At 37.7% G+C, this 264,602-nt stretch overlaps 1 long non-coding RNA gene across 1 annotated transcript; it reads right to left on the bottom strand.

Moving 5' to 3' along the window:
• Positions 1 to 30,523: 30,523 nt before the first annotated feature.
• LOC131669945 (uncharacterized) lies at positions 30,524 to 162,718 on the bottom strand. The gene is made up of 4 exons (XR_009302410.1): positions 162,585 to 162,718; positions 125,988 to 126,226; positions 56,350 to 56,516; positions 30,524 to 30,583 (listed from the first exon to the last, which is right to left on the bottom strand). It is a non-coding gene; the product is annotated as an uncharacterized LOC131669945 (long non-coding RNA).
• Between the last annotated feature and the right edge of the window lie 101,884 nt (positions 162,719 to 264,602).

Here is a 264,602-nt window from a genome sequence, read left to right as displayed (position 1 = left end):
TGCAATTTGAGGTTAAGCCATTTAATGATACGTGGAGATAATATGTAAATACCTCTTTGTAATACAGGTATTCATTTAATTAAATGAAATAAAGCAGTACGAAAGTGCCTCACATTACATATTTTAAATTACAAAATAACACTTTAGAAAAATACACACTTGCGGTGTCGGTGTTGAATCGTTAACTCGAATAAGTGTTAATAATAGTACATTTTGATACTAGCGCGATAAAATAATTTCACTTTCGTGTAGATGTTAGCGTTTGAGCCAACTATTATATAAATAACGTACGAAACATTATTCATACTTTACTACTTTTTAATTTTTATTATTTTTATCAAAATTTCAGGTCAACCCAGTATAAAATTATATTTGTTTTGATTTTACATCATTAAAATTGAAATATTTTTAATATGCATCTTGAAGAATTCAATATGTATATGGTTATTAATAAGTGATATAGATAATATAATAGTGATACTTTGTTAAGCTTAAGGACACAATACTGGTAATGATTTACATAGTACGCTATAACTTTTGAAATTTATGTAGTGTTTCACATTAACAAAATAGAGAATTTTTAATTACATTGTGTTTGTTTGTTTAGCATATTTTACTGTATTTCCCATCTTGATTATTAATAAGTAGATTCATCAAAAATTTTTTATTGTAATTCTTTCTAACTTTTAATTAAATATATTATAACTTAAATTTTTTTCAAATTTTTAATTATTTTAATTAATTGATTAATTACTAATAGTAGAAAAAAAACAGTATTTAAGAAACAAAAATAAGAAAAACCGAGATAGCGTCAAGTATTATGTGAAAAAAGATCGAATATAATCCTGGAATGTTATTTAATCGTAATGTAGAAATTTTTGATAATGTAATGGTTGACTTAAATAAATTTCTTATTAATCATGATCATATTTAAGTTAGAATAAATGACGTTGTTATGTTTTGACTTGAAAGTGAAGAAACGGTCTCGGAATAAAGCAAAATCAAAATTTCAAAAACACAAGCCTTGTCTAGTGTAGAAACATAAATAAGTTTGATTAAGCAATAAAGCAGAATGAGAATACTAAATTTAACTTCAGATAATGAGACTCGTTTGCACTCATTACCTTGTGATATGCTCTAAACTCAGTGGTATCGTTCTCGTTTTGTTGGTTCTGTCATTGGCCTAGTAGGCAATTACGTCTCAGGCTTTTCGCTGTCAATTTTGAGAATTATGAGTCACTCCATACATTCATACTTGGTATTATAATATATGCACGAACGTGCCATTCACAGTCAGGTACAACAGCACAACTTTGTCGAAAGATTGGCGAATTGTTCATTAATAAGAATTAAATTCGAAAGCGTTCAAATCTCGGTACAAGTGGTACAGTTTATTTGTCTATATATAGACAGAAAAGAGCAATTAAATTTGTAAGTACACTATTTAAAAAAAGAAATATATCGCGGACTTTGCAAGACTTAAACGATAGCTCATGTACGAGGATGGTCCGATAAGTACTTAGCCTCACCGCCCGATGGCGCCACTCTCGCAAAAGAAATATTCTATCACGTAATACAACCTTCTCGATGGTTACTGTCAAGATTTTAGCTGGATCGGAGTTGTAGTTTCTTTTTGAGAGCGTGTGAAAGCAACTGTGTCCGTTGATTTTTGAAAAATGGATAATAGCAGTATCGGTCGGTGATTCGATTCTTGTTTTTGGAAGGGAAATCGCGCAGTGAAATCAAAAAGCGCTTGGATGCTGTGTACAGTGACTCTTCTCCTTCGATGGCGACCGTCAAAAATTGGTTTAACGAATTTCAACGTGGTCGCACGTCGATTTTTGAAGAGCCACGTCCAGGTGCTCCGAAAACGGCTACCACGAAGGATAACGTGACAAAAATTCACGATCTCGTATTGGCAGATCGACGATTGAAGGTGCGCGAGATAGCTAAGATCGTAGGCATCTCAAAAGATCGCATGGGTCATGTCCTGCATGAAATTTTGGGCATAAGAAAGCTGTCGGCGCGATGAGTGCCGCGTTTGCTCACTCCGGACAACAAGCGCAATCCTGAGACAACTTCAGAGCAATGTCTGACGCTGTTTAAGCGCAATCCGAAGGAGTTTCTGCGTCGTTTCGTGACAGTCGACGAAACATGGATCCACTGGTATACACCAGAGACCAAGGAACAGTCGAAACAGTGGACTTTACCCGGCGAAATTGCTTCGAAGAAGGAGAAGACTGCCCCATCGGCCGGAAAGGTGATGGCCACCGTTTTCTGAGATTCATAAGGTGTGATCTACATCGACTACCTAGAGAGGGGCAAAATGCTCACAGGGCTGTACTATGCCGAATTATTGGGCCGATTCGACGTCGAATTGCAGAAAAAATGGCCCCATTTGGCGAAGAAAAAAGTGTTCTTCCACCATGACAACGCACCGACTCACACCTCCGCCGTTGCCATGGCCAAATTGGTCGAATTAGGCTACGAACTGCTGCCCTATCCATCGTATTCTCCAGATTTAGCCCTGCGCGACTTCTTTTTGTTTCCAAACTTGAAAAAGTCACTCGCCGGGCAGAAATTTGAGTCGAATGAGGAGGTAATCGCTGCCAGGGAAGCCTACTTTTCAGACTTCGAGGAAACGTATTTTTCAGACGGGTTAAAGAAGTTGGAGCATCGCTGGGCTAAGTGTATCGAACTAAAAGGAGACTATGTTGAAAAATAAAACGCCACTTTTCCAAAATTTCATTTTTCTTTTGTAAGCTAAGTACTTATCGGACCACCCTCGTATACGAGCGTAAGGTTCGGGCTAAAACTGTTCTTCACACTGCTCTTCCAAGGAAAGTCAATTTCCTAGCTTTTTTTACGCTTTTTGGAAAGAGAACAGAAGTAGAGAAGAAAGAATTAGAGGGAGAGTATGATAGTTAGGGTATGTTGAGGTGGGAAAATTGCATACTTAGTGTAGTTAGCGGGTAGTATTGTTATGTCGCGACTCCGTAGCCGGGACATGTACTGATTTAAATCAATAAATCTCAATTTAAGATGGTATGGTCGAGATATACAGATAATGGCAGGACTTACTTGGGTTGTTGATTATCAAGAATTATTATTTCCAATTCTTACTTTGCTGCTGGATAATCTAGATCGTTCTCTATTAAAGGAATCTTATTTCCGATTCTTATCCTCGACGTTGGATGTCTTTCTGATAATTCTATGGAAGTGGTAGCAATGAATTTAAAATACAATACTTACGAATACTAGTAAAAATTTCACTTTATTTAATAAATATATTTCACTTTTATTTGATAAATAAAATTCACTCCGTGAGTGGTAATTGAACTAATACAATGGAATTGTCGCGCGTCGCAAATCAACTGCCGAAAGAAATCGGCACGCTCTTTTATATATTGAATATTGACTAATTAACCTACATTTGATACGTCGAGTAATCAACAAGTTAATACGAGTATGTTAGTGTTATAAATTCTGGGTTGGAATTCTGCTGAGATTTATAAGTTTGGCAATTTTGTGTTTCGTAAAGATGTAATACATTTTATTGCTTATTTTGCTACTTTAAGCTTGCTTCATTACTGCTGATCTCAAAATAAGTAGAATTTACATATCAGATCATAACACCTTCGTGGCTAGATAGATGCATATCGGTACGATATCAACGTAGAGGAAAACCAAAATATTTTTGTTAATTTTGAGATATTCGGCAATTATGTTCACTTTTATACAAGTTTTTGTAAGGCTAATAATAACATTATAGTGTAGTAGAGATTCATTTTAGATCTTTATTAATATAATCTTCGTAGTTATGGTTAATGCAAATCTAATGTGAAAATTGGATTATCTTGTTCATTTAGTTTGGATATTTTGTTTGGGATTAGTGTTGAAGATATGGGTTTGGATGTGGTTTGGAAGTATAGGGATGGTTTTGGTATGTTGACTTCTGGGTGATCAACTATTATTTGATTTAATTCGTATTCGTTGTTTTCTGTTACGTTTTTGCATTCTTGCTTGGCGAATGACTTGTTTAGTGCTACGAGTAGTTGTGTGATTGAGCCAAACACTGCTGCTAACAAATATGTCGAGAATCCATATATTGAGTGCAATGTATAGCCTCTAATTATCACATTAAATAGGCTTTTTAAACATTGAAATATGATAATACTCATTATAATGGCGGAACTTATAGAGCCGAATTTAGTAAGTTTGTTGACGACTTTATTTCTGCTAGGTCGGTCAGAGTTTTTTCTATAAATATCAAATTTGATATTAGTTCTCCTTGCATGCTTTCGTCGCCTCGTATACCTCTTGCAATTACGTTGCTGTTTTTTCCATGAGAAAAAGTATACGAGTTTCTAATTATTGCAGATCTTCTTGGGAATAAATTCCACTAGTTGCTAATGATTCTAATTCTGTCGGTTGTCATGTTGTTGTAGTGTTTGGTTTTAATGTCAGAACTGTATTGGTTGCTTTTCTTGGTGCTGGTGTGAGATTTATCCATTGATTTCCAATTTTGTAGTATTGGAGAATGATTGTGTTATAATTTATCTCTGTTCCTATCTTCAATAAAATATGTGTTTTTGGTGTGAGGTAATATGTTTCGTTTGTTGATTTTACTGGAAGATGTGTAAAGCACTTATCCGTGTGGAGTAGTTGGATTTCAGTAGGCGTACATTTTATGATATGTACGGCTTCCCCTGCCAGCCGAGCTACGTATCCAGGCTTCTCCATGAGGTTATATGCAAATTCATCAGATGAGATGGATGCATTAGATAGGGAATTGTATAGAACTTTCCTTTCCAATTCACATTTTTGCTTCAAAATATCTAAGTAAAGGTTTTTGGTTTCTGATTTGATATGTTTCTCTACGTACACGAATTTACTATTAAAATATGTGAATAAATCGTAATTGAGTATCCCTTGCTTTGTCTGAATATCATTGTCGAATAGAAAATTGAGCTCCGATCTTTCGTATATAAGAAGTTTTGGGTGTTCGGTATTTGTCAAAAGTCTATTACAAAAACTTATATTTCCTATAGTTGACAATGCAAAAGACACTTCTTTTGTGCTTATGCTAAATATTGTGTTTTGATTAGGTGAGGTTATTTTAGTGACCGGACCTTTATATAAAACTTCGTATTGGTTCATAAAACAGTCTTCGTGTGGTAATAATGGCCAGAAAGTGTAACCTTTTTCCATATCAATACAATGTTGGTCTGAAAATTTACATACTGTTCCCGAATTTAACCTTATTTTGTCACTTTCTAACCTAACCACTGCGTAACTCTTTTATAGCGTTATTTTTATGAAGACCTTGTACGAAGATAATTGTACTAGAAATTACTCCATGTTCCGAAATTGTCGGCATAGGTCGCCCCCGAACAAGACTTTCCCTCAACATTTCCTGCTAAATCTAATCCTGAAGTTTTTGTAGAGTTAATTTTTAATCCCTCTATAATATGTACATTATCGTATTTGAAAACACCCGTTTTGTGTATGTTATTACAATTATCGTGTGATATATCGTAGATGTATTCTTGGAGTGCGTTTTCTGTTGGACCTAAATGGCTAAACATGCCGCAATTGAAAACTGTACGTTGTATTACTATTTTACATTGAATAATTTTTATTGACTTAAATTTGGTTTTTTGTAGTAGTTCTATTATAGATTGTGTTGCATTTATTTTTGTTTCGTGGAAATTACATTCTCCAGCGTTCACAAGGAAGTATGTTGTGATGGCTGGATTTGTTGAGTCGCAGTTGAACCCGAGTCCTTTGCTTGTTTGAAGGAGTGTGATTAGTATTAGTATAACTAATGAATGTCGTTTCATCGTGTTTTCTGGAATAATAAAGAAAAATAAAAAATATTAATCTATTTGTTTAACCCTTAACTTGTACACCTTATTTTGGCCACGTAACTGCTCGGTGGGGTAAATCTACCCCAGCCCGAAAAACATCGAATAAATCAGAGAATTTTAGATATTTTGCTATGAAAATTTTTTCTAGTATATTTCAAACCTTTTACTACAAAAAAAAAATATTCAGGTTAACAATTTTTAATGTTACACACACTGAAAAAAATTGTTGAAAAAAAAAAAAAATTTTATTTATTGTTAAAAATTGTCTGGGGTAAATCTACCCCACATAGTAGTTAAGTGTTAACTAAACTTAATTTATTCGCATGAACTGTTTTTGGTTTTCCGTTGTCGTTAATTACAACGCTGCTCTTTTCTGTTATTTTTAATATTTCAGAAGGTCCTAAATATTTATTTGTTTCTAATTTTCCAGGGCTTGGTTCTTTCATGAACCAGACTTTGTCTCCGATTTTGAATTCTATAGGATTTATAAATCGGTCATAGTATTGTTTTGATTTTTGTTTTGAAATTATTAAATTTTCTCTAGCCATGTGTCCTAGTTCGTTCATATTTCTTATTAAGTTCTCTAAGTAACCATTAAAGGTTGGTAATTGTTCGGATTTTTTTAGAGGTACACTGGATGGTAGTTTGGCTGGAAAGGCAAAAACAAGTTCATGTGGCGTAAAATTGTGACCAGTGTGAATGCTGGTGTTATAATTAAATTGTGCTAATTTTAAGAGTTCGTCCCATTCACATTTTTTCGATGTGAATTGTTTGATATATTCATAGTGAGGATGATTTGCCCTCTCGATAGAGCCGTTGGATTGTGGGGAGAATGATGTTGTTTCAATTTTTTCGAATTGAAATCTTTTTGCTATTTGCTTTAGTAATTTACTTTTAAAGTTTTGAGCCTTATCTGTTAATACTACTTTTGGTGTTCCGAAAATGCAAATGAATTTTTTTATAAAAGCTTCGCTTACTGTTTCTAAGGTTTGATTTTTTAATGCTGTTAGAGTGATAAATTTTGAGAGTTGGTCTTGAATTGTAAGTAGTATGTATCGATTATTACTTTTTGTAATCTCGAACGGTCCCATTATATTCATGGCGACCTTATCAAATGGTATGAAAGGTGTGTCAGTCAGAGTCATTGGTTGTCTCGGCAGTTTACGTTTTAATTTGTTTCTTTGACATTCCTGGCACATTGAAATTCTTTTTTGTATGTCCTTCTTTAGGTTTTCCCAGCAATATTTCTTTTTAATTTTATTGTAAGTTCGATTAATTCCTGAATTACCTCCGAGTTTAGAAGTATGATATATTTTAAAAAGTTCGTTTCTCTGATCTAAATCACCGACATATTCGATATGATTCATGCAAACGATGATTTTAATATTATTTCCGACCACCATATGTTTATTATGTTGATATTTTTTGAAATACTTACTGTTAAAGTGTCATTTTGTATTAAAAGGTGTTTCAAATTTTTAAACAGCTCAATTAAACTTTGCTTTTTTACTTCTGCTGATATAGCAGTGTTTAAACATAAAATAAATATTTTCTTTTTCCTATAATCTAATGTTTCTATTTCATTTATAGCCAAGTTTTGATTGATTTTTATATTCTTTTTTATTAGTATATTGTTTGTGTTTTCATCTAATTCTTTATGTTTCTCAGAGATTATGTGAATTATGTTATCATTCTGAAATTGTATTGAATTTTTACTGTAAACGATATTTTTGCTATTTTGTTGATGAGTTCATTTTTTCTGTTTTGAGTATTATTGGTTCTGCTGAGTTTACGTGATCGTTTTTAAAATTTTTTTCTTGAATTCTTTTGTTATTCATAATTTTTATTTTGACGTTGTTACTTAATATTTGAGTTGGTGTTATTTCGTCTTTTAATTTTGCTTTTTGTACCCGCGTCGCGACGCATGTTTTAGTTTCTCTAGGGTTCCTCGATAAACAATATAAACAATCAGCTGGGCCGTTTTCTTTACCTGGGCGATAAATTATGTCGAAGTCGTAATCGACTAATTTTAATCGCCATTTTTGCACTCTGCTATTATTATCGGCTGACTTTAGTAAGAGTAAAGGTTTGTGATCAGTTACTACAGTAAATTTGTTACCAAATAAGTAGGTTCGGAATGTTTTGATATCGAAAATTATTCCAAGGGCTTCTCTTTCGTTAGTTATATAATTTTATTCGGTTTTGTTTAAAACTCTGGATGCATAAGCGATGGGTCTGTCGTAACCTAATTCTCCTTGAGAGAGCATCGCTCCTAAGCTATGATTTGACGCGTCTGTTCTAACAATATAAGGCTGTCAAATTGTGGGTATTGTAAAACGTGAGCTTCGCATAATAATTTCTTTAGTTTATCTAATGCTTGTTGTTGTTCTATATTCTAGAAAAATTTTATATTTTTGTGCAAAAGTATAGTTAGCGGTTTTGTTATTTCAGCAGAATTCGGAATAAAACATCTTTAATAATTGCAAAGTCCGAGGAATTCTCTCATGTTTTTTATAACTTTCGGTGTTGGAAAAGCTTCAACATCTTGTATTTTTTTGACTGGTTTTATATGAGATTTACTTATAATGTACCCTAAGAAAGATACTTCTGTTTTTAGCCAATTGCATTTTTGAGGTTCAAGTTTTAAACCAGCTTCTCTTAAATGTTGAGCTACTTTGTAAAAACGTTCGTTGACTTCATCTACTATTTCTCTGAAAACTATTATATCGTCAATAAAGACAATATATTGGCAAATAAATCGCCTACTATTGTATTAACTATTCTTTGAAATGTTCTGGGTGAGTTTTTTAGGCCAAATGGTAAAAGAAGGAAATCAAATCGTCATAAGGGGTGTATACTAAATGCAGTTTTAAAAATGTCCTTTGGATGCATTTTTACTTGATGAAACCCTGATTTTAGGTCAACAACGTGGTAATATTTTGCATTTCCCAATAGATTAAACATTTTAGTTATGTTTGGAATTAAGTATGGGTCAGGAACAGTTTTTTCATTTAATTTTCTGTAGTCGATTACTAAACGCCCCCTGGCTTTTCCATCTGCCAAGCTCTTTTTCTTAACTATCCATGTTGGTGAATTAAAAGCACTTTTCGATTTTCGGATAACAATTTGAGATATTAGCTTTTTCACCTCATCTATTGCGATATCCCTTAATTTATGTGTTAATGGAAATTGTTTTACGTAAACGGGTTTGTCATCAGTTAAATTTCTTTCGTGTTGTTCTATGTTCCAGGTGACCAATTTATCACCCTCAACCCAAAATATGTCTTAAATTTTTCCTATGAATTTTTTCATTTTCTCGTAGTCGTTTCCTTCTAGATCCTTTAAATCTATTTTTTCAAAAACTTTTTCTTTTTGGTTTAATTGATTATTTTCTGATTGTTCTTGTTCTTCTACTAAAAAATGTATACTGCCTGCATGAAAAATTTCATTTTCATTGACATTGAAATCTGTATTTTCTGTTAAGTTAATACCGTCAGGAAAATTGTCTAAATAGAAAGAAATATATTGGTATGTTTGTGTATCTTCTAGTATATTGTTTTCGGGAGGGAAAACAATATACTATTTTTTTTTTAATCTACGAACTTGGAAAAAATTTTTCTAACTCAGTTACTATATAAATCGGATAACTTGTTTATTCAGCATTAATTTGCATTTTTGAAAAGTTCAATACCACTACCTCTTGCTGAGACATCGAACTTTGAATGGAAAAGGATCTTTTTGTTTTTAACCATCAATATCTCAGCAACCGCTGATTGCACAAAAAAATGAAGATAGGTTTTGAAATCTTAAATAAATTTCCCAAAAAACTGAACTACTGTTTATGAAAGAACAATTTTTTTTTTCTTTACATTAATTTGAAAAATCAAGAAAAAAAGGGAATTTGGTGGATTTTGGGATAATCAAGCGCTAAGTTGGAACTATCAAGAAAACCAGAAATGTTAAGCGTGTCTTTTACAATTCAATATGCTCATAAGCTCAGTTCAAAACCCCACAAAGTTTCAATAAAATCGATTAGGCCGTTTTTTTGTTTTATTCAATCGAATTTTTGGAAAAAATTAAAGGATCACAATTTTGTCTTTAAATGATCATAATCTTGAAAAAAAGGCAACAAAATATTTTTTTTTAATTTTGAAACATTTTTTTTAATGACTTCAAAAAATTTTGAACAAAAACTACCCCCGGCATCAGCGTTAGCCGAAGCGTACCACATGGAGGTTGCCCGGTCGGATTTAGGATCATAAATGATCATAATCTTTGCCCTTTTGAACGCGATTCTGTTATTAAATTTCATGATTTTTCTGATTTGTAAACTTTAAATGAATTAAAATTTTAATTAAATTTTAAATAAAGTTGATATACCCAATCGAATTTCGAACTCGATCTACACGCTTTTCAGAAATTGCTTATCATTAATTTTCCTGAACTCTTACAACCCCAAAAAAAAGTTTATTTTTCAAAACCACTCCTTTTGCGTTACAAAAAAAAATTCATAAATTTGCAAAAATCAAAAATTCATTTTGATTTTCGATCAAGGTTAGACGGCATTTATCAGAACCGGAGGTTTCTCGTTTGATCACCCTGCTTGAAGAAGGTTACAGTCAACGTGATGTTGCTATCCAGATGGATGTTAGTCAATCCGTCGTATCTCGAACGTATGCGCGATACCGGGACACGAACCAATACAATCGTCGCCTTGGACAAGGTCGCCATCGTGTCACGACTGTTCACGATGATCGGGCGATTGTCCAACAAGTTCGACGTGAACCTTTCATCAATGCGAATATCGTGGCAAGTAATTTCCCAAATCGGGTACAACAGCGACAAAGACATCGACAGCGGCATCAAGTGCGAAACATTTCTTCCCGAACAGTAATCAACCGTCTTCGCGAAATTGGGTTAAATGCACGACATCCTGATCGTGTACCTCTTTTGACAGCGAGACATCGCCGAGCACGCTTAGCATATGCTAATGCACATCGGGCTTGAATATTAAGACAATGGGTAAATGTTTTATTCACTGACGAATCCCGGTTCGTCCTTCATGGGAGTGACCGACGTCCCCTTGTTTGGCGTCGTCATGGAAAACGTTTTCGCCAGAATTTTGTTCGTCCGATTGTTGCCTACGGCAGTGGATCAGTCATGGTCTGGGGCGGCGTTTCACGAAATTGAAGAACACCTCTGCTGATTGTACGCGAAAACTTCACAGCTCAGCGTCAACTTAACATTGACCAAATTTTGAGACCGATTGTATTGCGCAGACGACAACATCAGAGGGCGTTTATTCTAATGCAAGATAACGCACGTCCACACATAGCCAACATCACCAGACGCTTTTTAGAATGATATGACATCACATTGCTGCGGCACCCACCAAGAGTCCAGACCTTAACCCCATCAAGCATGTTTGGGACATAATGGGTCGTCGTTTGCGCAGAGAGTATCCAGATTTGTACAACTTGGCCGCATTAGAGCGTGCACTTCTGCAAATTTGAAACACCATTCCGCAACCCCAGATTAACCGCTGCATTAATATAACTGAACGCTTGGCAGCCGTTATTGAGAACAGGGGTGGCAATACCCGTTATTAAGAGAATTGAAATGCTTTTTTAGAAAAATTTTTTTTTCCTCATCACACACACGCGCGCGCGCGCGCACACACACACATATTCTTAGGAGAATGAGTTTGGAGTCATTAACTACGGAGGAACTGACGAGCCTCCGGATCTCATTTCTCCTAAAAAAAACACACACATGAAGCGTAAATCCGACCGGGTAACCTCCATGTGGTACGCTTCGGGTAATGCTGATGCCGGCGGTAGTTTTTGTTCAAAATTTTTTGGAGTCATTAAAAAAAAATGTTTCAAAATTAAAAAAAATTTTTTACCTTCATTTTTTGGTGCAATCAGCGGTTGCTGAGATATTGATGGTTAAAGATAAAAAAATCCTTTTCCATTTAAAGTTCGATATCTTAGCGAGAGGTGGGGGTATTGAACTTTTCAAAAATGCAAATTAAAGATGAATAAACAAGTTATCCGATCCATATAGTGGCTGAGTCAGAAAAATTCTTTCCAAGATCGTAGACTAAAAAAAAACTAAAAAAATTTCATACAAAAATTTTTTTTGGAATTCATGAGGATTGAGCAGAACATGTTGCTTGAAAAATTTTTTGATTATGAGATCTCAAAACTAGAAACTTCAAACTTGAAAACGCTTTTTTTTAATTCCAGTACGACCATTTTCAAGGGAAATATAGCCAGTTAAAAAGCGTCAAAAAATTTGGAATTTTTTTTTGATCCTTTAATTTTTTTCACTAGTGTACTTCGAGCGACCTCGAGCTTTGTCTCAGCAAAGATTTCCGCGTTCATATTTTTAATGTAGATTATACTGCAATGGAAAGATTTTGAATCGAAAATCAGAGTAGTATTTTCATTGTCGTCCGGCTTACGGCCTCGACCCGCGCAGTGCCAAATAAATCGCTGCGCACCATGATCTCGTTTAATCAAGCTAATACGAAGGAACATATCCTTTATATTGGTCTTGACCTCTATCTGAAACTGCTTGAATCTTAATAAAACTCCAAGCAACTATTCCAACAAATCCGGGCCTGTTTTAAGCGAATCATTCACTGAAGCTTTCCCGGTTTTAGTAGCTGCGTCGAAAACAAATCGAACCTTTCCGGGTTTATTGACATTTTCTACTCCGAAATGTGTGGCACAACCCTAATTCGTAATTTCTTAAGATCTTTCGGCATTTTTTGGCATAGCCATTTTCGAATAAATATTTATTCCTTATAGTAACGCACCGCAAAAACTGGATTTCTGTCCAATTTTCTCTCCAGCGAATGCAAGTGCTTAAGCGCTATAGCTCTACTGTCTATTTTTCGCATCAATCCGGATTTCCAAAGGAGACCCATCTCCTACTCTGATTCTCGTTTATGCCAAGTCGACTCTAAGATAGCCAGATAGCCCGGGTCCTTTAATTTTAATTATCTTTCACGGATAACAGTATTACGCCAAGATTTTCCAATTCTAAATACCCCTTAATTCATTACGTCAATTCATCTAATTTGTATCGTTCAGCGTCACTATCCTCATTTTCCGAAAACATACCGACTTTATGTGTGTGTTTATGCTGATTTTACACCCCTCTTCAATGTAGCCATGCACAGATCATCCTAACGCTATATGTGAAGCGACAAGACCGGTCTTTTCGAGGTGTCGCTGGTCGTCGTTCATTATCAATGACCAATTGTCTTGTCCGAGAAAAATACAAATTTGTGTATCTTTATAGGAATATAAGTCAATTTTTTCTTATTCTAGAATGCTACAAACGAGATCTAATGGCAAAGTCTGACGTAGCAAATCTAATTTATGAATAACTAACGCGCGCTTTATCTTTTCCTCTCCAAATAGGCTACTTACGTCAAAATTAATCCTCTCTAACCTACGCATCTCGTACTGCCATATAGGCTTTTCGTATTCAATGTAATCCTTTGACCAGTTAATTCTATTTTGCGAGCAAATTGCGCATCCCCTGTTGAGCAGAGCGCACGTCGTGAACATTTACTATAACTATTCGCAAAACACCCTTTTTTGACACTAGTCACACGGATCTCTTGTAATAGAGTAGGCTTACAACGCCGATGAGTCTATCGCTATTACCAATTATTTAGAAGGGGGAAGGCAAGGGAGGCGGTATATTGCTCCTGACAAGGTAAAGAGAAAGGTGGACGCAATAATCATTCCTCTTGTCTTAATAAATCCCTTTATTACACCATGCTACCCTGAGCATACAGTTCGGACATTCAATCGCGCGCCTTATTTATCTATACTACAATCTACGATCGCTAAAAGAGATGGCCGGCACGTTAGCGCCTTGCCATCTCGATACCGACTCGATACAATCCAACTTATGCTAATAACCGAACCAGCCGTGCCGGCCCGTGAGAGCCTGGCACAGCGCACAAGCCGCGAGTAGCCGTAGAGTGAGAATTAGAGAGAGAGAGATTAGAAATTGACCTGACGATTGAAGATCTTCGATGCAGGGCCTCGCCGAAGATGGTGTTAGCGTCTAATTGCAGGCAAATCTGTCCGTGGTCGGAAGAACTCGGCGAAAGATAGGCTGGATCCGGGCCGATACTGATGCCGTCTCGATTTCCTCTTATCTTTCTTTGTGGTTGACTGCAGGGGGTCCGTGCACCTCTCTCTGCTAATGGCCACTCTCTACTGCTCGCCGCGAGTATGCTTCCGAGTGCGTGAGAGACTGCTTCTCACGCTCTCCCCACTCACTTGCCTAATCGGCGGCACGCGGCACCGCCAAGTGCGGCTAGTGTCACGCGCCTGCCTGCACTAATCGTGTTCTTTCTTTCTCTCTTATCTCTCTCTTTCTCTCACTCTCTCTCTTTCTCTCCTACAAGAGCGCCTGTTACTATGCGCTCTTGTCGACCAATGCCACTGCCTCTCTCTCTATCTTTCTTCTCCTTACTCGTTGCGGTGGCGATGCTGAAAACATAAAGGCAGGCATCAGGCACGTGATTTATGCGCTATAGGTCTGCCATGAGCCCACGCCGATGGTAGAGAGAGATAGGAGACACACGGTGCAGGTCAAATCCACCGGCACCGTTACACTCTGATTCAATGCACAATTGCGATTGCGAAAGCGCGTGTGAGAGCGAGACTGCACGTGATTATTGCTCATCTGTTCTTTCATTATCTTGTTGATATAAAGAGCCCTGTTCATTCTTTTTGTCACGTCTGGATGACTTTTTTCCATTCTCATCGTGGAAAAAATGCAAAAATAATGGTGTTTCTTACATACATCACATCCCGTTCCTGACTCTCATTGTGACCGAACATGTCCACTGCCTAAGCAAGCAAAACAGATACCCATTTTCCTAGTCCAATACCATCTGCGCTTGGTGCTCTGCTTTTTGAAATCTTTAGAATGGGGAACCGTATGTTTGTCTCTACTATAATTCGGACATTAATTGTTGTCATGAGTCTTTTCAACAAAGCCATCGCGCGATTTTGCCTTATTTGTCGCGCACATTATGTCCACTCTTGAAGATTTTCCCTGTTGTCTGGTTATATTTCGACTACCCTCGTTGCTTGATGTAAACGCATTTTCAACCTCTATAATTTCAGCTCACCTCGCTAGACCAGACTCGCGACTTATAAATCTGACAAGCCTTTCCGAAGAAGTGAGATTTGCTAAGTCTGGTTGGAGAACAACTTCAATGTCAGCGTATTGATGATACGCTGTTTTTAGTTCATTCATTTTCGAGGCCACGCTAGATAAGAGGTCAATACTATTAATGTATTCGTTCATCTCCAATGGTTTGAGTGCCTAGATTCCGTTCGACAATTTTGGGGAAAAAACTAACAAATCGTACTTCTCTGATTTCATATTCGACAAATTCTGCAAATCATTCACTACTTCACGCGCGACCAGATGTGGATTTCCGTAATGTTTTTCAAGAGTGTCTATGGCCAATTTCAGATTACTTGTAGTGTTTAGTGACGTTCCTACAAGTTTTGCTGCTGGGCAATTATTGGCTATTTCAAACAATTTAAAACATCGAATCACCAATTTTGTTCAAAGTTGGTAGACTTGTTACCTATACAGAGGTCAACATCGGTGCAGAGTTTTAGATCAAAATATTGATAAGGGACCGACTTATCAACTGTTGAAAAAATATTGGACTTTTTTTTTATTAATTCGATTTCTCGGAGACTAATAAAGATATGTACATGATTCTTTTTTTAAAAGACGCGGAAAGAGTTTCACTTTTAAAATGCAAATAGTAAAATACCAAATCATTTATTAATGTCATTGTTATAAACAATTTTTTCAAAAAATTCAACGATATCTCAAAAAACGATATTTTTTTTAATTTTTACACCATCGTGTTCCTTGTCATTTTTTACATAAGAAACCGTTGAGAAAATCAAGTGCCCGCTATTAGGATTAAGACAGTAAAAAAATGAAACGAACCGCACGCTAGCCGCTCGGCCGCTCGAACGTCCGCTACTCGTGCGGTTCCAACGTTGCTTACTGCAATTGCCTTTAACGAATAAATAATTTCATATTCTATCAGTCTATATGTATTTATTTAAATAATATATAAATTAATTGATTAAATAAGTAATGTAAATAAACTATTTTTTTATACAATCTGATATAATATTGAAATTAAACATTTGCTCTCTGCGTTTGATCGGGCTTGAGACCGGCGTATATTTAGGAAGCGGCCGCATTAAAAATATTTTTTTATCGGATCTCCACCATAATAATCTTAATAAGTTATTTACAAGTAATTTGTTCTAACCTATTTTCTACCATATATTTTTTAATATAAGTCATTCTCACGCCCGATCAACCGCACAAAGCAAATGTTTCATTCAATGTTGTTTCAGATTGTACAAAACAATAGTTCATTTATATTACTTATATTACTTTATATTACGTTATATTCAGTAAATAAGTCATTAAATTTAATTTAAATTTAATTACTTATTTAATTAACTGATTTATATATTATTTAAATAAATACATATAGACTGATAGAATATGAAATTATTTATTCGTTAAAGGCAATTGCAGCAAGCAATTTTTGAATTTTTTTTGAAAAAATTGTTTATAACAATGACATAAATAAATGATTTGGTACTAATCTTTGCACTTTAATCTTTGCACCCTTGGTTACGAATTACTCTTGTCCAAGTTCGGACGGACTTTTCTGAAGGCGCCAGCGATGTAGACACGCCTGCCGTTCAGCTACCTCGTTTAGCAGCGGACACTGAAGCTTTGACAATCGTACATTTTCTCGGAAAAATCGTTGAAATAAATAGAATAATTAGTAAGCGATGAACATACATCACAGCCTGTCAGTTACGCTCGATTCATTTCACTCAAATACTCATCACTTCTCACCCGGGGCACCACTTGTTAGAAGGAGTGAGGTTGAGTGAAAATAATAAAGTATGAATTTATTTAAATTGCCTTTAATGAAATACAACAACCATAAGACATTAAAGATAGGGCATATAAATATATAATACAAAGATCAAGTGGCTCGCCTTAATGAGCCGTCAACGCAGAATGAATCAAATCACATCGAATTTTCCGCTCTCCCCACTTCTCTCGCCGTTTCCGTTGTAGCGCCGAGCCCTTGGTGCATGCAACTTTTCTCTGCTTACCGTTAAGTCTCTACTCCTTCTCCTTGATTGCATACCTTTTTACATCTCTCAAGTACTTATCGCTTCATTACCCGCTTTAAACTACCAAACTTTCAGCCTAGACCAGCCATGTGCTTCCTGCTCGGCGCGGACTTTAATAGCTTCTGAGATATCTCAGAGCTGACTTATGGTATTGCGGCCACGATATTGCGCAATGCGTTCGTGCACGTCAATGGGTCAGGCAAAATGAATGAATAAGCAAAGGGTACAATGCTTGATCGAGTCACCGGAAAACTAGTGACACAACTTGATGCACTGCCATTTGCAGCCAACATCTTACCAACAAAAACAATCTGTGTGCACACTCATTCTTTCACAATACTTAAATTTTATCGAATACAAAGATAATAGACTTATTTTTAATTACAAAAGCATCTTATTCAAACTTATTTTTAAGAAATTGTAACCTAAGTTCTGCTTTGAGAAACACATGAAATCTCGAGAGCGGGTGTTTGTTATACGAACATGTGTCGCGGCTCATTTTCTCAAGCTATGATTTATGAGCTCTCTCGGCGCGTAGCTATTGTCAATCGTCCGAACAATACAATTTTATGGTTCAGCGCGACGCATTCTCACTTTACAGTGACGGAGTCTCGGGCCTCAATTCATATTTACCCATCGTCTCAAAAATAAAAACCACATAAGCTGCGCACGTTTTCAGCATTTCCAATAATTTTAATAGGCATGAATAAATTACGTTGATTGGATTTACGTCCATCAATATTTATTAATTAATAATAATAAAATTTTTCACAAAAGCCGATGTGCTTTTATTCATTCCAAGATATATCAAAAAAATTACCGAAAAGATCAATTAAACCTACGGTGGATAAAATGTACTAAGTTATTGTATTATTATACAATAATCAACTTTTTTTGTATCAACTAATCACAACGTTTGATGTTGGCGACTCTTAATTTTTTTGTGATGAAATACGAAAATTAAAAATTTCACGCTCATTCTCATCTTTACTTTCGTCCGATCTAGAGTTTTGTTTATTATCATAAAAACTTTCATATTCATCATCATCATTATTTTCATTACTTTTGAAACAATTAAGTTTTCATCATTTTTAAACACACCAACGTATTTACTTGAACTATTTTATTATTCATCAAAATTCTACAGGGTGCCCTAATTTAACTCAAATAATACAATTCAAAACTTTGCAAAGTATTAGAAAAATCTTTCCAATAAAACTTTTATAGTCCTAAGTGATTCACCTCATGATCATCTTAAACTTGACCTTGAACTTGACTTTCAAGGTCATGTCAAGGTCAACTTAATTTTTTTAATGGAAATCCCTATATTCGACATAGCATTCGAAAAAGCTGAAAAAAATACGTTTAAAAATAACATGGTCAAAATGATCTCTACTGAGTTAAGTGAAGGTCAAAATGACGTTAGCAGGAAAGCCCGTAAAATCTTTACATGATTAGTGATAAAAAAATTATCAATTTCTTTAATTATTTTTAACCAGGAATTGAATGGTAACCTTGACATCATCTATAAACATGATTTTTAAGGTTATTTTAAGGTCACATTCATGATATTGATTAGGCTCAAATTTACAATGTTTATGTTAAAATGAAAATAAAAGTCATTCCAAGTAGAAAATTCCATCATAATATTACTTTTTTACGTAATCTAACGGCATGAAAGTAGAAGAATTCAGTTCCCTTCCGAGGAGTTTTTAATCGAGTACCTGCTACCTCTTATTTATGATGGTTACGAGCAAAACTTACAATAATGAATTTTTATATAAAAATAAATAATTTGCACAAAATTACAAAAAAGGAAAATTTGGAAAAATTGACAAAAATAAAAAATTAGAGAAAACAAAAAATTTATAAAATATTGCTCATAATCAGCAATTGTAGAAACTTTCAAATTTGAGCTATTTGACTTATCCACGAATGATTCTAGTGTAGTTAATATATATTTGCTGTTAAATTGTATGCGTTGTCAGTTTACAATTTACAAAAAGACGAACATTATTTTTGACGCGTCTGCTTTCACAAATAAAAATTAGTTTTGTCAACTTCTTATATTAAACTAATGAAATGATTCTTTAATAAATTATTTGTTTCATATAAATTCTACAATTTCATGTTATTTATGACTTTTTTAAGTATCATTTTAGTACCAGTAAAGTACCAAGTACTCAACTACAAACTATTGTTGAACAAAATAACTGTTTTTTAATTCTAAAATAACTGTGACAATTATAGCCTTTTTGATAGAAATCATGACTTGACGAATACATTATGTTTTTATTTAACTTACTCTTAGTTTAGCTCTATTATTCTTTTTGTATCCCTAAAAATGGTACCCATTTGCGATTGATATTTGAAGCATTTCCAACTAGATAAAAATCAATTATTTTTATTTTTTTATTGCATTAAATAAAAGCATATTTTTAAAAGTTTTGTACTTATTTTATTTGTGATAGACCAGTATAAATAACACTTTCACTTTGCAAAAAATAAAAGTTTAAGTCATCAAATATTTTGATTTGAATTTGTACTTTGTATAGTAGTTATTACATTTTTATACTTTTTATAACTTTTTATAACAAATATACCTTCACTTGCAAAACTCATTAATTAAAATTTTTTAATCAAAATGAATGATTTGTCAGAAAGAGAATTCATATCTCTATTGATGATGTTTTTAATAGAACATATGGAAATGAGGATGGTCGCATATCAAAAGGAACAATTGCAAAGTCTACGAGACGTTTTGAACAAACGGGATCTGTTCTAATACTGACAGATTTTTAATAGCAATAAATATACCTGGATATAGAATTTTAAATGTTAACTTTCACCTCTAAAAAATTAAACGCTTGCAATAGTTAAATGATAACGATGCTAATCATCGTGTTGAATTTGGTGAAATAATAATAATAATAATAATAATATATATGATATCACAAAATTCACAATTTCTGAAATGCACTCTCTTTTCAGAAGAAACATCGTTTGAGTTAAATAGTAATGTAAACAAATACAATTGCAAATATTGGTCTGATATCAGTCTCTGTCCTTACAACTTCGGCCCGGCGTGCAGTGCGTCGTTGAGGCTGTACCCCGTGGATGTGGGACGCGAGGCGTTGAAGACGACGCGGAGTTTTCGTCCTCGATCGTGATGCTGCCAGATGCCGTGGTGAGGTATGTAAATGCTCGGACCTTGGCAGGCAGCGACCTCACCGGCGGTAAGGCGTCTCGTATGACCCAGGCTTTCGTACTCGGTCATAAGCTCCTGGTAGCAGCTCGACAGTTCCCTGTCTCACTGCATTCGTTGGTGCATAGAGGCGAGGTCCGAGTGGGCATGCCTCAGGCTTTCCCCGAGGAGGGCAACCATCTCGAGTCGGAGCGGAAGGGTCACAATATATCGACCATCGGAGTCTCGGTGATATTCCCGGATGATGAACGAGGCTTTGCACCCGCTGTCGGTGGCAGATATCCTCCTGACCAGGGGTACCTCCTCCAGGGATCAGAACATTTGCACAAGCCCGAGGAGGCGTTCATGACCAGTCGTACGATCCTCGACCGGCAAGGAGGTGCAGGCGAGGGTGAGGTCGCGGTCGGCTTGCTGGGCTGCTGAGGTACGTCCGGTGATAGTCCAATCGAACGCCGTGTTTTGCGCTAACAGCTAGCCTCGACTTTGGACTCCTGGTCGGATGATGTGGGTGTAGGTGACTGCGCTGATGATAAGATCGATCCCGGCGGGCGGTTGAATTGACGGTCGGCGAGGGGAAGCTTCCCCAACAGACCAGCCTGGTCGTCCTTCAAGTCTCCTGCCGGGGTGATGATACCGATGTTCCGCAGAACGAAGGTCTCGATGCGGAGAGGCTGGACGCCGTTGGGGAGACCGAGGTATAACACCGTCTGGTGTTTCGCCAAATCCATTGCCGGGCCGAAGACGCCGACGACGTCGACCTATACGTGGCGTAGCCTGCAACCGAGTCTGCGAGCGAAGCCGAGACCAAGAAGGGTCGTCTCCGAGTAGGAGTCTAGGAGTGCCCGGCTGGATACCGATGGGGAGCCGTCACTGTCAACCTGAACAACGGCGGTGGGGAGAACGGATAGTCATAGCGACTCCCCTTTCCCTTCCACGGCTTCAGATCAAGCGCTGGTAGTCACAGCCTGGATACGGGGAACTTTCGGCTCAGGGTCTTCGTCCTCCTCGCGTTTGGCAAGACGTCGAGCGGGTTTGCCGGCTCTTTCGTGAATAAGGGTATGATGGGCCCCGGAACAGCTACGGCAAGTCCCACTTGACGGGCAGGTCTTGGCGGAGTGCGAACCGCTCAAACAGTTATAGCTGAGACCGCGGTCGGTGACGAGCTTCCTCCTCTCCTCAGGCGTCAGTCGGAGAAAGGACAGGCAGTGGCCGATATAATGGGCCTCCTTGCAGGCAGGGCAGCCGCCCCGCTTCAGACCGGTCGAATGGGTGCGTATTTGACGACCGCTGGAGTTCCGTCCCTGGGGAGGGTCGGTCTTGCGTGAGGCGTCGGTTGCGTTAGCCGAGGAAGGACCGATGACGGCGGGTACGGTGACCACAGCGTCCGGAACCGTCGTTGAAGAAATTCACCCAGCTGCTCGAAGGTCGACTCGCTTACGGCCTCCTATCTTTCTTCTTCCCAGACTCTCCGAGTGGTGGGGTACATGGCCCGGTTGCCGTGGTGGACGAATCAATCATCTCAGCTGCTGACCGGCCTGCCGAACTTCTCCAGCTGCGTGTGGTAACGCTTCAGTGTGCTAAAAAGCTCCTGAAACTTCTTCGGCGACTCTTTAATGAGTGGCGTGAGATAAAGCAGCGCGTCGAGATGGTCCCGCACCCGCAGTTTGGGCTGGTCGAACCGATTACAGAGGGCCTCCACGACCATGGTATAATCGTGGCCGGAGGCTTATAGTCTCTGATAACTTCTGCCGCAGCTCCGTCGAGTTTCGTCTTGAGGAAAAGCATCTTGGTGACGTCTCCCAAGCCGGCGTTGGAGTGGACAATGTCGACGAAGAGGTCCTTGAATGGCTTCTACACTTCGTCGAGACCTCGGAAACCTGGGGAGGGTGATGCGGGGAAGTCGAGCCAGAGCGCCGTTTTCTCCATTCTGGGCATCGAGACCTCCGGTCAGACTGGTGGAGGATGTCGACGTAACGCCCGATGAGCCGATCTCAGAAGCAATTCTCCGATTTCGGAGATCGATCAGGGTGCCCTTGATTGAGCTGTACAACTCCTCGGCCAAGAAGTTGTTGCACCGATAATGGTCGGCGTCGCCTTCGGTCGAGCTTAGTAGGCGAATATGGTTATCACAGAAGTTGGCCCAATAGCCTTCTACGGGTTCGATTTTCGTTTGGAGGAGTCCCATCGTCCATTGGTCAGTTAGGTCGCTCCTAGTTGGGTCCGCCGTCTGCTGTAGCACTCCTAGTAGCTCCTCCTGGATGGCAGGCAGACTCATCTGGAAGTGATCTTTTCGGTTGTAACGGCCATGGGACGCGGAGAAGTGGGTCGGATTTGCCGACTGTCGGCCGAGCGCGTGTCATGGTCGTCGTGGCAGCGACTGGATGAGTGCTCGTGACAGCCGAGATTTTCAGCCTCTGCGATGTTCGAGAAGATCGGGAGAGGGTTGTGCCTTCCAGGGATTAGATATTCAGTGCGGGGTAACGTCGGTGATGGAGACAGCAGGACATTCCGACTAGGCAGCCATCTTGGTAATAGTTTTGACACATACGTGACGTCATTGTTGTTGGCAACGGTCGTCTGGCTGGTGGTCCCGTCGGTATACGTGGTTGTCGGCTGCGGCTATCTTACTGGTGGTCTCGTCGCTTGATGTCATCACTGCGTATGATCCGAGTGACCGTTCGGCCCGTATCCGGTCCCTGCAAGGCCTGTCTATCCGACCTTTCTTGACTCGAGATAGTGCGCTCGTTCCTGGCGGCCTAGCCGGTCGGGGAGATTCGAAGCATAGACTTCGAGAGGTGGCTAAGCGTGCGTGCTTAGCCTCTGAGCCGTATCGAGGGCGGCGATGCCGTCCACCTCTTGGGAGGTGCCGCCGCCGACCGTAAAGTCGCAGTTAGACAAAAGAGTAAACTCACCTTGTTCTCTCTTGGCTTCGCTGATTAATATCCGGCTCGAAGGACCAAAATGTTAAGCACTCCCACGTGAACTCGGGATGAAGGATGAGAGGGTCTCGAAGAGAAGGAGTCAAAAGAAAACAGTCCGAAAGATGACAATATATAAGATGATAATAAATGCCTTTTTATTTAATTCGGAGGATAGTTCGGATGCGATGAATGAGGAGCGCGATGAGTGTGACTATTCGTTCTGGCGATTACTGCCACAGGACAAAAGCTGGAGAGGAAGATTGCGTCATCAGATGAAACGCCCCCTCTCTTCGTTCATGCAACCAGCGGATCCGAGCAGCCATCGAATAACAGCGCAAAAGGGAGGCCGAGGACGTGCATTGAAGGGAGCCGCGCTAGACGAGAAGTTTTGTCCAAACAGTCTCCACTGAATGAGAAAATACTATACTCAATATCCTGAAAAGTTAAACGTTTGGGCAGAAATTGTAGATTAGTCAATTAACCCATTAACGTCCAAAATGTCAAAATTTCTTGCACGTTTTCAAAGTGATTTTTTCCTATGTAATTGGCGTTGAAAAAATTCTTGAACCACATATTCTGATGTAAAATTGCATGCTCTTTCAGAATCCGTTGCCAGAATCATGATAAAACTCACAGAAAAAGAGATATGCTCGATTGAAACATAAAAAATACCTAAATTTTCGAAAAAAAAAATTTTTAGGATTTTTTTTCGAAGTGTTACGGTGAAGATATCACCTTGTGACCCTGATCAAAGGTGATCATGGGATTTGAAGTTTAACAGGGAATTTTTTTGTTTACCTTGAACCATCGCTTCTTTACAAAATGGCGGAAAAAACGAATTTTTTTTTTCAATCTTCATCAATTTTTTTCTCAAAATCTATGGACTTTAGAAAAAAATTCATAAGAACAAAAATGCCTTAGAATCGCTTGAGGAATATTGTCAAATTTTTTCAGAATTTTTTGAGACATTTTTGAAAATCCCATTTCCCAAGTTTCCCGGAAAATCAAAAATTGTCTCAAAAAATTCTGAAAAAATTTGACAATATTCCTCAAGCGATTCTAAGGCATTTTTGTTCTTATGAATTTTGTTTTGTTTTTTCTAAAGTCCATAGATTTTGAGAAAAAAATTGATGAAGATTGAAAAAAAAAATTCGTTTTTTCCGCCATTTTGTAAAGAAGCGATGGTTCAAGGTAAACAAAAAAATTCCCTGTTAAACTTCAAATTCCATGATCACCTTTGATCAGGGTCGCAAGGTGATATCTTCACCGTAACACTTCGAAAAAAAATCCTAAAAATTTTTTTTTTCGAAAATTTAGGTATTTTTTATGTTTCAATCGAGCATATCTCTTTTTCTGTGAGTTTTATCATGATTCTGGCAACGGATTCTGAAAGAGCATGCAATTTTACATCAGAATATGTGGTTCAAGAATTTTTTCAACGCCAATTACATAGGAAAAAATCACTTTGAAAACGTGCAAGAAATTTTGACATTTTGGACGTTAATGGGTTAATGGTGCGTCTTTTATTGAAGGTAATTTTTTAATCGCAAAGTTATGAACAACTGTTGCGAAACCAAATTGTTCCAGCAATATAAATTATAAAAGATGACAATTTTGAAGAAACATGATTTAAGCAAGATGGCTTCAATCATATTATGAAATTACCGATAGAAGATTCCTAGATAAAATGTTTTACGAAAGATAAATTAGTAGAGAGACACGCTAGTATGGACCCTAAAATCTGCGGTTCTGATATATTTGGATTAATATCTGTAGACTTACTTGAACATCGCGTCTATAAATTAATCTTAAAAATTTAAACGATTTGATGCATAGGATACTTCAAGAAATTGCCATCATAGCAAAAGATGTAACTCGAAATGCGGTGTAATCTTTTTATAATAGTAGTATAGTTACTGTTAAGAAACTAATAGATTCGAACATCCATTGTGAATTAAATAATTGGAATATCTCACTTCAAGTGAGAGGAAAGGAACTTGAAGTTAATCACGCACCTCACGAGAGGCCAGGGGACTAATATTTATCAAGTATCCCAAGTAAGAGACAAGGAGACTCAATAATCAAGGACAGTAGGGGGAGGTAAGATGGCTCATTTTAATCAAGCATCTTAGTCAGAGGCATGGAAACTCAAGTTAATCAAGCATCCCAAATAAGAGACAAAGGTACACACACGTTATTCAAGTATCCTAGTGAGTGGTAAGGGGTAACTCACATTAATCAAGTACTGCAATAGAGGCAAGCAGACTTACGTTAATCAAGAACCTCAGTGAGAGCTAAGGGGGCTTACATTAATCAAGTAGCCTAGTAAAAGTCAAGGATCGTCACGTAAATGAAGCACCTCAATTAGTAGCAAAGGAACTCACATATATCAAGCACTCTACTGAGTCACATTAATAAAACTCTGTTGCTTCTCACTAAGATTCTTGATTAACGTCAGATCCCTTGCTTCTAAATTGGATTATTTAATTATTCTGAGCTTCCTTGCTTCTCACTGAAGTACTTAATTAACTTAAGAACTCTCACTGCAATGCTTTGATAACGTCAATCGCATTGCTTCTCATTTGGGATGTTTAATCAACATGAGTAACCTTACCTTTAACCGGAGTAATCGATTGACATGAATATTCTTGTCTCTCACTAAGATTCTTGATTAACGTGAGTATCTTTACCTCTCACATGAAGTGCTTGATTAATATGAATCTCCTTGCATCTCACTAGAGTGTTTAATTAAACTGAGAATCCTGGTTTCCCACTTGGGGTGTTTATTAACATGACTATTTTTATTTCTTACTCGTATATAGAGTGTTTGATTAATATCAGCACCCTTGCCTATCATAGAGGTTCTTAATTAATGTAATGTCCCCTGATCTCTCACTATGAGTGCTTGATTAATGTGAGCTTCTTTATTTCTCAATGTGGTGCTTGATTAACATGGCAATCCTAGATTGTCACTGGGGTGCTTGAAAATCGTCAGACGTATTATCTTTTACTTGGGATATTTAATTAATATAAGTATTAAACTTGCCTTTCACTTGGAGTGCTACTTTCACGTGAGTTCATTTACCGCTCACTGGAGTACTCGATTAATATGACTATCTGTACCACTTGGTGAGATTATTGATTAACGTGAGTATCTTTGCCTCTCACAAGGAGTATTTAATTATTGTAATCTGTTCTTGATTAGCGTGAGTCCCCTTGCCAGTCAGTGGAGTATTTGATTAACGTGAGAATTTGGACTCTTACTATGATACTTGATTAATGTGACCCTCTTTGCCTCTCAATAGGGTACTTGATTAACGTAAGCACTTTAGTAAAAGGCAAGGAGAGTTACGTTAATCAAGCCCGCTAGTGGCAGTCAAGGACTCTCATGTTAATGAAACATCGCAAAGAGACGCAAGGGAACTCGCGTTAATCAAGAATATCAGTGAGAGACATGGGATCTTGATTAATGTCAGCTTCTTTGCATATTACAGGAGTACTTGATTAATATAAGCCCCTTTACCTCTGACTGCTATATTTGATTAATATGCTTCTTCTTCTCTCTCGTTAGAGTTCTCGATCAACATATGTTACCTCTCACGAGGTGCTTGGTTAATGCGAATATCCTTGTTTCTCACTTGGATTGCTTGATTAATGTGAGCCTCCTTACCTCTCACTGAGGTGCTTGATTATCTTTAGTTCCTTTACTACTTATTAGGGTGCTTGATTAACTTAAGAGTCACCGACTCTTAATAGGGTACTTAATTAACGTTAGCCCTTTGCCTCTCACTAGGGTGCATAATTTACGTGAATCCCCTTGCCTTTCACAACACCAAGCCATACAATAATGTGAGAGGTAGAGAAAAGAAGAATAGTGGAAAAGAGTAGAAAAAGTTTAAAAAAAAAGAAAATAATTACAATGAAAAAGATAGAAAAAAATTAAAATACCGATGAAAAACCGAGGTGAGTTAGAAGAGGAGGTAAAAGAAGGAAAGAGAAAAAGAAGAGAACTGGAAACATAAATAAAGTGCTTAGAAAATTGGAAATAGGAAAGTGACAAGTAAAGCAAAGAATGAGAAGAAATATTTAAAAACTTAGTAAACGTAATAAAGAAAAAGTGCAAGAACTGAAGAACGAGAAGGAGTCAATGAAAAAGAGACTGAAAAAAGAAAATTGGAGGAAGAAGAAGAAGAAATAGAATCATTAGAGAAAGAACGAGGAAAAAGATAAAAGATCACCACACGCTTGTTAAAAAAGGATGAATTAGAATAACGAGATAAGACGAAGGAATTAGTTAGAGATAATGGTACGAGGGGGAGAGTCAATAAGTCTTTACAAAAAGAAGGAAAAAACAGTTTTGTGTATGTAATTTTTTTTTATTTTTCAACATAATCATCTTGAAGGTCGATACATTTTATTAAACGACCTTCCAGTTTTTTCAGCCATCAGAAAAATATAATTTCTGAAAACCCTCAAAATAGGCATTTCTTTCGGCGATAACTTCTTCGTTCGACGTGAATCGTTGTCCGGCAAGCCATTTTTTGAGGTTAGGAAATAAGATAAAGTCATCAGGCGAATATGGTGGATGGTCAATTAATTCGACTTTAAATCGTTAATATTTGCCATGGAAACTGCACACGTGTGAACTCAAGCATTGTCTTGAAGAAAGAGGCATTTTTTTTGTTCAAGTAAGGACGTTTTCTTCTGATTTTTTCTTTCAGCTAACCGAATAATGACGCATAATATTGTCCAGTGATCGTCTGGCCCTTTTTCAAGTAGTCGATGTAGATGATTCCATACGCATCCCAGAAAACCGTGGCCATAATCTTGTCAGTTGACTTTACTGTTTTTGCCTTCTTTGGGGCTGGTTCTCCTGCGGTAATTCATTGTTTGGGCTGTTCTTTGGTTTCAGGAGTGTAGTGGTGTACCCATGTTTCGTCTACAGTTACGAGTCGACGCCAAAAGTCAGCACCCATCTTGCTGATATTTTTTTCATCCCCAATTTTTCCTGAAAAATTAAAATGATTGTACCCATTGATACCCCTGTGGCCTCAACTAATTCTCGCAATTTTAATCTTCTATCACTCAACATTATATCGTGGATTTTTTTGACCATTTCGGACGTACTCACTTCTACAGGGCGTCTTGAACGAGGTTCATCTTTTGTTGTTGTACGGTCGCATTTAAATTCATTTACCCAGTTATAAACAGTCTTATACACAGGGGCAGACTTGCCATGAACGGCCTTCAACTCAACTGTGATTTCTTTTGGTGTAAGGCCTTTCAAATGAAAATATTTTATCACCGCTCTAAACTCTGTTTTTTCCATTTTTCAAATAAACCAATAACTTTTTGTTCATTCAACACTCACAAAAAAACGACTTAATGAATCAAGCTGAAACTTTGTACAATACCTAGTTAGCAGTATTGCTTGCCATAAAACATCATAATTTAAGTGTGACGAGCGCGATCTCTTGGATTTTGTAAAGACTTATTGACCCCCGTAGTAAAGAATATAATAGAAGAGAAATACTAGGTAAAGGATTATGAAATGAAAGAGACAAACAAGAAAGAAAGACAGGAGGTGAGATGATAAAGGGGAGTACAATTTATATTAATCTAGAGAGAAAACAATAGTGTATAACAATATACACCATCTCCAAAGGCAGCAAGCGATAACGAATTCTGAAGAAAGGAAGGAAGGGTGTTCGGTTTTCCATAAATTAGTACCAGAGGCCTGTATGGATCTATACCTGGTCTCAGTTCTTACCTTGAGAATATTGAACTCCTACCATTTTCTCCTATCAGAGAAGCCAGACCTGTAAGCAAAGGAGAATTCTGCTGAATACTTGGGCTTCCTCATATGACTAATTTTGTACATAAGCAGGGTAGTTAAATAGCTCCTGCGACAATCAGTGCGGAACCAACCCAGCTACTTCTTATAGGAGGTGATGTATTCATTCCTCTTAACACCAAAAATATATCAGATACAGGAGTCACTGGGTCTCTGTAGCATCTAACACGCATCTACAGATATTACCACGCAGTAATTTAGATGCGGCTAGATCAAAGACGCCACCGCTCTTCTGCGCAACGTCAGTGTGGTATAAGGTCTAATAATGAAGCGCAAACTTATTTACCGCCTTATTGACCCTTTTTGTAACCTAATCAATGTAAATGCTATCTCCATGTCTATTTACTACCCAACATGCCACCAAAACTGACTACCTCATTATTGAAGGCAAGAAGACCCCATTCCACAATTCAACTCCTGGAAACTCCATATCCTTAATAGCACTTATGTTTCTTTGAAAGTAACAAATAATTGTCTTTCTTTAGCGATACGATTGAGACACAGACCAGAGCTTATTGGCCACCATTCGTGGCACTTTGAATGGCTTGCAATGTTCTCTCGTAGGTCGTCTATAGTAATATGAAGATAAATCTGCAGGGATTTTATCGAATGTAGGATTAATCTGGGGGAATCTCAGTCAAAGAGTGAGATCAGGGAAATAATTTGATTTATTATTGGCAACACTGCGAGAACTATATGGTAAAATCGAGAACTAGTATAGGATTACGCGGCTGATTCGAAATTCGAAAATTTGCATAAAAAATACATAATATAGCACTATAACTTTATAATACTTATTAGGCATTGAATTTAATAAATATTGTTAGTAAAGTTATTTTTGGGTTGGGTGTTTCGTTTAACAAATCCATTCTAATGTAAGAAACATTTTAGATTCATTTTTGAAAAACTGTTGCAATATTTTTGCACCATTTTTCAAGAGCTTACTTTAATTTCCTTATTTCATTTTCCTCGCGTGATTGCATAAATATACGATATTTTAATTGCAAGTAAAAACTTGTTTTAGGAAATATCATGTGAATAATTTCATTTGTTATGAAAATAACACCTTATCTTAAATCATTGACATATAAGATGATTATTTGTTTACTATAGTTAAAGATTACTGATAATATTTAAAATAATGCAGATACTTGAATAATTAAAACAAAATGAAAGAACGAAATTCATGATAGGGACTTGCTTATTCTTTCGTATTCCTCGGTATGCCTCTGTTTCTTCCATTCCTTTTAACGTAAAAGAGCCCTACAGCACGGTGTATGATAGTGAGTGTGCATGTGAGAGTACGGTGTATAATTGTGTGTATGTATGTATATGAATGATTAGATATAATTATATTTTAAAGCTTATAGTCGTTCTAATTTTCTTTATTGGTTTTAGAAGATGTTAAATTCATTGTTGCTTTCTGGGAGCTCCTGAACAATGCTTTTTAATAGTTGCGTCGTATTGTTTCCTTGCTCGTAATTCAATAATACCTAAAAAAAAGTAAATAAACATTAGAACATGTAATAAATTTTATATTCAAATAAAATATCTATTTATAGCGATAGTATCTATATGACCCCGACTTAAGAAACGACGTAAGAAACTCAGTAGTTAACAGTGCCAAAATATACACTTCGCGGGACTTACATGTTATACTGCCATAGAGTTTTAGCAGAAGGACCTTATTAAAAAAGTTTAAGGGATGATTACAACTATCCAATGAGTCAGAAAATTATTTCAGAGTATCTACATAGTGTTATACCTGCCATCAATCAGCTAACTGTAGAATTTATACGTTTTCCTAGTAACTGATTTGAAAGATAAGGCTGTATCGAGAAGGTAGGCATAGATAAATAAAACTTTTTAAGACATATATAATAAAAAATTTTGATTTCCTACGTAATTATATTTATTTATTTATATTTATATACGCTATTATTTATTTATATATGCTATGCGCGTACGTCGTACTCGTATGTATTTGTCTCGCACTAGTTGTGCAAAGTATTATAAATGCTAAAATATAAATTTTAATACAAATTTTCAAGGCTTCATAAAAACTATGTTTTTAGCTAATTTAGCTTACACCCAATCCACTTATTTATCGACTCCTAACAGTGAGAGGGATTCGTGAATATTGCTACTCAACGCCCGTGAAAAGAGGAAGATGCTGTATTAAACAAACGTTTGGAATATTGCAAGAAGTTTATAAATGCATTAACGGGATCACCTTTTCATCATTATATAGCGCACTTGGCTGTCGCGATTATTCAAGCATCTGCAGATTTTTACAATTTTCTCAGACACTATGGGTAAAATTATTATAATAGTAAACAATTCAATTGGTATTTTATATATAAATACGTGAAAATAAGTTTTATTTTCTGAATATTCATTCTATTACTTAATAAAAAAAAATTTTTTTTAGGATACCTATATATATATATATCACTATCTAAGGCCCGACGGGATAATAATTTCATATTCCTTGTCGACGATTGATCAGCAAGGTTTTTTAAAGAGACAATATAATTAAACATGATTTCCAAAATAACATTTGAAATAACCGCTGTTTTATCATTATTAATGTCTTGCGAGTTTTTAAGCTGTAACCTCTTTATTTTTTCATGAATAATAAACGCAGTATTCCAACTGTTAACATATTACGTTCTTTTTAAAGATTCAGATTTTTAGACGATGTTAAAATTGTCAGGAATTGTTTTTATAATTGTAAACCTAACATAGAGGTGGAAAGTATGTTTGAACTATAAAAATGTAGCATTGCGCAGCATAAGCTATGTAAGTAGCTTCTTGTCAGTTTATTGAAATAATTTATATTAGTTCCTTCGGAACACGTTATTATTCCAAAAGTAATATAAAAACACCATGAAAAATTATTTCAAAAATAAAAATTGCATTCTTGCAGTAGCAATAATATTTTAAACGATTATTATATCGTACATATTGTTTACAAAGCAGTTATATGAGAAAATATTGTTTTTCCTCTTTTTAAATTATTTTAAAAAAATAACCTATAACATTTGATTTACTGCTTAAAATACATTATAAAGATCTACTTTATCAATTTTTTTAATAAGAAATTGTACTTATAATTCTTGGATTGATACTTTTGCAATACTACGTCGAAAATGTGATTTGTGTTGTTAAAACAACCTGTTCATGGACGAAAAGAGTTTTAATATTATCCAAAACATACTAACTATAGAATAATGGTGTTTTTCTCTGAATAATACTTACATAGTCTGCACTACGTAATGTTAAATTTTAAACATACTTACTTTGCCTTTCATACTAGGTTGATGAAATAATTTCTGAGATCGTTGAGATCGTCTTCGATTACTTTAATAAATAATTCGAGTATTTCATGCTTCAAAATTTATTGATACACGAAATCGTAAGACTATCCTTGTATCTTTGTAATCTATATGTCTTTCAAATATAGCAATAAAAGAGTTTTCAATTTTATTTTTTTTGAATTTTTCAATCAAAACTTTATTATTGACTGAGTATAGCTTTGCCAACTCTATTGACATCATCAACAAATTTAGGAAGCATACAATTATGTGTCATAATAAAGAATTACTTAAGTTTGTTTTGTTTACTTGAATTTTCTTAAATTAAAACGAAATATTCAATAACTTAGTATTATTTATTAATTTCATTAACTACTAAAATGAAATCCTACACAAGTTCGATTATCCGATGAGATAACTGACCATTCATTAGAAGGAATTAAAGATAGTCACAAGGTAACCACCTGTGACTGGAAGAGTTTTTGCAATCAAATTATGAGATGTATCATCTACTCCTTTTGCTTGCAAGGAAAAGTTTAATACTACTATAACGAGTTTATTTCTAAACTCGTTATGTCTCTCTCTACCTTCATATTATCTATATTAGTTATATAAATTATGTCAATATCCTTTATATGCAATTACATAGGTATTCGATGTAGCAGCAGCCGACACAGCCAAAAGGTGAGAGAGAGAGTGCTATAGAGAGTTGCGTTAAAGAAAAAGAGAAAGAGAGCGATATGCCCTAACGTATACGTCGCGCTGAGAGCGTTTTAACAGGTCAGCTCGTGCGCGACTGAGACTGAGGTGAGAGAAGGGACACCGCGAGCGACAATTAGCTGTTCGACTCGAAGCCGCGAACATGTGTCGATTGACGCGATCCATTTGAGGCCTTGCCGATTTCGAGTGGCTTTTCTGTTAAGGATAGCGATTTTGGCCTTGCCATCGATACCGGCTTCTGACAGCCTCTAGGTGGACAGAGTGTGTGCGTATGCGGTGTGCCGAGAGTACAACTAACGCGGGCTTAACGCGATGATAGCGAGTCGTTGTTGCATCAATAAATTTCGACGCACGAGCGTTCGAAGAAGGCATGACCGAGGAAAATGTAAGTACCTTCTCATACTTTGTCTCTCTCTCGGTTCGCTTGCTTTCTCTCTCTCTCTCCCTCTCTCGGTGAGTAACGATACACTGGTCTTTGAGGCTCTCTTCCTTAATTATCTCACTTGTTACAGTTTCTTGCGAAGTTTTGAGATCCGGGGAGGAGATATGGGAAACTTTTTGACACATTTTATGAATTTTTATTTTTTGTCTTAACTAGTTTTTAAATTTTCAAACCTTTCATTTTTATCAAATGGTCTTGTCTTCATGCGCCGAGTGTGGTGAAGCGCTGAGTTATCTGGATGCTAATATCCTGCAGTACGAGTCCTGTGATAGATCTTTCCATCGACACTGTTTCTATATAACCTCAAACCCTGACCTTGCGACCTTTACCTGTCGTGCCTGCTCTTTTCAGTCTTCGGTTTTGGCCAACTCTCGTTAGTCCGGTGGTGTTTTTTTGGAATCCCCTCCTTCCACTCAAATTGACTCTGCTTCTGCTGGTACTTTGCCTTTTATCGAAATCTCAGGCCGTAAGAGACAGGCATCACCTTACGAGCTTTTCCCATCGAAGACGTCGAGAGTGGAGTCCCGGAGCGACTTTTGTGGTACTGACCAATCGGCCGCCCTTCCCACTGTTTATTCCTCCAGCACGGACCAAACCCACTTGCTGGATAGCATGGCATCTACCACGGGCGACAAACCACCAGCATGGTTTTCTGGCTTCGTGAATAATGAATTCACTGGATTTCGGAACGAGATCAGAGCCACCCAGACTTCCATTCTGACCAAAGTCAATCGTGTTGCCGACGAGGTGAAGAGCCTCAATTCCGTGGTGGGTCTCAAGGATCGTTCCGAGCTCCTTATTCTAGGCCTATCGCAGGGGTTCCAGGGTTCACTGGAGGATGCCGCCGGGATGCTTTATGAGGCGATTGGCTGCCCAAACGCTGGTGGTCGCATAGTGGCCACCAGAAGATGGACTGCCACTCGTTCTCGTCCAAATCCGACCGATACTACGTCCACTTTCGTCGTGCGTATCGACTCAACGGTGGTGCGTGATATCATACTGGAGCGCTCGGGCAGGCTCGCTGGGAAGACGGCGAGGGACATTTTCAAGTGCGGTCACGGAAACCCCGTCTTCATCCGCCAGCTGTTACCGCAGCCGATCCACAATCTCTTTGTAAAGGCGCTCGCGCGCAGTCGTGAGTTGGGTTTCGCGCGCCCTTTCGTCTCGGGTATGGTCGTCCATATGCGGGAGAATACACGTTCCACCCCGATCCCAATCACGTCGGAGAGTGACCTTGACACCTGCACGCCTTCGCCTCCCGGTCAGCTTCCTGCCCAGGCCGCTCCACGCTCTAGTGCCGTGGCAGTGGCTGCCACTCCGATCGGCACTCGCAGACATGCTCCAATCAACCTTAACTTCGCGTCCCAGGTGGTTAAATCGCGACCTACTGCCTCCATCCCAAAAAACCCGGCTCCGCAATTTAGCAAAACAGACGGTTGTTTTAGCCCGACAGTGTCTGTCTTTCCGGCCCAGCTATCTCAAGCCATCCCATCTTCATCTCCTCCAGTTTCTGGTCCATGATGCCAACTAACCCGGGACCATACCCCGCCCTCTGCTTCCTTCGTTGTCGGCCACATCAATATAAACAGACTAAATTCCCCCTGTCACTTTGCTCTTCTCGAAGCACAAGCCATTTCTACACATTTTGATGTCATAGCCATTACTGAAACTTTCCTGATATCTCTGACTTACACCTCTCTCTCCCCGATTTCAATTTTTTCAGGCTTGACCGAATTGGAAAGCAGGGTGGCGGTGTTGGCCTGTAAGTCAGATCTCACCTTAAATTCAGTTTTCTAGCTACTTCAGATCCAGTTTTCGATAACACACCTGAATTCATCCTAGGTGAAATAAAGTCCGACAACACCAAGCTTTTGATGGCGGTGGTATACAGACGTCCCTCTGCTTGCTCTCCCGCACACTTTTTCAACTGCTTGGCCACTTACCTCCCTCTGTACGGAAATGTCATCATTACCGGTGATTTTAACGCAGACCTAGATTCCAGCTCTCTGCCGGATGCTCGAGCTTTGAGATCTCTCGTTGACCTGCACAACCTCCACTTCGTATCCACTGCTCCCACTCATCACTGTCTTGATACAAATCTCCCTTCCCATACTACTCTTGACCTCTTCATAGTGAAATGCTATCCAGACATTTGGAAAGTCTGATACTCCTTTTATTGCTGGTCATGATTTCATCTCGCTCACCTATCGCTTCGCTACTAACAAGCATATCACCAGAGTCATTAGATCCCGCGGTTTAAATCGGGTGGACGAAGCGGCCTTAAATGGGACCCTCAGGGGCCTTCTCTCGTGTCTGGTCGACATTTCTTCAACACGACTGCAGCACTCTTTCGACCCGTCGATCGAAGCCGACGTGCATCCCCTTGACAACTTGGTGCACTCTCACTGAAGTCCTCATAAAATCCTTTGACGAGGTAGCCCCTCTTAGGTGCATCAGGTTGTCTTCTAGGCGTAAACCCTGGGTGACTCCGAGCATTCTTGCGCTTATGAAAAAGCGTCACGCTGCCTATAAACTGGTATCCTCCTCCCGTTCGGGCAGTGACGTCGCTGGGTATCGAAGACTCCGCAACGATGTCTCAAATGCCCTCGACTCTGCAAAAAATTCCTGCATTTCAGGCAGACTGTCTTCCGCAGCCACCAGCAAGGCCAGATGGAGAGAGTTACGAAACTTGGGAGTTACAAGGCGCGCTCTTCCATCCCCGTTTCAATTTTTTTCTCCAGCCGTACTAAACACCCACTTTGCCAACATAGTCAACTCGTCCCCTCCATTGACACGTGACTTTTTGGACGCCCCTTTAGCGAGTCCCCCAAACGCTCCTCACGTCCACTCCCCATTCAATTTTCGTGAGGTCACTTGCCAGGAGGTCATGGATGCACTAAACTCGTCCACATCCAGAACATTCGGTCCTGATGGTTTGTCTGTCAAGATGCTTAAGCTCGTCTCCTCTTCTTGTCTCTCATCTCTCACGCATCTTGTCAACAAATCATTACTGTGCGGCGTCTTTCCTACCTCCTGGAAACGGTCTCTCATCACCCCTCTTGCCAAAGTACCTTCGCCCGCTCTTTTATCGGACATCAGACCGATAGCAAGGTTATCTGAGGTATCAAAGGTGCTTGAGAGGCTCGTTTATTTACAACTCTCGTCTTACCTGGACCGCCACAAGCTGCGTGATCCACGGCAGGCGGGTTTCGTGCGGTTTCACAGCACCCAGACAGCTCTCCTGGGGGTCCTGGATGACGTCCGCAGGGCTATTGAGGAGCGTAAAATTACAATCCTCGTCCTGCTGGATTTCTCCAGGGCTTTCGACGTTATCCCCCATGGTCGTCTGATGGTCAAGCTCAGGGACCTATGCCTGTCTGACACTGTCCTGGGATGGTTTTTAGCGATCTGACTGACAGATTTCAGGCTGTTATGGGGGAGGATGGTAGGGTGTCGGATTGGCTCAGGGTTGCTACTGGAGTACCGCAGGGTAGTATTCTGGGACCATTGCTATTTGCAATCTTTATCTCGGACCTGCCCTCTGTTCTCTCCTTCATGAACTACATGCTTTATGCCGACGACACGCAGGTCTATCTTCACTGTCATCCCAGCAGCCTTGCGGAGGCTTTGGGGAGGGTGCAGCTTGATGTGCAGGCTATAGCGGATTGGGCACTAGGAAGCGGTATCTCCCTGAACCTCACCAAGACCAAGGTCATGATACTGGGTAGCGAACAGTACGTTAGGGCTATCAACTTGAATGACATCGTGAAGATCACCATCAACGAGGTTCCACTCGACTATGTTACCAGTGCTCGTAATCTGGGTGTGACACTTACTCCCACGTTAAACTGGTCCGAACATGTGAGAAGCGTGACGAGGAGGGCATACAGCTGTCTGGCTTCACTTCGTTTCCACAGGAAATCTCTCTCGACAACCCTCAGAAAAGTTCTTGTCGAGCAACTCGTTTTCCCACATTTCGATTACCTCTGAGCGGTTTGTATTCAGCTTGATGGAGACCGCTCGTCTAAGCTTCAAGTTGCACAAAACGCCTGCGTACGCTTCGTAATAGGATGGATCCCTTTTATACCTTCTCTATCCTTAAACAGCCACATCACGCACCATAGACTAGCCCTGGGCTGGCTGTCCCTTACCCCAAATAGGTATAGAGCCCTTGCCGTTCTGGCCTACTCTGTTGTGTCCAGAAAATCGCCGCACTACCTGGCTAAAAACCTGTCTGTCCTGCTCGATGGTGTCATTATCCGGCGCTCGGGTCACCACACGCCGTCGGCGTTTGAATACAAGGCCCCTCGAACTGAGGCATGGAACCATTCCTTTGCTATCCTTGCTCAGAGAATACTCAACTCACTGAGCGTGACCCTGTTCTCTACCGATCGGATCCCTAACTTCAGGGATTGGACCCGTGATCTATTCTTAAACTACGAGGCTAGAGCATGGATTGAGAGGGCGACTCGCGAGAAGTTAATGCCAGTACCGGCACTGTCCGATTATACTCGCATACCAAACAGGGTCAATCCAGCCGCGTTCTCCCAAAATTATCCATCGTCCCACACTTACCCCTCTATCGACCTATGGTTCATGAAATAGCTAATTGAATGATTATTTTCTAGCCGAACGCACGTCGATCCACCTTTATACCTTTCCTCTTTTCAGACTTTCTTTCTGTAAAACAGGTGCCATTCGCGTCTTTACTACTCTTGCTACTTTTATTATTTTTTACTACTTTTAGTATTTTGTTGTTATTATTTTTATTATTCTCTATTACCTTTATTGTCTTTATTATTTTAGTATTATTTTCCATTTTTTATTATTGTTAATTTTGTCGTTTTATCTGATAACTCATTTATATTGTTCTTTATATATTTTATTTTACCAGGTTAGATTTCACTTGAGGGAAGTGTGGACGTGTCTTGGATGTGAGCGCGAGTTTTGGCGAGAAAGTCAAAGAGGAGAGAAAGAGCGTGGAGGTGGAGGAGAAGTGGAGAGAGAGAGAGAGAGGCTTGAAGAAGAGCAGGAAAAAGTAGAGAGAGAGGAATAAAGAAAAAAGAAAAGTTGAGGTTAAGAGAAAATTAGGAAGCGGGAAAGGCAGGTAGAGAGGAAAGGCGGTAAGAAGTAAAGGCGGAGACAGAAAAGGTAAGACAGGGAATAAAGGTGAGATCACTAGTAGAATAGAGAGACGATTTAAGGTGTACAGGATAGCGATGAAAAGATTTGCAACAACTGACAAATTTAGAGATAAAGTTGGAAGGATGGATAAGAAAGGCTCAGAGGAGGAAAAGAAGAAAAGAGTAAATGTGGTGAGGGGGAGAGAAAGCGGAGAGGAGCTGAGGGAGAATATTAGAGGAGAAATGGGACAGGCAAAAAGATACAAGAGTGAAACTGAGGGGAGCGAGATGAAAGGGATGGGCGGGAGAGGGATTGGACAACACGATAAGAGAAGTGGGAAAAAGTAGTGGTACAGAAGATATAATGGAAAAATTACGGGCAGATATAAGGGATTTAATAGAGATATTGGAGCTAGAAAGGAGAGAATGGATAGAAATGTTTAAAGAAATGATGGAAAAAATGGAAAGAATGGAGACAGAGGGGAAAAGAAGAGAAGAAAGATAGGAAAAAGAAATAGGAAAAGTTAGTAGATACCAAGAGAGATAGAGAGAAGAAAGAAGGAGAAAGAGGAAAGAAGAAAGGGAAAAAGCAGAACTTAAAGAAAAGAAACTGCAGGAAAAATGGAGAGAGAGGATTAACTAGTTGAAAGAAGAGTGCGTGAAACTAAAGGAAAGTATAGAAGGAGGAAACGAGAAAAAAAGAGGAACAGAAGTAGGTAATAAGGAAGAAATAGTGTATATGAGAGAAAAAATGGATAGAGAAAGTAGGATAAACAATATAATAGTGACAGACCTAGAGGGGGAGTTAAGATGGGAAAAGAAGGGGGAGGCAGAGGTCTGGTTAAGGGAGGTACTAGAAATGAAAGGAGAGATAGTGAATCTGAGAAGAATAGGAGGAACAACGGAGAGAGATGAGCGGAGAGAAAGAAGAAAAAACATGTGGCAAATTAGATGCGCGTCATGGGAACAAAAAGAAGGAATTATGAAGAAGAAAAAGAATTTGGCACAGAAAAAGATATACATAGATCAGGACTGGACGTGGAAGCAGAGAAGGGATAAGAGAGGAAGTAAGAAGGAAAGCGAAAGAAATAAGAAGTAAAGGTAAAGAGGTAAAGATGTGGCATAACGGGGTGAAATCAGAGGAAGAAGAATGGTGGTGGAGCGAGAGAGAGGGAAAAATGGTAGGAAAAGGGGTGGAAGGGTTTCGAAAGCAATAGGGATAAAGGAGAGAGAGAGAAGAGAAGGGAGAGAGGGGGGCGGAAGGCAGTAAAAATACTATTTCGGAACGTGGCGGGGGTGAGGAGCATGGAGGAAGATGATTGGGAATATGTTAGGGAATTCGACATAATAGGGCTAACGGAAACCTGAGTGAAGAGGCAAGGGGCAAGAACTGGTGTGGAGAAATAACTGAAAGGGTACAGTATAGAGTGGGGAGATTCAAGAAGAGAAGGAAGAAGAGGGAGAGAAATAGGGGGAGGAATAATGGCGGTAAGAGAGAGGAAAGGGATGAATAAGGTTGAATGGAAGAAAGAAAGGACAAGTGAGGTAATAGTAGGAGAAATAAAGATCGGAAGGAAGGAATACATGATAGCATCGGTGTATATGCAACATGAGAAGAAGGAAAACTATGAATACCTAAGTGAAGAGATAGAAGAGAACAGAGGAAAAACAATAATTATAGGAGGAGACTTCAACGCAAGAACAGGAACCGAAGGAAGGGAATGGGAGACAGAAGAAAAACTAGAAGAAATTAAGGCCAAGGATAAAGTGTTAAACGCAGAGGGAGAAGAAATGATAAAATGGCTAGGAGAAATGGGCTTAGTGATAACGAATGGGCTTAGTGATAACGAATGGGAGAAAAAAAGGAGATGAAGAGGGAGAAATAACATATATAGGAGCGAGAGGAATGTCAACGATAGACTATGTAGTAGGTAACGAGGAAGGTGATGAGGCGATAAAAAAGGTTCAAATAAAGAAAAGGGTAAAGTCGGACCACTTACCAATAGAGGTGGAATTGGGAGACAAAATAGCGGAAGAAAGAAAAGAAGAGGAAGAAAGAATGATAGACGACTGGAGTGAAGAAGGTATAAGGGAGTATCAGAGATGGATAGATGCAATAGAGGGAACAGATAAATGGAAAGATATAAAAAATAGAGTGAAGAACACAGTTGTAAAAAAGAAGATAAGGAAAAAAAAGGATCAAAAAAAAGCTGGTGGAGAAAAGAATGTAAGGCAAAAAGGGATAGGGTGATGGCAGAGTTTATTTAACTAAAGGTAAATTAATTTATTTATTTAAAGGTAAGAAAGGAGGAAGGAGACAGAAGCAAATATTTAGAAGCAAAGAAAGAATACAGAGAGGAAATGAAAAAAGCAAAAGAAGAGGAAGGGAAAAGATTGGCAGTAGAAATAAGAACAGATAAGACGAGAAGAAAATTCTGGGATAAAGTGAATAGCAATAGGAAGAAAAGAATTGGATTAGATGAAAATATAGGAAAAGAAGAATGGATAAAGCACTTCAAGGAACAACTGGGAGAGAAAGAACAGGAAGAAAGTAAAGGGGAAGAAACCGAAGACAGCGAAGGAGAGGATGGTGAAGAAATCAAAGAAAGAGAAGTAAAAGAGGTAATAAGAAAAATGAAAAAGAAAAAGGCGACAGGAGAAGATGGTATAGCAAATGAAGCTTGGGTGGAAGGCACGGAAGGCTTGATAAAAGATATGACAAAATGCTTAAATGGAATATCGAACGGAGAAGGATATGCGGAAGAATGGAGAAAGGGAATAATAGTACCAATATATAAGAAAGGGAGGAAAGAAGAAGTAGGAAACTATAGAGGAATAACGCTGATGGACACGGGATATAAAATATATGCGGAAATACTGAGAAAAAAGCTGGAAAGAGAACTAGAAGCTAAAGAAACGCTAAGTGATACACAGATGGGATTTAGGAAGAAACGAGGAACAATGGACGCGATATTTATATTAAAAACAATAATAGGGAAGGAAATAAGGGAAAAAGGAGGAAAACTGTTCGTATTCTTTGCAGACATGAAGGCCGCTTTTGATAAAATAAAGAGGAAGAAAATATGGGAAACAATGAAAGAGAAAGGGATAAATAGAAAAATTAGGAAAAGAATAGAAGAAATATACAAGAAAACAGGGAGTAAAGTAAAAGTTGGAGGAGAAATAATTGGGGAGTTTGAGACTTTCAAAGGCGTAAGGCAAGGGTGCCCTTTGAGCACCACGCTATTTAATCTTGCCTTCGCCGACATGGAAGGAAAGATCAAGCAGGTGCAGGAAGGAGGGATAGTGATAGGAAGGAAGAAAATATGGACATTAGGATACGCAGATGATATAGTGATGATGGCAAAGAGTGAAAGTGGAATGAAAGTAATGCTGAAAAAACTAAAAAGATACCTGGAAGAAAGGGGATTAGAGTTAAATGTAGGAAAATCAAAGATGATGAAATGCAGGAGAGGAGGAGGAAGGTGGAAGGAAGAAGAATTCGAATGGGAAGATGAGAAGATAGAGATGGTGAAAGAGTACAACTACTTAGGATATGTTATAAGCAGAAATAACGGAAACAAAAAGCAGATAAAGAAGGTAGAAGGGAAAATAAATATGGGACACGGAAAGTTATGGAGGCTAGGAGAAAAGCTATTTAGAGAAAACTGGGAGCTAAGGATGAACCTGTTCGATGCTCTGGCGAAAAGCGTGATTATGTATGGAGCAGAAATCTGGGGATGGAAGAGATATGATGAAATAGAAAGACTACAACTAAAATACATAAAGTGGGTTTTAGGATTAGATAGAAACACGCCAAGTTACCTAATACGATGGGAAACAGGAAGACAAGAAATGAAAGAAACAGCATTAGAAAGAGCAATGAAGTATGAAAACAAAATAAGAGAAGAAATAGATGGCTCAATAAGAAAAGAAGCATGGAGAGAACTAAAGAAAAGGGAAAGAAATGAAAAAGATAAAAAGGGTAAGAAGGAGGAGAGAGAGAGGAAAGGCTGGAAAAAAGTAAAATTTACAGAGAGAGAGAAGAGGGAGATGAAATGAGGGAAGAGTTTTGCGAAGAAATAAGAGATGAGCTGAAGAAAAAAGATGAAAAAGAACTAGAAGAAAAGCTAGAAAAATCAAGATACATAAACGAGTGGAAAGAGCTGAAAGAAGAAATGAAAAGGTATAGGTTAAAGGAAATTCAAGGAGAGGGAAGAATAAAAGGCCTGCAAATAAGGGAAAGGTTTAGGCTAGGTAATGAAACGAGAGGAAGCAAGTATTGGGAAAAAGAAGAAAATAAGAGATGCAGAATGTGTATGAAAGAGGAAGAAAATTGGAAGCACATAGTAGAAAAATGTGAATAAAGCAGATAGGAAGGGGAAGAATGGGAGAAAATAATAATAGGAAGCAAAGAAAACATAGCGTGGATGATGGAGTTAAATGGAATAGAAGAAGAAATGAAGAGAAGAAAGAAAAAGAAAAGCAAGAAGACGAAGCTACAAGACCCTAAGGAGAGACGGAACCAGAAGACAGAGAAGCAAGACTCGCAGACACATCGACACACACACACACATACACACACACACACACACACACAAAACACAAACATACGCGCAATAATAAACATACTCATGCACACACACACACACACAAGACACAAGTAACAGCAACTACATAAGCGAGAGAAAGCAGTATTGGAGGACGGAGCAAAATGGGAAAGAAGAAGACTCGAAGAAGAGAAAGAAAAAGGCAAATTATAAGATACTAAGGAAAAATAAGTGAGGTTGAGGAAAGGAAAGGCAGAGGGAGCAAGAGGAAACAAGAAAAAGGTGTCAATGCCTTAATAACGAGAAAGATAGAGGAAATGATTAGCAAGAATGAGAGCAAAAGCAAAGGAAAGGCAAAGGTGAAAAGGCAAAAGAAAATATGCAAGAAAGAGAAAAACAGAAGAGAGGAAAAGGCAGATCTTGGAGAGAGAAAGAGGAAGAGAAGAGTAATCAGAAGAAAAATGAGAAGAAAAGAGGAACAGGCAGGCGTCGAAGACGAGGCCACAAGAGTTGCAGACACACCTACAAAGGCACATATTTACACAACATATACACACACACGCACGCGCGCACACATACACACACACACACACACATACATAATCAACTACACAAACTGGATACGAGACACAAATAGTAATATAAGAGATGTAAAGTAATGTAACATATAAGTTGTAAATAAATAAACTAAACTATATTTTATTTTACTAACTGTTAATGTCATTGGAAACTCGCTGCTCACCGTATATACTACTTACACAGTTTCACGTAATTCATCTTCTTCAAATAGTTAAATGCGTCACTATTCATCCTTGCATCTCCTCTTTTGTCATGTTTAAATTTTGTTATTATTTTGTTATGTACATTTTCCAAACTGCCAGACGGGGTTCTACCTAATCTAATCTCTTACCCTGCGCTGCTTCATTAAACCGCATTGTGATAATTCTATATTTGTACCATTTATAATTTCATCTACATAAATAGCAGTTATACTGGTTAAGCATTCTTTTGTCTCGCCTGATTCTTGTGCTAATTACCTTTGTATTTATTATTCGCGATTTCTCATACATCTACCCACGACGCTTTACGCGGGCCACGAGGTAGTTTTGATGCAAACAACTAGGCTCGGCCGAGTACGAGCCATTGCATAAATCCGGTGGCAAATCGAGCATAGTATCGCCAAGACTGATATCTTATAATAATTCATAGAAATTTCCTCTCTATAACGTAGTAAAATTTATAAACCGTTATATATTACAAAGACTATGCCATCAAAGTTCATCGGTTTAAAGCAAAAACCGTACTTGCTTGTTGATACTGCAAGAATTATTTTATTAAAGCTTATTGGTTTAAAGCAGAAACTATTCTAGTTTGTTACCATTATAACGTACGTTGCATTCTCTATATTTTTTTGACGAGAGATGGATAATCCCGTAAAATGACCATTCAGCTTACTCAGAGTAAACCCATGGATCTCTTTTTTCCCTTGGCATGGGGTCACGTTTTCGAGTTTTCTTCAAAACATTTTTACATGATAAAAAGCATTTAAAAGTTTCTTGTACAGGAAGCTATTATGCTTTTAATTTATGTGAGCATCAACTTCGCTGCTGAGTTGAAGAAACTCATCAAGCAGCGCCGCCGTACCGGTATGCTTACAGTGTTGATGGCTAGCATAGCGCTTATCGCCCAATTACTCCAACTGTGATCTAAACCATGGAATATATTTCTTTAAAGAATAGACATTCTTCAATAAGATTAGTTTATTTGTGGCTAACTAAAAGTAGCTAAATGCAATCAACTTGCCTGTATCTTCCTCCAAATTAGATTTTATCGATTCGATGGTTCTCCAATCATAGCGAATCAATAAGTCCGCAACGGTTATGGATAAATGCTATTATAATTTCTGTAGAAATATGAATTCCCTACAGGATCGGAAGAAAAAATATCGATTGTTACATCAACAACTGAGTGTTTACCGAAACTGGGAATTCATTCATTTGTATATTTAACCTTTAGAGGACGGGGATGATCCCTTTTGGGATCATCTCATACACATTAATATTCGATGTTTTTTATAGCGAAATTTGATATGTACAATCTAAAAAAAATCGTAAAAAATACTTGAGTAATCCTTGATATTGATCTTCTCAAGGGCAAATTAAACTATTACAGCACAGCTAGTATAATAGGTAGTACCAAAACTAGAACACGTTTTTTTTCGAACAAGTGTTTCAGATTTATTTTGATTTGATAACATATGTCGTCAATAGGTGGCAAAATAGGACTTAGTAGAAGTAGTGGCTATAGCAAAATATCAATTTTCAAGGTCAAAGAAATCCTCTGCATCAGTTACTCTATTTTTTTCGTATTTAGTGCACTGTAACAAATACTTATATCAAATTTGAAGTTAAAACGATAAAAAAAACAAATTTCATTCAAAAAAAATGACTGCCAATATCAGTTTGACCTTGACCTGTCAATGGTCAAGGTCAAAGTCACTCTCTGCATCTCTTTTCTCAGTACTGAGAAGTTCTCAATCTGAATGAAACTGTCATCAACTCGAGCTCACATTAGTAATTACAAAAATGTGGTATAAGGGATTGTTAGTCAGAAATAGATAGAGTTCTTAAATGTGTTATCTAACATTGAGAAAATCCGCACGGAGGGATTTACTCCTCCACCCGCATAGACACTGAGCAGCAAAGATAGTCATTGCTAGGACTGCGGTACCTCACCGCTTACGACCCTCGATATAATGATAGAACCAGCTGTGGATATAAGTGGTGTCTTTTTAGTTTGGTAGAGACTTATTAGTTTTATAGAGCCTTTTGAGGTGGATGCATATATATATATACTCTAACATTACCTGGAGATCAGTAGCGCAAAGATGTATGCTTGACCACTAGATTGTCGACTCATTAAAAATCAGCCACTACTATGCCATACATATTTATAATCAAGACCCCTTGTCATGGGCTTCAGGCTTTTATAGTTCTGAAACTATGCGCAGGATAGTTTTTTTTTATTTAACGTCGCTCTATTTATGCTCTATTAGTGCTAATCAGCGACGGAGGCTTGTAATATGTTTGAGAACAAAGCATATGAAACTTTTTTCAGTGGTGCTTGTATCAATCATCAGGAACTAGGAATCGAATTGAATTTTTTTGATCCTTTTTTTCCCTTATCTTCTTTTTTACGACTACGTTCCTCACTCCATTTTTTTATATCTTTCCATTTTTCTGTTCCGTCTATTGCGTCTACCCATCTCTGATACTCTCTTATACCTTCTTCGCTCCAGTCGTCTATCATTCTTTCTTTCTCTTCATTTCTTTCTTCTGCTATTTTGTCTCCCAATTCCACTTCTACTGATAAGTGGTCCGACTTTACCCTCTCTTTTATTTAAATCCTTTTTATTGCCTCATCACCTTCCTCGTTACCTACTACGTAGTCTATCGTTGACATTCCTCTCTCGCCTATATATGTTATTTTTCCCACTTCATCTCCTACTTTTCTCCCATTCATTATCACTAAGCCCATTTATCCTAGCCATTTTATCATTTCTTCTCCCTCTGCGTTTAACACTTTATCCTTGGCCTTTTTTCTTCTAGGTTTTCTTCTGTCTCCCATTCTCTCCCTTCATTTCCTGTTCTTGCGTTGAAGTCTTCTCCTATAACTATTGTTTTTCCTCTGTTCTCCTCTATCTCTTCGCTTAGGTATTCATAGTTTTCCTTTTTCTCATGTTGCAGTTATACCGTTGCTATCATGTATTTCCTCCCTCCGATCTTTATTTCTCCTGCTATTACCTCACTTGTTTTTTCTTTCTTCTATTCAACCTTACCCATCCCTTTCCTCTCCCTTACCGCCATTATTCCTCCCAATATTTCCCTCCCCCTTCTTCCTTTCCTTCTTGAGTCTCTCCACTCTATGTTATACCCATTCAGTTGCTTCTCCACCCCAATTTTTGCTCCTTGCCTCTTCACCCAAGTTTCCGTTAGCCCTATTATATCGAATTCCCTAACATATTCCCAGTCGTCATCCACCATGTTCCTAATCCCCGCAACGTTCTTAACTGCCTTTCTTGCCTCTCTCTTCCTTCCCTCCTATCTCTCTCTTTTTTCCCTACTGTTTTCGAAACCGTTCCGCCCTTTTTCCTACCATTTTTCCATCTTTCTCGCTCCACCACCATTCTTCTTCCTCTGACTTCAAACCGTTATGGCACATCTTTACCTCTTTACCTTTACTTTTTATTTCTCTCGCTTTCCTTCTTACTTTCTCTCTTATCTTCCTCTGCTTCCACGTCCAGTCCTGATCTATGTATATCCTTTTCTGTTCTAGCTTCATTTTCTTCTTCATAATTCCTTCTTTTTGTTCCCATGAAGCGCATCTAATTTGTCACATCTTTTTTTCTCTTTCTCTCCGATCATCCCTCCCCGCTATCCCTCCTATTCTTCTCAGATTCACTATCTTCCCTTTCATTTCAAGTTCCTCTCTTAACCAGTCCTCTGCCTCACCCTTCTTTTCCTATCTTAACCCACCCTCTAAGTCTGTCACTATTATATTATTTATCCTACTTTCTCTATCCATTTTTTCTCTCATATACACTATTTCTTCCTTATTACCTACTTCTGTTCCTCTTTTTTTCTCGTTTCCTCCTTCTATACTTTCCTTTAGTTTCACGCACTCTTCTTTCAACTAGTTAATCCTCTCTCCCCATTTTTCCTGCAGTTTCTTTTCTTTAAGTTCTGCTTTTTCCCTTTCTTCTTTCCTCTTTCTCCTTCTTTCTTCTCTCTATCTCTCTTGGTATCTACTAACTTTTCCTATTTCTTTTTTCTATCTTTCTTCTCTTCTTTTCCCCTCTGTCTCCATTCTTTCCATTTTTTCCATCATTTCTTTAAACATTTCTATCCATTCACTCATTTCTAGCTCCAATATCTCTATTAAATCCCTTATATCTGCCCGTATCTTTTCCATTATATCTTCTGTACCACTACTTTTTCCCACTTCTCTTATCGTGTTGTCCAATCCCTCTCCCGCCCATCCCTTTCATCTCGCTCCCCTCAGTTTCACTCTTGTATCTTTTTGCCTGTCCCATTTCTCCTCTAATATTCTCCCTCAGCTCCTCTCCGCTTTCTCTCCCCCTCACCACATTTACTCTTTTCTTCTTTTCCTCCTCTGAGCCTTTCTTATCCATCCTTCCAACGTTATCTATAAATTTGTCAGTTGTTGCAAATCTTTTCATCGCTATCCTGTACACCTTAAATCGTCTCTCTATTCTACTCGTGATCTCACCTTTATTCCCTGTCTTACCTTTTCTGTCTCCGCCTTTACTTCTTACCGCCTTTCCTCTCTACCTGCCTTTCCCGCTTCCTAATTTTCTCTTAACCTCAACTTTTCTTTTTTCTTTATTCCTCTCTCTCTACTTTTTCCTGCTCTTCTTCAAGCCTCTCTCTCTCTCTCTACTCCACTTATCTTCCGCCTCCACGCTTTTTCATCTCTATCTCTCTCCTCAAACACTTTTCCTCTCTAACTTCCACTCTCTTCCACGAGTCGAAACCCACTCCTTTACACACACACACACACACACTCACACACACACACACAACTCCGCCACTGCCAGTCCCAAGCCCGGGACCCTGCTACTCAAGAAGCAGGGAAGGAGGAGGGGGAGGAGTATCAACCTCGTTAAAAAACCAAGGCTCATCTGGCCCGGATGATAGCACCCTGTTAAAGGGTCCCCGTCCAAGGTAACGGACCCCCCAAGCTGAAGGTGTGAAGCGACCCGTGCCGATGTAGCCTGGTTGGCTCTCGGGAGTAACAGAGAGTCCCAAACGGAGCCCTGGGAGCACCTGGCGAAACTCCCTCGTATCTAGCCTTGTCCCACGCAGGCGGGGCTCTGCGTGGGATCGACGACAACTTCCCTAGCTACTCGTGGGACTAACATGAAGAATAATCAATCAAATCAAAAAGAAAAAGACCGCAGTGAAGCTGATAAATGCTTCAAGAGCCTGGAGAGAAAGGTCAAAAAGCTGGTGGAGTTTATTCTAGAAAAGAAGAACCTCCACGCAGAACTGAAGACCATGGCCAGTACGGCAGACTGTATGATAGAGGAGTACGCGAAGCTGCGCGTGCTCTCCTGCCAGGGGGCCAAAAGAAGTACAGAAAACCTGACGGTAAGGGACGATGAGACCCAAACATCGCCCATCTTTAGAGAAAAAGCGAAAAAGCGTGGAAATTTAGAGACGCAATCGCCGACGATCCCGCCAGCAACGAAGAAGGCCAAAAGCGACCAGGAAAAAACCCTGCTCACAAGGGAGAGCGAAGAAAGAAAGGAGATTGCCGAGAAAAAAGCCTCCGAATGGAAAGAGGTAAGAAGAAAGGGCAAAGCCAAGAAGAAAAAAGAGAAGAGAAAAGAGACCAATAAAAAAGAAGGCACTAAAGAGGGTAAAACCACTAAGACCACGAGCAGAAAGCCTCGCCCAGAAGCTATTAAGATCAAGCACTGGGCGAGACTTCGTATGCCGACATCTTGAGGAAGGTCAAGGCAGCACCCAACTTGAAGGAGAATGAGTCACCCGAATACGGCGTACTAGAGCAGGAGAACTACTCCTCGAACTGGGGAATCCGGGAACCAGGTCCCCAAACATAGAAGAGATGGTCCTGGCCACACTTGAGGAGTCAGCAGAAGTCCACCTGATGACCGATAAAGAAACCCTCAGGATCAAAGACATGGATGAGACAACCACACCTGAGGAAGTAATAGAAGCTGTAGCTGCAGTTATCGGACCAGAGGCAGCTGCAAGTAGCAGCATAAAAATCAGAGGACTGTACAACGGCACACAAGCGGCACATATCCAGCTCCCGGTAGCAGCGGCCAGAAAGCTACTTGAAAACGGGAAGCTGAGAATAGGATGGGTGAACTGTAGAGTTCAGCCTTACACACCGACACAAATATGCTACCGGTGCTTGGAGAATGGTCACATCGCAAAGGACTGCAAAAGCGATGAAGACCGCTCCAAGCAGTGTTTCAGGTGCAGAAAGGAGGGGCATAAGGCAGCGGACTGCACGGACGCAAAGACGGATGGATCTCACGCTAAAAATGACTAAAGTCCTCCAAATCAACCTCAACCACTGTGCAGCGGCTCAGGACCTGCTGCACCAGTTGGTAAGGGAGGAAAAGGCCGACATCGTCATAGTTAGCGAAAAGTACCGTGATCTCGATGAGCCGAACTGGGTGAAAGATGCGACTGGTAGGGCGGCTGTCTGGGTATGCGGACACCTACACGTATCGGCAAGGATGACTGATCCAACCTCAAACTTTACGTGGATAGAAGTGGCTGGCATGCGTATATATAGTTGCTATCTCCCACCTAGCGAAGAGATAAGCGAGTTTAAGAAATCCCTGGATGATATTGTTACCAGCGCAATGACATCACGCCTACCGGTGGTCATTGCAGGCGATTTTAATGCATGGGCCGTAAACTGGAGAAGCGCGAAAACAAATGCTCGCGGGCATGCACTTCTAGAGGCGTTTGGAGCATTGGAGCTCGAGGTAGCCAATAGAGGAACGACCCCGACCTATTCCAAGGCGAGGAAATTGTCCATAGTGGATGTTACCTTCATAGATGCCAAACTATTGACGGAGGAGCTCAACTGGAGAGTCAGCGATCGGTACACGGGCAGTGACCATCAAGCCATAACGTACCGGCTCCAGTTGATCAAAAAAGCGGTATCCACCAGGACAACGGAAAACAAGAGAAGATGGGCACCAAATACCTTCGACAGAGAATCATTTCTCTACTCCCTTGAAGGAATATCAGTATCCGGAACCACGGAGGAAAAGGCGCAGGGTCTCACACGAGCTCTCAACACTGCATGTGATGCATCCATGGCTGTCAAGAGCAACGCAAGGGGTAGATTACCGGTTTACTGGTGGAATGAAGACATCGCAAGCCTGAGGCATAAATGTCTTACAGCCAGAAGGCGCCATCAAAGAGCAAGGAACAAGCCCAACTTCCGAGCTCTGACCGAAAAATTTGAAGAGCTAAGATCACTGCTCAAGGTCACCATCAAAGCAGCTAAGAGACAGTGTTGGCGAGACTTCTGCGAGGAAGTAGATAAGGACCCCTGGGGCTGGTCGTATAAAACGGTCATGCGCAAGATCAAGCCCAGGAGTGGCGCACCACCATCTTGCCCATTATTCCTCGACAGAGTAGTGCGACATCTGTTCCCAAGACATCGGGAGAGACCAGAACAAACAGGCCTAATGGAAAGAGACGATGAAATCGAGTTTACAGAAGTAACCCAAGCAGAACTGATAGTAGCCGCGAAGAAAATTCGAACCCGGAAAGCGCCAGGGCCGGATGGGATACCGGGAATTGCCATCAAGACGGCAGCACTGAATGCCCCGGAAATAATCCGCTATACATTTAGTGCGTGCCTGCGAGAAGGGAAATAAGTGCTGCTACCCAAGGGAAATAAGCCTCCCGAGCAGCCTTCGTCCTACAGACCACTATGCATGTTAGACATTATAGGAAAACTGCTGGAAAGAGTAATCCATGCCAGATTGGAGGCAGCTATAGCCGAAGCGGGACCTGTCTGGAAACCAGTTCGGCTTCAGAAAAGGCCGTTCAACCTTAGGCGCTATTGGTCGAGTTGTGGACCTGGCCAAAGATGCCATTAGCGGAGGACGGAGCGCAAGACGCATGTGCGCTGTGATCGCATTAGACATCCGAAATGCGTTCAACTCGGCAAGATGGGACATCATTATGACAGCCATGGAAGGACTGAGGGTGCCGCTGTATTTGCGTAGAGCCCTATCGAGCTACTTAAGCAACCGAATCCTGCACTATAACACCGACGATGGCACACACTCATACAACATCACGGGAGGAGTGCCGCAGGGATCGGTGCTTGGCCCCTTGCTATGGAATGTCCTATATGACGGACTAATAAGACAGTAGTTGCCAAGGGGAATAGAGATAATAGCTTTTGCCGATGATGTAGCACTAGTGGTCACGGCAAAGAGCGTTGAGGAGATAGAATATATAGGAAACGTCTCCATCGAGGTGGTGGCTCGATGGCTAAAAGGGCATGGGCTCAGTCTCGCTGCGGAAAAGACGGAAGCGGTGCTCATCTCCCGCACGAAAGCTCGGAAGTACGCCACATTCACGGTGGAAAATAAGCGAGTACAGTCGACTGACACGATGAGGTACTTGGGAGTTATACTAGATGCGCGGCTATCGTTTAAGGAACACCTCTCGAAAACAGGTGTCAAAGCCACTAATGTTGCTAGAGCGTTGGCAGGTATCATGCCAAACGTCGGGGGGCCAAAGCAACCACGCAGAACCCTCCTATCGTCGGTCGTAAGCTCGGTAATTCTCTACGGAGCTCCTATATGGGCGGATGCGCTAAGAAATAATGCAAGCTACGGCGGGACGTGTCGAAGAGCCTGCAGAGTAGCAGCGCTACGAGTTGCCCGTGCATACCGAACTGTATCGGACATAGCAGTCTCGGTAATCTCTGGAATAGCGCCTATCGACCTACTAGCATGCGACAGAGCAGAAATATACCGTGAAGGAGGTCGTAACGAAGAGAACAATGCTGATAGACATGTCCACAGCAAAATTTAATGCGAGAATGGCAGAGAAAATGGGACAACGCAGTGAAAGGTCGCTGGACTCATCGCATCATCCCGAACATTGACAAGTGGACAGGCAGGCGCCACGGACACCTCACCTTCCAACTAACACAGGTGCTCACCGGTCATGGCTGCTTCCGCATTTATCTCCAACACATCGGTGTATATGCGAGTGCCGAATGCCCAGCCTGTCCAGGCAATGACGAGGACGTAGAACATGTCTTATTTGTGTGTCCCCGCTTCGCTGAAGAGCGGATGCATTTCCGCACGGAGTGGAATGATCCAATGAGTCCCGAAGGGCTCGGAGCTTGCCTGCTCGACTCGCTAGAGGGATAGGAAACGGTAGTGACCTTTGCCACGTCAGTGGTAAACCGGCTGACCGAAGTAAGAAAGGAGGAAGAGAGAAGACGCGACAGTTCTATCATGCATAGATAGAGCGAGATGCCAGACTATGGGACTAAAAAGCACTCCTAAACTACCACAGAGTAGTTGGTAGAGCGCGATTACCCCATCCGATGCAGAGGAACGTAGGCTCTGGGGTCACCTAAATCCATAGGATAACAAGGCGCCAGCCTATCCAAAGTGCTCCCCTCCCTTTGCGGGAGAGCAAAGGACATTGGGTTGAGCCCAGACTCTCTCACCCGATGCAGAGAAACGTAGGTGTCGAGGTAGAGTCTGTCCAGAGGATGACCGGACGATGCCGATAGAAGAAGACGACCGGACGATGCCGTTGGAAGAAGAAGTGTAAATCGATGCCGTAAGAAGAAGACGAGGCTAACATAGCCGAAGACGATGAAGATCGAAGAAAACGACACAGCCGAAAGGTAATGAAGAAGACAAGGCTAATATAGCAGAAGCCTCCCCGCGAAGTAATGCCTAGCGGCGGTTCCCGCGGGGGATACAGGCAGGACATAGAGAGATGGGAGTTTAGTGGGTATACCATGCTTAGGGATTCCCACACAGGACGAGCCGGAAGGCCGTTACGTGCATAAAGCATTCTCCAACTCTCTTCAAAAAAAAAAAAAAAACACACACACACACACAGATATATACCATAGGAATGTTGTTTTATTTATATTTATTTAATTAAATATATAGATTTACTAAGTATTAAATGATGTGTACAGATATACTAATCTTAAACCATAGTTATAGATATACTGACTATATAAACAAAATACGAAAACAAACAAGAATTGTGATTTGATCTGACAACGATGGAAAAAAAAGAAAAGTAATTTAGACATATCCAAATTTGAGTTACTATAAATGATGAAAAAGGATGTAACCTTCGTTGAAATTACATAAAATAATATCAAAATATCTCCTTATAACATATTGAAGATCCTATAATATATGGATGTAGAAAAATCGAACGCACGGTTATTATTCAAAAACGTTTGATAGTAAGGTAGTCGCTTTCACAACCTTAGATAATAACTGTATATTCTCTATCAGGCTTCTTTTCTTCATTTAGCTAACAGTCATATTAACTTTTTAGGCTATCATCTAGCACATTTTCATTTTGCGCTATTTCTGATATGACTTTTACTACAATCATACATGGGTACTTGCATCAAACGTTTCCTAAGTACCTTATGTCTCTTGATATTCTACGAAAAATTCTTGAGAAAAATGAGGAAAATTGAAGTCTAAAATTAAAAAAATTGTGGACATTTATTAAAAATTATTGAAAGAAAATCGATAATTTAACACAATTGAGCATAAACTTTTACGATTATTTACAATGCTTTAGAATTCTTCACAATTTCTTCCGATATTTTACAACATTACACAAAATATGTTTCCAGCAGGTACGTTTTCTATGAAGATTTCGTTAGAAAATTAACTAGATACCTACTGTAACGTTTGAGTCTATCTCGCGTTATCAAAATAATAGTTCGGACTCTTTTTGTCGCGTTTGTAATCCCGTTTCCGAGAGTAGCAAGAAGTTGACACGTTATATTCTACTAGAAATGAAATATCAAAATTTGTCGAGTAGTAAACGCAAAGTTTTCTATCTCAATGAACCGTCTTGAAATACAATTGAGCGTAATTGCAACTATCGGGAAGAGACCCGACAGCGCTGCAACCAATACTCAATCTAAATTCTCAACAATTCATAAATTTGAAGGAAGGAGATCTCTAAGGCTACTTTTTTTTCATAAGAGAGATAGTCTTATGAGTTGAGCGCTTAGGTATCAAAAGGAGAGGAATTAGCAGGCTAACCACTGAATAAAGAAATTAGTCTCAGGAGATTGCTGAGCCTTTATTTCTAATCAATGCTCGCGCTGCTAAGCAAGGTGGGATAGTGAATTCTCTTGTCGCAGCGACGAGCGAATTTATACTTGCGAAATCGGCTCCTTTCTACGCTTGGTAGCCCCTGCAACGCTATTTTTGAAATTGATACAAATTTTGCACATGTTTTGTCGCAAAATGGCTCGATCGAATTTGCAATTTTATGATTTAAAAAATTAAATATGAAATAACGAGTTTTTTAACATAAATCGTTTCTTGAGGAAAAATCGCCTTTCAGAGTTATAAGTAATACAATTTGATAATCAAATAACGCAATTTTACAATAAATTTTCGGAAAATTTTTACATAAAAAATCGCTTGTGCTTAGAACATTATTCAAATTAAAAACGATTAATATAGCTCTCCAATTTCGAATAATAATTAAACAACGAATTTGCCAATTTCTTTTTTAGCCATTTAAAAATCAGCAAATTAGTGACAATCATTGTCATTAATTTTACAGATATGTACAATCGACTCGCTATCTAACAACACAATTTTAATTGTTTAAATAAAATCATTCAGTGAATAATCAGTTACCAAAGTGTCAAATTCTTGCTTCTCTGTTTCAATACGTCGCGGACGTAATCGCATATTCGAATTAACAATATAATTATTTATTGCAAAATAACTAACACTATTAACTTGTAAATTAAATTAAACCAATAAATACAGACTTGACAATTATAACAACATGAAATTCAAGATGAGCGCATCAAAATTGACTAAAAAAATGCTTTTGTGCATTTGAAAAACTTTATAATTGTCGATTTTCCATTGTAAACAATAAATTTCCCACGGTCTTGACGTCACGCTCCTTATATGGTAATATTTTCGCTAAGTTGCTCTAACACATTTGCATATATGTGAGAAAAGCGCCTTCGCTCAATTACCGCTTTTCTTTGATTGTCTCGTGCACGACGGGTTGCTATTTTGCAGAGGGAAAAAAGGGACAAATCAGACTGGACCGTTACAATACACAGAAGATAGTTCTTTCAAATAAGTTTTTACTCGATATCTTCAATTAGTGAAAAGCCAACTAGCCATTTTGATCGACTATTTAATTCCTACTATTGAGAACAGTTCTGATGTGATGTATTCATAGATTTCTTTATTTCAAAAGAAAATACAAAAAGCAAAAGAAACAAAAATGATTATCCGGAAATACGTACTACGACTATAACGGTGATCGGATGAGGCGGCGAAGAAGTACTCAACTGATGTGGGCAGGCACAAATGCTCGTTCGTTTAGCGATGAATCTCTCCGATCGACTATTAGAACCATAGGTTGCTCAGCAGTCGCACTATTGTTCATCGATGGACGACAGGTCACCTTAATCTGACATCAAATATGAATATTAATATCCATGAATATCGATATCAGTAATACAAATATGAATATATGTAAATATGAATATCTTGTTTATGTCGATAATACACAAGTATTTTTGCTTACAATGATCTCTATAATACGGTTGAAATAGTACAAATTAAAGCCAATGCAGTTGCTCAATGAATTTCTTGAAACAGATTGGACTTAAATGCTTCAAAATCAAAGAAAATTATTATTGGCTACTATGTGCTAGAATGGGGGTGGTTTCGGGACAACACTGGAACAACAGCCATCAAGATCCAAAACAGAGGCAAGCTCGTGATTACTGGTCATGGGACTGAGGAAGACTTTATCTGGATTAAGTGTAGTCAAAGGGTTTGGATTAGCTGCTACCGGTCACCGAATATCTCGATGGCTGTCTTCAAGAAGACGTCCGCTTCTCTCGAGGATACCATCGGGGGTCTTAGGGATGAATTAGTTGTGGCAAGAGACGTCAACGTCGAGGCCACCGAATGGGAAACCGATAAGACCGACACTTGGGGAAGGGAAATCTTGAAAATGGCCGCGAGACTCGACCTCTATGTATCAATAACGGAGATATCACAACATTTCGCCGTGAAGGGACGAAGGGATCAATAATCGACGTCACACTGGCATCGAACTTAGTCCAGGACTGACGGATCTTGGAAGATTATACGTCGAATGATCACTAATGTGTGAGATTTGTAGTGGAGAAGAGAAGTGTTCAACTGCCGGATGCAGGTGGGAAAGTGGTCAGGGGATGATGCGTGACGAAGCTTGAGAGAGTAGCGCTGCGTGAGGCCCTTGAATCTGCACCACCATCGGCAGACATAGCGCTACTGGACAACAAAGAGGCGATAGAACTTCTAATCACGCGAAATATGCGCAACATCACGGACTGGTGTGACCCGTGTATGCCTCGGAGATCTGCAGGACCCGTTAGGCGGCCGATGTACTGGTGAACGCCGGATATTGCGGAGCTACGGGCGGAATGCCACCGCTACAGATGAAGGTCGATGAGGACTAGACATCGAGATATCGAGGTAGAGGCGCTGTATAAAGCGGGTCGGGAAAATCTGGTGAGAGCCATTAAAAAGAGCAGAAGAAGGTGTATGGGAGAACTGAAAGAGAACATCAACAGGAATCCTTGGGGCCTGGGGTACCAAATTGCTGCAAAGCAGTTTGGAAAAACCGCTCCGATAGCCTCAATGGATCCTGGTTATGCGGAACATCATAGACTCCCTATTTTCTGCAAAGAACTCATTTAAAAACAGCTCTGAAAACGACTGATTTAACAGTACTTCTGAAAAAAATGTTTGGAAGGTAGTTCTGAAAAGGACTCATGGAAAAGTAGTTCTGAAAATAAAATATTGCAAAATAGTTCTGAAAAATACTGATTTGAAGGTAGTTCTGAAAAAACTGATTGAAAAGTAGACTGGAAAGGACTCATTCAACAGCATTTCTCAAGAGAACTGATTGTAATAAAATTCTAAACAGAACTTTTGAAAGCAGATTTGAAAAGAACTGATTGAAAAATAGTTCTGGAAAGAACTTATTGAAAGATTGTTACTAAAAGAATGCATTTAAGAGCAGTTCTGAAATGAACTATTGAAAAAACCTGAATGAAAAGTACTTCTTTAAAGAACTGATAGAAAATTAGATCTGCTAAGAACTGATGGAAAAGGAATTTTGAAAAAAGCTGATTTAACATAGTTCTAAAAAAAACTGATTATAAAATAGTTCTGAAAAGAATTCATTTGATAGCAATTTTGAAAAGAACTGATTGTAAAATAGTTCTGAAAAAAACTCATTTGAAAGCAGTTCTAAAATGAACTGATTGAAAGGTATTTCTGCAAAGAATTGTGTAATGCGGTGCATTACAAGGTTTTGCCTGAGATTGTTGAACTACTTACAACACCACAGAGAAGCCATCCCCGTCCCTTGCCAACCCATAACCAGCCGAAAAAAATTACCCTACTCCCGCCCTAATTAAAATCCTACTTTATTTTCAAATTTGCCCACCCATGCCCGGGAAAGTGATGCAACAAGTAAAACAGCGCGATCCGACGGATGAGAGAAAAACGGAGCGCACGCACAAACATACCTCCGACCACGTGTTGACGACTGGAAAAAAGCACAGGGAAAAACCGACGGAAAAATGCAACAAAAATGTACACGAGTGAAATCCACAGACACTCTGCGTAAGCTGTCACACCTGGGGCAACCAGGAAATCGTGGTTGAAATGGTAGCAGGCGATCAGTTATGCGAGACTGCTGTGTACTATCGATGACACCCAGAGTGCCACACACATTGCTACTGATCACTGGCGATCATTCGGGTGTATACACGTGACACACGACCGAGAGGGAGCGATCCAGGAGGCACTCCAGAGATCGGCAGCGAAGTCATTTTTAAGCGCCGATACAGACTGAGCGGGAGCGAGCGAGATAGATTGAGCGGGTGCGAGTGAGATAGACTGAGTGAGAGTGAGTGAGAGAGACTAAACAAGATCGAGCGAGGCAGACTAAACAAGAGTAAGCGAGACAGACCATATGAGAGCGAGTGAACTAATTCGAACGCAAACTCGATGATGAAAGCGCTACTATGAGGAAAACTAAACTATGACTATTATGAAAATTAGCGAAATGAAATGTATATTGCAAAATACCTAGCGATAATAAGGATGCAACTTATTATGTGCAACGTATAAAGAAAAAAATGAAAATACACGTACGCGACCGCTACAATTCCATAGGCGTACTCATAACCGACAAGTAGTCAGTTAAATTAAATCGACATAATTAACTGATAAAATTTGAAACTCTGACGAAACTCGCCGGTGACGTCACAACCAATAAATAAGTAGGGGTAGATCTTTCTCATCAATCAATGCTGACCGACTTCGTGGGGAATAAGCTTCTCTTACCTTTATAAATAGCAATGAGGTAGGAGATAAAATGAGGGCACTGCTACTTTTCTAATTTGTATATTGACCAATGATGGGAATATTTGGAGGGCGCAACCGATATCCAAGTTAGCATATCGGCCAATAAAATGACTTCTTTTCGGAAAGAGAAGTAAGGAATCTTTGACCATGAAAATCTGTTGCTTGTCCATTTTGCCACTGATCGTGAACTTAGCTGCACGTAGATTCGCTACGAGCCGAGAAATCGAGTGATTAGAGTTTAAACGAGTGAATCGTTAGACTTGAAATAAGTAAGTAGGTAAAGTGCCGATTTTATTAGTGAACATTAGTTATTGCCGCGCGTAATTTGTTCTTTATTCCACCATGACGCGTTGATCCGACGCCGTTGGGAACAAAGTATTCCTGACCGAATCGTGCAGACCAACCGCCATTTTTTCCAACTAACTCGAGCGTAAAAAAGCGTAGGATTTGGATAGTTTGGAGAAGTATTGCTCGCCGTCGAGAATGGTGTGATCGCGTGCATAATTCGGCGCGTGTGTAATTCGCTAAGACGTGTGGATTCGTTGCCGCTGTGCATTGGAGCGGCCTAGAAAAAGTTATCAGCGTAAGCGTAGTCCCCTGCCCGCTCTGTGCAGTCACAAAACGAGCAACCAGACCTACGCGCCGATTTCTGACCTTATCCCCGACGATCGCCGTAACGTTAGTCGGAGAAACGGGTCTTTAGGCATTGTGGTGGAGGTGTTTCTCGAGCGTGGTTTAGACCTACCGAAATTCCTCGTCACAAGTGGCACCCAACATCTTTTAGATTGCGCATGAAGTTACTAACCGAAAAATCATGAACTATTTATCTGACCATTATATTATCTTATTACTATATATTTATAACTATTCATATGTGCCTAAATACATAATATATGTAATTGAGTAACGTATGCATGTCTATGTGAATATATGTTCTGAAAAATTGAACTAATTATTTCATTAATAAGATTATTTTCAGCATAATTTCTGACATTAATATAAATACTGACCACCAGTATAATTACTGACCATCAGTAGAATTACTAATCACTAGTATAACTACTGATCATCAGTAGAATTTATTACCATTAGTATAACTACTGACCGTCAACAGAATTTCTGTCCATCAGTAGAATTTTTGACCATCAGTAGAATTTCTAACCATCAGTATAAGTTCTGACACTCAGTATAATTTCTAACACGCAGTATCAAACTCTGACCATACAGTATATTGACGCTTCCAGTATTAGAAATCTAAAAATAAATTTCGGTATTCCAAAATTCTGATACATTATATAAAATCTGACCGTTCCTGTACCAGAAATCTGATAATCAATGTTCGAAATTCTGGAACTCTGGCCAAATACTAATAAGACTACAAATTACCGCTCGAAGACTATCACTATAGACGCTACTTCAACAGCCGGGAAAGAACAGAAAGTAGCAGATAATTGGCGAAGTAGTAGAAATAAAATTAAAAAATCAGATGAGATGACGCAGGAAATAGAGGAAATTCGTCGTCAGCCTATCGCCTAGACATCTGTGCACTCCTTCATCGATATTACCAAGGGGCCGAATGGACCAACAGCAATAAGAATTGAAAAATTCCAATCAACTTGATGCTTATAATAGGTGTGAAAAAGTAAAAACCAGTAGCTCTGATGATGATTATGATCCATAATACCAGACATCACGTTCGTCCTCACACATAAAACCACGGAATGCGTGATCTAGACATCATAGACGAAGAAATATAGGAATAAAAACATCATCGGACGAAGAGCACTTTCCTAAAAGAAGAGCGAAACTTCTTCTGAATGAAAAAGTGACATAGGATGTAACAAGGAAAATATATGGACCAGCCCGGGTGACTAAGCAGAATATGATTCAGATCTAGCTGCAATAATGCCGGAAAAGAATAAGCTGATAAAAAAAGACTGACTAGTTAACCTGAGAAAACAAACCGAAGCAAATTGGAATATTCATCAGTCAAATTATGAATTCATAGGCACGAAGCTGAAAAGACGTTTAACTTACATGGAAGAAAATATAGAAAGCCGAGATGAGAAACAAGACCATCGGAAGATCGTGGCCTGGACAAAACGAAAACTATGAAACAGGAAAGAAATAGGCAGTATGAAATGGAATACCAGTATACACATACGAGGTGTGATCAAAAAGTAAGGAGAATTTTGAAATTTAGCGGGCTACGTCCGTTCGATCTTCGACTTTTTTATTTGGTTATGTCGGTACACTCGTCTAGAACATACGTTCCAAATTTCAGCTGTGTAGTATGTTTGGTTTGTTTGTGAGAGGCATCAAGGTTAGAAGTGTTTTGCGTGCTCCACGATTTGCTGCTGTCTAAAAACATGGATCAAAGAGTTTGCATTAAATTTTGTGTGAAAAATGGAATCAAATGTTCCAAAACACTTGAAATGCTGAAAGTGGCATACGGTGAGTCTACTTTAAGCCAAAAAAATGCTTACAAGTGGTATAAACTCTTCCAAGAAGGCCGAGAAGACACCGACGACGAACCTCGTTCTGGACGCCCCAGCACATCAACAACTGATGAGAATGTTGAAGAAGTGAAGAAAATAGTGTTGGGAAATCGTCGAATTACCATTAGAGAAATTGCTGATGATATTGGCATCTCATTTGGTTCGTGCCAATCAATTTTGACGAATGTTTTAGACATGAGACGTGTGTCAGCGAAGTTTGTTCCGAAATTGCTCAATTTCGACCAAAAGAAACGTCGCATGAGCATCGCCCAAGAGCTACTGAATGACGTCAACGATGATCCATATTTACTCAACAGGGTTATAACAGGTGACGAAACATGGGTATACGGTTATGACGTCGAGACTAAGACTCAATTGTCCCAGTGGAGGCATTCTGGATCATCAAGACCAAAAAAAGCACGCCAAGTTCGATCAAATGTAAAGGTTTTGCTTACAGTTTTCTTTGACTGCAGGGGCGTGGTGCATCATGAGTTCTTGCCACAGGGTAGAACAGTAAATAAGGAATATTACCTGCAAGTTATGCGCAATTTGCGCGAAGCAATCCACCAGAAATTTGTGGAAAAATAAAAATTGGCTTTTGCACCATGATAACGGCCCTGCTCACACATCGTTGCTTGTGCGCGAATTTTTGGCTAAAACCAACACAGTAACGATGCCACAGGCACCGTATTCCCCAGATCTGGCCCCCTGTGACTTCTTCTTGTTCCCAAAACTGAAGAGGCCCATGAAAGGACGGCGTTTTGCCACGATTGAGGAGATAAAGACGGCATCGAAGGATGAACTAAACAAGATCACAAGAAATGATTTTTTGAAATGCTTTGAGGATTGGAAAAAACGTTGGCACAAGTGCATTATATCCGAGGGGGATTACTTTGAAGGAGATAAAATAAAAATTGATGAATAAATAAATATTTTTTGAGAAAAATAAAAATTCACCTTACTTTTTGATCACACCTCGTATATACACAAGCAAACCAAACTATAGACATAAAGATTAGTATTCAGACGAGAAAAAACTTACAAACGACGATGACAAGCACACAGAAACAAATAATCGACAACAGAAAATAGATCGATCAGACCGAACGAGTAAGAAAGACAATAGTAGGAAACATACAGATGTAAAAGAGCCTAGTCGCGTAATTTACGCTCGATTCATAGTCTTCTATGAATCGAGCGTAAATTACAATAGGAAAGAAAGAATTTGCTCAGTTAATCACTGTATATCAACCGCTGGAAGGTGGCATCCGCGTATGAAAGGCCAAATGGCATCCACAAGAACGGAAAGTGCCCCAGCCGCGGTACGGTAAAGTTTAATTAAAGTTTAATTAAAGACTTTATTGACTTTCCGAAAATTCATACAGAATCGATACGAACCGACCATCTTGCGTGTCATTACCACCGGGATTGAACAACCACTGTCAGCTAGCTCGATGACTCTTTGAGCTAACATCTCCCTTACCATTCTATGCATCTCTTGCTCGACCTTATGCAATACTGGATAGTATCGCTACTTAATCAGTTTGTACCACCAACACGAATCTCGTTTTCGATCCCTGCAGCACAAACCAGACCCACCCGCAAGGGCCTGGAATAAGGCCTCGTCAATGGTTTCCCGTAACATTACTTACTGAGTTGTTGTCGCTTCAGCCAATCCTATGGTTACCAATCTCGAACCAATTTCCAAACTAGCAACTTCCAATTTCATTCTGGTTTGTGACTTCTTAAACAGCAGCGTATCGTCGCCAAGATCTAGAACCGTTCTAAACTGCCCGATGAAGTTTCCTCCTAAAATGCATTCTTCAGCGAGGGTTGGGAGTATAACCATCCTCGTCAACATTGTCATGTCTCCCACAGTAAATGGCAGCATTACATGGTCAACAATCGGCAAATTTCGTCTGTCCGGTAAATCGGCCGCGTCTGCATGTGTAATATTTAGCATTATATCTAATGCTGTAGCCATTTGGAGAGCATTGCTTCCAATCGCTGTGGTTTAAACCCTCGGATCATAGAGACTCTAATTTTGAAGTCTTCTATTTGCACCGGTAATCACTAACCCTTTTCTTGCTCTAGGAAGTACTCTGGAACCAATTTTAGAAGAGTTTCGTCGGTTTGTTCATGGCGTACCGTAGTGTTGGCTATCACGCTTTTGCAGGGTAGTGCGCCGGCGTCATTGAGTTGGATCAACTTGCTCTCCAGCATTGGAGGTCCTTCAAAAATTCTGGTCGGCGGATTATTTACAATTACCAATGCCTCCGAGGGTGGGGGCATTTTTCCCTTCACCGTCTTGGCCGAATCATAGTCCTGGGCTTTATTATAGTCGACTTTTCCCCTCTCCGTGGTCGCATTACTATTATGAATTATTGGCTCTGAATATTAATACGAAGATTGGCATGCAGCAGGTCCAATTAGTGCTCGTAGTGGGTTCAAGCGCTGCATCAAACCCATTATATTAGTCACATATACGTTGACTGGCTCGTCTAGGCCTTAACATTGGCTTTCAAACCTTTTTAATCAGTCGTTGCTGCTGCTGAATACTGGTCCCAAACCATTATCGCGCGTCAGCTTCGAACTCGGCATAGGCGAGTCATTCCTCCTTCATCACCTCGTACCAATTAAGCGCTGGTCCGGTTAGCAGATCTGACACTGACAAAGAGCTGAACCTGGACAGAAAGGTATTCACGGTAGTGTTGCCTTCTCCGGAAAACTTGAGTTTCCATCCTCTGACAGCGCGACCGATGTCTCTCGTGGTCGACCACGGGTTTATCGATTGCTGACTTGAACATGTTCGCCCGGTATGTGGTTGTCTACTTCAGCATTAATCTTAGTAGGTTGATGCTGTCCACCCCCTTCTAAAGGCAGCGTACTGCGCAGTGTCCTGTCAACCTCCCCCGTGGGCCTCTGGCCGGGTGCTGCTGGCGTGCTTTGAGGCAAGTGAGCGTCATAATGGCAAGTAAACGTGTCTTAAAACGTTACGCCTCTGCAAGTGCTTTCTTACTGTTGTAGATCAACTATATGGCTCATATCGGCATCTTATGCATCTAAGTTTTCTCTGTTCTCTAGGGCAACTATTCTGACGGTCAAGTTTTCCTGTTATTTCTTAATCGCGTCGCGAGTGCCGTATAGTGCATCCAAATTCTTTGTTAAACTCGATAAGTTTTCATTTACGGTGTTTAACAACTCGAACTTTCTTTCGTGCTCTCATGAACGAAAGATCAGGTCCTGTATCATCACAGCAAATGCGGGTGATAATTGAAATTGGCTGCTGTCGTCAGCTGTTATGGTGATGTTTCCAGTGTTGCTCTTGCATGCGCTATTCCCTATGATTTAGTACTTGCAAGATATTGATTGCTGTCTCTTGCACTATTGATATAACGTCAGCATCTTGCATTAATTGTTGTAAAGGGTGTTTGTCTTCTTCTTCATTCGCTATATGTTCAGCGCAGATAGATGTTATCAGTTTTGAACGTAGCGCTGCTCTTCTCGCTGGGTTATTGTCTGTTTTCCCCATTTACTCGAAGTCGCTTACTGAATAATCACCTAGAAGTCAGTTCTGTAACCTTCCAGCTTGAGCGAACTTGCTTCCATTTGTTCTAAGCTCCAGCTGCTTTAGGTATTCACTGATTTTTTCATCTCCGAGCGTTAATACCTCTATATCTTTTTGCGTTCGGTCCATTTTTGTTGTTATCCTAACCAATATTATTTGATAACAATCGCTGGTATCTTGATTCTATTATTCTTCAGTATAGACGCTACTTAGTTATTGCTATTGTTTGATAATAACCTCAAATTTTCGCCGCATTTGACATTTATTCAATTGCTACAGAAATCGCATACGCCCACTTTTGCGCTCTTTTCTTTATTCCTGTAGCTTTATTGCGTGTGCTTTACTTGATTTTTTAAAAGCTTTTTAATTTAATTCTATTAACAGATAAAATGCTTAACACACGTTACATATACTATTAAGCCGTTCGATGAATACTTTAGCTCGTTATTACACAATACAATAATGCTACCTATCAGACGAACTAGCTGTTTGTTAGTGCGTCTGCTTTTAGTATATATTAAACTTAATTATTATTAAATGAACTTATCTGCGTGCAAAAACCAATTTTTGCAGCTATAAATTTTAATACGACGTATTTGTATTATTTAACTAAAATAAAAACAAAGAAATTCATATCCTTGCAGTGTTTACGTTTTGACTTGTTTATTGTAATCGATAGCACTGCAAGATGGCGCCGTATTAGTTGAGCACAAATGCTTAGCTGCTTCCATGAGCAGAGGTTAGCGAACGTAGGCGACTCGTATCGCCGACACTGAAAAATTGTACATAAATGATTTTATCGGCGTCCGCAGTTTGTTTTGGCTCGTGCTGTGCTTGCTTTTATTTTGAATGTTGTCGGTGTTAGAATTTCCCCCAGACCAATAGGCATAATATTGGTTAGTATCCGACAACATTCAAACCATATTGGTGATTGCGCCTTAAATTTTCAAGAATTTCTCGTCCGCACTCGCACGCGCAAATATTACTCTAGGTTTGACTAGTTACGACGGCAGGCCATTACAATAACTCACGAACTAACCTAATCTACCACGTGACACGCTTGAATATTTAAAATGTGCACAACAACATTTTAAATGTCACGTGGATCGTTGACTGACCTTTACACGATTCGGTACGTGTGTCCGTTAAGTTGAGTTATTAACTCCTCGTGCAAATACGCATCTCACTATGAACTGGCATTCTGACTCGTCGCGAACGCCACTGATTTATTTACGTTGGGCGCCATGTAACGAGTTATGATGTTTGGTGGGCCACACCGTGTACGAATTTGCGGACAAGCCTTGTTGCACGTGCGTGGATAAGCACGAATTGCGCAATCATTGCCGTGTTGTCACATGATAGTGTACGCTTGAGGGGCGCGCTGTATGCTTTTTGGTGATTGTCTCCCACGGGCAGTGAGTGTTTGCGTAGTTCACACTTTTCCGTTTTTGAGGGTGGCATATTGTAGTCATACATTACCATCCCTCCCCCTGGGCGCCAATAGGTTGGCATAGCCCACTGTCTTTCACCCCTTCGCTTTTAAACACTTTGGAGATCCGGAAATCAAGTTTGCTACGACATCCCTGACGCACACAGTGAGTCGGAGCCTTTATAATCTAAGGCGGCCACCTTCTCGAGAGGACTACCGATCTTTTCAAAGTTCGACGCTCAGGGAGAGCGGAACTAAAGGCTTGACCCTCGGTTTGGGCGCGACGGGACTCTATTTGCTCCAACGTCTGCTACGTCAGAAGCACGCAGCATACAAATCTTACGAGATTTGCTTGACCTGGTACCACTACCCCGCAGAGGGCAACCCAAGTTGGGATGTCAGAGGGGAGACTCAGCTAGGACAGCCAGAGGAGATTCCTAAGACGATCAACCAGCTAAGCCTCCCCTCCTGGGCTTGGCCTAACTTCGGGCCTCGCTTTCTGAGGAGTGATTTTTATGACTGGCTGATACTGATGTTTGCTCTTTCGATTTTTGTTTTGACTTTTAGGTCAGGGTGGGGTCTTGTCTAGCCGACAAGGCGATTCCCCAGGCAGTTCTCAGTATTCGTGCCGGTCATGCCACGCATTCAAATCAGCTCCGACAGTTAGGCTTAATTGGATAATATAGTTCGCGTTCAAATTATCCAACTTCAGGGTTCGATTCTGAAGCTCGATGTTCAAAAATTATCATTCGAATTTCAAGCTTTATAAGCTTGTCCAAGTTCAAAATTTTAGATTATTGTGCGAGTTTTGTCCTTTGGTTAGGGACCTCGTAAGAGGCGGCGTCTTTCTACCGTAGTTTATAACTACCTTTCTGCGCTTTCTCTTTGTTATGGGTGCTCCTTCCCTGGGCTCTATGACTTTTCTAGCAAAGTCTTCAAAGGCTTTGTAGATTTTCCTGCTGGATACTAGGGCTGTTTCCGGGCAGGGCCATAAGTGGCCCTCTTCTTCAACAGCTTCTATTAATGGCTTTCTTAATTCCCTTAATTCTTCGCAGTTAAAGAGAATATGACTTTCGCTTTCTATTTCTCCACAGCTACACAGTTGGTCTTCGCATAATCCTCTTTTCTGGAGGTATGACTTAAAAGCACCATGTCCAGTCATAAACTGTACTGTGTAGTGATTGGGGTTTAGCCACCTCTTCTTTAAACTGTCCTTGATTACTAGGAAATAGCAGTACGTTCTCCTGCCATTTGTGGCTGACTGCCATCTCTCCTGCCATACCCTTTCGATTTCATCGTTGATGAGTTGTATGACTTTCGAGATTTTTAGTCTGCCCGATCGAAGTTCCTCCGATTTAATTCGGATGCCGTGCATTTTAATCGATTTCCCTTTCCTGACGCAGTACTTTGCAACTCTCGCATCAAGCTCTAGAGCTATTGGTCGGGAGGCTGCAAGCACGTGCGCCACTTCATGAGAGATCGATTTGTAGGCCTTGAGTGTTTTGCAAAGAACCGATCGCTGCAATCTTTCTAAAACAGATTGCTGTTTGATGTTGGTCCTTTGCCACCATCCCGCAGCGGCATATGTAACTTTTGATAGTAGGAAGCCATTATATATCTCTTTCATAGAATTGAATTTTAGGCCCCAGTTTACTTTTGCTATTTTACTTAGCTCGAAATAGGTGCTATTGCAGTCTTGAATCACGTTTCGAATATGTTCTTCCAATCGGAAGCCTTTCGAGATTGTGATTCTTAGGTACTTGACTGTTGTGTGCGTTCTATTGTTGTCTTTCCCAATTGTGACTGTAGGGTTCCTATTCTCGCTTAGTTGGCCTTTTAGCCATATTAGTGCTGACTTTTGTACTGCCAAATTCATTTTGTCAGACTTGCACCAGTCCGTCATTATATTAATGATTTCTTGGGCTTGTCTTTCAAAATCAATGCGTGTTTTTGCCTTAATGATAGGAAGCACATCGTCTGCGTAGGTTAGTACTTCGTATCCTGCGTCCCTGATTGCCCGGAGGGGTTTGTCAAAAATAACATTCCAGTCTACCGGTCCAAATACTGAACCCTGAGGGCACCCCTTCGTCACTGTTTTCAGTGTTTCTTCGAAGTGGGCATATATGCCCACTTCTCGATCACTGAAGTAACTCTGGAGGAGCTTATAGATGTTCCTCGGGCAGTTTCTTTCTTTTAATTGGGAGAGCAGGCTTGGCCACCATAAGGCATCGAATGCTCCTGAGACGTCCAGTGGAATAGCGGCTACGTACTTGGTCGACGGATCAGATTCTGCCTCTTCTACTATTTCATATATTCTTCTGATGGCATCCTCTGTAGATGTATTTGCCTTAAAGCCAAATTGATCCTCCGAAGACCAGTCCGAGCTGTTTAGAATGTTGGATATTCTTTGAATCACAAGCCTCTCGAGTGTCTTCCCGGCTATGGGGAGTAAACATACGGGTCTATATGATTTAATCTCGTTCTCAGGTTTTTCAACCCCTTTGAGCAACGTGATTAGCATTCCACTTTTCCATCTTCTGAGGAACACTCCGCATTCTAAGCAGACGTTAAAAAGTCGTGTCAGTTTCTGGTGTACTGGTTTTGCATTGACAAGCATTTCTGACTCTATTCTGTCTTTGCCTGGTGATTTCTCTGCCTTGTTCGCTTTAAGGGCTATTTCAACTTCCCTTATTAGGAAAGGCTTTGCGTCGCCGGTTACTGGAACCTCCCGCATATCTCTGCGAATCTTTGCATGTGTATCGTTTTCGCAGCTTGGGTCGTCATCAGGCATTAATTCTTCTAGTAGAGTCATGCTTGTTTCTTTCCAGTCTTTTGAAACTGAACCATTACGGTGAACCGTGCACATTGCTTTTGAGATTCTGACTTTATTGGATGCTCGTTTGTATGGATACGCCCAAGCATTCTTTTCGCTTTCAATAGTGCAGAAGTCTCTCCAGCTGTTACATTTGGCTTTTTTAATAGCCGTTGCATATTCAGATTTCATTTGACTCAATTTTTCAAGTGATCTCTGGAGGGCTTTCCTTCGCTTTCTATTCGGTCCTTCCTTGTCTTTCAGAGCGACGATTTTGCGTTGTTTTTGTATTGCTCGCCTCTTACTTCGCAAGTCAGGATTCCACCAGGGTAGAGAGCGCGTTCTTCTCTTTTTTGGTGGAATAAAGTTCTTTGCTGCCCTTACTAAGACCTCTTCAAATTTTGAAACATATGTTTCAATGCCTTCAGAGGTTCTTAAAGGGAGTTTAGCTAGGTTCTCTTTCTCGAATTTACAAAGTTTCCCGAATTTCTCCCAATGAGCTTTTCTCGTATTAAACCTTGGTTCTAATGTTTCTTCGGTTCGTAAGAGTCTGGCTGGTTGTGAGGCAAAATCCAGTTCGATCACTATGGGCCTGTGGTCACTGGTGGTCCATTCTTTCACCACCCAGCTAGCTAAGAGGTTTGACAGATTTGATGTATGTAAAGTTATATCAATGTCCGTCTCACCCCTCATACTACGGCACGTTGGAAGTTGGTCCCTCCTGTTGGCCACTATTAGCCCGTATTGGTCTATGAATTCTTCAATGATTATTCTATTCTTATCCTGTGTATTAGACCAGATCTTTGACTTGGCATTTATATCCATTCCAACTAAGACTCTTTTGCCTTTCAATTGCTTTAGAGTCTTAGCTAGTTTGTCAAGATAGGTCTTCCTGCTGTGGCTGAACTGGCAGTAGACGCTTACGAAGTAAACTTCTCCAAAGGCTCCGACTATTTATGCACAGACACAGTAGGAGTCACACAGATTATAAATCTTGGTAGTAGTGACCTTGTGCGGATTGTAGAGTATCGCAGCTTGAATCATTTCGCCTTTTTTGGCTCCGTGAATGGTTGCGACTGCAACATAAATCGCGTTATTCCAGTAATATGGTTTTTGCACCAGTGCCACCTGTGTGTCAAGATTTCTGTCTGTCATGATTTCTCCGAGCTCATCGTTGGCTACTTGCCTTTTGTTGAGGTTCAATTGTATGATCCTCAGTTTCGAGCCTAGTTCAGGGTTTTGTTGTGCGTTCAAGTTAAACCTCTTAACTGGTGGGCAATCGTCTTTGCTTTCGTCAAAATTGTTTGGTTGCGAAGAAAACTGAGTTGACGCCGGAGTGTTACAGCAGTGCTCTGATTTGTCGACGGTCGCCTCCTGCATACGTTTCTTCGCCTTTCTAAACCTAGAATGGTTGACCATATCGCTTTCGAGGTACAACGCAATGTCTAGTTATATGTTTCCTCCTTTGGGATCGCTGCTGGCGATTCTGGAGTGTGGCTTTCGATTTTAGTTTCAGCGTTAACGTGCGCGTTCAAATTAAGCAAGTGGCGTTCGAGTGCAAGCAGTGAGTATGTTTGTGCGTGTTGACTTGAGCTTCGTTCGTTACCTTATCGGGTTTCTCCATGGTTTTCCATGGCTCTTATATTGATAGTTGGCTCTTATATTTATAGTTATAGTTTATCGAGCTAGTTATTTTTCTAGCTTTCTAACTTTTGTTAGATTATTTAATTATTTTAATTTATTTATTTTATTCAATTTTATTTAATTTTATTTGATTTGTAACTTTTCTTAATTTTATTCTTAATACTACAGCTTAACTTATTGCTTAAATTATTGTTAACTACTTAAAACTAATTTGATTATAATTTGATTATAATATAACTTAATACTACTTACGAGTGTACCGGCGTGTTTTCGTTTCACGCTAGGTTTGATGTTAGTCAAACCTCATTTTGGTCAGATCAGGGTTGTGTGTTTGACGAATTGCAACCAAAGTAGCACTTGAGTGAGCCTGTCGGGTTTTCGCCTTTTCTATCGTCATAGCCTGTGTTTACCATTAGCAGCACTGGATTTGATGGAAATTTAGTGCATGGTTTTCGCTTTCAAAGAGAGCTGACAGCCACTAATTTCGCTTTCAATTGCAAAATTGCTTTAGCTATTAGGGCTTAAACAATTCCTTAGCAAGAAGGATGCTGCCCTTCTGTGGAAATATTTTTCTTAAGGGTTTCGGCATCCGTAGTGCGTTCTAGTCATCGAGAGTTACTCGGCCCGAAGGATTGTTCTCTCACACAATGGTGTCGGGCCTTACTCCAGGAGCTCGAGGCAAAGAACTTTGTGTGGCTGCTATGACCACGGCCGCGACTCTTTACCCACAGTAGTGGCACCTACCGATTGCCAGTCGATAGGAAGTAATTTCTTATCTACCCGAATTAAATTCGGATTGCCGGGACCATTGGTCCTCTGCAACTAACTCCCGGAGCAGTCTCCCGTCTTCTAAGAGGGCGCGCGGTACCACAATCCTAAGAGATTTCCCCTCAAGTGACTCCCGGATTTTGGCTTTTCTGGGCTCGAGTTGAGCTCTTGGGGTGTGGTAGACTCCGCGTTGAATGTTTGGGCGTTTACGGGCCGCACCTCACCACGTGGTGTCATGGTCCGTGTTGTTTATTTTTGTTTGGCCGGTTGGCCTTTTGCCCTAGGGGCGAGCGTTGTGTGTTTTGCCTACTGTTTCTTTACAGAAATAGCGTTTTCAGCCCTACCACGTGAAGGTACACACATCCGCACTTGTGATTGCAAGTCTTCGTTCAAATATACATTGCATTCACTTCGGATAGACTAGCATTAGTTGCTTGTCGAGGGCAATCGGTGACGCATTTTGTACTTCAGCATTTGCATTTGCATATGCCTGTATAGAAAATAGAAGTTTACGACGTTCTCTCCCAAAACAACGAATTGTTTGTTTGAGAAGTTTCCGTTCTCTGTTGAGGAAGACAATTAAGGTCCGCCGCTTTAACAAAAGATTTTTGCACAAAGTGACCTGGCCAGCCGTGAGGCTGGCCATATGGTGCACTATGTGCATCATCTATGTTTTTGCTAAGCGGATTATAATCGAGCTTCCTGAGAGCGTTGTGATTGCAACCGCCTGTCTCCCACGGGCAATCATAAACACTTTCTTTGCATCGATCCCTGTACCGCGACCTTACCTCGGGCGTATGCCCTTGCCTCCAGGCGAAGTTGGTTGCCGCCGTTACTTTTGTTAGGCAGTTTTAGCCTCGCCGGGTAGTATTGTTGACTTTCGCTAGCTGAAAATGAACACGAAAACACGAAGTCGTATAGCAGAAACGAACGCATCCTTGCGGAAATAGACACTTCTAAAGAGCCAATCAATGATCAACATAAATTGATTTTAATTATCATAACGGTGCTATTTATTATCCTGTGATTCATTTATAAATTTAGGCCTTCGTTGCGATAACAATTACTAATGCGTGGCAGATGCGCGAGCCGCCATTTTGTCCGCTGCGGCGCACACACTACAATTACTCGCCTACACTAGATTCACGAGACGTACGTGATCATCTCTGCTCGCTCTATGATCTCAAGTAAGATCGACCGACGATTTAATCTTTAACACGAGGACATACTACGCGAAACTGGCTAACTTACCTCGTGGATTCTACTTTTGTTCACGCGTGATACTCAAGTTATCGAAGTCGCTGGCGTAGTGGGCTATTCCTAAGGGGAAGGTCACCCACTCGATTCCTCTCTCTTCTCTCTCTCTCTCTCTCTCTCTCTCTCTCTCTCTCTCTCTTTCAGGTTTTCCCCTCGGACTATCGTCTTTGTGTAGGTCGCTCAAAAATTTAGCGTCCTTCTAGCGTTATCTCAAACAGGTGTCTGTCCCTTAGCTAACTGGAATCTGACCAGGTGTATACTTTCGAGTTCCCTCTTCGCCTGTTTTCTCTCCATCTTCCTCCTCTTCTCCTCGTGCGCAGCGCGCGCCCTACTTGCATGTCCGGTAGGTGATACCCCTCACGGGCAGTTACCCTGACGAGACGAGTGCGTGGATATAACGTTCATCGGTACAGTATATACATATATATACATAAAAACATATAAACCGTGTTTATCTCTTCAACGGTCTTTTTGAAGATACTTGAATACAGTGCCCGACGATCACTCGCAGCTTTTTATTTTTTTAAGATAGTTTTTTCTTATTATTAAACATAATTTTTACATGCAACTTTTTACTGCCACGCGTGTATACTTTCGAGTGCGTGAGAGACTGCTTCTCACGCTCTCCCCACTCACTTGCATAATCGGCGGCATACGGCACCGTCAAACGCGGTCAGTGTCACGCGCCTACCCGCACTATAGCCGCATTCTTTTCTTTCTCTCTTTTCTCTCTCTTTTTCTCTCTCTCCTTTTCTGTCTTACAAGAGCGCATATTACTGCGCGCTCTCGTTGACCAATACCGCTGCCTCTCTCTCTTTCCTCTTCTTACTTGCTGCGGTAAAGCAATACTGAAAAAAATAAAGGCTAGCATCAGGCACGTAAAACTGTGCGCCAGATGCCCGCCATGAGCCCTTGCCGATGGCAGATAGATAAGGGACGCACGGTGCAGGTCAAAACCACCGTTACAGCCCCTCCGAAGGCCGAAGTTCTCCTCAGGATAACAAGGCCTCACTCCAACCTCGAGACTCTCTCTCATCCTCTCAGCACAGACTCACAACTTGGCCTGGCGCAACAATAGCTTAGCTTGTAGTAAACTAATAAACTTATGACTAGCTTAATTCTAGGTTAGCATAAGAACAACGCGCCAAGACGAACCGTGCACGTATTCACCCCTAAAGTCAGCTAGGTTGCAACAAAAAAAAGGAATACTATACCTTAAAGCTCGACGACTATCTATTACCCTCCAGGTACTTGAGCCTGAGGGCTCTAAGCTCCTCGGCCACAGGTGTAAGAGCGTCAACACCGCTGAGCCGATGACCAACCGCAGCAGTCTCCGTCGCCGGGGGCGCCTCCGACGTATCCACCGGAGCTACCTCCGTTGTATCCATCGGGGCGACCTCCGTGGAAAACGAATCGGACTCATCCCGTGACCGCGACTCCGCGTCGTTCGTTCGTTGACGAGCGCTTTTGCGTGCCAGCCTCTTCCGATATGCCTTTCCTGATCGATGGCGCGGCTTTCGCGTGACCTCCGGAGTAGTGACCAGAGAGGCCGTTCGTCCCGTCGTTACAGGTTCCTGACCTTGAGGAGCCTGCTGTAGCGACGGTCTGTCTTGTGAGACAGGCGGCCCACTGGACAGCGGCTCACTCAAGACTGGAGCTAGGGCATCCCGGTTAGAACTGATTTTTGCCTGTTCCAGCGAGTATGCCAGGCGACACCGCGGGCAATCACTGACGGTTGTGTCCAACCGCCCGCAGTTGCGGCAGTAGTCGCGCCTGAGCGGCGGCTCAGCGCAGTCGGCCCTGCGATCGGAGCCCGTCCGGCAATTGAAGCACCTGAACGGTGGGAGATTTAAACGATCATCCCACGGCACAGGCGCCAACCCTCGGAGGAAGGCTCCCCTCACGAGCCCGAACCCCGCACTTGGAGTGCCAGCCCTATCCGGCACACTCGCCGGGGCCGACTCGGCTAGGTGCCTTTCCCCGCGCCTTACAGGCTGGGCATCCTCGGATGATGTTGAGGCACGCTCAGTTGTCGGCACAGGGAGGACGGGTAACGAGGCCGGAGAAGACGACGGACGAAACAGCGGCTCTGCTACCCCCATCGGCCCGCCGTTGCGCCCCCGGGATAGAAGCCCCTGAGTCAAAGGTTGACTTGCCACTCGACTCGAACCGGCTACAGAAAGTTGGTCGATTTCTAATGACGCAACGTCCGCAACCAAGGGAGCCGATAGCAGGGGCACCGAGTTTCCCGAGTACAGCGGCGACTCGATGTTGCAGGAAGACATGTCGAACCGTGCCCGCCGTCGCCTCCTCCCCGCGTTAACGCGTTCCTCGTGCTCACGTCTTCGCTCATCAGCCGAGTAACCAGCAGGCACAAAGCCACCCGGTCTACCAGTTCTCACGAACTGATAGGCCGGATCTAGTCTCTGGAGCGCAAAAGGCTTCCATGGCAAGGGTTCATGCACGTGCCTTTGAGGCGCCAGTCGAGGTACCTCAGAGGCCCGCGAAATCTCCCTTGCCGAATCGCCATCCTCGTCCAAAATTTCTAGCAGTCCGTTGGTGCCTAAGGAACCCAGCGAAGGGCTAAGGCGTTCGACTCGTCCCCGCGAATTCGCGCGCGTCCTGATGACCCTCCCGAAAAGTCGGCCTTGGGGCGCGACCGATCGAAACATGTCGTCGATCCGGTGACGGTCCCAAGCGGGCATCAACCTCGACCGCTGGCTGATACAGGCCCTCTGCGGCGGAGGCCACACGCGATCTCTCCGCTGCTTCACGTATCGCGAGAGACGTGAGGCGATACGACGCGCACTTGCGTACGGCCTCTCCCCAGTACCGTACTGGAGCGGCCAAGCGCAACGTCGTAGACGTGGCCTTGCCCTTTTTAAGGCTCACCATACTTGACGCCTCGTAGGGGACCGGACTCACTGGTAACGGTGGAGGAGTCGGCACTCCCCGCGACCCGGGACTGGCACTAACAACCGTTCCGCTAGAGGTGCCAGGAAGCTGTGGCGGAGTCTCGACCAAAGCGGCCGCCTCTTTTCCTGTGAAGGAAAAGCGGCTAGCCCCTCGGTCTGGCTCAACTCCTCAGCTTCCCACTCCATCGACTGCCGCGACGCGTCAGGGATGCTCATCCCAATCGCGGTAGGTGACTGCGTGGCTCGGTCAGGCTCAAAGGGTGCTGTGGCTGCCAGATCCATCGTCCTTTTTGTGCAACGTCGTTATCGACACCTTCAAATAAAACAACTCTCTCTTTCCTCTTCTTACTTGCTGCGGTAAAGCAATACTGAAAAAAATAAAGGCTAGCATCAGGCACGTAAAACTGTGCGCCAGATGCCCGCCATGAGCCCTTGCCGATGACAGAGAGATAAGGGACGCACGGTGCAGGTCAAAACCAACCGGCACCATTACAAAGACTTATTGACCCCACCTCGTAATACACACATGGATATAACTTATACTCATATATATATATATATATATATATATATATATATGCAATAGAGTAATGAGAGAAAAAAAAAAGAAAGATGTGTATAATTTCGCTTATTAGTGTCGATTACAAAGAGAAATGATGTGAGTAATCACTTCTTTTTAGTTTTAGTTTTTGTAGTATATATTACATAGGTTCAACATTATATATACATTACATTATATATATATATATATATATATAATGTAATAATATGTAATAATATATACAATCCAATACTACATACAAACATACATACACAAACACACACACTCACACACACATATGTATGTATAAGTGACTGTGCTGAACGACATTAGTATCAGAGAAAAAATGCATCTTCAATAATTGGACAATCACTTCTGGTTAACTGAATCCTGCCTCTTGGTATTGATGTATACACTCCGTTTCACTCTCCCTTTTCTTTCCACTCTCTCTCTCTCTCTCTCTCTCTCTCTCTCTCTCTCTACTCCCGTGTGCGCCAATGAAGTTACGCGCGGTTTTCGAGGATGTTACCCGCGCGTTATGCCTTTTCATCTTTTGTGCTTGGAATTACGGCGAATACCTCTCTTCTATTTGTCGTGCGACCAGGGTTTCGCGCGCCTTTTCGTCTCGGGTATGGTCGTCCATATGCGAGAGAACACGCGTTCCACCCCTATCCCCATAATGTCGGAGAGCGACCTTGTCAGCTGTACGCCTTTGCCTCCCGGCCAGCCTCCTGTCTCGACCGCTCCGCGCTTAGGTGCCAAGTCAGTGGCTGCCACTCCGATCCGCACTCGAAGACACGCGCCACTCAACCTCAACTTCGCGCCCCAGGTTGTCAAACAGCGACCCACTGCCGTCATCCTAAAAAACCCTGCTCCGCAACTTAAAACAACGGACAGTTGTTTTAGCCCGACTGGATCAGTCTTTCCAGCTCAGCTATCTCAAGCTATCCCAAATTCATCTCCTCCAGTTACTGGTCCATGATGCCAACTAATTCAAGACAATACCCCGCCCTCTGCTTCCTTCGTTATCGGCCACATCAATATAAATAGACTAAATTCCCCCTGTCATTTTGCTCTTCTTGAAGCAAAAGCCCTTTCTACACATTTTGAAGTCATAGCCATTACTGAAACTTTTCTCTCACCTGATATCTCTGACTCACACCTCTCCCTCCCCGATTTCAATTTTTTCAGGTTTGACCGAATTGGAAAGCAGTGTGGCAGGATTGGTCTGTACGTCAGATCTTACCTTAAATTCAGTTTCCTAGCTACTTCAGATCCAGTTTTCGATAACACTCCTGAATTCATCCTTGGTGAAATAAAGTCCGACAAGACCAAGCTTTTGATGGCGGTGGTATACAGACATCCCTCTGCATACTCTCCCAAACATTTTTTCAACTGCCTGGCCACTTACCTTCCCCTGTACGGAAATGTCATCATTACCGGTGATTTTAACGCAGACCTAAGTTCCAGCTCTCTGCCTGATGCTCGAGCTTTGAGATCTCTCGTTGACCTACACAACCTCCACTTCATATCCACTGATCCCACACATCACTGTCTTGATATAAATCCCCCTTCCCACACTACTCTTGATCTCTTCATAGTGAAAGACCCAAATGCCATCCAGACATTTGGAAAATCTGATACTCCTTTTATTGTTGGCCATGATTTTATCTCGCTCACTTATCGTTTCACTACTAACAAGCATATCACCAGAGTCATTATGTCCCGCTGTTTAAATCGGGTAGACAAAGCGGCTTTAAATGAGACTCGCAGCAGCCTTCTATCGTGTCTGGTCGACAAATCTCCAGCAAGACTGAGGCGCTCTTCCGATCCGTCGATCGATGCTGACCTGCATTCCCTTGACAACTCGGTGAACTCTCTCACTGAAATCATTATAAAATCCTTTGACGAGGTAGCCCCTCTCAGGTGCATCAAGTTGTCTTCTAGGCGTAAACCCTGGGTGACTCCGAGCATTCTCGCTCTCATGAAAAAGCGTGACGCTGCCTATAAATTGGCAACCTCATCCCACTCGGTCAGTGACGTCGCTCAGTATCGAAGACTACGTAATGATGTCTCAAATGCCCTTGACTCAGCAACAAATTCTTGCATCTCAAGCAGACTGTCCTCCGCAAGCACCAGTAAGGCCAGATGGAGGGAGTTACGAAACTTGGGAGTCACAAAGCGCGCTCTTCCATCCCCGTTTCGATTTTTTCCCTCAGCCGTACTAAACATCCACTTTACCAATATAGTTAACTCGTCTCCTCCCATGACATGTGACTTTCTGGACGCTCTTTTAGCGAGTCCCCCAAATGTTCCTCACGCCCACTCCCTATTCAAATTTCGTGAGGTCACTAGCCAAGAGGTTATGGATGCACTAAACTCGTCCTCATCCAGAACATTCGGTCCCGATGGTTTGTCTGTCAAGATGCTTAAACTCATCTCTTCTACTTGTCTCTCGTCTCTCACACATCTTGTCAACAAATCATTACTGTGTGGCGTTTTTCCGAACTCCTGGAAACGGTCTCTCATCACCCCTCTTGCCAAAGTACCTTCGCCCGCTCTTTTATCGGAGATCAGACCGATAGTAAGGTTATCTGAGGTATCGAAGGTGATTGAAAGGCTCGTTTATTCACAACTCTCATCTTATCTGGACCACTGCAAGCTGCGTGATCCACGGCAGGCCGGATTCATGCGGTTTCACGGCACTCAGACTGCACTCCTGGGTGTCCTGGATGACATTCGCAGGGCCATTGAGGAGCGTAAAATTACAATCCTCGTCCTGCTGGATTTTTCCAAGGCTTTTGACGTTATCCCCCATGGTCGTCTGATGGTCAAGCACAGAGACCTATGCCTGTCTGACACTGTCTTGAGATGGTTCTTCAGCTATCTGACTAACAGGTTTCAGGTTGTTGTGGGGGAGGACGGCGGGGTATCGGACTGGCTCAGGGTTGCTACTGGAGTGCCGCAGGGTAGTATTCTGGGACCATTGCTATTTGCATTCTATATCTCGGACCTGCCCTCTGTTCTCTCCTTCATGAACTACATGCTTTATGTCGACGACACGCAGGTCTACCTTCACTGTCATCCCGGCAGCCTTGCGGAGGCTTTGGAGAGGGTGTAGCTTGATGTGCAGGTTATAGCGAACTGGACCCTAAGAAACGGTATCTCCCTTAACGTCACCAAGACCCAGGTCATGATACTGGGCAGCAAACAGTACGTTAGGGTTATCAACTTGAACGATATCGTGAAGATCACTATTAACGAGGTTGTGACACTTACTCTCACGTTAAATTGGTCCGAACATGTGAGAAGCGTGACGAGGAGGACAAACAGCTGTCTGGCTTCACTTCGCTTCCATAGAAAATCTCTCTCGACTACCCTGAGAAAAGTTCTTGTCGAGCAGCTCATTTTCCCACATTTCGATTACCTCTCAGTAGTCTGTATTCAGCTAGATGGAGAGCGCTCGTCTAAGCTTCAAGTTGCCCAAAACACCTGCGTACGCTTCGTAATAGGATGGATCCCTTTTATACCTACTCTATCCCTAAACAGCCACATCACCCACCATAGATTAGCCCTGGGCTGGCTATCCCATACCCCAAATAGGTATAGAGCCCTCGCCGTTCTGGCCTACTCTGTTGTGTCCAGAAAATCGCCGCACTATCTGGCTAAAAACCTGTCCGTCCTGCTTGATGGTTTCATTATCCAGCGCTCGGGTCGCCATCCACCGTCGGCGTTTGAATACAAGGCCCCTTGAACTGAGGCCTGGAACCATTCTTTTGCGATCCTTGCTCAGGGAATACTCAACTCATTGAGCGTGACCAATGTTCTCCACCGATCGGATCTCTGACTTCAAGGATTGGATACGTGATCTATTTTTAAATTATGAGGCTAGAGCATTGAGAGGGCGACTCGTGAAAAATTAATGCCAGTGCCGGCACTGTTCGATTACACATACATACCCAACAAGGTCAATCCACTTGCGTTCTCCCAAAATTATCCATCGTCCCACAAATACCCCTCTATCGACCTTTAATTGAATATGGTTGTTATCTAGCCAAATGCACGTCACTCCACTTTTATACCTTTCCTCCTTTCAGACCGTTTTTTCTGTAAAATGCCATCGCGCTTTCATTACTTTTACTACTTTTATTATTTTTCACTAGTTTTATTATTTTTATTGTTCTTATTATTTTTATTATTTTTTATTACTTTTATTGTCTTTATTATTTGTATTATTTTTTATCTTTTATTATTGTTATTTTTGTTGTTTTATCTGTTATTTCAATTATATTGTTCTTTCTATATTTTTGTTTTACTATATTTTACATATTTTATTCTATTTTTATTTTTCACTCAATTCATCTTCGTTGAATAGTTAAATGCGTTACTATTTATACCTGCATCTTTTTCTTTTGTCTTCTTTTGTCTTCTTCTCTTTCTTTTTTTCTGTTCTTTTTTAAATTTCGTTATTATTTGATTTGTACATTTTCGAAATTGCCAGATGGGGTTCCACCTCATTAACGCAATAAACGAACTAATCTACTCTCTCTTTCTCTCTCTCTCTCTTATACTTTTCTAATCGCTGCTTTTGCCGACCGAGGGATGCAAATCAACCCTCGTGCGTGCGGGAATCGCCTACTTTGCGCACGCGTATCGTATACTATTTTCTCGTACGAGATGCGAAAAGTTCGTTTATACTTTGAATTTGTGAGATGAGTGGAAAAAGAAAGTTTTATAATTAAGGTATATATGTGGAAAATACACGCAAAACATTTCTTTTTCCCATTGACAATGTAGATGGCGAAATAAAATGTGGAAAACAAAGTCCGTTCCCACTCCACGCAACTCATTTTAAAAATGAAAATTTAAAAACTATGTTCTCGGGGTCCAACGGAAAACATTCTGCCAGTACAAATTTGGCAGTCGTCCTTTCGCGATTATCCTTTCGTCGTTCCTTTCTATTCAACAAAAATGTCTAGCTCGAAGAGTGAAGTGAGTGCCGTAAGTGATATGAGTGGATCAGTGCCGGTAGAAATTGCAGAAACTGCTCAAAATGTATCTTCCCCAGTATTCCCACGTTAAATTATGCAGGCATTGACGCATTCTTTTAGTGCGCAAAATATTTCCCCCCACGCAGTTAGCGTGCGCAAAGTATTTCTCCCACGCAGTTAGCCTGCGCAAAGTGTTTCCCCGTGCGGGAATGGGACTGCGCATGCGCAGTTCCGTATTACGATAAGCGTGCGAGAATCAAGGGCTTTGCGCACGGAACAGCGTGCGCAAAATCGAACTTTGCGCACGCTGTGCGAGAATAGTACATTACGATACAAGTGCGCAAAGTAGGCGATTCCCGCACGCGCAAGAATCATGATCGCCTGTTTCTCGCACGCGTATCGTATACTATTTTCTCGTACGAGATGCGAAGAGTTTGATTATACTTTGAATTTGTGAAATGGCTGAATTTGGGGAGATCGGTTCTTCTTTAATTCCTTCTCACACTCTCTCTTTCGAACGCGCGCACACGTATGCTGCCGACCATAACATTCTATCGACGCAAGTGACAGGCAAACTCTGTACGTGTGTGTATGTGTGTGTGGACCATGAGATAACATCCCTCTTCTCTTCGAAACGCTGCCGTCCTTGGCAATGTCAATCAGAGGTTCAGGACATAGTAATTTATAGTAACAATTAAGTACATTCATATTGGTATTATTCATGGTTCACTTTATTAATAAGGAAATAGTACAAATTGATTATAGAAAAGTTTTTTCGACACTCCGTGCGCAAAGTGCATCTTTCCCGCACGCTCAACAAAAAACGTATGTTGAAAATCGCACTTTCCACACGTCGTATCAAAAAATACGGTACGGCACATATTCGGGAAAGAGTTTCTCTTCTCGTGTAACTTTCCATCCTCGCTTCGCTCGGGCGTAAACGTCACACGAGACAAGAATCTACTTTCCCGCACTTGTATCGTAATGTACTATTATACAGGGTGTCCCATTTTAAAAGAACCACCTCGAAATTTTCGACGGTTGGCGTTGTACAAAAAAATTGTTCAGACAACAGTTGTTTGGGACAATGGAGGCAATCTTTCTCTGAAATCCGATTTAACCTTGAGATTCATTTTCAAGATCATTTGAAGGTCAAAGTCATTTTTTGAATAGGAACCCATATTTTTGATCCCGGATTTGGAAAGAGCAGAAAATTCTACGTTCAGATAACGTATTATGTGTGGGGTGCAGTTAACCCCCCCCCCCTCCCCCTCCCCCCTCGCCTAAGGTCATGTAGGGGTCAAATTTATGATTTTCTTCATCTATGCACAGGGATTATCGGGCAAGAGTAAGGTTAATTGTAATAACCCAATAATTCGATAGCCCAAATAACCCAATAATCCAATAACCTGATAATCCCAATAATTCAATAAACCTAATATCCCAAAAAAATTTGAGGGTCAAACAACAGTGACCTTGAGCTTAAACTTCAGGTTGATTTTCAAAGTCGATTTCATGTATTCAAAGCCTTCATGAGAAGTGTCATTTTCCATTTTGTGGGGTAACATGTTATTTCCATTATTTTTTCTGGTGTGATTCCGGACAAGCCTACAAAGTTTCAACTAAATTGTTTAATAACACTTTTTTAGTATTGTTTATGACAATAGTGATTCGCGAACAGTCCTTCTCAGGATAGTTCAAGTGTAATTTTCTTAGTCGACTTAAAAGGAGGGAATATGCCGGATTATTCGAGAAACGAAATTGTTGATATTCTGTTGTCTCTCGGGGCATGTCAAGGCCGATATCGTGCTGCGGCAAGGTATTACCCGCAGCACCCGGCTAGGTAATCAATACCCTGCCTTCATTGGCTGGTAATCGATACCTTATCTTCATTGGCTGGGTAATCAATACCTTGCCTTCACTGGCTAGGTAATCAATACCTTATTAACCTCACCCTTGCCTCGGTGGGATGAGGGGGGGGGTGAATCACTCCCCAACATAATACTTTATCTAAACGTAGAATTTCCCGCTCTTTTCGAATCCGAAATTAAAAATATGGGTTCCTATACAAGAAATGACAATGACCTTCAAATGACCTTGAAAATAAATCTCAAGGTCAAATCGGTTTTCACAGTAAGGTTGCCCCCGTTGTCCCAAACAACTGTTGTCTGAACAATTTTTTTGTACAACGCCAACCGTCGAAAATTTCGGGGTGGTTCCATTAAAATGGGACACCCTGTAGAAAGTAAAAGTAAGGACAAGAGAAAAAAAATGAAAATGACGTATGACGAGTAGAGAAGTTATGATCCCGGTTATATCCTAGGTAAAGCGACTTGACGGGTCCTAAATCCCGCAGTTATGTCGAGTCCTTCGAGGTCCTTCAAGTAAGAGCCCTGGATTTCCATTAAATCGTGATCCCGATTTGGATTAATGGATGGGTTCCGAAAGAAAAAGCTAAGGTTTTCAAGGGGTCCTATTATGGCTGAAGGTTCCCAGATTGCAGATTTCCAGGTGATGGTCCTAATTAGTGAGGTAAATACTTCTCCCACAAAACCAATGCGTCCACGGTACTTTACGGTTTTAGTATCCACAGATGGCCTTGTGTGACTCGAACTCCGTTCTCATGACATAATGTTTACACGCTTGATGATATATGTAGAGGAACCGATTTCGAACACTTGCCGGTATGCGGCGAGGTGAACAAAATTTGACTTTGTGTATTTTTCGTTGACTTCACTGGCACCGAGCTGGTGCTGTGACTAAATATATATTTCAACACACTCACCTGACTGCAGGAATCCTGCTATATTTTAATATAATCAATCGGATCGAACTTTCCGAAGTCAGATGATCATCGGTCAGATGATGATCAGTCCAGATGATCTGGATTGCTTATACGAGGTATTGGGTCCGTTGTAACCATTTCCTCATCGATACTATTTTTATCGATGTTTACTTCGTCGCTGTTGTCCTCCGACCAGTTGCCAGTGGTATATATAGAAGGAACTTCCTGATTGCTGTGAGGTAATCATCTTCGGAGAAGCAGCTGATGATTCCCCTGTTTGGAGTAAGTAGTTGGTAGCGGTACCATCTCTGATGTTTGGACGTTCCAAGTTGTCCTGAATAAGCGAATTATCGTAGTTTCTTGTCATGGATCATCACACCTTACATGTAAGGCTGTAAGTCGTTCCTCAATCGGTCCGACGGCTCTGAGGCGATTTCCACTTAATTCTTCCATCCTAGGATAATATGTGGTCCAATTTAGTGAAATGTGCTATAGGTATTAATCAGGCTCCTACAATTATCAAATAAACTAAGGTTAAATTATAAACTATTATAGATAATAATATAATATTAAACTATTTTAACTAATTCTAACGTGATTTTGAGATGCCCTGAAAATAATAACCAATAATAATCTAAATTTCTACGAGTGTTTCTAAATAACCTTTGTCTTCAGGATCGATTTCGATGATGATATCCTCTTCCTGCGATGAAACATTTTATACCACCGTTGGAGCGTCCTTTTGCTCTCTTTGATTCTAATTTCGGATATCCTTATTTTCTGATAAGATTATATTGAGCCTATTGTTTATTCTTCGGTCATTATCTATTCGTTGGGACATTGTAATTTCTGGTTTTGTAGGCAGGGCATTCATTTCATTCTTTGATTTGTTATCAACTTTCCTTATTATGGACTTGAGGTAGCGTTTTTTCGGTCTCTCTTCTCTGAAATTTCTCTGATGTTGCTACATGTAAGTGGCATCATGATCTTCGTATATTGATGAATCAACTCGTTCATCATACACCCAATGATATTTAGTGTCGTCTTCTTTGTCCAAACGTCTCTTACGTACTTGTGCATATCGAGCTCCGTATAATGGGTCATAATTTTGGATATTTTTCACTGCATCAGCAGCATCATAATATTGTACATATCCAATGGACAAGGAGCTCTTACGGTCCCGTACCACTTTATGACGAAGCAGTCGTACAAATTCTACAAAATGTACAAAGAAAGTACTCTTTCTACGGTTTTCTTCGATATTCCAAGGAAATCTACAGAAGAGTCATGTCTTTTCTATGGGTTTCGATGCCATTTTTCTAAAAATTTTAGTTTCTACTACTCTTTGATCCTCTGGTATGAAATCAGTCTTTGAAAATTTAATCTTTTCGACTTTTTTTGCATGCTTGACCTATTCGTATTTGCATAATACCAGCTTTTTATTGCTATCGGTGATGTTTTCTAATGAGTGGAATTCACGTAATGATCCTATCTTTTCCAACTGAGTCAAAAGATCACTCAATTTTCTATGGTCTAGGTAGTAGAGCTTTACACATCTGGGGTCTTCAACTGAATGGCTAGTTGCCTAGTATATTTTCGGATATTGTTGCTGAAACAAATGATCAGTAAATTTATAAACGTAAATAATCAATGCCTTTTCTTGGTTAGTCCAAGTTTCAGATTGTCGGGTCCATTTTTCTAATTTCATATGAGGTTCAGATAAATATATTAATGTAGGGTAAAGATTTGTTAAATTAAGGATCAGATTTGGTTTTTATAGATAAATATTTATACTATTTTTACTTGCGTTTATTAGCAGGGTTGCATCATAGATATATATACGGCACAACCTAGGGCAATTTTTAGAATTCCTAATCCTTGTATTTGAATAATTTGGTCCATTTGGTCTGGAAAAGCGAATCCAAATGTATCTTGCCGATGAGCTAAGAATATCCACAAGACATCCATCAAAATATAGTTCCAATTGGTCAATCATTGACTTTGTTAGAACTATATCACATCGGTATAGTTCGTGGCTTGACGGTTGCAATAGTATTTTTAATTAATCAATCCAGTAGATTGATTAATTAGATCCATTAATTCTAAATCCCATTTAGATTAACATCTAATAGAGGTCCTTCTACTGGACATATGAAGATATATTGTGTTCGCATACAGGGGTTTTCTAATGAATGGGGATTAATTTGCATGTATTATTTTTTATCCGAACTTAGTGCTAAATATAGGTAGTCGTATTTTATGTATGCCTATTTTCTAGTTAAAATCGGTGATTGAACAGAGTGTAGTCGGTACAAATTATAATAACACGGAGCAACAAAATTTAAAAAGTGAACTGACCTTGAACCGTGACTAGGTACTCCCGAAGGTTTTTGAGTCGCTGAATCCAAATCCAGCGGCATATTTTGTCCATTACGTTAGGTTCCCAAAATATCTTAACCTAAAAGTGCAAAAAACACTGTTTTTGACTAACTTCGAGGTTATGTAAATTCTTTACTGAAAGTTTTTTTTCAAACGGCCGACGGAATCTCAAAGAACAACTCTAACTCTTTAAAACCCTTCTTTCAAATTTGAAAAATCTTTTTTTTTTCATTGAGATATCGATGTTTGAAGTTTCATATTTTGACGATTTCGCTAGTAGGAAGAAACGGCAGGATTCTCTTCTCAAGATATTTCCAGGCTGAAAGACCTACAGTTTGGCCCATGTCAACTGTATGTATGTATGTATCATATTATATGTATGTATGTATGTACTCATTTTATACTTTATATCAATATTGAATGAATAAATAATGCGTTCATAAATTTTTTTATTATAAACTGTAATATATTTATTTATTTATGCGGTACAAAACTTGATAAGTTGATTAGCAGGATACAAAGAAATTTAACATTGAAGGCGACAAAAATACTAAAACTATTAAAATTGATTAAGAAATATTGAAGTATATTAATCAATATAACTTCTATTGCGCATTAAACCACAAGTCATTCAAATCAAATCTATTAATTTCCCTACTAATATTTAGAAATAGCGGGGACTTGGATTGGATGGGAACCATTTAGATTCAATTTTCAATACGCAAAATCAGTCGCCGAAATGAACTGTAATAGTGACGATCGAATACTATTGAATTCGAATTCAGCATTATTTAAATCAATGTTCTCGTTCTAGCTGGGTCGCTATATCCCGCCGATGACGGTCACGGGAGTATTAACTGTGAATATTTCGGTAAGTATTATATTGATACAATTACTTATATATTGATACAGATTAAAAAACTAAGTGCTTCTTCTTTTCATTTTCATTTTTTTTCTGATACTCCTTAGCTAGTAGAACAACCCCCTAAAATTTTGTTTTGTGTTTTGACTTACTTATTGAGAAAATATTTTTTGAAAATTGGAAATTTTCATTTTTTTCGAAAATGACCAACTTTGACCGGACACATCTCCGGTTCCAGAGCAACTAGGAAAACGGGCCGGCGATCAAATTAAATCTCTCAAAACGAAGATAGAAGGCTACAAAGGTCGTTCGAAAAGGTCCAAACCCTAAAATTCTATAGGCACCCAAAAGTTACTAGAAAAAGTTGCTAGAACAAAACGCAACAGAGATAAAATAAATATGAAACAAAACTATGTGCTATATGATTTCTGATATTCTTCGTATTTGTAACTTGTAACTCCGTTCCGTAAGCGTCTTTTTAATTTTTGGTGTGATTATGTTTAATCTATTCGTTGCACTGATACGACCAACCAGTTGAATCATGGTCATTGATGTTTACCGTAGAGCGTCGCTGCTACGGTCGTACCGCCCTTTGTTCAAAACACAATCAAAATTTACACGCACAAAAAAAGTGAGTCATACTTTTCGGTTGAATGATAGACGCACTATTACACAGTGTATTTCGTTTTTTTTCATGTGAAATTCATGATTTGCAAATATTTACTTTCAAGACCTTACAATCGGTCATTATTATGCTGAATTTCTTAAGTACTATTTACACCACAATCAACCAAAGTTGTAGAATGCATCAACTATATATGTTGTGTGTAATACGTATTTTTTAATTATTATTTCACGCCAGTCAAACCTCAAGTGTTGATTCTTATTTCTGAAAAATAAATATATTACAACATTAATGTGAAACATAAAAACGAATTATGTAAGCTGTAAAATCTATCTCTTTCTGTAATCCTTTTGAATAACCGAAAGTGCACTATTTCTGTTAACATCAAGATGACACCATTTTTTTTAAACTTTAATATTACATTTCTATGAGGAGAACAAGTTTGACGGTCATGATTTTATTCAATGAGAAAAGATACACTCCATTGTCATATTATTTCATATTATAATTCCATCATGCAATATGCAATCAAGTTTTGCAGAATTTAATCTGATGTTAGTTGTTTATTGCATTAATTTTTAGTCAAAATTCTATGTGCGTATAAAATAAGTTATAGCTATTAACGGGGCTGCAAGAAATTTTAAATCAATGAATAGTCCAGTTAAAAAGTATATTTAAAAATAATTAAAAATGAATATTCTGATATTCATTTTTAATTATTAATAGAATATTAATAGAATAAATTAATAGAATAAGTTTTTTTAACTAATTGTTCACAAAGATTATTTTAAGATTATTTTAGGATTATTTTAATTATGGAAAATTGATCTTGACATAATATTCATGTATTTTATTTTTGCCATTCCTGGTATTTTTAATTTGCATTTACGATATTTTTATTTGTTTACTTCGATTATTCTATCTAGTTGATTTGTACCATTGGATTGAATCATTTGTTGTAAAGATATTGATTTATCTATTTATTTTCAAACTAGCAAGTTTAAGAATTTGGTATTCATTCTACAATTGCTTTGAATCTACATTTTTAGTTGGAATAGTATTGCAAACATTTTTTCAATAACTCAAATTTGGCGTATATTTTGTTGATTGAAACATTCATGAAGGTTTTTACTTTAAAACCTAATTTCTTTATTTTTTGAGGGAAATTTTCTGAAATTTGAATCATATATTCTGCACAAAAAATACACATTTTTGAGCTCCTGTAAAATTTTTTCTTTGACTCAATTCCACTTTACAATAAGCAAATGAAGCTTTTTTCAAGCCTAAATTCACAATGTAGTGTACGCAACTGGGTTTGAGTAAAATAGTTGTGTTTGGGTTCATTCTCTGCCATAAGATCCATAAAATAAAATGTACTTTACCCCATTTTTGAAAATAATTCTGTGCTACAAGATATCAATAAGTCAATAAAAAGTTCTGGATTCCCACATTTTTCAATATCAATCCTAAACCACTATACGACTAACTGCATTCATCACATTAACTTCAAGAACACTTCATCCGGTAGTTTGTGAGAAAAAGTATGAGCCCCCCTACACCTATTATACTCAAACCTGGTTGCTTAGTCTACACTTTAAAAACTGAAAAACTAACAACTGAGATAAATGCAATAAAAGAAAAAAAAATTATTTTATTGTTTTCATTGTAAATACTGCACCAAATCACTTCTTAATATGATTGTTTGTTTCTATTACTCGAGTACTCAATAATATAAACACTTCGTTTCATCACTAATATTCTCTTTATCATTAAACTATAATAAAAAAAAAGTTTTTCCTTCAAATTACAGTAGAAACCCATCTTAAAGATATAAAAAAAATGATGTCATATGAAATAATCTACAACTTCTTCAATAATAGATCTCTTTTCCTTTTTTGAAAACTTACAAAAAACATAATGGCAAGGTTCTTGAAATTATCATTGTCTTCTTAATTCTCATTATACACCTAACATTTAAGATTATCTCTAGTTTGGGATATACTGAATGAATAAAATATTTTAACGTCTCAATTTCAGGTTAATCAATTTAGAATATTTCAGATTAATAAATAACTTTTAATTTTTACTATAAGTATGGACATTAAAAAGTGTCTGATTGGACGATTGATTGATACTCAATGTCGAGATCATCAATTTGTTAAAAACCAAATTAATGTGAAAGATTTGTCAGATATAGATAAAAAGAATCTCAAATACAGGGTAATAAATTTGTCGCCATCATCGGGTCACTTTAATAGATCAATACTCATTGTATCAAACGAGATGTTTTGATCCATTTGATAGACACAAGGACACTGTAAGAAAATCATTGAGAGAAATTAGTTTAGAAGTTTGTGAAAACTTTAATGCAGCTAAAAGTATAATTATACCTCCTGGCAACAAAGTTTGCACCAATTGTCTCAAGTCCATCAATGAAGAGTTAACAAAGCAAGATGAAATTAACGGAGAAGAAAAAGTTTTGCCCAATGATGAAGACAAGCATGATACGCAATCATCGAGTTTTGATAATGATTCAGAAGGCGGTAACTGTAACAATAGTTCAGATCAACCATCATCATCTGACAGTAGCTTAGGATTTTTACCTGAAAGCCAAGAGCAAAAGAAGAAAGAAGAAAAACTGAAACGTATCTTAGATGAAGTTGATTTACCAATGCCAAAACGACAAAAACTCTATGGCAAGCAATTGGAAAAAGTATCCGCAAATTTGGCTCAGTCTGTTAACAAGCGTGTTTTAAATTAGATAAATGATACATTCCAAACAAAAGTTGATGTTGTAGATACAAAAAAATTAGAAAGAGATAAACAATCTCTCGATTCAATGATATTATGTATAAAAAGTTTATATGAAACAAAAACTACACATTATGAAAAAATAAAAGTTTTAACACTATTTCCATCCAACTGGACTTATGATGATGTTAAAAAACGTGTTGATTGTTCTAGTTACCTGCTCAGACGAGCTAATTTATTGAGAGAAAAACATGGTTAGTTCAATTTACTGTTTTTAAGTGTTATTTATTTACGATTTTTAAAATAGTTTTTTAAAATAAGAATGAACAAAACGTACTTTTGAGTTTTCGTACAAATGAATATTTTTTTTAAGGTATCATGGCTGGTCCAGGTCGAAAAAAAATGGTTCGATATTCTGAAGATTTGGTTGGTTCTATAGAAGAGTTTTACAGAAACAACAGTAGAATTTGTTCTGGTGCAAAAGAAGTTGTAAGTGTGAAAAATAGGAAAACCAAAGAAAAAGAAAAACTACCAAAAAAACTTCTTTTGTATACTATTAAGGAACTGTATCATAAATACATACAGGTTCATATGCAAGACCTAGAAAAAGTTCCAGGTTTTTCTTATTTTGCAAGTATTAGACCCAACGACATTAAATTAGCTGGAGATCCAGGTACACATACGGTTTGTGTTTGTGGTGAACACCAAAATGTAAAACTGAAGTGCAGAGCATGTTCAATTACTTTGGAATATAGAAAACTATTGGAAATTTCGGTCTGCTCCGTGGAAGAAGAAAATTGTATGCTTTCTGAGTGTCCAAATTGTCCAGGTCCACAGGCTATCAGAGAATATTTAGAAAGTCAACAATTAATTAAAACAAATGGTAATATAAGATACTTCAATTGGTTATCAGTCAAAGTTGATAGTAAAAATAATGATGAGGCTCAAAGTTGTAGTCGAGTAACATTGCGTGAAGTAAATGAAGACGCGCAAACATTTTATAACCAATTTATTGAAGATATTTGGAATTTGAGAAAACATCATTTTGTAAGCGAAACTCAAAAAAATTATTGCGAGTACATGAAAAATGATTTGGATTATGACACAGGACTGTTAATGATGGATTTCGCAGAAAACTATACATTTATAGCCCAAGATTCCATACAAGCATATTACTATAATAACAAGCAAACTACACTCCATCCATTTGTATTATACTATCGAGACGAAATGGGAAATTTAAAACACACAAGCTTTTGTATAGTAAGTGATTACTTGAAACATAACGCATATGTCGTGAATCTTTTTCAAGAAAAGGTCATTGAAGTTATCAAAGCTCACTTCCCTTGGATAAAAAATTTTATTTATTTTTCTGATGGAGCACCTACTCAATACAAAAATAAGTAAGCATTTCTTTAATCTTATCCAACTTACAATATCGCATTGTAAAAACTTATTCATTGTAAAAAAAATGTCGATTGATGGTATTAACTGTTTATTTTACGGAATAATTTTGAAATCACTTTTATTGATTATAATTCTTGATAAAAACTATACTTAATATCTACATAACACATTGGAAGTTCTACATTTGATGTATTATCAATTCTTTTCCAAATTTATAGAAATAATTTTGCAAATATCTGTGCACATAAATCTGACTTTGGTATAGAAGTTGTTTCCTGGAACTTTTTTGCAACTAGTCATGGCAAGGGGCCATGCGATGGTATTGGAGCCGTAGCAAAACGCGCGGTAAGAGATGCATCGTTACTTCCTCCTGAGCAACAAATTCTTGATCCCTATAGCATGTATGAATTTCTGAACTCAAACATGGTTTCCACAAGGTAAATTAAAGTAGGCCAAGATAACTTTTTTAGACATGCCCTATAGACGATTAGAAACTTTTCTGATTTTGTAATTTCTCACAGATTTTTATGGGTAAGCAGTGCAGAGTGTGAGCAGAGAGAACGAAAATTAAAAAAACGTTTTGCTGCAGCGAGCACAGTTGGGTCGACAAGAGGTTATCATTACTTAAGACCAATTGATCAGAAACGGGCTGATTTCAAGACTACTTCGTTAGCTACCAATTCAAAAGTTAAGGCTATAACAAAATAATAATAGAATGGAATAACTTGAATTCAAATGGCATTAAAAGAGATAATATACCACATCATAATTGTAATAAACTGAGGCTGTGAATAGATATTTTAAAAAGCTCAACATGCTTTTTATTTTTTCCTGTTTGCATTATATTCTTTCTTAACGAATTTTTTGTATGAATTTGAACGTCATAAGTTACAATACCGATGAAACACTTATCCAATCTTATATATATATATATATATATATATATATATATAGTGTGTCCCATTTTAATTTGGACCGTAGAATAACTAAAAACATTGCCAAGTATACGAAAAATGTTTCAAGTAAAAGTTGTATGGTTTAGAAGGAGTCAACTGATGAGGACATCAAACTTGACCTTCAATGTGATTTTTAAGGTTATTTGAAGGTCAACTTTATTTTCTCAAATATCGTCAAAATATAAAACTTTAAACATCGATATCTCAACGAAAAAAGAAGTTTTTTTAATTTAAAAGAAGGGTTTTGAAGGGTTAGAGTTCTTCTTTGAGATGCCGTCAGCTGTTTAGAAAAAAACGTTTAGTAGAGATCTGACATAACCTCAAAGTTAGCCAAAAAATAATGTTTTTTGCACTTTTAGGCTAGGATATCTCGGATCCTGACGTGATGGGTAAAATCTGCCGCCGGATTTGGATTCAGCGACTCAAAAACCTTCAGGAGTACCTAGTCACAATTCTAGGTCTTTTTGGCTGGTGCCCTGTGTAATTTCTATCGACTAAAGATCAGTGAACGACAATGTATATCCTGTCTTCTCGATGTACTGCGTTGATATTTGAAATTCTAGCAATCTCCTCCATTTTAAGGTATTCTCTTGGAACCGAAAGTTTCATGTCGTTAACTTTCTGACGCAACATGTTGAGATCCATCAGGTCCGGGTGTACTTTGCCTTCTTTCAGAGCATGTGACTGGTTTCCAATAGTCTTTCTAAGCCCTTGATAAAGTGGTCTAATTTGGCTTCTAAAATTCTTGCAAAAGATTGTACTGAAATTATATATTTCAGCCGAGCATTTTCGCTTTCCAGTTTCTTGAATTTCTACTGCATTTGAATACTTAATTTTTAATTTTTTCTCCATGAATATCTATCATTTTGTAAAGTTTGTCTACTCCAGTTGTGATTATGTGCGTCCTATCATTGAAAAGTTTGAGTATAGATTTCTGGTCTGCATATAATTGATTAATATTGACATCTATTTTATCTATTTCGCCGACTGTTACTAAGCCGAATAAGCTATGACTTAATATGCTTACATCTTCAAAAGGTATCATTCTCTTTGTCCTAGTACTTCTTGATCCTTGAACATTGGGAGGTTTGATGATATATCACATTTTCTTGATAGCTTTTTTAATTTCAGCTTGTATTTATCCAAATATAACTGTTTTCATATGAAAATGGTCTTTGCCAATCATATTATCACACGTTGGTTCATCAAGATGGCTAGTATAATTTTGAAATAGCGAACGAAGATCGAGTGTAACAGTGATCCTTGCTAAGAACAAGTTTATATCCATGGTTATATAGATTTTCCAATCTACTCGTTTTATTCTTATGGGGTCCATTCTTTCATACAGTCATGGGTTTCATATAGTCTTGGGTTACCATCTAGCTTTTCTATGATGTAAGTCAGATACATATTAAATGAAAAGAAGAAAAAGGTATCTTAAAAAATAACATAAAATAACTAGTAATAGATAAAATTGTACAAATAACTCACATATTATTATAATTCATACAACTGCACTTATATAATTACGCTTGAAGCCTAAATTTATCCACATGTTTGTGTGTTCTTTTTCCGTTAGGTAGTTTCAATAAAATATTTTCATGATTCAACATTTTTATTATTTTTAAGGGTCTTTTGTAGTAATTATCGGCTTTCCCTAATCTGGGTTCATTCATAACCGGTCCCAGTACAGTCCAAATATTTTCGTATAAAATCAATAAAAGGTGCATGGCTTCTCTCTCGAGAGCCATTAGTCTAGGGCCGGTATCCGGATGTCGTTAAATGGAGAACTTTGAACAAAGTAACTCTATCATCTCAGAGAGAAAACTGGTTCCGTGATCTGACAGTATCGCTCTCGAAGCGCCAAACTGACATATTAAGACATATCTAGCCAACGCATCAGATATAGTGGTCGTCCTAAGATTTTTTATCGGTATAACAATGAAGTATTTGGTTAAATTACATTGTATAGTAAACAAATGACAATTTCCACTAGGCGTCGTTCGTAATTTTCTTACGGTGTCTATTCATACTTTATCGAACGCCTCCATCGGCGTGTCCGTGATCAACATTGGTTCTTTGGTCTTATCTCGCTCGATTTTTTTCTCAAGACAACTCGGACATTTTTGAATATAGTTTAAAACATCATTTTGTAAATCAGGCCAATAATATCGTGCTCTGATCTTTTGGTATGTTTAATTAACATCCTTGTATCCACCAACTAGGCTGTCATGTAGGATCTTAATTATATCTAGCTGCTATTCTGGCGGTGGCAAAGGCTTCCCGTAGCATATGATCACCTTGATAGAACTATTTTCAGAAGTTCTTATCAGAATCTTCATCAATAGTCTGGATCCAAAATCATCAGTATAATCTCCTCGTCTTATAATACGGAAGCTCGTTATATCTTTCTCAAACCATGATTCCCTTAGGTTCATTAGTTCAACTTTCATAGCTTCTACACTGATGTACACTAGGGTGGTCATAGTACTTATCTTTAATAACTACGGAGAAAAAGTTATGATTTTTGTATTTGGTCCTAAAATTTTTTGGTTGGTCCGATTTTTGGTTTCAAGGTTTTCAAGTTTCGCAGATATATAATAATCTTATTATATATATATAATAATCTTATTTTATATATATATATATATATAGTGTATATTATATATATAGAGTATATATTTCTATAGATATACCGGGTGTTCCAGACCATCCGTACAGCCATTTTAAAATCGAAAATTCGTGTTTTTGTGAAAAACGTTTCAGATGAAAGTTGTTTACGACAAAGGGGACCATCTATCTGTATAATTAGTTTTGACCTTGAACATCGTTTTCAAGGTCATTTGAAGGTCGAATTATTTTTTTTTAAATGGGAACCCCTATTTTTGACACCGGATTCGGAAAGAGCGGGAAATTTTACGTCCACAAAGATATTTAAAAATTTTTTTTCATGGCTTTATTATGACATTCAACATAATACCTTATCCAAACGTCGGATTTCGCGCTATGTGCGAATCCGGGGTCAAAAAGAGGGGTTTCCATTACAAAAAACACTTCGACCTTGAAATGACCTTCAAAATAAGGTTAAAGGTCAAAGGTTTTTGGTGCATTGGGTGGCCCACTTTGTTCTGAACAAATTTTGTAGAGGTCATTTTTCGATATCTTAAAAATTAAAAAAACGCTTTTAGGCAGTTTTTCAAGCATTTAACCTTAAATCGACTTCTCAAGGCCGTGAAAAAAAATTTAAAAATACCGTTTTGGACGTAACATTTCCCGCTCTTTCCGAATCCGGTGTCAAAAATAGGGGTTCCCATTTAAAAAATACAATTCGACCTTCAAATGACCTTGAAAACGATGTTCAAGGTCAAAACTAATTATATATATAGATGGCTCCCTTTGTCGTAAACAACTTTCATCTGAAACATTTTTCATAAAAACACGAATTTTCGATAAAATGGCTGTACGGATGGTCTGGAACACCCGGTATATAATCTATTGCTTCAATTTCACCTAATAGTTTAAAAATAGAGGTCTCATTGTCGCAATCTGGGGACACGAAATGCACAATATTATACCATTTGTATTTCAAGCACTGTTGACTCGTGCTTACATTATTTTGCAGGATATAACTTGCAGATCCTAATGATAGATTACCACTGATGGTTTCACTACTTGAACTCGGATTCTTGTAATTCTCTGGTCTTTGGTATTGATTGACCGGTCCAAGTGGCGGCAACATGAAAAATATTTCATCGTCCACTATTGCCTTTAAAAAATTTAATTCCACAGGATTCTCATCCTTGAATTTGGATTTCTCAGATATACCAACAAGATCTTTGAATTTAACTGTAGGTCGGACTCTCTTGACCATACAGATGCTTCCGGCTGCCGGTATTCCTGCTTTTCTGGTAGGGGTTACTGATATCTTACGATAGCTTGGCCGCGCTAAGGTCTCTTCGATGTCACTACTTTTTCCAGCACTCATTTCTTTAGCCAAATCCGAGTGACGTTGTCTCTCGTGTTTCGAGTAGCCCGTACCTTGATCGCTGCTATATTCAAGGTATTTCCCTACGAGTTTTTCGAGTCTTCCATCAACTTCATTATCCTATTCGTCATTACTTCATCAGAATCATTGACTTCATCGTACGAATCAAGATCCTATAGTATTTCCTGTAGCTTTTGAGGAGGATCATCTCCGTCCAAAAAATGAAAGAGCATTTCCATAGTTTGATCGTCTCACGCGAGTCCCATGTCATCCCAATAATACGACACATTATCTAAGCTTTTATGTTGCCATAGATTGGCTTCAAACCTTTCTGCCGATTTTCAAACTTTATTTACTGATAAACTTGTTCCGGAACTCATTCTTCACTTCTTTTCATCGCACTCTTGTTTCATTCAAACACGTCATCTTCAAGTTCTTCAGAACTCTCACTAGTTTGAGGTCCACTAAACAGTAATTCTATAGGTTCCATAGTTGATTCACTTACTCGTTTCGCCTCAGGATCTTCTGATACACTGTCAGAGTTCAAATCCAAAATCAGTTTGGATTTTTATGCCTAATTTCTCTTCTGGTTCTGTTTCCTTCCCTTTCCTTAGGTCACTACACCGCGGGTCCTTAATCAGAGGTCTATCGTCCGTAGTGTCATGAACATTTTTTGGATCTTTATCTTCTATAGTAGTTGTAGATAACAAAGATCACCGAGAGAAAGTTGGCCGTTTCCAACTAACTTCGCTGTCCGAGTCCGAAACATTTGCACTTGTGCTTTCCCGGTCTAGTCGAACTAAAATGTCTTGCACTCGATTGTGTCGCCTACTAGGCATATGTTGCCCGACAGATGAGTCGTTAATAGATTTACTGTTTCCAATATCTCCCGGAACTGTCTGTTGCCGTGTCCGGTGCAGTCATTTTTAACGCCTTCGTTCGCTCGGGCAAGGGCTTATCCTCATTCGTTATTCCGTTAGCAGCGACGCTCTGTCTAAGTCCAGAAGTCCCTGGTCCAGGTTTCACTCAGTAGTATTAAGGCTTTATCCGTCGTTGGTGCGCGTTGGATTTCTTACCTCTCGTCCTTTCATCGATAATACTATGATCAAATTCGGTTTCTCTTTGTCAGTCTTGGCATCGACAGGTCACTTTTAGTTTTGGCTCATTCGTGATCTTATGAGTCCTCTTATGTCTACCCGTCATGTTTTCTTGGTTCTCTGTTGTTGGTTTTCCATTTGTTTTCTTTTCAGCAGTTTTGTGTTTTAACATCATTACTTAAAATTTCGGAATATTTTCATGCAGCTCTTTCTGAGCCTTCTCATGTAAATCTTCCTGTAGATTAATCGGGTTCCTGAACAACGGCTCTGCGTTGCATCAATTTTCCGGGTTAGTGCTTAAATGTGTATTGATAGTCCGTAAATTTTAGTGAACTTAAACATCCATCTCATAAGCCTTTGCCCTGGGTCTTTACGGTTTTGTATGAAATTTAGAGACTCATGGTCAGCTATCAGGGTGAATTTCTTACACAATAAATAGGTTGAAATTGGTTTGTTGCATATAAAACTGCAACGCATTCCATGTCCGTTGTTGTGTAGTTTTTTCCGCTTAGTTAAGTAACCTGGACAGGTCAACTACAAGTCTTTCAACTCCGTTCACTTCCTGAGAAAGAACTGTTCTGATCGCGTAGTTAGACACGTCGTTATCAGTATGAAAGATATTGTGAAAACCGAAAACGCTGAGATAGGTCCATTACAAAGCAGATGTTTCAGCGTTTCGAAGGTCTCCTCTTGGTCCTATCCCCAATCATACTATTGGCCCTTTTTAGTTAAGTCACTAAGGGGTTTGGCAATCTTCGAGTAATCCTGAATAGAGCGTCTGTAGTATCCAGACAATCCGAGGAAAGACCTGACGCTTTTTACTTCATTAGGCGTCGAAAAGTTTAACACAGCTTCAACCAATTTATGGTTCAGCTTAACTCTTCAGCCACTAACAATATATCTTAAAAATTTCACTTCTCTTTCAAGAAAATCCACTTTAACTGGCTGTAGGACTAATCCTGCATTCGTAAGTCTCTCATACAATTTTCTGACTTCAACCTAATGGTTATGTAAGCTTTTAGCGTAAACAATTACATCATCCAGATAAACTAGCATTTCTACGTTTAGTAGCCTTCGCAACGACACATTCATCATCCGTTGGAAGGTCGGCGGTGCGTTTATTAAGCCTTCTGGTATTCTGATGTAATGATAATGTCCATCAAAAGATGAGAAAGCTGTTTCCTCTCAGTCTTCAGCCCTTAAGGGAATTTGTGGAAAGCCGCTAATTAAATCAAAAGTCGAGAAGTACATTGACCCTTCCAACTAGTCCAAGATATTGGCGATATTTAGTAAGGAATAAGCATAGCCTACGATCTTTTTATTTAATTCTCTAAAGTCGATAACCGATCTTCATCACGAGGTACCGTCACTCGCTGGACTTTTGGGAATATTCCAGAGTGGTGAGTTATAGGGCAAGTTAGATTCTTCAATTATTCCATCCTTTCAACGTTTCTTGATCTGCTACTCAATGAATTTCCTGTAGGCAAATTGATGTCTATACTGCTTGGTAATGACTGGGATTCTATTCTCTAGGTGAATATCGTGTTCTATTAACTGAGTATACGGCAAAGGTTCTCCCAGAAGGACAAACACGTTTGGGTATCTCGTTAATAAGTGTTTCACGCTCTTAAGTGCATTTGGACAAAATTTATCAGTCTTAATAAATTTCAACAGCTTATCGCGTCTTTTCTTAATCTGATCGATAGCCATTTCTCCTCCCTCATAGTCGTTTTTTGGTCCACGCTAGAGTTGCTGGAAAATTCCGATTTATGATATTCAAACGGGATAATTTCCTTCGGGTCCATTTCTATCGTTTTCTCTTTTTCATCATGGATATTTATGACCATGATTTTACAGGTTTGATTTTCGTTGACGCCTACGCCTTCTCCAAGGAAGACTGTCATCGTTCACATCTATTCTAGGTAAATAACCCTTCCATTAATAGAGTCTTCGCTAAATTTATTTAAATAGCCTGGCGAGTTCTTGGTGATAAGGTGTATTTCACTATACCGACTGTTGGTCCTTTTTTACGGCAGCAACACTGCTACCGTCTACTTCGGAAGCACGTCGTTCTATTTCCTGCTCTAGGTCCACTGCAGTATCAGTCTCCGATACTTCGTCCTCACGAGCATTGATATTCATTGTCTGTATCAAATCGTCTTGCAAACGGTCAATAGGCACATCATTCGGTAAAAATGGTACTGGATTCATTAGATCGCTATTGACCATTAGGCTACTATGATGGTATAAAATTACAGCGTTGGTATCAATTAGGTAATCTCTGTTTAACATTCCGTCCTCTTCAATAGGAAAATCATTTCACATTATATGAAATTTTACAACCCTCTCATTTATGGTCAGTATCGCTGTTTCTATGGCTGGAATGGTATGTGCTATTATACCATTTAAGGTAGTCAATTCCCTAGGATCAAACCTCGTAGTCCAATTTAGTGCGTTGAATTTGATTAGGTTCACGGCCGATCCATTATCGACCATCAACACAGTCCATTTGTTACTGGTCTCTGGTATCCGGAATCTTACTCTTATTGGTACACAGATTCGATTATTTCCTGCGCTAGATCACCAATTCGAGGCAACTCCGACGACTAATTCAACGAGTTTGCCCGTTCTTCAATATCGTCATGACTTTTGCTGGTGGCACTTCCGACTTCTCTGTCGTTGGTATGGCTTGTACTTTCGCCATCATTGCCTTCGCACTCTGTTGCTGAGGCTAAGTTTTGTCCTGATTCTGTCGGCACGTCTGACATGGGCCCGCTCCATTTGTCGCTGGGCGAACCCTATTTGAGTTTAAATTACCAGCGTTCCCTTGTTGCTGGTATCTCGAGCTAGGTCTGAACTCTCTTTTTTGTTACTGGTCTTACGCTATTATTCCGTAGCGTTTTCCGGAGAGATGGTAATATGATCCCGTATCGAAGTAATATAGCTGCCTTACATGTGATCCATCATCCTGGAAATTCCTATAGCGATATTTCTAACTCCTGTTCTGAGTTTGTCTTTGACCTTGTGGTCGATTTTGTTGTTGTCCGTTGTTTCGCTGAACAAACAACTGCTGAATCTCCGCGAGTAATTTGTCCCATTCATCGGTCTACGGTCCCTCAAGGTCATTTTTTTGGTTAGAATTCGATTGTAGATACCTTGCCCTCCATTTACTTCTAGTGTCTATGCGGAGCGCTTCTTTTTTCGATTTCTCTAGGGTTTTGGTTTGCTTAATATCAAATAGATCGCCGATTTCCTTTGGTAAACCATCAATGAAAGTTTTTATTGTCGAGTTCTGCATCGGAATCATCATTATGTCAGTGAAATTATTGTTAAGCTCTTCTGAAAGAGTATTTTGCACACAGTTTAACAGAATGTTTATTCTGTCATGAAAATCTCCAACCGAGTCTCCTTGCTTCATGCGTAAACTATGAATTTTAGAGTCATAGTACGCAAAGTCCTTGCAGGGTGCAAATCGCTCCTTCAAAATTTTGATCAAGTCATCGACAGTCTTTATAGATGTACCATAAATACAGTCTCACACTGATCCCCGTAGTTTAGAGATGATTAGACGAAGAAAATTCTGTTCCTGTCCGTCCGCGATTAACGCTTTCCCATTTCAGATATCTTGAATAAAGTCCTTCAATGGCACATTTTTTCGATCAAATTTCATAGTCCCATGCACGATATTCTGGAGGATAAAGCTAGCTGACATACTTGTCAGCAGCTGTAAGGTGGTCGCTTCATTCGCCATCTTGCTTATATTTTAGTGAACACTCGTTTCGTTCGGTTCGAAAAAAAAGAGTATAAAGAATGTATCCTAAACAAAATCTCTCTCTCTCTCTCTTTCTCTCTCTCTCTCTTTCTCTCTCTCTCTCTCTCTCTCTCTCTCTCTCGGTGAGTAACGACACACTGGTCTTTGAGGCTCTCTTCCTTAATAAACATTTTCTCATTTTTGCCACTTCCTCGAGCGGCATATTTTTGCAGGCGAGTTCATCTAGCTGGCCACTGTGCTTCCTGCTAAAAATTCTTGGCTTTTAGTCAATTTTTTGGCCAGTGGATGAATAAACCGCCTGCCTGGTTACAACATAACCTTCATCAAATCTCCAATTTTAACGAGTTTTGATCTATACATCTCTGCAAACAACGCAAACAACAACACAGCCTCTACACTAGGACCGATACACTCTACACACTACACACTACACATCTCACCGAATGCAACACTTCCAACATTTTTGCTGCTAAGTACCTGTGTCAACAATTTTTACCGTTAATCCACATATTTAAATCTTCTCGGAGAGACTCCTCATAGCCGGAGTTATTTCTTCGCCGCATCACTACTCTTAACCTAATTTGTTCTTGCGCTTAGTCATCGCGATGGCTATTTTAATTTTAATTTTATTTTAATTTATATTTATTTTACTTCATCTTGTTTTGTTTCATTTAATTTAATACTGTTGTATTTTCATCTAGCGCTATCTACACGCTAGACAATTTTAATTTTAATCTTAATTTTAATTTTATTCTATCGACTGTGTCAAATCGCGTTTACTTTCCTACTATTTTACGAAATTTGCAATGTAATTTTTCTGCGTTCGCTTCATCAATCATTTTTCTCATTTCATTTTTGCGTATAAGCTACTTATTTATTTTTGCGTTTCAATCATTTCTAGGTTAATTTGCGAATTCCCTTGCCGTCTCTTGTAAATGGTATCATTTTACTCCCGTATCTCCCACCAATTTTTAATCCTTAACTAACTGAGTTAGTGCCACTGAGGCGCCAATTTTCAAATCTTTTAAATCCAGACTTTTCACAACTACCGTTTAGGACTGGTCAGTGACTCAAATTTTCGCGCGAAATTCAAACTGTTCAATTTGTCGTGTCAATCGATCCTTTAAATTATCTCATTTGTTACAGTTTCTTGTGAAATTTTGAGATGCGGAGAGGAGATATAGGAAACTTTTTGACACAATCTATTAATTTTTATTTTTTGTTTTAACTGGTTTTTAAATTTTCAAACCTTTCACTTTTATCAAATGGTCTTGTCTTCATGCGCCGAGTGTGGTGAAGCGCTGAGTTATCGGGGTGCTAATATCCTGCTGTGCGATTCCTGTGATAGATCTTTCCATCAGCATTGTTTCCATATAGTCTGCGGTTTTGGCCAACTTTCGTTAGTCCGGTGGCGTGTTTTTGAAATCCCCTCCTTCCACTCAAATCGACTCTGCTTCAGCTGGCACTTTGCCTTTCATCGAAACCTCAGGCTGTAAAAGACAGGCATCACCTTACGAGCATTTCCTATCGAAGACGTCGAGAGTGGAATCCCGGAGTGACTTCTGTAGTGCTGACCGGTCGGTTGCCCTTCCCACTGTTTCTTCCCCCAGTACGGACCAAATCCACTTGCTGGATAGCATGGCATCTACCACGGGCGACAAACCTCCAGTATGGTTTTCTGGCTTCGTGGATAATGAATTCACTGAATTTCGGAACGAGATCAGAGCCACCCAAACTTCCATTCTAACCAAAGTCAATCGTGTTGCCGACGAGGTGAAGAGCCTCAAGTCCATAGTGGGTCTCAAGGATCGTTCCGAGCTCCTTATTCTGGGCCTACCGCAGGGATTCCAGGGTTGCTGGAGGATGCTGCCGGGATGCTTTTTGAAACGATTGGCTGCCCAATCGCTGGTGGTCGCATAGTGGCCACCAGAAGATAGACTGCCACTCGTTCTCGTCCAAATCCGACAGATACTACGTCCACTTTCGTCGTGCGTATCGACTCAACGGTGGTGCGTGATGTCATATTGGAGCGCTCGGGCAGGCTCGCTAGGAAGACGGCGAGGGACATTTTTAAGTGCGGTCACGGAAATCCCGTCTTCATCCGCCAGCTCTTACCGCAGCCGATCCACAATCTCTTTGTAAAGGCGGTTGCGCGCAGTCGTGAGCTGGGTTTCACGCGCCCTTTCGTCTCGGGTATGGTCGTCCATATGCGGGAGAATACAGGTTCCACCCCAATCCCAATCACGTCGGAGAGTGACCTTGACACCTGCACGCCTTTGCCTCTCAGTCAGCCTTCTGCCCCGGTCGCTCCGCGCTCTGGCGCCATGTCAGTGGCTGCCACGCTGATCGGCACTCGTAGACACGCTCCACTCAACCTCTACTTCGCGCCCCAGGTTGTCAAATCGCGACCTACTGCCTCCATCCCAAAAAACCCGGCTCCGCAGCTTAGCACAACAGACGGTTGTTTTAGCCTGACAGTGTCTGTCTTTCCGGCCCAGCTATCTCAAGCCATCCCAATTTTATCTCCGCCAGTTTCTGGCCCATGATGCCAACTAATCCGGGACCATACCCCGCCCTCTGCTCCCTTCATTATCGGCCACATCAATACAAACAGACTAAATTCCCCCTGTCACTTTGCTCTTCTCGAAGCACAAGCCCTTTCTACACATTTTGATGTAATAGCCATTACTAAAACTTTCCTCTCACCTGATATATCTGACTCACACCTCTCTCTCCCTGATTTCAATTTTTTCAGGCTTGCCCGAATTGGAAAGCAGGGTGGCGGGGTTGGTCTGTACGTCAGATCTTACCTTAAATTCAGTTTCCTAGCTACTTCAGATCCAGTTTTCGATAACACGCCTGAATTCATCCTTGGTGAAATAAAGTCCGACAATACCAAGCGGTGGTATACAGACGTCCCTCTGCTTGCTCTCCCACACACTTTTTCAACTGCTTGGCCACTTACCTGCCTCTGTACGGAAGTGTCATCATTACCGGTAATTTTAACGCAGACCTAAGTTCTAGCTGTCTGTCGGATGCTCGAGCTTTGAGATCTCTCGTTGACCTACACAACCTCCACTTCATATCCACTGCTCCCACACATCACTGTCTTGATACAAATCCCCCTTCCCATACTACTCTTGACCTCATCATAGTGAAAGACCCAAATGTTATCCAGACATTTGGAAAGTCTGATACTCCTTTTATTGCTGGCCATGATTTCATCTCACTCACCTATCGTTTCGCTGCTAACAAGTATATCACCAGAGTCATTAGGTCCAGCGGTTTGAATCGGGTGGACGAAGCGGCCTTAAATGGGACCCTCAGCAGCCTTCTCTCATGTCTGGTCGACAAATCTCCAGAACGACTGCAGCACTCATTCGACACGTCGATCGATGCCGACGTGCATTCCCTTAACAACTTGGTGCACTCTCTCACTGAAGTCCTTATAAAATCCTTTGACGAGGTAGTCCCTCTCAGGTGTATCAAGTTGTCTTCTAGCCGTAAACCCTGGGTGACTCCGAGCATTCTCGCTCTCATGAAAAAGCGTGACGCTGCCTATAAACTGGCATCCTCCTCCCGCTCGGGCAGTGACGTCGCTGGGTATCGAAGACTACGCAATGATGTCTCAAATGCCCTCGACTCTGCAAAAAATTCTTGCATTTCAAGCAGACTGTCTTCCGCGGACACCAGCAAGGCCAGATGGAGAGAGTTACGAAACTTGGAAGTCACAACACCCACTTTGCCAACATAGTCAACTCGTCCCCTCCATTGACACGTGACTTTCTGGACGCTCTTTTAGCGAGTCCTCCAAACGTTCCTCACGTCCACTGCCCATTCAAATTTCGTGAGGTCACTTGCCAGGAGGTTATGGATGCACTAAACTCGTTCTCATCCAGAACATTCGGTCCTGATGGTTTGTCTGTCAAGATGCTTAAACTCGTCTCCTCTACTTGTCTCTCGTCTCTCACGCATCTTGTCAACAAATCATTACTGTGCGGCGTCTTTCCTACCTCCTGGAAACGGTCTCTCATCACCCCTCTTGCCAAAGTACCTTCGCCCGCTCTTTTATCGGACATCAGACCGATAGCAAGGTTATCTGAGGTATCGAAGGTGATTGAGAGGCTCGTTTATTCACAACTCTCATCTTATCTGGACCACTGCAAGCTGCGTGATCCACGGCAGGCCGGATTCATGCGGTTTCACGGCACTCAGACAGCTCTCCTGGGTGTCCTGGATGACGTCCCCAGGGCTATTGAGAAGCGTAAAATTACAATCCTCGTCCTGCTGGATTTCTCCTGGGCTTTTGACGTTATCCTCCATGGTCGTCTGATGGTCAAGCACAGGGACCTATGCCTGTCTGACACTGTCTTGGGATGGTTCTTCAGCTATCAGACTAACAGGTTTCAGGCTTTTATGGGGGAGGATGGCAGGGTGTCGGATTGGCTCAGGGTTGCTACTGGAGTGCCGCAGGGTAGTATTCTGGGACCATTGCTATTTGCAATCTATATCTCGGACCTGCCCTCTGTTCTCTCCTTCATGAACTACATGCTTTATGTCGACGACATGCAGGTCTACCTTCACTGTCATCCCGGCAGCCTTGCGGAGGCTTTGGAGAGAGTGTAGCTTGATGTGCAGGTTATAGCGAACTGGACCCTAAGAAATGGTATCTCCCTTAACGTCACCAAGACCCAGGTCATGATACTGGGCAGCAAACAGTACGTTAGGGCTATCAACTTGAACGATATCGTGAAGATCACTATTAACGAGGTTGTGACACTTACTCTCACGTTAAATTGGTCCGAACATGTGAGAAGCGTGACGAGGAGGATAAACAGCTGTCTGGCTTCACTTCGTTTCCATAGGAAATATCTCTCGACTACCCTCAGAAAAGTTCTTGTCGAGCAACTCGTTTTCCCACATTTCGATTACCTCTCAGTGGTTTGTATTCAGCTTGATGGAGAGCGCTCGTCTAAGCTTCAAGTTGCACAAAACGCCTGCGTACGCTTCGTAATAGGATGGATCCCTTTTATACCTACTCTATCCTTAAACAGCCACATCACGCACCATAGATTAGCCTTGGGTTGGCTATCCTTTACCCCAAATAGGTATAAAGCCCTTGCCGTTCTGGCCTACTCTGTTGTGTCCAGAAAATCGCCGCACTACCTGGCTAAAAACCTGTATGTCCTGCTCGATGGTGTCATTATCCGGCGCTCGGGTCGCCACACGCCGTCGGCGTTTGAATACAAGGCCCCTCGAACTGAGGCATGGAACCATTCCTTTGCTATCCTTGCTCAGAGAATACTCAACTCACTGAGCGTGACCCTGTTCTCCATCGATCGGATCCCTGACTTCAAGGATTGGACTCGTGATTTATTTTTAAATTATGAGGCTAGAACATGGATTGAGAGGTTGACTCGCAAAAAATTAAAAAAATTACACTCGCATACCGAACAGGGTCAATCCAGTCGCTTTCTCCCAAAATTATCCATCGTCCCACACTTACCCCTCTATCGACCTATGGTTCATGAAATAGTTAATTGAATGGTTGTTTTTTACCCAAATGCACGTCGATCCACCTTTATACCTTTCCTCTTTTCAGACCGTCCTACTGTAAAACAGGTGCCATTCGTGTCTTTACTACTCTTACCACTTTTATTATTTCTTACTACTTTTAGTATTTTTATTGTTCTTATTATTTTTATTATTCTTTATTACTTTTATTGTCTTTATTATTTGGTATTATTTTTCATCTTTTATTATTGTTCATTTTGTTGTATTATCTGTTCACTCATTTATATTATTCTTCATATATTTTATTTTACTATATTTTACATATTTTATTCTATTTTTATTTTTACATATATATTCTTAGTGTTTTACCATTGGAAATTCGCTGCTCACCGTACATACTACTCACGCATTTTCACGTAATTCATCTTCTTCAAATTGTTAAATGCGTTACTGTTAATGAAAAATGGAAAAAGAGCAGTATCGGTCGGTGATTCGATTCTTTTTTTTGGAAGGGAAATCGCGCAGCGAAATCAAAAAGCGCTTGGATGCTGTGTACGGTGACTCTTCTCCTTCGATGGCGACCGTCAAAAATTGGTTTAACGAGTTTCAACGTGGTCGCACGTCGATTTTTGAAGAGCCACGTCCAGGTGCTCCGAAAACGGCTACCACGGAGGATAACGTGACAAAAATTCACGATCTCGTATTGGCAGATCGACGATTGAAGGTGCGCGAGATAGCTAAGATCGTAGGCATCTCGACAAACCTCGTGGGTCATGTCCTGCATGAAATTTTGAGCATGAGAAAGCTGTCGGCGCGATGGGTGCCGCGTTTGCTCACTCCGGACAACTAGCGCAACCGTGAGACAACTTCAGAGCAATGTCTGCCACTGTTTAAGCGCCGTTTTCTGGGATTCACAAGGTTGTGATCTACAACGACTACCTGGAGAGGGGCAAAACGGTCACAGAGTATGCCACAGTACTATGCCAAATTATTAGGCCGATTCGACGTTGAATTGCAGAAAAAACGGCCCCATTTGGTGAAGAAAAAAGTGCTCTTCCACCATGACAACGCACCGGCTCACACCTCCGCCGTCACCATGGCCAAATTGGTCGAATTAGGCTATGAACTGCTGCCCCATCCACCGTATTCTCCAGATTTAGCCCCGTGCGATTTCTTTTTGTTTCCAAACTTGAAAAAGTCACTCGCCGGGCAGAAATCTGAGTCGAATGAGGAGGTAATCGCTGCCACGGAAGCCTACTTTTCAGACCTCGAGGAAACGTATTTTTCAGACGGGTTAAAGAAGTTGGAGCATCGCTGGGCCAAGTGTATCGAACTAAAAGGAGACTATGTTGAAAAATAAAACGCCACTTTTCCAAAATTTTCGTTTTTCTTTTGTAGGCTAAGTACTTATCAGACCACCCTCGTACGTGCGCTAAATGCCTGCCATAAGCCCTTGCCGATGTCGGAGAGAGAGAACAGACGCACGATGTAGGCCATGACCAACCTACACCGTTACACGTATAAGTCGAGAATTATCAATTTAATAATCTACAAGAATAGAGTCCGTTTTAATTAATAATCACCAAGTTCATATACATATGTGGATATAACTTATGCTATATATATGCAATAGAATAATGAGAGAGAGAGAAAGAAAGATGTGTATAATTTCGTTTAGTAGTGTCTGTTACAAAGGAAAATGATGTGAGTAATCACTTCTTTGTAGTTATAGTTTTGGTGGTATACTATGTAGGTCCAATATATTTTATTCCAATACCGCGTATATATGTAATGTAATAGGTTCAATCTGTTATATTCCAATACTACGTATATATGCATATAATTTTTCTTCTTTGATAACAGAAAATTCAAAGCTTATAATCTCATAACTTTCTAAATAAAAAGCTAATTCAGTAAGTGATGAAGCTATAAATTTGAACGAATCACGGAATCATAATTACATTTCAGTGTCTTCCACATTCTTTGTAAACGAAATATATTTTTCTTTCCTCAGAAATAAAACTTCTAGAGGTCTAGAAATAATATATATACCAGGTGTTCCAGACCATCCGTACAGCCATTTTAAAATCGAAAATTCGTGTCTTTGTGAAAAATGTTTCAGATGAAAGTTGTTTACGACAAAGGGGGGCCATCTATCTGTATAACTATTTTTGATCTTGAACATCGTTTTCAAGGTCATTTGAAGGTCGAATTGCTTTTTTTAAATGGGAACCCCTATTTTTGACATCGGATTCGAAAATAACGGGAAATTTTACGTCCACAAAGATATTTAAAAATTTTTTTTCATGGCCTTGAGAAGGTCGATTTAAGGTCAAATGCTTGAAAAACTGCCTAAAAGCGTTTTTTTTAATATTTAAAGATATCGAAAAATGACCTCTACAAAATTTGTTCAGAACAGAGTGGGCCACCCAATGCACCAAAAACCTTTGACCTTTAACCTTATTTTGAAGGTCATTTCAAGGTCGAAGTGTTTTTTGTAATGGAAACCCCTCTTTTTGACCCCGGATTCGCACATAGCGCGAAATCCGACGTTTGGATAAGGTATTATGTTGAGTTTCGTTTGATCCACGACGTTCATCGCTAAGATCATGTGAAATTTAGATCCAATATTATTCGCGAAACATTTACAAAATGTTTCGGGCTAAATTTATTAAATTCTACTGGCAGCACGTCGTGGAGCAATCGAAACTCTCATGTCCGGCAGGTGCTGTTTCTCGCAGGCAGTCGTCCTGACGAGTTGAGAGCGCGGATGTAACGTTCATCGTTACAATACATATATACATACCATATACAACTGTGAAGTAACGTTTTCATGAATAGTTTGAATGTAAATTGTAACAATCCATTTGAATATATCACTGCAATGTTACGACTGCTATACGAAGTATTACTTTGATAATATTAGGATAGTATTAGGTGAGGGTCGCTTAAACTTCACTAAACAATTTAAAATATTAGAAAAGAGTTATAAAATAAAATTAATTATGTTATTAATTTATTAATTAAATATCTACCTATTCTCTCTCATTACTTTTCTCTCATCTCTCTTTACTTTTTTATTTTTTAACTCATCTTTGCCTTTACCTCTATTTAATCCCTGAATTTTTCATTAAAATTCCCATCTCGTTTCTTTTTCAAAATAAAACTCAATATTTTTTCTGATGCTTTCTTCTTCTTGAATGGCCTGCTTTAAAATTTCAAGCTCATTTTCAGTAAAAGATTTTCCATATGCAAGAACAAGAAGTTGTATTTTATGTTAATGCCTTGCTGATGCGTTCTTGCATTTAACAACCATACAACAAGTTTGTAAAATGAGAGAACGAGTACATATTTAATGTTCGAACAACAAGCGCATCAAACATCTACTCTTATTATGACATGAACAAATGAACAACTATATTCCTATAATGACAATTTCAATGTGTTCCGCACTGCGCAGCTTATTTAATTAATTTAAATGAAACACTGTGCATGTGTTCCGTTATACATACATATGTATTCGTGTACTATTATATTCATATATATATATATATATATCGGGTATATATATATATATATACCCGAGGTCTCTTTAAAAAGTATCGCAAATTTTGTATGTTTTAAAAAATTATTTATTTATTCATGAATATCTATTTTATCTCCTTCAAAGTAATCCCCCTTGGATATAATGCACTTGTGCCAACGTTTTTTCCAATCCTCGAAGCATTTAAAAAAATCATTTTTGTGATCTTGTTCAGCTCCTCCTTCGATGCCATCTTTATTTTCTCAATCGTGGCGTAGCGTCGTCCTTTCATGAGCCTCTTCAGTTTTGGGAATAGAAAAAAGTCACAGGTGGCCAGGTCTAGGGAATACGGTGACTGCGACACCATTACTGTGTTGTTTCTGATCAAATATTCGCGCACAAGCAACGATGTGTAAGCAGGGGCGTTATCATGGTGCAAAAGCCAGTTTTTGTTCTTCCAGAAATCCGAACGTTTCTGGCGGATTGCTTCGTGCAAATTGCGCATAACTTGCAGGTTAATAATATTCCTTATTGACCGTACTACCCTGTGGCAAGAACTCATTATACACCACGCCCCTGTAATCGGAGAAAACTGTGACCAAAACCTTCACGTTCGACCGAACTTGGCGCGCTTTTTTCGGTCTTGGCTCATGCAGCAGCTTTCATTAGGATGATTGAGCTTTGGTTTCCACATCATAACCATAAACCCATGATTCATCACCAGTTATGATCCTCTGGAGCACATTTAAGTCGTCACGGATCGAGTCCAACATCTCCTGAACAATGTTAACGCGATGCTGTTTTTGGTCGAAATTGAACAGTTTTGGCACGAATTTCGCGGCGACCTGACTCATGCCCAAATCATTGGTTAAAATCGAATGGCATGAGCCAATCGATATGTTTAGATCCTCAGAAACTTCTCTAACGATTCTCGATCAGAATAGGGGGATTATATGATTCTCTAATGATTCGACGATTGGTCAATACTATTTTTTTCATTTTATCAGAATAGGGGGATTATATGATTCTCTAATGATTCGACGATTGGTCAATACTATTTTTTTCATTTTATCAATATTTTGGCTGTTGTTGACGTGCTCGGGCGTCCGGCACGTTGTTCGTCGTTCACATCTTCTCGGCCCTCTGAGAACATTTCGACCACCGATAAAAGTTGCTTTGGTCCAAGGTAGCTTCACCATATGCCACAGTGAACATTCGGAATGCGTCCGCGCACTTTATTTTGTTTTTTACACAAAATTTGATACAGATACTTTGATTCATTTTTTAAAATAGGTAAAAATCTAAGACGAGCCAAAACGCATCCAAGTAAAACAGCTGTCAAAAATGAACTAAATATTCAAAATGGCTGACCTTGTCAACATAAGTAAGGGACGTGAGTACCAATATAACGCTACAAAAAAATCGAAAATCAAATTTACGTAGCCCGCGAAAATTCAAAATTCGTGATACTTTTTGAACAGACCTCGTATATATATATATATATATATATATAAATTTATGTACACATGCACTGCCACTTAGAAATTTCATTGCTAGCAATTTATTTTTATAATTTTAATTAACACACCTTGCTTAAATATTCTCATATCTGGTGTTAGATAGAAAATGTTGTCACCCTCTCGTCTCACAACTAATTTAGGTATTTCCATTTCGATCCAACCAAATTTTGCATTCGCTGTGCAGATAATTGCAAACAGTGTTTTGGCATCTACATGCAATAAATAAATTTTTACGTCAAATTTCAATTGTAATCTTACTTTAATTAATTTTTCTTTATTTATTTGCATAAATTTCTATTTAATTATACATACGCGTATTTTTAATCTCATCTTATATGTACATATTGTAGTAAACCGTGGTGAGGAATTTTTTGTACATTCACATTGACAGTGACGTCTCGCTCGTGTACAATCGATAGCGTTCGCGCGCGTTCGATATCGCGTCGTTGTCTGTTTGTCTTTCTCTCTCTCTCTTTCTTCGTACACGAGCCTGACCTCCAACAAAGAGTACACGCGCCGTCTATCTCTCTCTCTCTTCTTGATCGCACTCGCTCTCCTTCTCGCTCGGCACGAGCATACAATATGGCGGGCGTGCGCATTCCCGCTCTCTCTCTCTCTCTCTCTGCGCGAGCTTCTCGTCTCGGTCGCGGCGCATCTGCCGCGCACGTCCTGACCTGTACAGAGGCCGCCATGTTTGCCACCGGCCTTTGTATTTTTCCACTAACTCGAAAAACCAAACGCGAAATTTCTTAGTCTACGGCACTGTCACTCCCGAATTCCACTCTTAGACGATTGATCGGATTTTTATGAACTTACGCGTCTCGGTTTGTTTTCGCGTCTCTATTTTTATCTCCAATACTAGGCCTATCTTTGTCGCGCTGTTTCTACCCTTCCATTGACTCAGCCATTGCTGCAACAGGTGGTTGTTATGCACGTGCTGGTTTAAATTTTTCTTTTTCGTCGCCTCGTCTCATCAGTTCTCCTCGCCTTCTCTGCTCTTCAAAAAGTCCTTTCACCAAACTACACTGCACTTTTGTTTTTCTTTTCACTTCTCAGTCACTCATCACACTCCCTTTCACTTCACTGCGAAATCGCCTTTTGTCCGCTCTTTACGCACGTGTCATGATTCGAACATCCTCCGCACTCACGCAGATTTTCTCGGTGGAATGGAAGCGTGTCTGGTGCCAATAACTTTTCGGAATTATAGGTGCAGAGGTGTTTAAGATGAATGAACACACACTGGACTTTTCCCTAACACGATTTTATTGCGAAGAAAAAAGAAAAATACTCGCAGACCGTACACACGATGTACAGCATACAAAGGTCTGAACTGGAATATCGCAACGCAGCGCCGAGAGCTGCGCTCCTCAATAGCGTAGACTATACATAAGCAGAGGAGTGTGAATACTCGTATATATATCCAACACTTATCCTAGACCATCAATTTCGATTTAGGTTCAACTATTTCACGATTGAACAAGTAAACAGAATAGTATCTACTGTGAGCAAATCGATTAAAGAAAAACAGTATTGCTTCGCCATATTTCTGGATGTCGCTCAGATGTTTGACAAAGTTTGGCATATAATCTGTATAAACTCATGAAATTTTTTCCAAAGTGCCCTTACGAGCTTTTGAAGTCTGATTTATAAAAGAGAACTTTTCAGGTTAAATAAATGAAATATTATAGAAACATTATTTAATAGGTGCGGATGTACCGCAAGGTAGTACTCAAGGCCGACACTTTGCCTACTATTCACCTCGAACCTACCAAAGTTACTTTTTATTATGAAAGCAACATACGCAGCTGATATAGCTATTTTAACATCACATCCAGTAACATCTATACCATGCAAAAAATTACAAAATTAAATAGTTAGTCATCTTACTCATTGAGAATTATATTCAATGAAAGCAAATCAATTCATACGACGTTTACCCTTCGAAAAGATACCAGCCCACCGATCCAACTTAATGATAAATATATTCCGCAAAACAATCATATAATATATCTAGGTATACATTTAGATAAGAGTCTTATATGCCAAGAATATATATTTACAAAACGTAACTACGATTCAAATGGAGGAAAATGCTTATTGGAAGAAAATTGGAGCTATCAAAACGAATTACGAGTACTGCTCTACAGAGCTATACTCAAACAAACCTGGACTTATGGCATTCAATTATGGAGTCCTACTTCCAATTTGAAACGCAATGGAATCTGAATATTGAAATTTTGAAAATATTGCAGTCGAAAGTCCTATGTAATATTGTACAGGCCCCGTAGTTCCTCCCAAACGCAATTATCCGAAATGGGTTCCAGCAATAAAACAAGAAATTAACAATTGTTACGTTAAGTGTAATACTAAACTGAAGAACCGCCCTAACAAACTTATAAACGAACTTCTCAAGACATTCATCACCGATACTAGGCTCAAAAAATATAAGCTAATGAATACATAAATAAATTGTTCTCGTTTAAATGAAATTTATAAATAACTGTCTTACGTAGGTTTTTTATTTATACATTTACTAATTTTGTAATCAACATTTAATTATTATTATTATTGTTGTTTAAAGAAACTGACATAGTATACTAGAGATATACTGTGGAGTCAAGTCAGAACATTTGACTAGCTTCGTTAGTGGTGCTAAATTTTCTTTCCAAAGTTTACACTTTGTAACAAAGATGAAACACTCACTAACGTATTTTACTTAATTTCGTATACAAATACATACGAGCTCGTACACCACTAACATTGATTTATTGTCTCAATCATAAATAATCTTACAGCAATAAAAAAAAGAAAAAAAAGGTAATCATAAATGATAGCATTTACTATTAGAATGATATAACCAGTTAAAGTTACTGCAAATAAAGTGCCTATAATTTTATATCGTTTGGTGCTCAAAAATCACCAAAACTTTTGATAAAACATGCGAACTCTAAATTTGGTGATCAAGTAAGAGTAAGTAAAAATAAGCAAATTTTTGAGAAAGGCTACATACCAAACTGGTAAACAAAAATTTTTACTGATGATAGAGTGTTGAAGACAGTTCCATTTACCTATCGTTTGAAAAATTATCAAGATTTGTAACGAGTAAGATTGATAACTTGTTATGTCTTTCTCTTTCCCTATGATTTTATAATAATTATTATTTTATAATTACATTTATATGACACTATTATTTTGTATGATGCCAACTATGTACATCTATTATCCAGCACAAGGTTAGTGAGAAGAAAGAGATGTAAGTATGTAGCGATACACTCAATGTGTGTGAGTGAAACACGAAGAGAGACAGGTAGATTCTCATCGCACGTAAAGTAATCGCGCGCGCGTATTGGTCGAAATAGACGAAACGCGAGGTGAGAGCCCGCGAAACCGAAAAATAGATTTTTTACTCACTCGCAAGTAAACGCACATGTCCTTTCTCGTTTACGAAATCTAAAGGCAAGAAAGAGAGTTTAATTGTTGAAATTTGAAGTATTCACGGAAGGAGAATAAAAGTAGAAGAAAGATTGTTATTGCGACTACGCGATTGAGGAACTGCAAAAGGAGTTCTTTGGTGCTGTACAGAACTGACGTGTTGTGCCAGACTGAGTTATCGTGCGTGTTACTTGATTTCCTTGTCGATAAAGACAGAGTGTTATAGTTACACCCGCGAGAACTTTTAAGCTTACGTATTTAGCGGAATCGTTCTTTAGTTTGCTGCGATAAGCATGAACGAATTATTTGTAAGTACTAGCTTGCTTGTTCTCTCTCTCTCTCTCTCTCTCTCTCTCTCTCTCTCTCTCTCTCTCGCTTAACTTGGCTCTTTCTCTCCCATCGGTTTTGTCACTGCTGTATAATTAAAATACTTTCCGATATATACATTGTAACGGGTGGTTGAGCCGCTCAAAAATTGACTGTTAACCAGCGCTGGTTGCTCTCTTAATACGGAGTTCTGCTGAATGTTGCGTGCCGGTACTTGCAAAACTTTGTGTTCCGTTATACTAATTTTGTTTGTTTTCCGGCAACCTCGAAACATGCGAGCAAGTGACACAAACAAATACGAGGGTGGTCCGATAAGTACTTAGCCTCACCGCCCGATGGCGCCACTCTCGCAAAGAAATATTCTATCACGTAGTACAATCTTCTCGATGGTTACTGTCAAGATTTTAGCCGGATCGGAGTTGTAGTTTATTTTTGAGAGCGTGTAAAAGCAAATGTGTCCGTTGATTTTTGAAAAATGGAAAAAGAGCAGTATCGGTCGGTGATTCGATTCTTGTTTTTGGAAGGGAAATCGTGCAGCGAAATCAAAAAGTGCTTGGATGCTGTATACGGTGACTCTTCTCCTTCGATGGCGACCGTCAAAAATTGGTTTAACGAGTTTCAACGTGGTGGCACGTCGATTTTTAAAGAGCCACGTCCAGGTGCTCCGAAAACGGCTACCACGGAGGATAACGTGACAAAAATTCACGATCTCGTATTGGCAGATGGACGATTGAAGATGCGCGAGATAGCTAAGATCGTAGGCATCTCAAAAGACCGCGTGGGTCATGTCCTGCATGAAATTTTGGGCATGAGAAAGCTGTCGGCGCAATGGGTGCCGCGTTTGCTCACTCCGGACAACTAGCGCAACCGTGAGACAACTTCAGAGCAATGTCTGCCGCTGTTTAAGCGCCGTTTTCTGGGATTCACAAGGTGTGATCTACATCGACTACCTGGAGAGGGGCAAAACGGTCACAGAGTATGCCACTGTACTATGCCAAATTATTGGGCCGATTTGACGTCGAATTGCAGAAAAAACGGCCCTATTTGGCGAAGAAAAAAGTGCTCTTCCACCATGACAACGCACCGGCTCACACCTCTGCCGTCGCCATGGCCAAATTGGTCGAATTAGGCTATGAACTGCTGCCCCATCCACTGTATTCTCCAGATTTAGCTCCGTGCAACTTCTTTTTGTTTCCAAACTTGAAAAAGTCACTCGCCGGACAGAAATTTGAATCGAATGAGGAGGTAATCGCTGCCACGGAAGCCTACTTTTCAGACCTCGAGGAAACGTATTTTTCAGACGGGTTAAAGAAGTTGGAGCATCGCTGGGCCAAGTGTATTGAACTAAAAGGAGACTATGTTGAAAAATAAAACGCCACTTTTCCAAAATTTTCGTTTTTCTTTTGTAGGCTAAGTACTTATCGGACCACCCTCGTATACTATATACTTACTCCAGTTTCTTGACGACAACATCGATCAAGTTGATTGCTGGCCTCACACCAACCAGACAGACACACATATCTGCCCATTATCATATACCTAAACTCATGCTAATGAGGTAGAAGAGGGTCAAAAGCAGTCAGAAAATCAGCTATGAATCGAGGAGAGAGTTTCCAGCTGCGGCCACGAGCGGAGACCTTTTATCCGCGACGCGAACTTAAGTTGTGATTACCAAAGCTTCTCGGCGATCAGATTACGCTCGCCCGGCTAATCAATTCACGGATGCTGCCTTATTGTTTGCTGCTACTTTGTTGACTACTTTGGTTTTGGAAGTAGAGCAAAATTTGAATTTTGATCGCCTATTATTAAGCCAAGGTTACCGATTGTTAAGCAGTCCAACCACTTGCCGTCCGCACGCCCAAGTAAGTGACGACGTGAGTTCGTATTAAGCGATAGTAGTTGTCGTTCATTATTTATTTACGCTGAATTTGTATATTGTCACGCTCCTGGTTGCGAGTTCGACCCGTGGTCTTGCATTTTATTTGTCTACCAATTTAAGATCAATCTCGTTGAATTCACCGAAAAATCGCCGAGTACTATAAGTCACACAGACATTACATATTGTGTAATGAATTAAATATAGTTATTTCTCCGCCTTTGTTTGCCAGTTGCAGCCGAGTATTGTTAGTAGCTCATGTAACGCGTCCGCATCTTGTTATAATTGCTCTGCTTTTGTATTTATTTTTATTTTCGAAAATTCTTCCTTTAAACTGCGTCACACTACATTCAAATTTACTAGTACCTTTATATTTATTTTTTTTCTTGTCGGTAAATTGCTCTGACTTTTATTTTATAATAAATTAATAATTATTTCCTAACTATAACGCGTTATTATTTTTCGCATTCTGCCGATGCATTCCCTTTATCTCCCCCCTCCTTTGTTTAGCCGCTATTTCACAAACAGAAATCCGCTGTCTACCCTTGGACAACAAGTAAGTGACGTAAATTCAGACTGTCAATCAAACTCGGAGAGGTCACACTTAAAAATTTAAAAACTTATTCTTATCAATGCCTCTGGCACCCTATAGTAGCTTTATTCGTTACTTTATGCGTTGTCTATATACAACGTTACAACATATATTTGTTTATTCAGTCGATCTTTTCTCTCATTTCAACCTCTACTTGCCCATATTTAGTGCTTTTCAAACAACACAACGGACTCACGTCGTTCCAGTTATTCGCAGACAACACGAACTCAATCTGCAGATATATATATATATATATTACATATATATTGTGACGGTAAGCGTCCGGTTTGCGCTACCGTCTCGATCGCGTGGCTACCTGCGAGGGCAGCACCTACCGGCCCGGGTAAGTCGAAAACGGGAACTCGGTCCGAAATGGGAAGGAACGCGCGCGAAAAGAAAAGGACCAGTGAGAGAGCACCTTTGACACCGGTAACAGCGTGAAAGAGTACAGGAGCACTAACGCTAGAGTTGTGCAGATACCCGAAAGTCGAGGAATAGCCATCGTAGGATACAGGAGCAACGCAAGTTAAATCGGCAACGTGCATTAAAAAGAGTGTGGGAACTAGTTCGCCGATAAGTGTTGTTCTTGTTGCTGTCTCGAGTGCTCAGCAGTAACGCCATCGTAGGCCAACCACAAGGTCGTGGAATCTATCCAACGGGATCAGCAGAACGTCAGGGAAAACCTCGTTCCCAATTAGGAGAGACGGCAACCTGAGCTATTCATTGAGAGGCGATACTGATTTGCTCCCCCTGATAGCGCGACTGTTCACGTAAGTTGAGCTGGCCAGCTTCGCGTCGCGATTTTTGTTAAACAACCGCGCTTGATTACTCTCCCCTCACACCGGCGATAACAAGAAAATCGTAGCGAGCATGCAAACGAATATCGCAAACGAACGACTTTAAACGAAATGCCGATACGTAAGATTGTCGCGTGCACCGTATAAACGTAAATGCGCGGGCCATACGTATTGTAGATTGCAAAGGAAATAAACCAGCTTGTATATGATTGAAACATTAATCTATTGTTGTCATTGTTAGTAAGTTGGTTGACTGACCCCTGTCTTTCCTGCTCCCCGGTTAGTTAATAAAATTGATTATTTCAATCTCGCCGCACGCATTCCGGTACGACTGCGCATCGGGCGAGACAAAGAAATAAAACGGAATTCACATCCCATTACAATATATTTCTTTACTTATAATATGTAATATACATAGGGTCATTCAAAAATATTAAAGGAAATTAGTTTGGCTGGATTGGTTGTGACGGGGCTCTGGCTAGAATAGCCGGCCCTGTCTACCTCGCTCTCTCTCTCTCTCTCTCTTTCGCAGCCTCGCTCCTTCGCTGTTGCCCTGGCGAGCGTTTGAAATTACGAACCGATACCGATGCTCGCATCGCTTTATTTCAGGACCAATACCTGAGTCGGGCATCGTGATTTGGAGCCAATCGGGAGCGAGAGCGGCTGTGGCAAGAAAAAGAGAGAGAGAATGACGCGTCGCAAATAGAGAGTAAGCGAGCGCGAGTGATCCGCGGCGATCCGCCCGCGAGAGCGAAGCCGCCGGCGTCGCTCGAGCCGACGCGCGAACGATTAGAGGAGAGAGTTCGAGCCGAGATTCTGAGTTAGACGGATCGTTTGACGGCCGAGCGTGCGCACGCGAAAGAGACCCAATCAGACAAAGAAGCAGAGGACGACAAGCAGTTAGCAGCAAAGGGAGAGGATTTCCAACGACGATAGCATCAAGGAATCCACATCTGAGTCTGCCACGAGCCTGCCAGCCTTCCAGTAGTATTTCCTGCCTGCCAGCAATTACTAGCAACAGTTCTTGCCAGCAACTACTAGCAACAGTTCCTGCCAGCAACAGTTCCTGCAGCGGTATCAGCAGCGATTCCTGCCAGCAGCCCTCACCAGGTCAGGTTGTCTCTCTCTCTCTCTCTCTCTCTCTCTCTCTCTCTCTCTCTCCCTATCTCTTTCTCTCTACATCCGCGAGTGCGCGACGCGTCGACGAAGTAATCGCGATCTTCCGTGAACACGGCGAATTCCGTAATTGTGACGAGTCCCTCCTTTGTATTCTCTCAAAATAATTGTAACGTGCCCCGTGCGATTGTCCGCACGAGCGTAGGCACGCGGCGTTGAGGAAGACGCATGAACTCGCGTCGTCGCTTTTTATTGTTAAAAGTCGAGAACAAATATTGTTAACGGTTATCGCGAGTGATTATTGTGTGCGCCTTACATTCCTTTTCTCTCAAGCCGAAGTCCAAAACGCTAATTTAATGACGAAGCCCATTGTCATTGTTCAGAGGAGCGAGAGAGCCTCCCTTACCTTCCCCTTTAAAAATAATTTGTGATACGACGCTTGGGCACGGGCCTTTGCATTGCTCGTGGGAGTTACCATTCCCCATAACGTGTTCGATTTTTGAATCTCCAGTGTCACATGATCTTGAAAAGTTATATAAGATGTTATTATTAATTTTTTTTTCAGTAAATAGATAATTAGGTTCAAAAAACGGCCGATGAGCGTATAGCTTTCAAGAAACTGGCATTCAGTTGCGAGCGCAGAGTGGGAAGGGGGACGAGCTTCCCGCGGGTGAACGATTCGGTGCTCAATTCGATGCATGTTCAATTGCATTTTATTTTTATTTTTGGGTAATTTCATTTCGTAATAGTAATTATCATAAACATAAACAACTCATATACCGAAACTGTCATTCCATAACTATTAATTGATGATTCCATTTAACTAATTCTACTAAATTTACTAAGAGCCTGCTTGATCAATCTCCAAGCATTAGTTTTATAATATCTTTTCTTCCGGCCGAAGTTATTCATTCCAGTACCTTTAGGTTCATGAGTTTTCATAGATAAACGAAATTACAGATCAAATTTTAGCCAAAACCATCATTATAACTAATCATTATAAAATATACCACCTTTATTGATTGACCAATAATTAAGACAGCTAGTTGAATACGAGTTAATTTTTTAATGTACGAAAGCCGCTACATTTACAGTAAAAAATCTGAAGATACTATGACGAAACACTGGAGCCTCCTTAATATTATGCAGATAATCAAACTTTCTAAAATTTGTTTATAATCTATAAGCGAATTTTTGCAATTGACAAGATTTTTTACAACAAATGTTTACTATATAATATTTAAAATGACGCAAAAAAATCATGGTATCTTATACAAACCCCGTTTTATTCGCTCGAACTTTCCAACAATGTCGTTATTGGCACCGGTACCCAAAGTAGGAGCCTCGGAAAAGCGATTTATTTCAAAACAAAAATTTCTATTTTCATTTCAATATTCCGCCATGGAATGCTTTTTCAATTTCATTTTAGACAGTGAAAAAAACATTTTACAAGCTCTATTATTTTCGCTCGGTCTTTCAGAAAATATCAGCGCCTTACATACAGTTTGACAATGATAAAAAAGGATAATATATTTAAAAAAATTTTGTGAATGTCTTAAAGATAAAGTGATAGTTGCTAAATTATTGGGACAGACCCTTATTTACGATAGTTTAGTCTTCCTCAAAGTATCTCTTGTAGTTGTTCCGCTTGAATAATTTTTCTATGTGATGATATATGATTACAATTATACAAGAAGAAAGTTATTTACACATGTTTGTGCCAAAGACTTCTAATTTGTGGACATAAAAATAATAAATATAAGAAAATATGATAAAAAATATACAGTACCTTCAGCATTTTAAATAAAATTTCCAATGCTGCTCAGTAAACTGCAATAAGTATTCTGAATATTTAAAACTATACATTTTTGATAAATAATTATCGTAGCAACATAAAATAAAAGTTTGTAATTGAGTAAGATTGTTAAATTTTAAATTGAAGTGAAAAATAAATAAATAATTAAATAAATATGCCTGCAAATATTTTTTCATAACCAAATTTCGGAAACTGTTAGTTGGTTATTGGATTTCGACTACGGCGATCGTTTTAAAAAAATACTGCTTGGTTTTGTGGAAAAGTTACATAAAAAAGTATGGTGTAGTGTGATCGACGAATGTGTGACGAGAGCAAGCGATGCGCTTATTCTCGTCGGAATTTTCCCAAGTTCCCCTCTCTCTCGGCAAGGCACAGTGACCAGCGTTAGGCGCATTTAAGAATGCGTCTAATGCATGGTCTCTGTTTCAGCTGACGGAGATTGCCGAGCGGGGCCGAGTAGGCTCGAAGCGGCTACACTGGCGATAGAGAGAGTATAGAGATGTTAGAGAGAGAGAGAGAGAAATAGTCGGGGGCATGCGTACCCTACGCAATATTAGGCAGGCGAGCGTTAGAACCAATTAGCGCGTTAGTTGCGCACCGTCTAATAAGTAGGTCAAGTGGGGAGAAAAAAGATCGGCGAAGAAGTTGTAGGTCGCGAGAAAAAACGAGCGACACAGACGCTAGTAAGTCGAGGAGAGCTCAGAAGGTTTTCGGAGTCGACTAGATCAGGACAGTGGACGGCTAGCGGCGAAGAAGTTCAGCCGAGGACAGAGGGCCGAGAGGAAGCCGACAGGAGTTGCCCAGCGACGACCTGCAACACCGTACGCAGGGCGCAGCCAGGACTCCCGTTCCAAAACCAAGGTCTAGTTTTAAATTTAATCTCTCTCTCTCTCTTTCTCTCTCTCTTCATCGACGGCACTGTGCGCGAGTTTTAACATTAGGTGGGTAGCAAGGCGTAAAATCGAGGTTAGTATTTATGCATTTATTCGCTGTCGATTTTAAATTTCAGGCGTTACAAAATTGAACAATATTAATGAAATGACATTTCTATTTTTAGGAGGAGTAGGAAGGAAAGATGAAGTAAAGAGCGAAATGGTAAAACAAGTAGAGGGATACAAAGGACAAGAAATGAATGAAGAAAAAGGCAACGGCGAAAAGATAGAAGTAGCAAGAGACGAACAAAAAGGAGAATCAGACCAAGGAAGAAAAGGTGAAGAAAGAATAAAAGAAGAAAATATGGAAAAAGGTAGAGAATTAGATTGAACTTTTAATTTACGGATTATAAATTCAAACAAAATAATCAATATAAATCTTACATTTTTAGGTGAAGGAGCAAAAGGAGAAATGGGTGAATAAAGAGGAGAAAAAGAAGGAATGAAGGAAGAAAGAATAAGATCAGCTGCTGAAGAAGAAAATACAGTTATCAATAAAATTTTGAGGTTATAGTTTGAACCAAAAGCCGGAAGCATAATTATAATTACATATAATCATAGATCAAATATAAAATATAAGCAGTGCAGTTGCATGTACATGCCTATGCGTATGAATTATACCGAGTAACTCGCAACTTGTTATACATCTCTCTCCCCACAGCCGGCAATAATATTAATTATAAAAAAACTATGTAATTTTATGCAGGAATTGTTCCAGTGCAGAGCAGAAGTCAGCAGACTAATAAGTGACGAGTCCTTATTTGAATATCGATTGCTATCTCCGCTGAACCTCGCGGAGAGACGATCGTCTTGAAGGGAGAGAGAACGTAAGCGCGATTAGGCAGTGCGTAGCCGACCGACAAGAAAGCGATTGCGCAGTGAGTGGGACGCTTTTTGACTATCACGATTTGGCTAATCGAGACAGAAGAACGGAGAACAACCACGCTCGTAGACAATTCCCGAGGGACCCCTAGATATTCAAGCGGTGGTCCCGATAAGCAAGCACGCGAAATCAGAGAAAAAAGTATACACGCGACGGTCGAAAGCCTTGTAGCTGTACTGTGTGAAGCGGATGCACCTTTGTTAGCCACTGAACAAGAACACACCATAAGTACCAGTTAGATACCTGAATTTCCCTTTCTTGCTCTCTTCTCTAGTTTGCTTGTTTTTTTCGTTGGATGTTCTTTCACATTGTGCAGACTGTTATTTCGTTCCTTCTTGATGGCGTACTAATATTGCGGTTCAATATCCACGGCGTGATTCGTATTTCATAATTACAATGAGGTTAAGCGCGTCCGCTTACTCATTTGTATACCGCACGCCGGTTCGTTCGCGACCGTTATTTATTGTAGCTCACAACGATACGCGTCTGCCTGTACTGCGCATGCACATTATCTGTTTCTGTGAGCGCACGTTTTTTCGAAGCCCTGAAGTAGAAGTAATATAGTAGATTCAAGTCAGGTGACCGCGCAGGTAATTGTATCGGTTCATTGTTTTCCATCTAACGATCGAGATATACCTTGAAATATTGAAAAAGAACATTCCATGATCAAGAAGCTCCAGAAATTACATATGTTTGAATTATTTTTATGTAGAAGTCAACATCGACCGGTACTACGTTAGTTCGATTCATTTATATGTTTATCTTTACGTTTCATCACTGAATCCTTTTTATTAGTGTAACATGTAATAGAATAGTAAAATATAATTGTATATCGAGCAAAAATAAATTCAAGCGAGATCCTTATAGAAAAAGATACAATTATTACAATTATTAGGTTATCAAAAATAATAAAGGATTTGTATCCATGGTTATAAACAATTAAAAAAGAATGACAGCGTAATGTTATTATATACGCAAAGTGTTCAACAATGAGTATCAAAAAAATTACTCCAGAAAGTGCCGAAATTGACTCAAAGCCATTATAAATATCTAGTTTATAGAGACATTTTTTCCACGATATCATGCTTCCTATTGGAAAGAGATCTTTAAAATTAAAAATAAGGAAATTGACTGTTACCTTGTCAAGATGTTCTCGAACAATTACTGCAATATGTGGTGGTGCCCCGTCATGCATAAATATAAAGTTAACCTGTTGTTCTTGCGTTAAAAAATCGTTTAATAAATCTGACAGAACGTTTAGCAGAAAATTGAGGTATGTTATAGCAGTCAGTGGCCTTCGAAGCTCAAAAGGTCCGATAATTCAATCCCTATATAGGCCTGTCCAAGTGTTTGCTCAGAAGCGATTTTGAAATTTATCTGGAACATTTTTTTTTAATAATAGTAATAATAAACTAATATAGACGATGACATGTCTATTATGATATTTTTCAATCAAATAATTGGATCCATAATTTTGTAGAAATTGAATTCATTATACAAGATGATTCAAAAGGAAAATAGCTCTCGGAAATGGGTAATAGAAAAAAATTTCATAAATCTATCGCCTTTTTAAAACAATATTTATGTACAATAGTTCTCCCAGAACTCTTAGAAAAAGTGTTAAAGGTAGTGGAGACATGAAGTCGGGCATACTCTCTGGGAACCAATCCCTATAAAATAGAGATTGTTGTCTTCACCACGAAATACAAATATAAACGAGTATAAGTAACAGGGCTAGTTACTACACTTTTTTACGTTGAAATGCTTTTTTTCGCTGTCAAAAACGACAATGAAAAAAGCATTTCACAGCATGATTTTGAATTAAGAAATGCAAATTTTTGGTAAAAAATGCGCTTTTTCCAGACTCCTACTTGCCCAGCCATACAAAGAACGACATTTTCGAAAAGTTCATGCGAACATAACAAAGATTGTATGATGTAGCCATAATTGATTTGCCTTTTTAAATATCATAAACATCTGCTGCAAAAAATCTTGTCATTGGCAAAAATTCATTTGTCGATAAGAAACAAATTCTAGAAAGCCTGATACTCCGTAAAGCACGAAACATAATTGCACAGTGAATAAATTATCTGCTGGATAATCAGAATTGTCAAAATAATATTAATTTTCATATTAGTATAAATATCTCGACACGTTACGGTAATGTCTCAGTTTTTTGACCTTGATCACAAATACCTATTGCGATAATGCAATAAATTATGCGTTCGTATATAATACTGCTAATTGTGTATTTGGCAAATAAATAAGCAAAAGGTAAATTAAATTAATGCAAACTTTAATTAAATAAATGAATGGAAATCATATTAAGCCTACATAAAAAACCCTAGATATAAGTAGGGAAAAAACCATGTAAATAAATTACCATACAGTAAATTACCATAAAGATACAATGAAAATATAATTAATTAAAGCGTTCAAGCATCCAAGCGTTCAAGCGTCTAGAATTCTGTTCTCTCACCAGGTCTGCATATAATACACGAGAGCATGATAGAGAGAAGTATCTTCAACTCGATAACGCGGATAGCCCTTGCTGACGCTGTGTGATAAGTTAATGACATGGACTCCATGCTGATCGTGTGATCGAATAGATTTAAACGGAGCCTTCCTGTTGCACTATTAAATCATAACAGGCTTCTTGATCATAATTGAGAGTGGCACTCCAAAGTAAGTAGATTTTACTTAAGCAATAGGTGGCCCTATCTTTAACTCTTTGAAATTGACGTTGGTCACTTTCAGCAGTCGAAGAGTGCACGTCTGCACACTTGTATGTACATACACACACACATGCTCACAAAGTAAAATAGATGCGTTTCAACTGTATCGTTACACAAACTGTGGTTCGGATTCCACTTATGATGTGTGTGAAACTTTCTCCTTTTGCATCATTTTAAAAAATGGTGGGAGAGGTGGGTATACATAATCATGACTATACGAGTAGGATGCCAAGATTAATGTGTACAGGTACCTCTATAGCGTTCCACATGGATGTACTCGTAGTTCTTGAAGTCACAATAACAAGAACAACAAAAATTTCATTTAAGATAGTGAGTTGTACTTGCCGATATTTCGGAAAGAATTCATACCTTAATTTTCTGTGGTATGTGAACACGTCAAAACTGGTTTTATCCTTCAGACTCTTGATAATAAATTTAATCGGTAATTTAAGAGGACGGCATCTCATAGTGCTAGCGCTAACTTTTGCCGCTACTTGGGTATGTTTAGTATGTTTACTATAGTTTTTTGTGTTGCGCTCGCCACGCAATTGGTGCATACATATTGGAGTTTTCCCAGACGTGTTCCAACGCGAAATAAATATGGTTATTTGTAGTTGGTCTCTTATAATGTTTAAGTGCCAGTGAGTTTCTGACAGAGAACTCTTTTTTTTTGTCATTGTGTACAAGCTTTGAGCACGTGATAAAACTAAACCTAATGAACGGTAATCATTTCCTTGCAAGAATGAATGAATAGACTCATGCATGTTCTCAATACAAGAAGCGCTTATGACGTAAAAAGAACTAAAATAATATTTTTAGATTATGATAAATTTCTTTTATATTTGGTCCCAAACATAGTAGTCAATCTGTTCGTACTAGTTAATTTTACCTTTCTACCTAACTTTCCTTTGTTTAACTAATTTTTTTACGTCTTCCGACTCTTTTTCAACAACATTTACTCCACCTTCAGTATTTTCCGGCGTATAATCGTCAGCAAAAACTAACATGTAGATTCTGAAAAACCTTGACTTCATCTACCATTACTTTCACATTACAAAAACCAATCATATTTCGTTTTATATCAATGTTTCTAAAACTTGTTCTGCATTTATCTAAATACCAAATAACAGTACACTTTTCTTTATGCTTAGAGAAAAATACCAAATAACAGCACGCTTTTCTTTAGAAATAGATTTCTATCCAACTGTCTATCGCATGAAATTATTAATCTTTTTCGTATGGTTCAAAAAAATACTAGTAATTATCTAATAATTGTTTAAACTTTATTCACAAAAAAAACTTACTCTTCTTCTAATACTTTTTAAAGAAAATCTTTCTTTTATGGTTTCTTACAGTAAAGCACTATTTCATTTTCACTGCTGTTTGACACTTGTGATGGAGAAAACCATTTTGCTAGCTATGTCCTCTTCGGCCGTTGTCTTTCGGTATCAGCGTGCGTGTCCTCATTAAATTGGATGCATATGTGTGTGCATGATTATATCACTCATGCTCGGTTTTACTTTGATTTGAGGAGCTGATTAGTAAAGTCGAGAGTGAGAAATGCGATACAGTTACAACGCATCTATTTTGCTTTGCGAGCTTGCGTGTATCCGTATGCATATAAGTGTGCAGACGTACAGTTTTCGACTGAATAAAGTACCTACGACGATTCCAAAGAGCTAAAGACAGGAGCAGCTGCTGCCTCAGTAGAGTAGGTTCTACTTCCTCTGGAATGCCTTTCTCATTTTTCAACAAACCGGGAATAGGATGACGCGTATGAGAAGAGAGAAAGAGAAAGACCGATAGAGATAAGAGAAGAAAAAATGTGTAGCTCAACGCAAAAGCAAGTGAGCGCACATGGAAGCTGTATTGCGTGCTCACCGCCTCGACTATTCGTCGTTGTAAATGCAGCATTACCGTATGTCATAACTCATGTATTAATTAATGTTCTGATTATTGTTTTTGTTCTTACAACCTTAAGAGCGAGGTGCATAACATTTTTTTTAAGTGACTTCCTATACTATTATATTTTTCTGTAATTTACACGATTATAAGCAACCTTATCACACGAATTAGTTTTTATTTTCTTTTCTCTTTCTTTTTTTACTTTCGCATTGCGAAGACGAATCAGCACCATGGTTCAAATCAATACCACAAACAAGAACACCCTAGTTCAACGACTCGAAGAACTCGGCAAAAAATCATTCTAGAACATAAATAATCTACAATCAATAGTACGAAAATTCGTCCGTGAATATTTCAATCATCCCAAAATAGCCGTATGAAAAACCGCATTCTCCTGACGTACAACAAAAGTAAAAGCAGTCTCATAAACGGATCGTCTATCAATACTAAAACCGTTAGTAGAAGTCTTAGATCCATACAGATCGATGGAAACTATCAAAAAGTGGAACTACCAATTCTAAGAAAGCAAGTTATACGTGTTTATAAACCAACTCTAGGAACTAAAAAACGCTTACGGTCTTGGTGAAGCATAACTCCTGAAAGGGATACCTGAGTTTTTAGATAAAGACTCGTTGGGGTGAAGTCGCAACAGACAGCACATCTGGGATTCCTAGAACGACTTGTTAGCTAGCCTGAAGGATAACTTCCGCACACCGGACGTCATAATTGAGCTCGAAGATAAGATCTATTGCATAAAGTGAATGCCTTACGAAAAAATTCATATCCACGCAACTCACTTTCAAAAAATACTGGTGTGATAAAAAGGTAGGTTCTTGCTTCAGCAGTAAATAAATCAGATCTACCAGAACTTCAGGCCCAAATACAAGCTACATTACATCAGAGATGGTATATCTTGGATTGAACAACTTTTAGAACGAGAAGAACACTTCAAAACCCTCCAATCTCAAATTTCTGCACAAACGCAATCTAGTAGGAAGAACATAAGCGACAAAAATAGCAACATCAAACCTACCATACTTCAGAAGAAAATACTACTGGAAATGCAAAGAGCCTAGGCACGCAGCGCAGATGCACTTACCCTAGTAAGCTATTTTATTTCTATTATGGAAAGAATAATATTATATCTAAGAACTGCAGATGCCCTCAGCCAAAAAACACTACAGACGGCAGAAAGCCAGAAAAGACCATTCTGCCTACAAAATAAATAGTAGCGAATTAACTCTACCCATCCAAATCCAACATTAACTAATCAGGGCATTAATTGATAACGGAGCCGCATATTTCTTTATTAACGAAAAAATCTCAAAATTATGCGAACAAAATCAATGGGTAACATCTGATGAATATCTAGCCGTCACAATGGCAGAGGAAAGAAGTATCAACATCAACAAAAACATGGAGGGCACTATTAACATCAGAAGATGAAATGCGCATTCTATTTGATAAAAATCCCTTTCCACCCAATAGTACTTGGACAAGACTTCCTGAAGAAGGTGAATTTTAAAGCCACTTATCTTACTCGTAGAATCCTAGTCACACCGGAAACATAAGTTAAACCATCCCAATAACAAACGAACTGCAGCTGTATTTCTAAAAAAAGAGTGCTCATTCTTTTTTGGAATGCAACACTACATCCGAAAAAAAAATCATCAAGGATTTCCTACAAACAGAGTTACTCAGATTCAACAGCATTAGAGGACCTGCCCCTTTCTTACAACATCACATAAAACTGATGAATCTCATGCCAACAAAACAAAAATACAGACCACATAATCCAGCAATGCGACAACATAATCGAAAATTTGTCTAACCCATCTAGCTCCCCATGGTCATTCAAGAAAAGGGATGATAAACCTAAACTCTGTATAGATTTCAGATAAATTAATAATCAAAGTGAAAAGGACGTAGACCCGCTACCGTAAATAAACGCTACCCTTGACAAATTAAGGAGAAAAAAATATCTTTCTACAATAGACTTAAAAAACGGCTACTAGCAAGTGGAGCTCATCGAAAACGGTAAACCGATCACTACTTTTACTAAACGTTAATTTTACTTAACTAAATTTTGTTTTACTTAACTAATTTACTTACTTAACTAATTTTTTACTTAACTAATTTTACTTAACTAAATCTTTTACTAAACTAAATTTTAATAATAATTCTGTATCCTACCATTCGGTCTATACTCCGTCTCCGCAAAATTCCAGCGCCTCCTAGACATGATCATCTGACCGGAAGTAGGAGACTTCGCGTTCACATACATTGATGATATCACCGTCACTAGTAAAATGCTCGAAGATCATATTAAACACCTGAGAATAGTCTTCGACTGGTTACATGCAGCGAATCTCCGCATGAACCAGAACAAATGTAACTTCTGCGATAAATTTGTGAATTATCTAAGCAACATAATTAACAGATTCCCTTAATAAACTCCTGCAAAAAAATTGCTACTGGCATTGGAAAACAAACTAAGATGAGGCGTTTAAACGGCTGAAAACCGGTCTTGTTTCTACACCGATTCTCGTTTGTCTAGACTTTTTAAGACTATTTACTCTACAAACAGATGCTGGTAACGTAGGCCTAGGATTATGACTAGTTGAATCAATAAACGGAATAGATAGAGCAATTGTATATGCTAGTAGAACTCTATCAAAAGTCAAAGGAAACTATACAGTTATTGAATTGGAATACTTAGCAACTACGTGAGGGATACGGAAACTAAGAAGCTACATCAAAAGTTTCAATTTCACTATTATAACCAACCATCAATTTCTATAATGGCTCTATAAAATCAACTCTCTATTAGATAGACTAGCCTGGTGAGTCCTCAAACTTCAGCAATACGATTCAGCTATAAAATACAGAAAAGGTACCGATAACGTAGTCGACGTCCTCCTCTCGAGAAAAAACCTTCACCGCTGACTGTTTCAATTTGTACAACAAAATCTTAAAAGAAATACAAAAAAGAAGTACAAAACAACCCAATCCTCAAACCAGACCATGCGATTATGAACAACCAACTCTTCAAACATATTATCAAAATATAAGGCTTCAAGCCTTTAAAAAAAAAAAAAAAAAAAAAAAAAAAAAAAACTTAAAGCCTTTGAAGCCTGAAAGCCAGCGCTCCAAGGTTATTGGTACCGAAGGCATAGCCGTCATTACACCAAGTTGAAGGGAAACCAAAAGATGCAGTCTCGCCACGTAAGACCGACATTCCGATTTCGGGACTAAATCTGGCAACAAAAATCAAACACCATCATCAGCATCATCAAATCGCTGACACCTTTCCAGCAAAAACGCTGGAGGTACTCAGGAGAAGCTATTAACAACGAAGCCAATTTGGGTATTTCACTAACTGGACGCCCAGATCGGAAAGGCTCAGCTGCCGGAGAGCAGTAACATCACAGTATCAGTCAACCGAGGGTTCCGAATTTAATGGCGGACATACAACGTGGTCCACAAAAAACGACGAATGCGTTTTAATAAGCAGCATCAACTGACCTATGTGGGACTGTAAATACTACCGTAAGTTATCTCACTCCGTCTTCTCCTCTAGGAAAAAGGGGAGTATAACATATGTTACATAATTCCGTCATTTAGGTGGCGTATTCGCCACACATAAGGAACAATCACCTAGGCTTGATATATTTAACCGACGAATAGCCCAGAGCAGTTTGCTCTTTCGACAACCTCCCACATAATTAATAAATTTAGCTAAAAAATTTTAATTATTCTACAATATTCGTTGCTACGATCTTGAACTTGAACAGTTGAATGAAGTCATTGATCCGTTACAATGCTTAAAGTTGCGAGTTAGGCTATTTCATCGTATTATATTATTATTAGTAAATATATGGATTTTTCTTCGTCTGATCTAGCCCATTTACTACAGGATTTTCTAATAAATGAAATAAATGTAGTTGGTCTTCTTAGTCTCTTGGTAACTTCCCACAGAGAGTAGTCCATTGCTTCTGTTGGACTCAGTTTTTTAAGTTTTTTTTCCATTTATGAATTTGTTTTCTGATATAGTATTTTTTTTAATCTTTGAATGTTTTGTTTAATTTATATTTATTTTGACTCAATCTGGTTTTGTGGTATTTTTTTCTCAGTGATCTTTTTTCTATAATTTGTTCAGCTAGTACATTGTCGAGTTCTTTTAATATTTACATTTTCTGAGTACTTACATATAACTTCGATTAATAGTAGTTCAAAGGTTTTTATACTGTTTTTTATGTCATTATCTGATTTAAGAAGTACGTTACAAGTAAGAAGTTCATCAATGTAAAGAGCAATTTTATTCAGTCCGTTTTCATATAGTTGTTTACTGTTTTCAGTACTTATGTGTGCAGTGTAATTAATACTGGTGGGTGGTTCGATGTTAGGTCTAAGCATAATACTTCAAAAAATATTTTGTTTAACCTTTAGCGACTGCGAAGTTTATAAAATCTCTGGTAACTTATTTATATCTATTGGCTAGTAGATCGATTCTTTAGTAGATATTGGTGTACAATTATTTTTATGTAGTATTTTATAAAGTATTCTTTCTCTAGGGATTGTAGTTGATGATGTTGATCCTCACCATGGATGCTTCGCATAATAATCGTCTCCCGCTATAAAGCCATTTTCTGGAAAGTGGAAGAGTCACTCCAATTGTTATTATTTTGTTTGGGGGAAAGTAGATATTGGCACTGCTATTTGGCCTTTGTTGTCGTTCATGATTACGTTAGTTGCTTGCAAATTAATTTCACTGGTATGTGCATGAACGTAATGATTAAAATTTATTTTGATGATGGTCTCAGTACTTTCGTGTACTTTATCGAATGAATAATTTGTTTTGTTTATCGTGTACTTAGAAATATTAAAAAAGTTTTGCTTGTAAAATATGTTTCTGAAATTAGCATAATGTCAATGTTTTCTTAAGTTAAAAATGTTCTTATTTCGAGATGGCTCAGCATAAAACTATTTACCTTTCAGAAAGAGGTTTTCAGTTTGTTAATGTTGTAGCCTGACGAATACGCTACCGACCATTACGACGAACGCGGAGGCACGCAAAACTACTCGGTCACATACCTGAATACGTCACCCGAACATGTAAAAAAACAAAAGAGAAAGACAGAGAAATACGAATACCTACCTCCCGCGATCCGATGACCATTCGTCGCTGATATTGGCCGTCGCTACTATCACCCGCCGTTATTACTGCCACTGTGGATCTACTACTAACCATTGTGGCTGACGCTCGAAACCGCTGGGCACATGGATACTATGTATCTTCGCCAGAATAACTAATTACCTGGATGCAATTCAGCCATCGATGTACAGAAACTCTAATAAATACACCCATGCACCGGAAGAATATCATAAACAATCGAAAATCTGACGAGGTTGCGCTCAAAAAACAAATGGAAAACCCCATCGAAAAGTTGGCAACACGCCCGATCCGACAATCCAGCTCCAACTGCCCTTTTAAATTTGCTCTCTCATCGACCCTCTTTCCGTTTCGCTCTTTTTCACACTCCCTTGTGTTCGATATCTCGTCAGCCGTCGAATGCAACTCAACAGCGCAAAGCGCCGCAACCGCACAATCCTGATGTATTCAGTCAGGGTCGAGTGGCTTGGATCGGCCATACCGGCCAGTCAACCAAACTCCTCAGGCTGCGGTCCCAACCACGAATCGTCGGCGGCTGAACCTAAACTCTCCAGGCGATGGTAAGGAGGCTTAGCATAAGGGTCGGGAATTTCTTCGGTTGTGCTCGCATCGCCGTCTTGACTAAATAGCGTACGACGCAAGGCCATCTCCAGATCTTGCTGATGGTGGGGTCCGGAAGAACCCCCCATGCGAACTTCAATCTGTTTTCTTAATTTTTTCATCTAAATGACCTGGCAGCGCAAAGGTTTAGAAAAAAATGTTACAGAGGAAAGTTATCAGACTGTGAGAAGGGCATCTCCAGGTGACTTTGGCTTCGACCTTCAAGGTTATATCAAGGTCTTTTCAAGGTCAATTTTCCTTTTTTTAATAGAAACCCCTATTTTCTACACCGGATTCGTAAACAGCGGGAAATACTATCTTCAGATGGCCTATCACACATGGGGTCCGGGAGACCTCCAAGGTTACTCCCCAAGGTTCAGTTTTGTTTTTTTTCTTATTTTTTCCATCTAAATTGAATTGGCTTGAAAATTATTACCTTCACGGTAATATTGCTCAAGGCATTTTAGATTTTTTGAACAAACACCATTATTTTTGACCACACGTTCAAAAAAAATTGAACATATCCTCCTATTTTCAAAGGAATAACCTATTTTTCAATGATTTATTTATCTATCTGTCAAACTATTTGAAATTTCATCAATTTTCCGTCATGAACAATATGCATTACATATGTTACAAAGTCCATCTTTCTTAGTGAAGTAACCCTACAGGTAAGTGGTATTTTCCATCGCAGATGTTAAAAAAACAGATTTAGATTTTAGTGTGATTGAATATTTCTCCTTTATTATGATTGACATTCATTACAATGAGATGTTATAACTTGAATTAAAAGGTGATAACATAAACAACATAGTTATTTCATTAAACATAATAAATTACAATATCCTTCATTCAGTTTTTTTGTCAACGTGAACAATAATCCAAAAATGTAAACTTCAAAGGTAAATTAGGACGGCAAAATTTAATCTAAACTCTACCTAGATCAATTGCTCAAAAACATCTCCATTCTATAGGAGGCAAGCATTTACTTTTGTAGGAAAATGATCAACTGCTCGAAGAACTTCATCGCGATCTAAAGATCGAATAGCTTCAGTGATCCTGTTAATCATATTATTCCTCGTAGTGGATCGTTCGCGGTATACTAAATCTTCTATCCGGCCTCACAAATAATAGTCTATGACAGTAAGATCAGGTGATCAGGGTAGATATTCGATAGGACCACCAATACCAATCCATCTATCCGGAAACATATCATTTAGTAATCGTCGGACAGTCATCGAAGTGCATCCATCTTGTTGGAACCACATGTTAAGACGTTGTTGATGTGGAATATCTTCTAAATATACAGGAAGATTCCTCCGAATTAATTTTCTGTACCGCGGTCCATTCAAATTTTGTTCAAAGAATACAGGACCCACAATATGTCCTTGGTAAATGCCGCACCAAACATTCACTTTCTAAACATGTCGATGATCAATTTTTCTCAACCAGTGAGGATTAATTTGTGAACAATATCGAAAATTCCACTTATTTACCTCTGCATCACTTTTGAACGTACATTCATTGGAGAACATAAAGTGAAAGTCATGTGGTTGCTGTCCGATCCAGTTACAGAAAACAAGTCTACGTTGAATATTGTTTGGAAGAAGATCTTGGTGAAGGCTTAATCTGTATGGGTGAAATTTGTTCTCCTTCAAAATGCGAAAAATTGGCAACTTGTTGATCCCTGAATCAATTGATCGACGAGTTAAAGAATCATGAGGAAACACGTCAGCTGATGCAATAACATCTGGTGCTCTTTCATCTCTGACTCGATGTCTAATTTGTCTTCCTTTATTATGATAAGGTTGGATGATGCCTTCGTTTCTAATTCGTCTAGACAAACGTGAAAAAACGTTTCTTGAGTGAGCAGTCCGATGAGGATATCGATCACGTCATACTCTCGCAACTTCAGCGAAAATACCTCCACATTCACTCAAAATCAGCATCATATCATGTTCTTCTTGGTTTGAGTAGACCATGGCTTAAATAGAAATAGATTTTAGGTAAATAAACAATTTATTCCATAAGTTTGTAGTACTTGACTAATTCGAAATTAAGTTCCTTTAAACAACTACCTACCTGATTTTAGATACGTAGATATCATATCATTTCACTTACAATTTCATTTACATTCACAATATTTTAATAATACTTAAACTTAGGATACTAATAGATACAATCAATCTTGACAAAATTCCAGAGCAATACTAAAACCAGCCATACGCTTTCTTGCATATTTTAAGCCATACTGATTCCAAGGTCTTAGAAGCCGAGTATTTAAAAACATTTAAGTGCTTTTAATAAGCATTAAAAAACCTTTGTTACGTAACAAGTACGTATAAATTCATTTCGTTTGTTCTTCATAAAGTTTTCTCATTTCTTTATCAGCGTTCTCGGCAGGCAGCCATCGGTTGTTTGTGGTCGCGAGCACGTGAGAAAATTTCTCACGGGGCCGCAGCTGTTCTCAATTTTGAACCACGTTTTAATGCCGTATAAATACGCATTAGAAACGTTTGACCGTGCTAATAGATTGTTAGGAAAAGAAGAGGATAGCACGAACATCGATTCGAATGTTTAAATATCGACTTAAATAATAGAAAGATGTTTGTTTCTCCGTTGCTATGGTTATTCTTTGAAAAACTCGACTGTTATTTTTTGGTTTCTTTGACAATTACGTCCTAGCTTTTGAAGTGAACGGATATAAAAGATATAATTATAATAGGTAAAGATAGTGTTACTTAATATTAAATAAACTTATAGAACAAGAAAAGAATTGTTATTATAAAGGTAAATTTTTGTTTGATTGAGAGAAACAACCTTATTGTTTTGTGTTAATTTTTCATAATCGACTGGCATTTCGTATTGTTAAACAAAACAAAATATTTGTCCGAAAGTTGATTCCCGTATCAAGAAAATAACTTTTATAATTGTAAGATCTTAGAAGTAGTTTTATATTAAAAATATAGTATATTTGCATTATATATATGTGTGTATGCGTACATATGTATGTATGTATTTCTGTATCGAATGTTGCGGTAACGACTAGCATGCGAGTAGGCACGGAATAACTGCGGATTTTCGGGCGCCCCGCTACACTATACGGGGGGTGTTCAAAAAGTAAAGTGAATTTTTATTTTCATGAAAAAACATTTATTTATTCATCAATATTTATGCTGTCCCCTTCAAAGTAATCTCTACGAGATATAATACACTTGTACCAACGTTTTTTCCAATCCTCGAAGTTCTTCTGGTAAGCACTTTCTGGTATAGCCTTAGTTCTTCCAGCGATTTTTTCTTTATCTCCTGAATCGTTCTAAAAATTCCGTCTTTTCTTGAGGTTTCTTGAGTTTTGGGAACAAAAAAAAGTCGCAGGGGGCCAAATCCGTTGAATATTGTACCTGATTGTGGTTTTGTTTTTGGCCAAAAAGTTCGACACAAGCAACGATGAGTGAGCAGGTGCATTATCGTCATGCAAAATCCATGAATTATTTTTCTACAATTTCGGACGTTTTTTTCGTATTGCTTCTAGCAAACGGCGTATAACTTCAAGGTACTCTTTATTGACCGTACGACCTTGTAAGAATTCTTGATGTAACACGCCACTATAATCAAAGAAAACAGTGAGCAAAAACTTGACTTTTAATCGAACTTGATGTGAATTTTTCGGTCTTGGCTCTTCTAGAGTATTCCATTGGGACAATTGGGCTTTAGTTTCGACGTTGCAAGAGGAGTCAGCTACCGCGCGCCTTGGGCTGGTCTCTGCTCATTTTTTACTGGGTTCTTTCTCCGTAAAGAGGGCCGGCGCTGACTTTCACAGGTCGACGTTCGCTCTGGTTGGGGAGGATGATTTAAATAATCGTACACTTTAATTAACTAATATTACATATGGCGATCTCATTTATTGACGTCCTTTTCACAAACATTTGTTACAAAATTAATTCGCCGTGGCGAGCGCGCTAGCTCAGCCTTTCGCCACCAGAGTTCGCGGGATCACGCAAGCGAGATCGCTCAGAGTGCGCGATAAAATTACGCTTGACAAACTGGAATCTGCAAACGAGTGAGAGCTGGCGCGAGAGAGAATAATTTGGTATTGGACCCACCGAGTGCCGACGGTCCATCGGTAGAGAGGCGACGCCGGCGAAAGCGGAGACCCGCTGGAAACGGCCTGTTTCTCCCGCACGCTGGCCTCGCTAGCCACCTATAAGTGTAATAAAGGGAGCGCAAAAACCTATCCAACGTGCGGACGAAAACGCGAATGGCGGCTAGTAAAAATATCGGGGCAGGGACTCATTTCTCAGCAGCGGGTCTTCGGAGTGACGGCTCAAGTCGCCTCAGCAGCAATCCGGAGATGGCGAAGAATAATGAGGGGCTCGATCTCTTGCACACGCAAAATAGCGTCACTGCGTCGATACGCTAGCTGGGTTCGCGTACCCGATCGTGTTAGCTAAGTGGGAATGCAGGGATTTGAGATACAGGTCAACTCAATGACGGCAACTAATTATCGGAAAATTATCGTTTATTAAACCACTACGGTCAATTTCTTCGGGTCAGCCCAAGGTCGATTCTACTTTGAGTTTCGCGATCGGTCTTCGCGGTGAGTGCGGCTTGTCAAAGGTCGTTGGAGAAGCGAAGGTCGGGTGGTATTCTAGTAAATGCGCGAACAATTTGGCGATCGCGCGATGGTCAGGCGACACTCCCGTTCATCGGCAGCGATCTCGGTTACAGGTGGTCACAATGAGAAAAGAAGAAAGAAGGAGAAGTACTCACTCTTATTCCCTTGGTTGTTACTCTGCTACTATTGCTGCTACTAATGTGGCTATTAATGCTGTTACTAATGCTGCTCCTAATGCTGCTGCTAATCCTACCACTATTGCTACTATTAATGCTGCCACCAATGCTACTACTAATCCTACCACTATTGCTGCTGCTAATGCTGCTAATATAACTGCTTTGTTCACTGCCGCTATTGCTACTTTGTTCACTGCCACTATTGCTGCTTTGTTCACTGTCACTGCTTTACTCACTGCTATTTTGTTTCTCCAGGTCTCCGCGCGCAATTAGAGCTCAGTTAACACTGCCGCGGCTTTTCGCGGCGTCGCGTCGCGTCTCCTCGATTACCTCCCCTTCTAACCCGATCAACAGCGCCGTCTATTTTAATGTTCTAGCCCGCGCAATTTTACTACTGGCCGGTTTTTGGCGCCTAATTCCCCTATTTGTCGATCAGATAGCGTCGGTTTTACCCTATTTGTCAATCGATCCCTATTTTATTACCGATTGGTTGGTCAAGTCGCGCGCGTCGATCAGTTTCGCGTCGTTATTATCTATCTCTTTCCCGCACGCGCTCGTTAGCCCTACCAATTTCCCCTACATGAGTATCGGTATCGTCTATATTCGCTTACTTACACGCTCTACGTTATTCTCCCGCTCGCGTCCAATCGTTCTCCTATCAGTCATCTTACTTGCACACATACGCTTGGTTACCCCTCTCTCGGTCTAGCTCAAGCTTGCTAACAAGCGCGTCACAACATGGCCGTCACTCGGCTCACGCGTTAACATCGCGTCCCATTGCCGCCATTCTTGTCGCTTCCCGGGGCGCGTGAGGTCAATCGTGTATATGTGTGTGCATAAGTGTCCGGTTTAGTGTGTAGGAAACGGTGCGGTTCACGAGTATGAGTGTGTTTGGGGCTCCAGTAGTACCTGTTGTCGGCGTCTCGGATCAGCTGGTCTAGGCTACGACCTTCTTCGTTTCTGTCTTCCTGGGGGAGTATCGGTCCGGGTTGTGGTGCGCTAGTGGTTGTGCGCGGGCGTAGGGATCATGCGCGTCGATTTGGTAGATCCTGAGAAGTATATTTCCGCGAGGTCTCGGATATGCGCGCGTGTAAGCTAAACGGCATCAGCTGATCGGTCCACATCCTCTTGTCGGGAGAGGATTTCACGCGAACTTAGTAGGTCAAGTATTAACGTGATGACGCATCATCACACTGTAATCAACCACTTGGTATAAACACTATTGGTAGGATGCCTACAGAAATTACAAAATTTTTAGGCCTTAGTGATCCTCAATTATACACCGGTCATTCTTTCCGAAGAACTTCCGCAACTTTGCTTGTGGATGCTGGCGCTGATGTAACAACGCTGGAAAGACATGGTTTTGCTTCTAACTTAAGTACTTTGTTTTTAACGAAAAAATTCTAAAAGATGACATTTTAATATTTCGTATTTTCATTTCTAAATTACTGTCTTCACTGGTTGTAATATCTAATGCATTAAAAAAATCATTCATACGCTTCAAAATACTTTGAAAATACATTCTAATTGAATTTCAAATCAATTTTTAATAAAGTCTTTTAGTATTTCGAAATCTCGCATTTCTTATACGTACCTCCATCTTATACATATAGTTTTGAATAATTTGAGTTGTTTCCTCTGTTAATAGAAACAATAGTTTTTCAACTTTTATTTGAACATCTAAAATATGCCGAAAAGAAAAAGGGGTAATAATTTATCGGGTAGGAAAGATAAAAAAAACGAAAGGTTTCATCGAAAGTTGTGAAAAAGATAATGAAATGATTTATATCTCAGATGCTGATGATTCTATTGATTCAGACTCTGATAATTTTGAGAATGAAATTGTCAATGATGAAGAAGATTCTGGATCCGAACTCGTTCAAGCTAGATCATACAGCAAAATTTTTTAAACTTATAACAAATTACAAAAAAAATTAGAAGATGATCATAAATATTCCTGGGTTGATAGTGAACATAAATATAAAGATGATTTGATAAATAAATTGTTACTCAGTGAAAGTGAAAAGATCAATATAAATATCATCTTATTCTAACACAGAGCTCTTTGAACTATTATTTTCACCAGAATTGAAAAGTCATACGAGGGGGGTCAATAAGTCTTTACAAAGAGAAGGAAAAAAAAGTTTTGCGTATGTAATTTTTATTTATTTTTTAACATAATCTCCTTGAAGGTCGATACATTTTATTAAACGGCCTTCCAGATTTTTTAAGCCATCAGAAAAATATGGTTTCTGAAAACCCTCAAAATAGGCATTTGTTTCGGCGATGACTTCTTCATTCAACGTGAATCGTTGTCCGGCAAGCCATTTTTTGAGGTTAGGAAATAAAAAAAAGTCACTGGGAGCCAAATCAGGCAAATATGGTGGATGGTCAATTAATTAGAACTTTAAATCGTTTTATGATTTTTGCCATCGAAACTGCGTATGTGTGAACTCGAGCATTGTCTTGAAGAGAGGCATTTTTTTTTGTTCAAGTGAGGACGTTTTTCTCTGATTTTTTCTTTCAGCTAATCTAATAATAACTCATAATATTGTCCAGTGATCGTCTGGCCCTTTTCCAAGTAGCCGATGTAGATGACTCCATACGCATCCCAGAAAACCGTGGCCATAATCTTGCCAGCTGACTTTACTGTCTTTGCCTTCTTTAGGACTGGTTCTCCTGCGATAATCCATTGTTTGGACTGTACTTTGGTTTCAGAAGTGTAGTGTTGTACCCATGATTCGTCTACAGTTACGAGTCGACGCCAAAAGTCTTCCGGATTACGACGTATGCGTGGCAAAATAGCCTCAGAGGTGACCACGCGGGTTCGTTTGTTTTCAACAATGAGCAAACGCGGCACCCATCTTGCTGATATTTTTTTCATCCCCAATTTTTCATGTAAAATTGAAATGATTGTACCCTTTAATATCCCTCTGGCCTCAAATAATTCTCGCAATTTTAATCTTCTATCACTCAACATTATATCGTGGATTTTTTTGACCATTTCGGGCGTTCTCACTTCTACGGGGCGTTCTGAACGAGGTTCATCTTTTGTTGTTGTACGGCCGCGTTTAAATTCATTTACCCAGTTATAAACAGTCTTAAACACAGGGGCAGACTTGCCATGAACGGCGTTCAACTCAACTGTAATTTTTTTTGGTGTAAGGCCTTTCAAATGAAAATGTTATATCACCGCTCGAAACTCTATTTTTTTCATTTTTCAAATAAACCAATAACTTTTTGTTCAACCAACGCTCACAAAAAACGACTTAATGAATCGAGCTGAAACTTTGTACGATATCTAGTTAATAGTATTGCTTGTCGAACATCATTATTTAAGTGTGACGAGCGCCATCTCTTAGATTTTGTAAAGGCTTATTGACCCCCCTCGTATTATCTCAGCTACAAACTCGCACGGATTCAACCTTTCACCCAATCAACTTAGACTATTTATAAGAGTCATAATAATGTCAATATTCAATCAAAGTCATTCTCAACGTGATTTTTGGCCAACCAAATAAAATCCGCTTATAGAATGTAAACTAATTTCATCAGTAATATCTAGAAACGAATTTGACAGCATAAAGATTCATTTGAAATTTTGGAAATCTGAAAATCAAAATAACAATGATAGGATCCAGTGAGTACGAAAAATGTTGGTCATTTTCAATCAAAGTATTATGCAGTATGGATTTTTTTCAACTACATTGTCCGTGGACGAAATGATGTTAAAATTTTCAAATCTGTACCGAAGCAAGTTATACGAGCTAAGCCAATAAGATTTAGACTCAAAATGTGGTCTCTATGTGGTGCTAATGGTTTCATGCACTTCTGCAATATATATTGTGGAAAATACTTGGGAAATCCACTTTTGTCTAAAGTTTCTGCAGTAAGTCGGGTGGTTTCATCGATGCTCCAAAAGCTGCTTCACAATTTTTCAATAAAGAAACTCCACAATATCATGTTTATTTCGATAACTATTTTACTTTTCCGGACTTATTAGTTAATTTAAAAAGAATAGGATTTCAGGCTACGGGTACTATTAGAAAAGACCGAATGGGAGTATCAAATGAGATAAATAATAACGCTCCAAGAGAAACATTTATGGTTAAAAATGATAAAAACAGCGGAATAAATTTTATTATACTAATGGACTCGAAGTCAGTTTCCATTTTATTTTCTGCAGCAGGAGTAATACCGTTATCTACAGTATATCGTTACGATAAAAAAGAAAAACAAAAAATATATATATATATCTTTTCCAAACGCTTTTATTACTTATAACAAATATATGGGAGGCGTTGATACGAACACATGGCCAATATTGTAATCATCTTGCACATCTCCCATAAAATCAAACAAATAGACATGGGTAGTATTTATGCATCCAAGCATCTACCACAAATGCTGTTATTTTACTAAATACAGTGAATTCCTGTAATGGAAAAGCGAAAGTAGCTACAGAAGATTTCGCTTTGAGTATTTACCGAGAGTATTTGAAGGGCTCAAAACAGGGCCACGTAATACGAACGGATTAACACTGTAACGGGAATTGAGACCGCTACAATTTATTAATTAAACCGAGATCAAGTAATGGCTGGCACAAATGCAGCTCTTCGCGGGATTGCGTTCTGCTACGCAAGATCGGTCCGGTAGGTCAGATTGCCAACTGGCCCGCGGAGAGCGTCGTGGGTCAGGCAGCTTAAATCGTGAAAGTTGAGGGAAGCGATAGGAAGGAAAGGCTAATTCAAAAGAAAAGCCATGCAGTTTTAGTAGTATACAAATATATATAGTTTATGTACGAGTGAATGTATAGGGTGGTTCAGAGAGAGCGGTGAGATATGCAAAGTGAGAGAGAGATCCAAGGAACAGTCGATACTTACATTAATCGAAGCCTTCCAATTACGACTCGGCAAGATTGCAGAATTCGCCTAACTGTACAAGTATAGTCGCTTGTAGCGAAGGAGAGGAGGTATTGCACGCACAGTGCTTGTGTGTGTCATACTTTTCCGATTTAAGGGAGGCACAGCGTAATCAAACATTACCACCCTTCTCGCTGGGCACCAACAGGTTGGCATAGCCCACTGTCTTTCACTCCTTCGCTTTTAAACTTTTTTTTTTTGGAGATCCGGAAGTCAAGTTTGCTGCGACATCCCTGACGCACACAACGAGTCGGAACCTTTTTAATCTAAGGCGGCGACCTCCTCGAAAGGAGTACCGATCTTTTCAAGGTTCAACGCTCAAGGAGAGCGGAACTAAAGGCTTGACCCTCGGTTTGGGCGCGACGGGACTCTAGTTGCCCCGACGTCTGCTGCGTCGGAAGCACGCAGCATACAAATCTTACCAGATTTGCTTGACCTGGTACCACTACCCCGCAGAGGCCAACCCAAATTGGGATGTCAGAAGAGAGACTCAGCCAGGACGGCCAGAGGAAATTCCTAAGACGATCAACTAGCTAAGCCTCCCCTCCTGGGCTCGCGTTCGAAGATCATTCCACCCTGCGTTCCTGTATTAAGAGATTTCTCCCACGACTCACAGGTCCATCGCTTCGACGTACCGAGGCACGTCTTCCCATTGCGTTTCGGTCATCCCTGCTCACGCTGGTGGGTGTCCGTTATTCGAAAAGGTTGTGTCCTGATTTTTGCCCGAGTCTCGGATTTCGCTTTCTATGGAAGGCTTTTATGACTCGCTGATATTGATCTCTGCTCTTTCGATTAATATTTTCTGACTTGGGTCAGGGGCGGGGTCTCGCTTAGCCGACAAGGCGACTCCCCAGGCAGTTTTCAATATTCGTGCCAGTCATGCCACTCATTCGAATCAATTTCCGAGATCCAGGCTCAAATCAGGTATTTTAGCGTTCGAAATTAGCGTTCAAATTGTGTTTTCTCAAACAAAGGTGTCGGGCCTTACTCCCGGAGCTTGAGGCAAAGAACTTTGGGTCGCTGCTATGACCACGGCCGCGACTCTTTACTCACAATATAGTGGCACCTACCGATTGCCAGTCGATAGGGAGTAATTTCTTATCTACCCGAATTAAATTCGGATTGCCGGGATCATTGGTCCTCTGCAACTAGCTCCCGCGGCGGTCTCCCGTCCTCTAAGAGGGCGCGCGGTACCGCAATCCCAAGAGATTTCCCCTCAAGTGACTCCCGGATTTTGGCTTTTCTGGGCTCGAGTTGAGCTCTTGGAGTGTGGTAGACTCTGCGTTGAATGTTTGGGCGTTTACGGGCCGCACCTCACCACGTGCTGTCATGGTCCGTGTTGTATATTTTTGTTTGGCCGATTGGCCTTTTGCCCTAGAGGCGAGCGTTGTGTGTTTTGCCTACTGTTTCTTTACAGAAACAGCGTTTTCAGCCCCACCACATGAAGGTACACACATCCGCACTTGTGATTGCAAGTCTTCGTTCAAATATACATTCACTTCGGGTCGACTAGCCATTAGTTGCTTGTCGAGGGCAATCGGTGATGCATTTTGTACTTCAGCATTTGCATTTGCATATGCCCGTACAGAAAAGAGAAGTTTACGACGTTCTCTCCTAAAACAACGAATTGTTTGTTTGAGAAGTCTCCGTTCTCTATTGAGGAAGACAATTACTGTCCGCCGCTTTGACAAAAGATTTTTGCACAAAGTGACCTGGCCAACCGCAGGCTGGCCATATGGTGCACTATGTGCATCATCTATGTTTTTGCTAAGCGGATTATAATCGAGCTTCCTGAGAGCGTCGTGATCGCAACCGCCACTAACTTGTCACAGTCAAAAGTCACTCTCTTGCCACGAGGCGATTCACAAAGAAAAGTCAGACAAGTATACGCACGACCGAATGACTCTGCATGGCTCGCGAGCTATCGGTTAATTGCTGGCCCTTCATCACACGTCACGCGGCTCGTCATACATATCGCTATGCCTACACGCGCACGCGGTCTCTCTCTTCCGGCGCTCTCTCTCTCTCTTACCTTTTCCGCAGTCGTCGTCTGCTGCTGCTGAGGAGAAATATAATTCAAATAATGTAACATTATAGATATATAATATTCTTAATATTATCGCCGTATAGAGAGAGAGAGAGACATAACGAGCTATCGTCAAACTCGTTATAACACAAAAGACACCCTACAAATGAAAAATATAAAATAAGAATATTATGTTAGTTGTGACAAATGTTATTGTAAAGTATGCTGTGAAAATGTCCATTCTTAAAAATTACAACAAAATTATAAGTTTACGAAATTGAACAAAACATTTAAAAAAAAGTAACACATTAAAAAAAATAAACAGAAAAAACAAAAAATTCTTTGTGAACGTTACTTTCGCGTGGTGAGAATTGGGCAACATTCATTCCGAATGGCTAACAGCGTTTAGATAAATCTGTAAAAATCTAAAACAGTTATAGTAATCATTATTTAAGCTCGATTATGACATTTTGGAATTTTTTCATCGGAATCAAAGCACTTTACGAAATGATTACCAAGAAAAAAAGAAATTTAGAATTTCTTTTGTTCTTGCCGAGGAATACACCTAAATTTTTTTAAAGCGATTCAAGGAATTATGAAAATTTATCAAAAATTGACAATTTACAAAATTAAGAAAATTGCTCGTAACTTCTCGGAAAAATTCAAACGTATTCTTTAATCAGTTCTAAACACTTTTTCTTCTGAAGAATTTTTTTGTAAAGGGCTTCGTTTCAAATAAAAAAATTCATGAATGTTTTGACAAAAATTTTGCATTTTGGGCGCCATTTTGCAATTCCTAACTAGTCAAACTGACTTCGGCACCCTATATTCTTAAGACTCAGATATCGCGTCCACGCTGTAGGTCGGTTCCAAGTCGATTCCAAACCGGTAACTCTTTAAAAACTCAGTTTGAAATATAAAATTATCTTCAAAATTCGTTATTTTTTTGTTTTAAACAACATGTTATAACGGGGTTTTAGCTAACTCGTCGTTATAATCGAGAGGATAAATTAATTGACAGCTCGGCTTAACCAGTTACTGATGCCACGAGGCGGGTGCGTTGTAGCACGTGTGGCCAGGCCCTTCAATTAGCCACAATATCAGGCAGCCTCGTGGCCCGCGTAGAGCGTCGCAGGTAGCAGTGGCTGAAAAGCGCGAAAGGTAGCGACGGGCGCAGAGAATTCGCCAAGAATAAGGAGTGAGAGTTGGACGCAAAATTAGAGGAACACGGAGAATAAGGATAAAAATAATTTATATAAAGCATCCAAGGGAAAGCGTACAGAGTGGTAAATCGGCAAAGAGAGAGAGAAGCGGCAAGCCAGCAAGAGAGAGCTAAACGAGTCGGTACTTACAATGCGACGGCAACGGCCAGGCCCTCGGTACAACGGGTATCCGCTCGCCGGACGGCGTTCCCGGACGCAGGTTGCAGTGGTGAAGAAGCGCGGGACCGTCTAACGCTAGGTCCCAGCGCGCGCACACCACTCTGTCAAGTCGCCACACCACGGCACGCACTCGCAAAACAATTCCAGGCAATGCCAGGCCGAAAGTCCAAACACTCCAGTAAAGAGGACGAAGTCGAGGGACGCTAAATTGCGGCGATTGCCCAAGCAAAAAAAAGGACGGAAAAGCCCTTGCCTCGATGCGCGTCCAGACACGTGTCGTCCGCGTTACGTCTGCCAGTCAATTGCCGCGAGAGGCGTCCCCACTCTTTTATCGCACTTTTCGGCAGCGCGACCACACGCATACACGCATACATGCGAGCGCGACTCTCTCTGCTTGTACGCACGTGAGTAGACATGCCGGGCTCTCTCTCTTACCTTACACTTCGACGTTGTCGGCTGCTGCAGGCTGCTGTACAATATAATGTGAATTCAAATATAGTACAAGTATATAAATTGTGTACATGCATGCGTGGGAAGAGAGAGACATAACGAATGAATTAAATTCGTTATAATGTTTCTATAGAAAATGAAATTTTCCGATATTTGAATGATACCATCGAAAAGAGCACACTTCAAGCTATAAGAATGCAGTGTTGCGATTTTTTTTTGCCTCAAAATGTAGTAGCTATGAGGGCGGGAAGCAAGTGGTGCAAAACGTGTCCGACTAGGCGTTAATGGATTAACCCTTTTCCTCCCAAATAACACAAATTTTTTCTTAACTTTCATCCTCATATCTTTTAATGAAAAAATCGTATGAAAAATTTATCAAGCATCATATCATGTAGATTTTAACCTCCTCTTTCGAATGCCGTTGACAAAATTTACCTAAATTGTAAGCCGGAAACGTTATAGGCCGGTTTTTCGGAAAATTCACAAATTTTTCGCGTTTTTTTTCTAAAAAAAGTATATTTTGAAATGGAAAAAGTTTGCACACACCATTGGAAACACTGTTATCGGTGTTATAGATGTCTTTTCTTTCAAATGCCGTTGGATTTTTTCCGAAATTCAAAATGGCGAACACAAAATGGCGTTCGAAAGGAAAAATTTTTTTTTTAAACTTGACGAATTTTTTCCTCCAAAACTATCAAGTTTAGTGAAAAATTTCTAAGAACAAAAATATCTTAAAATTAGTCAAGAAATACTCTCAAATTTTTTCAGATTTTTTTACAGCGAATTTGGAAATTTCGATTTTCCGATTTTCCACGAATTCGAAAATTAACTCGGAAAATTCTGAAAAAAATTGAGAGTACTCCTTGGTAAATTTTAAGACTCTTTTGTTATTATGAATTTTTTTATTGAGTCAATAGTTTTTGAGTAAAAAATTAATCAATTTTATTCCTAGTATACATTTTTTTCAAATTGGTTTCACAAAATTTTTAAAAAATTTCAAGTCTAACAATTATTTTTTTTTGCTACCCTCGCTAAGAGTCGATTTTCCTGATCGCGACGCGATAGGACTTTAGGCGAGAGAGTTAATTATCGAATTCGTGGAAAATCGGAAAATTGAAATTTCCAAATTCGCTGTAAAAAAATCTGAAAAAATTTGAGAGTATTTCTTGACTAATTTTAAGATATTTTTGTTCTTAGAAATTTTTCACTAAAGTTGATAGTTTTGGAGAAAAAAATTCGTCAAGTTTAAAAAAAAATTTTTCCTTTCGAACGCCATTTTGTGTTCGCCATTTTGAATTTCGGAAAAAATCCAACGGCATTTGAAAGAAAAGACATCTATAACACCGATAACAGTGTTTTCAATGGTGTGTGCAAACTTTTTCCGTTTCAAAATATACTTTTTTTAGAAAAAAAAAACGCGAAAAATTTGTGAATTTTCCGGAAAACCGGCCTATAACGTTTCCGGCTTACAATTTAGGTAAATTTTGTCAACGGCATTCGAAAGAGGAGGTCAAAATCTACAAGATATGATGCTTGATAAATTTTTCATACGATTTTTTCATTAAAAGATATGAGGATGAAAGTTAAGAAAAAATTTGTGTTAATTGGGAGGAAAAGGGTTAAGGTGGCTTGAGCAATGGGTAATGTATCAAGTGGGGGCCTTTTGGGTGCATTATTAAGTTAAAGTCAAACGATAAAAATATTGCCGTCAAATCGTTTTACAAGCAAAATATTTTATAAAAATAGACAAAAAGCAATAAAAAATAATTTACTTATAAATTTTTTGTTGACCGGCGTGCTTCCGCCTTTCCATAGTACGTTACTGATATGAGACACTTGGCAACGCTGTTTTATTCGATGGTGTAGTATAGTGAAAAAACACATGACTGTTACTGTGTGAAGTATACTTCTAAACAATAAAAATGATTTATACTTTAAAAGGAAAAAAAAAACTGTTGGAAAAAAGAAGAGAAAGTTTATTTAAAATAATGAGAAAGACAAAGTTTTGCCAGAAAGAAAAAGGAATCATGAATCATTCAGGGAAAAAATTCTAGCTCAAAACATTTAGATGCAACAGAATTAATGACTATTTAGAACGCAGTCAATTATGTTTTTGTACTTGATAGATTATTAAAAAGATTCAAAGTGTTATCTTCTATTATAAAATTACAAACGCAAAGCGTCGAATACATAATGAAAGAAAAAGAGCGTAAGGAAAAAACAAAATATCATAAAAACTTTTTGTTAACTCTATGCAAAATTTCTAAAAATATGAAAAGCAAAATTTCGAAAGCAGGAATTATAAATTAATTTTTGATAAAGCCTATGAAAATGAGTTAGATGATTTGACAATTTTACTAGCTCAAATTATTTCCGGAAAGCCACGAGTGACAAGCAACAAAAAAATTATAAAGAAATTGTTTGCAGAGTTAACTAAAAATGCATAAATAAAATTCAATATTTATAATATTATCAATAAAAAAAAGTATTTTCATTAAATAATTTATTATGAACGTTAATTTACCTCTGATTTCGATACCAATATTATTATCTAAAAAATTGCATGGGAACTCATATTACCGTTTTATAACTAACCATTTTTTCATAAATGATAATTAAAATATGTAACTTCTTATTTCTTGATATAATACAAGAGACTGATTTTTTTATTCAAAAGCTATTTAGTAAAACGTAGCATATCATGCAAGTTCACAAATCGCGCCATTGTTATCTGCTAATTCTGGTACGATGTTGCCAAATCTCATGCATATGCACAATGGCTACTGATTAAAGGTTCGACTGAAATATTTTTCTCTTTATAAATTATTTTGTCTACAATTTTAACGTCAGCAGACGCTTATTTTGCGGTTATGCTATTATTAAATAAACATCTTGTAAGGATGTTTATTGGTGAATAAACATCTATTTATTATTATACTAAAATATATATTTAAATAGATTTATTAGCGCTTTTTATGACACTCTCATAAGACTCAATGTTAATTTTAATGAATATCAATTGTTAATTTCTTTAGTATTTCAACGAGAACCGAACTTTTTATTGAGAGCGTTAAAAAGTATGTGAATTATTGTATGTTTACCTGCAAAATTAAATTAAACAATGTTTTTATTGAATATTGCTGAAGCCACCTTAAGAAGGAAAAACATGCACGATAGCAAAAACGCATATTTTTTATTAGCCCATCATCTGTTTTTAAAAATGTAGACTAAATATATTTGTGCTCCATAATTTCAACACTATTAAATTAAAATTCACTCGCTCCATTGTAGATCATTATTTAAATAGTAACAGAGCGAAAAAAAATATGAAAAATTCAAGGAAACATGATTATATTTATTACGCGTACATATTCAAACCCACTTTGAAATGAAGTAAGTGTTAATTACAGCCTTCAATGTACGTAAACTAAAAGTGATGTCAAATTCATTGTATGGTCTTTTGAATATACATTAATATCGATCGAATACTTTGAGCTCTAGCAACCTGCAACCGTATATAACAAAATACACTAAAAAAATTGGTACATAGTTATAGGCAAATTTTTTATTAAAAAAAATACTAAATATTTATTAATTTTCAAAATTGATCATTTGCACTCAGTTGATTAGAATTATGGTTTTATCGTTTCATTATTGTTGAATGGAAAGTAAAGTAGCAGTTAATTTTACGAATTTTCTCCAACGTTTTTCATCCTTGTGTATGATACATAATAAAAAAAAGTTTGTTCGGAAGTGCTAGATTAAAAAAAAAATTTCAATTTTACGTGTCTACAAAGCGCACATATTAGCGGATTTCGTCACATAACCTTAACGTGCAATAAATATTTTTTTGTAATTTGACTTCACTGGTTTTTTTACTTACTATTTCACATGATTTACTAACATATTCTTTGAAAATAAGTTGAAAATCATGAAAAAATTAATAAAACGTGTAAAAAACGTTAATAACGTTTGGTGCGTTGCTTTAAAATGTTGCATTACATTGGATTTTATATTCTAATAGCTAAAGAAATGTATACTAAAAATTTCAAACATGTGCTCAAGATTTTCATAAGACAACGTATGAGAGAAACTTTTTCGTTCCAAAAAGTAAATCGGCTAACCTGTTTCTTATTAAGTTCGAACGTAGTAATAATCGAAATTAACATTTATTATAGACACTTGCTTGCTGTTGATTATATTCTAAAAACCGATTTTGAAAACCGTCTCTGAAGCCAGCTCGCACGACAGTTTTGCTTTTTTTGAAAATTTGTGTGAGGGGGAGGGTATGAGTATATAAATTATACTGTATAAATTATACTATAGGTAGGCGAATTTGTTCAGTCATTTTTCAGAACACAACGTATGCTTAAATGCCAGTAAATAATATATGAGCAATGATAAAAATCGACAAAACTTTATTCAAAATAAAGCATGGAATTGGCGAAAGTTTGCAGAGTATGAAAAGAAGCACAATTTGACCGACCGTCACTCGACAGGGTGAGGAGCAGAAAAGAAGAAAATGTTGCGAGGTCAAGTCCTCAGAGTCGAGTGTGGCCGCGGCGAAGCGAAAAAGGGATGCTGGACTACAAGGCGCGTGTGCGGCTATCGATCAAGCCCGTATACACCCTCAGCGGTCTCCTCGGAAATTCTCATCCCCTTCAGTTGAAGCGAATTTACCTAACGTAAGCGCTCTCCCTTCTCTCCCCTTTCTCACTCTTTTTTTAACCATCTACGTCTCTCCGTCTTCCTGCTCTCTCTCTCCCTCTACCTCTTTGCCGCTGCCCATCGAACTTTTCACGCTGTGTCCATTTCGGGCGCATATATATGTGTATATGTGTATGTACGCACGTGCGCGTGTGTGTATATGTATATATGTCTTACGTTTGCCATCTCCTTCTAACCCATGTAGTTTTACTCATTCACTCGGTCCTCATGCCGAGAGCAGTAGCCGAAGCGGATACCCCGTGCACGCGTATGGCTCAGGCAACGAAGGCAGCTGGGCAGAGGGGGTGCCGGCGACACTAGTACTGGCCACGCGCCCCGAAGCTAGCGAGGGAGAGAGAAAGCTTGTTACAGACGTGACGGACCCTCCGAGCGTACCTTACAGCGACGAGATGAGTGCGAGGCAAAGGGGAGATATGCTTTTAGAGCTTAGAATATTCACGAGCCGAGGCTTCTCGGACAACCTAAGCATATATCCACGCACTTGACGCCGCACCATCTCGCTTTATTCAGCTCTATACCGTTCCGCTTCACACTAGCCTGTAAGCTATACAACCATAGCCAATGACTACCTACTAACCAACGGCTCTCTCTCTCTCTCTCTCTCTTTCTTTATCTCATTCGCTCGTTTCACGCTACCTTTTTGGTAACGTATCTCATCTCATCTTGTACTATATCGATTGCCTTCTCTTTCCGTCTCATTTTCTTTTTCGGCAATAACGTACAATAATACTTTCTGCGGATTTTCTTACACAGACTGTTGTTTGTCTATCAAGTTTACTAAAAGTTTATTTAAAAAAATAAAATTATTTCAACTTTTTATCTTATTTGAAATATCAAATGTACAATTCGTTTTTTCCCGCTTTTGACCGACGCATGCGCAAAAGTGAGAAAAGCGAAATTTTTTTCTTGAAGGAGGAAATTATTCAATTAAGTAAAGTAGTCTAATAACCTATGGAAGGTTGTATTTTTTCAAATCGGCTTTTATTAAATTTAAAATAACCTTTCAATTAATAAATTTTATAGTATACAGCTTTAGTTATAATGCTTCTTAACAGAGCATCAAGCAATTACGTCACCGAAATTCTTAAGTTGAAAGGGTCCGCAGTATCGTAGCGTTTCTTATTAGGTTCTCAATGTCGATTCCGCGTATTAAAAGGCGCTTGTGATTATTTTGTGGTAATTTCAATAGTTATACATTCAATGCGGAAAATGTTATTTCTTGTAATCTTTAGTTTCTGATGGATTTTCTGAAATACGATATGTAATTTCTTTTTTCCAGAAAAAACCAATAACCTCAAAAATGATGAAATCTGTAACTTTCATTGAAGAAAGTCTGTTACAAATTTTGTAAAATCTAATCTTTTTTTTTTCGTATTGTTCGTTCATGTTCTAAGAATACGTATATCACTTTAATAGTCTTAATATTGATCAGAAAAAATTAGCTCTATACTTTATGATGTCACTTAAAAGGTCAAGTTTTTATCTATAAAATATTAATGTCCTATTGCTTAACTTCTCAATCAAGACATTACGAATTATTAATTTCTAAAGCTTTCTTCTGATGCTTGTAAAAGTGTACAAAAGTAAAAATGAAATATCTTATCATTTTTTACGACTACATAAGGAATAGTACTAGTGTTGGTTTTAGCACATTTTGATCCATTAAGATTAGTTTAAAGGCAAAAGGTGATTGAACATTTTTTTTCAATTACCGAAACTAAGCTATGCTTCAATCAAGTTGTTAATAAAATGGCAACATTCCAGAAACATATGTTTTCGAATAAGCTCACTTACATTGAAATTGATCGAACCATTCTGGAGATATGTGTAAATTTACATTTAAAAAAATGAAGATGAATACAGAATTTTCGTCTCCTAGAAGTAGGAAGAATATGTAGTGTCTTTAGTTTAGACAGTTATAATATTTGGCTGAAAACGAATTATCCAATGTACGAAACATTGTTTCAATCAATTTAATAGAATATATCTTTAGTAGTAGCGCTTTAAATCTTATAATTCCATCAAGTGGATTATACACAGATTGTTATGTAGACAATCGCTGTGGCGGTACCTTTATAGTAAATTAATCTGTTTTTTTAACTACATATACTGTACCGATTTAAAAAATATTTATTCAAAAGATGTTTTTTTCTACAGTTAACTTTACCTCGAAAAAAAAATTTAATGGAAAATATTTAATGTTTAGAAATTGTAATCACTATTACGAAAAATTTAGTCGTTATTAAAGGTAGAAGTAAATAAACGCTAGTTATAATTTTAGAGTAATAACGGAAAATCAAAATAAATTTTAAAAGTGAATATCTATTATTAAGGGGTGGGAGGATGGCAAGTTCGTTTCATACAGATATTGATTCTGCACAATTTGATTCTGTACGACTTTTTAAATTTTAATTATTTAACATGACGGTTTTTTACATGAAAAAACAAAATATTATTTATTAGAAAAGCAGATACTCTTAAAGGTGTAAACTTTTACCAGAAAATTCAATTGGAAAATAACTATTCGAAAGTATTCTACATAAAATATTTTTCCAGGAATAAATGAACATATAAAAGAATTACATGTGGAAGATTCATCTGTTATTTAGAAAATTGTAAATGTACATTATGCCTGGTAGAAAATTTTATAATAATTAATTTTTTGTTAATTTCACTCTCAAAAATATAATATCAGATAATATTTCAATTTTTAAGAAAATAGTATTTAATTTTTTCCGATAGCAAAGCATTGAAACGTCAAATAAAATCGTTATCCCCAGATTGAGCCCGGAAAATGCTCGAAATAAAAAAAAAATAGTTAGCAATTTATTTGAATTGATCCTTGCGTTTATATTCAATGAATAAATTGTCACTGTCACATTAAAAAAAAAGATTATCAAAATTATTATATTAAAAATAAATAGAGCACAAATTTTTGTTACGGTATCATCACAAGATTGATATTTTGTAAACCTTGAAATCTGAAAAATTGTTCCCCGTTTGAAGAAATTTCCTCCGATATAAATTAATTGAATAATAAATTATTAATTAAATAATAAATTATTTCTTATAAAAAATTACAATAATGTAAATTAATATAAGAAATGTGCCTTGCGCGAGCACAATAATGTCGCCTTACTTAAAAATTCACCAGAGTTTGATTTATTCAGATAATACAACAGAAAATTTCAAAAATATTTTATATCGTTCTCGATTTATTATTAAATCCCACGATGATAACAAACTGTTGAAATTTCAGCGGCACACGATAAAAGTAATCTGTACTCTGAAGAAGAGTCACGTATCGATTTAATGCATTGAATCCGAATTCGAGCTCGAAATTGCGTAAACACCCTCAACATTTTGTCATTTAATACCGTACTTTCAAACGAAGATTTTTCTATTTTTCATTGGGGTAACGAAGGCTTCCTTGATTAAAATAAGGAATTTTATACGGTGTATGCGTAATTCCGACCTGGAGTTTGGATTCTGTGCTTCAATATAATATAAATAGACGGATCTTATGAAAATTACAGATCTACTTTTGGTCGATGTTCTCGATGAAAAAGATGGCTTTTTATTATCTAATGTTCGAAAAAGTTTAATTAAAACGGAAAACTCATTTCACTTTTTCTATATATGTTTAAGAAGAAATGCTGATAATACTAGTTAAGTTTAGCTTAAAAATGATCATAGAGTATATTTTTTGAAAATAAATCAACAAAATAAATTTATAGAAAATGTCATTGAAAACGTCATTTGAAAAGTGTAACATTGTACAGAGAATGAGGGGGGGGGGGACAAACAGATAGACAGAAGGAACATTATTTGGACCATCGCCTGCTGCGTAGAGAGCGCGCATCTTTAGTGGGAGAACGAACAATGGGACCACGACTTTCACAATCAGTGACAACTGTCAGTGACGGTTTTACAATCGCTAGAAATCCTGCGCTGCGCTTTAAATATATGATGTTTCGGACAAGATGGTCCTCCCTTCCCTCTGTCCTTCGTTCTTTCTTTCTTCTATTCGAACAACAAGAGAGATTAAACTACGAACCATGAAGAATTATGAAACGTTCTGCACGAAAATTCTCTTGGCTTCAAAAGTTGAACTACGCTTCCTAGTCCAAAGTAATTATATAAAGTAAATTTCTTTGAGAAAATGATTAAGGTATATTTTGATATGCTGCATAAAATGAGTGTAAACCTAATTTTCTTAAAAATTAACAGGATTACGTTCAAATAAAAAGTAATTATTTAGAATTCATTTTTTTGAAAAATTGTTAGTACATAATTCAGTTGACATTTTACTATAATATCTTAGTCTTTCTATTGTAACAATCGAGTAACAGATGTCATTTTTAGTTTAATAAATATGTGAATTATGATTTTTATTAAATAATCTGTACATAGAATGATTTATTCCAAATTACTTGAAGCCGAATCGCGTAATATACATGACGTCAATGACGTTATGGTACGTATGTACGTGGTATCGTAAAATGCACCGCTTATATAAGACAAAGTGGATTAATCAACGATATTTATTACGTTTAAATTGGCTCCTTTTCTTATTTTACTTTTAGTTAATTAATTAAAATTCAAAATATTATCAAAAATATATAAAAAAATTATATTATTTAAAACTGAAAACATATTATTTCCTCAATTTAATTTTAGTCTGCAACGGCATAATTTGTTAAAATTGTATTTGCAAAAAAAAAGTTTTTGTCATAAAAAAATCAGTCAGTATATAAAGGAGAATCATTAGATTACTTTTTTATACGTACATTTATGTTAGTTTTTTTCTAATCATTAAGTTACTGTTTGATGAAAAATTGTTTAGAACATTTTAAAAAATGAATTTTTAAGGTAAATTTAAAAAAGAACAATTTCAGAAGTTTGTTTTCTCAAGTACCCGCTACTTTACAGAATCTTCTGGCAGTAGTCCTCTTGAGACAGGTAAACGAATCTTTGCGTTAGAAAACTGGCTTAATGCACACTGCGAGTAAGCACCCCCATAGAATTGTTCCTGAACTCTCTGGTGGTGAGAGAATGCATATAAACAATTGTTTTCTATTCGGCCTCATTCATTCTTACCCTTCTTCAAGCATTGTACAATGTAGAATAGAAAACATTTAAAGTAAAGATAAAAAATATGTCAACTGCTCTGGCAGAGTGTTTCTTTAGAGAGTGAAATGAACATGAGATATTATATTATACTTTTACATAATTTTACGATAAAAACAAATATATTCGTAAATACTATATGTATATTTGCTAATTTATTATTAATAGTCGTTTTTGTTAAGCTTTTATCGATTTCGATGCACGTGAAGTGAAGTTCAAGTACTCTACTGATTTACCAACTTTTATTCTATTATAAAAGTAAGTTTTTTCGATCTGACAAAGAAAAATTCAAACGAATATCTAAAATTTTATACCTTAAAGAACGTTTTCAAGACTGTATCAATTAAACTGTAATTTTTATCACAAGGCGGATAGCACTTCAAACTATCTTCTAGTCAATAGAAGCAACGTTATTGATTACGTTAGTGAAATAATAAATGTATACCAGAGGCCAGAATCGCTATTGTACTGTATTGTGATGGTCTCATGTACTCTCGTTCCTTTGTGGCTATTTCGTGCTGACTGGTTAATGTAATATTCACGTTTTCGTCAAGTGTCGCGGTCAAGTACGCATGCGAGTAGGTATGAACTAGCCATGAAGCCTGGCTGCATCCGATCCTGTATACAATAAGATAGGTAATCAGGATTCTCCTGAAAGTGTTTCATCGTCTTTATAGTCTCCATGTGTATTATATTGATGTATCCAGAAGTAAAATCGAAAATCTATATTACTATCTTTCATTCAAAAATAGTTTTAATTTAATTTATGCAATTTTAAGTAAGTTATTTAAAAATATTGTATTGTCGTTATCTGGGACAACTTTTTGTCACAGGTTTTGTCTCAGGTGGAGTATTGTAAATATGGTGATGTAACGCAATGTACATAACCTGCATATTAATTACATACTTTGTTTAGTTTGTAAAAATGGTCTGAAATACTAAAAATGTCAATATAGGTCTGAATACTAAAAATATCAATACGTAAATATAGTAAAATATCATAAGCCGATATCATTAATGTAGGTATATATGTTCAACCTACAAATGCGCGTCTTAAGACGCAGACTCGATCAGCTGCTTGTATGTAAGATCTGCTAATTTATAATTATTGATCAAAAATGTATCAGAGACCAACATCTGCGATTTACCAGATGCTCAATTGTAAACACTCGTGTCTACTTCATTCAGTTTATATGATCCTGGTACCCCTGTCCACCATAATTTTCTAATCAAGAGAGAGTGAAACTTACATGCGAATAAGCTGTCGCTAATACATAAAGCCTAAAAACTATTTTAAAATAAATTTTGTATTTACAAACAAGTAAAAGTTATAATATAACAATTTCTATTATAATTAGCAAGTGACATTTTAGCATGTTCTACGATAAAATTCATTACAATATTATTATAAAACCGATATAATTAAAAATCGTCATTATAATACAAAATGTTAAATTACAATTTTTATTTGCATGCAAATAAAAAATTGATTTTAAAATAATCTCTAGGATCGAGGCATTAATGGTAGCCTACTCGCGTGAGTTTTATTTTTTGAGAAAAATGTGGCGGTCAGGAGGAAAGGGAGATTAATTTGCATGTTAAAGAATGGTAAATGTAAGGAAAGGGGTGTTTGGTGAAATTCGAGTGAAATAAAAGCTTAATTTACTCAAATATTTATCAGTGCAGACAACTGAAATCAGCGACGAGTCGATAGAAGATCAATTGGTTAGGAGCAATCCAAAGCTTCAGTGTCTGTGGCAGTAGCAGCAGCATTGTGGCGCGGAGGAAGCGCGCACATATTCCTGGCATAATCGCCTTGGAATTTAATCTGGCATGGCTTCTCTGGTACGTGGAGTGCATAGTTTATTCGTCTCGTAGGGAGCTCAGTTCAGTTAAAACCCCCTCTTTCCACTTACCCACCATTGCTCCAACCCATCGCCATCTCATTCCATCCCTTTCCATTTTGCCTCTCATCTAATCGCACGCGGCTATAGATTCAGTAGACGTGTCATAGAACTTGAAGCGAATAGCAAAACTGATGTGAATATTTTATAAGAGAGTATACAGCTATATAGGTGTTATCACTTTCATCGTCGACGAAGACGTCGTTTGTTGCGCGGTTTGGACAGTAATGAGTGTGTTGTAGTAGTATAATGCAAAATCATCGAGCGAAATGTAGCTCATTCCCCATTGATAGCTTCCAATAGCACAATAGTGAAATATTATTTCATGTATGCAATTGCGGTTGCAAGCAATAAAAAAAATTAATGGACTTTCATAATTTCCTTTCTTGATTTTTAGTAACTACAGCAAGAAGATCAGCTCTTAGTTTCAATTTGCTTGGCAAAAAACAGAGAAGTTGATTCATCTTTTATCTAATGACTAGAAAATATATAAGTAAGGCGTTCTCTTATTATTTCAGCAATCACCATTGTGGTACTGCACCACTGCAGCGCGAATTCGTCCACCTAGTCCGATGATTTAGTTGCACTTATCGTAGCGGCCTTGGCGCCTGACGACTCTCATCTGTGCACCTATGCGTGCCGAGTAATTCAATTGAATGACGATTCTAAATAGGCTTCCTCTCGCACACCTTTCTCTTCTCCGCATCACAAGAGCAAGGAAATTGAATATCGAAAAATTATACGGAGAATGACGAGGAACATCTTTAAATGTGTAATAAAAAGAGCTTGCCTGTTTGAGTTTTTCCATAGAAATTCACCCAGGATAAGTGCTTTGAAGTTAGGCATTTTCTTCTTTAATAAAGTAGTAAGAATCTTCCAGGCCAGCCTGACACTTATTAGCAGCATAATTGTCTATCTGACCACTTCTTTGATGCACTAAAGGCGTACTATACGTAAAACTCTACCTCTAGGCAAGCCCGACAATAGGTACTCGTGAACACCGAAGATAAAGTGCATATACGAGATGGCTTTTTCTTGCAGATAGCAGTGGTCGCTAAGTGAGCAGAAAACTTTTCTCAGTTGAAATTTATCCGTCATAGAGCATAAATGACTATAAGAGAAATAGCTGGATAAAAAGATAATTTTGAGTGCTGAATACTATACATTGAAAATATTAATCACTAATTTTAACCAAACGAAATTCGCTAATGTACGTCAAAATAAACATCGAACGAGGTATACTTTAAATTTCCAACTTGTTTTAAATTAAACAGCTGATTTGAGAGTCTAGAAAATAAAATAAACTAATATAGTGTGTTTGACAATTGACTGACAATAAATCGTCAAATTTATCTAGGATATGCAGGTGATAAAACGCAATGAGCCAAGCTATTTTCTTTGGAGCTCATGCTAAACAGATTTCTGCAAGCTGTACAAGCTGTAAATAGCTCGGGAATTTTCATTGTTCTGTAAGCTAGCACAGCGGGGAGCTGCAGGGAGTTTTAATGACTTACGACCCTAGAAATCTGTACAAGACTATCTTGCTGCCGGATCTGTGCGCTGAAGGAAATCTGCTAGAATAGAGACAGATAGAGAAAGGGAGAGGGAGAGGGAGAGGGAGAGGGAGAGGGAGAGGGAGGGAGAGAGAGAGAGCAGCGGCAGTCCAAAATCGTGAAATTACTGTTATTACTGTGTAAGTGTCTCGTACTGCCGCACAGCTTTGCGTTTAGTTTATGCCTACTCACATGTACTCGCTTTTGTAATTCTTGATCGGCGAAACAACAGGTTAGTTTTTCCAAGAGTCAGTCATGCAACTAGCCCTCGTAATAGTCGCAGTTAAGATTGTCGATGCATATATACACACACACACACATACACATACCGATTGTTCAATCAATAGCAGTGGCATTAATAAATCAATTATGAAAGGTGCTGTAAGTGTGCTTATTTGCGGGCCATATGATACGTCCCAAAAAAAAGTCGACTTACATTCTTAAGTATTTAGGCGTCAGCTGATCCACGTGCGGTTGGCCTGGCTTTGCAGCTCGAGCACTGTAGATGACTGCAACTAACCAGCATGAAGATATTTACTGTCGATAATACTGTCGATAATCTTGTGCTGATTGCTCAAACTTTTATTACTTTAGTGCGCGTACTTTACTGTTATATTGTGCATCGAGCTGACCAGCTCTCCCTGGCCTGCGTGTCCGTGGAATTACTTGCAAGAGTAACAGCCGAATAGCTATCACTTCGGGTTTAAACACGCGCGTACTCATGCGATGGTCCGTACTACTTAAATATTTACGAGAACTTGTAAAAGGTTTTCTTTTGTCATGAGGACAAACTATATCTAGACGGGCCGGGTTGTATATCTCGTACACTATTACAGACTTGACAGCGTTTTTGGACCTAGAGTGGTAGTATTTAAGACGATTTTTAAGCAACTCTTCACTTATAGTCTGTATAAACTGTATATAATAATAATAAACACAACAATGAATAATCAATGGCTATTGATTTTTGGTATGCTTTCTTTTAACCATATTAACTTGATTACAAAATAATATTATAGTTATTTCGCGTACTTAACATTTATAGAGAAATTTCAAATGTCTAAATTTATGATATGCACATTAATAAGAAGTTAATTTTTTTAAAACATCTTATGTATGTTTTCTAAACTATAAATACTAGATTATTTCAAAATTATAATTAATGTACCGTAAAGGGCGTTCTATTGTAACAGTCAATTTGGAAAGTTTACTTTCGTGAAAATCTTCGGTTATCAGCATTATTTTCATTTAAAAACCTTTCGAAGATACAGTCATCAGTCATTAGTCATACATATAAAGTCATTGGAATATGATTAAACTCCATAAAAATAGTGAGAAAACCTATGAAATTATAGTATGTCATAAATTTTTGCGCTGACTATTTACATACTATTAGTGTAGCAAGAAAAATCTTCAAAGCTATATTTCTTTCTAATTCAGCGACATCCAGCATTGTGAGTGGTTAATGCTAAAGAATTTCGCGAAATTTTTAATTTCCGTATATTTTTTAAATATTTGTATTATATATCAATGAGTGTGAGATTTATGTCAGCAGTAAATTTAATTTATCAATAATTAACATGGATAATAACTTACAAGAATGTAAATATGCCCTACTTTGATACCATCTTTGATACTAAAATTAATATGGTCGACTTAAAATTACGTCTCTCTCTCTCTCTCTCTCTCTCTCTCTCTCTCTCTCTTCTCTCTCTCTCTCTCTCTCTCTCTCGGGCATAGTAATTTTTTAATAGATTAGTAATAATTTCTCTAGGCTCACTTATTCAACTGAATAGTCAGATTGGATATCAATCAATATTCCTGGCTCAAAATTCAGAATAATGAGAAATTCAAATATTTTTTTAATCAATTTTTTCTACCACAAAACATATCAATATCGAAATCTTTTAACTTTTAATTTTTTGATTTTTTAATTTTGATTTTAAAAATTTTTTTTTTTTTCAGTTTTTAGTTTATGTTATAAAATTTATCAAAGAACACTCAAATTTGTTCGAATTTTTTGGAGAAAATTGTTGATTTTCAAAAAGAAGTTAAAACGAATGAAAAGAATTCGCACAATGTTTGATAATATTTTGCATAAAAACTATAGGTTTTAGGAAAAAATTTATAAAAACAAAAAGTCTTAGAATTAGCCACAAATACTCTAGGAATTTTTCAGATATTTTTGATAATTTTTTTTAGAAATATTAATTTGGTGGTGTTTTGAAAAATCGAAAATTTTCTCCAGAAAATTTCAATAAATTTGAGAGTATTCCTTGATCAATTTTAAGACGTAAGTATCAATAATTGAATAATAAGACGCTAAAATCAGTGTTTGTCTTTTTTAGTTACATAAATATTTTTAAAAATCATCAAAACCTAAGGAATAGAAGTCGACATATCGACATATAAAGTACACGCAAGAAAATGTAATAGCGAATACTTATAATAGATTGGTAAGTATTAATAATTAAATAATAAGACGCTGAAACCAGTGTTTGTCTTGTTTCGCTATATCGATTTTTAAAAAAATTATTAAAATCTAAGGAATAGAAGTATCGACAGATAAAGAGCGCGCAAAAAAGTGTAATAGTTAATACTTATAATAGGTTAGTAAATATTAATAATTATAATAAATAAATATTAATAATAATAAGACGCTGAAATCAGTGTTTGTCTTGTTTCGATATATCAATTTAAAAAAATCATAAAAATCTGTGGAATATAAGCCGGGATATCGATAGATAAAGAGTACGCATTGATTTTGAAAAAGCTATTTCAATTTCCGTAATTGTCATCCCCTCCGCTATTCTTGGTCGCTTCTGGGGCTCAGATCGTCAATTTGACAATTTACAAGTAGTGTTTAGCGCGCTCCTTTTTTTCTTTACATTTAAGGTAGGATTCATTTTAATGCACGAATATAGATCACAGTTTTATTGACGAAATAGAATATTCAAAAATTCAATATGCATTAGATATTCTTTTGATTTGATGTGAGATATGGCCGACAATATTATTTATTGATAAATAAATATGCAGTTATATACTCGTGATTTCAAAATGTTATCAATGAAATTTTTAGTTTTTATCATACCAAATTCTGTGTTCATCATTCAAAATCATCATTTACAAGTTTGAAAAACACGATAACAAATGTATTGTAAGTTCTAAAAACATTATAGTTTTCTATAATCATATCCTTCACAATGTAAATAACATACTTCGGTATAGAATGTTCACAGTTCTAATTAGAGCCTTTTCAAAAAAATGTTATAATAATTTACGAAACTTAATAAAGCTAACTAAAACTGTACAATATTTTATCGTGATAATTGGCCAATTTATATCTTTCATGATTAACTTTTTTTATTTAAAGTTAAACTTCGCATAGAGCAAAATTCAATTAATTTCTGTACTGAGGTATCAGTCAGTCATTATTTTAGGTATGATTAAAGCGATTAATTTATATGAAATTCATGCTCACTATATTGATGCATTTTGCAAACATTAATTTTATCTATGGTATCTTTCATGAGCGTACACAATATATACCTATATATAATAATCCACAACAGCTGATTACGTAACTATTTTTCAGCCAATCAGCTCACGAATAAAATGGCTTCACTTTGCTAGGTTCTCTTTTTTTACAATAAAAAAAATAAGGAGGATAGGAGGATTATAATAGAATGATTTAGTCCATTTTTCTCCAAAAATTTTCATTTACGTCACACCGCACTAAAATTTGCTGATTTTGAGCTTACAATTAGAGCTTATAATTCAAACTAATAATTGATTTATTATAAATGAATACTGATTTATTATCCACAAAATATTGTACATAATAGAATAAATAAAATATAAATATTTTTCTGTTTAGTTCTGTCTTTAGATATATTAAATTTGTTTTTGTATGTATTGTTTTTTTGACACAAACAAACTAATAATACTTTATTCAAGCTTCTAAAAAATAACACGATGTCGTTTAAAATTAATTTGAAGGCGGTAATAATATGTTAACTTTTTTTGGTACAAACAATTAACTTATTGATACTTTACATAAAATGCTTGATGAATGTGCAAAGTAATGGAAGTAGATGTTGTTAACAATTTTTCGAGATCAAGGTTTCTGTGCTCTAGTGATAATTTAGGTACCGAAGTTTATTATAATTTTTCAAGTCAGCGTTTATTTTTATATTCTTTCACCAAATATTCTTCAGCAATCGTTTAATATTTGATTAGATATTAAATTTATTATTATTATATTATTTAATAAATTATTATTAAATTATTATCAGAGTTGTAGCTTTCTTTTAATTTTATTTTATTTTTTGACATACCTCATCCAAAATTAAGAAGATATTTTTCTGGTTTGCTTGATATTTCACTAGGTTTAGTTCATATTCTATTAGTATAATTAGAACCAATAAAATTATGAACAGTATTGATTGTTTGGCATTTAATAAGTTCAAATCTATTTGCTAATTTATGAAAAAATAAATATCGACTGTATATGCCATGTCGACCGCATCCACAATTACTAAAAAAGTTATTTGATGCAGTTTTTAAACGCTTTTTATTGAATTTTTCAATTATTTTTTCATCTATGAATAAAATATATGTATTATATTAATAATTTAAAATTCCTGTAGGTCATTCGATAAAATAACATTCCAAAAATTAAGAAGCAAAGTCCAAATGATAACATAGAATTTTCAATGGCCAATTGTAATTGATTTGTGCCCACTATGGGCAATGTCAGTCATCATGAGAAGATTATTAAACATTTAAACATTGGCAACAAATGTTCCAAAATCATTTCTTATATCTTTTGATAGTTCAATAAATATTTCTAATAGTTCCTTTGCTTCATTAACATTTCTTTCAGCGATCGCATCGTTCAAATCCTTTAAAACTTGCAATTCATCTTTATATTTATCAAGTCTGTCTGGTGTAAAAAAAGTTTTCAATTGCAAGCATATAAGAGTTTCCAATGCTATTCAACGCTTGTTTAACTACATGATTACCAAATATATCACATTCTATAAGTACATTAAGCATACCACTATAAGACAAATATTTTCTCACACAACTATAAGGAACGTTTTCGTTATGAAAATCAACAAGCATTAGAAACAATTTTTTCATTTGTTCATTTTTCATGAATTTTATCATATGAACAAGTTTATAGACGCCTTTGTCGCAAGTTACTAATAAATAATGTTACTTAAGTTGTTCTACGATTTCATTGAAATTACACAGCAATCAGGCTCAGTAACCGAATGAGGTAACAGAGGTAAAAATCCAGCTTGTGCACATGGGCGAGTGTTATTTTTAAACAACTAATGAAACATAGACTAAGACGGGACATTTTGTTACTCAGAATTGTATAATAATCATTTGTGTTATAATTCATCACTTTCAACACAAGCATTCATTCTGCATAAAAACTATGCTAGATCGACGATTATAGGACAAAACGTCCAAACCGAAAAGTCCAGACCAAAAAGCCCAGACCGAAAAGTCCAAAAGTAGGTCCAAACCGAAATATCCAAACCGAAAAATCCAAAATATAAAATGTCCAATATAATTTATTACGTCCACGTTTACATGTGAATAAAGTAACCGAGAGTTTTAATGTATTCAAGTTCGTTTTCTTCATCGACGTATTCTTGGTAATTTTTTACAATGCTGGTAATACGATTCTCAACTCGCTGAAGCCTGGTTGTAGGCAAACTTTTCAATTTTTTTCCTAGACTTAACTCACGCAGCATGTACTCGAAGTCAGCCTGTTCTTTCTGTAACTCGCGCAAGAAGCTATAGAGGCTAGGGTGGCGCCTCCCAACTAATATCTGAAATCGATTATGCCAACCTTCTGAGGCATTGTTAGTCCGCGCTGTCCCTTGGAGAACTGCATGATATTGGTTCCATAACGCAGGTTCATATCGTACTTTCACAGCTTTTCTTCTACCAATAGCTCTTATACCTCGAACATAATTTATTTCAAAGTATTAAGCTATATGAATGAAATTTTCTGGTACTTCGTTTACCAAAGCGTCAAAAATATCAGGAACATCTTCAGGAGGTACGAAAGCTAAAATACACATGCTACGTGCAGCTTCACGGATGCTCGGATCATTTTCATCGCCGTACTGTTGCTGAAGACCTTCTGCTTGAAATTTGCGATACACGCTTTGACAGAGATGAAAAAAACAAAGTCTTATAATATCTGCTTCGAAATACTTCTTTGCAGCATTGATAATTGCCATTTCAAAATCTGTCATAACAGTTACAGGATATCTTACTCGAATACCTGCTGCTTCAGCGAGCGATAGAGTTACTTCGAGTACTTTCGAGTAGGCCTCTTCTTTTTTAGTTTCCATAATTGCGTAGACGAGGGGCAGAGCAATTTTACGCTCTGCTCTGTATTTTTGCACTACCGATCCCATTATAGTAAATAATTGAAAAAAAATAAAGGGCACCGTTTGAAACGTTCCATCCAAAAACCAAATGACAGATTTAAAAAGAATATTCAAATTCTCACGAGTAGCGAATACCAAAATTCTGCCACAGCCAACTAAATTGTAATTGTCATCTTCGTACGGATCATACAACAAGAATTTTTCACCAGCTAAAGACTTTGTGAACTCATCGGGTATTTCTGAAATATGAGCATGAAGTCAGAAAAGAAACGAGAATATTATTTTCATTGTAGTGCATTATAACCTTGTAAATCTTGAATATTTGTAGGATTTGTAGGTAAGTATCGCAAACGTTCCCTGTATCGCTGTATTCGTTTTCGAATGTTGTCGCGGTTGGGGAGACGAGCTTGCACGGCTAAGTCAGCTTCTTGTACCTCTCGCATAACTGCCGACGGCGGACGTTCCGGATTTTCCCGGGCAGTACGCGTAACATTTGACATCACGCGGAGTGATGAAACTTCTTCAGGCTCAGCTCCGTGTCCAACGTGCGAGCTTGGTGAGCCACCTTTACGTACCATCAGACTGCGTCCAGTATTTACAGTGGTTAAACGCGCTGGACACTGCGGGGTGTACCGACACTTCCAATATTTCACGCAGCCTTTGGAATCGGACCCTCGGTACAAGAAGCCGTCAAGATGCCCGTAAATTTTATTACCCACTCGGATAATTTCCAACGTCGCCAGTGCCATTACGGAAAATTTAAACAAAATGTATATGAAGGTTATGAATAGTGAAAAAAAAACAAAAACAAATTCGCATCCCGGAAATTGCTTCTATTGTTTTAAGAATGAATTAAAAAATTTTATTTTGGACTTTTAATTACTTTGGACTTTTTGGTCTGGACTTTTCGGTTTGGACTTTTTGTCCAGATACCTAGATTACCTAGATACCTAGATCGACAGATAAAATAGTACAATTAAAATATTCAACCGTGACTAAATTTTCTGTAGTTGAAGCAATAAAACTTTATGGTAAGTTTATTCATTTGAGAATTTTTCTGAAATCTTTTTTTAATTGACTATTCAATGATTTGTTGAACGATCTCAATGAATACCCATTGCTATCAGTAATACTTAGTTTTTTTAAATTCGTTGAGGAACTTTCCACTTAGAACTGCCTTGATGACTAAAATTATCAAATGCACCTAATGTGAAAATTGTCGAATTGAAGTGAGTTGGTAAAAAGGATGATAATTTCAGTTGTCTTGGCTGCAAAATGGGCTAAACGTATTTTATACCTTTCAAGTTCTGGGTACTAAATTGATAATTCAAAATGATTAAATTTAATTGTAATTGTTTTACATTGTATTGCATTATCAATAGAAGGTCCAGTGGAAACGTGTAAGAGAATACACTTGCGGCGGTCAATCATATTTGTAACGGCCTGTGAAATAATCAAATTATTCTCGCGGCCCGTTAAGGATTTTATTTTCACTGGTCGGTGCGGGGCTCACCGCCGCCCCGATCAGCTAGCCGCTTCCTGGCGTTCCGCCGAATACAGGCGGGCACGCGCTGCCCTGAAAAGGGATCGCGAAAGCGCGGCTAAGCACGAGAGCGTGCGTTGGTTCTAATCACGGGCGTGGGAAGGGACAGAGGTGCCTTCCTGGGTACGCCCAACACAATGGCAATACTTGAGTAGGTCAAATCGGGCTTTATTTACTTTAGGCAAATTTTATACAATTATCGCATGCCGAGATTTCGCTATCAATACTACTTTAGAGAGAGAGACGCTCGCTCGCATAACTAACGCACGCTAAGTTGTCGCTTATAAACAGAGAGGAACTCACCGGGAAGTAGCTGCTGCAGACAGACTACTCCTTGCTAATCGCCCGCGTTATCGCCCTTGCTCGGGCGGGCAAGTTCTGCCCCTGATAATCGCCCGCTCGAGATGACGATCCACAGGTTCCGGCGATCTTTGAGGATAGTCTCCAATTTTCTCGCACACTCGCACTTTTCCTTATCTGCCGGTCGCTTTCCTATTCTTCCTCTTTTCTTTTTGGTCGCGCACGCACGTGACGATCCTTCGAGCTCGCCGGTCTCAGTCGAAGTTCCCGAAAAATCGTTTTCTCTCCCCACTCTACCGCTACGGCACGCGCCTGATCGAGTCTCGTTCTGTCTCTCTCTCTTCACTCCTCGCTCGCTTGCCCGCTTGGCCATGCTCGGCCTCGCGCGCGGACAATCTTCCGCGAAAACGGCCCCGGCCGTTATATATTATAATATATCATCTGAATAATACTTTTAACCTTCGGTACTTTTCAATCTATCTTATCATTTTCATTCATATTCTGATTTTTAATCTAAAAGCATTAATGTTGAACGAAGTACTGAAAAATTAACAAAACTCTCAGGAATTGTAAAACTATTCTAAGATGTTCTAAAATTAATTTCGTCAAAGTACTTATCCTTCAAGTCAAAATCAATATTATTCAATGATAAACGTAAATGTAAAGCATATTTTTTCACAATAGATGTTTTTTTAAATGCGATTGTCAAAGCCACTTTCAATATCATAATTCCTCTTTATTTATTGTGTCAAATAACTTAATTCAAAATATTTTCTTAATACTATATTTAAATAATATACTTTCTAAATTCGTTTGTAAATCTTAATTTATCACTAACAAGGGAAGTTTCTAACTTTTTGCCTCCGATTTTGCTACGTTTGGATATGTTATAGTTTATTGAAAAATAAAAGGTACGGTTTTTTTATCGGCGGAAAAAACTTTCTAAGACGTGAAAGCCACCATCGAAAATCACCCCTCAGAACAGTTTTCAATCAATATTTTTGGTTTCAATTAATATTTTTCAATGAAACAAAGTGGAAAAAATGTGCTTAAATTTTGTTGAAAAATATTAATTGAAACCAGAATTATTCATAGAAAACTGCTCTGAGGGGTGATTTTCGAGGGTGGCTTTCATCTCTTAGAAAGTTTTTTTCGCCGAAAAAAAAACACGTATCTTTTATTTTTCAATAAGCTTAAAAAACATATCCAAATTGTAGCAAAATCGTAGGCGAAGGGGGTCATTTCCTTGTAAGTTTTGATTGTTGACATTATTGAATATATAATTCTCATGTATTCCGTCTTCATTTAGTTCATTTTCAGTGAGTATTTGGACTAGAATAAGGAAGTTGCTTATTTTCATTTTGATGTTGTTTGTTGTATTTTCTCTCGTAATTACGTAGATAAGAGGCATGATAGTATATACCATTAGAGAGAATAGAATCTACTATCTAATTACAAACGAGAAGTTCTACAAAATGTTTCATCTTTTAATTTATGAGTCATCGTTAAAAACATTATTTTATCGTGACTTCAACTTCTACAGACTTCTTTAAGGATACTTTAAATCTTAACTTTATAGAATTTTAATCTTCAGAATTTCGCTCTCTATTGGCATTAATAACATTCTGTTCATTACTATTTTCTTTTAACTCAGAATTTGCAATATCTTTGGTATACTTAATGTAGCAATTATAAGTCAGGTTATATAAAAAAGTTTCTAAAAAATATTATAAATTTTCTTATCAACTGGAAATATTTCATTAAACTACAAATTTTACGAAAATTATTTCTTATTATAAAAAAATAACTGCGATATTTATTTATAGGGCGATTAAAAATATGTAATAGTTAATTTTTGTGTCTTGATAAAATGATTGAAAAATAAAAAGTTCAAAGTACGAAGTATTTACCATGATCCGGAAATGACAAAATGCAAATGTATACAAAGTCTTTTTCCTTCTCAGCTGCAGTCTAAACTTTTTCTCTGCCAATCGAACCATCTATAAGTACCGCATATTACGTATGCTATAATTCACGTACTTGGCTATCAGACAACCGTATTAATTTTGTTTTTACAAAATCACTAATAGAACTATAAATCTAGAAAAAAATCTGTAACAAAATGGTAACCGGTTAAACTCGATGTTCACAGTGGTTCAGGCAGCAAGCTCAAACAAGGAACTACCACGCGGATTCCACAAAAACGTAAACAAGTACGTTCTTATCTAAAAATAAAACTCCTACGAAAAAATTTGAATAACCAAATATCGTTTTGTAAAATGCTTCAAAATATTGCATAATAAAAATTCATTTTACGTATTGACATACTTATTTAGGTTGATGTCTACATCAATAGGATGTCCGACGTAATAACATGTCAAAAATTCTATTGTAAAACCGTTTCAATTATTAGTTTGAATTTGGTAAGAAATTAATTATTAAAGAGCCAAGAAAAATCGCATGCTTGGCTAGCGGATTCATAAGCGTTACACAAGCTAATGTGTGCGCGCGCTGTCGGGTGTAAAAAGCACTACTTGTAAATTACGATAATAAAGGTTTCCGACTAGTTAATTGAATATTGTAATTGATTAATAGACATAGAAAATCGAAAAGAGTAAATTACTTCTTTACTTAAAAAAAATATTCAATAGACTATAAATTATTGGTACTCAAAATGTTAAATTTTCAACCCTGAAAATTTATAACTTTTTATATATGTATTTTACGAAAAAATGACAAGAAACCGTTTATACTTATCACGGTCAGCATCCGAGGCTTCAAAGTTTTACGAAATTGTGGCAAAGAATGGATGATGGTTCTACCCTATATTAGTCCTGCAGAATCCAAAAAAGTAGGTCCGAAAATCGTATCAGATCCCCTTTTCAAGATATGGGCAAAAAAATATATAATTTTATGTTTTAAATTGTAGCACTTTATTGAACGAGGTAAGTTTACATATATCAACACAGAAAAGGTTCAAAACATAATATTTAATGTATATTAGTTTTATTAAATGATACTCTTATGATAAGAATTATATAGTGCAAATTTTTTCGTAATATTAATAAGTAATAGGTAAATGATTGAAAGTATTAAATCTAATATATAGAATAAAGTATAATATAAAACTTTATTGTATATATAAAGTATAACATTTTTCGAATAGCAGGAATACCTCGAGTAATGAACTCAAGATATTTCTGCTATTCAAAAAAACTTTAAAAGTAATAAACTCAATACGTACTCAGTCGTTTATATATAAAATCCTATTATAAATAATATTGAGACTAGAGTATAATGTCATACATACGAGTAGTAATTTTGTCTATGATTGGGCTCGTTTTCCAAATTTCTGTTGATTAAAGTTACATAGGTCGACCGGTAGATTATTTTTTTATTTTTCAACATAATCTCCCTTTAGCTCGATACACTTTTTCAGATGTCCATAAAGTTTTTTTAAACCATCAGAAAAAAATAATTATGGAAGTTCCTCAAAATAGCCATTTGTTTGTGTTATGACCTCCTCGTTGGAGATAAATTATTGTCCGGCAAGCCACTTTTTTAGGTTTGAGAATTAAGAGAAGAGAACTAAGGGCCAAATCTGGTGAATACGGTGGATGGCCTGCTAATTCGAACTTAAATTCCTTAATTTTAGCCATTGAAACTAAACAAGAGTGCAATCGTGCATTGTCTTGATAAAACAGACTTTTTTTTTGTTCAAATGAGAACATTTTTCCTTTCTCGCTTTACCGGTCCAACAACGACGCATAATACTCTCCGGTAATTGTTTGTCCTTATTCTAAGTAGTCGATGAAGATAATTACTACGTGCATCACAAAAAACAGTGGCCATAACCTTGCCGGCAGATTTCACTGTCTTCATCTTCTTTGGAGCTAGTTGACCTTTCACAATCCACTGCTTTAACTATTCCTTCGTCTCAGGAATGTAATAGTGTATCCACGTTTTGTGTACAGTTATGAATCGACACAGAAAGTTTCGACACACGTATTATGGTGGATGCGCGCCAAGAGGGCCTCAGCGGCCACCTCTCGACTGCGTCTGTTTTCGACTGACAAGGGAACATTCCCAACCGTCCGCCTTCAATTTTATTGCAATTGAGATGTTATACTTTATGAAAAAATAAGAGATACATATTTATTTTATCAGCGGAAAAAGCTGTCTAGGGGGTGAAAACCACCCTCAAAAGTCACCCCTAAAAACAGTTAAACAGCAGTAACCTTGGTTGTAATAAATCTTTTTCGATGAAACAAAATGGAAAATTTTTCTTACTTGAAAAACAACAAAATCGTATAGTTTTGAACTCGGGGGATTGGAACCCCTACGATGTACAGGGGAAAAGCTACATTTTTTAGTGGATTTTTCGTGTACAGAATCACAAAATTATCATAAAAAAATTGAAAAATAAATTTTCATCTAGGAAATGATAAAATAAAATTGACGTGTTTCGGCGTTTTTTCATTTTTATGTATTTTGAGGGTGAACTACCCCTAAACCCTATTAATACTATATGAATAGTTGCTGATCATCAATTTTGCTGTTTTTCCATATACTATGTCGTTTAAAAGTGGGCTAGACAATGACACTGTTAGTCTGTAGGAAAATAAATGTAAGAGCTGAAGAGCACCCTCAAAAACTACTCCTAAAACACTATTACAGCAATATCTTCGGTTTATATCAATATTTTTCGACAACAAAAAATTTGAAAAATTCGTTATAAAAAAGTGAATATAACTATATAGGTTTTGTCTCTGGGGGTTGCAACTCTTACGATATAAAGGGAAAGAACAACTTTTTTGATTGGATTTTTCAAGTAAAAAATCACTAAATTACCATAAAAATTAAAAAATTAATTTTCATCTAGAAAATGATAAAATAATATTGACTAGCTTCGGAGTTTTTTCGTTATTTAATATTTTGAGACTGAATCACCCCTAAACCCTATTATTGCTATATGAATAGTTTCCAATCACCAATTTCGCTGATTTTTTATTTGCTCTGACGCTCAAAAATTGATGAAAGAATTATATTGTTGTTGTGCTAGAAAAGAAATTTGGGGTCTGGAAACCACCCTCAAAAGCCAACCCAAAACCCTGTTACAGCAATATCTTCGGTATTTATGACAGATTTTGTCACTGGGGGTTACGAGCCCTACGTTATACAGGGGTAAGACTGTATTTAGAGTATATATTTTTACCATCCGAACTCAAAAACGGATCATAAAAAAATTAAAAAAACGATCTATCTTGTGAAAAATAATACGAATAAACCTAAAGCGTTCCGGTGTATCTCCTAAACACCCAGTGATTAACTCCATACGCATACCCCCTAATCAACTTTCTGATTAACACCCTGATTAGCCCCACTCGCATACCACCTGATCAACCTCGTCCCCTGATTAACCCTACTCGTATACCCCCGGTTAACCCCAGTCGGATACCTCTAAACACTCCCTCATTAACTTCACTCGCTTATCCCCTGAATACCCCTGATCAACTTCACTCGTATAGCTACTGATTAACCTCACGGGCAATCTCCGATCGTCTCGATGAAGAAAAATGTATTCCTAATCTATAAAGTGGATTTTGAAGAGTAGGAGTACTACTTTATGGTGTACGGTCCGTTTGTGGAAATAAAATTCATTTACGATGTCACATAACTTTGAATATAGGTAAAAATCTAGCCTAAAGGCTTTAGCACGCTTACGTTAGGATATCTTTTTGAGAATTCTTAATATCACGCTTTTGAAAGCGTGATGTGACGGCTCAATTCTGAGGATGGATTCAAATTTTACGCATAAAATTGTTTCAGAAATTACTTCCAGTCTTACTAGAATATTCACAATCCCGTTTTTTACTGTTCATGTAGTTTGTTTTTTTTGAGTATCAATATTGTGTGATAATAGCAATCGAAATTCACAATGTCATGCAATGTTTATTAAAAACATTCCATGTAACTGAAATAGTGGAAAATATACCAAAATTGAACGACGGAGAGAAACAGCTACACGATTATATCAAAGATGTATTGAAAAAAAGTATTGAAGGTTATTATTGAGGCATTGATTATGAAATAAGTGACAATTTATGTTTCCTATATGATGATTTTGGTATTAATCCAGACGTGATTGTCGATGATTTTAAGGAAATACATGCTGAAGATTATGCTGAGGTGCCTAATTGTATTATAACTAATACAACAGTCGATGATGGATACAAAAGAAAAGCTGTTGAATACTAGGAAAGTGGAAGAAAAAGAAGCTGTCTTTAAGTTCCGTTCAAAGTAAGCATAAATTAGTCAAATTAGAACGTTAGTTGAGAATATGGAAACAGAAAATTTCCGTACACGGAACTAGAAGAGATAATTTGTTTAAAATTTTAGAATATACTCTACAAAAAACTAAAGATACTTTAAACCGGAAGTTAACAGTTCATGATTTAGATCTTAAAAGATGGGTGAAAAGAAGCATGAATTGAATGTGCCTTGATTTAAAGCATCACTAAAGTGGATATTGTTATTTAAAAAAAAACATGCAATTGTATCATATAAAATAACGAAACATGTAACAAAGGTATCTATTGATAATGAGCCTAATCTACAGCTGAACTGTCAAAATTTTGTTAATGAAGTGAAATCTGAATAATCTCAAAAAAGAGCAAGTAATATACAGGGTGAGTCATTTTAATTTCCCCAGTCTAATAACTTTTGAAACAAGCAAATTACGCAAAAATGTTTCAGACCAAAGTTGTAGGGATTCAAGGGGGACATCTAGGGGTGACTTTGAAATTGACCTTGAGCTTGACCTTGACGGTTTTCTCAAGGTCATTTCTATTTTTTTAATGGAAACCCCTATTTCTGATCTCAGGATCAGAAAGAGCGGGAAATTTTACGTTCAAGTATCTATTTAGTTTTTTTTCATAAGAACATAAACAATATTTCAATTTTTACTTAAGAAATTGAAGCCGCTTTCAAACATCAAAAGGATTAACGAGCATCGAAGACCTTTGTCGTACTTCTATTCTCAATGTGAAGCAAAGGTCAAATTCTTGAAAATTCTCTTATTTTTGTTACATTTCGAGGCGAAGCTTTTATCGCATATGACCGTTGTTAAATAAACTTCCAAAGAATAAGGGACTGGCCATGTACTAACGATGCTGATGTTTAAGATCATAAACTTCCTATCTTTAGCACTACCCAGGAACAACGACGTGGACGTAATAGGATTATGTTCCCTCTGGGGTGCTTTATTAACGTGAGTCCCCTTGCCTCTCACGATTCGGGGTGCTTTATTAACGTGAATCCCCTTGCCTCTCACGATTTGGGGTGCTTTATTAATGTGAGTCCCCTTGCCTCTCACAATTCGTGATGAAACTAGAATAAACTTATTTCCTATCGGTTTTGCTCGAAATTATTACCATTTACGTCGATGCATTGCCTGAGCCTCTGTTCGAAGCTTTCAATAGTGCGCAGTAAGATATCTCTAGAGATTTGTCTACATGCAACTCTAATCCTTTCTATCATATTCTCCCTTGTTGTGGGCGCTTCGGCGAACACAGTATTTTTTAAGTATCCCCAAAGGAAGAAATCTGGGGAAGTTAAGTCCGGTGATCGTGCAGGCCAAGCAACTGGACCACCTCTTCCAATCCACCTTTGTTGGAAATTTCTATTTAAAAACTCTCGTACAATTAAAGCGAAATGCGGTCCTGCACCATCCAGTTGTATCCACATTCGACGTCTAGTCTCAAGATCTACGTCTTCAAGTAAAAGTGGGAGATGATCCCTTACAAGTTCTAAAATAGCATTGCCGTTGACGTTTTCTTCAAAAAAGAATGGCCCGATGAGATGACCATTAACTATTCCACACCATACATTTACACTCCAACGATGTTGATTATCGACTGGTCTGTACCAGTGAGGATTCTGATCAGACCAATAATGACTGTTGTGACGATTCAATTGGCCAGTACTATGAAACGTAGCTTCATCAGAAAAAAGGACATAATTAAAAAAATTCGGATCCTGCAAAATCATCTGTAGAGCCCACCGACAGAAATTTACTCTGTTTCTCATATCATTAGCGTTTAATGCTTGTGTTAAGGTAATATGATACGGATGATATCTATTACTTCTTAAAATTCTAATAACGGTTCTCTGAGGTATTCCTGTTTCTCTCTCTATTTGTCGGCTGCTGATATGAGGATTTAGGTGAACCAATCCTAAGACAACCAAAACCCTAGCATCTCTATCATCATACTCATGTCTTGGTCGACTTCTTCGTAGATGCCTTTGTCGAGCTCTTTCTTCAAGACGATGAATGGTACGGTGATCAGGATGGCGCCTTTGTGGGTATCGAATTCGATACAACCTTGACGCTTCACGGTAATTACCTCTACATTCTCCTAAAATCCAAATCATATCAACTATCTCTGTTGGGGTAAAATCAGCCATATTTAAAAGATTTTTTCAAAAAACCTCAATACAAATCAACAAAGGCAAAGATCATAGAAAGATGATACAAATTAAATATTACTGAAAACAGAGGCAATATTGTCCAAATTAGATTTCATATGATCGATGGCAATAAGAAAGGTCTCTTATTCAAATATGAAGAAATAATGATAGTGATACAATGAACACAAGCATGGTTAAAACAAAAGTAATATTTAAAGCTTTTTCAAAATTGAAATCACGACTGAACGTATTGCGATTACTTTCAAAACGACTTCCAAATGTAATAGATTCTTCATTGAACATGAAATTTATCCTTATGTATTTAACTTTTACTCTTATTTCTTTGCAGAACATCAGATTGATACTGAAATAGTTTCATTAATTTAATAGACTTGTAATAGCAAATTATTAGCAACAACTTCCAATATTTGAAATTTATTAATAATAATCATACAGTCCGGTGAAAAATAAAAAAGGATAGGGAACGGAAACAAGAATAGTCCCGTAAAATTTAAAAAAATTAAATTTAAAAAATTTTAAAATTTAAAAAATTTAAATCCTGTAAAATTTCCTGCTCTTTCCGATTCCGAGGTCAGAAATAAGGGTTCCCAATAAAAAAATAGACTTGACCTTGAGAAAGCCGTCAAGGTCAAGCTCAAGGTCAATTTCAAAGTCACCCCTAGACGTCCCCCTTGAACTCCTACAACTTTTTTCTGAGTCATTTTTTCGTATTTTGCTTACATTGTTCGATTCTTGTTCCAGGATAGTTTTGACCTTAGCATGACCTTAAGGGTTTATTTTGACCCATGTTAAAAGATGTTATCTGGATGTAAAATTTCCCGCTCTCTCCGATTCCGAGGTCAGAAATAGGGGTTCCCAATAAAAAAATAGACTTGACCTTGAGAAAGCCGTCAAGGTCAAGCTCAAGGTCAATTTCAAAGTCACCCCTAGATGTCCCCCTTGAACCCCTACAACTTTGGTCTGAAACATTTTTGCGTAATTTGCTTGTTTCAAAAGTTATTAGACTGGGGAAATTAAAATGACTCACCCTGTATATAATTTTGATCAAAGTGGGTTTAATTTAGAAATGCATAGTGGCAAGACATTAAATGAGAAAAGGATAAAGACAGTTGAAATGGTTGTACAATTAATATCATCTACAATCAACCATTTATAGATGGCTGTACATAGATTGTACAACCATCTATAAATTAATATCATCTACTGTGGCCTCAACTATTTCGCGCAATTTTATTCTTCGTCGAATTTTCTTCTCGTCTTATCTTTCCTTATTTCTTCTGCCACTCTTTTCCCCTCATCTTCTTTTACTTTTCTTATTTCCTCTCTGTATTCTCTCTTTGCTTCTAGGTATTTGCCTCTGTCTCCTTCCCCTTTTCTTACCTTATTTAACTCCGCCATCACCCTAATCCTTTTTATCTTACATTCTTTTCTCCACCAGCTTTTGTTCGATCCTTTTTTGTTTCTTATCTTCTTTTTTACAACTGCGTTCTTCATTCTATTTTTTATCTCTTTCCATTTTTCTGTTCCCTCTATTGCGTCTATCCATCTCTGATACTCCTTTATACTTTCTTCGCTCCAGTCGTCTATCATTCTTTCTTCCTCTTCTTTTCTTTCTTCCGCTATTTCGTCTCCCAATTCCACCTCTATTGGTAAGTGGTCCGACTTTACCCCCTCTTTTATTTATACCCTTTTAATTGCCTCATCACCTTCCTCGTTACCTACTACATAGTCTATCGTTGACATTCCTCTCGCTCCTATATATGTTATTTCTCTCTCTTCATCTCCTTCTTTTCTCCCATTCGTTATCACTAAGCCCATTTATCCTAGCCATTTTATCATTTCTTCTCCCTCTGCGTTTAACACTTTATCCTTGGCCTTTATTTCTTCTAGGTTTTCTTCTGTCTCTCATTCTCTCCCTTCATTCCCTGTTCTTGCGTTGAAGTCTTCTCCTATAATTATTGTTTTTCCTCTGTTCTCCTCTATCTCTTCGCTTAGGTATTTATATTTTTCCTTCTTCTCATGTTGCATATACACCGATGCTATCATGTATTTCCTACCTCCGATCTTTATTTCTCCTACTATTATCTCACTTGTCCTTTCTTTCTTCCATTCAACCTTACTCATCCCTTTCCTCACTCTTACCGCCATTATTCCTCCCCCTATTTCTCTTTCCCTTGTTCTTTCCCTTCTTGAGTCTCTCCACTCTATGTTGTACCCTTTCAGTTGTTTCTCCACACCAGTTCTTGCCCCTTGCCTCTTCACCCAGGTTTCCGTTAGCCCTATTGTATCGAATTCCCTAACATATTCCCAGTCGTCTTCCTCCATGCTCCTCATCCCCGCCACGTTCCAGAATAGTATCTTTATTACCTTTCTTTCCTCTCTCTCCCTTTCCTCCTCTCTCTCTCTCTCTTTTATCCCTATTGTTTTCGAAACCCTTCCGCCCTTTTTCCTACAATTTTTCCTTCTTTCTCGCTCCACCACCATTCTTCTTCCTCTGACTTCACCCCGTTATGCCATATCTTTACCTCTTTTCCTTTACTTTTTATTTCTCTCGCTTTTCTTTTTACTCTCTCTCTTATCTTCCTCTGCTTCCACGTCCAGTCCTGATCTATATATATCTTTTTCTGCCCCAGCTTCTTTTTCTTCTTCATAATTCCTTCTTTTTGTTCCCACGAAGCGCATCTAATTTGCCACATATTTTTTCCTTTTTCTCTCCGATCACCCTTCCCCGCTGTCCCTCCTATTCTTCTCAGATTCACTATCTCCCCTTTCATTTCTAGTTCCTCTCTTAACCAGTCCTCTGCCTCACCCTTCTTTTCCCATCTTAACTCACCCTCTAAGTCTGTCACTATTATATTGTTTATCCTACTTTCTCTATCCATTTTTTCTCTCATATACTCTATTTCTTCCTTATTACCTACTTCTGTTCCTCTTTGCTTCTTGTTTCCTCCTTCTATACTTTCTTTTAGTTTCACGCACTCCTCTTCCAACTGGTTCATCCTCTCTCCCCATTTTTCCTGCAGTTTCTTTTCTCTATTCTTTTTCCCTTTCTTCTTTCGTCTCTTTCTTTCTTTCTTCTCTCTCTCTCTTGTCCTCTCCTACCTTTTCCTATTTCTTTCTCCTATCTTTCTTCTCTTCTTTTCCCCTCTGCCTCCATTCTTTCCATTTTTCCCATTATTTCTTTAAACATTTCTGTCCATTCTTTCCTTTTATCCTCCCATACCTCTCTTAAATCCCTTATATCTGCCCGTATCTTTTCCATTATATCTTCTGTACCACTACTTTTTCCCACTTCTCTTATCGTGTTGTCCAATCCTTCTCCCCCCTCCCCTTCCGTTTCGCTCCCCTCGCTTTCACTCTTGCATCTCTTTGCCTCTCTCATTTCTCCTCTATTATTCTCCCTCAGCCCCTCTCCGCTCTCTCTCCCCCTTGCCACCTTTACTCATTTCTTCTTTTCCTCCTCTGGGCCTTTCTTATCCACCCTTCCACCTTTATCTCTTAATTTTTCTGTTGTCACAAATCTTTCCATCACTATCCCATACGCCTTAATTCGACTCTAATTCTACTCGTGATCCCACCATTATTCCCTGTCTTACCTTTTCTGTCTCCGCCTTTACTTCTTACCGCCTCTCCTCTCTACCTGCCTTTCCCGCTTCCTGATTTTCTCTCTTAATCTCAATTTTTCTTTTTTTCTTTATTCCTCTCTCTCTGCTTTTTCCTGCTCTTCTCCTAGCCTCTCTCTCTCTCTCTACTCCACTCCTCTTCCGCCTTCACGCTCTTTTCACCTCTATTTCTCTCCTCAAACACTTTTCCTCTTTAACTTTCTCACTAAAACACTCACTCACAGCCAAGACACGTCCACACTCTTCCATCGACCTTCCCTCTCTCTAATATAGATTATATATATTGGGACAATTCAAATAAGCTCGTTGTTGATCTTAAATTAATTACTTGCAGCTGAATAATCAGTAGGTAACAATAGTCATATCAACGAAATCCATTCGATAATTCAGGAACTACGCGAGGATAAATATACATATATTGAGAACATTAATGCCGTCCATTTAAAATGAGCGTTGATCTATTCGAACGTAAACTTAGACATCGAGCTAACGACCACTTTGGTCCACCAAGTCAAGCTCATGTCAGAAGGTCACTTCGATCTGCGAAATAAAGGATCAGAGAATGTTGCTCCACCACTAAATTCTGACGATGCTATTAATTTGCAAACTGTTTAACGCGTCGATCAGTTGGAAGTCAAAACTGTTACAGACACCATGACAGCATACTTGAAAAGTAATCTCAACGACTTAGTTGAAATAAATAGATCAGCGATCAAAATAGGTACTCAAAATACAGAAGTATGCGGGTTATCTGATAGAGCATCAAAAAGTGGTGGAAGAGCTTCACAAACTAGCCAGACAAAATTATCCATAATGAAAGTACGATATTCAAGGAATAAATGAGACCTGGCAGGCCGATCTCGTTGATATGCAGGCTTATTCTGGAAAACATCGCGGCTACAATTGGCTTTTCACGATAATTGATAATTTCTGAAAGCATGTGTGGACCGTGTCGGTGAAAAAGAAAACCGGTAGTGATGTAGTAGCGGCACTAAAATCAGTTTTGGTGAAAGGTCAGGTACTAAATAAACTTCACACGGACAGAGGCAAAGAATATCACAATGCAAATTGTAAAGCTCTTGTGAAAAAGTAAGATTCATCTTTAAAAAACAAATTAGTAATTACAAATTACTCACTAGTAATAGTAATAACAAATTAGTAACTCAACTTGTAGAAAAAAAATGACTTGTAGAATATTTTGTATTTACTTCGAAGTAGAATAATTTTTTATTTTTTCATTCACTAAACTTTGAAATTTTAGCGACAAATCTAACTTCCAGTAATTTTCTTTTCCTTGATGCAATTTGACTTAGAATATAATCAGAAGACTGTTGCTATTGCTGTTTCTATTGTCGACGACTTTTTTCGACGAGAATGAGCACTACAATCTGTGGTTGCGATTGATTTAACATTTCCTCCACCCCATCCTCTGCTTCCTTCTCCGAGTTCATGGGCAACTCGTTAGTGGTGACAATGCTGGAATACGGCGGTGGCGGCTGGCGCGGTGGCTGGGGACTCGACCGAGACCATTCCTAATGCTTCAAATCCCAAGTAAGTGTATCGGTGATACCAGAAGGTAAGAACCGTTTGTTATTATGCGTACTAAGCGCTATCTTTGTCTATCTATCGCTGTATAACTGATGATGGCGAGATCTGATGAACTTTTGCTCTCGGCTTAAAGTTACATTCTCACGAAGACACTTGATACAGTCTTCAAATACGATCGTAGCTTTCAATAAGCTTCGGATCTCTTTAGCCCTTTGGTCTTTTTTATTGGATTTTTATTCTAAAGTCTAACGCTATACATTTTACTCCTGAGTCCGATAATTTCCAACATGATTTCACCGTTGTTCTCATCTTTCATCAGTTCAACCACTTTCTTATTGATTCTTGGAATATTGAACTGACTTTGTTCGTCAAAATCTGAGATATCTAATTCATAAATATCTCAACGCATGACATCGTATATGTCGGTATTAGTAATCTTATACACCAGACTATCCGTGTCAGTGTATAACAATTTGCAATGCTCACCCATAGCATTAGTCATATAGTCGTAGTGGAATCGATACACGAGAGTTTCCAATAAGTCTAGGACAGGAAGATCAATGTATATGGGTTTTCTCGCTGTTATTTCCGTTCGCAAGAACAGAATCACCACTAGCTCATCGTCAAAAATATCTCTTCTATGGAAATTTAGCAGAGCTATTAGAGTTTCAGCACCATATCACCCATCCCACTTGCTCACCAATTTCACATCGATGCATTTCTTTTCAATTTTCAGTCTTCCTGTACACGGCGTTGTTGAATAGTTTAAATAGCATTTTCTCAAACTCATTGTTCGCCTATTTATGAATGTCACTATTTAAATCAATATATTTCTTCAACCATGCACGCTGAGCAAATTTCAAAGCCCGATGGATTTTTTAAGACGCAAACCATGCTTTATTATTTGCTTCAACGCTTAATAGTGGATCACGTAACGTTTTTTATCATCCAGAGTCGTCATGAGTTTTTTTTAGTTTAGATTATGGAGAAGACTTATGCTCCAAACAAAATAGTAAATCTTTATGTGCGTCGTGAATTTCCATCGGATACTTTAAATCAATTTCAAGTATGTATCCAAAGGGTGAATTATTGGGAACATAAAAAAAATTCAAAAACGTCACGGTAACCCTGTTTTTGATAATAAACATTTAGCGCGCGAGCGCATCATCCATGGCAGTGTACCACAGGTGCACAGCCGATTCCTTCTCCGCATTAATAGTTCCGTCGTAATAGGTGTGAACCTTTTCATTTGGAAATATGTGATTTTGTTTAAGTACTAAATAATATTTTACATTGTAATTGAAATCTTTGAAGTGTCACCCTGTAAAGTAATTTATAAGAAATTTTATAATTAATTCTTTTTAAACTGATTCTAAAATAAATAAAATGTAATTTTTTGGTGACACAGCTTTTGCCATAAATAATGGTCAGTAGATATTATCTTCTTCCCTATATTCATCATTAGTTAACTATAATGTTATATATTGAGAACAAATCAAATTTTTCCAAATATAAGTGTGTAGATCAGCTCATAAAATATGTAAATATAAAACATTTGAGGTATAAGTAAAATATAATAACTAATTTATCTATCAATTAATAAAAACTCTAAATTTAATTTTATGTTTCGTTAAGCTGATACTTTATTATGAATTTCAAGCTCAAATTCTATTGTTTTTGTCTTATATTGAAAGTGGTAGAATCACGTTTTCCAAGACATGAAGATTCACTTCTTTGACTGAATGACAATAATGCATTTGTTACAGCTATCTAAATTTATAACTTTTGGTGATTTTTCTCAAGCTTATTTCAGTTTCATTACGGGACATTTCAAAGCTTACGTTCGTTACGTTACGTTATATAGATGTTGTATTTGATGATCTAGGATTTAAAAATTTGGAAAGTTTACAGAAGAAAAAAAATGTAATAATTAGAATTTATAATAAAAAATCCTGAAAGTAAGATTCCTAGTAATATTTCAGCATGCGTACAGCATGAGTACTAGTTCATTACATGGATTTCTCTCTCCTGTTTTCTTCTCTCGCCAGCTTATCATTTCTTTTTTTGTCGTTACTAACCTGTCCTCCGTCATTTTTTTTGTTTTTACAAAGCGTACAAGCGTTGTGACTCGACATCGGTTAGGCTACACTTTTTGTAAATTCAAACTGCAAAGAGGTTAAGCGCGTTCGCTTCCCTGTTCATATTTGGCGCACCCGTTCACTCGTTGCCATTTTTCATTGTTAAAGTTTACAAGGCGACGTGCGCCAGTGTTGTCTCTGCCGAGTGGCGCGAGTGCAGCGCCCACTTTTTTTGGGTGCACGTTTTCTCGAGTGCTCGTATTGCACCGATCTGCGCGATGCATACGTGTCGTTTCTTTTCTGCGCCGAATTTGTATACCTATTTTATGTAATTTTTCTTTTTGTTTTTTAATACACCGTTTATTACTATCATTATGAAAGAGGCAACCTGAAGTAGCTGGACCCCAAACTGCGTCTGCTCTGGAGTGTAGAATTGCAGTGGAAAGCGTCATCGCCCGCTACTATTTTTTTATCGTTGATTTTATCGGCGAATAAATTAAATGAAATTCCATCTTTGTATTCCGGATTTTATTTATACTTTGCTTGAAAAAAGATCCGTTACGATTGCCGACAAAAAATTTTGAGCCCAAGCTACCAGACTTTAAAAAAAAAAAAGATGACCTCAGTATAGATCTTTTGTCAGTAAAATCAATTTTAGAACGAATAACAGCTATATTTGGAATACTTCTAAAGTTTTAAAAAATAAATAGGATAAAAGTAACCCGATTATTTCTCGGAAAATCTTCAAACTAGATCTAAAATTGATGTTGCTTTAGACAAAATTAGCCCTACTTATTGTGCTATTGATCCTAACCACCTTGCTTGTGATGAAAACGACTTTATAAACGTTCCCTTTAACTTTACATATTTTAATGTTGCGCTCGAAAGTAAAAATCTACATTCCTCTCTTGGCATGGATAGAATTGACTTCGACACCATCAACCGTTTATCCTTAAAATACAAGCTTATTGTGACTTATAAAATAAATTAAATTTTTAAGATCCTGATTTAGTCGCGTATATATAGTGAAATGGAATTATATTCTAGAAAAAACTCCGTTGAGCGAGCGAACAGCTTTGTCGCTTCACCGTAGGAACACTGATCTCGAATTAGGTAGAGACAAATATTTAGTTTTCTGAAAAAAGGTTTCTTCGTTCAATCGGTCAAGAGAGAACGGTGGAGCATCAATTCTCTTTCTAGCTTAGATCTATCCATAAAGATGGACTTGAGAAAGTATCGTGTTTTCTCTCGTTTAGAGACGAGTATTTTTGCACGCTAGTGGAGAGAATAACGACAAGCAGATAAGAATCTAAGAGCACAACCAAGCTCGTCTTATATACCCAGTCTCTAGTAGGCGTATCCTTATATTCTAATATGCCTAAGCGGATTAATAGACGCGTCAATCGATTAGTTGTATCCTTCGCCGTGTCGTTGACTCTTTAATTACTTGTTTAAATGTTCATATTCGGTGTTTGTATATGTTATATTATCCTACTCGACATTTTCAACAAAATGTACTTAACTGATTTTTATCCTACCTCTTGGATAAATTCGTTTGTACACTTCATAAATAAATCCGACGGTATAAATTTTCGCCCAATAACTCTCACCTTTTGCCAATGCAAATTCGTCGAAACTCTACAAAAAAACAGATTGCAATGGTAAGTATCGCAATCTTCTCCCTAATAGCCAATCAGGCTTTCGCAAAGGTCAAAACATAACTGACAATCTCACTAACTTCCTGATATTTGGTAAAGAGAGCTTCGCCAACAAAAACAGTGTCGTAGCTGATTTCTTCAATGTCAGTGGCGCCTTTGATAAAGTCGTGATCAATCTGCTTCTCGAAAAGCTAGCCAAAATCAGCTGCCCCTCAAATCTAGTAAAATTTATTCAGTTTCTACTAACAGGAAGAATCATCTACACTCACAGCTTGGGCTGTGCACCAAGGATAATAAAGTGCGGGGTACCGCAGGGCAGTGTCTTGAACCCTTTATTTTTTTTTGTATTTATGTGGCCGATATTGTTAATGGCTTACCAAAAAGTATCAATATATTCCAATTCGCCGACGATATTGCTGCGTACTATAGTCAAAATATTAATCCCGTATCATACTGCTCTAAAAAACTATAAACATAATCCACCGCAGGCTCTCAGACCTTGGACTTGATTTTTACCCAACGAAAATAGTGACCATGGATTTCAACAACATACGAGTAAATATTCCCCCTAGCTCATCCTAAATTATCATTGACAATGTTACCGTAGAATCAAGCGACTCTATAAAGTTCTTAGGTATAATTCTCGATTACAAATTAAACTTCAAAGAATATATCGATTCAGTTCTAACAAAAAGCATACGACCCTTGAATATATTAAAATTCGTAAGAGGTACCTGGTGACGCGACGACTTGGAAACGCTTTTAACTATGTATAAAAGCTATGTTCGCTCTTGTCTCGACTACGGTTGCTTCATTTACTTTCCTACTCAAATTAAATAAATAGAAAAACTTGAGAGAGTGCAGTTCTCTGCAATCAGACTGGCTTTGGGCTTTCGTAAAAGTACTCCCACAAATATCCTTCTAGTCGAATCTAAATTACCTCTAATACAAGAGCGAACAAAGTTTTTATGTCACTGCTATTTGTACAAAATCACCTCAAACACCAACCTTTCAATTTGTCAAAGAATTACCCCCTTTAAAAAAATCTCCTTAATGAAAATCATCGCCTCTTCTTCAATCGACGCATCATAGCTTCCTGCATTAAATCAATCCGTAAATTACATTTATACCTGCAACAACTATATAATATATACCCAAGAATATCGCTTTAATAACATCTACATAATAATAATAATATAAGTTTCCTACCTAATTTTTGCCGTAGATTCCAAATCCGTCGTCAGAATTGAGCTAGCAATCAGTTTAAGGCCTCAAAAATGCATTTAAACATGAAAAAAGTCGATTTTACTGACTCCACTTTCAATGAGCTATATCTCATCATCTATAACGAATTTTTTTAACGTACAAATGCTCATTGGAAAGCAACTTTTCTAACCTTTAAAATGAAATGTCGCTCGTTAAATTAGATCCATTGTAGCCTGAGTTATCACAGATTCAAGTAAACTGATTTTTCCGGAAATCGTACGAAAATCAAATCTAGCTTACGAATAGCAAAGTGAGTAATAAAGCGAGAGGCATTGCATTCGCGGTCTATAGCTTTCAATACAAAACAAAAACATAATAGAAAACCCTTACATTTTAAATACGAGCCTGATTTTGTTAGTTGCTAACAGCCTGATAACGTTGGGATGTATATATTATAAAACCAATTTTTTTTTATTTAAAAAAAAACTGCAATTTTATTCTAATATTAACTACATTTTAGAATATTTTTATTTACATTATATACAATCATAATTTTTACTGGCTCTTTTACTTATTCTTCGTGTGTATCGGAAAACTTTTTCTGGTTACCTTTCTTTTGTGATCTATACAATTTTCAGATAAAACTGACCAACAGTAATCGGCTAACATATTCGCACTTTTTGTAGATTTGTACCTCTTTTCTAATTCTGCTATTTCTTGATGAAATCTTTCCCCATGTTCATCACTCACTGCTCCAAGATTTTCTGGGAAGAAATCTAAATGGGAGTCCATGATGTGAATTTTTAAAGACATATTTACTTTCATTTCTTGGAAATTTTCTTTCATTTCGTTGACTAGTACTGCATAATTATCTGATTTTTTGTTCCCTAAAAAATTATTAATCACATTTTTTATTGATTTCCATGTCTTCAAGTGTACATCTACGAGCTTGTTCTCGAAATTGTCATCGAGTATAAGTTTTCTTATGCCAGGACCAACAAGTACGCCTTCTTTCAGTTTAGCAACAGTGATTGTAGGAAACTTCTCTTGTAAATATAAATATGCTTCAGGAGATTGCTTGACTAGTTCCTTAATAAAACTTTTCACTCATCCTAATTTGATGTGCAACGGTGGTAAGAACACGTTTTGAGAATCAATAAGGGGCTCTACAATAATGTGTTTTTCTCCAGCTATTAATTCCATCCGCGAAGGCCAGATTTTTTGTGTATAATGTGCTATTTTATTTCGACTATCCCATTCACATAAAAAACACATGTACTTTGTGTAACCTAATTGTAAACCCAAAATAATACTTATTATCTTGAAATCTTCACATACATTCCATTGATGCTTATCACAATCAATTTTTTCTAACAACATTTTTACATTTTCGTAACATTCCTTAGTTTGTGTAGCATAAAAAACTGGATAGCTTTTCGTTCCCATTGTGCAAGAGCATAGATATCAAACTTGTCTTATTAAAGTCAATAAACAGACGCCATTCGTTAACTACAAATTCAAGCTGAAGTTCACTAAATAGACCTTCGATATCATTACAAAACAAAACGTTATTTTCTTTTGCAAAATAATATCTGAATCTTTCTTCTCGGTTACGGAAACTTATTTTAATGCCTTTTTCAAGTAAATTTTTTTCTTTGAGGCGAGAAGCTAATATTTCAGCTTTAGCCTTGGAGAGATTCAAATCACGGATCAGATCATTAAGTTCTACTTCATTAAATAGCTTTGGTTCGATCAAGTTTCGTTGTAATTGCGAATTAGATTCAAAGTCGGACGACGAGTATTCCATACTGACCGGTTAACTTTCAACTACTTCTTGTGATGATGCTTCTGAATTCGTGAGCTTCTCTGATAGGGAGACTGATCTGTGTGGTGGAACGCCAAGTACAGGCCTTGTGACTGATGAAACTACTGGATATTTTATATGACTTTTGTTTTTGAATGAAAATCCTTGTATTTTGGTGAGACAAAAATAACAGTCATGCACGTGGTCTTTCTGCTCTCTCCACAATGTAGGTACAGAATAAGGAAGATTACGATCTCCGTTTGACAACTTTATTAAACAATCTAAGCATATTACATCAGGAACCCACGATTTGCCCCAATTGTTTATTTCAAAGCCAAAAAAGCTTCATATGCACTTTGTAATGCCGGCGTAAACTGTCTCCTGTTTGCATCAAATACACACTCACCAGACACGTAGCAAAACTTACTAAGACTATTCACAAATTGGTACATTCTGTTTTGCAACATTTTCTAGACTTTAATCAATTTGCTTTATAAATAAATAGTTAATTCATTGTAATATGCAAGGCAAAACAAGAAATCTAATGTGAATTGATGTTCACAACACATTCACACTGAAAGGTTATACTTAGGTAAATCAGCTGTTCGTGCAGTGCGACTGCCGCGCCAACTATAGTGTTGTCTAGCAAATACACTCGCAGCCTTCCAGCATATACTACTATGTATCATGTTTTTGTTTTGTATTGAAAGCTATAGACCGCAAATGCAATGCGCTTTATTGCTCACTTTGCTATTCGTAAGCTAGATTTGATTTTCGTACGATTTCCGGAAAAATCAGTTTACTTGAATCTGTGATAACTCAGACTACAATGGATCTAATTTAACGAGCGACATCTCATTTTAAAGGTTAGAAAAATTTCTTTCCAACGAGCATTTGTACGTTAAAAAATTCGTTATAGATGACGAGATATAGCTCATTGAAAGTGGAGTCAGTAAAATCGACTTTTTTCATGTTTAAATGCATTTTTGAGGCCTTAAACTGATTGCTAGCTCAATTTTGACGACGGATTTGGAATTTACGGCAAAAATTACGTAGGAAAACTTATATCCGGAAGTTTAAAAATTTTGATCGTAGATGTTATTAAAGCGATAAGAAAAAAAAATTTGAATTTTTGAAAAATCGAATTTTCGCAATTAAAAAAAAACCTGACGTGCCGGAACAAAACGGAGGTCATTTTCGAATTCTACGGCTCAAAATACATAAAGATATCATATTCCCGTCAATGAGACATTTAGGTCCTCGAATTTTGTTGTTCGGTGTAACCGCTTTCCATGACCTAATAGCCGAGAGCGATGGAGTCGCTCTCGGCTATTGGGTTCTATCTCTAATTCTAGTATCCAAGGTAACGAAAATACCGACCGAGTAGCCAAAGCAGCTTCACTTCTGGATTACCCCACTCAAAATTCCATACACAGACTTGTGTAAAACACACATAAAACACGTAGTAACCAACACCAACGCCATTATCACTGCGCAAGCTGAAGTCAAAAGTAGGGACTATTTTTTAAAGTACCATAAAAACCAGGGCAAACCCTAGTTTATAGGCTTCAATCTACCCAGATAAATCATAATTACCGTGAACTGTTATCGTCTCGAATACTATAGTCTCAATGCCTCCCTCCACAAACTAAAACTAATACCAGAGAAATGCCCGTATGGTTATGGCATACGAGACTTGGATTATATTCTCTGGCACTGTGCACAACACAACACAATATGTAAAAAATTGCTCAAGGACCTGAGCTCATTTAACCTACTACCTCTACTTAAATCTTATGCTTCTCTATCTAACCTTAATGTTAAAACTTGTAAAATACTGTATTCTTTTTTGAAAGATTTTGAGCTTATTCTGTGACCTACTACATCATGAAGCGCCACATAATGTAAAGCTTCGACTGTAAATAATCTCTTTCTATAAATTTGTTTACACTCACTAGTATTAGCATAATAATCCTGTATGAGTTGAAACTGCTCTAATAAAAAAAAACGGCTTCAAAAATTGCAAAACTAGGATTTTTTCGATTTTCAATCATTTTTATTCGATAATTGTCAACTTTTAGCAAAATGAATAAGAATTAGTTTAAACAAATAGTGCCTAGTTTAGCTACCGGAAAACTGAGTTCTTAGTCAGTAGAGTCTAACAAACGCGATTTTGAAAAAAAATTCTATCCGAATTGTCTTCGATGAATGCGCCAATTTCGTCCGAACTATTAACAAGAACTTTATACCAGACAATGGATACCTTAAACATAACATAAATTTGTTCCAAAATAATAAAAAGGACTTTTACTTCAACATAACTGTTTATTACTTCAGTACCAACTAAATTAAGCGAGTGACTAGGGCGAGGAATGAAGGTGCAAGTTTATTTTACTTTCCTACTGGAGCTTGTACACTGGCGTACTTGCCACTATTAGCAGATGCATTGTCATACGATTGGCCTCAATAATCACATAAATTTATGCTATATTCTTCTAAAAACTTCATTAATACTTTAAACGTGTCTTGAGTTTTATGTTCCTGATAAGGCATAAAAGTTAAAAAATGATCGACCGGCTTACAACTTTCTTCGACTTAATGAAAAATTAAAAATAACTGTCTTTCATCTGTCGTGGAATCCATTACAAAGGAAACACATACTTCAATTTTATATTCCACGAACAATTTTATACAAAAATTGATACGTTATAAGTATTCTCACTTCAGTGCAAGTGATTGATAAGAGATAATTAGTATGACTTGAACTACAATTTTACATAATTTTTTATATGATTCCTCAAAAAATCATTATATAATGCGATCAATTCGAGTATTTCGAGATAACTTCTACTGTGAATCGAACCAATTATTTCATAATTTCCCCGAAAATATACATCTCACTTATTCATTAAATCTATAACAGACACTACTCTAGAAAGTATTTTTCACCACCAGTATTCTTTTTCTTTTTCTAACTAACTCATCATTCCAAAATCTATGAGTCAAAACTCTTACGATCGATACTGAAATATAACCGAAGCTTTGTAATGTGCAGAAGAAGTTTCATGATCCTTTGATTAATTTGTGGCATTTTTATAGTCGGACAAGCCATCATGAGTAAATTGAGTTTCAATATTTTCAACTAATATACTATTGAAACAGTATAATTTTCGGAGTTAATTCACGGATACGGCAGAGTAAAGACGTATTTATACATTCTCAAAATGGATGTAGTCGCGAGTTTCATTTGTGCGTATTCTTTTAGTTATACCTAATTTCTAAAATCATAGATAGTGTTCTAGCTCACTTTGCCGTAAATGTTAAAAAATCGTTGAATGAACGGTTTGAAAACTATTGGATATGTCGTGGTGAATCAGTTCCTTAGTTTCCAAGACCTCCTAATCTCAATCTACTCGATGGTTATTTCTAGGAATATTGAAAAAATGCTGTTTATGGAGGCACACCCACTGCTAGATTCGATGCGCTGGAAAGAATCGGGAGAGCTTCTGCAGCAGTAAACTTAGACGTGATCAGTGCTGTTATGAACAATTTTGGTTGTAGATTGGAAATATTTTGTCAAATGATGGAGGGTCGACTGAACACCTAATGTAGTAAAAATAACAAATTAGCTTTAGTTAGAAAATGAATAATTTTACTAACTGTGAAGAATTGTACTATATAACGTTGTTTGTTAAACTTTGTCCATTGTAATATTAATGAATTTAATCTCATTTAAAAACTACTTTTCCTTTTTTATTTATTTGAATTTTATAAGAGAATTTTATAAGCCTCTTTTGATTTCTATATAACCTTGAAAAATTGCTACGATTCAAAGACGAGTTCATCATATGTTTTTTCCAAGGTTGAATAGCTTATATTTGAAATGCTAATTAAATCTTACTCTTGTCGTATAAATTAGACAAAAATAAAATTGACCTTCATATAACTTTAGGGATAATTGGACCCTAACTACGTATGTTACATTCTCTGAAGTTAGAATTTTTTGCTCTTTCTGAATCCGGGGTCAAAAATAGAAGTTCCTATTGAAAACAACAATGTTCATTGAAATAACTTTGAAAATGGTACGATAATAAGTATTATCGTAAGGATATGTCCCCCTTGATCCTGAGGAAATTTTGTCTGAAATATTTTCCGCTAACCCACGGTATCATTCATGATAAATTTGTAGACGGACAGGCGGTTGTTAGGTACTGAAATGATATTAGGTGAAGATAAAAACGTGATAAGTCTACTAATAAAAAGATATGCAGGATTAATAGATATGGGATTATTGGAATCGGCTGACAAGATGCAAAGCGGGCGTGAATTGAGAATAGTATCGATTTTAAATAATAACGTCACAAGTTGTTCGAAAGCTAGAAATTAATCTTTTAACACGCGCTTCAGATGTTGCTTGAAACTTTTGACAGCTGTTCTTCAAATACTTCCGAAATGTGGTGATAAAAGTAGGTTAAAATGCTACTGAATGCGTTTCTCTAAAACAAAGGAATTAGTCCCGTATTGACATTCATTTTTTTTTTTTTTTTTTTTTTATTTAACGTCGCTCTATTTATGCTTTATCAGTGCTAATCAGCGACGGAGGCTTGCAATGTGTTTGAGAACAAAGCACATGAAACTTTTTTCAGTGGTGCTTGTATCAATCAGTGGGAACTGGGAATCGAACCCGGGCCTACCGGGTGCGAGTCCGTCGCCCTACCGACCGAGCCATTACAGGCCTCTATTGACATTCATGAAGCATGCATATTGTAGATTTTGCTTTTTTTTCTTGTCTATTCCGACGAAGTTGGTTCTATTGTTTGAGTATATATGGCATAATGTTGAGAATGTAAGCCGGCGGACGGCTACGGCGCGCCCCGACCTCTAATTTAGGGCCTCTCGTTTAGGGAAATACTTTGTGCCGCGCGTCCACGTTTAGGGCACAGCCGTTTCTGGGGAAAACCCAAGTATTGTAGCGGGTTACAGCGATCGTTGATATAAGCATAGATAGTCTGTATTAGGACCCGTGAATGGAGAGCGACGGTTTTACATACAGTTGCATGCAAAATTATCCGGCCAATCATAATTTTATAATTAACTGTGGTCGAAATAGTATAAAGTAATAACTTTCATATACCATTATAAAGTACGTTTATTGTGCTACATTATTATATAGTTAGACAATTAAATATAACAATCAATAACAAATTTATTTATAACAAAAACGAAAATTTTTGATACTTCATAAATATCCGGCCAAACAGAAATTACTCAGTATATGTACAAAAAACTTACAAATAAATAAAAGGATTCACGTTGTTCATCAATATTTAGTAGCCATACCCTATGCAGCTATCACGGCAGCACATCGGTGAGGCATCCATTCAATCAATTTTATAATTCGTTCTTGAGGGATATTTTGCCACTCTTCTTGAACTTTTTCCCACAAATCAGCTTTATTTGCACAAGTTTCAGTCTCTCTTCTTAATTTTAATTCTTGCCATAAATGTTCTATAGGATTGAAATCAGGAGATTGACTTGACCACTCTAAAATACGGGCTTTTTTCTGAGTAAAAACTTGTTGATGGAGCTGTGATCGATGTTTTGGATCATTATCCTACTGAAAGATCCATGGTCTTGGCATATTTTTACGTGCATATGGCAGCATTACATCTAATATAATGTCCCTATACTTGGTAGAATCCATGATGCCGTCAATTTTGAAAATTGGACCAACGCCTTTCCAAGAGAAAGGTCTCCATAGCATAATGTTTCCGTTACCGTATTTCACAGTTATTGTTTGATATCATGGATCATTTCTGGTACCTTTAGGTCGTCGAACATATCTTTTTCTATCGTTTCCAAATAAATTGATTTTAGTTTTATCCGAAAACCACTTTTTCCCAGTCCTCAACAGTCTAGCTCCGATGTTCTGTAGCACATTCTAGTCCGGCCTTTTTATTTTTCTTACTGATCAATGGTTTCTTAACACCAACTCGTCCAAAAAATCCTACTTCTTTCAGTCTTTGAGACACGATACTTTGACTTATGTCAGCTACATTTTCTTCACGTAATTCACGTGCAATAATAGCAGCATTTTTCTTCACATCTGAGACAGCCTTTCTTTTTATCACTTTATCAATACGCTGAGTCGTTTTTCTAGGTCGCCCAAGATTGCGGTTAGCTTGTACAGCACCAGTAGTCTAAAGTTTTTTTAGTATATCATTAACTGTTGATTTTCCTATAGCTACAGTTGCCGATATTTCACGTAAAGTTTTACCTTCATGTGTAGTTTCAAAACCAATCCACGCTTGTCTAATGACGTCCGTTTCGGCATTTTGGTGAATGATAACCGATCGGATAATACAGAATAAATAGCGTACTCAATGTTTATATATCACACAGAGCGAAACACATTATTTCCCGATTAGTAAATACTATTATAAATTTTAGCCGGATATTTATGAAGTATCAAAAATTTTCGTTTTTGTTCTAAATAATTATTAATTGTTATATTTAATTATCTAACTATGTAGTAATGTAGCACAATAAATGTACTTTATAATGGTATATGACAGTTATCATTTTATACTATTTCACCCACAGTTAATTATAAAATTATGATTGGCCGAATAATTTTGCATGCAACTGTATGCGCAAAAATAGGGTGCTTCTCGCCGCCTATCGCCCCATATAGGCGTGCACGCGCAGGAAACTGTATTGTGGCCGTGATGCACTAGTTTCGGCTTCTAGGAGGTAATTCCTTCAAGGCCATAATAGACCTCTCGAGGAAGACAATGTTTCCGGATATTGAGGCTCACCCCCAGTGGGAGCGGCGAAATCCAGGACCGAGCCGTGGACTGTCAGGCGAGCTGGCAAGGGAACCGACGAGAGGGGAGCCTGAGGGAACAAGTGACTCAGCAGCTAACGAGCTAGCGGCGCGTCAAACCTAATAGGCGCGCGCCCTATTTGGGGGGCTCGAGCGGGCAAATTGCTCTCCATAAAAGCGACTCGGCGGATAGTTTGTCTAGTTAATTTAGAATTTACGAGCGTCGAGATGAATGTGACTCGTAATTGTAAAACAAACAAAATTGTGCAATAAGGCTTTTCCCTTAAGCAGCGAGGTTGTTTATGCCTGTCTTCTCTTTATTGTGCAAAAGAATTAAATAAAAATATAGTAAAAACAGAAATATACACCAGTGTTTGTCTCTTTGATTTCTCTCCTGCTCTACTTACTATTATCAGATTAAAGTACTCTTTCGTCAGTAAACCTGCGTAAAACTGCCAGAAAACCTCTAGTAAAAACGTCAGTGGCGAGTTCAATGTGAACAGCCTTGCTTGCCATGCACATAAAGATACAATTGTAGTTTTTAAGGAAACTCTAGTTCCTGCGTTATTTCTCTTTACTCGTCATCGCGTTGAAGAAATTCACACCAGTTCGATCGGTGGCTAGCGCTTCGTTGACCTTACAATCAGGCGTCTCGACATTCCTGCATTTGGGACGTTGATGGATGCACTCAACACAGCGACAAACGATCCAGATGACCTGGTCATTACCATTGAGAATCCAATACCGCTTACGAATTGAGTATAACGTTGATTGTTTTCCAGCGTGTAGCCTGAATTCATGCATTCCTCTAATGATGAGACCTATAATAGAATATTGACTAGGCAAAGGTATGGGGTGATGGTGACAATAAATAAAATCTGATATTTCAAGACATGCACCAACCTGTACGAGGTTATTGTTAGCCAGAAAGCTTTTAGACCTAGTAGGCGTCTCCTGTATTGTACAGTACATTTATCTTCGAAAACTAACAAGCTCAGTAAGTATATTTGACTGGCACTCGTTTTTCATCTTACCAACAACTTTTTCATTTATATGTGGCATATTAAATATATTATCTAGACGATAACCTAATATGTCAAAATTATTAATGTTAGTTTTCATATGAGCATAAAAATCTTGACATTTTTTAACATAAATATAATTGTTTGTATCAGTATAGGGAAGCTTACCATTTTTATTATACATTTTTCGTGTATAATTAATGAAAATTATACACCAACGTTTTAAAAATATCGAATACTAAAATACCTAAATATATGAGCTTATCTAAATACACAGTCATTTTTTTAATTGAAGAAATAGAAGAGTATCATCAAATATAGCACTACTATTAAAATTTGTCATCCATCTCATTTAGTTAAGAGTTTCCCATCAACATGCGGTAGAACTTGAATCATCGTATAGCATACAATTTATTATAGTCTAAATAGGTGAGGTAAACTTCTTTTTTGTTACCATCAAAATTTTTAATGATATATCTATTATCTTTCTCAAACTTAATCTCATTTCTCGAAATGCTTGGAATTTATCCTTTTCTTATCTATTAAATACTTGCCTCTTGGAATTATATTTGCGATTATTGTATACGTCAGATTTCGTTTTCCAATGAAAATGATTTAGGTAACAGTGTATGAACTGAACTTCATTCGAATAAGATCAATTACACCAACACTGTATACGCTGACTGTTAGTGTTGTGTGTGTCACACTTTTCCGATTTGAGGGAGGCACAGCGTAATCAAACATTACCACCCTTCTCGCTGGGCACCAACAGGTTGGCATAGCCCACTGTCTTTCACTCCTTCGCTTTCAAACATTTTTGGAGATCCGGAAATCAAGTTTGCTGCGACATCCCTGACGCACACAGCGAGTCGGAACCTTTTTAATCTAAGGCGGCGACCTCCTCGAAAGGAGTACCGATCTTTTTAAGGTTCAACGCTCAAGGAGAGCGGAACTAAAGGCTTGACCCTCGGTTTGGGCGCGACGGGACTCTAGTTGCCCCGACGTCTGCCGCGTCGGAAGCACGCAGCATACAAATCTTACGAGATTTGCTTGACCTGGTACCACTACCCCGCAGAGGCCAACCCAAATTGGAATGTCAGAAGAGAGACTCAGCTAGGACAGCCAGAGGAGATTCCTAAGACGATCAACCACCTAAGCCTCCCCTCTTGGGCTCGTGTACGAAAACATCCCACCATGCGTACCTGTATTAAGGGATTTCTCCCACGACTCACAGGTCCATCGTTTCGACGTACCTAGGCACGTCTTCCTATTGCGTTTCAGTCATCCCCACTCACGCTGGTGGGTATCCCTCATTCGAAAAGGTTGTTTCCCGGTTTCATCCCAACGTCGGATTCCGCTTTCAAAAGAGCGGCTTTTATTACTGGCTGATACTGGTATTTGCTCTTTCGATTTGGTGTTATGACTTTTAGGTCAGGGCGGGGTCTCGTCTAGCCGACAAGGTGAATCCCCAGGCAGTTTTCAGTATTCATGCTGGTCATGCCACATATTCAATTCAAAACTCCGATATCAGGTTAAATAGGGTAATTCGCGTTCAAATTGTCAAACTTCAGAGTTTATTTCTGAAATTCAATGTTCAAAATTATCGTTCAAATTTTAAGCTTATACGCTTGTGTAGGTTCAAAAATTAGGTTATTGTGCGAGTTTTGGTCCTTTGGTTAGGGACGTTGTAAGAGGCGGCGTCTTTCTACCATAGTTTGTAACTATTTTTCTACGCTTTCTCTTTGTTATAGGTGCTCCTTCCCTGGGCTCTATGACTTTTCTAGCAAAGTCTTCAAAGGCTTTGTAGATTTTCCTGCTAGATACTAGGGCTGTTTCCGGGCATGGCCATGTATGGCCCTCCTCTTCAACGGCCTCTATTAATGGCTTTCTTAGTTCCCTTACATCTTCGCAGTTAAAGAGAATATGACTTTTGCTTTCTATTTCTCCACAGCTACACAGTTGGTCTTCGTATAATCCTCTTTTGTGGAGGTATGACTTAAAAGCACCATGTCCAGTCATGAACTGGACTGTGTAGTGATTGGGATTTAGCCACCTCTTCTTTAATCTATCCTTGATTACTAGGAAGTAGCAGTACGTTCTCCTGCCATTTGTGGCTGACTGCCATCTCTCCTGCCATACCCTTTCGATTTCATCGTTGATGAGTTGTATGGCTTTCGAGATTTTTAGTCTGCTCGATCGAAGTTCCTCCGATTTAATTCGGATGCCGTGCATTTTAATCGATTTCCCTTTCCTGACGCAGTACTTTGCAACTCTCGCGTCAAGCTCTAGAGTTATTGGTCGGGAGACTGCAAGCACGTGCGCCGCTTCATGAGAGATCGATTTGTAGGTTTTGAGTGTTCTGCAAAGAACTGATCGCTGCAATCTTTCTAAAGTAGATTGTTGTTTGGTGGTAGTTCTTTGCCACCAGCCCGAAGCAGCATATGTAACTTTCGATAATAGGAAGCCATAATATATCTTTTTCATAGAATTGAATTTTAGGCCCCAGTTCGCTTTTGCTACTTTACTTAGCTTGAAATAGGTGTTATTACAGTCTTGAACCACGTTTCGAATATGTTCTTCAATCGGAAGCCCTTCGAGATCATGATTCCTAGGTACTTGACTGTTTTGTACGTTCTAATGTTGTCTTTCCCAATTTTGACTGTAGGGTTCCTATTCTCGCTTAGCTGGCCTTTCAGCCATATTAGTGCTGACTTTTCCACTGCCAACTTCATTTTGTCAGACTTGCACCAGTTCGTCATTATATTAATGATTTCTTGGGCTTGTCTTTCAAGATCAATGCGTGTCTCCGCCTTGATGATGGGAAGCACATCGTCTGCATAGGCTAGTACCTCGTATCCTGCGTCCCTGATTGCCCGGAGTGGTTTGTCAAAGAAGACGTCCAGCCTACCGGTCCAAAAACTGTACCTTGTGGGCACCCCTTCGTCTTTGTTTTCAGTGTTTCTTCGAAGTGAGCATATATGCCCACTTCTCGATCACTAAAGTAGCTCTGGAGGAGCTTATAGATGTTCTTCGGGCAATTTCTTTCTTTCAATTAGGAAAGCAGGCTTTGCCACCATAAGGCATCGAATACTCCTGAGACGTCCAGTGGAATAGCGGAATACTTGGTCGAGGGATCAGATTTTGCCTCTTCTACTATTTCATGTAGTCTTCTAATGGCATCCTCTGTGGATCTATTTGCCTTAAAGACAAATTGATTCTCCGAAGACCAGTCCGAGCTGTTTAGAATGTTGGATATTCTTTGAATCACAAGCCTCTCGAATGTCTTTCCCACTATGGGGAGTAGACATACGGGTCTATATGATTTAATCTCGTTCTCGGGTTTTTCAACCCCTTTGAGTAACGTAATTAGCATTCCACTTTTCTATCTTCTGGGGAACACTCCGCATTTTAAACAGGCGTTGAAAAGTCGCGTCAGTTCCTGGTGTAATGGTTTAGCGTTAACAAGCATCTCTGACTCTATTTTATCTTTGCCTGGTGATTTCCCTGCCTTGTTCGCTCTAAGGGCCATTTCAACTTCCCTTGTTAGGAAAGGCATTGCGTCGCCGGTTACTGGAACCTCCCGCATATCTCTACAAATTTCTGCATGTGCATCGTTTTCGCAGCTTGGGTCGTCATCAGGCATTAATTCTTCTAGTAGAGCCATGCTTGTTTCTTTCCAGTCTTTTGTAACTGAACCATTACGGTTAACCGTGCACATCGCTTTTGAGATTCTGACTTTATTGGATGGTTGTTTGTATGGATACGCTCAAGCATTCTTTTCGCTTTCAATAGTGCAGAAGTCTCGCCAGCTATTGCTTTTGGCTCTTTTAATAGCCGTTGCATATTCGGAATTCTATTGACTCAATTTTTCAAGTCATGTCTGGAGGGTTTTCCTTTGTTTTATATTCGATCCTTCCTTGTCTTTCAGAGCAGCGATTTTGCGTTGTCTTTGTATCGCTCGCTTCTTACTTCGCAAATCAGGATTCCACCAGGGTTGAGAGCGCGTTCTTCTTATTTTTGATGGAATAGAGTCCTTTGCTGCCCTTATTAGAACCTCTTCAAATTTTGAAACATATGTTTCAATGTCTTTAGGGGTTTCTAAAGGGAGCTTAGATAGGTTCTCTTTCTCGAATTTACAAAGTCTCCCGAATTCCTCCCAATCAGCTTTTCTCATATTAAACCTTGGTTTTAATGTTTCTTCGGTTCGTATGAGTCTGGCTGGCTGTGAGGCAAAATACAGTTCGATCACTATGGGCCTGTGGTCACTGGTGGTCCATTCTTTCACCGCCCAGCTAGCCAAGAGGTTTGACAGATTTGATGTATGTAAAGTTACATCGATGTCCGTCTCACCCCCTGTACTACGGCATGTTGGAAGTTTGTCCCTCCTGTTGGCCACAATTAGCCCGTATTGGTCTATGAATTCTTCAATGATTGTTCCATTCTTGTCCTGTGTATTAGACCAGATCTTTGACTGGGCATTTGCGTCTATTCCAACTAAGACTCTTTTGCCTTTCAATTGCTTGAGAGTCTCAGCTAGTTTGTCAAGATAGGTCTTCCTGCTGTGGCTGAACTGGCAGTAGATGCTTATGAAATAAATTTCACCAAAGGCTCCGACTACTTGTGCACAAACACAGTAGGAGTCACACAGATTAGAAATCTTGGTAGCAGTGACTTTGTGCGGATTGTAAAGTATCGCAGCTTGAATCTTTTCGCCTTTTTTGGCTCCATGGATAGCTGCGATGCTGCCCATACCTGAAATCTCGTTATTCCAGTGATATGGTTCTTGCACCAGTGCCTCCTGTATGTCAAGATTTTTTCTGTCATGATTTCTCCCAGCTCATCGTTGGCTATTTGCCTTTTGTTGAGGTTCAATTGTATGATCCTCAGTTTCAGGCCCAGTTCAGGGTTTTGTTGTGCGTTCAAGTTGAACCTCTTAACTGGTGGGCAATCGTCTTTGCTTTCGTCAAGATTGTTTGGTTGCGAAGGAAACTGAGTTGACGCCGGAGTATTAGAGGAGTGCTCTGATTTCTCAACGGTCGCCTCCTGCTTACGTTTCCTCGCCTTTCTAAACCTAGAATGGTTGACCTTATCGCTTTCGAGGTACAACGCAATGTCTAGTTATATATTTCCTCCTTTGGGATCGCTGCTGGCGATTCTGGAGGGTGGCTTTCGATTTTTAGTTCTGGCGTTAACGTGCGCGTTCAAATTAAGCGAGTGGCGTTCGAGTGCGAGCAGTGAGTATGTTTGTGTGTGTTGACTTGAGCTTCGTTCATTACCTTGTCGGGTTTCTTCATGGTTTCCCATGGCTCTTATATTTACAATTAATTGATTGAGCAAGTTATTTTCCTAGCTTTCTAATCTGTTATTAGATTATTTAATTATTTTGATTTTATTTTTTTTGATTTGATTTAATAATTTTAAATCTATAATTTTAAATCTATAATCTCTAATTCTTTCTTATTTTTAATTTTTAATTGATTTTTGATTGGTAACTTTTCTTAATCCTATTTTTATACTACTGCTTATATTACTGCTTAAATTATTATTAACTGCTTAAGAACTAATTTGATTATAATATAACTTAAAACTACTTACGAGTGTACCAGCCTGTTTATCTTTCACGCTGGGTTTGATATTAATAAAACTTCGTTTTGGTCAGGTCAGGGTTAGGTGTTTGACGAATTGCAACCAAAGTAGCATTTGAGTGAGCATGTCGGGTTTCCGCCTTTTTCTATCATCTTGGCCTGTGTTCACCATTAGCAGCACTGGATCTGATGGACAGTTAGTGCATGGTTTTCACTTTCAAAGGGAGCTGACAGCCACTAATTTCGCTTTCAAATGTAAAATTGTTTTAGCTATTAGAGCTTAAGCAATTCCTTAGCAGGAAGGATGCTGCCCTTCTGTGGAAATATTTTTCCTATGGGTTTCGGCATCCGTAGTGCGTTCTAGTCATCGAGAGTTACTCGGTCCAATGGACTGTTCTCTCGCACAATGGTGTCGGGCCTTACTCCAGGAGCTCGAGGCAAAGAACTTTGGGTGGCTGCTATGACCACGGCTGCGACTCTTTACCCACATTAGTGGCACCTACCGATTGCTAGTCGATAGGAAGTAATTTCTTATCTACCCGAATTAAATTCGGATTGCCGGGACCATTGCTCCTCTGCAACTAGCTCCTGGAGCGGTCTCCCGTCCTCTAAGAGGGCGCGCGGTACCATAATCCCTAGAGATTTCCCCTCACGTGACTCCTGGATTTTGGCTTTTCTGGGCTCGAGTTGAGCTCTTGGGGTGTGGTAGACTCCGCGTTGAATGTTTAGGCGTTTACGGGCCGCACCTCACCACGTGCTGTCATGGTCCGTGTTGTTTATTTTTGTTTGGCCGTTTGGCCTTTTGCCCTAGAGGCGAGTGTTGTGTGTTTGGCTACTGTTTCTTTACAGAAACAGCGTTTTCAGCCCCACCACGTGAAGGTACACACATCCGCACTTGTGATTGCAAGTCTTCGTTCAAATATACATTGCATTCACTTCGGGTCGACTAGCATTAGTTGCTTGTCGAGGGCAATCGGTGACGCATTTTGTACTTCAGCATTTGCATTTGCATATGCCCGTACAGAAAAGAGAAGCTTACGAAACAACGAATTGTTAGTTTGAGAAGTCTTCGTTCTCTGTTGAGGAAGACAATTACTGTCCGCCGCTTTGACAAAAGATTTTTGCACAAAGTGACCTGGCCAGCCCCGCGAGGCTGGCCATATGGTGCACTATGTGCATCATCTATCTTTTTGTTAAGCGAACCGCAATCGAGCTTCCTGAGAGCGTTGTGATTTCAACCGCCTGTATGCGCTGACTACCGCGACTCGACTGATACAAGAAATGACTACATTATCGACATCGGTATAACACCAACATGTGACGTGAATATTCAAACATAGAAGCCATATCATATTTAATCAAATATTGACTCAAACCCCCGTGAATTCCTGATTTTATAAATAAATGCATATTGACATCTATGAAAATTATTAATACATAAGTTCTTACTCCTGGCATGAGCTTTGGGGAGAAGAGAATCAACTATGAAACTGTCCATTGTAAAAGTAAAAACATCACCTACTTTTTCAAGCCTTTCTCGAATACTGTCTTCTGAGTCTTTAGCGGTATGATCAGCGATGCCTCATCTTTAAGAAGATTGTATATAGTAATTTTTGCCTGTCATCGCCAAGCAATAAATCATACTCTATAGTATAACAGTGTTGTGTATCATTTAAATCTAACACTAGTTCACTCTACTTGATCTCCGATTAAACTTTCACTGCGGCTTGACCTAATGGTGAAAGGAAACATTCGAGATAACTATTTTGTGAACAATCATCAAAGAATTGTTTTATAGGATTTGAAATGTAGATTTCAATGTTTCGTGTGGTAAAGTATTTTATATCTAAAAATTTTTCTAACACATCCCTTCAGTAGTTTAATACTTTCATCGTCACCTGCCTTTGCCAACCCTATAAAAAAATCTAAAATGCACAAAAGTTATATCTTTGCAAACAATTATCGCAGATTTAAAATTCCAACGTGGTCGGCTCTTGTGAGTCTCCAGAGCTTTAAAAAAAACTTGTAAACAAAAAAAAATATATATGTTTTATTAACAATAAAATAATGATAAAAAAATCAAATTGTTTAACCCTCGTGAAACTCTGTATAATTTTTGAACCGGTTATCGCATCTTAAAAATTTAGATTTACAAGCTTATGCTTTTATCTTGAAAATATATGGTCAAGCAAGTTTATACGTTAATTTTTACCTAACTTACAATATATTAGTTAAAAATTAATTGATTTTTTCAAGTTCAAACATCTGAAAAATTAATAATGATACAAAAAAGTTATAAATAGAAAAGTGTCTTTTTACATGAAAAAATATAAATTGTAAGCAAAATAAGAAATTCCGAAACAAATTTTTTCTTTACTTTTATCATAGATTTAAATAAAATCAAAATTTACAATTTTTTTGAAAATATGTTTTAATTGTATTAAATAATCATAATATACAAACTATTTATTTACAACCAACAATAAAACAAACAATTAAAAAAATAGATAATACAATAATAATATGTAGAATTATTTTTATAAATAAATGAAGCAAAAATGTGAATAACTACATTTTTATAAAAACTAAACTTTATTTCATCAAAGTAACTACCTTTGCTTTTACTTGTAATAGCGGCTTTGCAAATTCTTGGCATTCTTTTAATAAGTTTATTGAGAGTGATTGATGATATTTTCTTCCATTCGCTTTGTAGAGAGATCGAAATCGTAGAAGTAAAATTACAAACAATCTTTCCAATTACACGATCTAGCTCTTTCTAAAGCAACTCAATAGGGTCCTAGTTTGGATTATGAGGTGGCCATTCCATAAGAGCAAGATTCTTTTTCTTTTCAAGATTCACCAAGAAATTAAACTTTTTTTTTACTTCCAAAAATCTCGAATTTTGACTCATTACTTCAAAGAATTTATATCAACTAATGAATTGTCCGATTTTTATGTTATTTTATCCATTTCTACCTTTTGTTAATGTTTGCAGGTCTTAGAAGTAGTTTTTTAACGGCCACTCGACCAGGAAGTCCTTTTTTACAGAGTCTTCGGCGTACAGTAATTTCGTGGACTTTATTTTTAGGTCTTCATTAGCAAAAACGGATATTTCAGGCACTGTTGAACCTCTATTCCATAAAAACATTTGGATAATATACTTATTTTTGTAGGCACTTATTTTCCTCGAATACTTTCTATTACATCTGTTTTCGAAACTACCTGTTTCTATAAAATTTTAACATTATAATCTACTGTACGCCTACTAATTTTCAATGTCTTGACGATAGCATTATTCAATAATTTGAGTTTATGAAGAGCAATGATTTCGGTACGCTGAATACATGACAAAATTTCACAATATACTAAATCTCATAGAATATAAATTCGCTGTAACTGCTTAATTTTTCACATATATGTATAATATTTTGAAAATTATGTAAAAGTTAATCACGACATTTGTTTATTTGTAAACTAACAGATACATATTACGTAATGTACAATATGTTCGCATGAAACTTAACATGCATACGAGCGAGTGTTTATAAGAAGCATTGATGTACACACGCACATATTTACTAATGTAATCGCAAATATTTGTATTATTGGAATCCATGGATGGAAAAAAAATAAAAAATTTATTTCCGAATTCTTTATTTAACTTAAAAGGCTATAGCGGGTTAACAATGGTAAAATTGCCTAAGAGTGAATCGTTATCAGGGATTAGCCATTCGAAAAAGTATATTTGAAATCTCTCTCACCTAAATTTTCAGACCCCCAGGTATCAATAAAGTAGTACAATCGTAAAAACCGTGTTTCTTTGAAAATAATTTCTCTTGCTTTACTGTTTGCTCTAAAAATTCTGAAAAAATTCATGGATATCTGATTTTCTGCAATAAAATAGCCTGATTTTTTTCACATTTTTTGGATATAAATCGGAGTCAGAAAAAATTATTGACGATTTCAATGACTTTTTAGGTTTTAACGGAGAAATGCGACCTTTCCCGTCTGGGTAGCTCGCGGTTAATTTATTTATTTGGGGATTCGGGAAGTAAAAGACGTTCTCATGACTGAATAACGCATCGAACACAACCACGTTAAACGCACAGATTAGATGTCGGGATGAGGAGTGATACAACGGCGAATAAACACAACACCGGATTAACATACTTATCCTTTAATCGTCAACAATCGACTACAAAACGGCGTACTCACGCCTGTATACTACGACCGGCATAATAACAAACGCAAACGCGAAGGTGAATCGGTGGCTGGTCAGCCTGCCGATTCCCTTTTTAAAACTAGTTTTTATAATAAATGCCCGACAAACACTTTCTGTCGTTATTTCATCAACGGAGTAGCCGGCAGATCTAGCATACTACCAACCCAGTAGCTGGCGCCTAAACATGCAAGAGAGAGAGAGACAAGAAAAAACACGGCACCGACCTTGACCTTAAGCCTCGTTAACGGTTAGAACACTCCGCAGTATAACGTCGCTGGTGCGCTCCTTCTCGCTGACCGCCTCGCTGATGTTATTGTCGTCGCTCGTTGTTCTCGCTCGTCCTCTCGTTCGCTCTACTAATGTTGCTGCCTCAATCTGTTGTTCCGCTCATTGTTGTTGTTGTTGCTTCCACTGCCCTTCGGTTGTTCGGTACTGCAGCAGCGATAAAGTCTGCTCACGCGTGCGCCCGCGCACCTTGCCGATTACCCACATGCACTAGTACCGGGTATCCTTCGGGACACGGCTGGGTGTGACCCAGCCACACACTCTAATTCTTGTCCGCGCACCGTGTCTCCAAAAACGAAAACGTTGACGAGGTCGCGAAGCTAACGCCGGAAAATCGTTGACTTCGATTAAATCCGCGCACGTACATTTCTCTGCTAAAGCCCAGCAGATATTCTCTCAAATTTTCCGCGATGATTCGCAGCTAGACCGCTCTCTCTCTCTCTCTTTCTTCTTCTGCACCATCTCGATCGCTCCAGCCGTCAGCTCAGCCCGTATACAGCACCTCGAAAACAAAAATCCAAGCATGAGTCTGCGTGCCACACGCACACACTCTCAGCTTAGCTTAGCGCGGCGCGCGGACATTGGCGAGAGCCAAACGGACGAAATCGGCTTAGCCGAGATTCTCCGTTACAAGGTTATGAACGTCATATTTGGCTAACATCTAAATAATCATTTTTCATGTATTTTTTCGGTACTTTCAAACTCACGTATTTAAATTATCATATTTAGACTGGAACATGCTCAAAAATGGAAAAAACCGTTATTTTTCGCGTTTTTCCCATATTTTTAGCACGGAACATCAAAATTAGATACTTCACTAGGTACTAAAACATCTAAAAATACTCTAGGACTCTTTTCTTGTATGCAAGAACACCAAAAAGTACTCTAGAAATTTTTCCCAACACTTAAAAGTTCAGAAAGTCAAATATTACTTCCCTGTAATTGCAAAGAGCAAGACCAATCATTTATGCGGTCATTCTCCCGAGTTCTGTGCGTTTCTTGAATGGCGGCACTAAGAATGGATAGGTTTATAACGAGTCTGATATTAGCTCGATATGTCTCTCTCTCAAAGGCAATAATATTAAACAATTATAATATGCTATATCTTTCAACTTATATTTCTCCTTAGCTGCAGCAGACAATAACAGCGGAAAACAAGGTAAGACAGAGTGCTGGCAGAGAGAGACCGCGAGCATGTGCATGTATAGGTATGTATAGTATGACGAGCCGCGCGCCGCGTGTCGCGTGACGAAGGGCCGGCAATTAGCCGATGGCTCGCGAGCTGCGTAGACACATTCGACCGTGCTTGCACTTAAAGGTGTGCCTTTTTGGTGATTGTCCATGATCTACCTCGTGGCTAGCGAGGACTCTTTGACGGGGAAGTGATTGTGAGGTGAAACTGTGCACGCTGCACCTCCTTTTTGTGACGAGTGACGAAACGTCTTCGCGCATTCTGCGACCTTGCCATCCGGCCGTTTCAAAACAAATGGACAACGCCGATTGTAAGTACTAACCGTCCTTTACGTCTCTCTCGCTCCTCTTAATTCACGGCTCTCTCTGTGCCGCTATGTACACGCCTTCCTCACGTACATAAACTGAATTTATATCTACTACTACATTTGTATTGCTTTTCTTTTGAGTATCCTTTTCTTCCTACCGCTTTCCTCGACTTTCGCGATTTCAGCTGCGCGATCCGCTCTCCGCGGGCCTGTTGGCAACCTGGTTTACCGGACCGGCCTTACTGACATAAAGAGCTGCAATTTTACCAGCAAATATTCAATCTCGGTTATATTAATATTGTAACGTTAAATCCCCGTTAAAAAATTAACCTGTTTAAATGAAATTTTTAAAGAGATGGGTAGAACTTGGAAGAGTGACTATCAAGTGCATTGGTGCTGATTTTTTCTCTGGAATCTGTACTCGCTTCAACAAAAATTCTGTGGGTATGTTCGACTATAGATTAGTCCAACCATTCATTCATTTGACGCGTACGATGACCGTTGAGTGACCGCGGCGGCAAAAGTTTAGAGCTCACGGATGGGAGGAGACCTGCGCCAAGCAAACCTACCTCCCAACTCATATGAAAAAGATCCGAGGTAGAGCTACCTGCGCAATAGATTATTCTAGTATTAACACCTATAAGTACTTGGTGGTAACGATTGCATTACAAATAGAAAATGAAGTCAGCAACAGTATATACATACCAACTTTAATGGATAAAAAATTCGACTGTGAAAATTATCAAACATTGAGCGTATTAAATAAGTATAAAATGTTTACTCAGAATTTATGAAGCTATTCAATATGCTACTCCAGCAAAAATTAAGAAAAACAATAATAAAAACACTATAAATAAATACACGAATCCAGTGCCTTGAGGGGATCAGGAATGTGATATAACTCACAAGAATAGAAATTTAGCCTAGCGAAACTGGAAGAGAACCGGCAGTCATGTAGATTTAACCGTCTTAAATTAATCCTCAAAACTTTTGAAAAGTATTGTTAAACGTAAGAAGAAAGGCAATTTGCTGCCTCTTTGTCTCATAGAAAAGATCCTGCATATCTCTGGTTCAAATGCAAACAACTAAAAAATAGATGGGTTAAATTCTATGGACAAAACCAAACAGAAAACCTCAATACATTGAAAATGGTAGAACATACGATAAAAAATTATGCCCTGACTGGGTTCGCACGAATCCACAGGAAAATATGACCAATAACTCGAATACGTTTTTCGATAAATAATTTGAACAAGTCGAATTTTTTAGTGCACTACAAAGCAAAAATCCCAAATCTTCTCCAGGAAGAGATGGGATTGATAATATGGTTATTCAAAAACTGAGCACATCTTACAAAAATGAATTGCTTAAATTGTTCAACAACATGTATGCGTTAGGACTGTATTCACCTGAATGGAAAGAATCATTCATACATTTCATCCCCAAATCTAATGGCAAGGGGTTGCGACCAATTTCTCTGACCTCGTGCGTAGCTAAACTATTTGAAACACTTTTAAAAAATCGACTTAGTTGGTGGATAGCGAGCTGTAGTATTCTACCCAAATCTCAATTTAGTTTCAGAGCAGGGATAATTTACCTAATTATTACATGTACTCGTATATTGAAGACACATTGCACGAGAAATATCAGGTCTTTTTAGCGTTTCTTGACGTTAAAGGCGCCTTCGATAATGTAAATATAGACGTTTTAATTTCAAAACTGATTGAAATAGGTTGTTCCAATAATGTCTGTTTCGTCAAAAGATGAAAGTATTTCCTATATAGTAAATGGGAAGTATAAGGTTGTAATATAGTCGTGCTTTCTCCTCTCTCCTAGTGGCCACGTGCTATTTCTTTCTCTCTTTTTTTCTCTTCTCCTTTCTCGATATACTTACTCAGTATGCCTAACTACGATCTAACTATATGACTTTTCTTTCTTTCTTACTTAAGGAGAGTCGGGGAGAGTATGCGTTTCGGGTGACAGCGCGTTATCAGTTAGTTGTGGAGGTTAGGCAGTATAAATCATTCGTCCGAACTAATCGCACGTTTTGAATTCTACATTCGTTATACAGAATTTATTTAATTTATTTAATTTGTCAATGTAGTATATAGTACAGTGCCGGTCAGCCACTTTTACCCACGGGCAAAATCAGTCTACCTTCAAAGTTTTAAATCTCTGGTAGAAATTAACGTACAGAGACGCGCGTGGGTGCGTTTGAAAGGTCTTTCGGAGAGCTTTCAAATGATATGACTCACGGTTGCCATCGATTGTTTTTTTAAATTTTGCAACAATTATGCAAAATTGAAAATTCTGAAATTTTTTTATTATTTTTGACAATTAGCCAATTTTGGAAAAAAAATCGTACGAAAATTTGAAGTACACCATTTTTTAGCTATTACCAAGCCCTATCTGAATCACTCATCAAAAATTTATTTTCGTCAAATATGACGCGCGCACGGGCATTTTTTCCTGGAAGTGACAGTTTTTTTCAACATTTTTTATCTCCGTCAAATTGTAACAATCGAAAAAAATTTATAGGAATGTTTGTTTTTTCACGTAGAATACTGCAATAATTTTTTTTTCGGTTTTTCGAAAAATTAATTTTTTTCGGTTTTTTTCAATTTTTTTTTCTCACAGTCGGTACGCTAAAAAGATGAGAAACCACAAAAAAAAATTTTTTTCCACCCATTCAATAATACTACATAACAAGTATCGTAAATTACATAAAAAAAAAAATCTTTTTTTTTTTCGACCGTGAAAAATAATTTTATCAATAAATAAATGAAAAAGCAACAAATGTGAAGTCAGAAATTTTTTTTAATTCACATAAAGCAATAACTACGTATTATAAATTTACTTCAGATGTTAAGTTGGAAATGATTACTTGTTTCATAGAGAATATGTACTATCAACACGCTGATTAATACTAGCAGTATTTACAAACAAAGTGATATCCCTACTTTCATCAAATCAAACATACTTCTACAAATATTTCTGTACTTCTGATCACAAGCTTATCAGTCGGTAGCGAACAGTTACAGTATGAGTAACTATTTGTGTAGTGTCTATGTATTGTGACCATGGCAAAATCGAGGAATTTAACTGTGCGTGAACGTAATAACATTATTGCACTATACGAACTCAATATGAGTCACCATGCAATTTCAAAAAAGTTGAACATAGACAGGCGTACAGTGGCATATAACATCAAAAAATTCCATGAAACAGGTACTGTACAAAATCGACGCTCACAGCGAAGAAGGAAAACTACTGTTAAAGAAGATAACTATATTTGCCAAAAAAGTGTACGTAATCGAAAGTTAACAGCTCCTCAAATAACTGCTCATGTTAACGAACATTTAGAGAAATCCGTGAGTGTAAGCACCGTACAAAGACGTTTAAGAGAAAAAGGACTGTTTGGTCGAGTTGCCGTTAAAAAACCTTTACTACGATGTGTGAATAAAAGGAAACGTCTACAGTGGGCAAGAGCACACAGAAACTGGACGATCGCCGATTGGAAAAAAGTTCTTTAGTCCGATGAATCGAAGTTTGAAATTTTTGGGAATAAAAGGAGAGTCTACGTAAGAAGGAGAGCTCATGAGAAATACAATAACGATTGTTTAATTCCAAGTGTTAAGCATGGTGGCGGCTTGGTCATGGTATGGGGATGTTTTGCTGGTTCAAAAGTAGGCGATATCGTTAAAATTGATGGAATTTTGAACAAAGAAGGTTACAAAAAAATTCTCCAATACCATGCAGTAAAATCAGGTTTGCGATTAGTTGGACAACCTTTTGAATTCCAACACGATAACGACCCTAAGCATACATCAACGATATGCAAAAATTATTTATCTAATTTAGAAAAACAAAAGAAGCTAAAAGTTATGCAGTGGCCACCTCAGTCACCTGATTTGAACCCCATTGAATTACTATGGGAAGAACTCGATCGAGCCGTGAGAAAAAATAGCCCAAGTTCTGCCACTAATTTATAGGAAGTATTGAAAAGAGAGTGGGTAAACATCAAACAGGAGACTTTAGATAAGCTGGTTGCCAGAATGCCAAGAATCTGTAAAGCAGTGATTAAGCACAAAGGAGGACATTTTGATGAAAAAAAAGTTTAATTTATTCTGATTATTGTATGGATATTTATGTATTTATTAATTGAACGTTTAATATTGTTACTTGATATTGAAGCATTATGAAATGTATTTACGTATTCCAACATTATTAAGATTAAAAAAAATTAAGACGCGTTAATCCAATTATATCGGTGCTATTTTGATAATTGAAGTATTTAGTCTATGTAAATATTATTATGTGAATTTATAATACGTAGTTATTGCTTTATGTGAATTAAAAAAAATTTCTGACTTCACATTTGTTGCTATTTCATTTATTTATTGATAAAATTATTTTTCAAGGTCGAAAAAAAAAAGATTTTTTTTTTATGTAATTTACGATACTTGTTATGTAGTATTATTGAATGGGTGGAAAAAAATTTTTTTTGTGGTTTCTCATCTTTTTAGCGTACCGACTGTGAGAAAAAAAAATTGAAAAAAACCGAAAAAAAAATTTTTCAAAAAACCGAAAAAAAAATTATTGCAGTATTCTACGTGAAAAAACAAACATTTTTTCTCCTATAAATTTTTTTCGATTGTTACAATTTGACGGAGATAAAAAATGTTGAAAAAAACTGTCACTTCCAGGAAAAAATGCCCGTGCGCGCGTCATATTTGACGAAAATAAATTTTTTTTTGGCTTGGTAATAGCTAAAAAATGGTGTACTTCAAATTTTCGTACGATTTTTTTTTCCAAAATTGGCTAATTGTCAAAAATAATAAAAAAATTTCAGAATTTTCAATTTTGCATAATTGTTGCAAAATTTAAAAAAACAATCGATGGCAACCGTGAGTCATATCATTTGAAAGCTCTCCGAAAGACCTTTCAAACGCACCCACGCGCGTCTCTGTACGTTAATTTCTACCAGAGATATAAAACTTTGGAGTTAGACTGATTTTGCCCGTGGGGGGGTAAAAGTGGCCGACCGGCACTGTACTTCCCGAAAAATAAGACGCAACAGTACAGAATACAGAAAATTCAAAGTAATTCCATAAGAATAGCTCTAGGCTATCGTATTTCAACGCCAATTAAAATCCTCTACGGTGAATCAAAAACTCCATACCTCATAAGCAGAGCAAAATTCCTAGCAGCCAAATTCATCAACAGAACATTTTATTGCACGGAATCATTGACACACCAAAATTTACAGAAAGCATATTACAAATACAGTCAAACGAATGTTTCAGGTAAATTAATTTTGATAAACTCTATTCGAGATCAATTTTCGTACAAAGAAAACGTTTTAACCAGTACAAAATTTCCAATGTTTACCACCAACTATGACATCATCTTTGGTGCATTTCCATTCAACAAAGATCTCGATCTTTCTGTGAATAGAAACAATAGCAATACTAATAAGATAATTAATGACTACATACAAGCCAATAATTTGACTGAGTTATATACGGACGGAAGCAAAAATACAAATACCGATGGAGTAGGCGCGTCAGTCATCATCTCTAGATTATCGCTGAAAAATAGTATTCGAATTCACAAAGAAGCTTCAATATTTATCGTAGAATGCGTCGGAATGCTGAATGCCATGAAAATCATACAGGAAAAGAAAATTCGAAACTCTGCCATATCAACTGATTCACTCAGTCTTCTTGAAACGCTCCAAAATCCAATTTATTCCTCCAAGTCCAGCCCAATATTATTTGAAATTAAGAAAATGCTACACTGTCTGACTAATGACCCTACTACAGGACCAATTAAACTCTTCTGGGTCCCATCATACTCAAATATAAGTGGAAATGACGAAGCAGATCTGGTAGCAAAAAAAGCCACCTTAAAAAAGGATATAGATCACTTTCATATACCACACACCGATTTCACATCTCGACTTAAACAAGAATTGCGCTGTGAACTTCACAGTATTCTCGTTGAAACGGATGATAATAAAGGCACTTATTACTTCAACAACTGCTACAAACAATTTCAAAAACCTTGGTACTCGAACTCTGTTTTAAGTAGGTCAACAATTGTAACAATCAACAGACTAAGATCGAATCATTACAATCTAGCTGACACTCTGTATAGAAAGAATCTGACCGATTCCCCCACCTGTCCTTGTGGAAATCCCAGTCAGGATATAAATCACATCATGTGGCAATGCGAACTTTATGATGTTCAGAGAAAAACTTTAATCAAAGAACTTAGTAAATTAAAGATATTTTTACCCTGCGAGATATTGGTACTCATAAGTAAATGTTAAATTATAAGGCCGTGTATTGTTAATAACTAATATTTATTGTTAAGAGAATATTTACAGGTTACATGGAGACACGGTCTGCCTCGTGCAGCCGCTCTCTCTCTCCGACTCAGACTGACTAGCTCGCACATCATATATACAGATACTCATAGTCGTGCTCGAGCTCGGGCTCGAGCTCGTGCTCGTTGGACTGCGCATGCTTAAGCTCGTGCTTCTTCTCATGAGCGAGCTCGCATGCTTGCTACTCATAATACAATATAAAATGATATAATTCAACACACCTCCTTCATTTTATTTGTTTTTACATTTCCTTACAACATCAGCAATTTTATATTTATGTATTCTCTTTCATACAATTCGCAGCTATAATAATAATAAAAATACTTTTTTCTTAATTAAATCTTTTAAACAATTTTCAATTCAGTGCGAAATTTTTCAAATTTTATCTTTCCTAATGCTTTCGTAAGAATATCAGCAACGTTATTTTCCGATGCTACTTTTACAATATCAATTTCCTTTCTTTCATAACTTTCGTTAACAAAATGAAAATGCGTTTCAATGTATTTTGACTTTTTTGTCAAATTTCCATATTTAGCTATCGCTATTGCACCTGAATTATCTTCGTAAACTTTTATCGGATTTTCAATTTTTACATCTAGATCTTTCATTAAACTCTTTACTACTTTTATTTCACTAACTGCTTCGGACAGTGCAACATACTCTGCAGCTGTCGACGATTTTGCAACGCTACTTTGTTTCTTAGCTTTCCAGTATATAACATTTCCAAAATACCTAATTCAATATCCTGTAGTCGACTGTCTATTATTTTTGTCACCTGCCCAATCAGCATCTACATAACAATCTAGAATATCATCATTTATCTTTCTTTCAAATGTCAATCTTTTATCTCGCGTTGAATATAAATATTTCAAAATTCTCATAGCATATTTGTTATGCGTACTATTGTAACTATTTTGAAATCTGCTCATGTAATTTACGCTATAGCTTACGTCTGGTCTTGTACAAGTACTTATGTAAAGTAATGCTCCTAACAAATTTCTATATTTTATTTCATTAGATGCTGTTTGAGCGGGCGGTATATGTAAGTTTTGTTCCATAGGTGTTTTATACGTTTTGCTAAACTCTAATCGATATGCTTTTCCTAATGATTTTATATATTCAGTTTGATCTAATGTTAATTTTCCCTTTTCTACGTTATAATCAATATTTATTCCTAAGTACGTCTTTACTTTGCCTAAATCCTTCATTGCAAATCTATCAAGTAATTTCCTTTTGATTTCATTTATTTTACTTAGGCTCTTGGAACAAATTAGCAAATCATCAACGAATAACAATATAAACATTCTTTCTCCTTTTTCGACTTTATAATATAGACAATAATCGCTTTCACTCTTTATAAATCCTAAACTTCGAATATACTGATCAAAACATTCATACCAAGCTCTTGGACTTTCTCGCAAACCATATAGTGCTTTATCTAGTTTCAAAACTTTATCAGTGTTATCGCTAAAACCTTGAGGTTGTTTGATATAGACTTCGGATTTTACTTTTCCATTTAAGAATGCTGTTTCAACATCCATTTGATCTATTAGAAATTTATTCTGATTACAATGTGCTAATAATAATTTTAAAGTCTGAAGTCTAGCTACTGGTGAGTAAATATTCTCCGTCTGATCTTGTTGTTGAAAACCTCTTACAACTAATCTCGCTTTTTTTCGTCCATCAGTTTTATTCGTATAAACCCATTTTACATCAAGAATCTTTTTATCTTTTGGTCTGTCAACCATGTGCCAAGTTTTATTTTTATTAATGCAATCTATTTCTTTATTCATTTCTTCATTCCACAAATCTGATTCGTTACTTTTTAGAGCTTCGCTAAAATCTTTAGGTGTATTGGCACTAACAAAATTTACGTAAACAAAATTCGTCTTGGGTTGCCCATACCAATCAGGTTTTTTCTTTTCACGCGTAGATACCCTTCTTTCTTTTGTTTTACTTTCATTTTCATTTTCAAAACTTCTATCTTTACAATCGGAAAATTCGTCTGAATTATTACTCGAACTTTTCAACTTTTTTATAGGGGTTTTCTTTTCGTATTTCATTTTTTCATCAAAAACTTCATCATCATTATCGCTTTCATCATCAGTACTATTTATCAAATCATTTTCACTTTCAGAATCATTCAGACCTACTAATTTTGTATCTTCCTCTACAATATCAACATGCCTTGCTATAACAATTTTCCTTCCGATTAATACTCGATAACCAACATTATCATAACCAACTAAAATTCCTAAATCAGCTTTACGATCCCATTTCGAATGTGTTTTTACTTCTGGTACTCTTACAAATACTTTACTGCCATAAATTTTCAAATATTTTATACTAGGTTTTTTATTCAACAATATTTCATATGGTGTCTTATTTAGAATTGTATTTGCAATAGTTCTATTTTTCAAATAAGTTGCAGTTTTTACTGCTTCAGGCCAGTAAGATATATGTAAGTTTGCGTCTGACATTAAACATCTCGCTGTATCCATTACCGTTCGATTATATCTTTCTGCTGTTCCGTTCAATTCGTGTACGTGCGGAGGACATGGTTCCAAATATATACCCTTACTTCTTATAAAGTCAAAAATTTCATTATTTATGTACTCTCTACCATTGTCACATCTCAATCTTTTTACTCTTTTACCAGTTGTATTTTCAATTAGATTAATATATTCAACAAAACATTTAATTACTTCAGTTTTATTTTTAATCGGGTAAGTTAAAGCACATTTGCTAAAATCATCAATAAAGGTAAGAAAATATTTGGAACCATCGTACCCCAAATTTCTATGCGGACCATTCAAATCAGTGTGAATTAATTGCAGTATCTCCGTTGCTCTACTTCTATTATTTTTGAAAGGTAAATTGTACATTTTATTCTTTATACAGGTTGAGCATTTTAGGTATTCATTCTCGAGATTTTTCGGTAATCCCGCAATTAGTTCATCTTTACACATCTTTTCTAAATATTTAAAATTTACATGACCTAGTGTCTTATGCAGTTTCTCCTTTTTTGTCATTATGCCGGTGTTATTTACGCAAACATCTCTTTTGTCTATGTAAGAAATGATTTTATATAAACCATTATTTTTATATGCTGTAAGAATTTTTCCATTAAACTCATTATATAATTCTGATCTATTTCTTTGAAAAACTACTATGTAATGAATATTATTCGTTATTTTCGACAAACTTATCAAATTTTTATTTGCTTCTTTTAAGTAAAATACATTTGACATTGTAATAACCGTTCTCTTATTTTGATCGTAGAAAGTCGTTTTTACGTTGCCTATCTTATTGCATTTTAGTGTGCTACCGTCGGCTATTGTAACATCAATTGGTTCATCTAATTTTTTACACTCATAAAAAAATGAATCATCGTTAATTATATGATCAGAGCACCCGCTATCTAAAATCCAATCAATTTTTCTTGTTTCACCAAAGTTATCATTTCTCGCGTAACAAACAATTTCATTTTTCGCTAAGTTCGCCTCTCTACTATAAATTTTATCGCGATTCACATTTAAGAAAAAACTTTTTGGACCGTTATTGTTATACCTGTCGCCCGTTGTATACCTCGCATCGTGTTGATTGTTGTAGTTGTTGTTGTATCCTAGGCCGTTGCCTCTGTATCCTCCTTGGAATCTTTGGCCTCTTCTTCCGTTGTAATTTCCTCTGTAGTTCATCTCTTGATTTTGCTGTTGTTGGGTTTGATGCTCGAACCATGAAGGTCGGCCTCGTGATCCACCTCGCCAATTTCCTCGGTTTGGAGCACCTCCTTGCCTCTGACCTCGTGATTAGAACCCACCTTGCCAGTTTGCTCGTCCTCACGAATTCAAAAGGGCATTAGAAATACATTCTTTTTTAATATGGCCTTTCTTATGGCATTTAAAACATTCTATATCTTCCTTTTCTATTTTAAACAAGTTTGACTTTGAATTTCTATCTTTTGATTCCTGTTGTATTTCTATCATTTCTATTTTGTTTTTAATATAATTTGTTGTTCTATCTTCGTCTTTCAAAGTATCAATTAAATCGCCCAAATGGCATAACGAATCAGGAAGTGTTTTTAGTAAGTAATCTAGTTTTTCTTTTTCTGTGACAGTTGCACCAGCACTTTTCAAATCATTAGTTAATTTTTCGAATTCATTGAAAAAATTTTTAGAATTTTCATAATCTTTTAGCTTGATTTTATCTAATCTGTTACGTATCACAATTTGTAAAGAAGTGGATGTTTTATTATACATCTTATCAAATTTATCTATAATTTTACGTGCAGTATCTTCTGCTAAAACGTATTCTAATTGTTGATTAGAAATACTTGAATATATAATATTCATAGCTTTGAGATCATGTTGATCCCAATCTTTGTCATTTGTTCCTTTTTCTTTCGTGACAACTTCGTCGCAGTGCCTCCATTTTAAATATAACAAAATTCTCTTTTTCCATAAGCCGTAATCCTTTCCGTCAAAAATCGGAACCTTCACGTCAACCTCTTTTTCTATCTGGTCGCTCATTTTTACTCGCTCTCAATTTTCGAGTTCAATTTCTAAATTTTCAATTTCTAAATTTTCAAGTTCACTTTCTAAATTTGTCTCAAAAGACTTATGTAAGTACTGTTTATTTCTTCGTTAATACCATTACAAATCAAGGCTTTATGAAACTTTTCCTTCTTTTCTTCCTTCAATTTCAATTAACCTCAAAATTTTCCACGTGCTTCTCGGCTGTACGGCTTCAGCTCTCAATGCTTGGATTTGCAATCCCTTTCAATCCTCGTTGATTTTCGATGAATTCCATAGAAAAATGATTTATCTTCTTGCTATATTCTTCAACTTTCAATATTTCAATATATTTCCTTCTTTTAACTTTTTCTCGGCCTTTTACAATTCAATTTTTAAGAGTACCTTTATTCTCACATTTGCTACTTTATTACTTATGAACTTCTCGAATCAAAAATTTTCAAAACAACCACGCTCTGCTACCATGTTAAATTATAAGGCCGTGTATTGTTAATAACTAATATTTATTGTTAAGAGAATATTTACAGGTTACATGGAGACACGGTCTGCCTCGTGCAGCCGCTCTCTCTCTCCGACTCAGACTGACTAGCTCGCACATCATATATACAGATATACTCATAGTCGTGCTCGAGCTCGGGCTCGAGCTCGTGCTCGTTGGACTGCGCATGCTTAAGCTCGTGCTTCTTCTCATGAGTTTGACTTGAAAATGTAAAACTTTTTTTTTTTATTTTTTTAAGCGATATAACGAAAAAACAGCAAATTTTGATCGAATGGATTTGAATATATAAAAATTATACTAAGTACTAAGAATATATAAAAAAAATTTGAGCGCAAAAAATTATGGCCTTTTTGAGATACACAATTTTTTCTCCAAGATGCACTTTTTCGAAAACATGCATTTTCTCCCGAAAAATGCATACATTCATATTTTTGATAAATTAGACTTGAAGAACTTCCTTTCTACTATAGATGACATAAAAATTATTTAATTGTATCGAAAAATAAAAAAAATATTGAGGAAACCAAATTTAATTGGAAAAATTTTCTCAATTTTCCCTTTTCAGCAGTGCATTTTCCGATTGCATTATTGACGGAACTATGCATCTGAGAGAAAAAAGAAAAAATACGGGTCCTCTTATTTTTGACCTAAAACAATAAAAAAATACTTTGGAGTAGCTTGGTGACAGGTGTGTGGGGAGCTCTGCATGATCTGAGATGGAATTGGCCTGTTGTTAAATATATTCAAGTACGTAAAATCATTTACCTTAGACGGTAAATATTTGTTACTTGGTGCGTTTTCTAAAAACTTAGTAATGTCTTGAGATGTTAAAATAAAGGATTTTTTTTGGTACATAAGCTTCAGCATTCTGTTTCAGAAACGCTATCAATCTAATATGAGATCTAATATTAATATTGTTAAAAGTCCTCAAAGTACACTTCAACATTGAGTATCGTGCCCACAAATTACTTGGCACAAACTTTTTAGACAAATCTAAAAAGTAGGGTAGCAATACATCTTCGCAAAAAAAAATGGATCTATTTTCTTTCCATCACGTTTTAAAAGCATTATAAGCAGGTGTGTAGACTAATTCAAACTTTGCTGGTAATGTTATCAAAGTAGCAGCTTTTGCTGCTTTTCTGATCTCTTTTGAAACTACACCCTCAAATTCGTCTTATCCAGAGGAAACACTTACTCATTGTATTATGCAAAAGAAATAGAAAAATAATTTGAATAATTATATTATCGTGCACAGTCATGTCTGCAAGTGAAATCATAACCTTCAATCAAAACATAATCATACGTCATCATTTTTTAAAATAAACTAACAATTGACGATACCTATATTTACCGTATGATACAGAATCTCACTTTATCTTAATGTAGGTCAACGTATGATAATTTACATGTAAATTAAAGTAAAATAATATATTAACTCAGTCAGCATAAACCTAAATCATTGTCATTGATTGTGGCTCGTGGCGGAGTATTAAGCAGTAAGCATACAAAACATATAGTATGTAGTGACTGGCGATATCTGACAGATGACGCTAGCCACCAAAATTCAAATGTCATATATTTTATGCAACTTGTGTTGTAATAATTTTTGTGTGTAAATATCAGAATATAATAGCTTTTGGATCTGAATGAAGTATTTGGCGGATGTATGTCACTCACTTCGCTCAGGAGCTAGCTTCACACCGTGCACAAGAGAACCGCTTACAGTACGCGTATCGTAATATAGTATAACGTTTATGTCTTAAAAGGAAGGTACCCTAACCCGAACTCACCGATTTTGATAATTCTAGTATATGTCGCAGTACATTAAAAAAACAAGAAATTGGAATTTTTTTATCGTCGGAAAAACATATTTAAAGGGTGAAATCCACCCTCAAAGTTCACCCCTAAAATATTTTTTTCAAATAACTTTTCTTCTAGTCAATATTTTTTTAGTAAAACAAAGTGGGTAATAATCCTTATAAAAAGTAAAACAAACTCTGGTGTGTTTGACTTTTGAGGGTTGCAACCCCTATTATTAATACACGAAAAATTGAAAAATTGACATTATTTTCTGCAGTAAAAACTTTTATAATAGTGTAATTATAACAAAATTTTTATATTTATAAAGAAAATAGAAAAAATAAGTTTATGTTTTCTAGCATTTATAATAAAAAATATTTTTAGAGGATAAAGCCACCCGTATTAATGAAAATTAGAACTTTCGATATTAAAATTATTTAAAAACGAATTTTATAATTTTTACTGCTTTATAGATGTTATTATAATAAAAATATTCAAAAAACACATTTAAAGGGTGAAATGTACCCTCAAAGTTAACCCCCTGAAACAGGTTTTTTTAAATAGCTTTTTTCTTAATCAATATTTTTTAGTAAAACCAAGTGGGTAATATTCCTTATCGAAAGTACAACAAATTCTGGTGACATTGACTTTTGGGGGTTGCAACCCCTATTTTTGATAGGTGAAAAATTGAAAAATTGACATGAATTTTCGCAGTGGAAAAATAGTTTAGTTTTGAGCAGATGTTTATGTTTTGAAAGAAAATAGAAAAATAGAATACATCAATTTCTGAATTATCAATAACAAATAATTGGAGAGGGTATAACTAGTCTTATTAATAAAAATTAGTATCTAATGAGTAGATAATGCGAAAGTTTTAAATAAATTTTTTAATTTTCAGTACTCGATGGCCGTCGTCATATTAAAAATGTTAAAAAGAAACGAATAATATAATTATTATTAAATTATGTAATGGGGTAGCTATCCGTTTATTTAATTTATACGCGCGATCGCATCGAAGAGCGCGTGGGATTATCTACACGTTCAAATTTAAAAATCGGAGAGCAGGAGGGACCGGGTGTCAGTCAACCAACTATTTACCAGTGAGAAATAACTACATCAGAATTACGATCAATATCACAAACGAGATCGTTTATTGCCTCTTAATTCTACACTGTGTTCGGCCCACGTGTTTATGTTTACAAGACGTGCGCGCGACAACAACATACAGTGTTGGATCGCTCGCAGCTCTTTGTTCGCCGAGTTATTACATGCATGCTTCTTATGATGTACAAGAGATTATTTATTGTCAATTACGTAGCGATCGCAAAATTAAGCAACTGGCCAGCTTACCTTGTTAGCAGTTGTACGGTATCACGAAAGTAAAAGCGCTCGCACCCTAGTTGCGGAAAAGTCAGTCTTTGTTGCGAGGTATCTCGCGTTTCAGTTTCGCCCTCGATTGCGAAACTGCTCACTCGCGCGCACTAGTAATGGTAGGATAAAAATTTTACCTTCAAATGACCTTGAATAACGATAATAGGGTCCAGGACATTGTCATATTCAAATTATATATTTTTTCATTTTCGGATCCTTGATAAAAAAATTTTCTGTTACAACAATACTGTGACTTTCAAATGACCTAGCAATATGGCTTCAAAGACAGCATGGCATTTTACACAATTACTTTCAAAAGGTATCTTTAAAAAACTTATTTTACCAAAAAATTAAAAAATTTTGAGCATTTAACATTCAATTGATCTTCTCAGGACATAAATACAAACCTGAAATATCATTTTAGATGTAATTTTTCCCGCTCTACACGATTCCGGGGTCAAAAATAGGGGTTCCAATTAAAAAAAGCACTTTGACCTTCAGATGACCTTGAAAAACGCATTAAGGGTCAAAGTTCATGGTAGCTTTTGGTGGCCCCCTCTGCCCCTGCAACTTTTGTAGAGGTTATTTTTTGAGAACGTTTGTTTTTACTAGGTTGTGCGCGTGGTGTAGGACAGGTAACACGTTTCATTTGACAGTATTTTTATCGTTTTCTTAACTTTACCTAAGTATTCTCAACTCTCACTTTCAACGTATGAATAAAATTAAAATTTAATAAAATCATTTCATTTGGTTCAGTTTTGATATTTATTATCCATATGTGAAATTAAATTTGATAATTGAAAGACCTTACGCTTTTGTACACAAACGTTTTATCACACTATAATATTCTACATTACTAATAAACAAACGAATGTTATTTCCTTCATTATTATTCCATTATTATTATAATTATTGAAAGTTTAATATTAGACCACACTTGTTTGATAAAGTTCAAATAATAATTGTGACGGTAAATGTCTTATTAGCGCTAACGGCCCAACCATGCGGCTGCCTGCGAGGGCAGCACCTACCGGTTGGGGAAAATGTGAATAGGGGAATTCGACACGAGAGGAGACGGAACGCGCGCGTATGATAACGAACCAGTGGAAGATTAGAACCTGCACACTCAGCTGCTGTTAAGAAGGACCAGAGTTTTTCCGGAGTGCAAAGACAAAAAGATAAGGAGCTGAGCCTGACCCAGACCAAAACGAGTGCGTTCTAGTGCGCGCGAGTGAGCAGTTTCGCAATCGAGGGCGAAACTGAAACGCGAGATACCTCGCAACAAAGACTGACTTTTCCGCAACTAGGGTGCGAGCGCTTTTACTTTCGTGATACCGTACAACTGCTAACAAGGTAAGCTGGCCAGTTGCTTAATTTTGCGATCGCTACGTAATTGACAATAAATAATCTCTTGTACATCATAAGAAGCATGCATGTAATAACTCGGCGAACAAAGAGCTGCGAGCGATCCAACACTGTATGTTGTTGTCGCGCGCACGTCTTGTAAACATAAACACGTGGGCCGAACACAGTGTAGAATTAAGAGGCAATAAACGATCTCGTTTGTGATATTGATCGTAATTCTGATGTAGTTATTTCTCACTGGTAAATAGTTGGTTGACTGACACCCGGTCCCTCCTGCTCTCCGATTTTTAAATTTGAACGTGTAGATAATCCCACGCGCTCTTCGATGCGATCGCGCGTATAAATTAAATAAACGGATAGCTACCCCATTACATAATTTAATAATAATTATATTATTCGTTTCTTTTTAACATTTTTAATATGACGACGGCCATCGAGTACTGAAAATTAAAAAATTTATTTAAAACTTTCGCATTATCTACTCATTAGATACTAATTTTTATTAATAAGACTAGTTATACCCTCTCCAATTATTTGTTATTGATAATTCAGAAATTGATGTATTCTATTTTTCTATTTTCTTTCAAAACATAAACATCTGCTCAAAACTAAACTATTTTTCCACTGCGAAAATTCATGTCAATTTTTCAATTTTTCACCTATCAAAAATAGGGGTTGCAACCCCCAAAAGTCAATGTCACCAGAATTTGTTGTACTTTCGATAAGGAATATTACCCACTTGGTTTTACTAAAAAATATTGATTAAGAAAAAAGCTATTTAAAAAAACCTGTTTCAGGGGGTTAACTTTGAGGGTACATTTCACCCTTTAAATGTGTTTTTTGAATATTTTTATTATAATAACATCTATAAAGCAGTAAAAATTATAAAATTCGTTTTTAAATAATTTTAATATCGAAAGTTCTAATTTTCATTAATACGGGTGGCTTTATCCTCTAAAAATATTTTTTATTATAAATGCTAGAAAACATAAACTTATTTTTTCTATTTTCTTTATAAATATAAAAATTTTGTTATAATTACACTATTATAAAAGTTTTTACTGCAGAAAATAATGTCAATTTTTCAATTTTTCGTGTATTAATAATAGGGGTTGCAACCCTCAAAAGTCAAACACACCAGAGTTTGTTTTACTTTTTATAAGGATTATTACCCACTTTGTTTTACTAAAAAAATATTGACTAGAAGAAAAGTTATTTGAAAAAAATATTTTAGGGGTGAACTTTGAGGGTGGATTTCACCCTTTAAATATGTTTTTCCGACGATAAAAAAATTCCAATTTCTTGTTTTTTTAATGTACTACGAAATATACAAAAATTATCAAAATCGGTGAGTTTGGGTTTGGGTACCTTCCTTGTTAGTTTCCGTCCTATAATAGCGACTATACGTTAACAATCCGCTACATTACAAACTATTTGATATATGGCTTATTTACCTGCGTCGCTATAAGCTATATAAATGTACTATTTCCCTATAGTTCATGAAAAACAATATAATTAATTAACTTTCAATGAACTCGTCAGTCAAATTTTGTAGAATAATACTTCGGTTTTACGAATATGTGTTATTTATATAAATTATCTATTTATTATTATGGTTTTTTAATTGCAAATATTTATTTACTCTTTATGAACAAATGAAAATATCTGTAATGAAATAAATATCACGATAAGAAAGTATAAGATTTAATATACATTTCCATATGAAGATGAGTAAAAGTTAATTAATAACTTAAAAGTTAATAAATAAAACATCAATAATTCAGTTAAACAAAACTAATTTTACGTAATGAATAAGTGGTTATCAAATAGGTAAAAAAATTTTAAATTAAGTTGAAAGGTTGCACCAAAGCCGAGATATCGTAATTTATTAATAAACTGAAAAATGAAAGAACTCTATAATTTTTAAATAATAGAAAGGGAAAGTAGAAAGATACATTTACAAGAGTACTGCATTCTTAATTATACGAAATCATATTAGGTATGTGTATTAGGTAACGTAGGTTCAGCCATGATGCGTGTGAATCTCCTCCTGCATCATTTCAAATAATGGACGTAGTTCTTGAAGTCGCAGTAAGTGATATAGAAAATAACAAAGAACCAGAAAAAGCTAATTAACGTCTGTAAAAAAGAAGAAGAAGAAGAAGATAACAGCTCGGACACTTTAGATGACACATACAAAATAACAAACAATAAAGATGTCAAACTTCAAATATTCGACTACACACACACGCACACACACACATATATATATAACTATACACTTAGAAAAAAAGAACTTTACTGTATTTAAAATGGAAGAAATGTGACGAACCTACAACGAGAGTCAGACATACTTCCGAAAAACAAGGAAAGTGGAATGAGAATGATTTAAAAGTAATGAACTATATTTATTGTAGTATTTCGATAATCAACTCGAATTTGTGAATGAATAAAGTACGGCGTTAGAGATAACGAAGAAGTTCGATGAAATCGATCTAAAGGCATCGTCGGCTCTATATATGACGATGATGCAGAGAAATAGTAAGATTGCATGGATACATAACAACTCAAAGATACTCGTACAACAGCAAACAATAGTTTTTATTTCTGATGTTTAATTTCTACAATAATAAACTTTGGTGAATTATCAAACTCAGAATCAGAAGTGACTAAAATATTTACAGAATAGAAATCTGCTACCTGCGACGCTCTACGCGGGCCACGAGGCTACTTGATATCGTGGCTGGTTAAAAGGCTTGGCCACACATGTGCCAGTGCACTAGCCTTGTGGCATTAGTTATTTATTAAGCCGAGCTGTCAACTAATCCATCCTCTCGATTGTAACGGCGGGTTAGCCAAAACCCCGTTATAATTTTCGTTAAGTGGTTAAGCAACCTAAATTTTTGAAGTTTTCTACCATAGGTTTATCAATACTTGCATAGTTCGCATCATTATTATTACCAAGAAATTTTCTTGCAACATTTTGAAACTTAACCAGGCTACCTTTTCGGTATTATGGAGAGAATGATGACCACGCTGGCCATACTTTTACATCGTAGGGTTTTGCTTTATCTCGACTGTCAAACATACATAAATATCATGGGTACTTGGTAAAATGTGATTGTTGACCTAGTATTATGGTCAATATTTTCAAATCTCCGCAAATTAACCATTCATGCTTACTGTACTTTATGTTATTCAAAACCTTTTCGATGTTACAGTATTCTTTTTTGAGTTTAGTTGAATGGGCTAATGGCAACGGAGCATACGCGTCTCTCCGTATTGTGAAAAACTGCCTTTAGGCTTCGCTTGGATGAATCGATGAATATCCTCCATTCTTCTGGCTTGTACGAATTTAATTTAAACTCATTAATAAGTCCTTGTACATCGGTGCAATACATTGGATCAGATACTTTATAAGAGATCAAATATGAGGCCATTAATTCAGTTGCATTTTTTACTAACCCTGCATTCTTAAACATGTCATTCAGCTAAGCTTGAGAAATCTTTTTTTGGCTTTTCTCTTTACCGACGGAATAGTACTCCTCATTATTGTCCGAAAACAGTTCTTCTTCACTCTCGACGAATTCACTTTCTACTTTCGTTTATAATTTATTTTTGTCAGTATCATCTCCTCTGTAGTTATTGAGATTTTCTACTTCTTCTTTTGTACCACCATTGAAATACATACCATTAATTCTTGTAAAGCTGTCTCGTGAAGCTTCAACTATCAAACTTTCGACTGATTGTTTCTCTTAATGATGTTCTTTAATACTACTTGGAATCCTTCTTTACGCTGATATATGTGGAATTGTGTGTTTCTTTTCTTTAGTGCGCTAACGATTGATAGATAGTTCACTAAGGTTGACCGTTCGATTAAAATTTTTTTTTTCATTACTTTTGATGTGTAACTATCTATTACTATTTCGTTCGATAGTTTTTCTAACGGACGAATATTCTCTACGTTGTGGACAAAAATCGGAGAGGAGTTGTTTTCCAATGTACTCGTATTTACTCACTTTGATTTTCTTTAATATATTTCAATAACTCGTAATAATTTCTTTATTTGCTTAATCAATCATCCAGTTATTAGGACTATCGTTTTTTGTTTATACGAGTATTTTGGTTGTCTGAGCTGCTTCGGGATCTTTTACCGCTTACAATTTTCCAGTTTTCGTCGTTATTTTTGTTAGGAGTAGATATGTCTTAATATATTTTTGTTTATTATAAACGTAAAATACACAAGATATTTTTATTCTACTTGTTATTTTATTTACATCAAAATAAGTTAAGATTGTTTCGACTTTAGTATCTTTCAAAATTCTAACGTCTTCAACTTTTATATTTATCGGCTTGTTTAAAATAATTGACTCACAAAAATATGATTCATTACACAGCTCGACATGAAATTTGCTCATTAGATGAGACTAGTTATTTCTGGTAGAGTCTGGGTCGCTGAATTCAAATCTGACCTAAGAATTACTCTATCACATCTAGTTTATTTAAATATCCTAACTTAAAAGTTCAAAAAATGCTGTTTTTCGCTGTTTTTGAGATACAATAATATCTTGAATAAAATTTTTTTTGAAAACTGAGTACGCTATTTTAAAGAAGCACTCTTACCTTCTAAAACTCTGAAAGTAGAGTGAGTCATTTGAAAAATCGATGTAACGTATTTTATTGTCATTTGGACCAATGAATCGATACTCATTATCGAAACTGCACCATAACGTCAAAATATCCTGATAACCTAGCCTAAAAACTCGAAAAAATTCTATTACGAACCCTCATGAGACCTTTTTTCTACAGATATAAAACTAGAGTGGATGATTCAAATAGTATTTTTTATAGGACAAAGCATTACTGTACATCTTCAAATACCTAATCTATATCCACTGATACTGTAGGCATTTGAGCAGACGTCGGTTCAACTTTAACCTAAAGGGGTGCAAGTGACTCTTACAACCCAATTTCCTTAATCCACGAGCCTCGTTACCTGCTAGTTTTCAACTCTCGACTCTCACGATAAGAAGAATACATTAATCAAGTTTTGCCGGCTGGAAAAAATTACAACCCGTACAAAAGGAGTGAAAATACAGTATGACTGAAAAATATTGTACTAAAATTTAATTACATTGTATTTCAACAAAAAATTTTACAAAATTTATATTTGGTAATGTTTATAGTGATGATAAGAAACCATCTACCAAATTTGTCGTTCGAAAAACTTTACGAACCTTATAAGAGGGGTTAGAATGCAGTGAAAACACAATTTTTCACACAACACTTAATCTACGAACCCTACCTCAACAAATCTCTAGTTCACAACTTTCAAAATATTAACAAATATCTAACATTTTTAGCAGCAACGTGCGTTTGCAAAACCAACAGCGAGAAGGTATCGAATACTTAGACCTCTTTTTTCTTGTTTATTTTAAATTTTATTATTGTTGTTATTTTTAAAGTTTTAAACAATATACTGTTAGTATTACGTATGATTGTTGTAATTTTATTATTCTTAAAAATACTTGAGTGAAAAGTTACTATTTAAAAAAATCAGTATCTTAGGTTTTTATATAGGTAGAAATCTAAGCTTACTGACCTGTCGTTTATTCAAATGCAAGCCAGGTATTTTTTTCTTTGATAGGCATAGTTTTCTTGACATCATCATCTTTATACAGCAATTTAATTTGAGATCCAATAAAAATTCCTGATTTTATTTTTACGTCACTGAGTTTTAGAAATTCTTTATGTAAATATTAAAAACATGCACTTGATTGATCGAGCGCTTTTACGAACTGCTTCATTAGATCTAATTTTATATGCAGTGGAGGTAAGAGAATTTTTTTTGGATCAACTAACGTTCATGGAATCGAGTATTAGACTCTTCTTACTAGGACAGTTCTCTTTTACCCAGTACTCCTTATCAGTTATACTATCTCATTCGCAGATGAAACATGGGTATTTGGTGTATCCACTTGTTGGCCTAGAAGAATGAATATGACTTTAAAATTATCGCATATCTTCTATTTATGTTTTTTATAATATTGTTTCAAAAAGCAGTTTCGTGTTTTCATATTTCTCATCTAAAACTGTTGAATATACAATAGAAACGGACGCATACAGATTTCCATTATGAAGGAGAGCTGCCTTCAAATTATGGGTATAGGAATATATAAAAAGTCTCCACTCATCTGGATTATAAGTTTTAAGGTCTAAAGTAGCCATTAAACCTGAAATATCGTTGCAAAAAGCTAATGATTTCTCCTCTGTAAAATATTTTAGAAATTCTTCCTCGCGATATTTGTACTAAGTAAAAGTTACCTCGAGAGAAAGCGCAACTTTTTCTTGCAATTTGGAAGATATCGATTCTTCTTTCAAATTCCTTAAATCTTGATTTAAGTCATTCAACTCAGCCTGATTAAACGTACAAGGTTTACCAAACGATGAGCGCAGTTCATTGCTACTATACACAACTTTAAATTCATTTTTATCTTTGTTCTTCTTCTTTTTCTTCTTCTTCTTCGTCTTTGTTTTCTTCTTCTTCTTTGTCTTCTTCTTCTAGTGCTTTCACTTTAATTTTTGGAACAGGAATGGGATTTCTAGGCGTATGAGGAGTAGGTCTTGTAACAGATTGTATGTTTGCATATCTAATAGTGTATTTGTTTTTTCTATTGAAGGTACTGATTTGTTTACTACCGTAGCATAAACAAAAGTAGCAGTCATCAACGTAATTTTTTGGTTCTTGCCATACTGTGGGAGTGCCAAATGGCATACGCTTTCTTTTTCCATTTTTCCAGCGGGTTAAACCTATTCTGTACGTATCGCAAATCATGTTAGAAACGCAAGTTTTATTTGAATTGGTCAATTCATTATTAAAATATTCTTTGTACAATAATTTGATAGACGCTGTTATGGATTTACATTATTTAGTTGGGACGAAATCACCAAAGACAACAAAACTTCTGCACGTTATTCATACACTGTCGTGAAGACATTTTTTATGAACATTTAAGTTTAAGACTTAAAATAATATCTAAAAAGCTGTTTAATACGAAGTGCTAAGAAAATGTCTTGATTATGTTAATGTTATCTGAAGATTTTCAGTTTATCGTATTGATAAAAACAAAGCTAGTATTTTCAGTTTTCAAACTAACTTAATATAAATGATGAAGCTCTACTGTTCACAAAAATACAAGTATTTGATATAACGAAGAATACAAAGATAAAAATTTCCAATTTTATTGAAAATAAAATTATAATTAAACAATAAGTAACTTTACTACTTTATGAAGTAAACATAAATAAGAAGTAAAAATAAGTAAAGAAAAATAAATAAGAAAGAAAAATGAAAAATAAATAAATATAATTAAGTAAGAAACAGAAATAAAAAATAAATAAATAAACACTTGAAATCTACGATAAAACAAAAATAATTAAATTCATCTTTGTAATGAGTTCTCGATATTTTGAATACTTATCCGTTAGCTAACCGCTCAAACACGGTTTCTCACATGGATAGTAATATTTGCACTGTTAGTATCAAGTCAGAGCTATATCGTTCGACTGCATCTTTTGAGCTCTCCAGTGAAGTAGGGCAAAATCTGCTATTCCACTAGACGAAGATGGTAGCCACCTAGTGGAAGAAAGGTGAACTTGTTCAAATAGTACCTACCTCGAAGTTATCGGGTTCGTGGGTCAAGAAAATTGGGTTGTAAGAATCTCTTGCACTGCTTTAGGTGAAAGTGTTCATCGTTGAACCGAAGTCTGCTCAAATGCCTACGGTATCAGTGGATATAGATTAGGTATTTGAAGGTATACAGTAATGCTTTGTCCTATAAGAAATACTATTTCAGTCATCCACTCTAGCTTTATATCTGTAGAGAAAAGATCTCATGAGGGTTCGTAATAGGATTTTTTCGAATTTTTAGGCTAGGTTATCAGAGTATGCTGACGTTATGGTGCAGTTTCGATAATTAGTATCTATTCGGTGATCCAAATGACAATAAAATACGTTACATCGATTTTTCAAATGACTCACTCTGTTTTCAGGGTTTTAGAAGGTAAGAGTGCTCCTTTAAGGTGGCTCCGTCGAATTGTGGAAGTCCATGAAAAATGGAAATAGAAAATATGTTCTAAAAGAACAAAATTTAAGCTTTTTTTTTGACATTTTTTAAAATGTAGTTTATCGAGCAACATGAGCAGCAAAAAATTTTTGTTTTCGCTACTTTTTACATGGGCTTTAATGAGGAGTCGTGCAATTGAAATACTCAAATCTTCATATCTACTCGAAAAGCCACGAGTTTGATATAAAAAAAGGACATAGATATAATTTAAGAAGTGTAAATTCGAATTAAAGAAAGAAATATAATAATTGACGTCTCATTATTCAAGAAAACTTTATTTATAATTCAGAAAAAAACGGGACGACGCGTCAGCTCGCGTCAGCTATGAGTACGATGTACACTTGCGCATGCGCGGGTACACTTGGCAACGTTACATACGTTAATTCAAATAAATACAAATAGGCTAGTGTACGATTATGTAGGCAACATTTGTTTGAACAATTATATAGCTATTGGTCATAATACATAAGCAATAAAGACACATTATATACTAATGGAATTCAACTCTAATTTTTATTACACAAAATAATATAAACTGGCTTTATCAACCTTAGGTTGATTCACAAAAATTCTTGAGCTTATCAGAATATTTAACACTGAATATTTCTATAAAACATCTATTATTAATATTAAAAATTACATATCTTTAACCTTTAGAGGGACGGAAAACGCGTAGAAGCGTAAACATTTTTTTTCATAAGTACTCAATTTTTTTCATTTAAATAACTCAATTCAGGTGTGAGGATTAACGAAGTCTCCAAACATGATTCTGCAACCAAAAAAATTAAATTCAAAATGGGGAATGCAATATGGCTAAGTTTCCAAGACATTTCTAGTTTCGATGTCAATCCTACTTGAAAATTATGTGTAGGAGTTTCAGAAGTCACTAGTTACAATTTTTCATTCAGAATACTCATGTTTTTGGGGTCGCTGAATCCGAATCTGAAGTCGGATTGACCTCATGACCTCAGGGTCAAGGTCATTTGAAGGTCAAATTTGCAAAAAATGGCAATCAAATTTGAACAGTGCATACTTATGTTTTTGAAGTCACTGAATCCAAATCTGGGGTTGGCTTGACCCCATGACCTCAGGGTCAAGGTAATTTGAAGGTCAAATTTGCAAAATGTCCATTTCGTTTGAAAATTATGTTTAGCAATAACCTGAAAGAATGTTTGAGAGAAAAAATTAGTAAACATGCTCGCTCTTGGCTTTACCCAGAATTAACGACGTGGACGTGGCGAACTCCTGATTCCATGTGTGTGTGTATGTATGTGTGTGTATGTGTGTGTTTTTTTTTTTTTTTTAAGAGAGTTGGAGAATGCTTTATGCACGTAACGGCCTTCCGGCTCGTTCTGTGTGGGAATCCCTAAGCATGGTATACCCACTAAAGTCCCATCTCTCTATGTCCTGCCTGTATCCCCCGCGGGAACCGCCGCTAGGCATTACTTCGCGGGGGGGCTTCTGCTATATTAGCCTTGTCTTCTTCATTACCTTTCGGCTGTGTCGTTTTCTTCGATCTTCATCGTCTTCGGCTATGTTAGCCTCGTCTTCTTCTTACGGCATCGATTTACACGTCTTCTTCCAACGGCATCGTCCGGTCATCTTCTTCTATCGGCATCGTCCGGTCATCCTCTGGACAGACTCTACCTCGACACCTACGTTCCTCTGCATCGGGTGAGGGAGTCTGGGCTCAACCCAATGTCCTTTGCTCTCTCGCAAAGGCAGGGGAGCACTTTGGATAGGCTGGCGCCTTGTTATCCTATGGACTTAGGTGACCCCAGAGCCTACGTTCCTCTGCATCGGATGGGGTAACAGCGCTCTACCAACTACTCTGTGGTAGTTTAGGAGCGCTTTTTAGTCCCATAGTCTGGCACCTCGCTCTATCTATGCATGATAGACCTGTCGCGTCTTCTCTCTTCGTCCTTTCTCACTTCGGTCAGCCGGTTTACCACTGACGTGGCAAAGGTCACTACCGTTTCCCATCCCTCTGGCGAGTCGAGCAGGCAAGCTCCGAGCCCTTAGGGACTCATTGGATCATTCCACTCCGTGCGGAAATGCATCCGCTCTTCAGCGAAGCGGGGACACACAAATAAGACATGTTCTACGTCCTCGTCATTGCCTGGACAGGCTGGGCATTCGGCATTCGCATATACACCGATGTGTTGGAGATAAATGCGGAAGCAGCCATGACCGGTGAGCACCTGTGTTAGTTGGAAGGTGAGGTGTCCGTGGCGCCTGCCTGTCCACTTGTCAATGTTCGGGATGATGCGATGAGTCCAGCGACCTTTCACTGCGTTGTCCCATTTTCTCTGCCATTCTCGCATTAAATTTTGCGTTCACCGTTTGCTGTGGACATGTCTATCAGCATTGTTCTCTTCGTTACGACCTCCTTCACGGTATATTTCTGCTCTGCCGCATGCTAGTAGGTCGATAGGCGCTATTCCAGCGATTACCGAGACTGCTATGTCCGATCGGTATGCACGGGCAACTCGTAGCGCTGCTGCTCTGCAGGCTCTTCGACACGTCTGAAACACGGCTTGGAGCGGTCTTCATCGCTTTTGCAGTCCTTTGCGATGTGACCATTCTCCAAGCACCGGTAGCATCTTTGTGTCGGTGTGTAAGGCTGAACTCTACAGTTCACCCATCCTATTCTCAGCTTCCCGTTTTCAAGTAGCTTTCTGGCCGCTGCTACCGGGAGCTGGATATGTGCCGCTTGTGTGCCGTTGTACAGTCCTCTGATTTTTATGCTGCTACTTGCAGCTGCCTTTGGTCCGATAACTGCAGCTACAGCTTCTATCACTTCCTCAGGTGTGGTTGTCTCATCCATGTCTTTGATCCTGAGGGTTTCTTTATCGGTCATCAGGTGGACTTCTGCTGACTCCTCAAGTGTGGCCAGGACCATCTCTTCTATATTTGGGGACCTGGTTCCCGGTTTCCCCAGTTCGAGGAGTAGTTCTCCTGCTCTAGTACGCCGTATTCGGGTGACTCTTTCACCTATCTCCTTCATGTTGGGTGCTGCCTTGACCTTCCTCAAGATGTCGCCATACGAAGTTTCGCCCAGTGCTTTGATCTTAATAGCTTCTGGGCGAGGCTTCCTGCTCGTGGTCTTAGTGGTTTTACCCTCTCTAGTGCCTTCTTTTTTATTGGTCTCTTTTCTCTTCTCTTCTTTCTTCTTGGATTTGCCCTTTCTTCTTATCTCTTTCCATTCGGTGGCTTTTTTCTCGGCAATCTCCTTTCTTTCTTCGCTCTCCCTTGTGAGCAGGGTTTTTTCCTGGTCGCTTTTGGCCTTCTTCGTTGCTGGCGGGATCGTCGGCGATTGCGTCTCTAAATTTCCACGCTTTTCCGCTTTTTCTCTAAAGATGGGCGATGTTTGGGTCTCATCGTCCCTTACCGTCAGGTTTTCTGTACTTCTTTTGGCCCCCTGGCAGGAGAGCACGCGCAGCTTCGCGTACTCCTCTATCATACAGTCTGCCGTTCTGGCCATGGTCTTCAGTTCTGCGTGGAGGTTCTTCTTTTCTAGAATAAACTCCACCAGCTTTTTGACCTTTCTCTCCAGGCTCTTGAAGCATTTATCAGTTTCACTGCGGTCTTTTTCTTTTTGATTTGATTGATTATTCTTCATGTTGGTCCCACGAGTAGCTAGGGAAGTTGTCGTCGATCCCACGCAGAGCCCCGCCTGCGTGGGACAAGGCTAGATACGAGGGAGTTTCGCCAGGTGCTCCCAGGGCTCCGTTTGGGACTCTCTGTTACCCCCGAGAGCCAACCAGGCTACATCGGCACGGGTCGCTTCACACCTTCAGCTTGGGGGGTCCGTTACCCTGGACGGGGACCCTTTAACAGGGTGCTATCATCCGGGCCAGATGAGCCTTGGTTTTTTAACGAGGTTGATACTCCTCCCCCTCCTCCTTCCCTGCTTCTTGAGTAGCAGGGTCCCGGGCTTGGGACCGGCGGTGGCGGAGTTGTGTGTATGTGTGTGTCTGTGTGTGTCTGTGTGTATAGTTGTAAGTGCTCTAAAGCATGTGTGTGTGTAGAGTTGTAGTAAGTGTACTAGAGTATGAGTGCGTGTATGGTTGTATGTGAACTAGGGTATTCTTATATTTATTTATTTTATGTTTTCACATTTTTTTACTTTTTAGAAAACTATTTTTATTTTACAATTGGTAACTACTCAATTATTTATGGCAAATTATTTTTAGTGTGATAGGTATAAAACCAAGGAGTAATACATAATGGAATGGAGCATTTACTGCATTGGAATTTTAATTCTGCTCTTTTTTTTGTCATGAGGCACAGCACACACCTTTTTTTCTTGTCTGTGAAAACAGGTAAATGTTTTCCCACGAGACGTGCAGAAGTGGCCTCATTGCTTTTATTCAGCTCATCATTCAATTGGAGTATATCTTCAACTATTTTCATTCTAAATTCAAGAAAAGATAATCTGTTATTATTCATGTTGTACATTGCATGTGCATTATAAGGACCATATCGACTAAGTGAAAAAACAATTTTTTGTACCACTTCATTGACTTTCTTACGGTCTCACTCAACGATAGTTGTTTGTCAATAAGGTGTATTACTCCTATATTTTTATTATAATCAATTATGCACGTTGGTTTCATTTTTTTTTCTCCAGTTTTCCAGTCTCTTTTCCCTGTTTCTGAATATTCAAATTCGTGTACTAAAGTTATCATGTACACTTCTTTTTTATCTTGCCATTTTATAGCCATCCAGACCATGTTATGGTCCAATTAAACTTCTCCCTTTTAAAGTTTCATATTCAAACATGGTAATCCTTTTCTAATCTTTGTTATCGTACCGCATAATCCTGTGTCTTTCTCGTGCAAAAATTCAGCCAATTTCGGAGAAGAATACCAATTATCAACGTAAAGAATATGACCTTTGTTGAAATAAGGTTTAATCATATGAGCAACAACATCTTCTGTAACACCCAAATCGAACTTCTCGTAATCAGTATTCGCCCCTGTGTAAATAATAAAGTCCAAGATTACTCCGGTCTCATAATCTACAAGAACGAATAATTTTATACCAAATCGGTGGCGTTTCAAAGGTAGATATTGTTTTAAAGACAGTCGACCTTTCCACAAAACAAGACTTTCATCGATGCATAATTTTGTTGCTGGATCTATAATGGTCGCAAACTTGGTTTTCAGATGATCTACAACCGATTTCAATTTTTTCAATGGATGATCAAATGGAACATTATTATCTGTAAAATGTAAAAACCGTAAAATTTGACAGTAACGATTGCGAGTCATTGTTTTTGGAAATATAGGAGTTGATAACATTGGAGAAGTACTCTAATAGTATTTCAGATTTCCTTTTCTGATATGTCTCATGAGAATGGATAGAGCTAAAAATTTCAAAAGTTCTTTTTCCAAATCTACCAATTTAGCCATGTTCACCCGTTCCGGTTCAGGATTTTGACCTTGAAATCGATTTGTTTCTTCGCATATAAGTTTTAGAAGAACTTCATCAAAGAAAAATTCAAAATAATGAATGGGATCATTCCCACTCAATTCGATATTTTCTCTGATACCAGATCGTGATGAAAATGATTTGATAGAAGGAGAGAAAGAATTTTCATAAAATATTTCAAGACCAGGAATGTACTCTAATTCATCCGTATCAATTTCTACAATTTCTGTATCAGAATCAGAATTAGAATCAGGTTCAATTTCTAGTTCAGATTCTCCACTGCTAATTGATATATTTGGAGAGATAATCAGATGATGATCCTGACAAAAAGCTATGATATAAAAGTATTCGTATAGTAGCAATAAATTGTAATAATTGATCATGTTCGGACAGTACCACAATAACAGAGCTATTTTAGATTCAAATCGTTACTATACCGATTCTACTTATGTAAATTAATGAGCTACTTTAGATGTGGATAACGATTTTCGGGTTCGCGGCACCTAGCGGTGATTTTTGGTAATATTAGATGAATATTATAAAATACTTTGTACATGTATATATTTTGGACTAAATTGGAATCAGATATTTTTTTATTTATAACAAATCGATAACAAGGACATAGCAAGGTCAACGTGATGAAAAACTCGATATTATCTTTATCTATGCTTGATAAAGATAAAAAATATCGGATTTGGATTCATCGACCGTAAAAAATGTATACAAGTGGCAGTGGTTCTAAATTGATTGCAGTAAGTTTTATAAATTTGACCTTGAGAATGACTTTGACCCTGCCCTTGTGGGGTCAAACTATCTACGGTTTCAGATTCAGCAAACCAAAGAACATATACAGATGTTTTCAAGAAGGTTACCATATTTTGTAGATTTGACCTTCAAATGACCTTGGCTCTGAGGTCATGGAGTCAAACCGACACCAGATTCAGATCCAGTGATCCAAAAAACATAAAGTGTATATGCTCTGGTCCGTGAGTTTTGACTTTTATTTTTTTTTTTTGTGTGTTATAATGTATTTGTGTAGTTTTCAAATGTAAAGAATAAAGAAACTCAGATATCGCCGGTTGATAGGGCCCCTTGTAATATTTTTCAAGTAATATTGATATAGAATGACCAGATAAAACCTAAATACAGCTAAAAATAAAAAAAATTGTGCATTTTAACGTTTTTCTGAAATTTTGAAAATTTCAACATTTGGCCTTACCGTACCGGACCGGAATACGCCTCTAGGCGTAAGGAGTCTGACTCACCAACATCGTAACTTAGTTTGGCTCTAACTCAGGGACCTTAGACCACATTTCTATAGAAAAATGCGATTTTCAAAGTTTTGAAAACCCCGGCCCTCTAAAGGTTAACATCACAACAGATTTTTTTGGTTACCTTTTCAAAATAAAGTATAGTACGAGATTACATTACATTTGTGCTACGTAATTGTAAAAATAAATTTTTTATGATTTTTTTATTGTTAGTTACGCGTGGTTTGTTGCAAACAGTTTCTGCTAATAAAATTGTCAAATCATCGTAACTACTTGATAAACAAGCTTCTGAAAGTATTGACTTGAAGTTAAATGTATTATATTTACTTGAATTATTTCATCGCAGCTGTGCAGGCCTGTTGTTTCTGTATCGAAGATAACGAAAGCACAATCTTTATAATCAGCATTATCTAAAAAGTCAGATTTATTTGTTAGATTCATTTTTTATTTTCCAATAAATATTTATTTGTATAGTGGTTAAAGATCAAATTACCTGCAATAAGTGTTTCATCAATAAGATCGGAGGTGTTCAGATAACCTGATCCTGATTGGTACGGTATACCTTCGCGAGTTGAAGCTGTAGCATTTTTAGAACATCTTTCTTTTTTCAATAGCAATCGTCTCCTTTTCAATGGAATAGTTTTCTTTTTAGATATTTCACTCGTCCTTTTCCTTTGTATTTTATCTCTATATATACTTTTTAAGTGTTCCGCCCAGGAGATAAATTCAAAAGTGCATTCAACAGTATAATATATGTTGCTCCTAAGTTTTGATATAAAAGAGCTAAAGCCACTCTCACGGGGTGAGATTCTGAGCCTCCATAAAATTGAGACTTTGGATGCTTTCTACAAACTATACCATTGAATGCTTCGTTTGCTTGGCTGGAGGTACATGGAGCAATTTGAGCTGCATTATTGGCAAAAGTTCGAATAAGGGCAGCAAGTTTTTCTTTGAGTTTTTCATCTGTCAACGGTTGATTGTTCTTGAAATATGTATAATGATGACTGCCATTCTCATTCTTACACCAATCACCACAACTTCTGTGGTCTCCAAATCATGCGAGACAATATTCTCCAATGCAGCTTTCATAGCTGCTTCGTTATTTTGATTTTGCTTGAAAACTAAACTAAATGCTTTGGAAAAATACTCTCTTATTATGGCATTTACTTTCATTGCATACAGTTTCGAAGTTAGTATTTTGTGTGTGTGGTTGAAATCTAACCACTGCGATATTGCATACGGCAAAAGTCGTCTCAGCGAGGCAATTGCTGATGAATCCTCATCGCCAATAAGGCAACGAATTCTGCAATTTGCTTCAACTAACAAATTATTTTTCAAAACTAATTCCACAGCCATATCGACTTCCATTGCTTTTGACGAACCACTGTGATTTTTCTTTCAATCGTGAGGTTTAATAACTTTTTGCTAACATTTCCTACACTCCTTATTCCTACATGCATAAGATAGCACTTTTTTTGAAAAGTGATCAATAATTGTACTATGACCTACAGGGTAATAAACGTCGAAAAACACATTAGAAATATCATAAAAACTATAACTTCTTCTTTATATAAAAATTGTATATACCACTCAAGCTATTGTACTGGCGACCTCTCTTAGTCCACACTGTATCGAAAGAAGCAATCAAATTTATTGCGTTTCTATCTGTTTCGTCGAAGCCATATCTACAATTTGTAACGTAAAAGTTACTCACAGTTTAGCCTTCCAATCAAATGTATTAAATCAATGAATTTGATAGAATTTATAGTCAGTACTTTATTCACATGATTAATATAAGCGTAACAAAGTGATGTTTATTGTAGTATAAAAACTATTTAAATGTATGCACTAAAAACATTAATTAAGCTGTTACAATATTCAATTTCTTGTAAAAAACCAAAAATTGATAAAAAAAAATTCCAACAAAAAAGCAATAGATCAAGTGACCAATAGTCGTATAAATTGAGTTAAAAAATATATATGTACAATTTTCAGATCACTAAAGTAAGATCATATGTATAATTTTCAGCAACCTACTTTTCCACAATAAGGCTATTCTCTTTTGTAAGCATCTTCTCGCTTTCCAATGCATCTCTGTAAGCTTGTTCAGCTAACATTTCAATAGCCGGGCCCACTTGTCTCTCATAACGCTTCATGGATTTTTCATCGACAACTGAAATATTCAGCGCTGATAAAAATTTATTTACACCTGTCGGCCTAATTCCAGCATCATACATAGCTACAAAATTTATACTGGTTATTAAATACTCAATGCGTTTATGATTCATTTCGTGACATATGCAGTATTGTACTCACCAATAGCTAATTTTTTGTTTACATCTTAATAAGAATCTCCTGACTTCGAGCTAATAGTTACTTCTAATATGTTTCTGCATTTGTGACAACATAGTTTGATCTTGCTTGCCAGGCCTATTATTTTTTCTTCTATCTTGTATTTCAAAGATATAGCATCATTGCATACAGAACACCACAACTGTTCAGCAAGTTGGTCAAACTCTACAACTCGCCTTCCTTCATATTGCTTTGAATAAGTTACCTATATATACAATTCGATACTCGTTTTAATAAGCAATTAACAAAATTACGTTGTAATAGTAGACAGACAAAATTTATTGTTGGACAACAAAGTATAATGTATACTAACCTTACTTTTACGCTCTTGGTTTCTCTTTATCAGAGCCTCTACTTGTTTCTTTACTTTCATTTTCACGAATTTCCCATTTGTCCAACCAGTACTTCCTCTAATATTATAAGGCATTGGAAATGCTATTAAACTTCAAGTATTTCAATAAATAAATAATTAACGCGTTTCACAAGCCGAAGTATAACACAGCATATGTAATCGTATATCGTCATTTACGAGGTCTGTCCGGAAAGTATCGGGCCTACCTTTATATTTTCGTGCTAGCATTATTCTTTATCATCTGGTGGGTGGCATCCTTCAAAGTAATCCCCACTTGATTGAATAACACGGTTCCATCGATGTTTCCACTTTTCAAAATAGTCCTGGAACTCACTTTTAGGGACAGCCTTAAGTACACTCGTCGCATTGTTTTCAACCGTTGTTTTGTCATCGAATCGGTGTCCTTTGAGTGGTGTTTTTAGTTTTGGAAATAGCCAAAAGTCACAAGGGACTATGTCGGGACTGTATGGAGGTTGTCGAAGCAATGCAATATTATGTTTGCTCAAAAACTGCTGCACAAGATTGGGTGAATGCGCTGGCGCATTATCGTGATGGAGAAGCCAGTCACCACTTTCCCAAAAGTGCGGATGTTTTCTTCTTACTGCATCACGCAAACGTTTCAAAATTTGTAGTATTCTTTATTGATTGTCTGACCTGTTGGTGCATATTCGTGACGTACAACACCTTCATAATCGAAAAAAACAATCAACATTGACTTAACATTGCTCCGACTTTGACGTGCATTTTTTGGTCTTGGCGATTCAGAAGATTGTTGACTTGAAGAAGAACAATCTTCACACTGTGAAGATTGTTGTTTTGTTTCAGGATCATTACTATAAACCCATGATTCATCACCTGTAATAACTTTTCTAAGCACATTATCATCATTATTGACCATTTCCAGATTGTCCACAACGATTTCTAAGCGAATGTTCTTCTGCTCTGCTGTGAGCAATTTTGGGATGAATTTCGCACACACGCATTTCATTCCTAAATTTTCGGTTGAAATTTCTGAAATAATAGTTTTTGGTATCCCAAGATCTTCTTCTAGTTCTCGCACAGTCATACGACGATCTTGTTCGATTCCAAGTCGCACCCGCTCAATATTATCTACGGTTTTTGTCGTCGAAGGTCGGCCGGAACGAGAATCACTATCGACAGAAGTGCGACCATCCTTGAACCGTTTATACCATTCTTTTATTCGTGTTTTGTTCATACACTCGCTTCCGAAGGCCTTTTGCATCATTTCAATAGTTTCCGAACTCGTTTTTCCGAGTTGAAAGCAAAATTTGATGCAAATTCGTTAATCTTGTTTTTCAGTCATTTTTGACAATATCAAAATCCGACGAACGCGAAAAAGACACTGTAAACAAAGACACGCTGCGCATGAACTATACGTCCGGCAGGTGTCAGTAAGTAACCAATAGATTCGCGAGGCTTTACTGTTGACGTTTCTGTCCGGTAGAGGTTGCTCGAACACTATGGTGCGAAGATATAAACGTAGGCCCGATACTTTCCGGACAGATCTCGTATATCCTCTTCTTTTCACTTTTTCAATTACATTTCCACATATTTTCCCTTCTATAATGATTTTATTATCACAAGTGATTTCAATGATAATCTCTCCTTTACTATTTCAAACGATGTCAATCCACTGCGCAATTTGATCGATTGGAACGCATTATATAATAATTCCGTTGATCCTACTCATCATTACATTAACCATGATTCTCCATCTTACACAATTCTTGACTTATTCATAGTAAAATTTTTTGATTCTATAAAATTTTTTTTAAATCTATCACTTCATTTATAACTGGTCATGATTTTATTCATATTATATATGAATATTTTCTCGATAGGTCTATTATGAGATATTTTGTTACTGGACGACTAAATTTTATTGACTTCAACCTTCTCTTATACTTTTCAGCAGAATCTTAGTTCGGTTTTGCCCATGAGCATGTCCATTGACCCGGACCCAGGATATCAATGTCTACTCTAGTAGAGAAAATTCTGCTGAAAGTTCATTATTTGCTGCTATAACGGTCTCGTATGATGCTATTGCATCACTTAATAAGATGGTACTGTCATCGAAATAGCCATAGATTACTCGTCAGATTCATGCAATGAAGTCTCATAATCGAGTTTTCAATGAAGATAACAAACTAACTAATAGCAAATGTTAACTTAAAATTCTGGAGATTTTGCGAATTATGAAACTTTGCCCTCTGTAATTAGTAATAAACTGTCTACTTTGAAAAATAATTATATTGAAGCGAAACTTGATGTTTCTAACGTTAATAAAGCTACTCGTAAATGGAGGTAATTCCGTTCTATGGGTTTTAGTAAGACTCCTTTTGGTTTCTCTTTTTTATGTTTTGATAGTGACACTTTAAATAGACATTATGCATCAGTTTTATATCATTATCTACCTTTAACCTACTCTGTTTTCAATTCGATCATAAAAAACAAACTCTGTTGGCTGATGTTCCTACTTTTACTGTAAGTAGAGTTTTAATCCGTGAGGTTGAGCAAACTCTCAGTATAGATATATCGATTAGTCAATGTCCTGATGGTATTTCGTCAAGAATGTTAAAGCTAATTTTTCATGATATAGCATCTTATCTTGCTAATTTCTTTAATCAATCAATTCGCTCCCGTATATTTCGATCCTCTTGTTAGAAAACATTAATTTGTTCTCTTATAAAAGTTTAGAATCTTTCTTTGACATCTAATACTCGCCCAATGACCAAACTACATACAATATCAAAAACATTAAAATGCCTAGTATACATGTAATTATCCTTGTTTCTTGAGACTAAGAATATTTTAAACCCGCGCCAGACCGGTTTCCGTCATGGCCATAGTACGCAAACAACTCTTGTAGGATTAACTATAATATCAAGTATGCTATCAAAATAGAAATTTAACGATTCATATTTTATTCAAGCTTTCTAAAGTATTTGATTATATTCCGCCTAATACGAGTATCGTAATACGTAAACTTCGCTCATTGAATTTCTTACATACTACGCTGAATTAGTTTTTTTAAAATTTGGTTAACAGAACGCAGGCAGTTGTTGACGAGTCCAGTACAATTTCAGAATAGTTTTGCATATCCTTCAGTATCTCTCTAGGTATCATATTATATTCTTATATTCTTCAGTATCTTCTAGTATGTTTCCATCCACTATTTTTCTCAATTTTTTTAAATGACTTACCCAGTATGTTGCATTTTGCTATCTTATTTATGCGGATGATACCTAGATATATTTACACTGTTGCTACAATGACTTATGTAATACTGTTTGGAAGACTCAACGTGAAGTAAATTCAGTGCTTCAGTGGACCTTCCGAAACGGCTTGGATCTTAATGCATCAAAAACTAAAGCAATTAATTATTATTGGCAGTGAACTATATGTCTCTAGATTAGACCTTTCGTTGCTTTTACACATTATTTTGGATGCTATTACTATTCCTTATTCCACAACTGTTCTTAATCTTGGTGTTACCATTTCTAATATACTTGATTGGAAATTCCACGTCCACTCGATTGTTAAAAAGGTCTATGCTTCGTTACATTCTATATAATTTTTAAAGGAATCGTTATGATTTGCATTGAGAAAATAATTAGTGGACACATTAGTTTTTCCACATTTTGAATACTGCTCTATAGATTACAAGGATCTTGACAAAACAAGAGTATCGGATTTACAGGTTGCATAGAACGCTTTTGTCAAATTTGTGGTTGGCTGTATCCCGGTTATTCTTACCCACAATATTGCCTCGCATGTTACTTACCATAGACTTTGTTTAGATTGGCTTGCTCTTACCAGGCAGCATTTGTATTCCCTTAGCTGTTTATGTTTCAAAGTTTTATTCAATTTAATGCCTCGCTATCTTTATAGTTATTTCTCATCTTATAAGAATGATGTTACTCAATAAAAATTTAAACATAACCCTCCTCGCTCTTTCTTATATTTTGCTCCACGTACTAAAGCATGGAATATATAGTTTACTATAATGGTTGAAAAATTGATGAATCTGCTTTCAGTAACTAATTTTAACCTAGATCAAGTTGAAGAATTTAAGTATTGGATGAAAACCATTCTCCTTATTTTTAAATCGCAAACATAGCGGTCTAGAATTCTTTTCGAGAATCTGACTCCTATGATTGATTTATATGATCTTTCGACCTCTACATTTCTTATTCATATGACTCAGTTTTCTCCTTTAGATAATCATCTCTTAGAACCTGGTCGATATTTTTAATGTGACTTATTACATCCTCACTCCTACCATTAGCTTATTTTTATTCGAAAAAAGTGTCATATCTTGGTACAAACTTCTGATACTTTTTAAATTTAGTCTTAAAAAAAATAAAAATTCAAGATAAAAATGTAAAAATGGCAATTTTTCAAAATAAATTTTTGTGTGTTTGATATATTAGTCAATCTAAATCCCTGCTTCACTATGGAAGAATGTTGATTTTATAGTTTTTAAGGTCATTAATTATGAATCTGATGTTAGATTTATAAATTTGATTTTTCAACATAAATTGTGTAAACAAATTATTGCAAAATTGAAAATTTTTAGAAAACGCACGTATCATAAATAAATTTTAAAGACGTTGATCGTGACTCTGACATTAGATTTGCAAAATTGATTTTTTTAAATAATTTATTTAAAGAAATTATTTAAAAATTTCAATTTCTACAAGATGCATATACTTTCAATCGTCAAATAGTTTCTGATAGTAAATCTGGCATCAAATTAGCAAAATTATGTTATTAAAATAATTTCTGTAATCTTAGGTACTAGGCACGTACTTTTAAGTTTTTGAGTTGTCGATCGCCAATCCTACTTCAGATATATATTAATTTTCTAAAAAATTAAAAATATATCTAAACTAAACTTCATCCAAATCATCCAAAAATCATCCAAACTAAAATTCAAAAATTCTTTTATTTTTTACTCAACAGAAAGGACACAAATTTTCATGCAAATTCCTGTTTGTGGACTTTAGTAATTTCACTTATAGAGAGCTAAATTATTACTTGTGCATTTTATGAGTGACTGAAAACATCCTCATTTATCAGATATTTATGAGTCAGTTATATTAAATGTAGTTATTTTGTGTGAAAAAATCCGGAAGTCCACATATGATTTATATTTGCTCTGTTGTTTGCATATACACTGCCCGTCAATCACTTTTGCCATGCTTACCTCAAAATTAGGCAAACTTGAAAGTTTTGTATCTCGGTCGGAAATCATCGTATCACAAAAAACCGTAGGGAATTTTAAAGGCAATTGCAAAAGCTTCCGTTTAAGACGTGCAGAGACTTAAAAATGAAAATATGTGTTTTTTACAGTAAAAAAACTGATTAAAAAACTTTCAATTTTTTTAACCTCGACTTAAATCAATGCCAATTTAGAACCAGGCGGTGGAGGGAAAATCGACCGGAGGGGTTCGGAGGGTAATGTCTTTCCCTTTAAAATTAGCCCCCGCGGGGTTCTATCCGATGTTTTTTAACCGAGTTACGGCGTTTTTTGTAAAAAAATAACCTTTTTTTTCAATCCTCAATTACTTCAACTTGCGTACGTTTTGGAAAAAAATGCCAAGGAGAAAAAAGTTTCATTTTGTGCCCAAGAATACGAAAATAAAGTCAAAATAAAGAAATAGAGAAAAAAATTTTTTTCGGTTTTTTAGCGCATTAAAAAAATAAAGGAATTTAATTTTTTTTTTTACGCTTAGTTTTAGTTTTTTTGTGCGTATCAAGGTTATTTTCAGTTAGTGGCATATCTTGGAAGAGCACACACCAAGTTTCAGCCAGATCGGCCAATTACTTTGCGTTTTACATTCGTTTCCATTAAAGAAATCGAGTGGTTGTAAAAAAATGGACGAAAAAGAATTTCGTGTATTGATTAAACATTACTTTTTCAAAGGCAAAACGCCTCAGGAGATTAAACAGAAGCTTGATAAACATTATGGTGATTGTGCACCTTCGATTAGAATGGTTTATAAGTGGTTTCAAAATTTTCGGAGTGGCCATATGAGCACAAAAAGACGCTGAACATTCTGGACGCCCTTTTGAGGTTACCACTTCAGAAATCATTGATGAAATCCATGATATGTTGATGGCTGACAGAAGAGTGAAGGTTCGTGAGATTTCTAGTACTGTAGGCATCTCGAGCGAACGAGTACATAATATTTTGCACCAACATTTGGACATGAAAAAGCTATCCGCTAGATGGGTGCCGCGATTGCTCACGATTGACCAAAAACGAGATCGTGTGAAGTGTTGCAAGAATGGTTTGTAGCTGTTCCAGCAAAATCCGCAAGACTTTAAACGTCGTTTCATCACTGTAGATGAAACATGGATACATCACTACACTCCTGAGACCAAAGAATAGTCTAAACAATGGGTTACCAAGGAAGAATCTGCTCCGAAAAAGGCGAAGACAATTCCTTCGGCCGGGAAGGTTATGGCGATTGTCTACTTGGATTCACATGGAATAACCTTCATCGACTATCTGGAAAAGGGTAAAACCATTACAGGCGAATATTATTCATTGTTATTGGATCGTTTGAAAACCGAGTTGCTAGAGAAACGTCCACGATTAGCCCACAAAAAAGTCCTCTTCCACCACGACAATGCGCCAGCTCACGCCTCAGCAGTTGTGGCCGCAAAACTGATGGAGATAAGGTTCCAACTCGTTTCACATACCCCCTATTCTCTAGACTTGGTTCCGTCGGACTACTATTTGTTTCCTAATATGAAAAAATGGCTGGCGGGGAAAAGATTTTATTCAAACGAGGAGATGATTGCAGAAACGAATGCCTATTTTACAGACTTGGACAAATCCTATTATTTGGAAGGGATTAACAAACTAGAGCTGTGTTGGATGAAGTGTTGTAATGAGCCGGCTCGTTATAGGGAAAAATCCGCTGAATATAGAGCCAGCGCATGCCATGCGCGGGCCAGCTGCGCAGAAAAACCGTGCGCGAGCGGAGAATAGAGAGAGAGGACGGTGAGGGGTGGGGGTAGTGAGGAGAGACATTCACGTGTGAACCGGCTTGCCGAACGGAAGATACAAAGGAAGGTCACTGCTCATTAGACGATAAAGGAAAAAAGTGGAATCGAAGAGCAATACCGAAGCAAGTACGCCAAGAGTGAGTGTCGTCGCCCAGGTGACACAGGATTTGAGGAGTGTCGAGAGGACCAAGAGGAGGAAACGCCTCCCGGGCAACGAGAACCATCACGTGAGCTCGGAAACTGAAGAATCGGCAGTTAAAATCTCTTGCGCGGAAATTACGGAGAGAAGAAGTGAGTAACCTCCCTGACACGTAATTAACTGCGAAAAGGTCGCGTCAAATTAGGGGTGCGAGAGTAGGTCCGTATATCTCTCTCTCTCTCTTACGGCAAAACATCGCGCGCGGTAAATGCGCGACTGAGCAGTGCGTCATTCGAAAAAGCTCTCGGCCTTTTTCTTTATGGAATGTGTATCGACTGTTAAGTGAATAAAAGGTGTCTATAGTTGATCGGCTGCCTTGTTTATTGACGCGGGCAGAAGCCCACGTGCCTCCACTGCCCAGCCACCCGAACCTACCGACTTCCCCGCGTGAGCAGTGTGCCGAACGCGCATTCGCCAAGCAGCCGGGAGGTAAGTCTTCCCCCGACGAAGCGGCGGTTAGCTTTGCAACGTGGAAGCGACGGTGAATGATCTTTGTTAACGGATACAGATTTATTTTCTCGGATAAATCACAACCGTTACAGTGTATAAGCCTAAAAGGAGACTATGTTGAAAAATAAAAAAGATTTATTAAAAAAAATCAAGCAGTTTTTATTTTTGCACGGACTTTTCAAACGACCCTCGTACAGCTAGCCAATTCTCCACTGATTGCCCAATATCTTGTGCCGACAACTAATAGACATAGCGGGACAAGCAATATTGCCTAACTATACACTGATCAAAATAGCGCCCAAACATATCCATGTCAAATTTTTGCTCCAAATACTTGATAATACATTGTTGCAATAAGTATGATGAATATCTACGCTTTCTATTTATTTATTGTAAATATGAAAGGATTGTGGATATAAGAGTTCTTATTTGGCATGTTCTTGACAACTATAACGCTTAGTTATAAAAAACGGAGAAACACCTACTGCAGTAGATATTATGGACACCGGTTTTTAATCCATGGCAGTTACGTAATTTAATTTACTATTCGTATAATTTTTCACTCTACATGTTTCTCTATTTGCTGTTTTATGTACCACTTTTTTTTTATGCAATAGCTTCTTATAGTGCCAGTTGTATTTCGTTCTTTTCTTGTAAATGCAAAATCAAATCTTAAATCATAGAATAGTTGTCAAATTGAATGTGATAAAATATATTATTTATTATTAACTATTACGTAATGAAAATATTTTAACAAATACATATCTAATGCATATTTTATTAGTACCTTATCTCCTACTTGACTATTTTTACCAAAGTATAAATCCTAGATTATTATCTATATATATTATCTAAGATATAATTATATTTATATATATTATATAATAATATTTATATATATTATAAATAATATCTAAGAGATGCACATACCTCATATTTTTAATCCGAATCTTATAGGTTTGCTTTATAACGGGGATTTAGCCCGTTTTAACCCATGAGTATATAAAATAATGAATGGGGAATGGTCGAGTGAACGAAGTCTGAAATTCCTGGATGTAGTTGTCCTCCCAGGTCCGGTGTTCGTCGGCGACAGGATAGCCGGATTAGCGCAGATTCGTCGTGTTGGCTAAGAAGCCCGAAAATCGGTAATTCGTAGGCGGTTGTCGATGTGAGAAAGTAGAGTGTTCGAATAAAATAGCGGGATATAAATAGATTAGAACGTCTACAAAAATCTTTAATTGTTAGTTAGTTTATTTAATTACAACTTATATGTTACATTTGGTTTACATTTCTTATATTACTATTTGTGTCTCGTATCCAGTTTGTGTAGTTGATTATGTATGTGTTGTGTGTGTGTGTGTGTGTGTGTGAATGCGAGCGTGCGTGTGTGTGTTGTGTAAATATGTGCATTTGTAGGTGTGTCTGCAACTCTTGTGTCCCTGTCTTCTGCGCCTGCCTGTTCCTCTTTTCTTCTCATTTTTCTTCTGATTAATCTTCTCTTCCTCTTTCTCTCTCCAAGATCTGCCTTTTCCGCTCTTCTGTTTTTTTTTCTCTTTCTTGCATATTTTCTTTTCAGCTTTTCCTTTATTACTTTCTTTTGCCTTTTCACCTTTGCCTTTCCTTTGCTTTTGCTCTCCTTCTTGCTAATCATTTCATCTATCTTTCTCCTTATTAAGGCTATGACACCTTTTTCTTGTTTCCTATTGCTCCCTCTGCCTTTCCTTTCCTCAACCTCACTTATTTTTCCTTAGTATCTTATGATTTGTCTTCTAGTTTACCTTTTTCTTTCTCTTCTTCGATTCTTCTTCTTTTCCATTTTGCTCCATCCTCCAATACCTGCTTCCTCTCGCTTGTGTAGTTGCTGTTACTTGTGTCTTGTGTGTGTGTGTGCATGTGTATGTTTATGTTTGTGCGTATGTTCGTGTTTTGTGTGTATGTGTGTGTGTGTGTAGATGTGTCTGCGAGTCTTGCTTCTCTGTCTTCTGTTTCCGTCTCTCCTTAGGGTCTTGCAGCTTCGTCTTCTTGCTTTTCTTTTTCTTTCTTCTCTTCGTTTCTTCTTCTTTTTCATTTTATCTCCATCATCCACACTATCTTTTCTTTGCTTCCTATTATTATTTTTTTCCATTCTTCCCCTTCCTTTCTACTTTTTTCACATTTTTCTACCATGTGCTTCCAATTTTCTTCCTCTTTCATACACATTCTGCATCTCTTATTTTCTTCTTTTTCTCAATACCTGCTTCCTCTCGTTTCATTACCTCACCTAAACCTTTCCCTTATTTGCAGGCCTTTTATTCTTCCCTCTCCTTGAATTTCCTTTAACCTATACCTTTTCATTTCTTCTTTCAGCTCTTTCCACTCGTTTATGTATCTTGATTTTTCTAGTTTTTCTTCTAGTTCTTTTTCATCTTTTTTCTTTAGCTCATCTCTTATTTCTTCCCAAAACTTTTCCCTCATTTCATCTCCCTCTTCCCTCTCTCTGTATATTTTACTTTTTTCCAGCCTTTCCTCTCTCTCCTCCTTCTTACCCTTTTTATCTTTTTCATTTCTTTCCCTTTTCTTTAATTCTCTCCATGCTTCTTTTTTTATTGAGCCATCTCATTCTTCTCTTATTTTGTTTTCATACTTCATTGCTCTTTCTAATGCTGTTTCTTTCATTTCTTGTCTTCCTGTCTTCCATCGTATTAGATAACTTGGCGTGTTTCTATCTAATCCTAATATCCATTTTATGTATTTTAGTTGTAGTCTCTCTATTTCCTCATATCTCTTCCATCCCCAGATTTCTGCTCCATACATAATCACGCTTTTCACCAGAGCATCGAACAGGTTCATCCTTAGCTCCCAGTTTTCTCTAAGTAGCTTTTCTCCTAGCCCCCATAGCCTTCCGAGTCCCATATTTATTTTCCCTTCTACCTTCTTTATCTGCTTTTTATTTCCGTTATTTCTGCTTATCACATATCCCAAGTAGTTGTACTCTTTCACCATCTCTATCTTCTCACCTTCCCATTCGAATTCTTCTTCCTTTCCCGTTCCTCCTCCTCTCCTGCATTTCATCATCTTTGATTTTCCTACATTTAACTCTAATCCCCTTTCTTTCAGGTATCTTTTTAATTTTTTCAGCATTGCTTTCATTCCACTTTCACTCTTTGCCATCATCACTATATCATCTGCATATCCTAATGTCCATATTTACTTCCTTCCTATCATTACCCCTCCTTCCTGCACCTGCTTGATCTTCACTTCCAGGTCGGTGAAGGCAAGATTAAATAGCGTGCTACTGAAAGGGCACCCTTGCCTTACGCCTTTGTAAGTCTCAAACTCCCCAATTATTTCTCCTCCAACTTTTACCTTACTCCCTGTTTTCTTGTATATTTCTTCTATTCTTTTCCTAATTTTTCTATTTGTCCCTTTCTCTTTCATTGTTTCCCATATTTTCTTCCTCTTTATTTTATCAAAAGCGGCCTTCATGTCTGCAAAGAATACGAACAGTTTTCCTCCTTTTTCCCTTATTTCCTTCCCTATTATTGTTTTTAATATATATATTGCGTCCATTGTTCCTCTTTACTTCCTAAATCCCATCTGCGTATCGCTTAGCGTTTCTTTAGCTTCTAGTTCTCTTTCCAGCTTTTTCCTCAGTATTTTCGCGTATATTTTATATCCCGTATCCATCAGCGTTATTCCTCTATAGTTTCCTACGTCTTCTTTCCTCCCTTTCTTATATATTGGTACTATTATTCCCTTCCTCTATTCTTCCGGATATCCTTCTCCGTTCCATATTCCGTTTAAGTATTTTGTCATATCTTGTAACAAGCCTTCCGTACCTTCCATCCACGCTTCGTTTGCTATACCATCTTGTCCTGTCGCCTTTTTCTTTTTCATTTTTCTTATTACCTCTTTTACTTCTCTTTCTTTAATTTCTTCACATTCCTCTCCTTCGCTGTATTCGGTTTCTTTCCCAATGCTTTCTTCCTTTTCTTTCTCTCACAGTTGCCCCTTGAAGTGCTTTAACCATTCTTCTTTTCCTATATTTTCATCTAATCCAATTCTTTTCTTCCTATTGCCATTCACTTGATCCCAGAATTTTCTTCTTGTCTTATCTTTTCTTATTTCTTCTGCCACTCTTTTTCCCTTCAGCTTCTTTCGCTTTTCTTATTTTCTCTCTGTATTCTCTCTTTGCTTCTAGATATTTGCCTCTGTTTCCTTCCCCTTTTCTTACCTTATTTAACTCTGCTGTTACCCTAGCCCTTTTTATCCTACATTCTTCTCTCCATCAGCTTTTTTTTATCCTTTTTTTTTCCTTATCTTCTTTTTTATGACTGCGTTTCTCACTCTATTTTTTATCTCTTTCCATTTTTCTGCTCCCTCTATTGCGTCTACCCATCACTGATACTCTCTTATACCTTCTTCGCTTCAGTTGTCTATCATTCTTTCTTCCTCTTCTTTTCTTTCTTCTGCTAGTTTGTCTCCCAATTCCACTTCTACTGGAAAGTGGTCCGACTTTACCCTCGCTTTTATTTAAACCCTTTTTATTGCCTCATCACCTTCCTCGTTACCTACTACATAGTCTATCGTTGACATTCCTCTTGCTCCTATATATGTTATTTCTCCCTCTATATCTTCTTCTTTTCTCCCATTCTTAATTCGACTCTCTAATTCTGCTCGTGATCCCACCTTTATTCCCTGTCTTACCTCTTCTGCCTCCGCCTTTACTTCTTACCGCCCCTCCTCTGTACCTGCCATTCCCGCTTCCTGATATTCTCTCTTAACCTCAACTTTTTTTTTTCTTTAATTCCTCTCTCTCTCTCTCTACTCCACTTCTCTTCCGCCTCAACGCTCTTTTCACCTCTATCTCTCTCCTCAAACACTTTTCCTCTTTAACTTTCTCACCAAAACTCGCACTCACAGCCAAGACACGTCCACTCCCTTCCACGAGTCAAAACCCACCCTATATATAAATTATGTATATAAATTATATATATATAAATTATATATAATATATAAAATATATATAAAGCATACAAATTATATACTTACTTTATCTCCCATGATCTGAGAGCGAACACCAGCAGCAGCATCAGCAGTAGCAGCAGCAACAGCAGCAGCAGCAGTAACAGCCTCAGCAGCACCAGCAGGAACAAACATTAGTAGCAAAGCACAGCACAGCACAGCACAGCACAGCACAGCACAGCACAGCACTGCACTGCTCTGCACAGCACAGCACAGCACATCACAGCATCAGACCAGAAGCGAACACAGCATGAACAAGCACCAGTTCTGTATAGTGATTGGGATTTAGCCATCTTTTCTTTAATCTGTCTTTGATTACTGGCAAATAGCAGTAAGTTCTCCTGCCATTTTTGGCTGGCTGCTATTTCTCCTGCCATACTCTTTCGTTTTCATCGTTGATGAGTTATGTGACTTTCGAAATTTTTAGTCTGCCGGATTGAAGTTCTTCCGAGTCTATTCGGATGCCATGCAGTGTTATCGATTTCCTTTTCCTGAGTACTTCACAACTCTCCCGTCGAGCTCGAAAGCTATTGGTCGGGCAGCTGCAAGCACGTGCGCTGCTTCGTAAGAGATCGATTTGTAGGCTTTTAGTGTTTTGCAAAGAACTAATCGCTGCAATATTTCTAAGGCAAATTGATACTTGATGTTTATTCTTTGCCACCAGCCCGCAGCGGCGTATGTGCAACTTTCGATAGTAGGAAGCCATTGTATATCTTTTTCATTGAATTGAATATTTAGCCCCAGTTCGCTTTTGCTATTTTTCTTAGCACGAAGTAGGTGTTGCTGCAGTCTTGAACCACGTTTCGAATGTGTTCTTCCAATCGGAAGCCCTTTGAAATCGTGATTTCTAGGTACTTGACTATCTTGTGCGTTCTACTGTTGTCTTTTCCAATTTTGACTGTAGGGCTTCTATTCTCGCTTAGTTGACCTTTCAGCCATATTAGTGCTGACTTTAGCACTGCCAATTTCATTTTGTCGGACTTGTACCAATTCGTCATTATATCAATGACTTCTTGGGCTTGTCTTTCAAAATTAATGCGTGTCGTCACCTTAATGATGGGAAGTCCATCGTCTACATAGGCTAATACTTCATATCCTGCATTCCTGTTTGCCGGAAGTGGTTTGTCAAAGATGACGTTCCAACCGACCGGTCCAAATACCGATCCCTGAGAGCATCCCTTCGTTACTGTTTTTAGTGTTTCATCGAAGTGAGCATATATGCCTACCTCTCGGTCACTAAAGTAACTCTGAAGGAGCTTGTAGATATTCTTCGGGCAGTTTCTTTCTTTCAATTAGGAGATTACACTTGGCCACCATAAGGCATCGAATGCTCCTGAGACGTCTAGTGGAATAGCGGCTACGTACTTAATCGACGAATCAGATTCTGCCTCTTCTACTATTTCGTATAGTCTTCTAACGGCATCTTCTGTGGATCTATTCGCTTTAAAGCCATATTGATCCTCCGAAGACCAGTCCAAGCTATTCAGAATGTTGGACATTCTTTGAATCATAAGCCTCTCGAGTGTCTTTCCAGCTATGGGGAGTAGACATACGGATCTATATGATTTAATCTCGTTCTTAGGTTTCTCAACCCCTTTGAGCAACATGATTAGCATTCCACTTTTCTATCTTCTGGGGAATACTCCACATTTTAATCAGGCGTTAAAATGTCGCGTCAGTTCCTGGTGCAATGGTTTTGCATTACCAAGCATTTCTGACTCTATTCTATCTTTGCCTGGTGATTTCTCTGCCTTGTTCGCCTTAAGGGCCATTTCAACTTTTCTTATTAGGATAGGCGTTGCGTCGCCGGTTACTGGAATCTTCCACATATATCTGCGAATCTCCATATGTGCTTCATTATCGCAACAGTAGTGGCACCTACCGATTGCCAGTCGGCAGGGAGTAATTTCTTATCTACCGGAATTAAATTCGGATTGCCGGGACCATTGGTCCTCTGTAACTAGCTCCCGGAGCGGTCTCCCGTCCTCTAAAATGGGCGTGCGGTACCACAATTCCGAGTGACTCCTGGATTTTGGCTTGTCTGAACTCCGCGTTGAATTTTCGGGCGTTTACAGGCCGCACCTCACCACGTGTTTTCATGGTCCGTGTTGGTATTACTTTGTTTGGCCAATCGATCTATTGCCCTAGGGGTAAGCGTTTGTGTTTTGCCTACTGTCTCTTTACAGAGACAGCGGTTTCAGCTCCACCGTGTGAAGGGACACTACATCCGCACTTGTGACTGCAAGTCGTCTTTCAAATACACATTGCATTCACTTCGGGTCGACTTGCATTTATTGCTTGTCGAGGGCAATCGGTGGCGCATTTTGTATATCAGCATTTGCATTTGCATACGCCCGTACAGTAAAGAGAAGTTTATGACATTCTCTTCCAAAAGAAATGAATTGTTTGTTTGAGAAGTCTCCATTCTCTGTTGAGGAAGCCGATCATAATCCGCCACTTTAACAAAAAGATTTTTGCACAAAGTGACCTGGCCAGCCTCGTGGCTGGCCATATGGTGCACTATGTGCATATGTTTTTGCTAAGCGGATCTTAATCGACCTTCCTGAGAGCATTGTGATTGCAATCGTCGGTGGAGGAAGGCAGGAGGCCGATTCGCACGCACTCGCCATTATCAAGCAAGACGCGCTGGCCATGGGCTGCAACTATTCGATCAACATTTTCTACCCGCTGACAACTGGCTGCACGAGGGGAGCTAAATCTTTTTGTGAGAGCTACTATAATTGGGAAATTAACAACGTGCTCTCTCATCTCCTGTAAATCGTCATCAGGTCATCCTTTCTTTCTTTTATTTATTCTCTCACTTGTTAGCATCTCACGGCCCGCGTGTTATGCCAGGTTCTTCCTATCTGGCATATTTTTTTATAGATTAATAATATCCGGTTTAGTATGCGAAATAGCAAGGGGCTCACGTTCTGGCTATTTCGCATTAGTTTTAAGTTGACTATTTCTTAATGAGGTGAAGATATATTTCTGTGGGCAAAAAGTAAGGTGAATTTGTTTGTAAAATGAAAAATCTTTATTTATTCTTCTACATCAATGTCATCCCCTTCGAAGTAATCCCCTCCCGATAAAATACACTTATGCCAACGTTTTTTCCAATCCTCGAAACATGCCAAATAGTCCCTTTCCGGTATAGCCATCAGCGCCTTCTTCGATTCAGCTCTTATCTCCTCAATCGACTCGAAACGCGTTCCCCGGAGTGGTCTCTTGAGTTTTGGGAATAGCCAGAAGTCACACGGAGCCAAATCAGGCGAATACGGTGGTTGCGGAACGATATGCGTCGAATTTTTGGCGAAATGGTCACGAAGAACGAGTGCAGTGTGAGATGGTGCATTATCGTGATGCAAAAACCAAGAGTTGTTGGCCTATAATTCTGGTCTTTTTAGACGAATTGCTTCACGCAAACGACGCATAACGCTCAAATAATATTCCTTATTAACAGTTTGGCCGGGTGGAAGGAATTCATAGTGCACCACACCACGAAAATCGAAGAAAACTGTCATCATGACCTTGATTTTTGAACGACTTTGACGTGCTCTTTTCGGTCTGGCCTCGCCTTTAGCACGATATTCGCTTGATTGGTCGGTTGTTTCAGGGTCGTAAGCATAAATCCAAGTCTCATCTCCCGTAATCATGCATTTGAGCTTGTCCTGATAGTCAGAAAGCATTGTTTCACACATATCAACGCGGCGACTTTTTTGCAAGAAATTGAGCGTTTTCGGTACCAAACGAGATTTGACTTTTCGTAGGCCCAAATGGTCTTTCAAAATTGTTTTCACAGATCCTTCTGATATTCCGATCATATCAGTAAGGTCTCTAACAGTCAACCGACGATTTTCGAGCACTAATTCCTTCACTTTATTGACGTGTTGGTCATCTGTTGACGTCGATGGTCGTCCGGAGCGCTCCAAGTCATCAACACGTTCTCGACCCTCTTTGAAGTCTTTGTACCACTTATAAACATTTTTCTGCGACATGGTAGAATCACCAAAGGCCTTCCGCAACATCCTCAACGTTTCCGCAGCCGAAATTTCATTCCGCAAACAAAATTTGATGGCACTTCTTTGCTCAATTAAATCAGACATTGTAAAAATCGAAACATGCACTCTTGGTCGTTTGGTAAACACAAGCGTAAATATATTACTGATGATGACATTGACATGAAATTTGTCCCAGATGTCATTCGCAGTCCTACCATCTCAAGAAAAAAAGAACTAGCCCGAAATGTTAAGCCCGCGAAGTTTAAATTGAAAATTCACCTTACTTTTTGCCCACAGTAGTACAATAGTGCACACATGAGAATATGAGGAATTCTTGTTCTTTATTATGTACACCTTTCCTCATTGCCTTGCTAGAAGCGATACACTGCCTGCCTTGCCTTCCCTTTATTTAAATAATTGGTAATAGTTAATATATTGTCGGCCATTGACAGTCAACACTATTACATCTCTAACATTGCGATTGCATACATTTCATTCAGATATAGCCTCAACCATGTTACTTTTTGCCTTCCTTTCACATACACCTCATCAAAGTTAGTTGCAGTACCATCGACAGTTCCGTGTATGGAATATCTCTTTCTCAAGAGATACAATGATGTTTTATCTTTAGCCACCAGTTAACGTTTTTGAAAAATACTGGTAGAGCATCTAGTGGTGTAAGTGATGGTGAGTAGCAGTACAGCTTGGGGAGAGCGTTGAACTGAACCGGAAAAATAGCAAGCTCCTTGAAAATGAAATTACCTCCTGGAGCTAAGAAGCCCTGCATATCGACAGTGTATTTCATCTCGGAAGATGAAGATTTACTAGAGCTACTACTGGAATTGATGCTGTTGCTGTTACTGCTAGAAGATCCTTTCTAATGATTGATGCTCTGGCTGTTCGACTTTTTGTAGCCAGATCCCTGAGCTCCCACTCCTGCTCGTAGCGCTGTCACCGTTAGATTACTGCGTAGACGCAAATTGTCCCACTCCTGCATGCAGCGTCGTCACCGCCAGTTCACTGCGTCACCGCGGATTTCGAGCATAAAATCCCGAGCCTGAGCAGTCACAGCTCATAAGCTTTAGGTCACTAGTACAATAGTAACAGTAGCAGCACCAGCACCAGCAGTAGTAGGAGTAGAAGGAGCAGAAGAAGCAGCAGCAGTAAGATGACATCAGTAAATTACTACTCAGAGACAGCAGCTTTGAAAGGTAGTGGGGCTGACAGATATCGAGCCTGAGGATTACACGAGATGGTTTGATATCCTAAAGGAAGCTATCAAAGCATTACGTCTATTTACGTTGAATGCTGACTTAAATAGATCGGAACGACAAAGATTTCAGAGCTATATGAGTCATTTTCTCTGTATTCAAAATAGACTGAATAGCTTTCTGAGATTTGGCGGAGCATTACAAGAATAGTTAGATGAGAGAAGAGTCGTATGGTAGGATCTCCAATCAGCATTCAATCATCGGATACGCATTGGGGTTATCATCAATCATGGACACTTGGACATCGTTTCTTTCATGAAAGCAGTATGTTATATGTTCGAAACGTCTGGCTAGTTTTCACCAGATTTAATGCCATCAAGGTTAACACTAAGCTAGCAGTGGTGTTTGTTATTCAGAAAAGTGACAAAGAAAGTATAGCAGTGAAATATTTTAGCATGAAAAATAGTATCATCTATCAGACTACCAATTTATCTGAATGATTTGAAGGTAACATCAAGCAGATCATCGTGAAAGAGATGGAAGAGTTTCAAGAGAGAGATTCTGTCTGGTCTATGATAACCATCTTGGGACTTTTGGGAATAAAAGGCTGAGCTGAAGCTCTCAGAGCTCGTTAGCTTCAGGTCATTAGAATAGCACCAAATTCAGCACAAATACCAGCAGCACGAGCACCACCAATACCACCACCAACAGCAGCAGCAAAATGTCAACTATGAACTACTGCTCGGAGACGGTGGAGCAGCTCTGGAAGTTAGTGAGGCTGAAAGACGTCGAACCTGAGGATTATGCGAGAAAGCATGATATTCTAAAGAAGGCTATTAAAGCACTTTATCTGTTTATGTTGTACGCTGACTTGAACAGATCGGAGAGGCAAAGATATCAGAGCTATATGAGTCATATTCTCTTCATTCAAAATAGTCTCAATGGCTTTCTGCGATTTTACGAAGCATTGCAACAACAAATAAATGAAAGGAGTGGTATGATAAGATATCCAATCAGCGTTCAACAATTCGCACTGGAGTTATTGTCAATCGTGTACACTTGGATATCATCTCTATCATGAATGCAGCACGTCTTGTGTTTGAAACATAAATCAAGCTAATTCTCGGCAGGTACAGTACTATCAAGGTGAACATTGAGCTAACAGCAGAATTTGTTATTCAGGAAAGTGGCGGAGAAAGCATTGCATTGAAGTATTTTAGCTTGAAAAATGCTACCATCCATCAGACCATTGATTTATTTCAATGATTTCATGATAATATCAGGCAAATCATTATGAAAGAGTTACAGGAAAGGGATTCTGGCTGGTCTATGAAGGCTATCTTCGAACTTAAGGTCAACATTTAACAAGCTGAATCCTATCAAGGGAAGCTCTTTCATTCTACTTTCATCCTACATTGTTGATAAGAAAGCCTGTGTTAACATGCAAAACAATGAAAATCAGTGATTCAAGTGGGCCATTCTTTCAGCATTATATCCAATAGATTCAAGCTCACATCGAGTTTACAACTATCTTCATCATGTCAACGATCATAGATTCAAAGACCTCAAATATCTCGTACAGCCCAAAGACATCAAAAAGTTCGAGACGACGAGCAACAGCTCCATCAATCTCTACATACTCAAGAAATATGATAGACAATATGAAGTCTCGCCATGTCATCTATCCTTTCTGAGAAGAGAAAATCATGTAAACTTGTTGGTTATACAAAATTTCTATATCGATGAGAACCTTGACAATCAACCAGATGCAGCTTCGACAACAATCGCTCCATTTACAAGACTTATAGAAAGGTGTTAGATGACGATTTATCTCCAGCAGAACGGTTAGTTCAGCAACTTCAGACTCTATCGGTAGATTTAGAGGAGAGATATAAGAATGTAAAAGAGATGCGACTCTCAGATCGAAAGTCATTTTTATTCTTCGTGGCTAAGACCTGTCACATTTGTTATAAATCTTTTAAAGAGGGTCAAAAGAACGTCAGAGATCATTGTCATCTTACGGGCCGGTAAGTAAATAAAAGAAAAGAAACTACTTACCTTATTCTTACTTACTTACTTACCTATCTTCTTTATTTAAGTTACAGGAGAGCCGCACACATTTTCTGCAATCTCAACTACCGAAATGTATCTCATCCCCATAGTATTTCACAATCTCAACGGATACGACCTACACTTCATTATCAAAGAGGTCGCGACTGCAAATAATTTCAAGGGTCGAATTACATTTCTCGCAAAATTTGCATTACATTTGCATTCTAATTTGCATTACATGCAAAATAGAAGAGAGTTATAGAGAGAGAGAGAAATGTAATCGGCGACTCGATGTCAAGGATAAGTAATTGGCTAGAAAAGCGACACGCGGCTGGCCAAAACATCATTAGCTCCGGTTCCAACAGTGAGGACGAGTTTCAACAGCAGCAGCAGCATAGCAATGAACCTCCAAGCAAGACATTCAAGAATACTAACTCTGAATCAGAGCAAGGGCAACGTCGACTACGGGAACGCTTTCAGAGCAATAAGCAGAGCTCTAATAAATTTCTCTCATTATAGAATGGATTTCGAAAGCCTGAATAAAATTGCTATGGATCCGTTCCTCCCCAAGAAGTACTTTAGTGACTTAAAGAATGGTACTCTCTACATCGCAACCATGCTGAGACAGGTCGCTATCCGATTTGTACTAAGGTTATAGCGGAGCTCAAGGGGAGTTTCAAGTCTTTATCCCAAACCGTATTTCCAGAGCATTGGTGGAGTACAACAGCCTCTACGATGAACTGCTCGACAAGATGCAGCACTACAAGCTCTTCATCGATTACATCGAAGGAGACAAATTAAAATTTTCTGTACAGTAATTTTGTAAGCTTGTAAATAAATGATTGGAGGAGCAATAATAAATGGAGTGCTTCATAGATGAAAGTGAAATT

Source organism: Phymastichus coffea, unplaced genomic scaffold (genome assembly GCF_024137745.1).
Source record: "Phymastichus coffea isolate CEN01 unplaced genomic scaffold, Cenicafe_Pcof_1.1 PCOF00008, whole genome shotgun sequence".
Classification (NCBI taxonomy): Eukaryota; Metazoa; Arthropoda; class Insecta; order Hymenoptera; family Eulophidae; genus Phymastichus; species Phymastichus coffea.
This window is presented reverse-complemented; position numbering and strand designations above follow the sequence as displayed.